The 288,358-nt window shown below is 43.5% G+C and overlaps 12 protein-coding genes across 23 annotated transcripts; 3 read left to right on the top strand and 9 right to left on the bottom strand.

The window, feature by feature from the left end:
- Nucleotides 1-29,346: 29,346 nt before the first annotated feature.
- LOC121543689 (transcription factor EC-like) lies at nt 29,347-42,914 on the bottom strand. Of its 4 annotated transcripts, none has more exons than XM_041853795.2 (8): nt 42,660-42,914; nt 37,169-37,435; nt 36,520-36,621; nt 34,121-34,244; nt 32,600-32,656; nt 32,268-32,343; nt 31,197-31,344; nt 29,347-30,230 (listed from the first exon to the last, which is right to left on the bottom strand). In XM_041853795.2, exons 1-8 carry the CDS (start codon nt 42,714-42,716, stop codon nt 29,754-29,756), a joined length of 1,308 nt encoding a protein of 435 aa, XP_041709729.2. In that variant the 5' UTR covers nt 42,717-42,914; the 3' UTR covers nt 29,347-29,753. The 4 variants fall into 4 exon arrangements, with proteins under 4 accessions (XP_041709729.2, XP_045070261.1, XP_045070260.1 ...); XM_045214326.1 differs by having other exon boundaries at nt 31,197-31,371; nt 34,202-34,244; XM_045214325.1 differs by having other exon boundaries at nt 37,169-37,420.
- Nucleotides 42,915-95,828: 52,914 nt separating this feature from the next.
- LOC121543685 (aldo-keto reductase family 1 member B1-like) lies at nt 95,829-115,876 on the top strand. The gene is made up of 10 exons (XM_041853789.2): nt 95,829-95,995; nt 110,198-110,365; nt 112,204-112,320; nt 112,619-112,696; nt 112,957-113,079; nt 113,772-113,878; nt 114,164-114,245; nt 114,365-114,448; nt 114,540-114,622; nt 114,872-115,876. The coding sequence occupies exons 1-10, from the start codon at nt 95,930-95,932 to the stop codon at nt 114,912-114,914; spliced, it is 951 nt and encodes a 316-aa protein (XP_041709723.1). The 5' UTR covers nt 95,829-95,929; the 3' UTR covers nt 114,915-115,876.
- Nucleotides 115,877-115,935: 59 nt separating this feature from the next.
- LOC121543684 (aldo-keto reductase family 1 member B1) lies at nt 115,936-128,824 on the bottom strand. 2 transcript variants are annotated; one of them, XM_041853787.2, is made up of 11 exons: nt 128,584-128,824; nt 120,414-120,544; nt 119,779-119,946; nt 119,337-119,453; nt 119,152-119,229; nt 118,909-119,031; nt 118,689-118,795; nt 118,357-118,438; nt 117,578-117,661; nt 116,583-116,665; nt 115,936-116,495 (listed from the first exon to the last, which is right to left on the bottom strand). In XM_041853787.2, the coding sequence occupies exons 2-11, from the start codon at nt 120,483-120,485 to the stop codon at nt 116,453-116,455; spliced, it is 957 nt and encodes a 318-aa protein (XP_041709721.1). In that variant the 5' UTR covers nt 120,486-120,544; nt 128,584-128,824; the 3' UTR covers nt 115,936-116,452. The 2 variants fall into 2 exon arrangements, with proteins under 2 accessions (XP_041709721.1, XP_041709722.1); XM_041853788.2 differs by lacking the exons at nt 120,414-120,544; nt 128,584-128,824 and adding an exon at nt 120,292-120,369.
- On the top strand, nt 127,936-129,401 carry LOC121543688 (short transmembrane mitochondrial protein 1). Its single transcript, XM_041853794.2, has 3 exons — nt 127,936-128,166; nt 128,388-128,441; nt 129,113-129,401. The coding sequence occupies exons 1-3, from the start codon at nt 128,152-128,154 to the stop codon at nt 129,185-129,187; spliced, it is 144 nt and encodes a 47-aa protein (XP_041709728.1). The 5' UTR covers nt 127,936-128,151; the 3' UTR covers nt 129,188-129,401.
- An 87-nt stretch (nt 129,402-129,488) lies between these two features.
- Nucleotides 129,489-131,661, bottom strand: LOC121543686 (small lysine-rich protein 1). Of its 4 annotated transcripts, none has more exons than XM_041853791.2 (3): nt 131,338-131,661; nt 131,066-131,138; nt 129,489-130,944 (listed from the first exon to the last, which is right to left on the bottom strand). In XM_041853791.2, exons 2-3 carry the CDS (start codon nt 131,077-131,079, stop codon nt 130,638-130,640), a joined length of 321 nt encoding a protein of 106 aa, XP_041709725.1. In that variant the 5' UTR covers nt 131,080-131,138; nt 131,338-131,661; the 3' UTR covers nt 129,489-130,637. The 4 variants fall into 4 exon arrangements, with proteins under 4 accessions (XP_041709725.1, XP_041709724.1, XP_041709727.1 ...); XM_041853790.2 differs by having other exon boundaries at nt 131,342-131,661; XM_041853793.2 differs by having other exon boundaries at nt 129,489-130,919; nt 131,342-131,660.
- A 2,506-nt stretch (nt 131,662-134,167) lies between these two features.
- LOC121543683 (striatin-interacting protein 1 homolog) lies at nt 134,168-164,861 on the bottom strand. 2 transcript variants are annotated; one of them, XM_041853785.1, is made up of 22 exons: nt 164,766-164,861; nt 162,199-162,268; nt 161,259-161,333; nt 158,565-158,699; nt 158,210-158,330; nt 147,235-147,303; nt 146,404-146,510; nt 144,841-144,968; nt 144,352-144,540; nt 143,894-143,944; nt 142,873-143,105; nt 141,708-141,773; nt 141,505-141,568; nt 140,946-141,017; nt 140,470-140,544; nt 140,196-140,293; nt 139,872-139,998; nt 138,119-138,219; nt 137,725-137,791; nt 137,422-137,526; nt 137,005-137,209; nt 134,168-134,803 (listed from the first exon to the last, which is right to left on the bottom strand). In XM_041853785.1, exons 1-22 carry the CDS (start codon nt 164,784-164,786, stop codon nt 134,550-134,552), a joined length of 2,433 nt encoding a protein of 810 aa, XP_041709719.1. In that variant the 5' UTR covers nt 164,787-164,861; the 3' UTR covers nt 134,168-134,549. The 2 variants fall into 2 exon arrangements, with proteins under 2 accessions (XP_041709719.1, XP_041709720.1); XM_041853786.1 differs by lacking the exon at nt 143,894-143,944.
- Nucleotides 164,862-169,774: 4,913 nt separating this feature from the next.
- On the bottom strand, nt 169,775-216,497 carry LOC121543682 (putative adenosylhomocysteinase 3). Of its 2 annotated transcripts, XM_041853782.2 has the most exons (17): nt 216,117-216,497; nt 189,934-190,042; nt 187,723-187,866; nt 185,578-185,678; nt 185,239-185,341; nt 184,707-184,801; nt 184,481-184,587; nt 184,162-184,278; nt 183,935-183,998; nt 183,232-183,320; nt 183,064-183,134; nt 180,946-181,040; nt 179,037-179,135; nt 174,101-174,169; nt 173,809-173,887; nt 172,297-172,417; nt 169,775-169,803 (listed from the first exon to the last, which is right to left on the bottom strand). In XM_041853782.2, exons 1-17 carry the CDS (start codon nt 216,441-216,443, stop codon nt 169,797-169,799), a joined length of 1,797 nt encoding a protein of 598 aa, XP_041709716.1. In that variant the 5' UTR covers nt 216,444-216,497; the 3' UTR covers nt 169,775-169,796. The 2 variants fall into 2 exon arrangements, with proteins under 2 accessions (XP_041709716.1, XP_041709718.1); XM_041853784.2 differs by lacking the exon at nt 169,775-169,803 and having other exon boundaries at nt 172,293-172,417.
- Nucleotides 216,498-217,773: 1,276 nt separating this feature from the next.
- LOC121543681 (transmembrane protein 209) lies at nt 217,774-223,228 on the bottom strand. Of its 2 annotated transcripts, none has more exons than XM_041853780.2 (15): nt 223,109-223,228; nt 222,102-222,268; nt 221,925-221,983; nt 221,645-221,776; nt 221,282-221,508; nt 220,840-221,032; nt 220,424-220,599; nt 220,247-220,318; nt 220,046-220,142; nt 219,822-219,947; nt 219,516-219,613; nt 219,274-219,388; nt 219,090-219,187; nt 218,890-218,963; nt 217,774-218,679 (listed from the first exon to the last, which is right to left on the bottom strand). In XM_041853780.2, exons 2-15 carry the CDS (start codon nt 222,239-222,241, stop codon nt 218,625-218,627), a joined length of 1,662 nt encoding a protein of 553 aa, XP_041709714.2. In that variant the 5' UTR covers nt 222,242-222,268; nt 223,109-223,228; the 3' UTR covers nt 217,774-218,624. The 2 variants fall into 2 exon arrangements, with proteins under 2 accessions (XP_041709714.2, XP_041709715.2); XM_041853781.2 differs by having other exon boundaries at nt 222,102-222,265.
- Nucleotides 223,229-223,477: 249 nt separating this feature from the next.
- LOC121543680 (PR domain zinc finger protein 4-like) lies at nt 223,478-232,608 on the bottom strand. Its single transcript, XM_041853779.2, has 11 exons — nt 232,527-232,608; nt 231,708-231,764; nt 231,475-231,590; nt 231,179-231,367; nt 230,296-231,030; nt 229,970-230,119; nt 226,012-226,130; nt 225,787-225,872; nt 225,111-225,685; nt 224,700-224,868; nt 223,478-224,418 (listed from the first exon to the last, which is right to left on the bottom strand). The coding sequence occupies exons 3-11, from the start codon at nt 231,587-231,589 to the stop codon at nt 224,115-224,117; spliced, it is 2,442 nt and encodes an 813-aa protein (XP_041709713.2). The 5' UTR covers nt 231,590; nt 231,708-231,764; nt 232,527-232,608; the 3' UTR covers nt 223,478-224,114.
- An 8,173-nt stretch (nt 232,609-240,781) lies between these two features.
- On the bottom strand, nt 240,782-245,093 carry LOC121543976 (suppressor APC domain-containing protein 1-like). Its single transcript, XM_041854100.2, has 4 exons — nt 244,992-245,093; nt 242,441-242,608; nt 242,004-242,168; nt 240,782-240,829 (listed from the first exon to the last, which is right to left on the bottom strand). Exons 1-4 carry the CDS (start codon nt 245,091-245,093, stop codon nt 240,782-240,784), a joined length of 483 nt encoding a protein of 160 aa, XP_041710034.2.
- A 16,795-nt stretch (nt 245,094-261,888) lies between these two features.
- On the top strand, nt 261,889-273,569 carry LOC121543679 (cyclin-dependent kinase inhibitor 1-like). Of its 2 annotated transcripts, none has more exons than XM_041853777.2 (3): nt 261,889-262,031; nt 269,280-269,782; nt 270,401-273,569. In XM_041853777.2, exons 1-3 carry the CDS (start codon nt 262,021-262,023, stop codon nt 270,457-270,459), a joined length of 573 nt encoding a protein of 190 aa, XP_041709711.1. In that variant the 5' UTR covers nt 261,889-262,020; the 3' UTR covers nt 270,460-273,569. The 2 variants fall into 2 exon arrangements, with proteins under 2 accessions (XP_041709711.1, XP_041709712.1); XM_041853778.2 differs by lacking the exon at nt 261,889-262,031 and adding an exon at nt 262,091-262,616.
- A 663-nt stretch (nt 273,570-274,232) lies between these two features.
- Nucleotides 274,233-287,954, bottom strand: LOC121543676 (sugar phosphate exchanger 3-like; the record flags this gene model as incomplete). Its single annotated transcript, XM_041853750.2, has 12 exons — nt 274,233-276,169; nt 276,318-276,383; nt 276,481-276,680; nt 276,942-277,043; nt 277,348-277,489; nt 277,952-278,175; nt 284,166-284,250; nt 284,559-284,655; nt 286,745-286,890; nt 287,079-287,162; nt 287,401-287,493; nt 287,859-287,954. Coding segments are annotated over 12 exons (1,428 nt in total), but the record flags the coding sequence as incomplete, so codon positions are not given.
- Nucleotides 287,955-288,358: the final 404 nt, after the last annotated feature.

Raw genomic sequence — 288,358 nt, 5'->3', positions numbered from 1 at the left:
GGGAGACACAGTGGCCGGGGCTATCAATCTTTCCCACGTGCCCGGCAAACTGATATCCCAGAAAATTAACTTCAATTAATAACAGAAATTCCCCCGACGCGGCCATGGTGTCGAGCCGGGTTTTGAAGGAGGACCTTCAAACACATCTGTCTGCTTTCTTTTATAAGCTGGCTGGGGAGATATTTTATTATTTTCATTATCATCAGCAGCATTTAAAGATTTTTCTTGCTCTGGCCATTTAAATAAACCGGCGTCAACACAAAAATCTATTATATTCCCTCTGGCAAAAATGCAAAAACAAAATGGCAGTTCATAATTATGCTTAAAATTCTGTATGCATTCTTAAACAACCCTCTCCACGGGCCTCCCGAGTGGCGCAGCGGTCTAAGGCACTGCATCGAAGTGCTTGAGGTGTCACTACAAACCCGGGTTCGATCCCAGGCTGTGTCACAGCCGGCCGTGAATGGGAGACCCATGAGGCAGCGCACAATTGGCCCAGTGTTGTCTGGGTTAGGGGAGGGTTTGGCCGGCCGTGATTTCCTTGTCCCATCGCGCTCTAGCGAATCCTTGTGGCGGGCCGGGCGACTGCAAGCTGACTTCGGTCGCCAGCTGGACGGTGTTTCCTCCAACACATTGGTACGGCTGGGTTAAGTGAGCATTGTGTCAAGAAGCAGTGCAGTGTCACGCCCTGACTCAGGGGACTCGTATATGTTGAGTCAGGGTGTGTATATTCTTTGTTATGTAGTATTTTCTATGTGGGATCTAGTATGTTTAGTTCTATGTTGGCCGGTGTGGTTCCCAATCAGAGGCAGCTGTCGCTCGTTGTCTCTGATTGGGGACCATACTTAGGCAGCCTATTGGCACTATTGAGTTGTGGGATCTTGTCCCGGTTAAGGTATGTTGTGTGTGCTACCTTGGACTTCACGTTTCGTTTCGGTTGTTGTTTTGTCGTGTGTTTAATAGTTTCAATAAACATGTACGCATATCACGCTGCGCCTTGGTCTGACCCGTCATTCAACGAACGTGACATGCAGCTTGGCAGGGTCGTGTTTCGGAGGACGCATGGCTCTCTCCCGAGTCCGTAGCGGAGTTGCAGCGATGGGACAAGACTGTAACTACCAATTGGATATCATGAAATATAAATATAAAAAGTTTTTCTTTTTTTAAACTCTCCACCAAGACCTTGTTGATTTCGAGAACTTTCATAATAGATTCTTCTTTATATTGTACAAAGTATGTCTGTATATACCAGGCCTTTGTAGTAACTATTCGGCCTTCAGAACTGACCATAACTCAATGTGTCCTTAGAAACCCGTTAGACACGGTTCATATCACCCATTCGCCCTCGTCTCCACAACTGTCTATGTCGGAGTGGCACAGACACACAGCACTTAGCCTGTGTCACAGACAAAACAATCATTTTCTCTCCAGCCCCTCCAGGCCTGCAGTGGCTCAGCCTGAGATGGCAGCAGCAGTCACATCTGGCCAAGCTGCTTATTTATTTGTGGATGTTCCGCCACTCGCTGTCAGAATAAAGAGGACAACATGGAGTCTGTTTGAGAACATCATTTCAGTGGAGTGTCTTTGCCTCAAGCACTACTGGCTGGCTGCTGTGTCTGAGTGTGCGTCCTAAATGGCACCCTATTCCCTTTATAGTGCACTACTTTTGACCAGGGCCCGTAGGGTACCCTATAGGGCTCTGGCCAAAAGTAGTGCACCATATAGGGAATAGGGATCCATTTGGGATGCAGCCTGAGTCCTGACCCGCTCAATAATAACGCTCTCTGTCTGTTGCCCTGGCAGAGCAGTGCAGTGCACTATGGGTAGTGTGGTAGCAGGCGGCGGGCGTCTGGTTAGCTGCCTCCTGTTGAGGGCTAAAAGGATCCATGTCAACAACAAGCAATAAAGAAGCCAAGGCTGGCGAAGGAAGGAGGCGGAGGAGGGAAGAAAACACACACACACACAGACAGACACTACACACACACTACACACACTACACACAGACGCAAATAAAATATAGATAGAGGTGATCTTTGAAGGGTCTATTACACAGGGGTGTGTGTGTGCTGTGAGCGAGCGATAGGGCTGGGATCAGTGTCACAACTCCACGCCACTGGAGGGGGTCTGAAGGGCTGCCAGCTGCTGTTTACAAGGCTACAAGCCCCACAGCACAGTGTTCACATGCGTTTGATACTGGTCTGCTGACGCTTGATAGGGATGAAAAACCCTTCAAATGAAAAATAAACCACCAGGCTTTCTCTGAGAGAGAATGGATGAGCACGGCTCAACAGAGTTCAGTAGAGAGAGAGACAGATATGCTGAGTCAGGTTGTTTTGTGTGAATCTGCCAGCCAGCCAGAGGTACAGTAGAGAGGTTGATGTCAGTTCATGTGTAATGTACTAGGCTGTCTGTGTAGCACACCAGGGCCCGTATCCACAAAGCATCCCAGAGTAGGTGCTGGGCTTGTATCCACAAAGTGTCTGAGTAGGAGTGCTTATTTAGGATCTGTCCATATAATATTATTCATTATGATTTAAAAGGCAAAACTGATCCTAGATCAGCACTACTACTCTGACGCTTTGTGGGTACATGTCTTGCTGGGTATCGTCAACAGCTGTTCTGCGCTCTTAGATTGACTCATCATGGCTCTTCAATGTGTCATTTCTCACTGTAAATAGGACTTCAATGAGTAGTTGAATTGATCAGCTTTCCACTTCCTGGTTTTCAAAAAGCCTATTGGTTTGATTTATACCTTCAGAGAATCTGTTATGGGGAATGTGGATGTACAGTAGGTAGAGCATCCACCGGCCTGTCTACTGTAGCAGCCACCTCACTTTAGTCCTCCTACTGAGTAAAAACTGTTCAATAAAGCAACACAATCACGTCTTAATTAAAGTTAGCGGTGTGTGTGGGTGTAAATGTCAAAACCCATTGCTCACCTGCTGCTCAGAGAGGATGTGGTGGGCTCTCTCTCCTCTCTTTCGTCCTCTCCCTCTCTCTCCCCCCTCTCTCATTCCCTCTCCCTCTTCCCCTCCTCGCCCTCCTTTTCAACCACTTCTCTCTTTCTCTCCTCATCCCTCCCCTCTCTCTCCCTGCCTTTCTCTGAGGCGTTTCCTTCCTTTCTTCCTCTCTCTACCCTGCCTGAGGCTGTTGGCCTCCGTTGGGATGGTTTATATGCAATAGTGGGGCCTCCATTTATTGATCAGTGCTAATGTCTCAATGATCTCCCACTCATGTTATTGGTAGACGGGGGCTTGCCGGGCAGACTGCATACTGAGTGGGCTGGCGCTGGCCTCAACGAAGCGTGTGATTACTATGGCGGTGGTGGTGGCAGCCCCCCCCATTTACAACTGCTTGTTAATTAGCAGCACTGTTAATTAAGGCCCCACATCCTGGCCTTTACATTAATCTAGACAACGAACGAACGAGGTTCATTCACTCAAAGTCGATGTGTGTCGCAAGTCAATGTGACTCTCTTTCAATCTCACTCTCTATCATAGACAGAAGTCTCTCTTGCTCTCTCTCTTGCACTCTCTCTCTCTTTCTCTCTCTCTCTCTCTCTCATTAGTACATGTTCTAACTTGTTAAGGCTTTTGATATGAAAATTGAACTGTGCAGTTGAAATCACATTCTTAATCACTGTAATTCTAATCAGTTCTGATTAATAAAGAAAATGATTGTTTAACATGGCATTAAGATTAAGAAAGGGGCAAATGTATATGGTGCATAAGAAATGGGCATATGTACAGGTAACTGCCAAAATAACGGAAACAAGTAAATTGAAAACAGGTGCTTCCACACAGGTGTGCTTCCTGAGTTAATTAAATAATTAATCCCATTCTGGAGCGGCACCTGAGACAGTGTTTTCCACCAACATCAACAAAACACCAAATTATGGAATGTCTCGTGGAAGAATTGTGTCAAACAGGTGCTTCCACACAGGTGTGGTTCCTGAGTTAATCAAATCAAATCAAATCAAATTGTATTGGCCACCTGCGCCGAATACAACAGGTGCAGACATTACAGTTAAATGCTTACTTACAGCCCTTAACCAACAGTGCATTTATTTTTAATAAAAAAGTAAAATAAAACAACAACAAAAAAGTGTTGAGAAAAAAGAGCAGAAGTAAAATAAAATAACAGTAGGGAGGCTATATATACAGGGGGGGTACCGGTGCAGAGTCAATGTGCGGGGGGCACCGGCTAGTTGAGGTAGTTGAAGTAATATGTACATGTGGGTAGAGTTAAAGTGACTATGCATAAATAATTAACAGAGTAGCAGCAGCGTAAAAACATGGGGTGGGGGGGGCAGTGCAAATAGTCCGGGTAGCCATGATTAGCTGTTCAGGAGTCTTATGGCTTGGGGGTAGAAGCTGTTGAGAAGTATTTTGGACCTAGACTTGGCACTCCGTTACCGCTTGCCGTGCGGTAGCAGAGAGAACAGTCTATGACTAGGGTGGCTGGAGTCTTTGACAATTTTGAGGGCCTTCCTCTGACACCGCCTGGTATAGAGGTCCTGGATGGCAGGAAGCTTGGCCCCAATGATGTACTGGGCCGTACGCACTGCCCTCTGTAGTGCCTTGCGGTCGGAGGCCAAGCAGTTGCCATACCAGGCGGTGATGCAACCAGTCAGGATGCTCTCGATGGTACAGCTGTAGAATTTTTTGAGGATCTGAGGACCCCTGCCAAATCTTTTCAGTCTCCTGAGGGGGAATAGGCTTTGTCGTGCCCTCTTCACGACTGTCTTGGTGTGTTTGGACCATGATAGTTCGTTGGTCATGTGAGTCCTCTTTTTTTTCCCTGTAGTCCACAATCATCTCCTTTGTCTTGGTCACGTTGAGGGAGAGGTTGTTATCCTGGCACCACACGGCATGGTCTATACCTCCTCCCTATAGGCTGTCTCATCGTTGTCGGTGATCAGGCCTACCACTGTTGTGTCGTCGGCAAACTTAATGATGGTGTTGGAGTCGTGCCTGGCCATGCAGTCATGGGTGAACAGGGAGTACAGGAGGGGACTGAGCACGCACCCCTGAGGGGCCCCCGTGTTGAGGATCAGTGTGGCAGATGTGTTGTTACCTACCCTTACCACCTGTGGGCGGCCCGTCAGGAAGTCCAGGATCCAGTTGCAGAGGGAGGTGTTTAGTCCCAGGATCCTTAGCTTAGTGATGAGCATTGAGGGCACTATGGTGTTGAATGCTGAGCTGTAGTCAATGAATAGCATTCTCACGTAGGTGTTCCTCTTGTCCAGGTGGGAAAGGGCAGTGTGGAGTGCAATAGAGATTGCATCATCTGTGGATCTGTTGGGGCGGTATGCAAATTGGAGTGGGTCTAGGGTTTCTGGGATAATGGTGTTGATGTGAGCCATGACCAGCCTTTCAAAGCACTTCATGGCTACAGACGTCAGTGCTACGGGTCGGTAGTCATTTAGGCAGGTTATCTTAGAGTCCTTGGGAACGGGGACTATGGTGGTCTGCTTGAAACATGTTGGTATTACAGACTCAGTCAGGGACATGTTGAAAATGTCAGTGAAGACACTTGCCAGTTGGTCAGCTCATGCTCGGAGTACACGTCCTGGTAATCCGTCTGGCCCTGCGGCCTTGTGAATGTTGACCTGCTTAAAAGTCTTACTCACATCGGCTACGGAGAGCGTGATCACATAGTCATCCGGAACAGCTGGTGCTCTCATGCTTGCTTCAGTGTTGCTTGCCTCGAAGCGAGCATAGAAGTGGTTTAGCTCGTCTGGAAGTCTTGTGTCACTGGGCAGCTCGCGGCTGTGCTTCCCTTTGTAGTCTGTAATAGTTTTCAAGCCCTGCCACATCCGACGAGCGTCAGAGCCGGTGTAGTACGATTCAATCTTAGTTCTGTATTGACTCTTGGTTGTTTGATGGTTCGTCGGAGGGCATAGCGGGATTTCTTATAAGCGTCCGGGTTAGAGTCCCGCTCCTTGAAAGTGGCAGCTCTACCCTTTAGCTCAGTGCAGATGTTTCCTGTAATCCATGGCTTCTGGTTGGGGTATGTACGTACGGTCACTGTGGGGACGACATCATCGATGCACTTATTGATGAAGCCAGTGACTGATGTGGTGTACTCCTCAATGCTATCTGAAGAATCCCGGAACATGTTCCAGTCTGTGCTAGCAAAACAGTCCTGTAGCTTAGCATCTGCGTCATCTGACCACCTTTTTATTAACCGAGTCACTGGTGCTTCCTGCTTTAGTTTTTGCTTATAAGCAGGAATCAGGAGGATAGAGTTATGGTCAGATTTGCCAAATGGAGGGCGAGGGAGAGCTTTGTATGCGTCTCTGTGTGTGGAGTAAAGGTGGTCTAGAGTTTTTTTTTCCTCTGGTTGCACATTTAACATGCTGGTAGAAATTAGGTAGAATGGATTTACGTTTCCCTGCATTAAAGTCCCCGGCCACTAGGAGCGCTGCCTCTGGATGAGCGTGTTCCTGTTGATTTATGGCCTTATACAGCTCATTCAGTGCAATCTTAATGCCAGCATTGGTTTGTGGTGGTAAATAGACAGCTATGAAAAATATAGTTGAAAACTCTCTTGGTAAATAGTGTGGTCTACAGCTTATCATAAGATACTATACCTCAGGCGAGCAAAACCTCGAGACTTCCTTAGTATTTGATTTTGTGCACCAGCTGTTGTTTACAAATATACACAGACCGCCACCCTTTGTCTTACCGGAGTCAGCCATTCTATCCTGCCGATGTAGCGTATAGCCCGCTAGCTGTATGTTGTCCATGTCGTCGTTCAGCCACGACACGGTGAAACATAAGATATTACAGTTTTTAATGTCCCGTTGGTAGGATAACTGTAATCTTAGGTCATCCAATTTATTCTCCAATGATTGAAGATTGGCTAATAGGATTGATGGGAGCGGAAGTTTACTCGCTCGCCGTCGGATCCTTACAAGGCACCCCAACCTACGTCCACAATATCTCAGTCTCTTCCTCATGCGAATGATGGGGATTTGGGCCTTGTCGGGTGTCTGTAGGATATCCTTTGCGGCCGCCTCGTTGAAGAAAAAATATTTTTCCAATACGAGGTGAGTAATCGCTGTCCTGATATCCAGAAGCTCTTTTTGGTTATGAGAGACGATGGCAGAAACATTATGTACAAAATAAATTACAAATAACGCGGAAAAACACACATAATAGTACAATTGGTTAGAGGGCTGTAAAACGGCAGCCATCTTCTCCGGTGCCATTATTATTAAATTAAAAGCAATTAACATCCCATCATGCTTAGGATAATGTATAAAATGCCAGTTGACCATTATTTTGGCTACCATGGCTAGAAGAAGAGGTCTCAGTGACTTTGAAAGAGGGATCTCAGTCACCAGATCTCAACCCAATTGAACACTTATGGGAGATTTTGGAGTGGCACCTGAGACAGTGTTTTTCACCAACATCAACAAAACACCAAATAATGGAAGATCTCGTGGAAGTATTGTGTCTCATCCCTCCAATAGAGTTCCAGACACTTGTAGAATTTATCAAGCAAGAACTTTGCTTGGATTGTCTGGGAGTGGTCTGAGTGGGGAGGGGAAAACTGAAAACTACCTGTTATTGGCAGAGAGATTTGAAACTCTCTTACTTATTGGTCTATTAACTAATTTACCACCTGATGATGTCACCAGGCAGGCCACAACTTCATCCCACCACAACAGGCTGAAATTTCAGGCTGTCTTTTCAAACCATTCATAAAAGGGCATTGTCATCATTTTCACAATTTCACAGTATTATTCCAACCACATAGTGTGGAAATACTGCATACGGTATATAAAACACAGGAATGATACATTTTAGTTTGAAACGATTTGATGCAATTCGGTTTGATTAGAGGAACGAATAGATGCAATTCGGTTCGATACGATTCGATGCACTAACATTTGTTGCATAAACATTCATTTTCCATTCTAAATTAAAATATTCTACTGATGGAGCTCATGAGCTGACTTCTGTGTGTGTGTGTGAGGGAATGATGTATGGTGTATGTAGTCATCTGAGCTTAGCCATAAGGGAGACCAGTGGGCATCTACCACCCCACTATCAGATTGGAGGGGGGGCAGGCAAATTATGCTTTTTTTCTCCCACCACTTTTGATCTGAAATCACCATCACCCACTTAAGTGTTTGAGCTAGTAATGTATCAATATTTATCTTTAAAAATTAGCCATCCATGACATACCCAATAAATATATAGCACAACTTTGAATTTCACCCAATCTCAAAATGAAATGGTTTTGACCGTTTGGAAGCTTTTTTGGAGTAAGCTTCTCCTCCCGTTTGCTCACAAAAGGGATTGCTGTCCTCGTTATGAAATTATCAACTTTACCCTGTATATCTAAAAATGACCATATACACTGAACAACTACCAAAACTATTGCTGATGGTAGACCTGATCAATAAAATCTAATGCAAGCACCGTTCAGCAGGTAGGCTATAGCCAAGACTCCAGTAACTTACTTTTATTCCGGTAAAACACAATTTTCTACAATGCATTTGATTTGAATAACCTATCAAAGTACATTGGTTGTCACTCAACTAATAAAGCCTAATATTGCACAGGCCATTTTACAAGCATTTGAATGCTGAAGGGGGCGCGCAGATGTACAAGATCAGGAATAGACCGCCTACCTCTCATTGGTCAACGTGTGAAACAGTGCACAATGCGCAGTTTGACTAGGTTACTGATATTGCCTGGGGTTGTATGACATGCAAAATAGATAAATGACTGTCAACGCAGTTACATGCTTAGTTGAACACTGAAGGAGAGGACCTATCAGTTGTCACAAAAGCTGAGAGGTATTTTCGTGAAGGTAGAAAGAAAGTGAACCAGTGATTGTAACGTTTTAAGCGATTTTCTGACCGATGCATGCTAAGCCCCGGGATGCACTCTAAGCCCCGGGATGCACTCTATCTTAAAGGAACATTTCAAAGATAAAGGTAAGTGTTTCCATTGATATCAACCAATTAGTAGGCAATTAGTAGGCAATGCCTCATAATTGGGTAAAATAACACGATGCACACCGATGATGTCATTGGAAACACTTAATTTCCTCTATCTTTTTTACTACAAAACATAGAAAAGTGCAATTTTCACATATGTTGATGTTGGGATGGTGCTGGAGATGATTAATATAAATTTGAAAATTTTAGAAATGTCCCTTTAAACATTTGAATCGTTACATCCTTATTTTATACACAAGTTTTTGAGCCGTTTCCGCTCTACTTCCTGAACTCCTCCCGTCGATGCAATCCACTTCCGTTCTGCCAGGCTGGGTTTTTTTTGCTAGCTAGCTCCGTTGTGCCGACAAAGCACTGATATCGCAGTGACAAAGAGGATATAAAAATTACAATTACAACATGAAGAAAAGTGGTTCGGGAACGACGTGTGCGGTAGTTGGTTGCAAAAACTCGAGAAAGCACCTGAACGAGTGGTTAGATAGAGAGTGCTACGACCACAAACCAGCTACGAAGAGGCAATGTCCATGCGCTCCATTGTTTACATTTTTTCGCAAGCCTGATACCGACTCGGAATCAAGGACCAAAAACCTACCAAGGATAATCCTTTCCCAGAGTTGTGGTTGGGATACAATCGCCCTCCCCAGCCAAAGAGGCGTCAACTCACCCAGCGGACCACTGCCTCCCCCCAGATAAAGAAACGCAGACTTGAATCTGAGGGTAAGTTCAGCAACTTTAGCTATGAAGCTGACAATACTGTTAATTATGAAGAAGTTGTCATACATTAACATTGCTACCGGTATTTTGCTAAGGCAGTTGATTGTTTTGGAGATGGGACAAACAATGCCCACGATAGCTACATCATTAATTGTGTGTGTGTGTGTGTGTGTGTGATCGCAGCTGAGTGGGAACAAGATCTCCCTGGTCCAGCAACACACGTACATCCCGCAGTTTTGACTTCTCCAGCTTCAGTTACCAGCACCCAATCATTATGCCATGCATTGTTCAAACACTGGCTAGGCTCTACATTTGCTTTCAGATAAACAAAACGATCATGTTTGTATGACATGACACAACCGACTTTGTTGCTGTGCAGATATTGATATGCCTCGGAGGCTTTCAGATTGTCCATTGGTTTTCCATTTATTGCCATGGATTGCACGAAGTAGGAGCAAATCTTGCTGTACGTTATGTTGGGCCACGTCGTCATGTTATCCTCCCAGTTCTGCACTGAATTCGGGTGGAGGAGAGTAGCGCCATCTCCAGTCAAAGTAGTAGAACCGTGTTCCCAAGCTAGCGTCGACATCGCTGTGTTTACACCGGCAGACGTTGTGCAAACAACTTCCGGCGGAAATGAAATGCATTTGTGTAGAGTTATGGCGCCAACCGGGATACAGCGCGTAAACTTGTGTATATACACTACCAGTCAAAAGTTTGGACACACCTACCTACCGATTCAAGGGTTTTTCTTTATTTTTACTATTTTCTACAAACAACAGTCCATCATTACTTTAAGACATGATGGTCAGTCAGTACGGAAAACTTCAAGAACTTTGAAAGTTTCTTCAATTGCAGTCGCAAAAACCATCAAGCGCTATGATGAAACTGGCTCTCATGAGGACCGCCACAGGAATGGAAGACCCAGAGTTACCTCTACTGCAGAGGATAAGTTCATTAGAGTTACCAGCCTCAGAAATTGCAGCTCAAATAAATGCTTCACAGAGTTCAAGTCACAGACACATCTCAACATCAACTGTTCAGAGGGGACTGTGTGAATCAGGCCTTCATGGTCGAATTGCTGCAAAGAAACCACTACTAAAGGACACCAATAAGAAGAAGAGGCCTGCTTTGGCCAAGAAACACGAGCAATGGACATTAGACCGGTGGAAAGTTGTCCTTTGGTCTGGAGTCCAAATTGGAGATTTTTGGTTCCAACCGCCGTGTCTTTGTGAGACGCGGTGTGGGTGACGGATGATCTCCGCATGTGTGGCTCCCACCGTAAAGCATGGAGGAGGAGGTGTTATGGTGTGTGGGTGCTTTGCTGGTGACACTGTCAGTCATATATTTAGAATTCAAGGCACACTTAACCAGCATGGCTACCACAGCATTCTGCAGCGATACGCCATCCCATCTGGTTTGGACTTAGTAGTGGGACTATCATTTGTTTTTCAACAGGACAATGACCCAACACACCTCCAGGCTGTGTAAGGGCTATTTTACCAAGAAGAAGAGTGATGGAGTGCTGCATCAGATGACCTGGCCTCCACAATCCCCCGACCTCAACCCAATTGAGATGGTTTTGGATGAGACGGACGGCAGAGTGAAGGAAAAGCAGCCAACAAGTGCTCAGCATATGTGGGAACTCCTTCAAGACTGTTGGAAAAGCATTCCAGGTGAAGCTGGTTGAGAGAATGCCAAGAGTGTGCAAAGCTGTCATAAAGTCAAAGGGTGCTATTTGAAGAATCTCAAATATAAAATATATTTTGATTTGTTTAACAGTTTTTTGGTTACTACATGATTCCATATGTGTTATTTCATAGTTTTGATGTCTTCACTATTATTCTACAATGTAGAAAATAGTAAAAATAAAGAAAAACCCATGAATGAGTAGGTGTGTCCAAACTTTTGACTGGTAGTGTATATATTTCCACACTATGAGGTTGGAATAATACTGTGAAATTGTGAAAATGATGATCATGTTTGAAAAGACAGCATGAAATGTCAGCCTATTGTGGTGAGATGAAGTTTTGGCCTGCCTGGTGACATCACCAGATGGTAGATTAGATAATAAACCAATAGCTAAATTCTTGCTAAAGAAATTGCTCTTTGCTAAGAAGCTATTTTTGTTTATTTTTGACCATTTGAATTTAAAACAATCACAGTAACGTGTTCCCACATAAATGAATTGATATTGAGAGAAGAACGGCTGCATTGGACCTTTAAGACTCAGTGTAAGACTGTTCAGTGTAAAGGTATTGGTCAGTCAAAGTGAGCATGTATATATTTCCATGCTATATGATGATACATAGTGCACTGTGCCATTAATCATTTTCTTTAGGTTGAATGTCACAGTCGGGTGCAGTGCCTCCTGCTTCTAGCTCGTCTTGTATAAACATCCCTCCAGGAACAACCTTCTCATATTTCTTTCTCTCTTCATGTGAGAGTGTCTTTAGTGGCTGGTGAGGCCTCAAAAGGCTGGAAGAGCATGTACAGTAAATAAAATAATGCGGTGTGTGAGACTGAGTGTGCGCACCGGGCCTGCGTGTGTGTGTGATTATACTGAGGCATAGCAGAGCCCCTCTCTTTCCCTCGTTTGATTTCATTAGGGTGATTGCCTCAATGTCTCACTGACCTTCAGACACCATCCTCTGCTCTAGTCTACACTCACACACACACACACACACACACACACACACACACACACACACACACACACACACACACACACACACACACACACACACAAACAGATGATTACTTCTGTTTTTACTGCTCATATATTCTCTCTATCTCTCGCTTTCTCTCTTTGTCTGTCTGTGTCTGTGTGTATTGCTGTGTAATATCAGAAATGTGGATATTTTCATAGCGATGATGTATGTTTTCACTGTTAATTCTCAGCTTCCTTTCTGATGAATTCCAATGAGCGCACTTGGACCTTAAAGGGCCCTAATTACAGTTTCACTCCATTTCTGTATTACCAAAATAACCTATTAATAATGGACAGTAGTACAGTACAGTGCTGTGTAGCTAGCCTAGATGGTTGCTGGGGCAACGCATGGCTGTCCAATCGCTGATTCCCAGTTGGCAGTGACAGTTGGAAGTTTCCTGTGAGTGTGCATGTGTGTGCTGAGACTGAGGCACTGTTTCACTGAGTGGCTTTGACCTTCAACAGTGATTAGGGACAATTAAATTGTAAAAGGTGGTTTAAACAGGGCCCTCAGGAGAGAGGAACAGTCCACACAGTGGGGGAGAGTAGAGAGCAGTTAGTTGGGTGTCAACGTGTCACTTCCTCCTGAACCAAGAGCCAGCCGTGACTGGCCAGGCCTACTGTGGGTGTGGTCATCACAGGGTCGTGATCTCACTAACAGCATACAGGCCAACCATATCGTCTGAAGTCGACAGAGAAATGGTAGTGTGTGGGGGGGAGGGGGGTCATGTGTGTGTAGGTGCATGTGCTTGCTCGTATTCAATTCCTCACATTTTCACGACCTCGCCCAACGTTAGCAGTACATTCTTTTTGTTATTGCTCATCGTCATCATCACAGCATCATATCAATATTTATCAGCAGCAGCAGGACTGAGATGGAGGAACAATGATTAATATTAATTTCAGGCGACAGCGTGATTGAAGGCAGCAAGGTTTCTCATGGTGGAGTGGCTGATGTCTCCAGAGTCACACCCTCCCACGCAGAGTAAGCAGCCCCAGCCAGCCAGGGGAGGGTTGCCTGAGTAGCAGCCCAGCCGGGACTGACATAGTGGAGAGGGAGGATTGTCTCAGCGCTCCATGTCTGTTTCTCCTCCACAATGTTTTCTCAGACTGCAATGTGGTTGAGCACGTTTTCCCTTCCTTCAGATACGCCTTATTGGAACAAATTACGCCGTCCCCATTCCTCCGCAAAATACCCCTCAGCACCAAGTGATTAATTATGTCTACTCAACCATTTAACATACATACAGCTATGTCACAGTCTCTCCTCCAAAACAGTGAGACAATCATGGGTGGTGAAGGGTGGTGTGCTATGGAATTGATTTCTATGGTAACAAGTCAGCCAGCATGCACACGCCACTCATCTGAGATGAATAGTGTCAATGTTAGCATTCTAAACTCTCTCTTTCTCCTACCAATAAAGTTGTTTTGAGTCTTCCAGACCTCTAGACCCCACAGTCCAGCCCTTGTCTGTTATTGTAGATTGACTGAAACTACTTCAGTATCTCTATAGCTGAGCAGGCCTAACCCGGGTATTGTAATAGTAAGTTATGCATGGTGTGGTCCACTCTGTGTTGAGTATTAATGTGTGTGGAGGCTGGAGGACCAGGCTGTGGTGAGTGGGTTGTGTTGGGGCCCTGGGAGGGGTTAGCTGGGGTAGTGGGGGCACTGAGGGGCCTCTGAAATTAAGAATGATTAGCACCAGGAGCGGTGCTGTGGAGCGGGGCAGGAGAACAAGACTCAGCTAATGAACAGAGCCAGGGGAAGAAAGGAAATCCCAGTGGAGATAGATACAGAGAAATGCACACACACACACACACACACACACACACACACAGTCGGCTCTGATCAAATATAGTAGTTCAGGAGGGGAACTAGCTTAGCACAAAGACTGGAAGTCTTTGGGTACAGCTAGCATGCTAATGCTAGTTAGCGTTGGCTTGCGAAACTACCTTTAACTTCCTTCATACTGGACGCAGAGACATAAAAATGGTATCCACAAGTTCATCTGACTCTAGGAAAATCCTGAACTACTCCTTTAACTTTACCATAACTAGGAAGTCAAATGTTCATTTATTTCATTAGAATAGAAATGGGTGTGACAGAGTAAATGTTGAAAAAGCACAGGCAGCCAGTGTGGCATTATTGCAGCAATCACTGCTCAATAATTTGATGAGTTTATAAGTGTCAGCATAATTAAAATCACTGTCCAGTTACATCAGTGAGAATTATTTTTTTGGCTTCGCTGGTGATGTAATTTACTTTTAGACCTTCCTGTTAGAGGGAGTTTTTCAACACAGGTGTGCCAATGAAACCAACTCCGCCGCTACCCCCCTCTCCATTTCCCTCCTCCTTTGACTCTCTCTCTCCACTCTTCCCTTTTCTCTCATTCTCTCTCTATCTGCCATTTTCTCTCACCCCCCTCTCTCTCTCTCTCCCTCTCTCCTTTCTCTTAGTCACACTCTACTTCTGGCACTGGATATGTTTTCAAGCAGAAAAGCTATCCATACACACCATAAGGGTTTGTAACCAATGTGAGTGGCTTTCACTTCTTTGCCATCAACACAAAAGCTTTTCCTTGCTTTGTAACAATTTACTATTCCCGGGAGAAGTGCGTGTTTACGAGTAAGCTTCAATCGTTCTGACACTCTGGAATTGCTTAGCGGAGCAAATGTTTCATCAGTTTCATGCTTTGTGTTGGACTGACTGAAAATATAATCCGATACATGTTTGCAGGGAACGTGTTCTTGGCACACCCCAGGAATTCTCCATAAAAACAATTCTGGATTTCACTTCACCTACTTACTCATATTGCACTGTTGAATTGTGCTTTTAGAATGATGAAGAATGAACAAATGGCATAAATTCACTTTGAATAACCCCCATCGTAGCACTTCACATTGCATGGAGGTAACTCAACACACCTGTAAGAATTAGGTGGTATCTCCCATGGGGGTTGAGGTATGCAGACGTCAGGCCAGCCCACTCCTTTCAGAGGACCAGTGCATGGGGGAGTCAGTCAGTGAGTGGGCATGCAGCCCTCCCACACAGTGCAGGTGTGCTTTTAAAACCTCCCTAGCCATATCATCTCTAATGAATAATGATGCTGGGGCTCTTGTTCATTTGCTGGCTCTGAAACAGGATCTGGCTTATTTAGCAGGACCTCTCACTCTTCCGCCATCTCTCTCGCCCTCCCTCTCTTTCTCTGTCTCTCTCCTCTCTCTCTCTCTCTCTCTCTCTCTCTCTCTCTCTCTCTCTCTCTCTTCTCTCTCTCTCTCCTGCTTTCCCTTTCTCTCACTCTCTCGCCCTCTCTCTCTCTCTTTCCCTCTCTCCCATACACCATCTCTCTCTCTCCAGCTCTCCCTTTCTCTCTCTCACTCATACCATCTCTCGCTTTGTTTCTCTCTCTGTTTCTCTCTTTCTCTCCCTCCCTCCTTGCCGATATATAGCTAATGGTTGGCAGATGCAGCGGGGATCCGTGTGTTTGTTTGCACAGGCTGATTCCTCAGACTAAACTGGTATCGGCTGCTGCCAGCTGGGTTGTATCAAAACAATGCGACTGTGGCGGCTCCACCTGGCAAAACAAGATGGGAACCAACGTGACTGGAGTATAACATCTCTCTTTAACAAACGAGCAGTTTACTGAGCGAACCCATCTGAGTCCACACTGTTGTTTTAGCTGTAAATCCTATCCCGTCCTCCAGACGAAGAAGTGAGATATTAGATGTGTTGAGGAAGAAAAAACTTTGTCTGTTGAAACGGGGTCAGACTGAAATATGTGATCCAACGGTACAAAAGCCAGACTCTATATTTAGTCTTTAAGTGTTGTGAAAAGATAGAAAAGTATTTCCTCTCCTGTCTGACTTAAATGATACAGTACACACTTTCAGTGATACTGATGATAACAACCTTAAGTTCCTCTCAAGTGTCTTGCTGGCAGATGCTCCTCTGTAGTGTTTATATTGGCATTTGGTTTACATTTTACCATGTAAGTCATGCTGTTAAAAATCTGTCTGGGAGTGTGTAGTTATAACTTTGTCATAGGCCAGCCCAATTCAGTATCATGTCAGAGCTCAATAACTTTGTCTTAGCTAAGTTTGTTTAAAAGGAAAAGTAACTCACCTTATCAAATCATCAAATCAAATGTTATTTGTCATATACACGTGTTTAGCAGATGTTATTGCAGGTGTAGCGAAATGCTTGTGCTTCTAGCTCCGACAGTGCAGTATTTTCTAACAAGTAATATCTAAAAATGTCACAACATATACCCAATACACACAAATCTAGTAAAGAATGGAATTTAATAATATATACATATTTGGACAAGCAATGACATAGCGGCATTGACTAAGATACAGTAGAATATTATAGAATAGAATACAGTATATAAATATGAGATGAGTAGTGCAAGATATGTAAACATTATTAAAGTGACTAGTGTTCCATTTCTTAAACTGGCCAGTGATTTCAATAGGCAGCAGCAGCCTCTAATGTGCTAGTGATGGCTATTTAACAGTCTGATGGCCTTGAGATAGAAGCTGTTTTCCATTCTCTCGGTCCCAGCTTTGATGCACCTGTACTGACCTCGCCTTCTGGATGATAGCGGGGTGAACAGACAGTGGCTTGGGTGGTTGATGTCCTTGATGATCTTTTTGGCCTTCCTGTGACATCGGGTGCTGTAGGTGTCTTGGAGGGTGGGAAGTTTGCCCCCGGTAATGCGCTTGGCAGACCACACCACCCTCTGGAGAGCCCTGCGGTTGCGGGCGGTGCAGTTGCCGTACCAGGCGGTGATACAGCCCGACAGGATGCTCTCAATTGTGCATCTGTAAAAGTTTGTGAGGGTTTTAGGTGCCAAGACAGATTTCTTCAGCCTCCTGAGGTTGAAGAGGCTCTGTTGCGCCTTCTTCACCACACTGTCTGCGTGGGTGGACCATTTCAGTTTGTCAGTGATGTGTACGCCAAGGAACTTGAAGCTTTCCACCTTCTCCACTGCGGTCCCGTCGATGTGGATACGGGGGTGCACCCTCTGCTGTTTCCTGAAGTCTACGATCATCTCCTTTGTTTTGTTGACGTTGAGTGAGAGGTTATTTTCCTGGCACCACACTCCCAGAGCCCTCACCTCCTCCCTGTAGGCGGTCTCGTCATTGTTGGTAATCAAGCCTACTACTGTTGTGTCGTCTGCAAACTTGATGATTGAGTTGGAGGCGTGCTTGGCCACGCAGTCATGGGTGAACAGGGAGTACAGGAGGGGGCTGAGCACGCACCCTTGTGGGGCCCCAGTGTTGAGGATCAGCGAAGTGGAGATGTTGTTTCCTACCTTCACCACCTGGGGGTGGCCCGTCAGGAAGTCCAGGACCCAGTTGCACAGGGCGGGGTTCAGACCCAGGACCTCGAGCTTAATGATGAGCTTGGAGGGTACTATGGTGTTGAATGCTGAGCTATAGTCAATGAACAGCATTCTTACATAGGTATTCCTCTTGTCCAGATGGGATAGGGCAGTGTGCAGTGTGATGGCAATTGCATCATCTGTGGATCTATTGGGGCGGTAAGCAAATTGAAGTGGGTCTAGGGTGACAGTTAAGGTAGAGGTGATATGATCCTTGACTAGTCTCTCAAAGCATTTCATGATGACAGAGATGAGTGCTACGGGGCGATAGTCATTTAGTTCAGTTACCTTTGCTTTCTTGGGTACAGGAACAATGGTGGCCATCTTGAAGCATGTGGGAACAGCAGACGGGGAAAGTGAGAGATTGAATATGTCTGTAAACACACCAGCCAGCTGGTCTGCGCATGCTCTGAGGACGCGGCTAGGGATGCCGTCTGGGCCGGCAGCCTTGCGGGGGTTAACATGCTTAAATGTCTTACTCACGTCGGCCACAGAGAAGGAGAGGCCACAGTCCTTGGTAGTGGGCCTCGTCGGTGGCACTGTGTTATCCTCAAAGCGGGCGAAGAAGGTGTTTAGCTTGTCTGGAAGCGAGACGTCGGTGTCGGCTGGTTTTCCTTTTGTAGTCCGTGATTGTCTGTAGATCCTGCCACATACGTCTCGTGTCTGAGCCGTTGAATTGCGACTCCACTTTGTCTCTATACTGATGTTTTGCCAGTTTAATTGCCTTGCGGAGTGAGTAGCTACACTGTTTGTATTCTGCCATATTCCCAGTCACCTTAGTTACTCAGTAAACACCACTGGGACTATGTGGCCCTCGGGAAAGGGGGATTGCAGTTAGTTGGTAACAGAATGAAGTGAAGAAACAATGGGGTATGTGTTCCTGACGCTTCACTACTCCACAGGTGTGTGTGTGTGTCAGGTTTAAGCTGAGGTAAAATAGGCCACCTACCCCCTCCCTTGCATACACCCCTTACACTACCTCACCTAGCTCTCACCCCTGTCAGCAGGAGGGGAGAGAGTGATGAGAGGAAGGGAAAGGTGGAAATGGAGACAAAGAGGCAGAGGTAGAAGAGAAGGAGGGAACTTGAGGAGAGGTAGAGGAGGAGGAAGATGGAGAAGTGGAGAAACAGGTGGTAGAGGAGGAGGAGGGAGAGGCTAGAGGAGGAGGAGGAGGGAGAGGGTAGAGGAGGAGGAGGAGGAGGGAGAGGGTAGATGAGGAGGTAGAGGAGGAGGAGGAGGTGGGAGAGGGTAGAGGAGGAGGGAGAGGGTAGAGGAGGAGGAGGGAGAGGGTAGAGGAGGAGGAAGAAAATAAAATAAGGGGTATTCTGTCTGCATCTGTCTCCACAGGTGGGTGTATCTGTAATGAGTGTAATGTATTAATTTTGCTTAGGAGTTGGGCAGTACTGCAGAGATTTCCTGATTTCCTGTTTTTAGAGACATGCCTTTCCATGACTGGAAAGTTCCCCAGGTGTCTGCAAAAAGGGATCTATTCATGCTTTTATAGCCAGTTAGAGAGCAACTGTTTTCCCTCACACAATTCAAAAAATTATACTCAACACTGTGCGTCAAAAAGAGTCAGTGAATACTGCAATGTAGCTACTGATGCTGCTGATTTGAATGTAATGACCGTGTCGCGTGAGTGTAATTTTAATTGCCCGTCAGTCCGACTTGATGATCAAGCAAACCAATAGAGGGAGAAGATCATCTCAAGGGCATTTTTTATTTCTCCGGCCTATTCAAATCCTCTGGTGCAGACCTCACATGTGACTGCCTCCAGTTAACGACATTCAAGTCAGAAGAATATAATAATATAACATCTTAGAAATATTTTCAACACCAACAATTCCTTGTAAAATACAGTTACAGAACAGAAATATCTGTCTTCTTTTTATTCTAGCACCATTTTATTTACGTGCTTGCCCTCACATGATGGAGCATTCCTCACGCAAAACAGCATCAATCTTTAAAATGTGTGAGGATTGCATGGCTAGTGGCCGTAGCGTGTGGCTGACTGCATTATCTCTCTTCCTGCCTGTACTACTTCATAAATAAAGCCATTCCACACCACTGAATGCACTGAGGATAGGTAGCTAGGTACTCATTCTTCTGTCATGGGCCGATTCAAGCTCCGTCTCTCTCACTCACTCAACCCTGATGGAATGACTTCTAGGGGTAGAACTAAGGGAGGTAGTGAAGTAAATCGAATATATTGACAATGAACAAACAATGAAAGTATCTGATATTGTATTTTCCTTCATTGTCACATCATTGTCAATGTCAATTGATTGTTGTCATTTTAGAAGTGGAATGTAGATTTTGACTCTTTTCATCTTGCTTTTTTAACTGTCGTTTCTGAGGGGATAAGTAGGTGGCGGCCATTTTCTTTCCTGCCCTTCACTCTCCCCCAAATTCTCCCATTGATTGGCAATATAAGGCTTGAATTTGTTTAAGCACTTCAAGTAACTTCAATATAGCCGTCTACGGTGCTTAACATTACAGCGCAATATACATACAGCACTTACAAGCCTGGGTCTGTGAGTGAATTCCAGGTGGCTCAGTCTGGATTTGTGCTGATGCTGGGGGAATAGAGTCAAAGCCTGACTGAAGTGTTGGGTCTGACAGAAACCTCCATCTGATCCATGCAGCTCCCGATGGGCCTCAGGGGCTAAAGCCCTCCAGAGCCCGTTGGTGTGTGTGTGTGTGTAATCAGCCCTCCACCATCACCAGCCTTTCAAGGCCCTCTCTCCGTCTCCCCACCAAATAAGAGCGTGAAAAATGGAGGGGGATAAGAGGAGGATCTGAGCCAAGCAAAACGGGAGGGCCTTGTTTTAAACATATTTATTTTTGAAGACGCCCTCACGGTGCTGATGTTCCAGCAGTCTCAGGTGTGGAAGTTTGAACAAACATGCCTTTGTTGAGGAAGAGAGAGGGAACAGGGAGAGGGGCCGGGCGTTTTAAGCCCCACTGTTATCTTACGACCGCTGCAGGGAGAGCAGCGGATTAGGACTGACGCTCTGCTCCTCTCTCCCCGAGGCCCCAGCCCCAGAGTGGGAGAGAGAGCGGGAGAGGATAGAGAGGGAGTGGGGGGAGAGAAGTGGGGAGAGTGAGACATGGGGGAGGGAGGGAGAGAGAGTGGGATGGCGGGAGAGAAGGTGGAAAGCTGGCAAAGGTTCTCTCTGTTTTCTTCTTTCTACCTGCTTCCCACTTAAGGGGGAAGCCACAAACTGGCATACATCCACTCTGTGGTATGCTTGGGTGAGACAGTGAAAGATTGTGTGGAATAGTTTGTAAAATATGTATTTGTTTTTCACATTGCGGCTTTGATTGAATTCTAGCCTAAAGCATTTTTTTATCCACTCGGCTTGATCCTTGCTCCTTGGCAAACACACACACACACACACTCACTTTCACACTCACACAAACACACACGCTCTCTCTCACCAGCCAGCATCATAATAGAACAGCAGCCAGCCTCCGCCAAAGTGGATCATTATTTACTAAACAGGTTGCTTGCCTAACAAGAGAAGACTGATTACCATAAAGGCTGCTATCAAAACCCTGTCGCTGGAGGAATATCCATCATAATTGATGTGTTGCAAAGCAGATTACACACATTAACGCACACACTCCTAGATATGACAGCTCCAACTGAACATGACAAATTCCATAATGCGAAAAAAGGTATTTTACTCTCTGGGTATTAGGATGCATAACAGCAAGTAACAAAGGAGCATTTGCATGTTGTGTGTGTATGCCCCCCCCCACATCTCTCTCCTCTTCTCTCCCCCTCCTTAATTACATTTTATTTGTTACACTTGCAGAAGAGTCCTTCTGTACTGTAAACTGTTGTTGGCCTGGCATGACTTCTCTTCAGTTCATAAGATATTCACTCATCTGTGTTAGCTAATCCTAACATGGCATTAGCTACGTAGCTGCTCCGTACGATGTGTTTGAGCTGGGGGTGACAGCGGCTGTGGTTTTATTTACAGAACACGACGCGTGTTATGCATAGCACAACAGATAAGCTCTTTTAAATTGGCTTGCTCATTCATTTGGACGGCATTAGCCTGCTCTACCCCTGTATAATCACCGGCAGGCGTTGCTGGTATAAATAGGCTTTGGGATAGATGGGCGTTTCATTCCTCTCTCCTCTCTCCTCTCTCCTCTCTCCTCTCTCTAGTTCAGTTAATCAACTCAATAGTGTTGAGAGGGTCTGACACTGGAACTTCTGTTCCCCTACTGTTCAGTAGTGTACATCATGGTGGAGGGGTGAGGAGATTTGTATCTAGATTGGTATTTGATATAGGCCTACACCTTATGTCCTTAAAGAAAGAGATTTAAATGTTTTAAAGTTTATTAATGGTTTATAATCATTGTTCATTAGAAAAAATTTCATAGTAATTAGTTTTGTAATTTATTTAATTTCTGAAATCTTTTGCTTCAGAATAGTATGTTCCGTTGTTCACATGTACCTATAGTTGATTTCACTAGTAGCAATTTCTTTATCCAGTTTAAAGAAACCAATTTCTTATTTCATTGATTATGAGTTGAGGCTGAGTGCACTTTCCCACAATGTTTCTATAACACTAGGTGAGCCTGAAGTGCAGTGTCTACAGTTAAAATGCACTGCATTCCACAACATTGTATGTGTAATATAAAACGTTTCAATAACATTTTGTCTTATGTACGAACATAACAAGTATTATTGGTAATATTAATATGTATTTATCATGTTGTAAATTATGCTATTTTATCACAGCATACATTGACATTGATTAACTCAATATACACCTTTTTTTATTCAGTCTATTTTAGATTATTATTGTCAATGGCAACCATATTATTGTGTTAATACATTTTGTTTAAAAGAAGCCAACAGTAGCTGATCTCTACTGTGTGTTTATGTGTAGAGAGGAGCTAACTCTTCAGAACTGTGTCGTTAGATTAGCAACACACCCACTCCTTAGGCTACGATTTCTTAATTAACACTCCATGTTAATCACTTTGAACCCAGCCAAGGTAATGACATTCCATCATACAGATCGCTACACTCACTACACTTCACACAATATTTCCTCCTGTTCTTTCATCTCTCTGTCTGTGTTCTTGTGGAAAGATACTATAGTATTTCAATGAGCGCTTTCATTAAATGAATGTGTGTAAAAAGGGTTATTTCTATTTTCGTAAGGGAATTGTATTGAACAAAACTGTCAATCACTTTGTGGCATCACATCGACTATACAAACACTTAGTATGATATGACACCAAGTACGATGGGAAATAAAACACCCCACCTCCTCTATTTACACTCAGCCATCTGTGGATATGCATTTTTTTTTACTGTTTTCCCCAAGACTTAATATAACTTAATGGCACATTAATATGTGTTAGGATACATGGGGCACACAGTATGCTATCTAATCCATTAACCGAGTTCCTACTTTATATACACTGATATAGGCTGTTTTAAGTACATGTTGGCTAAATATCTTCCCGGAATCTGCCTGCCTGACTACGCGTTAGCTGGAATAATGATTTTGATATAAGTTAAGCTGATTTGCCTAAGCTACCGAGTAATTAACTGAACTTAATCATTTCATTTCGATTCATTTCCATCACCTGAATTATATTTTGTCCTCCCTTTTGTGATGTTTGCATCTACTTGAGACCAAGCCTTAGCCTCAGCCCTGTCAGGCATTTAGAGATACCTTTTAATTCTGTAGCCACACTGACCTCTAGTGGTGCCTGGTCCCAATCAGGTCCTCTCTGCGTCTCTGTCCCCCCCTTGCAGAGATGACATTTAACTGGGATCAGTGGTGGCCAGACAGACAGACTCAGGCAGCGTCCCAAATGACAACCTTTTTCCCTATATAATGCACTATTTTTGACCATAGCTCAACAGGGTGCCATTTGGGACGCAGCCTCAGTCCTATCTCAGGTAATGAATCCGCTTTGGACGGACGGTCTCGTCGGAGGCTTTACCCTCCAAACGCTCAGAGCTGGGATTGCCCACGACGGGCCGTGGAGAGATTAAGAGTCAATGTAATGAGAGCAAAATAGGTTATTTAACTCCTTTGTCTCTCGTCCTATCCTCTCAATCTGTACGGAGACGGACTAACTCCACACTAACTATGCATGGGCCAATCGCGCGGGCTTTGACTTCTTTTTTCATAATTCCTCTCCTCCCTCAGCCTGCTTCCTCTCTTTCTTTTTTTCCCTTCCCCTACACCTCCGTTTTCCCTTGCGTCCATCCATCCATCCATCCATACCCACTTATCTATATGATCCCATCTCCTAAAAGGGATGATAAGATCTTTAGAATATGGAAGAATCCACACGTCACTACTAATAAGCATAATAGGGTCAGGTGTTGCATTTAATAAACAATTACCCATCAATAATGAATGAAGGCCCAGCGATGGCCTGGATTCCTGGGTGAGGGAGGAGAGGAGAGGGAGATAAAGAGGTGGATGAATAGATTAATAATGTAGACAAGTAGAAAGATGCCCATTGGAGAGAAGAGGCGCCCACCAAACGCTTCGGCCCACACAGCTAGAGCCAATTATCTCGCTGTGGTAATGATCATCATATCCCCCCAAACCTGGCTGACATTTACCAACATGTCACGCCCTGCACCTCGCCTCACCTCGTCTCTCTCTTGACTCACACACACTCACTTACGCCGGAGACACGCAAGAGAACAGAGAGACACACTACAGCACATCGTCCAATTGCACTCTCCACTAATAGATTCAACTAGTATTTTTCTCTTATTTTACAGCATATTTTCCCTGCTTGCTTGGTTGGTTTCCCCCTCAGGTGTTCGGGGCGGGTTCTGGTGTCGGCAGTTATAGCAGCGACCATCTTAGCCCTAGACCTGTCGCTCCTGTTTTGAATTACAAATCAATCAGGGCCTTCCATGGCCACGGCCCCGCCATCCCCCCCACCGTCCCCGCCATCCCCACTGCCCCACCAAGGTCACCCAGATTACAGAAGGTTACCAGAGAGAGAGCGAGGAAGGAAGGGAGGGAGAGGGGTCTAATGATGGGAGGATTAGCATAGCAGTTCCCAATAGTGGAGGAATTAAACGGGGAAAGCTAGATGCTAACCCAACAAAACGGACCTGCTTTTCTGCTCCATTAGAATACGTTAGCCTGAGAGGGGGAGAGAGGTGGATAAGGGATTTTTTTGGCCCCCTCGGATCAGAGGCTGAACTGGAGGTGCTAAAGGCAGCCTGTTAGTGAGGAGACTGAGGCTGAATCAGGGAGCCCCAATGGAGCCCCAGTGGATGGCTCCTCTATGGGCCCAAGCTGAATAACACGGACATCTTGGATCCCTGGTGGATCCCCAATGGCTCCCTCAGGCCCCAGGGCTCTGGTTATAATGGGATCAGAGCCAGCCAGGACCCTCCCTGGACACAGTGCAGTTAGACACACTATTAGCCGAGTCTGTGGTGGAAAAGGAGGCTGCCAGCTGCAACTACTTTATCAGTACCTTCATTCTTATACGGTAGTTCTTGGTATGTTCATAGACGTGCGTATAGACAACACCTGGCCATGTAATTGAATGTGCACGACCATATGCCTAGGCTATTCATGTGAACACACGTATAAAATAGTGAGTTCAGTAATTGTTCCTTTTTTCATTTAATTTGAACACTGAAAGAAAGATATGCAGAGGCATCACATTAACATTTCAGAGAAACCTTGATATGGTTGGTCCTGGCTTTCAGCACAGAGATATTAACTGACTATATGAATGCTAGTGTTCTGTTCTCTCTGTCGCTTGTTGGATTTACATTTTCCTAATGATGTGATTTCTTTCTCTTATCCATGTCCCTCCATTCACCTCTCAGCCCCACCCACTGATTTAAAACACATACAACTGTAACCGCCTGCCTTTATTGTCAGAATAAAACAAAAACGCGGTTCGAGACACCTTTGGTCCCCCCCTCCGCTCCCCCATCTGTTGAACATCTGGAATTGTGTGGCTCAAATAATTGGAAGTCAATTTGTTTGAAGTTATGTTTTGGCATCTGTTTCGATTCATAAAAACCTCTGGAAATCGCTTTAATTTTATAGCGTTTCGAAGCCCAGCTGGTTATTTTTCATCCCTTTGTGTTCCGTTGTTAATGCGATGGTTTGTTGGCGTGTGACGTGAGAGTCTGGTCAGGGTGTGGTCTCGCCTCGTAAAGGCTCAATGGACTGGAGGCCAAGCCCCATGGGATCATACAGTATGGCGGAGGGCCGCTACAGTATCAAATGACACTCTGGCTCTGGTCAAAAGTAGTGCATTATATTATAGGGAATACGGTGTCATTTGGCGATGGTCAAAAGTAGTGTACTAGATTGGTAATGGAGTGCAATTTGCCATATGTATCCAGTGCCCAGGATCGCTGGATCAGAATCAGCATGTTGTTTACCACATGGCAACTCTGAGTCGAGGCATGAAAATACATATGACACTTGATGTTTGGGCCCTGCTGTCAATTTGTTACTCACTGTCAAATTTCATTTAACTTGTGCACAAGCCTTGTCACAGGCCGGATGCTGATGACTGTTTGTACATTTTATTTTTTTCTTCCTGCTCGGGTTGGTGTGGCAGGTGAGGAGGTGAGATTATGGTGTGTGTGCCTGTGCGCACGCACATATGCGTGTGTGTGTGTCAGAGTGCTCGTTGTGTTCCAAAGTTGCCATTGGCAGCTTCAGCACGTGAAAGCATTGTAGCGCGTTACGCTGGCAGCTGTGGCATTCTGTACAGGTGACAGCTCTGCAGCATCCGTGTCAACTTTAGTGAGAAAAGGTGTGAGAAATTATTTGGTGACAGAACACCGCGCTAGCACCTCGGAGGTTCATTACATCAATTGGGTTTATAAGACTGGTGAGTCTGTATTGGAGTCCATATACTGTACATCTAGAAGAAACCCAAATGTACTCCTTGTAATTTTACTGTGGTAATGTTAAAATTATATGTTCATAATTTCTGTGCAATAAGTATTCTTTTTTATATATACTAGAAAGGAAGGAGTTAATTTCACATTAACATGAAAGCCTTTGGGTGTTTGTTCGTTTGCCTTGCTGGTTAAATCAACCACAATAGTACTATAACGCTATGGGTTTGTATTGTGATTGGTAAACGAGAGCTTTTGGGTTTTTGACGAGAGTACACAGCATACTGCTGCCACCTACTGGTGAACTATGGCAGTGAACTACTGCTGCCTCAGGAAATGATGAGGTAATGCACTCTGCTACGCACAGAAGTTACACAATAAAGCAATGGAAATATTATTTTATAAACCACACAGTTTGGGCAGTTATTCTAGTAGAGGAATAATTACAATATCTGTCTTATGCAGAAGGTTAGACAGAGGGCATGGCAGCACCATAGCAAGGAAGATTTTAAATATTATAAACTATTCTGTTTTACATCTTTACATTCATCTTTAGTTATTTAATGTATGGGTTAATGTTTCCAATATTAAACTGTTATCGGATACTCTTAATAATGTCAGACTGTTTTGTCAGTCTATATAAGACATGTTGTGTCCCTGTCTTGCCCCTGAGTTTCCAAAGCTGTGGTGGTTTAATGAACTGTGATATTCCGAATAAAAGTTCCTAGGTCTGATGTCACCGTTGCCTCAGGCCACATCACTGTTTGAAGCCCTTGAGTAGAAACCCTGAACTTTGTTCAATATTGTCTTTGATGTAGCAAGGAAACTGGACAGGGTTGAAATGCATTCTCTTGATGAAATGTTTTGATTTTTTAGTCACATAATGATAAGCTTTTGTATCCAAATGATGTATTTTATATTTCTTGCAATACATTTCCATCTTAGTCATTTAGCAGACGCTCTTATCCAGAGTGACTTACATTTAGTGTGTGTGCATACATTTTTCATACTGGCCCCCCGTGGGACTCGAACCCACAACCCTGGCGTTGCAAGCGCCATGCTCTACCAACTGAGCTACAGGAGACCCACGGGAGAGTATCTAGAGAGAATCGTATAGACATCAAAATGTAAATTGGGCCTTTGGAAAATTAATTTTAGTCACGCAAACTTCTCCGAGACCCTCCATGTTTTCTCCATAATGAAAATCCATATTTACCTTCCATAATTGCGTTGGCCAATTACCCGTAAACATCACTCATCGCTTTGTAGTTGGGCTGTCTATATTTCATAATGATTGGTGGTTCCATTTTATTTTGTAGCTATAGAGGAGATGCAAGCAGGAATCTTTCGATTTCACTATGGGAGAAACATACAAGCTAATAACATTCTAAAACATTAATTTAGAAGAGCTTTGATGAAGAACACAGGGTATCCACTGAAACGCATTGAAATGTTGTTGTTTTTTACTCCGGACTGTTTGTTGTATTATTAATGCATAACTTTAACATGATTAGAAAATATCCACTAATGAAATATTTATTCTAAAGATTTCAACATTATATGTATCCAAAACAAGTCTGACTAAACTTTTATGAGTAAAGTTGAGATTTTATTACTATTATACTATTTTGATTCTCCATGATTAATTAGACAGTATATTCTTTAAAACCAGTCATCTAGCTTCTTCAGAGAACTTTTAACGAACACGTTTTTGAAAGCCTACTCTATACTCTCCTTTAATTCGGCCTTTTCCCTGTCCTTAAGAGGCCTTAACTGGATCATCATCACTCCTCATTTTCCCATTCTCTCTGTCTTCTCGCTGTCACTCATTTACTGTCGGTCACCCTGGGTGAAACCCTCATTTCACCAACACGCTCACCTCTGTTCAGACACAGCTCCCCTGTATGGACCTTCATTCATAAGTTTAGCCTCATAGGGCTAGGCTCCTCTGACTTTGTGATAATCAACCTTTCTGTCACTCTTCCTGGTTCATAACTAAACTGCTCCTGTTGGATAGGAGAAGAATGAAAGTGAACAGGTCTCTTCATCATTTTATTTTATCGTAATTATTTATGATAGAGTACGGCGCAATATTACAAATTAAACACTAGAGCTTTTGTGTTGGGTATGTGGTACGCATGTGTGGTTATAATGACAAGACGCCATGTCTGATTTATAAAAAAGGGTTTTATTATATTTCCCCACCCCCACTAAGAATACAAAAGAGAGCATGTTAGGAAATGTCATGTTTTTTAGGAATACTTGGATTAAAACACATATAAATACATAAAACATTTTGTAAAAATAAATGTAAAGACAAACGAAGGATGTGTTAGACTTTTTCAGCTAGTATCACTGTTCCATTTTAATTTCTGTTTGGAAGAGGAACCACCAGTAACTAGCTCTAGATAGGGCCCATCAGTGAACCTCAATGGTTTAAAGTCCTTTAAATACCATACCATAACTGTAGTATTACACCTTTGGCATATTGCAAAGACATGGTATAGGTACAGTGAAGTAGTCTGTATAGTTTAAAGTGGTGTACAACAACCTCAGTGTTCAATATTATATGATAATTTTACATTTACGTCATTTAGCAGACGCTCTTATCCAGAGCGACTTACAGTTAGTGAGTGCATACATTTTCATATTCATACTGGCTCCCCATGGGAAACGAACCCACAACCCTGGCGTTGCAAGCACCATGCTCTACCAACTGAGCTACAGGGGACCAGTATGGACTGATTGTCTATCTCCCTTTTTCTCATGAGTCTGGTTCTGTCCACGAGGCAGAGGTGCTGTATGCACTCTCGACCAAAGTTTTTAAAAAGTGGGAGTGCCAGTGGTAACTAACCCTGGTCCTGGAGAGCCACAGGGTGTGCAGGCTTCTGCTCCGGCCCAGCACTAACACACCTGAGCCCACTAATCAAGCTCTCAATGAATCGAGCTGGTCAGTGGAATCAGATGTGTTGTTGGTGCTGGGCTGGAACAAATCCCTGCACCGCTTTTTGAGGGTGACCAACTGCTGTATGTCCTTTGACATGGGGTCACAGTGGGGTCGCGGAGGGGTCAGGGATCATAGATCGTCGTCGCCATCGTCCGAGCTGAAGCTGCTCCTGTGACTGGAGTCCTTGGAGGCGTCAGGCGAGCCGGCGGAGAGAAGCGGGTCGGTGCCGAACGGCGAGAGCGTGTTGTCCATGAGGATCTCATCCAGCCGTTGCTCCTCTTTGAGCGTGGCGCTGAAGAAGTCTGTGAAGTGAGACAGCGGGTCGGAGAAGGTGGTGGAGCCGTCAACCACCCCCTGACCCTGGTCTGTAACCCCGGGGACCCCCCCAGAGGTCATGGCTGGCATGGAGGTCCTCTGGAGGTACTCCCCGTTCAGCTCTTCCTGGTACAGGGGTGGCTGGGGACCCTGCTGTGACTGGGGAGCCAAGGGCTGGTGCTGCTGCTGGTGTTGTTGTTGTTGTTTGAGGAGGTGGGAGGAGAGCTCTACAGTACCCAGGGCAGTGACCATGCTGGGGAGGCCGTGAGCACGGGCCTGGATCTCCAACTCCTGAAACACACAGAAAAGGACCAAGGATCAGGACACTGTTCTTCTCAAATACATATGAATGGAAACAGTGTTGAAGAAGGAGATTACTTTTCTCAGAATGAGCTCGGTACGAGTTGGCAACCCTTACACACACACACACACACACACACACACACACACACACACACACACCCCCCCTCCCTGACACACACGCACACATCCTTCATAGTCTTGTAGATGATTATGGATTGACTTTAAATAGCACTCTAATGTAGTGGAGGCCAATCCATTTCGTCTACCCCTCCTCTCCAGACCCCCCTCTCAGGAAGCAGCCAGGGCCCTCAGGGGTTTGTGTTATAAACATGACAGGGAGGAGCCAATGTCAAAACCTCTTCAATCAGCTACCAGCAGGTCAGCAATATGGTTAACCTAGCATGTCGTTTAGCTCAAATAAAAAAACATGGGGGATTAAAAGAGTGTAGAGGAATGCGATGCAAGTTAGAAGCATCACTGTTCCCACATTACGTGATGCAAAGTTATAAGCATCTATTTTTTTTCAGTTTCAACATCTCTCATTCTGTAGGATTCCAACAGTATATTTAAGTAAGATTAGCTGTGATGTTTCTGTGGGTGATGCTTGGTGTTGATGCTGCCTTTCTCCCTACAGTGTGTTATCAACTGTAATCAGCGGAGCCAGAGTCTGTCACTATTTATTAATCAGGTACCTACTTTGGCTTGGAGAGGTGGAAAAGAGGAGAGGTGGAAGAGAAGAGAGGTGAATGGGAACTGCTTGACAAACATCGATAGTCTCTGTCAGAGAGAGGGGGTGTAAGGGTATGGGGGTTAGGTAGGTAGAGAGCACTGAGCTGGCTGGGGCCGTGATAGTGCGCATTGGCATGGTGTTAAGGATGGGGAAGTCGCTGGGATCTGTAGTGGTAGGGGGCCGAGTTTTGAGGGTGTCTGTCTTTCTCTCTCAATAGTCCATACCTGGATCCTGAGCAGTAGTCTCCTGTTAGCCTGCTCCATCTTCTTCTGCCTGTTCTCCAGCTCTCTGGCGTGCTGCTGCTCCTTCTGCAGCCACTTGATGTACTCCACCGACGCCTTGAGAATGGTGCCTTTGTTCCAGCGCATATCACTACGGCAGAGGGACGTAAAAGATAACCTTTTATTCACCGCCTCAGCGGACTGTTCTGTACAAAAACTTACGCAGGGACCCATTCTTTATATATGAATAAGAAATGGTGATTTACATGGCCAATTATTCATATTCGGACATTACATCCAGCCTTTGAATGGGAATTTTAATAGAATAGTTAAGTATAAGTACGTTTGCAGAAAGTCCATTCTGGAACCCCTTGTATGGTAAAATTAATCCTCAAGTAAAAATAGGTATCGGACGAGGGGGGAAAATGTGACTTTGGAAGAAGCCAAGAGTGCAGGCCCCATTCCCTGAAACCATTACTTTTTAAAAGGAGGAAGCAGTTGTAAAATGCACCTTTCTTTGGAATAAGACGTTGGTCTGCTCCACAGCTAATAATCTTCTTTATCTTGTCTTAATGGCACGGCGACAGCGGTAACCTTCCATTTAAATTCTATCAAAAGTTCAATTGCGGTTGGGCCAGTCAGATTCCAATTCCGGCTTCCGTATTCCATCTTAGTGGGCCAATTGTGCTCAAACTTTGATTCAAATGGGTGGTGGACCTCTTTGCGTTTGACCCCAATCTTCATCATTGAGCTCTAAGCTGTAGTCTACTGTTGAGAGCCCAAGGAGGACACAGACTCACTACTTTGCAGAGTGTGAAGACTACAATAGCTACTGAAGTACACCCTTGAAATAGGAGCGAAATGTGCTCTTGAGTGTTAATTTGAATTCAATGAACAAGATTTAGCAGGCTGGGCTTAGTATTTGATATGCTTAACAGCAGCCAGACATTTGTGTGTCTTTTCACGACAATAGACTTGATCATGGGGAGTTGCTTTGCAATATTGAGTCAGGTAAACGGATGTTTTAAACATAATAAACACTGAGAAAAGTGTAACAAGCGCTAGATCACTTACGGGTCATTCGACTTTGGTATCATTGTTCCAAGTTCTTTGATTCTGTAGTTGATGTTGTATCTTCTTCTTCTTTCAACTAGAGAGAGAGAGAGAGAGAGAGAGAGAGAGAGAGAGAGAGAGAGAGAGAGAGAGAGAGAGAGAGAGAGAGAGAGAGAGAGAGAGAGAGAGAGAGAGAGAGAGAGAGAGAGAGAGAGAGAGAGAGAGAGAGAGAGAGACAGAGACAGAGACAGAGACAGAGACAGAGACAGAGACAGAGACAGAGAGATTGAGGTACTTTAGTGCCCCACACAACATTTCTGAAGGTACTCTGTATTGGTTAGGGTGGCTCTTACTCAAGTTGTGATTGTCTTTCTTCTGTCGTTCTTTGGCCATCACTCTCGTTTCATGTTCTGGGAAACACAAAGAAGAACACAGCCTGATTAGAAATGCACACAGACCATCAAAGAAGCTCCAGTCAGTCGATACACAGTTCTGGCCTGGATATTTCCACAGACACAGAGCCTGAACCTTCAACACACACACACACACACAGTGAAAGGGCTCAATTTATCCCGCTCGCTCCCAGCCCGCATACATAGTAGCGTCTCTTCTCTTTGGTTCATTGTGAAACATCTGTGTCCTCTTTTAAGGCACTCAGCATGGCAATTAAGTCCGCTTAACAAATTTGCTGATCTACCCATGAGGGGAAAGGCATGCTATAGCATTCATATTCACATTCACATTTCTCCCAAATGATATAATTAGAACCTGTGATTGGATTTCTCAATTCGTCTCTGTTGATTCAATAAAGTAATTTAGAACTCTGTGTAACTGCCCGTTGTCCGACCGCACACTTACATGAAAAATATAGTAATTCACTTATTTGTGAAGAGTTCTTCAGGCATCTTTTCTATTTCCTAAATCAATTAGCTTTACTTGATGCATGACATTCATAAAATATTTCTCAGAGGTCCTTTGTGTTGGGCACTAGGTCACTAAATAATACATAATGCTTCGATAGACTATGAACAGAGGCCATTGATAATTAGGTGTGTGAGTGATACAACTGTAACCCAAACACTACACATTTAAGGGAAAAATCTATTTACTACATGTAAACACATTTGTCTTGTTTTTCTTAAGCTTCCTTCTTCATTGGACTTGATGCAGCTAGACAGTCAACTCGTGCTGCTACAAATGCACCCAATAGAAGCTATCCTTAACTTATCCAAACAAATCCATGTTGAATCTGCACATGTCCTCCATTATACAAAGTGATAGATGCTGTATAGAATACACTGTGGCAATCAGCTGAGAGCAGACAAACATAATCTAAGGATACAGATATTGATGAGTTTATTTAGTTATAAATTGAATAGTTTGTATAGGATTAATGCTGTACACATCAGAGCTAAAGAAGAGGGCTTGCTAATCTATAGACCTCTAGACCTCTACTGCAGTCTCCCATTGGTCAGTAATAGACTGTGAAACACCTTATTAGACTGGAGGGCTCGGTTTTGGTTAATCCTGTCACCAGATTTATGACTTGTGAAAGGACATTTAGGACAGGCTGCCTACATAGCATTTTGTCTTCATTTTAGTCAGGCAAAGAAGAAAAATGACTAAATGGATTACTCTTTCTCATTTCCTGTTGTCGGGCACCTTAAAAAATGCAAAACTTATTCATTCATAAAAATAATGAGATGCCAGTAACTGACATGATTTAGTCTTATCAGGAATGTGTTACCTAGAGTGTTGTATTTTTATTCTACAGTATGTGGTTGAGTTTCACACTTCTGTCCTCTTGAAATATTTCGATGTGATCATGCATTGATTATTTTGATCATCTTCAGCGCTATGATGTGTGTTCGTACCTGTGACTTCCCTTTTTACAGTACTGAGCTTAGTGGGGCGTGAGGTGGGTTTCATTCGGCCATGAGGGGCTGTAGTCATACCTGGTTCACCCCCATAGATGTCCAGCATGCTGCTGCTAAGCACCTGGAGAGGAGAGAAGGAGAGGAGGGAGATGTCAGGGAATGGTTGAACACCAATGGTTGAGACACACAGACACAGAGAGATAACATTTCATTCAGACCAACCAACACATCATTCAGACTCAGGGACCTCAAGTTCACTGAGTCATTGAAACTTTTGGAAGCAGATTGAAAGGGTAGCAGGAATCTGTAAGGTTTCAGATGAGGTTGGGTGTGAGGGCAATCATAGCACTGTTGGCAGTCCTGTCACTTCTCAGCCCTCAGGGCATTGCTTTGTGTGACCCAGCAGGAGAGGCTAGGGGCCTCCATGTCTCCCCACCAGGGGCCCTGCCTGACCACAGCCCTGTCTGGGTCCCCTAAGGCCCTCTCAGGTCCTTCTCTGGGGGTACGGCCTCGCTCTGTGCCCCTGTCTCCTAGCCTAATAGTACCATTATCAGGGGCCACTATGGCTACTCATCTTGGAAGGGCCCCAGAACACAGAGGCGTCTGTGTGTTCAAAATAGCACCCCACTGGATGAAAGCCGGGTCATAACCCGCCCAAACAGAGCCAAACTGTTTTTCTACGCCGCTTGTCTACTGTGAGGAAATAGGCATATATTTTCCGATCAAGCAGGATAACTACAGTCTCTTTTAGTGACTCTGTTGGAATGCAGAGGGAGATATGGGCTTCTGACACACACTGTATGCATGTCTAATCTTAGGGAGATGTGTGTTTCTGGGAATCCTACAACAGCCGGCATAGATGCCACAAGCTGTGTAAAGACAATTTGTCACTGTATATGTGTGAAAGTCAGTTCCTAGAGTAGTACAGAAAGGGATAAGAATATAGGTCAAGTTCTGGGAGGAAGGAAGGAAGGAGTGGGAGAAAAAGAAGGAACTGCAGACATTTCAATATTTGCAGTTGGTTTGCTTTGCCTGTAGCTTTCTCTCTCTCATTATCTCTAACAGAGGGGGTGCTGGGGGGGGGTACTTATCAAAATGAAAGATTGCAACAGTCCCACGACTGCTCACATCGTAATCACTTCAATCCGTTCCCATCTGTGTTCCTGGGATATGTTGACATGACAAAACGACGTGATGCATCGTACTGTATGACTAATTAGAATGAATTGATCCATTTAAGCGCGCTATCATTTCGGAACAAGCCCATCGGGAGTGTAGGCACTAACCCAATCCAATGCCTCACTGCCTCACTCTAAATCTCTCCTCCTCTCCCTTTTTTTCCTGTCGCTCTCATCTTCACTCTCTACACCCCCCTCCTGTGTCTTTCATACACACACACCCCTCCGCTTTTCTGTGTCACCCTATCTTTCTCTCTGTTTCTATGTTTGTGTACATGCCTGCCTGCTTCCCTCGCTCTCTCTGTCGATTTCTCTCTCTATCTTTTTTAGTTGGCCTCTCCTCAATACCTCTCTCTTGAAATGCTGTGGTGACACATTCTCTTTTAGTACCACATACCCCTGTGGTGGGTTCAGGTGTGGCTATAACCGCTACTCAAATGAGTCTTTGTCCGAGCATCAGCTCAAAGTTTTAGAATTCCACTCCCGACATAATTCGCACTGGGAGCACTTGTCTCTACTGCCATCCATGCATTTTCTTTCTAATGGAATGCCTAGTCTGAATAATATATTTTTTTGTCGTAGCAGATATCTAGCTTAGTCTCGCCTTTCTCCCTCTGACTTCCTGACTGCCATTCCCAAACTCCCTGGTAGTGACCAGTGACCATGTAGGGTTTTCAGCAAAAAAGAAGAATCACAGACTTAGTGTTTATACTAATTAACACATTATTCTCACACTGTCATCAATTACCGTGTAGTTACGTGTAATGACATCACTTGCGGATTAATCTGTATTGTTCGGCAGCTTGAGAAATGTGAGAAATGCTTTAAGGCTCAACCTTGGTGAAATGAACTTTGACTCATCGGTGGACTTAATCTGACCTCACACAAAGTCAGCTCCTTTTTTCCCAAGCAAGTCAAGCCTGAAAGTTAATGTCTGGCAGAGGAAGTAGTTCTCACATCTCCCTTTTAAGTCCTTTAAAGAAGTTAGTTAAGCAACTTAACTTTAAAGCTGAACTTAACTACCCAATATCTGCTCTTCATGAGTGTCAAGAAGATCAAGGATCATGTCAGCAAGAATCAATAGACAGAAACACCTGCATATCGATAGCATGGTTGCATTTCTTCTGTTTTAACACTTAGTTTTACAATTTAAATAATAGTGTTTTTCCCTTGATATTTGAGATTGATATATTAGTTAATATGATTATTCATACTTACATTGTTTTGCATTATGATGCTGGGCTCCATACAATCCAAGCCCCCATCATTGAACCCGGACTCCAGGCTAATCAAGTCATCAATAACTTCATCCATTGGAAACTAAAAGAAAAAAGTCATGGTATCAGCCTCAGTTCAATTCAACAGGTAATAATAATGCTAGGTGAGAAAATGCTCTCATTGTAATTCAATGTAACATTTATTTTTCTCTAAACCTATCATTCGGAGGGAGAGACAGTTAGGATCCTAATCCAATAACAGAAATGTTTTCTTGCTGGAAGAGATCAGCCATGGTAGGAACAAAATGTTTGTTATCAAACTAGTTTCCTCCTTAACAGAGATTCTCTTTAGGAACTGAATCTCTAAAGTTATTGATGAGCATTTCAGAGAGAATGGCCGGGTCACTAGAGATACCTGAGTTGTTTACACAGCAGGTATCTCGTGTAAAAGAGATGTAGGACTCTGTAATCAAACCTGCATTGTGTTATTAAATCACATAACTATTTTTGGCACTGTAAGGACCTACTAAACAAAGACATTGAGCTAAACAAACGAAGAGCGGGATTGATTGAATCCCAACACTAAATATCAAAGGTACCTAGATGAACACATACTGTTGTTGAAAATATCAATCAAAACGCTCACTCACCTCGCTGTCGTGGTTGGATGCCAGGGTCAGCAGTGTAACGGGGCTGCTGGGGGTGCTGCCATCGCTGAGGGGGGCCATGTGGCCGTTCCTCATCACTGGAACGGTGCCCAGGAGCTGCCCTCCCTGCCCAGTGGGGTGAGGGTGGCTCCCCTGTCCCCCGGCCAGCTTGGAACCCAGCGTCAGGTACTGCTTGACCTGTTGACTCTGGGCCTGGTGCAGGTGGAACTTGGAGCCCTCCAGGTGGCTCTGGACCTGTTCCATACATACCTAAGATCAGTTATTGGGTAACACAACAGGCAACGGTTACTATGCAGTCTCAGAGTTTAGACATACAAAATAAAAGTCACTGCTCAGTGCAGTCTCAGAGAGAGCACTGATAGTGTTGCAAGTCATGAGTCATGTTGAAGCTGTTTCGTCAAATTGTTCTAAATCAAGTTTTACCCCTGAATACAAGACATATCCTCTTGACTTCTCAAGCAAATCACGGACCAATCAAACTTTAGACAGGCAGTAAGAAGATGATATACCGCAAGTGTAAAAAGTTGTAACAGTAAGTAAAGCATTAGCAGATGTCCCAACGTAGTATCGTATCCTTCAAATGTCTATGCCCTAAATGTATACACACACCATACAACTACAACCAACTTACTAAACCAATTATGTCTCCAAGTCGACTTCATTGGAGTATGTATACTGTTGCTCTGTAAACATGAATCCTTACATTGGAAACTCTGGCTCCATCTCGCATCTTGTAGTAACTACAGTCACTTAAGTGTGGCATTCTCATCAGTCAGAGAGAGAACAACTGTCTTCAGGTCTGGTCTGGTCTGCTAGTTGTAGTGCAGCTCAAAGAAGCAGTAGGATTGTGGTTAAGTGGCTGCTATCCGGTAGCTATCCTGGTGAGTTGATATGTTGAGGAGTGTCTTTATAAACTTCTCAAGGCTTTGCACAAAATTTGCTAATTAGGCGAGAAGCCGGGCTATCCCTTAGTTTCCCTGCGTGATAATCACTTCAAACAGAGACTCATCAGATTACCCCCAGGTTTGATCCCAACAGGATATCTGCCTATGGCTTTTGCCTATATCTTGACTAATTTAACGGGACCGCCCTGTTTCTGTTTGGGAGTTATCGGCCAATCACGATCAACCCCTGGTCCGGACTCTCAACGATCTCCTTTGGGGGGTCTAGTAGTTGATTCTAGTACAATTGGTTCTTTCTTGTTCTTCTTTTTTAAATAACTTTGGACGGCCATTTCTACCATGACCCCTCCTTTGGCCGTTCATTGTTTAATGTCAATTACTCGAAGAATAACCCGAGATGGACTATTCTGGGTGCAAATGTTAGTACTGTAGCTATGGTGACTCTGTTTTTATCCTCTTGTCTAAAAATATTTTACTCTGTTGTCTAGGGCTATGAAGGGAATCATTGTAGTCGTTTTCGTAATTGGTTTACGGTTGTTTAAGTATTTCGGGAAGAATTGTTTGATTGATTATTAGGTTAACTGGATGCATTGGGTTAGGGTATTATTTTCTACTATCCGTGAATTCACATGAGAATTTCATGTCTTTACCGTAAACCATTTGCCATGCAGGTTGAACTCCTGACAGTAAACGTTTGTCTCCTTTTAGCAGTAGCTTCTGGCTTTCTTAATCATTCCTCGTTTAATCAATACAGAGAAGAAGCAACTCAGGTCTGTACAACAGTTGTAAAGTTGTAATCCTTGTCATCATACAGGGACGTTCAGAATTACTTTGTTTAGCTCTAGACCACAGCAGACATCTGTAACCACTTGCTCCCCTTTACTCCAATACTAGTAACAACATCTTGAGGTTGTTAAAAAAATAACTAAAACAAAAGTACCAGAAGCACCTGATTGCCACAGACACAGATGCACACTTTACACATAACGATAGTATAGAATCAGCATTTTTGGTCAAAACCAGTGCTGTTGTCTATCGTCCACATAGCTCACATAGAAGACTGGCCCTGCTCACAATGGACTCACGCACGACAATACTGAACTTGTCACCAATGAAGAGCGAGACCAAGTCTCAGCGCTGGCAGCTAAAGGCTAAACAAGATGCCATTTGTTACTCAATCAACATTTTTCACAGCGGATGGAAAGACTGCCAGCGTACTACACTCAGCTTGTTGTCTGAAGAGATAGATAGCAGTTGTCCTTGGATTAATGTCCTTCTCTCTACTGTACATGCAGCAGGAGACACGCCGATTAAGCTGTTATGGGACCTCTAATAGATTCCACCAAGTAATGTATCTTCTGTCACTAATGCGCGGCACGACAATGACAGGACTGTGCATGAAGACATGACACACTGCAATTCACTAGGCACAGAATAAGATATCTGACTGGAGAATCGGCGATGTAGATGTTTGTAAATTACTTTCACACTCTTGAAAATGGAAGAGTTTGTGTTTATTCTATTCCACTTGTTGGAACTGATTGTGACGTCCCTTCTGTCATTCAGTGGATTGTCGTGATCAGAGCCAAATATTTAAAGAGTTAGAATTGTGAATATTGTTCTAATTCTAGACATTCATTTACATAACATTGTTTAAATATTCCCCATGTAATGTTAATGGGGAGCTAACATGGCTGCCATAGAATGTTGAAGTGTCAAGTAAATGCATCATCATTTATACAACAGGTGGGTCTAATCCTGGATGCTGATTGGTTAAAATCGCATTCCAGCCGGTCTCTTCGAGAAGTTACCACTGGCTAAAGCTATGACATTGAAATGCCTATTTACTCTGTTCCATCTCACTGCGCAATCCACTGTCTCATCAGCCCAGCCAGGCAATTTATAAACTTGATCTCCACTATAAAAAGCATCTAGACATTATCTCCCATTTCTTTAAGACTAGCATTTGATTTTCAACAGCGGAGATTTGTATAAACCTTGCTGTCTGTCTCGCCGACATTTGCAACATTGTTTCAATATTGAAATTTGATCTCCAGCTGTCCCATAGTAATGAACGTGTCGGGAGTCAGGACGAGACAGACAGGCAGACAGCTTTTCTCAGCCAGTCGAAATCATGAATCAGCTGGCATTATTTTTATGGATATATACAAAGAAATGTAACGAAACGGTCTAACGAAACGAAATGCAACTAGTTTGCAGTCTTTCCAGCTTCAGTTTGAAGTGATTGTGTTAGCTGTGTTGTTGGCTAGCTCCTCTGAACAACAGGGTCCTGACGAGAGAGCACATTTTCTATGCCAGGTGAAATCGCGCATCATAACTCATTGTATCCAAATAAATGTCACTAGAAAATAGCTTAAACAAACACAAATGCAGCTACTTTGCTGTTATTCTGGCTGCACTGCTTGACGTGACTAAGTTAGCCGTAGTTGGTTAGCTAGCAAGCAAGGGACAAGAACGTTGCCAGCCAGTATGGCAATGGAATATTTAGAAAGAACGACTGGGTCTCGCGTCCATAGATACAGAACAAAAAGACTTAACGACTGGGTCGCGATAGAACGAACAACCAGCCGGCTTGGGTAGCAAGCTTAGATTTGTATCGGGACTATATCTCGTGGAAGGATGAAATTGTATAAAAGTGATAATGCCCTCGAAGCCGATGTTTGGAGGATATATTGGCACGGTTTGCCTCGACTTCGTTTTGGGCCTAACAACACCCATGCCAGTATATCCTCCAAACACCAGCTTCTCGGGCATTATCACTTGAGAAGAAACCGCATTGGCCCAACTCTCTAAATATATGGCTCTGATCTCTGATCTGGATATCGCTTATAATTATTTTCTCTTATGTCAAAATGACCCAAAGTCATGTTTGTTTGTGCACTCGACCCATTCCATTATTCTGTCCTACTGTAAAAGATACGTAGTTGAATGCTGTCCGTATCATTCCACTAGCATATATCTTCTAACAGACACTGGCACTGTAGATGTAGGCCTGAGGCAGACATATTTTGTACTCCCAATGTAGTTGGCTTATGATTGAATCAGAGCATAAATTTGTTTTTGTTTCGTTAGTTTTTCTAATTGCTGGTGGGGAGAACATCCATGAGAGCTTTGATTCCTATTAGGACGGCAGCTGTGTCCTCTTCATAACCTTGTTTTCACTGCTTAAGCCACTAAAACAAGGAATGTCTCACAGGCAGAGAAGAGCGAGACAATTCACTGATCTGATCCATGGATCACTCTGGGACTGACTCTTACTGTCTGTCTCTTACTCTGATGTATAACATACCACATTATTTCACACAACATAGCTGTGATGGCACTGATAAAGAAAGTGCATTATGTTTGACATTTTCTGTCGGTTATGTTAAATGAGAGGTAAATGGGATGCGCAGTACGTCAAAGTCAACAAGAAAATACTAGAAATGTATGGACCGCTTCAGGAATCCCATTAAATGACCTTTTATGACCAAGATGGTCATAAAATGTTGGGATAAAGTCATTTTCAAGACGAAACTTGGTAAAACCATTCACATTCTAACAACATCAAGTAAGACCTAATATCCGCTTTCAAATGTCAAATTAAGTTAATTGATGTTTTTAACATATAAAAGTACTCTACAAACTAGACATAATATCCATACTCAAATCTACTTTAAAACTGTGACAAAGTTGCACTGATTTACCTCCGTATGTACTTTCTCCTTGAAGTCAGACAGTGAAGCCATGCCGCAGCACAGTGATCTATGGTCTTTGATGACGCCCTTGTATGTCACAGAGCTCACTCCCAGGTAGCTACTATTCACTATTCTAGATGGCCAGCTGTTGTTTAACTCAGTTTCAATCTTACCCAAGTTCTTGTTTCACTTCAGAAAGATAGGGATTATGAAACACTGGGTTATTATTTCACTTGGACAAGCTTTGGCAATTCTGGACATAACCTTACAACCTCACAACTGTTGGATTCATTTCTACTATGAATCCCAACCTTTAGTGTTATAATGACCTACTTAAAAAGCATGAAGTATTGTGAAGTAATACTACTACAGTAATGCTGTATGTAATGCTCTTTCTGTGGTGTGAATACAGAAATAGATACAGACCAATATGGAACACGACAGATATGTTCTCAGACATGGTTCCTGTGGATATGCTGAGCCAGCTACCCAGTTAATAGCTGTGACCACACATCTGAGATTGTATAGAGGGAGAGATAATTCCACACTGAGTAGAATTGCCCTTTTTGGAATGTCAGTCTTTAAGATCATGCTCTTTGGAACTGTGTGTGTGTTAATGTGTGTAAGTAGTAATTGAGTATTATATAGGTCACACAGAAAATGCCATTACAGTACCCCATCATACATGCACACCCCATCAACCAAACGATGCACTTTCACTTGTATCCAAGCACAAGATCTGAGAGTACCTCCATATACATATAGTATCCTGGGTGAGACTGCAGAGACCCTCTCCCCCCTTTTTCTACCTCTCTCTCTTCCCCTATTTATCCCCCTCTTTCCCCCTCTCCTTTGCCTTCTGATGTCACCTACCGGCAGTATCTGGATCTCCGTCAGAGTAATCACTTTGACCACACAGGATCGACTCATGGCTCCGAGAGTGATGGCCACCCCCTACAGAGACGACTCAGGCAACAGAAGAAGAAGCTCTACCGTACTGTCTGCCTGTCAGGATCCCAGAAACAGAAAAAGGAGAAGAAGAGAGGAGCTGCCATGTGCGCTTCCTGAGCTTTGCTGAAACTAACGTATGTCGTTCCAGGAAAGGAAAGGAAGGTATGACACAACAGCTTTTTGGAGAGCAGGTCTGCTTCCTTTAAGTGTGTGGTGGCGTGCTTGAGCCAAGCACTCATTGCAAACCCTAACATTGGTTAGGAAAAGGCCTGACGGTGGCAGAAATACAGATGGCAGTTGGTCTGAAACAGGCAGGGGGGGATAGTTCTGTGTTCCTGCCTCCGACTTGCCACACTTTCCTGCCTTAAACCCTTTCAGCTCTGATTAGCACATTCCCCCTAGGTTATCTCACTGACACTCACTTCCCCAGCAGTCACTTTACTACACACACAGACACACACACACACACAAACACACAGGTCTCACTGGGCCTCCAAGACACACACACACACAGACAGAGGACAGGTCACTGTTCTAACCCACGGACACAGCCTGAGAGAGTTTACTATGGAAGCCCTTGGCAGGTCATTCAGAAGGCATTGTGTTTACCTGAACCTATCTGTCCCAGAAATACTGAGAACAGCAAAGTGGAAGCTTGTGTGACTCAACCTCTTGACCCTGTAGCATCAGATAATGTCAAAACAATCAGCGAAATGTCCAAGCCAACAAACACCTAGTCTGGGAAATGGATTCTTCCATTAGGGAACCACATTTCAGCAGAAGCATTGGAGGAATGAGACTGATAGTATTTTTTTAACGCTTTCTCTGCCAAATATTCTGCAAAAACATTGTATTGTCTGTCACTATTGCTTAATTCTCACTACTTCAGTCAATGTCAATCTTATCAATACTTGATGATTGAACACCCTAATAACTTTAGACACAGTTAAGTAAACGTATCAGAGCTGAATTTAAGTACAGTGAATTCAATAAGGGTTGAATAGCATTACAATGATTACATTTCAAAAGCAGATAGCAAGCACGTTCTTTGGAGTGCACGTTTAACTTGACACTTAAATGCTCAATTAAAGCCATGTCTCGCAGTGTCGTAAAGATGCATATTGTATTGTTGTGATTATTATTTTTTGGGTGGGAGGCTTGATTGTGACCTAGTAAACACACGTCTCTGGGCCTGACTGGTTCATGATTTTATTATTGTGGGAAATCCTTAAGCTGATACCATTAGGCTACTGCCCTTAGTGGAGCTGTCGTGTTGACTGACAGTTTGAATTATCTGAGCAAATGAGCAGTCAAATTCATATGACACTTTAGCCAATGTTTTAGTAGAATTTTGTTCTGTGTTTAGTGGACACATTTAGTGGACAGGAAGTTCTCAACTGGGAAGGAAGTTGGAGTTCTCAGACAAGTGCTTGTTCAGCTCTCTCTCTGTGTGTGTGTGTGTGTGTGTGTGTGTGTGTGTGTGTTTGTGTTTGTGTGTGCGCGCGTGCATCTTTGTATGACCTCTTATGTTTACGTCTATTTTCCCCACTGCTGAAATTCCTGGCTGGCCATTTTCCATTCATCTTGGGGCCCATCCAGAATGCTCACCTTTGTTAGTCCCACACACCACAGCAGGTATATTTAAAACATGAGCAAGGCACTTCCTGTAAGAGTTGGCCTGCTTCTGAGACAAGACTTCAAAGTCCTGCTCCCACATCTAAGGCTGTTTTATCCTGCTAGAAAAGGAATGCATAATAGCCGCTGCACCTCACTTTAATGATTCATATACAGTGGGGAGAACAAGTATTTGATACACTGCCGATTTTGCAGGTTTTCCTACTTATGAAGCATGTAGAGGTCTGTAATTTTTATCATAGGTACACTTCAACTGTGAGAGATGGAATCTAAAACAAAAATCCAGAAAATCACATTGTATGATTTTTAAGTAATTAATTTGCATTTTATTGCATGACACATGTATTTGATCACCTACCAACCAGTAAGAATTCCGGCTCTCACAGACCTGTTAGTTTTTCTTTAAGAAGCCCTCCTGTTCTCCACTCATTACCTGTATTAACTGCACCTGTTTGAACTCGTTACCTGTATAAAAGTCAAACAGACAGACTCCAACCTCTCCACAATGGCCAAGACCAGAGAGCTGTGTAAGGACATCAGGGATAAAATTGTAGACCTGCACAAGGCTGGGATGGGCTACAGGACAATAGGCAAGCAGCTTGGTGAGAAGGCAACAACTGTTGGCGCAATTATTAGAAAATGGAAGAAGTTCAAGATGACGGTCAATCACCCTCGGTCTGGGGCTCCATGCAAGATCTCACCTCGTGAGGCATCAATGATCATGAGGAAGGTGAGGGATCAGCCCAGAACTACACGGCAGGACCTGGTCAATGACCTGAAGAGAGCTGGGACCACAGTCTCAAAGAAAACCATTAGTAACACACTACGCTGTCATGGATTAAAACCCTGCAGCGCACGCAAGGTCCCCCTGCTCAAGCCAGCGCATGTCCAGGCCCGTCTGAAGTTTGCCAATGACCATCTGGATGATCCAGAGGAGGAATGGGAGAAGGTCATGTGGTCTGATGAGACAAAAATAGAGCTTTTTGGTCTAAACTCCACTCGCTGTGTTTGGAGGAAGAAGAAGGATGAGTACAACCCCAAGAACACCATCCTAACCGTGAAGCATGGAGGTGGAAACATCATTCTTTGGGGATGCTTTTCTGCAAAGGGGACAGGATGACTGCACCGTATTGAGGGGAGGATGGATGGGGCCATGTATCGCGAGATCTTGGCCAACAACCTCCTTCCCTCAGTAAGAGCATTGAAGATGGGTCGTGGCTGGGTCTTCCAGCATGACAACGACCCGAAACACACAGCCAGGGCAACTAAGGAGTGGCTCCGTAAGAAGCATCTCAAGGTCCTGAAGTGGCCTAGCCAGTCTCAAGACCTGAACCCAATAGAACATCTTTGGAGGGAGCAGAAAGTCTGTATTGCCCAGCGACATCCCGAAACCTGAAGGATCTGGAGAAGGTCTGTATGGAGGAGTGGGCCAAAATCCCTGCTGCAGTGTGTGCAAACCTGGTCAAGACCTACAGGAAACGTATGATCTCTGTAATTGCAAACAAAGGTTTCTGTACCAAATATTAAGTTATGCTTTTCTGATGTATCAAATACTTATGTCATGCAATAAAATGAAAATTAATTACTTATAAATCATACAATGTGATTTTCTGGATTGTTGATTTAGATTCCGTCTCTCACAGTTGAAGTGTACCTATGATAAAAATGACAGACCTCTACATGCTTTGTAAGTAGGAAAACCTGCAAAATCGGCAGTGTATCAAATACTTGTTCTCCCCACTGTATAAATTAAATATTACAGCCATTTTAACGTCAGTGTTATATGTGTGCCTAACTGTTACCTTGAGCTTGATGTTGGTATAGGGGTGGTATGCGCCTGTACTGGAAATGTTGACCTTGTATTTGTAAAAAGAAATGATAATGTCGTACCTTTCTTTACAATATGCATGTACAGTAGCCTACGGTATATGGGGAATAGAGAGATGTGTACTGTATATATGAATATATTGTTGATTTGGTTTTAATGAAGACTTGCTTGTCCTTACCAATCACAATATCTACTGTAAAACATAAAAAATCTCCTGACAGCATGCAATAGATATTGTAAACTGTGATATGAGTGAATTAGGAATGTCATTGCATTTCTCTAATCAGTATGAACATGCCTTATAACATTGCATAGATTTTTAATTCTAGATAGTAAACCTATAATTACCTAATTAGTAGCAATCTGTTTGTCCAACGCATATCTTTCAGTTTCTGTTTAAATCGTCCGTAGGCTAAAGAGATCATCAAACACTGAATGACCCTGTGGCTAACTAACAGTACCATACACACACACACACACACACACACACACACACACACACACACACACAGACACAAATGCACACATACATACATGCACACAAACACACTCACACAAATCGAGACTTTGGAATAAGAGGAGCAGCAACGTTACAAACAATTTCATACACTTCTAATAGGTTTGGAGGGTGGCGAGGGGAGATGAATGAGACAGTTCTTCTTTAGTCATTTCGCAGGAGATGCAATTACAGCGAAATGGAGTAATGCAATTTTCGCCCTTAAATCAATTAGCCCGGTCCTTCCCTGTCATGGATGACGAGGCTTTTAAAGGGACACCTGAGAGCTGAGGCATCTACGGTTATCCTCCGCCTTCCCTGCTTCCATCTCTTTGCTCCTGTTTAAATGACAGAGATTAGAAGGTAGATTGGAAAATTGGAAGGTATGCCAATGTTCATGTGACGCTAGCAGAGTCAATGAGAGGGGTGCCTGTAAGGTTCTCCCTGTGTGTCACGAACGTTGAGAGACGGGTCAGACCAAGGTGCAGCGTGAAAAGCGTACATGTTTATTTAACTAAATAAACATACAACAAAACAAGAAACAACGTAACGTGAAGTCCTCCGGCTAATACACATACAAGCCTAATACGGAACAAGATCCCACAATACACAGTAGGCAATGGGCTACGTAAGTATGATCCCCAATCAGAGACAACGAGCGACAACTGTCTCTGATTGGGAATCACACCCGGCCAAACCTAAAAACACAACCTAGCACTGCAACATAGAAATAGACTAACTAGATCATAAACATAGAATATACAACATAGAAACTCACGCCCTGACCAAACCAACTAAAGACAACAGGCCTCTCAAGGCCAGGGCGTGACACTGTGATAGTCCTGTACTGAACTAGGGTAATGAGCTGCTATAGTAGGGAACCGGGACAAAAATTACACTTATATTTTTTCCCCCTAATTACTCAGAGATCGATAGAGCTAGAGACACCATATGTTATGACGAACAACTTAAAAATGTCCTCTACCATTAGCAACTCTAATTTCATTTCTAGGGTTAATGAGTTTAAATTAAATAGACAGAGAACAGAACTACCACAACGTTACTTTTGTACCTGCCGGCAGGGCGGGAGTAACACAGCTTTGAGACGGAAGTAACAGCGGGCGAGAAGTGCACAATATCTGTCTTATTTCAATGTTTCTGGTTTGTAATGCTTGTTACTTTCAACAAATGTACTATCAGGCATAATTTCATGTTCGTGTCGATTTGAATAATTAATGCAATAGGTTCATAATTTATGAAAATGAACCATGGGTCAACTTCGCAATGTTGCGCAACCACAATATTTTGCCTTCCAATATTAATCAGACAAATATTGATCACATAATAGCTAAAAACCATCATTTCCTCATCTCACGTTAATGAGAATGTAGTAGATGTTTTTCACAATTTTCAATTAATATTCATGCTTAGCCCTACCAATCAGGTGCTCTCCACCTTGCCATGCACGCTCCTCATGTCTTGATAGAATAAACATATTTATTCTCTTCACAGACAGACAGACAGACAGAAAGAGAGACCTGGGTCATAGTAATATGCTTAATTAGACTGTAGCTCAGTTGGTAGAGCATAGCTTGTGGGTTCGTATGAAAATGTATGCACTCACTACTGTAAGTCGCACTGGATAAGAGCGTCTGCTAAATGACTAAAATGTAAATGTAAAATGTATGGGTTGAATGGGGTTTTGAGGTGTTTGTTTTTATTGACTAGGTTGTTGAAAATGATGAGATATACTGTTGAGATGCTACTGAAAGGCTAAAGACATGCTGTTAGAATGCTGCTGATAGTCTACAAATAGTTTGTTGAACACCTGTAGATGAACTACAGACACTTTCTTGTTTAAAGTCAACAGACATGCAGTTGACATGTTACTGATAGTCTTTAGAGTATCTACAGATGGACTATCCAAATAAAGTGTTACTGATTAGAGAAGCATGATCAACTACAGCTACAGAATGCAACAATACAATTTGAGGGCTCAGAATGTCCCCTCAATGTCCCTCCTGTCACAGAACATTGTACATTTACATTTTAGTCATTTAGCAGATGCTCTTATACAGAGCGACTTACAGGAGCAGTTAAGGTTAGTACCTTGCTCAAGGGCACATCTGCAGATTTTTCACCTAGTCAGCTCGGGGATTCGAACCAGCGCCCTTTCAGTTACTGGCCCAATGCTCTTACCCGCTAGGCTACCATGAAATGGCCATAGTTGTTCTTGTCATTACACAAAAGATTACACAAGTATGAGCAGCTTCAACTTCAGGAGGTAATAGTGTGAAAAATCTGAATCGTAAACCTCCCTGATGGTACTCACAAACCCTTCACTTCCTCCTGAATCACCAAATGGCCATCTCCTGCCACATGACTCCTCCATCCTCCCTGACCCTCAAGACACAAAGCTGCCCAGCGCCGCAGAGCAGTGGCTTATGGGTAAACTGCTGTGTCTGTGTCTGCAGTTTTGAAGGGCATCTTTATCCCTAACCCTGGCTGACCACTGAGTTGACCACTGTTCTGGGACTAAATGGATCCTCTTTATTGTCACCCTCTGGGTGATGTTAAGAGAAGGGGTATTGCAGGCTACTTTAATCTGTGTTTTGGCAGACAGTGAAGGGGAGTACAGAGCGGTCACTCCTGCAACGTTGAGGTCCTATTGAAGATATGCACTCAGTAAAGAGATGTCTATACCTTGAATAGATTACAATTTCCTGGAACAAATGTACTGAAGTTTTTTTCATTTCCAATAAACATACCTGTATAACAGAGGAGGCTGGTGGGAGGAGCTATAGGAGGATGGGTTCATTGTAATGGCTGGAATGGATAATGGTACGGTATCAAACTGATCAAACATATGCAACCACATTGATGCCGTTCCATGAATTCCATTCCAGGTATTACAATGAGCCCATCCTCCTATAGCTCCTCCTACCAGCCTCCACTGCTGAATAATATATGGGATATTTTCTTAACTAGATGTTCCAATAGCAAATTAGTAGTCTGAAAATAATGCATGTCAAAAGCAGATGGAATACTATCATTGTAGTACTGTATACCTAACGCAATTATATTTTCACTGATGGCCTTTCCATTGACCAAATCTATTTTCACAAATTGATTGAATGTTCCACTACAGAAGGGGGAAAAAGTCAAATACTATGTCTTATTGTAACAACCACCATCTTATTGTTCTACTTTATTTAATATTTTACCATGCTCAGAGTGTTCTTATTATCTTATTATTACCTCACATTTTTTTTGTCATAAGCATTTTATGCTGTCTTTTTTATTCATTAATTTTTTATTTAACCTTAAACTAGGCAGGTCAGTTAAGAACAAAATCTTATTTACAATGACGGCCTACCAAGAGGCAAAAGGCCTCCTGCGGGGACGGGGCAGGGATTAAAAATAAAAATGTAGGACAAAACACGACAAGAGAGACACAACAACACTACATAAAGAGAGACCTAAGACAACAACACAGCATGGCAGCAACACATGACAACACAGCATGTTAGGAACACAACATGACAACAACACGGTAGCGACACATCATGCTAGCAGCACAACATGCTAGCAGCACAACATGGCAGCAGCACAACATGCTTGCAGCACAAACATAATAGCAGCACAACATGCTAGCAGCACAACATGCTAGCAGGACAACATGCTAGCAGCACAAACATGGTACAAACATTGTAGAAAAAAAGAAAGAAACTAGGAAGGGAAGCGCTGCTCGGGTACACAATAGTCGATTTTGGTAGACAGAAGGTGCTCTTTGGTAAAAGGTGTAAATTGGTCATCAAAAAGAAAGGAGGACCATGGCACTCTGTCACGATCGTTAGACGGAGTAGACCAATGCGCAGCGTTAGTTGCAAACATACTTAAACTTTATTATCTTCAGTGATAATATGAACAACAAAACAACAAAACGAAACGTGCAGTCCTACGGTTTAACACAACCAACAAGGAACAAACCAAACGGAAACAAGATCCCACAACACCTGTGGGAACACAGACTGTTTAACCCTCCCGTTGTCCTAGGGTCAAAATGACCCGCCACTGTGTTGAACCAACTTTATTTAATTTTTATATTTTTTGGATCATTTGTGAGAAGGAGGCAGTGATACTTTCTTTAAAGTCTCACTGCCTCCTTCTCACAAATGATCCCCAAAAATATAAAAATTAAATAAAGTTGGTTCAACACAGTGGCGGGTCATTTTGACCCTAGGACAACGGGAGGGTTAAATATGGCTCCCAATCAGAGACAACCAGCAACAGCTGACACTCGTTGCCTCTGATTGGGAGCCACTCTGGCCAACATAGAAATATACCAACTAGACACTCAACCACAGCACACAAACACAATGAATCTACACACCCTGGCTCAACATATAGAGTCCCCAGAGCCAGGGTGTGACAGTACCCCCCCCCCCCCCAAAGGCGCGGACTGCGACCGCGCCTCAACATAGACAAACCAGGGGAGGACTGGGTGGGCATTCCTCCTCGGAGGCGGTTCCGGCTCTGGGCTTGACCACCACCCTCCAATAATCCCCCCGTAGCGCCCCTGGTCCGGTCCCGCTGGCTGGAGCTGGACTGGACATCGTAGGAGCGGATTTCTTCAGCTCCGGTGTGGAGCAGCTGACCGGTACCTGACCAGGCACCGGTGACCCAGGCACGGGTTGTGCCGGACTGACGACGCACACCCCTGGCTTGGTGCGTGGAGCAGGAACGGGCCGGACCGGAACTGACGATGCCACCCCTGGCTTGGTGCGTGGAGCAGCAACGGGCCGGACCGGGCTGACGATGCGCACCCCTGGCTGAGTGCGTGGAGCAGGAACGGGCCGACCGGGCTGACGATGCGCACCCCTGGCTTGGTGCGTGGAGCAGCACGGGCCGGACCGGGCTGACGATGCGCACCCCTGGCTTGGGTCGTGGAGCAGGAACGGGCCGGACCGGGCTGACGTGCGCACCCCTGGCTTGGTGCGTGGAGCAGGAACGGGCTGGACCGGGCTGACGACTCGCACCCCTGGCTTGGTGCGAGTGGCAGGAACAGGCCGGGCTGGCGACGCGCACCGTAGCTTTGGTGCGAGTGGCAGGAACAGGCCGGGCCGGGCTGGCGACGCGCACCGTAGCTTTGGTGCGAGTGGCAGGAACAGGCCGGGTCGGGCTGGCGGCAGCGCACCGTAGGCTTGGTGCGAGTGGCAGGAACAGGCCGGGCCGGGCTGGCGACGCGCACCGTAGGCTTGGTGCGCAGTGGCAGGAACAGGCCGGGCCGGGCTGGCGACGCGCACCGTAGGCTTGGTGCGTGGAGCAGGAACAGGCCGGGCCGGGCTGACGACGCGCACCGTAGGCTTGGTGCGAGGAGCAGGAACAGGCCGGGCCGGGCTGGCGACGCGCACCGTAGGCTTGGTGCGAGGAGCAGGAACAGGCCGGGCTGGGCTGGCGACGCGCACCGTAGGCTTGGTGCGAGGAGCAGGAACAGGCCGGGCTGGGCTGGCGACGCGCACCGTAGGCTTGGTGCGAGGAGCAGGAACAGGCCGAGCCGGGCTGGCGACGCACACCATAGGCTTGGTGCGAGGAGCAGGAACAGGCCGGGCCGGGCTGGCGACGCACACCTTAGGCTTGGTGCGAGGAACAGGAACAGGCCGGGCCGGGCTGGCGACGCGCACCATCCACTTAGTGCGGGGAGCAGGAACGGGCCGGACCGGACTGGTGACGCACACCACTTGCTTGGTGTGAGAAGCGGGACTGGGTTTCGTCATAACCCTCCGCTCCCTCAGCTGCCTACCGAGTTCCTCTCGCCGTGCCTCAATTCTCACCTTCTCCCTTATCGCCTCCAATAGCTCCACCCTCTGCACCACTAACTCCTGCTCCCTCTGCGCCAATAGCCCCCTTAACCTGGTGGCCTCCTCACCTAACCTCCTACTACGCCCTGTAGCTGCCTCCTGCTGCCCCGTCGCCCATGCCGTATGCCCCCCCCTAAATTTTTTTTGGGTTTGCCTCTCGTCCGTCCGACGACGACACTGTTGACGCCGTTGCTCCTCTCTCCGTCGCGCCTCTACCGTCTCACTCCATGGACGGCGATCCATCCCGGCCTGGATTTCCTCCCAGGTCCAGGACCCCTGCCCGTCCATTATCTGCTTCCACGTCCAGGCTGCCTGCTCCTGGACACGCTGCTTGGTCCTGGTATGGTGGGATCTTCTGTCACGATCGTTAGACGGAGTAGACCAATGCGCAGCGTTAGTTGCAAACATACTTAAACTTTATTATCTTCAGTGATAATATGAACAACAAAACAACAAAACGAAACGTGCAGTCCTACGGTTTAACACAACCAACAAGGAACAAACCAAACGGAAACAAGATCCCACAACACCTGTGGGAACACAGACTGTTTAAATATGGCTCCCAATCAGAGACAACCAGCAACAGCTGACACTCGTTGCCTCTGATTGGGAGCCACTCTGGCCAACATAGAAATAGAACAACTAGACACTCAACCACAGCACACAAACACAATGAATCTACACACCCTGGCTCAACATATAGAGTCCCCAGAGCCAGGGTGTGACACACTCTTTATATAATTAATTAAAATGCCTTTATTTGTATGGCATGTTCAATGGAAACAACGTTTTAAAACATTGTCTATTCATTTCTAAATAGGCAGTTAATATATGATTTTCTTGTGATCTTCTCGATGTTTAGAGTCTACATTTGAAGTCGGAAGTTTACATACACCTTAGCCAAATAAATTTAAACTCAGTTTTTCACAATTCCTGACATTTAATCCTAGTAAAAATTCCCTGTCTTAGGTCAGTTAGGATCACCACTTTATTTTAAGAATGTGAAATGTCAGAATAATAGTAGAGCGAATTATTTATTTCAGCTTTTATTTCTTTCATCACATTCCCAGTGGGTCAGAAGTTTACATACACTCAATTAGTATTTGGTAGCATTGCCTTTAAATTGTTTAACTTGGGTCAAATGTTGCGGGTAGCCTTCCACAAGCTTCCCACAATAAGTTGGGTGAATTTTGGCCCATTCCTCCTGACAGAGCTGGTGTAACTGAGTCAGGTTTGTAGGCCTCCTTGCTCGCACACGCTTTTTCAGTTCTATTTTTGTTTCATCAGACCAGAGGACATTTCTCGAAAAAGTACGACCTTTGTCCCCATGTGCAGTTGCAAACCGTAGTCTGCCTTTTTTATGGCGGTTTTGGAGCAGTGGCTTCTTCCTTTCTGAGCGGTCTTTCAGGTTATGTCGATATAGGACTCGTTTTACTGTGGATATAGATACTTTTGTACCTGTTTCCTCCAGCATCTTCACAAGGTCCTTTGCTGTTGTTCTGGGATTGATTTGCACTTTTCGCACCAAAGTACGTTAATCTCTAGGAGACAGAACGCGTCTCCTTCCTGAGCGGTATGATGGCTGCATGGTCCCATGGTGTTTATACTTGCGTACTATTGTTTGTACAGATGAACGTGGTACCTTCAGGCGTTTGGAAATTGCTCCCAAGGATGAACCAGAAATGTGTGGAGTGGTTGAAAAATGAGTTTTAATGACTCCAACCTAAGTGTATGTAAATTCCGACTTCAACTGTATAGCCTATATGTTCAGTGTTTACATTGTTACACTGATAGTCAGGCTGAATACAACCACTGTACATTTAATGCAATTACCCTTCACTTTATAGCTGCCTAGACCATACCTAAACCTCAAACCTTATATTCAATCATTAATGGTTTTAAACCTTATCATCAATAGGTTTTAACCAACCCTTGTTGGTCTGTCTTATTTAAGGAACAATTAGGAAAACAATGATTGCGGACCATCCTAACTTCCGCTCAGAGCAGAAAGCGATCCGATAGAGGTAAGAGAATGGAAAACAATTGGTCCATTTTGCACCAAATGTCAGGTTGGATGAAATGAGAGGGAAATATTAGCTGGCCTGTCATGGCTGTCTGATTCTGGGAAGCTCACGCTGCTTTCCCATTGTTTTGATTTATCATCTACTCTGTGACTGAGGGACAAAAGCTGACAGCTCACAAAAATGGTTTCATTTCGACCAGGGTGATATTTACTGCGTGTTGTGAATCATCTTTCATTGATTCTCCTATATCATAGTTACTAAAAGCAGCCCTGTCTGGCCTATAACGTGGACTGGAGATAATAAAAAATTAATCCTGGTCGCATCCCTGCCTTCCCTCCTCCTCCAATTGACCTTTTGGATCTCCCTGGAGTAAAATCCTCCTCCAAACTTTTGAAAGTGCACATTAAGTACATTTGTGGCCTAAATCTGCAAGCCACTGTTCAAAAGCTTTCACTCGATATATTAATTACGCCAACCCCCCACCCCCCCTAATTTGATTGTGGTAAATGAAAGAATGCAATAGCTGTTTAATGAGAACGTAGCAGAACATTTGATCAACTTTGACCTTACAGGAACTAATAATATGTGGTTTGTGTGTGGCGGACAAAGGCGCGTTTGTCCTGAGCGTCTTTGGTCCCCTGTCGTCGCACAGTTGGATGTTTAGAGAGGGAGAGGGAGAGGGAGAGGGAGAGAGGGAGACAGAGTGCACACGCTCACAGGAGGGGACCTGTGCTACCCAGAGGCACCCAGGCTGAGGTTAGAACCGACCGTGAGCCTGAGGAGTGAAGGATAGGGGGGAGGAGGTAGAATAGATGGGCACCCTGTCCCCTGTCTTGTTACGAGGTCAACCTGGTGGTTACTGTGCTCTGGTAGTAGAAGCAAGGGGGAACGTTAACCCACATACAGTGTAAAGCAATTAGGATTTAAGAAAAGTTGCCATATCGTAAATTAAAATCATTATTGTGGTTATGCTATGCTCACAAGGCACTGTTTGACAGTACTCAGATACTGTGAAGATGTACGTATAAAAGGTCCATAAGTCATCTTAACAACTCAACATTCCGACACACACAACAGCACATAAATCTCAATGCTCGCATTGCATAGCCCAGCTAAATGATGTTTACATATAACCATACATCATAGTCACTTTTATACACTTCTATTAGCCTTGTTAAATCTGATACATGCCATGTGTCATTTTGACAAATATGATACATGCCTATCTTACCCAAGGGTATAATGACAGGATATACATTTTACAAGATCATCACAATCCTATTGCCCCGGGGATTTGTTGTTATGTGTCACACTTTTAATAAACCATATGCCTTCAGAAAGTATTCACACCCCTTTACTTTTTCCACATTTTGTTGTGTTACAGCCTGAATTTAAAATGTATTAAATTGAGATTTTTTTTGTCACTGGCCTACCCCATAATGTCAAAGTGGAATTATGTTTTTAGAAATGTTTAACAATTTATAAAATATGAAAAGCTGAAATGTTTTTAGTGAATAAGTATTCAACCTATTTGTTATGGCAAGCCTAAATAAATTCAGGAGTAAAAATGTTCTTAACAAGTCACATAATAAGTTGCATGGACTCTATGCAATAATAGTGTTTAACATGATTTTTGAATGACTACGTCATATCTGTACCCCACACATACAATTATCTGTAAGGTCCCTCAGTATAGCAGTGAATGTCAAACACAGATTCAACCACAAAGACCAGGGAGGTTTTACAATGCCTCGCAAAGAAGGGCACCTATTGGTAGCAAAAAAAGCAGACATTGAACATTCCTTTAAACATGGTGAAGTTATTCATTACACTTTGGATGGTGTATAAATACACCCAGTCACTACAAAGATACAGGCATCCTCCCTAACTCAGTTGCCGGAGAGAAAGGAAACCACTCAGGGATTTCACCATGAGGCCAATGGTGAATTTAAAACAGTTACAGAGTTTAATGCCTGTGATGGGAGAGAACTGAGGATGGATCAACAACATTGTAGTTACTCTACAATACTAACTTAATATAAATATTCCAAAACATGCATCCTGTTTGCAATAAGGCACTAAAGTAATTCTGCAAAAATGTGGCAAAGCAATTAACATTTTGACTTGAATACAAAGTCTTATGTTTGGGGCAAATCCAACAGAACACATTACTGAATACCACTCTCCATATTTTCAAGCATGGTGGCTGCATCATGTTATGGGTATGCTGGTAATCGTTAAGGACTGTGGAGTCTTTCAGGATAAAAAATTTATGGAATGGATCTAAGCACAGGCAAAGTCCTACAAAGTATTGACTCAGGCATGTGAATACTTATGTAAATGAGATACAGTGGGGGAAAAAAGTATTTAATCAGCCACCAATTGTGCAAGTTCTCCCACTTAAAAAGATGAGAGAGGCCTGTAATTTTCATCATAGGTACACGTCAACTATGACAGACAAAATGAGAAAAAAAATTCCAGAAAATCACATAGTAGGATTTTTTATGAATTTATTTGCAAATTATGGTGGAAAATAAGTTTTTGGTCAATAACAAAAGTTTCTCAATACTTTGTTATATACCCTTTGTTGGCAATGACACAGGTCAAACGTTTTCTGTAAGTCTTCACAAGGTTTTCACACACTGTTGCTGGTATTTTGGCCCATTCCTCCATGCAGATCTCCCCTAGAGCAGTGATGTTTTGGGGCTGTCGCTGGGCAACACGGACTTTCAACTCCCTCCAAAGATTTTCTATGGGGTTGAGATCTGGAGACTGGCTAGGCCACTCCAGGACCTTGAAATGCTTCTTCACGAAGCCACTCCTTCGTTGCCCGGGCGGTGTGTTTGGGATCATTGTCATACTGAAAGACCCAGCCACGTTTCATCTTCAATGCCCTTGCTGATGGAAGGAGGTTTTCAATCAAAATCTCACAATACATGGCCCCATTCATTCTTTCCTTTACACGGATCAGTCGTCCTGGTCCCTTTGCAGAAAAACAGCCCCAAAGCATGATGTTTCCACCCCCATGCTTCACAGTAGGTATGGTGTTCTTTGGATGCAACTCAGCATTCTTTGTCCTCCAAACACGACGAGTTGAGTTTTTACCAAAAAGTTCTTTTTGGTTTCATCTGACCATATGACATTCTCCCAATCCTCTTCTGGATCATCCAAATGCACTCTAGCAAACTTCAGACGGGCCTGGACATGTACTGGCTTAAGCAGGGGGACACGTCTGGCACTGCAGGATTTGAGTCCCTGGCGGCGTAGTGTGTTACTGATGGTAGGCTTTGTTACTTTGGTCCCAGCTCTCTGCAGGTCATTCACTAGGTCCCCCCGTGTGGTTCTGGGATTTTTGCTCACCGTTCTTGTGATCATTTTGACCCCACGGGGTGAGATCTTGCGTGGAGCCCCAGATCGAGTGGGGCGGCAGGTAGCTTAGTGGTTAAGAGCGTTGTGCCAGTAACCGAAAGGTCGCTGGTTCTAATCCCCAGAGCCGACTAGGTGAAGAATCTGTCGATGTGCCCTTGAGCAAGCACTTAACCCTAATTGCTCATGTAAGTCGCTCTGGATAAGAGCGTCTGCTAAATGACTAAAATGTAAATGTAATCGAGGGAGATTATCAGTGGTCTTGTATGTCTTCCATTTCCTAATAATTGCTCCCACAGTTGATTTCTTCAAACCAAGCTGCTTACCTATTGCAGATTCAGTCTTCCCAGCCTGGTGCAGGTCTACAATTTTGTTTCTGGTGTCCTTTGACAGCTCTTTGGTCTTGGCCATAGTGGAGTTTGGAGTGTGACTGTTTGAGGTTGTGGACAGGTGTCTTTTATACTGATAACAAGTTCAAACAGGTGCCATTAATACAGGTAACGAGTGGAGGACAGAGGAGCCTCTTAAAGAAGAACTTACAGGTCTGTGAGAGCCGGATATCTTGCTTGTTTGTAGGTGACCAAATACTTATTTTCCACCATAATTTGCAAATAAATTCATTAAAAATCCTACAATGTGATTTTCTGGAAAAAAAATTCTCAATTTGTCTGTCATAGTTGACGTGTACCTATGATGAAAATTACAGGCCTCTCTCATCTTTTTAAGTGGGAGAACTTGCACAATTGGTGGCTGACTAAATACTTTTTTTCCCCACTGTATGTATTCTGTTTGTTTAACTGGCTTTAATTGTACTCTACTATCTACTAAAGTTCTATAAATACTTACAATTTGGCATTTCAGCCAAGCAAATGCCTTTTTTCCACTGACAACAGACAGAGAGATATAATGAACCATGAACTATTCCCAAAGTACTCTACTATAGAATTCATAACGGTACTGTTATAACTTAATCAAATAGATTTTAATATTCAATAATTTCTTTACAGATGAATACATTAATTGTCCAGGCCAGTCTGCTTTAAATTGGATCAATGGCCCCCCTCTTTTCTTAATTGATTAATCAGCTCAGCCTGAGTTTAATTTGATATTGAAGAAGAGGAGGCCCCCAGAGTGGGGAGTACAAAGTCAACCACTGTACCAGCTTCCCTTGGCCGGCCTGTCAAAGAGGGGCATTGTCTCCCCCTGTCCTGTCCTGGGTCTCCGTCCCAGTCCTGTCTCTTTAGGACCTGGGCCAGGATCGAGCACCAAGATAGTAACGGAGGAAATTGATGATGATTTGTCGGACATCAGATAAGGTCAGTTTCTCATCTCGGCGAATCAGCTGTACTCTTAGCCTGTCTGCGTGAAGAGAACTCCTTTTAAGTTCTCCTCACTTCTAAAACCCTCTCATGACCCACTGATCTACTCTGATTAGTATGCATACAATAACAGGTGTAGGCTAGCACAATCAATATCAGGGATGGGCAACTGGCGGTCCGCGAATCAATTTCCACAAAACTAAAAACAACTAATTTAAAAACTGTCGGGGGTCTCAACTTGCGGTTGAGAGTTAGAATAGTAGAATACACAAGGTGCGATTTTGAAATGTGGTTGTGCATCAGCAGTTTTTCTGTGTCACTGACTGTCACTCAATTAGCCCATGTCAGCTAAATTTGTTTAGATTGTTAGATTAGTCTAGAGTCCAGCTATCTAAATTTGGTCGAATTATGGCCGAATTACCCAACATTTCTCTCCACCCAATTGCTGTAAAACTGCAAAATCTTCTCTCTGCCCCATGGCAAAATGTATAGAATTGCAGGAACTTAACTCTAAAACGTAAAAAAAAATGATCCGCGGTCCACTAAAATGTTTTGATCGCAAGGGGGAGGGGAGGTCCCTCCAAAATGTTTTGGTTAGGGGCACCCAAAAGACTAGGACCGGCACTTACTGCATGTATGGGTATGGATGTTCAGATTTTTTGGGTGGCCCCCACCCCCATCAACGTTGCCCATCCCTGATCTGTACTATAGCCATGGGTCGATAACAAGAACGATCACAGGGATTCCAACCTGCAAAAACAATCAATTATCAGGGGTTCTCTTTAATCTTAATCTCACAATAGGATAACAGCTGAGACGTTTTTGACTTCACTCAAGTCCACTGAACCCTGAGTACTAACTGCCCTGATAGTTCAAACAGTGTTCCGTGTGATGTCAGAGTGGGTCAGCTCAGCAGTAGGCCTCTAAGCCCTTTAAAGGTGTAACATAGCGATCCTTAAAGAGGTCCAGCAGTTGTTTCAGCCTGGTCTTTTTAATGTAACAAGAGACAGCTAATAATCCCGGTGTTAACTCTAGCACAACCAGAGCAGAGAACATTCCTGAAATGTTTCTCTCCACCTCTCCTCTCGCCCCTTTCCTCTCACCTCTCCCCATCACCTCTTTCCGCCCACCTCTCTCCCTCCATCTCTCTCCCCTTTCTTTTGGGCTCAGCATCACTATGATCTGATGTGCAGCGTAGAGAGACGGAAAGAGAGAGAGAGAAAGGGAGAGAAAGAGAGCGAGCACCTGTGTGAGGCTAATGTGACACGACACCAGTCTTTTCATCACGGCGGGGCGCCCTCCAGACCAAAAGACTGACTTTAGACTTATTAGGATATTAATTGCTTGACATGGCACACCCAGGTAATGGTACAATGGAAACCTTTTAACAGCAATTAAAACACAGATTTAAAAAAGAAAGAAGCCTGAGTTGTAAGAGGTTAGATTAGAACCATAACAAGTGCTGAGGTATTTTTTACAACAATCACGTATCTTCTGCTTGAAAACTCGGGTTAAGGTAATTGAGTTAAACTCTCCTCCACTCTTCTCTCCGCCATGGTATGTAGTGTGAGTTGGGCTAAATCTGATGTTTCGGTTCCTTCTGAATTGTGTCCTTTTACATGGAATGCCATCTGTAAACACAGTCAGAGACACCTGATAGTACGGATAGGTGAATGGTGCTCAGTGTTTTCCCTGTGTGGAATGTACTACCATACACACGCTTTTTCAGCTCCACGGTTAGTACCAGAATAGTAACAGCAGTATAGGTTGTGTATTGTGACTAATTCAGTTGAGGCTGACCCTCACTGGTGATACGGCAAGACACACATCTCTGTCTTTCATCCTGTCTTCAGGCAACACAGTCTGAGTATCAGTCTAAAGATGTGAACCTGATGTTGTCCTCAGTTTGAATTGATAGTAGGCCTATCTATGATTCTCTGTTAAATACTCAGGTTGTAGCCTTTACTATAGTTTCACCTTTAAAAAGTACAGTTTCGAAATGCCACAACTCTCTTCCTCTTCTACTTGTTCTATTACCATGTGCGTATTACATGGTCATTAGACTATTAGTGTAATAATAATAATTCAGTAATCATGTAGCCATAACATTGCACATAGCCTGTTATCCTAATTCAACTATGCGTCTTACCCTACAGGATAACTACACTGCTGGAGAAGAAGAGTGGTCATGATAAGAGAATGCCAGAGATTATTATCTGTAGACGAAGTGGTTGGGCCTTGACCAAGGGATATCGGTCTTGTCATCAGAGTTCATTCAACTTTGATGCCCCTTTGCTGGCCTTGTGTACAATATGGTTGCATTATCTAAAAGTTAATTCAATTGTTACAACTTTCCATACACATGGTCCATTCATGTACTCTATTGAAAATGTTATTTGTGTATTGGTAAAATGCCCATTATTCCCAAAGAGTGAAGTCATATTATATTATTATTACTATATTAATACCATTTGATAATTATTGTTATTTATTTTACATTATTTCTAATCTTAATTTGAAATGAGTGACAAAAACAATACACAACTATAAACAGCATTTCCTTTTGACTTACCTGCCCATACCAATTATATTCCAGCATAATGGCTATCGCTTGATAGTAGCAGTATTTGTTCCGGTTTAAACTCTTCTTAAAATATGATGGCCACTCTGACTCTTCGGTTCTGTATCTGTACAACTCTTTACTTTTCCCTGGGTTGTTGGCTAATAATGTCGTTGCTAGCTAGCTTAGCACTCACCGCTCACCCATCAACACAGCCAAGCACAGCCCAGCTACACTGTTGAAAGTTTTGCACTCCCAGAGCTTACGACCTGTTGATAATGAACCTGATCCCATTATTTTGAGTCAATGAATTGAAAGAAATAGGGCAAAGAATGAAAGCCACCGGGCCAATTACCAGCCAGCTTTGATGTATTACGCCGCCTGTGCTCTTCACCCAAACCGCTCCGCGTCTTTTGTCTTTATCCCCTCTGTTATTCATTAATTATTCTGACCGGGGTCAAGGGTCGCACGGCTAATTGTGCAGACCGTCTTACTTTGAGGATGGTGGGGATTCTGCCTACTAACACTGACACTCTCCCTCGCTGTGCCTAGTCACCTTGCATTATGCCAATTAATCAAATTATTTTATTATTTTCTCTTTTACTTTTTCTCCTGGCCCCCCTTTGTTTCTTTTGCGTTCTCTTCTTAATCTTTATGGTTCATACGTTCCACAACACCAACACCCCTCTCCCCCCTCACTTATTTGGGGGTCGTTGGGGTTGGTGATGTTACCAGGGGTGGGCAAACTTTTTAGCACGGGCCTGATTTTAAATTTTTGTCCAAATCAATTTGCATGCCAGAAAAAGGACAATATAGAGAGCCATTATCATTTCTACATACTATCTAGTTTAAGACGTTCAAGTGTGGCCCGCGTGTCGTAGTTCGCCCACCCCTGGTTTAAATCCTCTCTAATTCAGAGGACAGACCAGGGAACAGACCTACCATTTGAACTTTAAATGTCTCTGACAGGAGGAATAAACTCTCTGTGTGTAATCATTCATGACCATTTTAGCATTTAAAGGCTTTTATCCAAAGTGACTTAGTTTGTTACGTAACATATTCAAGCCCACAACTCATGCTTCAACCAGCCATTGAAGACACTCTCTGTCCCTAACCTTGATTCCTACAAGTAAAACCCAGCTAAGACTACATGGCTCTCTTTGTCCCTCCACAGTGGACTTTGCTTGCTCTTTCCATTTAATTTCCCAAAGCTGAATGAAGGGTTAACAGCCCTGAGCTCTGTCACAGTTTGAGCCAGTTTAACGGCCTGTTGGAAAGGCTACACTTGATTTACGGTATAGATAGATAGTATAGATAAAGTATAGTCAATCACATTGTTGTCTGTCTGTCTATCATACCAAGTAAGATACTAAACCCCACAATACGTGGGTTGTGCACTTCTGAAGTATGTGGCCCGATAAAGAATGGAACTAGCCTTGTCTCAGATCTGTATGTTAGCCAACTCCTCTAACTCCTCTGTTGCCAGATATACAGTGGGGAGAACAAGTATTTGATACACTGCCTATTTTGCAGGTTTTCCTACTTACAAAGAATGTAGAGGTCTGTAATTTTTATCATAGGTACACTTCAACTGTGAGAGACGGAATCTAAAACAAAAATCCAGAAAATCACATTGTATGATTTTTAAGTAATTAATTTGCATTTTATTGCATGACATATTTGATACATCAGAAAAGCAGAACTTAATATTTGGTACAGAAACCTTTGTTTGCAATTACAGAGATCATACGTTTCCTGTAGGTCTTGACCAGGTTTGCACACACTGCAGCAGGGATTTTGGCCCACTCCTCCATACAGACCTTCTCCAGATCCTTCAGGTTTCGGGGCTGTCGCTGGGCAATACGGACTTTCAGCTCCCTCCAAAGATTTTCTATTGGGTTCAGGTCTGGAGACTGGCTAGGCCACTCCAGGACCTTGAGATGCTTCTTACGGAGCCACTCCTTAGTTGCCCTGGCTGTGTGTTTCGGGTCGTTGTCATGCTGGAAGACCCAGCAACGACCCATCTTCAATGCTCTTACTGAGGGAAGGAGGTTGTTGGCCAAGATCTCGCGATACATGGCCCCATCCATCCTCCCCTCAATACGGTGCAGTTGTCCTGTCCCCTTTGCAGAAAAGCATCCCCAAAGAATGATGTTTCCACCTCCATGCTTCACAGTTGGGATGGTGTTCTTGGGGTTGTACTCATCCTTCTTCTTCCTCCAAACACGGCGAGTGGAGTTTAGACCAAAAAGCTATATTTTTGTCTCATCAGACCACATGACCTTCTCCCATTCCTCCTCTGGATCATCCAGATTGTCATTGGCAAACTTCAGACGGGCCTGGACATGCGCTGGCTTGAGCAGGGGGACCTTGCATGCGCTGCAGGATTTTAATCCATGACGGCGTAGTGTGTTACTAATGGTTTTCTTTGAGACTGTGGTCCCAGCTCTTTTCAGGTCATTGACCAGGTCCTGCCGTGTAGTTCTGGGCTGATCCCTCACCTTCCTCATGATCATTGATGCCCCACGAGGTGAGATCTTGCATGGAGCCCCAGACCGAGGGTGATTGACCGTCATCTTGAACTTCTTCCATTTTCTAATAATTGCGCCAACAGTTGTTGCCTTCTCACCAAGCTGCTTGCCTATTGTCCTGTAGCCCATCCCAGCCTTGTGCAGGTCTACAATTGTATCCCTGATGTCCTTACACAGCTCTCTGGTCTTGGCCATTGTGGATAGGTTGGAGTCTGTTTGATTGAGTGTGTGGACAGGTGTCTTTTATACAGGTAACAAGTTCAAACAGGTGCAGTTAATACAGGTAATGAGTGGAGAACAGGAGGGCTTCTTAAAGAAAAACTAACAGGTCTGTGAGAGCCGGAATTCTTACTGGTTGGTAGGTGATAAAATACTTATGTCATGCAATAAAATGCAAATTAATTACTTAAAAATCATACAATGTGATTTTCTGGATTTTTGTTTTAGATTCCGTCTCTCACAGTTGAAGTGTACCTATGATAAAAATTACAGACCTCTACATGCTTTGTAAGTAGGAAAACTTGCAAAATCGGCAGTGTATCAAATACTTGTTCTCCCCACTGTAAATCTGACTGGAACCAGGCTAGAATGGAATAGGCCTATACCCAGTGGACAGCAAACACTGTGAGACATTCTTCTTACTCCCTTTCATTTTCATTTAATTAAACCCTTATTTATACAGGATAGTCTCATTGAGATAAAATCTATTTTGCAAGAGAGACCTCCTCCAACAGAAGCACTGATTCGTCATTGTACTGTAACTGATCATGTTTGGATCCAATGATTATGGACTCCCCTTTTACTACTGCATGGCAAGTCATACCCCTCAACATCACAGAGGATTCCGTGTAAATACAAGAAACAAAGGACATATTATCCTAGTAGTGAAGGCCATGGAGGAGGAGAGGGGCCGTCATCTGTTAAGCAACCCGTGTCAATGTGATTAGGAGGAAAAGACGGCAACTCATTATTTCATTGTCTGTTGGGCCACTTTATCTCTCCCTCCATCTGAAAGCGTGAATACGGAGATGTCATGTCCTTGTCTGGAGATGATGGGTGAGGAAAGTAACGTTTTCATGGGCGATTCTATAGATAGATAATGTACTTTTATTTATATGTATTAAATATACAGGACAGCACAGTACTCCACAGTACATCACCCACCATTGGAATTAGTGTGAGGATTTGAATTAGCTCAGTAATTGTTGTTGTTTTTTTGCCTGTAAGCTCTTTAAACACTTAGGGTACTAAAGGGATAGTTCTGAGTAGACTGTAGAAAATGAGAATTTTGATTTTTATAGTTCTATGTTGGGCCAGTCTTTCCTGCTTTAGTGAAAGGTCACATTATTTTTAACCTATTACATTATAATTTCAGGATGTGGTTAAACCAGTTTGCCTTTTTATTGAGGGATTTTAAAATTTAATTTAGTTGTGTACAATTTAAATATGCATAAATAAGAAATTGCATTTCTCATACTTCATCATGAATTGTGTTTTAGGTTATTTTCGAGTTCATTGCATCTCCAAAACCAAATTAAGATTTACATTTATTTTCGACTCACTCCATTGGAGTTTTAGCAGTTGTGGTCTTTCTATGTCAGCTAGTCCTCTAAATGCTCCCTAAATTGTCTAGTGATGGAAATCCCAGACCTAGGAAAGGGGATACCTAGTCAGTAGCGCAACTGAATGCATTCACCCGAAATGTGTCTTACGCATTTAACCCAATCCCTCTGAATCAGAGAGGTGCAGGGGGCTGCCTTAATCGACATCCACGTCATCAGCGCCAGGGGAGCAGTTGTTGTGGGGGTTAACTGCCTTGCTCAAGGGCAGAACAGCAGATTTTTCTACCTTGCCGGCTTAGGGATTCGAACCAGTGACCTTTCGGTTACTGGCCCAACGCTGTTAACCGCCAAGCAACAGCCCGTCTGCTTAGGGAGACTAATAGTTGTCTGTCATGAACAGACAGATGTGTCTCTAGTCTCACCCCATGGAACTACTGTGTTCATAGAGAAACAATAGTGGTCTAGTTAATGTGACTGTTTGTCACGTATCACTGCTAGCCTAGTCTCTATGGCTGTCCTCTTCAAAGGGAGTCCGTGCAGCCCAGCACCCCTGGCTAAGACCGGTCTCAGACTAGTCCCTGTCCCCTCTCCAAAGGTTAGTTCCTGGGGCAGTGTTTGTCCTGACGCCACTGGTAATAGGTGTGTCCCAGTTTAGCCTAGTTAACTTGGTGGCCGGAGAGGGGAGATGGGGGGGGAGGGGATGAGGGGGAGGGGGCTAAGTTACAACAAATTAGTACCGGACACTGGGTCTGTGTGAGGGAGTGGTTTCTTCTCTCGCCTCTCATCCTCTTTAGATAGGAGCAGGTCATAGGTGACCAGGGAGGACAAGATAAGATCACGCTAGGGTTTTTCATGAGGCCACTGATGCATTTGACCTGGTGGTGTTAACAAATCGAGATCAACTCTGCTTCTGTCATGACCGATTAGGAACAATTTGTCTGCTTTTCCGTTTAGAACGTAGGGAAATGATGTCATGTTAAGGGCTTTGCTCAAGCAATTCCTATTTCTCTAAAATATAATCAGCATGAAATGGGCTCCAGGTTCGTATTGTCCATGTGTACATGAACATGACACAAATAATAGAGCCTTTGTCCCTTGTGTGGTCCCAGTGGGAAAAGGATCAATCCAATAATCAGACAGGAACGTCATCGTCCACAAACCTCCCCACACCAACCACCAACAGCCCCCACCTCAAACCCCTCACTAGTACCATACCCCCCTAAACCCACCACCACACCCTCCCACCACTGAGTCCTGATCCCCCTCTCAGCACCTCTAGCCTCCAGAGACCCCGGCCTCACCCTTCTCTCTTTATACCAGATCCCAAATCAGCAGGGGGGCCCAGAAATCCTCAGGCCTTGCTAGCCACTGCTCACTGCTCCAGCCACACACTACTGGACTGGTTGCTTATTCTGTTTCATGCATTGTACCATTGTACCTTTTCTTTTGAATCCTATTAGTGGCTGAACTTGGTCTAACTGAAAAAGACTGACGACTTCACTCAATTAGCCGTAATAGGATTAAACCGCTGGTATGGGCCGGGAGGTTTAAATAGCAATGGAATTTTGGCAGACACCTGCTACATGCACTGCATTAATCTCATAATGTCTAGTATGTGGGGACCGTTTGTTAATGGGGGCCGTTTGTTAATGGGGGCCAGTGATGCCAGTGTTCCGGTGTGCAGTAGGCCCTGTGTGTATGTGGATGATGGGGCAGGGATCTGAGAGTTGGCACACACACTGAAGGCCATCCCTGTCCTGTCCCAAGCCTCAGCCTAGGTCTGTGAGGCTGCCGAGAACCTATCTGGGGGAGGGAAGAAGAGGGAGATGGAGGGATAATACAATGACTTTATTATCCCCATGGGGGAGGAAGAGGTGATGGGGGGGGGGGGCTCAGGACAGGGACTCTGAGTGTGTGTGTGTGAAGGGAAGTCAGGTGAGAGTATGTGAAGTGAGGGGAGCCATTCTCTGGATTATCCAATCAAACTTGTATGTAGGCAGTAGTTTGTAAACAAAGATTTTGTGTAAACATTGAGAGAGCATATATTCGATTGATTTATACCCCAAATCTTTCACAAGCACAGAAGACTTAGGTGTCCACTCTTCTTGTTGGTGAGTGTCTACAGGGAGAGCAGACCAGTCTATGATGAGTCAATTGGTGTCATTTCACAACTCCATATCAGAATGTAAGTTTTCATGTGTGGATGACGTTTAATTGATGAGTGAGTAATTGATTTGACTGATGTTTATGGCTAACGATATGCAGGGGCCCAGCTGCCGACTCAACTTGCCAGTAAACAGATCACAGCAGACAGAACGATAAAACACCTTCACACACACACGCCTCACACACATTGGCAGTGTCTGAATATCACCTTATACTAAGGTTAAATCACCTCACACACTGAGCATTTTCATATTTGATATTTAAAGATTTTAAAAGGTTTGAAATAGAAAGTGTGTATTCCTATGTTACATGCTGCTAAACACAGTAAGTGAATTGACATTGAGTCTCCTCCAGAGTGCGAATTATACTGTGACATTCAGGGGATCTCTATTTCTTTCACGGGAACTCCTATGTACTAAATGTTTTATGGGCCTAATAGTAAAGACATGTCATTTTAATGTGGCATGAACACACCCAGTCATGATGTTTTCATCTTATTGTCAAACAAATCACTTTAAAAAGTAGGCTACCTGCAAATGTTCGTCCACTCCAAAATAATTCCATCATCCAAACAGTGCACTGTGCACTCATGCCATTTGAGGAATGGAAAGAGACATCTGTTACAAAACATCAAAAAGTGTAATGACATTCGCCGAAATAATTGATGAGTCTTGCTGACAAAATGAACTTTTTTGTAGAAAGAAAAGGTGGGACACCTGAAAATGATCTGACATACGGGACTGTCCCGGAATGACGTATTTATTATTATTATTATTATTAATAACAACCTTTATTTTGACAGGGAGTCAATGCTGAGACCAAGGTCTCTTTTCCAGATGAGCCCTGTATAGCACCACAATACACATCAGAATACAATAAACACATTAAAAGACACGTTATTATACACATCAATACACGAAAAGCAAAACACAATAATAAAAAACAGACACATTCTTCAGTAAAAAGGTGACTCTATTTCCCGCATGTCATAAAACACAACGTTTACAATGGGGGGGAAAAGTATTTAGTCAGTCACCAATTGTGCAAGTTCTCCCACTTAAAAAGATGAGAGAGGCCTGTAATTTTCATCATAGGTATACGTCAACTATGACAGACAAAATGAGAAAAAGAAATCCAGAAAATCACATTTTAGGATTTTTTATGAATTTATTTGCAAATTATGGTGGAAAATAAGTATTTGGTCAATAACAAAAGTTTCTCAATACTTTGTTATATACCCTTTGTTGGCAATGACACAGGTCAAACGTTTTCTGTAAGTCTTCACAAGGTTTTCACACACTGTTGCTGGTATTTTTGCCCATTCCTCCATGCAGATCTCCCCTAGAGCAGTGATGTTTTGGGGCTGTCGCTGGGCAACACGGACTTTCAACTCCCTCCAAAGATTTTCTATGGGGTTGAGATCTGGAGACTGGCTAGGCCACTCCAGGACCTTGAAATGCTTCTTACGAAGCCACTCCTTCGTTGCCCGGGCGGTGTGTTTGGGATCATTGTCATGCTGAAAGACCCAGCCACGTTTCATCTTCAATGCCCTTGCTGATGGAAGGAGGTTTTCACTCAAAATCTCACGATACATGGCCCCATTCATTCTTTCCTTTACACGGATCAGTCGTCCTGGTCCCTTTGCAGAAAAACAGCCCCAAAGCATGATGTTTCCACCCCCCATGCTTCACAGTAGGTATGGTGTTCTTTGGATGCAACTCAGCATTCTTTGTCCTCCAAACACGACGAGTTGAGTTTTTACCAAAAAGTTATATTTTGGTTTCATCTGACCATATGACATTCTCCCAATCCTCTTCTGGATCATCCAAATGCACTCTAGCAAACTTCAGACGGGCCTGGACATGTACTGGCTTAAGCAGGGGGGACACGTCTGGCACTGCAGGATTTGAGTCCCTGGCGGCGTAGTGTGTTACTGATGGTAGGCTTTGTTACTTTGGTCCCAGCTCTCTGCAGGTCATTCACTAGGTCCCCCCGTGTGGTTCTGGGATTTTGCTCACCGTTCTTGTGATCATTTTGACCCCACGGGGTGAGATCTTGCGTGGAGCCCCAGATCGAGGGAGATTATCAGTGGTCTTGTATGTCTTCCATTTCCTAATAATTGCTCCCACAGTTGATTTCTTCAAACCAAGCTGCTTACCTATTGCAGATTCAGTCTTCCCAGCCTGGTGCAGGTCTACAATTTTGTTTCTGGTGTCCTTTGACAGCTCTTTGGTCTTGGCCATAGTGGAGTTTGGAGTGTGACTGTTTGAGGTTGTGGACAGGTGTCTTTTATACTGATAACAAGTTCAAACAGGTGCCATTAATACAGGTAACGAGTGGAGGACAGAGGAGCCTCTTAAAGAAGAACTTACAGGTCTGTGAGAGCCAGACATAGTTGACGTGTACCTATGATGAAAATTACAGGCCTCTCTCATCTTTTTAAGTGGGAGAACTTGCACAATTGGTGGCTGACTAAATACTTTTTTTCCCCACTGTAAATGCTGTTACGAATCACATCCGAAAATTGTCAAATGTCAAACAATACTCTTACTTTAATGTATAGGGAGTTTTAATACTGGAATGGATTCATTTTTATGTTTTACATGCAAATGGGAAAAGTGTATTTCTTTCTTTTAACAATCTGGTGAGGAAAGTACAGTATGAGATATACAGTACCAGTCAAAAGTTTTAGAACACCTACTCATTCAAGGGTTTTTCTATATCTTTACTATTTTCTACATTGTAGAATAATAGTGAAGACATCAAAACTATGAAATAACACATACAGTGAGGGAAAAAAGTATTTGATCCCCTGCTGATTTTGTAAGTTTGCCCACTGACAAAGACATGATCAGTCTATAATTTTTATGGTAGGTTTATTTGAACAGTGAGAGACAGAATAACAACAAAAAAATCCAGAAAAACGCATGTCAAAAATGTTATGAATTGATTTGCATTTTAATGAGGGAAATAAGTATTTGACCCCTCTGCAAAACATGACTTAGTACTTGGCGGCTAAATCCTTGTTGGCAATCACAGAGGTCAGACGTTTCTTGTAGTTGGCCACCAGGTTTGCACACATCTCAGGAGGGATTTTGTCCCACTCCTCTTTGCAGATCTTCTCCAAGTCATTAAGGTTTCGAGGCTGACGTTTGGCAACTCGAACCTTCAGCTCCCTCCACAGATTTTCTATGGGATTAAGGTCTGGAGACTGGCTAGGCCACTCCAGAACCTTAATGTGCTTCTTCTTGAGCCACTCCTTTGTTGCCTTGGCCGTGTGTTTTGGGTCATTGTCATGCTGGAATACCCATCCACGACCCATTTTCAATGCCCTGGCTGAGGGAAGGAGGTTCTCATCCAAGATTTGACAGTACATGGCCACGTCCATCGTCCCTTTGATGCGGTGAAGTTGTCCTGTCCCCTTAGCAGAAAAACACCCCCAAAGCATAATGTTTCCACCTCCATGTTTGACGGTGGGGATGGTGTTCTTGGGGTCATAGGCAGCATTCCTCCTCCTCCAAACACGGCGAGTTGAGTTGATGCCAAAGAGCTCGATTTTGGTCTCATCTGACCACAACACTTTCACCCAGTTCTCCTCTGAATCATTCAGATGTTCATTGGCAAACTTCAGACGGGCCTGTGTATGTGCTTTCTTGAGCAGGGGGACCTTGCGGGCGCTGCAGGATTTCAGTCCTTCACGGCGTAGTGTGTTACCAATTGTTTTCTTGGTGACTATGGTCTCAGCTGCCTTGAGATCATTGGACAAGATCCTCCTGTGTAGTTCTGGGCTGATTCCTCAACGTTCTCATGATCATTGCAACTCCACGAGGTGAGATCTTGCATGGAGCCCAAGGCCGAGGGAGATTGACAGTTATTTTGTGTTTCTTCCATTTGCGAATAATCGCACCAACTGTTGTCACCTTCTCACCAAGCTGCTTGGTGATGGTCTTGTAGCCCATTCCAGCCTTGTGTAGGTCTACAATCTTGTCCCTGACATCCTTGGAGAGCTCTTTGGTCTTGGCCATGGTGGAGAGTTTGGAATCTGATTGATTGATTGCTTCTGTGGACAGGTGTCTTTTATACAGGTAACAAGCTGAGTTTAGGAGCACTCCCTTTAAGAGTGTGCTCCTAATCTCAGCTCGTTACCTGTATAAAAGACACCTGGGAGCCAGAAATCTTTCTGATTGAGAGGGGGTCAAATACTTATTTCCCTCATTAAAATGCAAATCAATATATAACATTTTTGACATGCGTTTTTCTGGATCTTTTTGTTGTTATTCTGTCTCTCACTGTTCAAATAAACCTACCATTAAAATTATAGACTAATCATTTCTTTGTCAGTGGGCAAACGTACAAAATCAGCAGGGGATCAAATACTTTTTTCCCTCACTGTATGGAATCACGTAGTAACCAAAAAAGTGTTAAACAAATCAAAATATATTTTAGATTTTAGATTCTTCAAAGTAGCCACCCTTTGCCTTGATGACAGCTTTGCACACTCTTGGCATTCTCTCAACCAGCTTCATGAGGTAGTCACCTGGAATGCATTTCAATTAACAGGTGTGCCTTGTTACAAGTTAATTTGTGGAATTTCTTTCCTTCTTAATGCGTTTGAGCCAATCAGTTGTGTTGTGACAAGGTAGGCGGGGTATACAGAAGATAGCCCTATTTGGACCTATCATGACCGTGATGATTTGCGAGGTCATGAACTGTTCGGGAGGCTTTGCATCTCAGACAAGGGCCTTATCTCTTCAATACAGTCTGTTTGGCATCATCGCTGGTGTTAATATCTCATTTCCATATTACATCTATTCATTTTCATATTTGTTTTCCTCTCTGATACACAGCAAGAAGAATACAGTAGCTAGCCTCTAGATACAGTTAAACTGAGGCCATCTTCATCTGGCTAAACTTAGTTAGTGATAGATGCGCTATGCCAGGGTTGTCTCTGGCAGGGTGAATGAGATACTGTAATTACACTATTAAACCACTAAACTAACCAATTTTATAGTCTTGTCATGGTAAATACACCTAGATGCACACTGCCCTGTGCGGGTTAACCCCCATTAAAAGAGCTAAAGTATTCAATTAGATAGTGTAGTGATAATGCCCGAGAAGTCGGTGTTTGGAGGATATATTAGCACGGGCGTTGTTAGGCCCGAGACAAAGTCAATATATCCTCCAAACACCGGCTTCCATATACAACAAAGTACATTACGTATATTTTTGTTTTCCCTTTATCCACTTAGAGGGATTGGATCAGAATCATATGTGCCAGGGGAGTCCACATCTGCTCGACAGTGTTTCTCCCAGTTAGTAGATAGTAGATTAAATGTTTCCCTGACACTGTATTCTGGCCAGAGACAAGAGACCTAAAAAAGCTGAGTAGCCTAGGTATAGTTGAAAGATGCTACAGTACTGTATAGCAATTGCAACTGGACCTCAGGTCTCCCAGGCAGGCTCAGAGTGTGCATAGGCCTACACTATAAAAGCCCTTCTGTTGAACCACGGAGGCCCTGGTTGTGTGGCTTTAATACCCTACCTCTGGCTCTGCCTCTGGATTCATCCCAGCAGAGTTGGGGTCTGGACTGGAGTGTGTAGATACATAGATAGAGACTCATACTGACTGACTGCAGACCTAGTGGGCCACAACACAACACCCCCAGGCACCGCGCCAGCCCAGATGGGTGGTCTGGCCCAATCACTGCCTGAATCCCTGTGGCTTAGCATGTAAGGAGCCTAGCTATCCCCCCTAACTACACCTACCTCCCCCCTTTCTTACACCCAGCCCCTTAGTGGGGACTATAGGGCTGTCAGCTTTGGGCCCCCCACCAACCCTTCGACCTCCACCTGCCCTGAGACAGTCAACATCAGGCATCATCAGGCTCACAGCAGGGGCTGCTTGTACATACACACTTCTGGATTCCCATACATCCATCCCCCATGCCCTCAGCAACCTTTGGGGAGACCAAGCTTCTGAGAGGATAGGCCCTCTTGGTACCTCTTACACACACACACACACACACACACACACACACACACACACACACACACACACACACACACACACACACAGGCAAACACACATACAGGTGTATACACACACACTCAAATAAACACACACACTCTTTAACGCTCTCTCTTTCGCTCACACACACACTTAATGGCACACACACTGAGACGCAGGTAAAGCTCCCCTGAACCAGACACACTTTAACACATGAAAGGCCTCTTGCAGACCAGAGAAAACAGAATTGCTGCTTTGAAGTTTCCCTGTCTTCTCCCCAACACCGGCTGCAAGTCTGATTCTTTTATTTGGGTAACCTGTCTGGGCCAACTGCAACTGGGCTGGGAGTTATTCTACTTCATAGACAATAGCCCCAACATCCCCAAACTGGAAAATATATACTCTCAGTTGCATAGCTAGAAGCCAGGGGAGGAGAGAGAGAGGAAAAAAACTCTAAAGAAACCGGATTTACACCATGGTGTTAGTACAACCAAAATAAACACACACAAGCACACACACACACACATGTTAACCCTGAAAGCTATAATTCCAGTGACATGTCTTGGCTCAGTGGTCCATCAACACTTTGTGAGGAGGACTTATTCTCAGGGACAATACCGGACAAATCCTGTAGGACAGAATTCCAGAGAAATGACCCTTGAAACACAAAGAGCCTTTTTGGGTGGTTCCTGGCTCAAATGTGTGGACATCGGCATGCGTTTTTAATCACATCATGAGATTAAGTATTGATGGCAGAGCAGAGGCAGCCAGAACGCACGGGCAGATACACACACACACTCAGCCAAGCCTCACATAACACACTCATTCATTGCTTTCCTCTCAAAGGTTTGTTTGATATGGTGTGTCTAATCTAATCAAAATACAGATTCCACCACCACTACCGGGCCAGGGACAGTAACAACACTGCCCTTGAACAGAACTAGGTGCCTCACCTCAGTTGGTCCAGTTGCATACCAAGCCATATGAGCTCCAGAATGTGACAGGATCATCAACAATGAGCATCATTCACCTTGTTGATTTATGAATGAAAGTGATTGGTGTGCCTTCATTGATACAGCCATACTTTACGACAGTGGTCACCAAGGCATTCCTATTAGATCGCCAAATATTCTGTAAAAAACCCAACGATAAAGCCTCTTATTTATTTTTGGTCTCCCGCTGTTGGCGGTAGGTGCACCCGATTCAGCTGCCCTGCGCGCCGGGTTGGAGAAGTGTTCCCATTTTGAACCATTTCATGTGTCTGAAGGTACAAACTCTGCCTTCCCAGCGGGCCCAGAGAGCAAATCAAGTGCACTATAGGCCTACTGCTGGCCTATCGGATGGCTCAGATTACATTGTCTGCAGGCGTAAAAAAAAAGCTACAGCAAAGTTGATACTGTGAGATTTAAAAACGTTAAAAAAAACATGACTTGAGAGACTGTCAACAAATACAGCAAAGAGCTTTTGTTGTTATGAGTGAGTTCATGTTTAAGTTCTTACTCAGCACTGTCAAACCTTTTTATTCAACACTTTTATAAGCCATAAAATGTGCGTTCTTCCTACTTCCACTCGCGCTACAACCAGCACTGAGTAGGAAAGTGTATCGATAGGCTTGCGTTGTTATTATTAGCGGCTTGGGTCTTTTTTAATAGTGAGGAATTTCACTTTCTCTGTTAATTGGAGTAACAACATGAATTTGTCCATGTGGCAGAAATGATGCGGTGCGACTTGTGTTTCGCCATCAGCTAGAAGACAGTGTCCCTTTTTAGTCAGAGAGGCGGACCCCCAGTCTGCTGCTCTCTCCCTCCGTTGAGACCGACCATCAGCAGCAGGCAGCTTCAGCCCAGTAAAATACAAATGAAAAGCTAATTATTTAAATGTATGCTCACTCAGCTGTGCCTCACAAGTAATACAACAATATCTATTACCGGTGTAATCATATAGCCTACCTCAAATTTTTTTATATAATTTAAAAAAATGGGTGACCAAATTTTAAAAAATGGGTGACCACTACTTTACAATGTAGATTTGTCTATCAAACACATAGGCTGCACATAAGTAAAGAGTTGTATATCTCCCATGTGATAAATTAAACAAGAAAGTTGTCCATACCTTCCGTGTGTTGTGTGGTTGATACCAGGTTGGAGGCTGCTGCTCTGTGTAGTAGGCCCCCGGATATGGGCATGAAAGGCGGGCAGGCCGGGTTGGACAGGCAGGGTGAGGTGGAGGAGGGTAGGGGTAGGGGTAGGGCCGGTGCTGCTGGGACCAGGTATGGGGGTGGGGATGTGGTCCTGGGGGGCCCAAGTATTCCTGCTTCACCCCCTCAGGCTGTGCCCTTAGCTGACCCCTCACCAGCTGCACCACAGGCAGGTCAGTCTGAGAATCGAACATGGCTCTCCACGGATGGTCTTGTCTGAGTCATAGAGAAACAGGACAGACAAGGGCCTATTCAGTCATTAAGCCACTCTGGAATGTTTTTCTCGTTGAGATAACAATCTATTGTCTGACTGACTGACTGATCGTTAAGATGGCTGTCGTAGACAGTAATGTCACGACTCCTCACTATAACCCTTTCATAAAACATACTATTATAGGTGCCCACTAATTGTAACCACATGAGATTGTCATCAAGGCAAAGGGTGGCTATTTAAAAAATCTCAAATCTCAAATATATTTTTATTTATTCAACACTTTTTTGGTTACTACATGATTCCATATGCGTTATTTCATAGTTTTGATGTCTTCACTATTATTCCACAATGTAAAAAATAGTAAAAATTAAGAAAAACCCTTGAATGAGTAGGTGTGTCCAAACTTTTGACTGGTACTGTATATATATTTAAACTAGATAAATGTAAATGTTTCTCAAATGCACTTATCTGAGTCTTTTCACACACTTCATCATTGGCAGTGTACAATATGAATTTTTGTCGACATCACACAACCGAAAAGTTTAACTGGAACGACACTCTCAGTAATCGTTAAAAAAATAAAAGACAGTTATATCTGAAAAAATATGATCCCGTGATAATTGGCTTTAACTTTCCAAACTGTCATTGGTTTGAAAAGTGTCAGTAATTTTTTTATTGTATTCTTTTTAACTTAACAACTTGAATTGAGGTATTTGCAAACCACACCCCCAAATATTATGATTAGCCCCCGCTTCTACATTATAAAGTAGCTGGCCTTGGTGTAGGCTATCCTGTGCTGGGCTTGGTGTGGGCTGGCCCATGTTGGGCTGGTGTAGGCTAGCCTGTGCTGGACTGGTGTGGGCTTGTTGTGGGCTAGCCTGTGGTGGGCTGGTGTGGGCTAGCCTGTGTTGGACTGGTGTAGGCTAGCCTGTGTTGGACTGGTGTAGGCTAGCCCGTGTTGGACTGGTGTAGGCTAGCCCGTGTTGGGCTGGTGTGGGCTTGTTGTGGGCTAGCCTGTGTTGGGCTGGTGTGGGCTAGGTGTGGGCTTTGTGTGGGCTAGCTCCTGCCCACCTTGCCTACCAAATACCCACATGGACCAATGGGATCATGTTTGCTTGGTAATGTCCTTGTCTCTTCCTAAAGCTACTAAATATAGTAGGAGGTAATGAAAGTGTCACTAGTAATAGGGAGCATCATGTTCTGTATAAACCATCTAAATGACCGCGACATACAGCATTCAGTTGATACAGTGGGGAAAAAAAGTATTTAGTCAGCCACCAATTGTGCAAGTTCTCCCACTTAAAAAGATGAGAGAGGCCTGTAATTTTCATCATAGGTATACGTCAACTATGACAGACAAAATGAGAAAAAGAAATCCAGAAAATCACATTGTAGGATTTTTTATGAATTTATTTGCAAATTATGGTGGAAAATAAGTATTTGGTCACCTACAAACAAGCAAGATTTCTGGCTCTCACAGACCTGTAACTTCTTCTTTAAGAGGCTCCTCTGTCCTCCACTCGTTACCTGTATTAATGGCACCTGTTTGAACTTGTTATCAGTATAAAAGACACCTGTCCACAACCTCAAACAGTCACACTCCAAACTCCACTATGGCCAAGACCAAAGAGCTGTCAAAGGACACCAGAAACAAAATTGTAGACCTGCACCAGGCTGGGAAGACTGAATCTGTAATAGGTAAGCAGCTTGGTTTGAAGAAATCAACTGTGGGAGCAATTATTAGGAAATGGAAGACATACAAGACCACTGATAATCTCCCTCGATCTGGGGCTCCACGCAAGATCTCACCCCGTGTGGTCAAAATGATCACAAGAACGGTGAGCAAAAATCCCAGAACCACACGGGGGACCTAGTGAATGACCTGCAGAGAGCTGGGACCAAAGTAACAAAGCCTACCATCAGTAACACACTACGCCGCCAGGGACTCAAATCCTGCAGTGCCAGACGTGTCCCCCTGCTTAAGCCAGTACATGTCCAGGCCCGTCTGAAGTTTGCTAGAGTGCATTTGGATGATCCAGAAGAGGATTGGGAGAATGTCATATGGTCAGATGAAACCAAAATATAACTTTTTGGTAAAAACTCAACTCGTCGTGTTTGGAGGACAAAGAATGCTGAGTTGCATCCAAAGAACACCATACCTACTGTGAAGCATGGGGGTGGAAACATCATGCTTTGGGGCTGTTTTTCTGCAAAGGGACCAGGACGACTGATCCGTGTAAAGGAAAGAATGAATGGGGCCATGTATCGTGAGATTTTGAGGGCATTGAAGATGAAACATGGCTGGGTCTTTCAGCATGACAATGATCCCAAACACACCGCCCGGGCAACGAAGGAGTGGCTTCGTAAGAAGCATTTCAAGGTCCTGCAGTGGCCTAGCCAGTCTCCAGATCTCAACCCCATAGAAAATCTTTGGAGGGAGTTGAAAGTCTGTGTTGCCCAGCGACAGCCCCAAAACATCACTGCTCTAGAGGAGATCTGCATGGAGGAATGGGCCAAAATACCAGCAACAGTGTGTGAAAACCTTGTGAAGACTTACAGAAAACGTTTGACCTGTGTCATTGCCAACAAAGGGTATACAACAAAGTATTGAGAAACTTTTGTTATTGACCAAATACTTATTTTCCACCATAATTTGCAAATAAATTCATTAAAAATCCTACAATGTGATTTTTCTCATTTTGTCTGTCATAGTTGACGTGTACCTATGATGAAAATTACAGGCCTCTCTCATCTTTTTAAGTGGGAGAACTTGCACAATTGGTGGCTGACTAAATACTTTTTTTCCCCACTGTACATAAACCAAATCAAGCTGGGCAATTGAATTGGGAAAACAAGTCTGCCAACAAACCAATGTTATCAGTAAATAACTAGAATTAACTGTAAATGACCTAAAGTGACATATTGGGGTGAATTCGTCCGAATCATGCTTCAGCACAGTGTGGCCTATCCATAAACAGTGTAAGACATTTAAATTCCATGGTTTACTTTATGTTGTATAGTCCCACAGTGAGATTGTACCTCAATAAGTCAATTGGGGCCTTTCTCAGTAGTCTATTTTACACATGCGTCAAATAATTGCCGTAACCACTGATACAAGTTGACATCTTTCATCTTCCTTGTGGTTTTGTGTAGATATGGAGTTGGGCAACTTCTGCCTACAGTGTGAATCACCTCTGGCACAAAAGAGGACCCCTCAGCCAGCTTCAGCTGCCCTGGCCAATGCCTGTCTGAATGTCTGTGTGTCATCCCTATGTGTTCCCCTTTAGAGATCAGGCAGTGGAGAGACGGCTCCACACACTCAGAGACAGCTTTGAGAAATAAACAGAGCAGAGACTAGAAGGGAAGGGGCCTCTAATAGGGAGGTAAGGAGAGGTGGCAGTGAGGTGGAAGGGATGGAGAAGTGTGTGGGCCCTAAGCAACGGCCCTTCTCCTCATCATCCCTTCTTTCACATGGAGAGGTAATTGGCAAGCTTCTGGCTGCCTCTCTCCACTTCTCTTTCTCTCCCCCTCTCTCTCCCTCCCTCTCTCCCTATCCCTCTCTCTGTGCATAATGCTAACACTACCCCTTATATTTTCTGTCGCCAGTATTGCAGAACACTGGTGCTAGATAATTGCCCGTTCTATCTCAGACACTGGACAAATGTGTTGGATGAAGACGGGAATTTTTATTTTATTTTGTCCACCTATCTGCATTCCACGGGTGATGCCTGTTTTAGCCTGCCCATTTGGAACAATTGGCCTTGTCTGCACTTGACTTGGGTCTGTGTCTGTGTTAGCCATTGTTTGTGTGTAGGTCCCTCTATTAGGTAGAGGATATTCTGCCCTCCCAGACAAGGAGTCCATTTTGCCAGTGGTAATATACTATTGGGCACTTGTGGGCTTTTGTTGCCAGTTGCATCCATAACACTACTTAGCCATATTTAGAGGTCAAATGGCCCTAAGTAATTTAGGAATGAATGTCTTTGTCTATAATTTACTAAACAGTTGACACCTACAGTGCATTCGGAAAGTATTCAGACCCCTTCACTTTTTCCACATTTTGTTACGTTACAGCCTTGTTCTAAAATTGATTAAATAAAACTTTTTTCTCATTCATCTACACACAATAGCCCATAAGGACTAAGGAAAAACAGGTTTTCAGAAATCTTTGCAAATATATAAAAAAATAAAAAAACAGATACATTAAGTGTTCAGACCCTTTGCTATGAGACTCGAAATTGAGCTCAGGTGCATCCTGTTTCCATTGATCATCCTTGAGATGTGTCTACAACTTGATTGGAGTCCACCTGTGGTAAATTCTATTGATTGGACATGATTTGGAAAGGCACACACCTGTCTGTATAAGGTCCCACAGTTGACAGTGCATGTCAGAGCAAAAACCAAGCCATGAGGTCGAAGAAATTGTCCGTAGAGCTCCGAGACAAGATTATGTCGAGGCACAGATCTGGGGAAGGGTACCAAAACATTTCTGCAGCATTGAAGGTCCCTAAGAACACAGTGGCCTCCTTCCTTCTTAAATGAGCAATCGGGGGAGAAGGGCCTTGGTTAGGGAGGTGACCAAGAACCTGATGGTCACTCTGACAGAGCTCCAGAGAACCTTCCAGAAGGACAACCATCTCTGCAGCACTCCACCAATTAGGCCTTTATGGTAGAGTGGCCAGACTGAAGCCACTCCTCAGTAAAAGGCACATGACAGCCCACTTGGAGTTTACCAAAAGGCACCTAAAGGACTCAGACCATGAGAAACAAGATTCTCTGGTCTGATGAAACCAAGATTTAAGTCTTTGGCCTGAATACCAAGCGTCATGTCTGGAAAACCTGCCACCATCCCTACGGTGAAGCATGGTGGTGGCAGCATCATGCTGTGGGGATGTTTTTCAGTAGCAGGGACTGGGAGACTAGTCGGGATCGAGGGAAAGATGAACATAGCAAAGTACAGAGAGATCCTTGATGAAAACCTGCTCCAGAGCGCTCAGGACCTCAGACTGGGGCGAAGGTTCACCTTCCAACAGGACAACGACCCTAAGCACACAGCCAAGACATCGCAGGAGTGGCTTCGTGACAAGTATATGAATATCCTTGAGTGGCCCAGCCAGAGCCTGGACTTGAATCCGATCAAACATCTCTGGAGAGACCTGAAAATAGCTGAGCTGCGACACTCCCCATTCAACCTGACAGAGCTTGAGAGGATCTGCAGAGAAGAATAGGAGAAACTCCCCAAATACAGGTGTGCCAAGCTTGTAGCGTCATACCCAAGAAGACTTGAGGCTGTAATCGCTGCCAAAGGGGCTTCAACAAAGTACTGAGTAAAGGGTCTGAATACTCATGTAAATGTGATATTTAAGTATTTTATTTTTAATACATTTGCAAAATGTCCCCCCCCCAAAAAATAAATATTTCCTTTGTCATTATGGGATATTGTGTGCAGATTGATGTGGAAAAAAACATTTTTAATACATTTCAGAATAACGTAACAAAATGTGGAAAAAGTCAAGGGGTCTGAACACTTTCCGAATGCACTGTATTTATGTGACTATATATGCCCACCAAAATGCATTTATACTGAACAAAAATATAAACACAACATGTAAAGTGTTGGTCCCATGTTTCAAGAGCTGAAATAAAAGATACCAGAAATGTTCTATTCGCACTAAAAGGTTATTTCTCTAAAATGATATTTGTTTACATCCCTGTTAGTGACTATTTCTTCTTTGCCAAGATATTTCATCCACCTGACAGGTGTGGCATATCAAGAAGTTGATTAAACAGCATGATCATTACACAGGTGCACCTTGCGCTGGGGACAATAAAAGGCAGTTTTGTCACACAATACACTGCCACAGATGTCTCAAGTTTTGAGGGAGCGTTCAATTGGCATGTTGACTGCTGGAATGTCCACCAGAATGTTTGCTAGAGAGTTGAATGTTCATGTTCAAGTCAACTCCAACGTCGTTTTAGAGAATTTGTAACCACGCCAGCCCAGGACCTCCACATCCGGCTTCTTTACCTGCGGGATCGTCTGAGACCAGCCAACCGGACAGGTGATGAAACTGAGGAGTATTTCTGTCTGTAATAAAGCCCTTTTGTGGGGGAAAAAATCATTATGATTGGCTGGAACCCAGTGGGTGGGCCAATGCCCTCCCTGGCCCATCCATGGCTACGCCCCTGCCCAGTCATGTGAAATCCATAGATTAGGGCCTAATTTATTTATTTCAATTGACTGATTTCCTTATATGAACTGTAACTCAGTAAAATCTGTGAAATTGTTGTATGTTGGTAGCCATGAAGTGCTTTGAAAGGCTGGTCATGTCTCACATCAACACCATCATCCCGGAAACCCTAGTCCACTCCAATTGGCATACTGCCCCAACAGATCCACAGATGACGCAATCTCAATCGCACTCCACACTGCCCTTTCCCACCTGGACAAAAGGAACACCTATGTGAGAATTCTGTTCATTGACTACAGCTCAGCGTTCAACACCATAGTGTCCACTAAGCGAAGGACCCTGGGACTAAACACCTCCCTCTGCAACTGGATCCTGGACTTCCTGACGGGCCGCCCCCAGGTGGTAAGGGTAGGCAACAACACATCTGCCACGCTGATCCTCAACATGGGGGCCCCTCAGGGGTGCGTGCTTAGTCCCATCCTGTACTCCCTGTTCACCCACGACTGCGTGGCCAAGCATGACGCCAACACCATCATTAAGTTTGCAGACGATGGGTGTCCCCATCACCAACAAACTATCATGGTCCAAACACACCAAGACAGTTGTGAAGAGGGCACGACAACACTTTTTCCCCCTCAGGAGACTGAAAAGATTTGGCATGGGACCCCAGATCCTCAAAAAGTTATACATCTGCACCATCGAGAGCATCCTGAACGGTATGGCAACTGCTCTGCATCCGTCCGTAAGGCGCTACAGAAGGTAATGCGTACGTCACTGGGGCCATGCTTCCTGCCATCCAGGATCTATATATTAGGCGGTGTCAGAGGAAGGCCCAAAAAATTGTTAAAGACTCCAGTCACCCAAGTCATCGACTGTTCTCTCTGCTACCGCACGGAAAGCGGTACCAGAGCGCCAAGTCTAGGTCCAAAAGGCTCCTTAACAGCTTCTACCCCCAAGCCATAAGACTGCTGAACAATGAATCAAATGGCCACCCGGACTATTTACATTGACACCCCCCCTTTGTTTTTACACTGCTGCTACTCGCTGTTTATTATCTATGCATAGTCACTTTACCCCTACCTACATGTACAAATTACCTCGACTAACCTGTACCCCCGCATATTGACTCGGTACCGGTACCCCCTGTCTATGGCCCCGTTATTGTTATTTTATTGTGTTACTTTTTATATTTTACTTTAGTTTATTTAGTAAATATTTTCTTAAATCTATTTCTTGAACTGCATTGTTGGTTAAGGGCTTGTAAGTAAGCATTTCACAGTAAGGTCCATGTGACAAATACAATTAGATTTGATTAGATGTTGCGTTTTATATTTTTGTTCAGTATATTTCAATGAGATGGACCTCATACTACATGCATATTCCATATAGAATAGATTCAGAAATGTATATTCCCAGTCTGCCGTAAAATCAAGGTTGAATATGATTGAGTCACAAGATGACAAAACATGACATGTTAGGAAGCTTCAAATATTTGAATCCCCTTGTATTGTGTTCTCTGTTGCACCTTATTGATCACAGCATGCCATGATCACTTAATTCTCCGTCAATGGGTCAATCAGATCCCAGTTACATCTTCCTGTTTCAACGGGCCTCCAGGCTATTTAGTTGGGGTCTTTCGAGGGCAACATTCAAATGTTATTCTGTCTCGCTCCTTTTAAAACAGATGATAAAACAGAAACATGTCGTCATTGTCCCTCTGCTCCTCCTCTCACACACACACAAATAATTGTTTTACTATCCTTGTGGGGACCAAACAATTGATTCCCATTCAAAATCCTATTTTCCCTAACCCTAAACCTAACCCTTAACATAACCTTAACCCCTAAACCTAACCCTAACTCTTAACTCTAAACCTAACCCCTAACCCTAATTGTAACCCTAACCCCTAAGCCTAAAATAGCCTTTTTCCTTGTGGGGACCGGCCACATTTTCCTTGTTTTATTATCCTTGTGAGGACTTCTGCTCCCCACAAGGATAGTACAACCAAAAACACACACACACACCTCCTTCTCAGCCCCAGAGAGAGGAAGTCAGTGAATCGTTTCCTCAGTAGGACGTTATGTTCTGAGCGTCTGTGTCACAGTCTGACGAGCAAACCCCCCTCTTCCCTCATGCCCCCTTTCACCCACTCCTCCAACCTCCACCTCATTAAAACCCTTCCCATAGACACCACCGCTCTGTGAGGCTCTCTGCTCTCTCGTCACCTCCTATCCCCCACCGCCTCTGTCTTCCTTTGAGCCTCAACCCTTTATTTTCATCAGGCAAGACATTAAGAGAAAAAACATGTTTCTTCTCTTCCCTCTCTTGTCTTCAGTGGGCTGCTGGGGCTTTGTGGCTGGCCTTTCAAGTAGCAAGCACCTATTTATTTGCTATTTTCACCGCTAATTCTCCATCATTGTCCCTCCACACCTCCCATGGAGCTATGAACAAGGCAACCATGAGAGACTGCTTTCTCTCCTCAGGATGTGAGTCACTGAGCTGGGATAATGATGAGGCTACGGACCCTGGAGAGATCCAGGCCCCATTCACGGCACAGCACTGCTATTCTGTTCTGAACACCCCAACAGTAAGCATTTTGCTACTCTACAATCACCACGTGTTATGTGTGCAAATGAACTCAGATTATAGGTCATAGTTATGAAATTACTTTTTGACATCACTTTTTCTTTCAATGCTGGGTAGAATAGGCGTACCGGTCCATTTTGTGTTTCAAGATGTTACCTGACAATCTGATCATTCTTTGGGCTTGTTGTTTGAGAAAGGCATGTTGACACACAGGCTATTTGTTTTGAGGTAGCAGACAGCTCGTGTCCTTCGTCAAGATATCACACTTGTTGATTGAACTTGACACTGTTAAATACATTCCTGGCAGGAACCGTCTCTTCACAAATTTGTACCACCTGTGTTCAGTTATCAGACAGACAGACACGCAGAGAGCATGTCTGTCTAGCGATTACAGCATTACCCTACCCATGAGAGAGAAAATACACTTGTATCTGTCTGACGGTATGCCTCACAAGTCAATCAGATCACTTTCATTACTTCAAAGACAAAAGTACCTTAGCATAAGAGACAGTGGAGTGGTCTCAGAGGGGAGAGATAGATTCCTCGTCTCCATCCTCTATGTCAATCTATGTCATCTCTGGTTGGTCAGGTCTGGGCGGCAACGTATATGTTCACTGAACTCAATGAGACCCCCCACTGGGGTTAGGTTAGCATGGTCTCCACTTGGAACTGAACTGTTAGACCATACAATGATACAATGTTTACATTCTTTTATCTATTTCTCTCTCTCTCTCTCTCTCTCTCTCTCTCTCTCTCTCTCTCTACATATTGGTCTCTGTTTCTCTATCTCTCTCTCACTTTCTCTCTGTCTGCATTTCTGTCTGTCTGTCTCTCTCCCTTCTGTCTATCTCCATCCCTCTGTCTCTGTCTATTCAAGCCTTCTTTCAGCATTTTAGGTTAGTGTCTGTGGAGCAGTGAAATGTCCACTCTTTTTCCCTTTACAGCAAAGTGAGTGTCTGAAGGGCTCTCCCATCACCAGACATAGCACTTGATAGAAGAGGAGTGTCATCTCAAACCAAAGTCATCCTTTTCTTAATGAGGCAATGTTATTTTGTCCACTATTATTAACATTAGTATGATATCTGAACTGTATTATATCTGAAATACTGGACTCCAAGATGGTAGTGGTCCAAGATGCTCAACTCGTCTTCATGCTCAAGTTGTCTTTCCCCTATGATCCACAAGAGGGCAATGTATACACTATTTCCTATGCTCTTGGTGGTTCCCCTCTCTTGCCATCCTATAGGAATGCATCGTTGAATCTCCACACCCAGTAACAAAAAGTACTATTATACGTTTAAGTCCAGTTGGGGTAAAATTATATTAAGAAATCCTATTATAGCCTAGGTATTACATGAATCATGAATGAACTCTGACTCATCCAGTAGCCTACTCCCACACAAATTACAACACACTCTGACAGCACACCAACACTTTTCACATAGGGGACACACCACCCATAATGCACAGTATGCATGCAGTGGGCACTGCAATCCTCTCTGTCCTCTAAAAGTTTTTTTTTAGATGTTTTCGCTAAGTCATAGTGACACATTCTGCAATGACTAATGTGTCCCTTTAAATACTCACACTGGGTCCCTTGCCCCCTCACCAGTGTGGGGTGCAAACTATTGGGTGCAAGCCAATACATATCCTGTCTTAACAGGATGCCCATATAATATGATAAAATCAAATGCCCCATGATGATCATGCCAAATTACAGAAGTCCGAGAGAGTGTTCTAAACATATTGAGAATAATATCTGGTGACCAAACAAAAGAGGAAATCCCCAAAAGAGGGGGGCATGGAAGGCTTTTCTTGCAATGTGATTGTGTACATTGTAGAAGTTCACTGAAACAAAAACAATCACAGCACATGAGACATGTACAAACAACTGCAAGGCTGCAGCAACACAATTATCTACAATGAACACACAAGGATGAATTCATAGTGAACTTCCAAAGCAATGTAGTGATTCACAACTCTTTGTCAATTAACAAATTATCCAGTGGTATGACATCAGTGCTATCAGATCCCTAGAAAAGTGTTTTAGAGAGATACATTTTTATTTCCTTTCCTGATACTTCTCAATCACAAAGCGAGAAGGATTTTTTTCTTTGTTAGTAGAGAATCTATTGGCAGTAAACCTCAACATTACTACATACATTTTAATCAGGGCATATAATGATTTATGATGAAGCTTATGTATTATTATAGAGTTTTTTTTTAGTTCTCCAACATCGCATAGCCAATCAGAACATCACTTAAAAATACCCAATCATGTGAATCAACAAGTTTCAACAGTTTAAATGCTTCCTATGTTTCTAAAGAGCAATCAATCCTGAATAAGATATACTTCCTGTTAAGCAGGATGTGGTTAGTGGAGAAGTTAGGGATGGATAGGACCAGAGTAGGTAGAAGTTGTTCCAACCACTCGTCTAGGGTCAGATACTTCATCCCCCCTCATGCTCAAGGGTAGCATTGGGGATAGGGTTATTTGATCCTAGATCTGTGGTTTGGTGTACCTCCTACTTCAAGCAATACAGACAAGTCTGCAGGGGCAGAATTCCATCATCATCCAAATTCATGGAATCCATTCAAATAAAAATCACACAGGCCTACTAGCTACAATTTATAAATCAGAAATATCTGTGTAGATAAATCTGTGATTATTGGTTATTACTAAGAAAACTGGCCCTATATGGATTAGCCTACCTGTGTTTGGAGTGGGTAGCAGGTCTGGAGGTGAAGTCAATTGAGTCTTATAATGTAGCACTCTAACTTCAGCTTTGGATATCAGCCCTGGATGAGCAAGTGAAAGGGCCCTAGATATTTAACCAAACCCTGTTTCCTCTTTTGTGTCTATTGGAGCGGAGTGCAAAGGGAAGTTCTTACGTCAAATCCTTGGTTGAACATATCTGGGCAGAAATAATCCCCCACAGATTTTGACAAGTCATCCTGCTTTGTATACTGATGAATGTGTGTCACATCACTCTCTCCATGGCGTCTTTTTTGAAGAGGGTTGCATTGTTAGGACAGAGGAGTTTGAGCCGTTTGGAGCGTTGATTGAAAGTATAAGTGGAATTTTTTGTAAAAGTTTCAGGTGAATTTTCAGTTTTTGATGTGGCATCTATTTCCTCAATGAGGGATGTTTGTGAAGTTTTTTGACAGTATTGTTTACAGTAAACTGAGCTATTTGAAGTCCTGAAGGTCAGATACATTACCTACATTCATACTAAAACTCATTTATAGAGAACAATTTGATGTCATGAAAGAGAAAATACTGACAGCAGTTACTTGACATTATTTTTTTTCTGTATTTTTACATTTTGCTCTTTATTTAGACAGTTGGAAACAGAGAGGGAGACAGGCAAGTAATAATAATAATAATAATAATAATAATAATAATAATATGCCATTTAGCAGACGCTTTTATCCAAAGCGACTTACAGTCATGTGTGCATACATTTTTACGTATGGGTGGTCCCGGGGATCGAACCCACAACCCTGGCGTTACAAGCTCCATGCTCTACCAATTGAGCTACAGAGGACCACAAGTATGAGAACAGTAGGAAAGGTGGATGCGGGAATTGAACCCCGGTTTACGGTGGGGTCTGGGGATTGGTATATGTGTCTAGCCGCAGTTACTTGACTTTCAACTAAGTCTTGACTCCTCAATCCTCAATCATTCTTGAGACAGTCTATCCATGTCTGTCTGTCGAGTGCAGTTCCTCTTCTCATGAACAAAGAAGCACACAGGAGAACGTAATTGCCAACCTTTGTGCAACTCTGACACTCTGTTCTATCCGGTACAAACGCAAAGCACTCTTCTATTCCACATTTGTTGAGCGCATGTCTGACACACACAGTATAATCTACATAATTAGAAAGATGAACAGCCCATCAGAAGTGATTTGAGAGAAAAGGCCTCCAATTCCCTCTCAAAATATGTACTATATTGATTATGTTTATTCACACCAGTTAGGGCTGACGAGAGAGGGACATGGATGGGTACTTGTTTTAGCAAAAAATAAACATCTTCAGATTGTCCACAGGGAACAAACAGTATTGAACCCAAAAAATCAAGGCGTCAGAGAAGTACTTCATTACTCTGCTTTCTTCCTGCAATATTCTGTCTGAGAGGATGAACTAAGTGGTTAATCAAGCTGAAGCCTTGTTTGAGGGGCCAGGAGTAGACAGGAGAGGCCCATGGCTATGGATGCTCCACGGACCGTACACAAACACACACACGCAGTACGCACACACACCACATTACAAACACACAGGGAGGGAGTGGGCAGACGATGGAAGCAGACACTTAGAGGCTCGTGTCTGCCTCAGTGCCCAGCAGAGGTGAAGGGTCGCCCAGCTCTGAGAGGGGCAGCAGGCATCCCACTGGGCAGAAGAGCTATTTTGTGTGATGGTGAGGTGGATAGTGCAGACTACTTGTTGCATGTCTTTATATGACCTCTCTCCTCTTTTTTCTGAGAACTGAAGTATCATCATCAAGGTCTGATTGTCCAGGCAGAATTCCATCAAACTCTGAAAGAAAGAAACACTTTTATATTTAATGAACCATAGACTTTCTACAATGTTTCTGTTTCTATATTTCTACATTGTGTTTTCCCGCAAATAATTTTTCTCAGAAGATGATAATCCACCGCTTTAATTTGATTCACATTGATCAGCATTGCTCAGACCCAATTCAATAATAACTGCTTTGTTAGTGTTTATTGTCTATTAATCCAGTTGAGATTGCTATTATTCCTGGTATTTCCAGTGAAGATTTATAGTAAAAGCATGACGATGAAAAGCATTTTCCATTGATTCCAGTAGAGATTTCTAGTAAAAGCCTGATGACGATATCTCCTATATTGTGTTTAGTCCATAGACAGAATGTACGGTATGTGGTTGAACTCAGCAGGAGCTGACACTCAGTATTACCTCTGTGTGGACAGGGATGACCCAGTGCACCCTGCCAGACAGACAGAGTCGGAGAGAGAGAGAGGAGGCCCGGCGAGCCGAGCACAGAGATATTGTTTGATCTCCCCAGGACAGGTCAGGACTCAAATATTTAGTGTATGATCTCTGGTAGGGAGCAGGGAGAAGAAGGGAAGCATGGCCACCGGCCCACAGAGACCCCATTATAACCACACACATCAGGGAGGCCAGACTGGGCGATCAGTAGATCAGTAGCGGCATCAGGGGAAGGAATACTGGGTCAATAGTGTGTGTTGGTCAATAGCCTGAGTGTGTGTGCATGTGTGTTCTCTGTCCATATTCATCTTTGTCTATATACAATTGAAGTCGTAAATTTACATACACTTAGGTTGGAGTCATTAAAACTCGTTTTTCAACCACTCCACAAATTTCTTGTTAACAAACTATAGTTTTGGCAAGTCGGTTAGGACATCTACTTTGTGCATGACACAAGTAATTTCTCCAACAATTGTTTACAGACAGATTATTTCACTTATAATTCACTGTATCACAATTCCAGTGGGTCAGAAGTTGACATACACTAAGTTGACTGTGCCTTTAAACAGCATGGAAAATTCCAGAAAATGATGTCATGGCTTTAGAAGCTTCTGATTGACATCATTTGAGTCAATTGGAGGTGTACCTGTGGATGTATTTCAAGGCCTACCTTCAAACTCAGTGCCTCTTTGCTTGACATCATGGGAAAATCAAAAGAAATCAGCCAAAAAAATTGTAGACCTCCACAAGTCTGGTTCATCCTTGGGAGCAATTTCCAAACGCCTGAATGTACCACGTTCATCTGTACAAACAATAGTACACAAGTATAAACACCATGGGACAACGCAGCCGTCATACCACTCAGGAAAGAGACGCGTTCTGTCTCCTAGAGATGAATGTACTTTGGTGCGAAAAGTGCAAATCAATCCCAGAACAACAGCAAAGGACCTTGTGAAGATTCTGGAGGAAACAGGTACAAAAGTATCTATATCCACAGTAAAACAAGTCCTATATCGACATAACCTGAAAGGCCGCTCAGCAAGGAAGAAGCCACTGCTCCAAAACCGCCATAATAAAGCCAGACTACGGTTTGCAACTGCACATGGGGACAAAGATCGTACTTTTTGGAGAAATGTCCTCTGGTCTGATGAAACAAAAATAGAACTGTTTGGCCATAATGACCATCGTTATGTTTGGAGGAAAAAGGGGGTGCTTGCAAACCGAAGAACACCATCCCAAATGTGAAGCACGGGGGTGGCAGCATCATGCTGTGGGGTTGCTTTGCTGCAGGAGAGACAGGTGCACTTCACAAAATAGATGGCATCATGAGGAAGGAAAATGATGTGGCTATATTGAAGCAACATCTCAAGACATCAGTCAGGAAGTTAAAGCTTGGTCGCAAATGGGTCTTCCAAATGGACAATGACCCTAAGCATACTTCCAAAGTTGTGGCAAAATGGCTTAAGGACAACAAAGTCAAGGTATTGGAGTGGCCATCACAAAGCCCTGACCTCAATCCTATAGAAAATTTGTGGCAGAACTGAAAAAGTGTGTGCGAGCAAGGGGGCCTACAAACCTGACTCAGTTACACCAGCTCTGTCAGGAGGAATGGGCCAAAATTCACCCAACTTATTGTGGGAAGCTTGTGGCAGGCTACCCGAAACGTTTGACCCAAGTTAAACAATTTAAAGGCAATGCTACCAAATACTAATTGAGTGTATGTAAACTTCTGACCCACTGGGAATGTGATGAAAGAAATAGAAGCTGAAATAAATCATTCTCTCTACTTTTATTTTGATATTTCACATTCTTAAAATAAAGTGGTGATCCTAACTGACCTAAGACAGGGAATTGTTACTAGAATTAAATGTCAGGAATTGTGAAAAACTGAGTTTAAATGTATTTGGCTAAGGTGTATGTAAACTTCTGACTTCAACTGAATGCTTGCCTGTACTTTATCATAGGTAATAGAAGGCATATGGTATGTCATAGCATGCATATAGCCATATCTTGACATGGATGAGACAGTGACAGTATATATGTATTTAATGAATGACTTTAACATTAACTTTAGATGGAAGGTGATTAATATTCCATCTCAAATTCAAATTCTTCCGAATGTTCAGACAACTCACTGCAGTGTTGAACTTTTTGTCCAAAAGTTTCAGAGAGACAGTCAGATTAAGATCAACTAATCTCTCTTACCTTCAAAACGGATTATCTTTTTGTCCTTGATTCTGATCGATGCACTGACTCTGTTCGCAGGAGCCGTGTCAACTCAGCCTAGTCAAGTTACACAAAAGATAAATGTTAAAAAATGAAAATGTTCCACCTTTTTAGATGGCAATTGTATGTGGCTTCATGTCTGGCTTACCTGTGCCTCTTTGATCATGCCGGAGCATGGAGATGGGATGGCTGGGCGTTTGATTCCAGGGGTACTTTGACAGCTCACAGGCTGGCAAAAGGCTGTCGGATGTCTGCAGGCAGATCAGAGGAGACGGGGTGGAAATCAGAAGTCCAGCTGGGAGAAGATCATAAGAGACACAAACTTCAGCGAGAGCCATTGTGAGGTACACAGACAGTGGCTCTGATAACTTTTCTGTTTCTTGTTTCTTTTTTTCTTTTTTCTTTCGATACAGCCTTTTCAGAATTTTGAACGGCTCATTTAAAGGTCTGTGAGGTTTTGTCTGACTTTGACTAAAGAGTTTTTTTTTTGGGGGGGGGGGGGGGTTTGCCTCTTGGGTTTGGCTTATTCTTCATGGTGGTGAATAACTGTTCCGATACTTACAGTAGGCTCCACACATTCACATTGCACATGTTTCAAGATAGAGATTTTTAGAAAAATAGATCTTTATCTCAACGAGACTAAACTGGATTCAATCCATATCGTAAAATATCAGTTTTACAGCGCGATAAAAATTTAAGGGCAATGTTCCCGCGTTCTCGGAGACTGCATTCAAGGTAAACGCTGCATATGTCGGCTCAATCGAAAATTACCTTTACATTTTTACACAGATCATTCACGATACTTCCGCGTTATGGATTGAATCCAGCCCTTAATAAAAGTAACATTAAAACAAATATTTTGGTATACTGTGTTTTTTGAATTTTTAACCAGGTTCAGATTCAAGATACTGTATATGAAGTTATCAAATTACACTGAACAAAAATATAAACGCAACATGCAACAATTTCAAAGATTTTACTGAGTTACAGTTCATATAAGAAAATCAGTCAATTGAAATAAATTCATTAGGCCCTGGTCTATGGATTTCACGACTGGGAATACAGATATGCATCTGTTGGTCACAGATACCTTTTTTTTAAGTAGGGGCGTGGATAAGAAAACCAGTCAATGTCTAGTGTGACCAACATTTGCCTCATGCAGTGCGCCATATCTCCTTCGCATAGAGTTGATCAGGCTGTTGATTGTGGCCTGTGATTGTCCCACTCCTCTTCAATGGCTGTGCAAAGTTGCTGGATATTGGCGGGAACTGGAATATGCTGTCGTACAAGTCGATCCAGAGCATCCCAAACATGCTCAATAGGTGACATGTCTGGTGAGTGTGCAGGCCATGGAAGAACTGGGACATTTTCAGCTTCCAGGAATTGTGTACAGATCTTTGTGACATGGAGCCGTGCATTATCATGCTGAAACATGAGGTGATGTCGGCAGATGATTGGCATGACAATGGGCCTCAGGATTTCATCATGGTATCTCTGTGCATTCAAATTGCCATCCATAAAATGCAATTGTGTTCGTTGTCCGGAGCTTATGCCTGCCCATACCATAACCTCATCGCCACCATGGGGCACTCTGTTCAATGCTGACATCGGCAAACCGCTCGCTCACACGACGCTAAACACGCTGTCTGCCATCTGCCCGGGACAGTTGAAACCGGGATTCATCCGTGAAGAGCACACATCGAAGGTGAGCATTTGCCCACTGAATTCGGTTATGACGCCGAACTGCAGTGAGGACGACGAGCACGCAGATGAACTTCCCTGAAACGGTTTCTGACAGTTTGTGAGGAAAGTATTCGGTTGTGCAAACTCACAGTTTCATCAGCTGTCCGGGTGGCTGGTCTCTGACGATCCCGCAGGTGACGAAGCCGAATGTGGAGGTCCTGGGCTGGCGTGGTTACACGTGGTCTGTGGTTGTGAGGCTGGTTGGACATAATGCCAAATTCTCAAAACGACATTGGAGGCGGCTTATGGTAGAGAAATTAACATTCAATTATCTGGCAATAGCTCTGGTGGGCATTCTTGCAGTTAGCATTTCAATTGCATCTGTGGCATTGTGTTGTGTGACAAAACTGCACATTTAAGAGTGGTCTTTTATTGTCCCCAGCACAAGATGCACCTGTGTAATGATCATGCTGTTTAATCAACTTCTTGATATGCCACACCTGTCAGGTGGATGGATTACCTTGGCAAAGGAGAAATGCTCACCAACAGGGATGTAAACTAATTTGTGCACAACATTTGAGAGGAATAAACCTTTAATGCATATGGAAAATTTCGGGGATCTTTTATTTCAGCTCATGAAACATGGGACCAACACTTTACATGTTGCGTTTATATTTTTCTTCAGTGTAGTAAAGACTAGTCTATATTATACTCCCTAATCACATACTTTAGGCTTTATCTTAGTCTTTTTCTTATTTTTGAAATAAGAATATTGATGGCAATGCAGTTTTTTTCTTTCTTGACCACATCTCTTCCTCACATTTCACACAAATATAGACATCTTAGTATCAATACCATATTAGAATTTAACCTTTTGACTTCATGCATGTATCACTAAATGCATAATTTCAGTTTTTCCTTGGAGTTCAGTATTCCATGGTGTAGTATCCATTATATGCCAGTTAAAGGTACAATCTGCAGTTCAAACAATAACAAAGCGGCCACACCACCTCTGAATTGGTAAATAGCTTAGGGGTTGGGGCTGGAGAAATTTTACCACTCTCAAATTCATAGAGAGAGCTATGGATGCAAGGACTGAGCATCCATAAGGTAAAAGTGATAGTTTTAACCATGTTTTGAGGCAATACAGTGTTTACAATCAAAGGAGTAAAACAAGCTTATATTTTGAGTTCTGATGCGGTAAGACATTTTAACTAAGCTCATGAGGCATTTCTTAGTTATATTATTGAAGAATCAATGGGTATATGAATGTTAAAGTTTAAAGAATCGTAACAATGTAGATTTACCCTTTAAGTGTTTGATTGCCAGCTGAACGGTGTGGTAATGTCTCCCTCTAGTGCTTGTTACACATAGTGCTTGAGGTGAAGCAAACATTTCTGATGAAGTGTCAGAAACAAATTGATAGCAATTTGTGAAAATGCTATTAATAAACTGTTTTGGTTCAGGATTCTGTTTTATAAACAACTCATTCGTATTCTGGAAATATTTAATATCCATCTGCAGGTTTATGTCAAAGTAGCCTGTATGACGCCAATGTAAAATCATTAATAAAGAGAGTGAAGGTGGCACTGTTGTCCAAGATGTTTACTTTTGAGCGAAATAGAATTCCAGACATAAGCAATCGATGTGTGGGTTGGCTGCTGTACCATTCGTAGTCTGCACTGTGCGCTGCACTTGAGGTTGGACCAGCATCGTCTGCAATTGCAACAAAGTATCTAAAGGTATATTTTGCAACAAAGAGGACGATGGCAACATCCATGAAATTGAACAGCGGTGCAGACATGCCCATTCTCGGTCTCGGGACGTGGAAGGTTTGTTCTAAATTTAGCAAGTAATCCCCTTTACTTGTAGTTTGTCAAGAAAGCTAGCTATGCTACTAGCTAGCTAGCTCCAACTTTTTGTGTTCTTGGTCTTTGAGCTAGTTAGCTACTTTGGAAATTACAGAATGGTATGCATTTATGACAAATGAATACGTAGCTTTCTCTCTTCCGTTATTAATGTAAGTATAATATCTTGTCAAGTACTTTTCTCTCTCTATACATTTGAATCCACAAGGGAGGGACCGAAGGCTACTGATTATTATTATTTATTTATTTTTATTGGACCATCCACCATCCCCTCTTCGAAGGACAAAAATGATTTTGTTTTTACAGCTTTTTCTTGTACATTTTACATACATGGCACCTTTTTTTTTTTTACACAGTAGTTACATAGCAAAATGTAGTTACTTGACACATTACATCTGGATACATAGTACTTAAACCCATCTGGTATACATTATTTATATACAGTGAGGGAAAAAAGTATTTGATCCCCTGCTGATTTTGTACGTTTGCCCACTGACAAAGACATGATCAGTCTATAATTTTAATGGTAGGTTTATTTGAACAGTGAGAGACAGAATAACAACAAATAATCCAGAAAAACACATGTCAAAAATGTTATAAATTGATTTGCATTTTAATGGGGGAAATAAGTATTTGACCCCCTCTCAATCAGAAAGATTTCTGGCTCCCAGGTGTCTTTTATACAGGTAACGAGCTGAGATTAGGAGCACACTCTTAAAGGGAGTGCTACTAATCTCAGTTTGCTACCTGTATAAAAGACACCTGTCCACAGAAGCAATCAATCAATCAGATTCCAAACTCTCCACCATGGCCAAGACCAAAGAGCTCTCCAAGGATGTCAGGGACAAGATTGTAGACCTACACAAGGCTGGAATGGGTTACAAGACCATCGTAAAGCAGCTTGGTGAGAAGGTGACAACAGTTGGTGTGATTATTCGCAAATGGAAGAAACACAAAAGAACTGTCAATCTCCCTCGGCCTGGGGCTCCATGCAAGATCTCACCTCGTGGAGTTGCAATGATCATGAGAACGGTGAGGAATCAGCCCAGAACTACACGGGAGGATCTTGTCCAATGATCTCAAGGCAGCTGGGACCATAGTCACCAAGAAAACAATTGGTAACACACTACGCCGTGAAGGACTGAAATCCTGCAGCGCCCGCAAGGTCCCCCTGCTCAAGAAAGCACATATACAGGCCTGTCTGAAGTTTGCCAATGAACATCTGAATGATTCAGAGGAGAACTGGGTGAAAGTGTTGTGGTCAGATGAGACCAAAATCGAGCTCTTTGCCATCAACTCAACTCGCCGTGTTTGGAGGAGGAGGAATGCTGCCTATGACCCCAAGAACACCATCCCCACCGTCAAACATGGGGGTGTTTTTCTGCTAAGGGGACAGGACAACTTCACCGCATCAAAGGGACGATGGACGGGGCCATGTACCGTCAAATCTTGGATGAGAACCTCCTTCCCTCAGCCAGGGCATTGCAAATGGGTCGTGGATGGGTATTCCAGCATGACAATGACCCAAAACACACGGCCAAGGCAACAAAGGAGTGGCTCAAGAAGAAGCACATTAAGGTCCTGGAGTGGCCTAGCCAGTGTCCAGATCTTAATCCCATAGAAAATCTGTGGAGGGAGCTGAAGGTTCGAGTTGCCAAACGTCAGCCTCGAAACCGTAATGACTTGGAGAAGATCTGCAAAGAGGAGTGGGACAAAATCCCTCCTGAGATGTGTGCAAACCTGGTGGCCAACTACAAGAAACGTCTGACCTCTGTGATTGCCAACAAGGGTTTTGCCACCAAGTACTAAGTCATGTTTTGCAGAGGGGTCAAATACTTATTTCCCTCATTAAAATGCAAATCAATTTATAACATTTTTGACATGCGTTTTTCTGGATTTTTTTGTTATTATTCTGTCTCTCACTGTTCAAATAAACCTACCATTAAAATGATTGACTGATCATGTCTTTGTCAGTGGGCAAACGTACAAAATCAGCAGGGGATCAAATACTTTTTTCCCTCACTGTGGTGGGGGAAAAGTATTTAGTCAGCCACCAATTGGGGGGAAAAGTATTTAGTCAGCCACCAATTGTGCAAGTTCTCCCACTTAAAAAGATGAGGCCTGTAATTTTCATCATAGGTACACGTCAACTATGACAGACAAAATGAGAAGAAAAAAAATCCAGAAAATCACATTGTTGGATTTTTAATGAATTTATTTGCAAATTATGGTGGAAAATAAGTATTTGGTCAATAACAAAAGTTTCTCAATACTTTGTTATATAACCTTTGTTGGCAATGACACAGGTCAAACGTTTTCTGTAAGTCTTCACAAGGTTTTCACACACTGTTGCTGGTATTTTGGCCTATTCCTCCATGCAGATCTCCTCTAGAGCAGTGATGTTTTGGGGCTGTCGCTGGGCAACACGGACTTTCAACTCCCTCCAAATATTTTTTATGGGGTTGAGATCTGGAGACTGGCTAGGCCACTCCAGGACCTTGAAATGCTTCTTACGAAGCCACTCCTTCGTTGCCCGGGCGGTGTGTTTGGGATCATTGTCATGCTGAAAGACCCAGCCACGTTTCATCTTCAATGCCCTTGCAGATGGAAGGAGGTTTTCACTCAAAATCTCACGATACATGGCCCCATTCATTCTTTCCTTTACACGGATCAGTCGTCCTGGTCCCTTTGCAGAAAAACAGCCCCAAAGCATGATGTTTCCACCCCCATGCTTCACAGTAGGTATGGTGTTCTTTGGATGCAACTCAGCATTCTTTGTCCTCCAAATACGACAAGTTGAGTTTTACCAAAAAGTTCTATTTTGGTTTCATCTGACCATATGAGATTCTCCCAATCCTCTTCTGGATCATCCAAATGCACTCTAGCAAACTTCAGACGGGCCTGGACATGTACTGGCTTAAGCAGGGGGACACGTCTGTCACTGCAGGATTTGAGTCCCTGGCGGCGTAGTGTGTTACTGATGGTAGGCTTTGTTACTTTGGTCCCAGCTCTCTGCAGGTCATTCACTAGGTCCCCCCGTGTGGTTCTGGGATTTTTGCTCACCGTTCTTGTGATCATTTTGACCCCACGGGGTGAGATCTTGCGTGGAGCCCCAGATCGAGGGAGATTATCAGTGGTCTTGTATGTCTTCCATTTCCTAATAATTGCTCTCACAGTTGATTTCTTCAAACCAAGCTGCTTACCTATTGCAGATTCAGTCTTCCCAGCCTGGTGCAGGTCTACAATTTTGTTTCTGGTGTCCTTTGACAGCTCTTTGGTCTTGGCCATAGTGGAGTTTGGAGTGTGACTGTTTGAGGTTGTGGACAGGTGTCTTTTATACTGATAACAAGTTCAAACAGGTGCCATTAATACAGGTAACGAGTGGAGGACAGAGGAGCCTCTTAAAGAAGAAGTTACAGGTCTGTGAGAGCCAGAAATCTTGCTTGTTTGTAGGTGACCAAATACTTATTTTCTACCATAATGTGCAAATAAATTCATTAAAAATCCTACAATGTGATTTTCTGGATTTTTTTTCTCTCAATTTGTCTGTCATAGTTGACGTGTACCTATGATGAAAATTACAGGCCTCTCTCATCTTTTTAAGTGGGAGAACTTGCACAATTGGTGGCTGACTAAATACTTTTTCCCCCACTGTGTGTGTGTGTGTATATATATATATATATATATATATATATATATATACACTGCTCAAAAAAATAAAGGGAACACTCAAATAACACATCCTAGATCTGAATGAATGAAATAATCTTATTAAATACTTTTTTCTTTACATAGTTGAATGTGCTGACAACAAAATCACACAAAAATTATCAATGGAAATCATATGTATCAACCCATGGAGGTCTGGATTTGGAGTCCCCCTCAAAATTAAAGTGGAAAACCACACTACAGGCTGATCCAACTTTGATGTAATGTCCTTAACCCTCCTGTTATGTTGTGGGTCAATTTGACCCGTTTCCACTTTTGCGTTGTCTAAAATACTAGTTAACCACTCTTTTTCGCCATGAAATTACATGACTTTTCCTCATTTAGGGTCATGAACCTAACTGCAAAATGTGGACACACTGATGTGTTGTGGAATGTCTGTGTACATTTTGTATACAAACATGATGTTGTGGGTCATTTTGACCCGGAGGCTTTCATGTGTATATATATTTGCACAGGTGCAAAACAAAAAAGTGTCTTTGATGTATTTTGTTTTGACTGGTCCTGGTTGCACTTTTAGAATTGTGTTTGGGTTAAAAAGGGCTTTCCCAAGCTTCTCCTCAGTGTGAGAGCAGCAGGTCCCTGACACAGACACTCAAAAATGAGCTCCAAAAGATTTTCAATCAATGAAGTCTTATCACAAATTCTGGACTGTGACAGTGAAAAAGAAGAAGAGGTTTCAGAGACAGAGGATATTTCAGAGATAGAGGACAATGCTGTTGATGATCCAGATTTTGTCTTCATTGAAGAGGATTCAGAGGAGGAGTCTGCCGTACCATCCCCTACATCAGATGAGAGACAGAGCATGCAACAAGCATCATCAAGAGAAGAGAAGACATGGAAGTCTAAAGATGGTCATATTGAATGGTCACCGTCACCACAACGAGGTCAAGGTAGACTCTCAGCTTCCAATGTAATAAAAATGGTTCCAGGACCTACACGATTTGCTGTCACTCGAGTCCATGACATACAATCAGCTTTTGAGCTCTTTTTACCCCAAGCAATAGAGAAGATTGTTCTGGACATGACCAACTTGGAGGGGAGCCGTGTGTTTCAAGAGAACTGGAAGCCACTGGATCGGATTGACTTGCATGCATACATTGGATTGCTCATATTAGCTGGAGTCTACCGGTCAAACGGAGAAGCAACGGCCAGCCTGTGGAATGAAGAGAATGGAAGGCCAATATTTCGGGCAACAATGTCTCTACAAGAATTCCACATAATTTCTCGGGTGATTCGCTTTGATAACCGTGATACCAGACCGGGTCGACGTGAAAGAGACAAACTAGCTGCAATCAGAGATGTATGGGATAAATGGGTGGAAATTCTACCGTTACTGTACAATCCCAGTCCTCATGTTACAGTTGATGAACGCCTTGTTCCATTCAGAGGACGTTGTCCCTTCAGACAGTATATGCCAAACAAGCCTGCAAAATATGGCATCAAAATATGGGCAGCATGTGATGCCACATCAAGCTATGCATGGAATATGCAAGTTTACACTGGGAAGCCACCCGGCGGAGTGCCTGAGAAAACCAGGGGATGCGGGTGGTGCTGGACATGAATGAAGGGCTGCAAGGTCATAACATCACGTGTGACAACTTCTTCACATCCTACCGCCTTGGTGTTGAACTACAGAAGAGAAAGCTGACCATGGTTGGAACAATCAGAAAAAACAAACCTGAACTTCCCAGTGAGCTTCTGAAAATGCAGGGCAGAACTGTGCATTCCTCTAAATTTGCTTTCTCTGAAAATGCAACTGTTGTTTCATACTGCCCAAAGAAGAACAAGAATGTTCTTGTAATGAGCACAATGCACAAAGATGCATCGCTGAGTGCAAGAGAGGACATCAAGCCACAAATAATACTGGACTACAATTCCACCAAAGGAGGAGTTGACAATTTGGATAAAGTCACAGCAACATATAGTTGTCAGCGCATGACTGCCCGCTGGCCTTTGGTGATTTTCTACAACATTGTGGATGTGTCTGCTTACAATGCCTATGTCCTGTGGACTGAAATCAACCAGCAATGGAATGGTGGCAAATTGTACCGACGCCGGCTTTTCCTAGAGGAGCTCGGCAAAGCTCTCATCACTCCCAAGATCCAGAGGAGAGTCCGGCCTCCTCGGTCGACAGCAGCTGCATCTGCCGTCCAGAAAATTCAAGCTGGACCATCAACACATGCCTCCAATCAACCAGAAATGGATCCAGTGGATACAGGCAGTGGCAAGAAACGGAAAAGATGCCAGCTCTGCCCCCTCGACAAGACAGTAAAACAAGCACCACTTGTGTAGAATGCAATAAATACATCTGCAGAAAGCACACACACACATTGTGTTCAACATGTAGAGAGAAAGACTGAAGGGATAATATGGACCAATAGGGGGGGAAAAAACCTACTTGGGGAAACTGAAAAATCTTGTTTGTGAGAAAGGAAATATGTTTAACAAATAGTTCTTAAATATTGTTTAAAAAAAATAAAAAGTATTGTATTTCTTCTTTCTGAAATGTCTGATAAGACAAAATAAAGTTGTTTCTGTTTTTACTTAATTCTTTGACTGTCTTGAGTGTGTTTAAACTGTGCGGGTCAATTTGACCCGTAACATAATGGATGTCATTTTTTTCCAGCAAAGCACAAGGGTTAAAACAAGTCAAAATGAGGCTAAGTAGTGTGTGTGGCCTCCACGTGCCTGTATGACCTCCCTAGAACGCCTGGGCATGCTCCTGATGAGGTGGCGGATGGTCTCCTGAGGGATCTCCTCCCAGACCTGGACTAAAGCATCCACCAACTCCTGGACAGTCTGTGGTGCAATGTGGCGTTGGTGGATGGAGCGAGACATGATGTCCCAGATGTACTCAATTGGATTCAGGCCTGGGGAACGGGCGGGCCAGTCCATAGCATCAATGCCTTCCTCTTGCAGGAACTGCTGACACACTCCAGCCACATGAGGTCTAGCATTGTCTTGCTTTAGGAGGAACCCAGGGCCAACCGCACCAGCATATGGTCTCACAAGGGGTCTGAGGATCTCATCTCGGTACCTAATGGCGGTCAGGCTACCTCTGGCGAGCACATGGAGGGCTGTGCGGCCCCCCAAAGAAATGCCACCCCACACCATGACTGACCCACCGCCAAACTGGTCATGCTGGAGGATGTTGCAGGCAGCAGAACGTTCTCCAAGGCGTCTCCAGACTCTGTCACATCTGTCACGTGCTCAGTGTGAACCTGCTTTCATCTGTGAAGAGCACAGGGCGCCAGTGGCAAATTTGCCAATCTTGGTGTTCTCTGGCAAATGCCAAACGTCCTGCACGGTGTTGGGCTGTAAGCACAACCCCCACCTGTGGACGTCGGGCCCTCATACCACCCTCATGGAGTCTGTTTCTGACCGTTTGAGCAGACACATGCACATTTGTGGCCTGCTGGAGGTCATTTTGCAGGACTCTGGCAGTGCTCCTCCTGCTCCTCCTTGCACAAAGGCGGAGGTAGCAGTCCTGCTGCTGGGTTGTTGCCCTCCTACGGCCTCCTCCACGTCTCCTGATGTACTGGCCTGTCTCCTGGTAGCGCCTCCATGCTCTGGACACTACGCTGACAGACACAGCAAACCTTCTTGCCACAGCTCGCATTGATGTGCCATCCTGGATGTGCTGCACTACCTGAGCCACTTGTGTGGGTTGTAGATTCCGTCTCATGCTACCACTAGAGTGAAAGCACCACCAGCATTCAAAAGTGACCAAAACATCAGCCAGGAAGCATAGGAACTGAGAAGTGGTCTGTGGTCACCAGCTGCAAAACCAGTCCTTTATTGGGGGTGTCTTGCTAATTGCCTATAATTTCCACCTGTTGTCTATTCCATTTGCACAACAGCATGTGACATTTATTGTCAATCAGTGTTGCTTCCTAAGTGGACAGTTTGATTTCACAGAAGTGTGATTGACTTGGAGTTACATTGTGTTGTTTAAGTGTTCCCTTTATTTTTTTGAGCAGTGTATATATACACACACACACACACAGTACCAGTCAAAAGTTTGGACACACCTACTCATTCCAGGGTTTTTCTTAATTTTTTACTATTTTCTACATTGTAGAACAATAGTGAAGACATCAAAACAATGAAATAACACACATGGAATAATGTAGTAACCAAAAAAAGTGTTAAACAAATCAAAATAGATTTTATATTTGAGATTCTTCAAATAGCCACCCTTTGCCTTGATGACAGCTTTGCACACTCTTGGCATTCTCTCAACCAGCTTCACCTGGAATGCTTTTCCAACCGTCTTGAAGGAGTTCCCACATATACTGAGCACTTTTGGCTGCTTTTCCTTCACTCTGCCGTCCGACTCATCCCAAACCATCTCAATTGGGTTGAGGTCGGGGGATTGTCGAGGCCAGGTCATCTAATGCAGCACTCCATCACTCTCCTTCTTGGTAAAATAGTCCTTACACAACCTGGAGGTGTGTTGGGTCATTATCCTGTTGAAAAACAAATGATAGTCCCACTAAGCCCAAACCAGATGGGATGGCGTATCGCTGCAGAATGCTGTGGTAGCCATGCTGATTAAGTGTGCCTTGAATTCTAAATAAATCACATAGTGTGACCAGCAAAGCACCCCCACACCATAACACCACCTCCTCCATGCTTTATGGTGGGAAATACACATGCGGAGATCATCCCGCGTGGCGCAGTGGTCTAAGGCACTGCATCTCAGTGCTTGAGGCGTCACTACAGACCCTCTGGTTCGATTCCAGGCTGTATCACAACCGGCCGTGATTGGGAGTCCCATAGGACGGCGCACAATTGGCCCAGCGTCGTCCGGGTTTGGCCGGTGTAGGCCGTCATTGTAAATAAGAATTTGTTCTTAACTGACTTGCATAGTTAAATAAAGGTAAAATAAAATAAAAATACAATCCGTTCACCCACACCGCGTCTCATAAAGACACGGCAGTTGGAACCAAAAATCTCAAATTTGGACTCCAGACCAAAGGACACATTTCCACCGGTCTAATGTCCATTGCTTGTGTTTCTTGGCCCAAGCAAGTCTCTTCTTATTATTGGTGTCCTTTAGTAGTGGTTTCTTTGCAGCAATTCGACCATGAATTGTGGTCCTCTGTAGCTCAGCTGGTAGAGCACGGCGCTTGTAACGCCAAGGTAGTGGGTTTGATCCCCGGGACCACCCATACACAAAACAAATAAATAAATGTATGCACGCATGACTGTAAGTCGCTTTGGATAAAAGTGTCTGCTAAATGGCATATTATTATTATTATGAAGGCCTGATTCACACAGTCTCTTCTGATCAGTTGCTGTTGAAATGTGTCTGTGACTTGAACTCTGTGAAGCATTTATTTGGGCTGCAATTTCTGATCATCAGAGCCAGTTTCATCATAGCGCTTGATGGTTTTTGCGACTACACTTGAATAAACTTTCAATGTTCTTGAAATGTTCCGTATTGACTGACCTTCATGTCTTAAAGTAATGATGGACTGTTGTTTCTCTTTGCTTATTTGAGCTGTTCTTGCCATAATATGGACTTGGTCTTTTACCAAATAGGGCTATCTTCTGTATACCCCCCCCCACCTTGTCACAACACAACTGATTGGCTCAAACAAATTAACTTTTAAGAAGGCACACCTGTTAATTGAAATACATTCCAGGTGACTACCTCATGAAGCTGGTTGAGAGAATGCCATGAGTGTTCAAAGTTGTCATGAAGGCAAAGGGTGGCTATTTGAAGAATCTCAAATATAACATATACCGTAATTTTCGGACTATAAGCCGCGCCTTTTTCCCCATTTTTCGACCCTGCGGCTTATATAACGGTGCGGCTAATCTATGGATTTTTACAGCTAACGGCCACTAGAAGACCTCCTAAATCTATGGATTTTACAGGTTACAGTCCACCAACTTTAACTCTATGGGCTCTATGACCGGTCCGCGCCCCCCACCTTTAAGCGGCGGGCTCCAGCAGGAAAAGCTGGAGGCCGGAAAAGAGTGAGACAGGTAGCGCGCAAAAGTAAAAGTGGAACCGAGAGTGGTACGAGAGACAGAACGAGAGCAAGACAGACAGAAATTACGAGAGCGAGACAGTTTGTCTCTTTCCCGACAATCCCCTCTGTGCACGAACCCTTACATATGGTAATTAAACATTAAAACACCTGCGGCTTATAGTCCAGTGCGGCTTATATATGTACACATCATTCAATATCATTCAATTTAGCTGCTGCGGCTTATACTCCGGTGCGCCTTATAGTGCGGAAAATACGGTATTTTGATTTGTTTAACACTTTTTTGGTTACTACATGATACCATATGTGTTATTTCATAGTTTAGATGTCTTCACTATTATTGTACAATGTAGAAAATAGTAAAAATAAAGGTAAACCCTTGAATGAGTAGGTGTTCATCACTAAGCTAAGGATCCTGGGACTAAACACCTCCCTCTGCAACTGGATCCTGGACTTCCTGACGGGCCGCCCCCAGGTGGTAAGGGTAGGTAACAACACATCTGCCACACTGATCCTCAACACGGGGGCCCCTCAGGGGTGCGTGCTCAGTCCCCTCCTGTACTCTCTGTTCACCCATGACTGCATGGCCAGGCACGACTCCAACACCATCATTAAGTTTGCCGGATCCTGGGACTAAACACCTCCCTCTGCAACTGGATCCTGGACTTCCTGACGGGCCGCCCCCAGGTGGTAAGGGTAGGTAACAACACATCTGCCACACTGATCCTCAACACGGGGCCCCTCAGGGGTGCGTGCTCAGTCCCCTCCTGTACTCTCTGTTCACCCATGACTGCATGGCCAGGCACGACTCCAACACCATCATTAAGTTTGCCGACGACACAACAGTGGTAGGCCTGATCACCGACAACGATGAGACAGCCTATAGGGAGGAGGTCAGAGATCTGGCCGTGTGGTGCCAGGACAACAACCTCTCCCTCAACGTGACCAAGACAAAGGAGATGATTGTGGACTACAGGAAAAAAAAGAGGACTGAGCACGCCCCCATTCTCATCGACGGGGCTGTAGTGGAACAGGTTGAGAGCTTCAAGTTCCTTGGTGTCCACATCACCAACGAACTATCATGGTCCAAACACACCAAGACAGTCGTGAAGAGGGCACGACAAAGCCTATTCCCCCTCAGGAGACTAAAAAGATTTGGCATGGGTCCTCAGATCCTCAAAAAAATTCTACAGCTGCACCATCGAGAGCATCCTGACTGGTTGCATCACCGCCTGGTATGGCAACTGCTTGGCCTCTGACCGCAAGGCACTACAGAGGGTAGTGCGTACGGCCCAGTACATCACAGGGGCAAAGCTCCCTGCCATCCAGGACCTCTATACCAGGCGGTGTCAGAGGAAGGCCCTCAAAATTGTCAAAGACTCCAGTCACCCTAGTCATAGACTGTTCTCTCTGCTACCGCACGGCAAGCGGTACCGGAGTGCCAAGTCTAGGTCCAAAAGACTTCTCAACAGCTTCTACCCCCAAGCCATAAGACTCCTGAACAGCTAATCATGGCTACCCGGACTATTTGCACTGCCCCCCCACCCCATACTTTTTACGCTGCTGCTACTCTGTTAAGTATTTATGCATAGTCACTTTAACTCTACCCACATGTACATATTACCTCAACTACCTCAACTAGTCGGTGCCCCCGCACATTGACTATGCAACGGTACCCCCCTGTATATATAGCCTCCCTACTGTCACTTTATTCTATTGTATATATAGCCTCCCTACTGTCACTTTATTTTTACTTCTGCTCTTTTTTTCTCAACACTTTTTTGTTGTTGTTTTATTCTTACTTTTTTTGTTTAAAATAAATGCACTGTTGGTTAAGGGCTGTAAGTAAGCATTTCACTGTAATGTCTGCACCTGTTGTATTCGGCGCATGTGACCAATAAAATTTGATTTGATTTGATTTGTTCTAAAACTTTTGACTGGTAGTGTAAGAGAACGTGAGTCATCTGCATTTTTAACCCCTTGATATTATTGTTGGATCTGATTTTAATAGCTAACATTTCAACGGACATAACAAATAGATATGGAGACAATGGACAACCTTGTTTAACTCCTCTTGACAGTTCAATACTTCGAGAAGTAACCATTATTTACTATTTTACACTTGGGCTTACTATACATAACTTTTACCCATTTGTATAAGAGATTCTATGCTATGAAGACCAGGCCTGGTTTCTTTGATGTTTCATAGTGTTCTATTGTTTCAAGTAATTGTCTTATATTATCTCCAGTGTATCGTCCATGTAAAAAACCTGTCTGATCAGGATGAATAATATCCGATAAAACCTTTTTTATTCTATACCCTATGCATTTTGCTAGGATTTTTGCATCACAAAATTGAATTGTGCTATCAGGCCTGGAGTTTTTCCGGACTGAAAGGAATTAATTGCATCAAGAAGTTCCTCCTCTTTAATTTGGCCTTCACACAAGTCTTTCTGTAAGGTTGTTAATTTTACATTATTATTAGGAAAAAAATCATTACAGTTAACATCATTCAGTGGAGATGGAGGAGACTGAAAATGCAAAAATATATGCTTAAAATATTTTGCTTCCTCTTTCAAAATATAAATCGGTGAATAATGGATGACTCCTTCATTTGTAACGAGTTTCTGTAAATTCTTTTTGGTAGCATTTCTATGTTGAAAATTCTAAAATAATTTGGTGTATTTTTTTTACAATTTTCTATCCATTCTTTATTTTTGTAATACACTGAGTGTACAAAACATTAAGAACACCAGCTCTTTCCATGACATAGACTGACCAGGTGAATCCAGGTGAAAGCTATCATCCCTTACACACTTGTCACTTGTTAAATCCACTTCAGTCAGTGCAGATGAAGGGAAGGAGACAGTTTAAATAATGATTTTTAAGCCTTGAGACAATTGAGACATGGATTGTGTATGTGTGCTGGGTTTTTCACGCTCAACAGTTTCCCGTGTGTATCAAGAATGGTTCAGCCAACTTGACACAACTGTGGGAAGCATTGGAGTCAACATGTGCCAGCATCCCTGTGGAACGCTTTCGACACATTGTAGAGTCCATCCCAGACGACTTGAGGCTGTTCTGAGGTGTAACTCAATATTAGGAAGGTGTTCTTAATGTTTAGTATACTCAGTTTATATTCCCCTTGATTGTTCTGAAGACACATATGAAAGTATCCCATACAATAAGGTGATCTACTATACCAATGTTATGCAGGAAAAAGTCAGTTATAAATTATTCTGTCTTGGTTAAAAACAGCTTGTCATCCAGTAGGCTTTGATTAGACTCCCAATATCCCCCCCACCCCCCACCCCCCGCTCACGTGGACATTCGGTAAGAGTTATGTGGATGCCAGTAAGATGATGGTCCGATTGCATTCTGTCTCCTATCAACACTTTTTAAACCGTTGGTACCAGCGAGAAGGACACAAGAAAGTAGTAAGACGACTAGATTGATTAAGCCTCCATGTAAATCTCACTAGGTCAGGGTTTTTAAGCCTCCATATATCCACTAGTTCTAATGTGTACATGATAGTCATGGTCTCCTTAAGTGCATTAGGGTGATCGTTTTTTGTGTGATTTCCTTTACGGTCCATTGAAGTACTTAAAACTGTGTTATCTCCCACCATAATAATAGGATCGATAGATTGTTATAAATATTTTCGAAGAAGTATAGATCATCATTAATTGGACCGTATAGATTAATGAGCCAGATCTGTTTATCGTCCAATAGCATATTTAAAAGGATCCACCTTCCTTGCAGATCTGTTTGGACAGTGCACATTCGGATCAAAATGATTGTTAATTAATATCATCACCCCTTTTGAGTTTATTTGCCCATGACAGAAATATTTCTTCCTCCCTGTCCTTTTTCCACACAACCTCATCTGTAGTTGTAGAATGAGTTTCCTGTAAACAATATATATTATATTCCTTCTCTTTTAGCCAGGTAAAGACTGATAGTTTTTTTTTTTTTTATCTGCTAAGCCATTACAATTACAGCTAGCTATACTTATTTCACCACTTACCATAATGAGATACACATTTCAATTATACTTACCATAATATATGCCTGTAAACTTACTACCAAAAAGTACCATGATAATCACGCTGCTTGACACCCTGAATTTATCCGTACTTACTAATACTACCAGAATCAATGCCATAATATATTCACTGCTAAACATACTGTAGCTGCAACTGACTCTAAGTAGACCTCCAATTGTCTTTCCAATATCCCTCCTGGGAAAGCCTCCCCCATCCCAGAAGGGTCTGTTGTCCCTGATACTATCATACCACCCCCGTACCGTAAGACACCTTTAGCATCCTAAGCACACCTTCAACCGCCGATTGGCTACTGAAGATCTTAATAATGTTGTAGTTGAATCATTTGAAAGAATGAATCATTCTGTTTCCCTCTCCCTCCTCTGTACCAGTCCCCTCCAGGTAAAGTAACTGATGCGGTGAAAACGGCCATAGCTGCAGGCTACAGGCACATCGATGGGGCCTTCATCTACCAGAACGAGACAGAGGTGGGAGAGGGCATTCATGCCATGGTCAAGGAGGGGGTGGTGAAGAGAAAGGAGCTGTTCGTGGTCAGTAAGGTGAGATACAATGTCACTGTCTGCAAGACAGTTTTCTGTGGTCTCAAGTTTGTACCACTGACATTGCAGTGAGAAGTTGAACCACTCTTTAATATGCTACTTAAAATAAACAACTTGATATCAAAGCTATATGATTGAAATGATCAAATCTTGGCTAGTGAATTTGTGGTTTAGATTTAATTGAGGAAATTGGGTGGTAGTTACAGTGAGGGGAAAAAAGTATTTGATCCCCTGCTGATTTTGTACGTTTGCCCACTGACGAAGACATGATCAGTCTATAATTTTAATGGTAGGTTTATTTGAACAGTGAGAGACAGAATAACAACAAAAAAATCTAGAAAAACACGTCAAAAATGTTATAAATTGATTTGCATTTCAATGAGGGAAATAAGTATTTGACCCCCTCTCCATCAGAAAGATTTCTGTCTCCCAGGTGTCTTTTATGCAGGTAACGAGCTGAGATTAGGAGCACACTCTTAAAGGGAGTGCTCCTAATCTCAGTTTGCTACCTGTATAAAAGACACCTGTCCACAGAAGCAATCAATCAATCAGATTCCAAACTCTCCACCATGGCCAAGACCAAAGAGCTCTCCAAGGATGTCAGGGACAAGATTGTAGACCTACACAAGGCTGGAATGGGCTACAAGACCATCGCCAAGCAGCTTGGTAAGAACGTGACAACAGTTGGTGCGATTATTCGCAAATGGAAGAAACACAAAATAACTGTCAATCTCCCTCGGCCTTGGGCTCCATGCAAGATCTCACCTCGTGGAGTTGCAATGCTCATGAGAATGGTGAGGAATCAGCCCAGAACTACATGGGAGGACCTTGTCAATGATCTCAAGGCAGCTGGGACCATAGTCACCAAGAAAACAATTGGTAACACACTACGCCGTGAAGGACTGAAATCCTGCAGCGCCCGCAAGGTCCTCCTGCTCAAGAAAGCACATATACAGGGCCGTCTGAAGTTTGCCAATGAACATCTGAATGATTCAGAGGAGAACTGGGTGAAAGTGTTGTTGTCAGATGAGACCAAAATCGAGCTCTTTGCCATCAACTCAACTCGCCGTGTTTGGAGGAGGTGGAATGCTGCCTATGACCCCAAGAACACTATCCCCACCGTCAAACATGGAGGTGGAAACATTATGCTTTAGGGCTGTTTTTCTGCTAAGGGGACAGGACAACTTCACCGCATCAAAGGGACGATGTACGGGGCAATGTACCGTCAAATCTTGGGTGAGAACCTCCTTCCCTCAGCGAGGGCATTGCAAATGGGTTGTGGATGGGTATTCCAGCATGACAATGACCCAAAACACACGGCCAAGGCAACAAAGGAGTGGCTCAAGAAGAAGCACATTAAGGTCCTGGAGTGGCCTAGCCAGTCTCCAGACCTTAATCCCATACAACATCTGTGGAGGGAGCTGAAGGTTCAAGTTGCCAAACGTCAGCCTCGAAACCGTAATGACTTGGAGAAGCTCTGCAAAGAGAAGTGGGACAAAATCCCTCCTGAGATGTGTGCAAACCTGGTGGCCAACTACAAGAAACGTCTGACCTCTGTGATTGCCAAAAAGGGTTTTGCCACCAAGTACTAAGTCATGTTTTGCAGAGGGGTCAAATACTTATTTCCCTCATTAAAATGCAAATCAATTTATAACATTTTTGACATGCGTTTTTCTGGATTTTTGTTGTTGTTATTCTGTCTCTCAATGTTCAAATAAACATACCATTAAAATTATAGACTGATCATGTCTTTGTCAGTGGGCAAACGTACAAAATCAGCAGGGGATCAAATACTTGTTTCCCTCACTGTACGCAAGTCAAGCTTCTTCTCTTTTCAGCTGTGGTGCACATTTCATGGGAAGTCTATGGTGAAAGAAGGCTGTCTGAAGACTCTAAGTGATCTCAAACTAGACTACCTGGATCTTTATCTGATACACTGGCCCATGGGCTTTCAGGTGAGACTAATACCATTGTAACACTATCTCACTTGGAGCCAACTTGAGCAAAAAAGCTACATCATTGGTTTATGGCAGGGGTATTCAAATCCAAACCTGGAGGTATGGCGTGCTGCTGGTTTTCTGTTCTACCTGATAATGTCCCAGGTCTAAATCAGTCCCTGATAAGAGAGTAAGAATCAAAATCAGCAGTAGAACTGGCTTCAAGATCCAGATTTGAATACCCCAGGTTTATTGTGTTGTAAAAGGAGTGTCTTATGACTTTTATAATTGTTTAACTACTATTGTTGTTGCACAGCCTGGAGAAGCCCTCTTCCCTACGGACAGCAATGGAAATAATATCGATGATGGGTCCAAATTCCTGGAGACATGGGAGGTGAGTCAGTGAGAGAGGACGCATCCTCTAAGACACTATAGGACACTGTATAGTTCTCTTCAATTGAATCACTTAAACTGGATTATATTCATTAGACAGCAAACGGACTGAAACAGGGACTACCTGGTCCAATAAGAACCACTCACTTTTGTTTTCTGTTGTGTGCCCTAATTAATACAACCCTGAGTTTATTGTAATCTATCACACTTTGGTTATGCCATATTGACTTGTGTCTAATCTGATGTTGTCCTGTATACTAGGGTATGGAGGAGCTGGTGGATGCTGGTCTGGTCAAGGCTATCGGTGTCTCCAACTTTAACAAAGACCAGATTGAATCCATCCTGAACAAGCCAGGCCTCAAGTATAAACCTGCCAACAACCAGGTACTTACTTTCCTTCATTACTGAATGAGTGTTTACTAATAGTGATAGTCACTCAAAAAGCTCACAAGCCTGGGATCAACACAATACATTAATTTAGAAGAACGTTGAGGGATACAAGATACAATTAACATCACATAAGAATATAGGATCAGCATTGTGTGATTCTCAGACTTTTCAGAACACTGAGCACCCAACGCTTGTTTTAAACCCTCCCTCAAAGGGCAGAGGCCTCATTGTCAATATCCCTGCCCCATTGTCTTATTCACAGTGACAGCTTGGTCAGATAAAGGCCAGTTTAGTGCCTTATAGTCAGCCTCTTTCCCTGAGGCAAGGCAGCAATGCTTTGGTGACCTTATATTCCTGCTGTTTTCCAGGCACATCTATCCCAATAGACATCCTGATTAACGGGACATATCAATCTGATTATTTGAGTGGACACACCCTCTTGTGCTTTCTATTGTCACCATACTGAACAGCTTCCCAGGCCTCCCGAATAAACTGCATAACTTTATGGTGCTTATTTAACAGTAATACACAATTAATTAATTAAAATCCACCATATAATTAAATTCTGTATGTTTAGCAACATAAAATACCACCCCACTAATTCTCTGATACTACAGTACATCCCATGTGTTGTAATAAGAACTGTATGTGAAGTGAATAACCTCACAAACGATTTCTACTGTCAGGTTGAATGCCACCCGTATCTGAACCAGGAGCAGTTGATCAACTACTGTCACTCTAAGGGCATCTCTGTGACAGCCTACAGCCCCCTGGGGTCCCCAGACAGACCATGGTGAGTACATACTTGAACTAATAATACCTAAAAGATATACACTGAGTATACAAAACATTAAGACACCTGCTCTTTCCATGGCAGACTGACCAGGTGAATCCAGGTGAAGGCTATGATCCCTTATTGATGTCACTTGTTAAATCCAATATTGCAACTCAATATTAGGAAGGTGTTCCTAATGTTTGGTATACTCAGTGTACATTCACCTGTACATTAATTATGAACATACACAGCCATTTACAGTTCTCCCTGTGAAAAGATTGTAACACTGTGTGTCAATAACAGGGCCAAACCAGAGGACCCTTCTCTGCTGGAGGATCCCAACATCAAGGCCATCGCTGAGAAGCACAAGAAGACCTCTGCCCAGGTACAGTACTCTAATACTCTTTTCACATTATAGAGCCAACCCGAACCATACTGATATTTTCTTTAACCTGTGATCACATTTACATGTCCGCTTTTCTCTCTCTGTCATCCTCACTTCAGGTCCTGATCCGCTTCCATATCCAACGGAACACGATTGTGATTCCCAAGTCTATCACCCCCACACGTATCCAGGAGAATTTCAAGGTATTATCCCCCATAAATTTGAAGAGGTGTGTCATCTGATTTAGTTCACACCTGTGGGTTTGGGGTAATTGTATCTTTTTGAACCATGCAGGTGTTTGACTTTGTGTTGAGCGACGAGGAAATGAAGACCATTCTGGGCTTCAACAGGGACTGGAGAGTCTGCCCAATGACAGGGTGAGACTACGTGGTTTATTTTGACCCATGTACTGTATTTTACTGTATACACACTCTCTGCAGAGGCTCAAACTGTTTAACAAGTATTATGAGGTTCACCTAAATTTCAGTCAAATCATCATTTTAATGTGATGATGACAGCTATGTTTATTATAGTGTTACTTTTCTTTGAATGCAAATATAATACATATTTATTTGATTTCTGAACATGTGAACAACTGTTCATTTTGTTTTTCCTTTGTCACCCAGGAGCATGAAGCACAAGGACTACCCCTTCAATGCTGAATTTTAAGGAAACAGTGGATTCACAAAATTACATCTGGTGCTGTGGCTTGCTTGAGATGTCTGCTCTCGCTCTGTTCTCGTTTAGATTCATTCTTATTTCTCCCTTTAAGACAATGTGCATAAATAGCCGTCCTTGAGCTAGTTTCTAGCAATTACAGACTGTGATTTAGTATCTGTGTGTTGCACAATGCAGTTGCAGTATTGTATTTCTCATGAGATATACACTCTGACCTATATTATTGCCTTCTACCATAGCTTAATACACAATGGTCATTCTTTTTCAACAATCATGGAAACATCATTTGACATAAGATCGATATTAGTGAAGTGTAAAAAAAGCTTGTGAGTTTGGTTACTGGTTTGGGTGGAAATCTGGAGCCTTGGATTTGCTAACGCACAATAGGGTTTTTGTGGCTTCTCACATGACTCTGTTTGTGTCTCTTTGGATTTGAGTCTCTAATGGTCTCTCACAAGCGTTTATCAATGAGCCTCCACATTTACAGGCCATATAATAACCATATGACTTTAAAGAATCAATGTTAACCACAATAATTCATAGTTCTACCATAGGAGCTTGGTATGTCATACCTGGTTTTACTGTAGTAATGATGTACAGTATTACATATCAACTGTGAGATATTTCATTTAAATCCATCTGGTTTTGTTTCAGGGATAAAAACAGCCAAAGAGTGGAAAATTGGCATATAGAAATAGTATAGACGTAGCTTATCCTGATAGTACATTGTCCTGTGTGCATGAAGATATTATGTTGAACACGCCTTCCCTCAAATGCCTAGTCATATGAGCCCTTTGGCCTAGAATGAGTCATCCACACTCCTTGCCTTACAGGATGATAAAGCACTTATACTCATTGACTTTGACTTGTGTGTTGAAACTGTTGTGAAATTCCCATTTCCCTTTTGTGAACTGTTTTTATTTTTTAATATAAAGCTTTCTTTGCTTCAGTCATTTTGTGTGCTTATATAATATTATACATGCAGATAAGGAAATATTCATATATCAAGGTAGTCAGTTAGAAGTGTATATTTCAGGATTAGAATCTTGTTTAAAAATATGTAGAACTACATAACATCTTAGTGCAGAACATCAAGAAATTCTGGAATGAGTCACATTTTACTGTGTAAATTGTCAATGTTAACATATTGTTTGAGCTATATCTCTAAAGAGCACTGTAATGAATTATAATTTCATAGAACGAGGAGCACAGGGACGCCATGCTTTTCAAAGGCACTTTCCAACTATGCAACATGCCACATGTTTAAACTCTGAACAAGTAAAGGCAACACTATTTGGCACTTATTACATTACACACTGACATTATCTGTGGACGTTCTGTTCGCCTACTGAACTTCTCTGTATCTCATGAACAATGTCAAAGTAGTGGTTGAATCTATATACAACTACTGGACTTCTCGCTGAATGTCCCCAGTGTCTTTCACAGATAGGAAGACAGGCACTACATTATAGGAATGTGGGTGTCGTGTCAGTGTCCTTTGTCTTTAGTTCCAGTTCCACTTGGAGGTTTCAGTACTCTGCATGCAGAGGGAAGTCTTTGTGCTTGTTGCCCCTGCAGTGAGGAGGAGGGTACGTCAGGTAAGAACAGGTAAAAGAGGAAAGTGGGGTTGAAGTCAGCATCTAGACACTCTGGACTCACCATTCCATAGCGAATCCTCTCCAATTCCTGTTGAAATCCAGGATGATTTTCATGTCTTCGTCATTCAGCTCAAAGTCCAACACCTGTTTGAAGGCAACAAAATAAGTATGTTGAAGTGTGAAGGAACCGGTGACTTGAAACCAAAAGATTGTAGGGGGGGCGCAACTCAATATTAGGAAGGAGTTCCTAATGTTTTTCACAATGTGTATACGACGAGAAGTGTAAGAAGTGTGAAGAGGTCTGTGGCTCTGGTGTAAGGATCTTGCCCCCCCAAAGCACGAGGTTGTAGGTGCGAACTCAGGTGCCAGCTCTTGAGCATGGTTGGGTACTGAGGACTGCTGGTCAGTGAGTCAAGGCCACTTCAGGGAGTGGCTGCCACACAATGATGCCCGGAGGGCAGTGGAGTTGGCTAGAAGGGCGTGACAAGCGGACGGGCTAAACCACTCCTGGAAAAAGTGGGCACTTAGTTTTTAAAATGGAGATGTGCCCACTTTTTCCAGGAGTTTTTCTCCATAACTGCTGCTTTTCACAGGAGGGGACCCCAGGTATTTACCTCCATGAGTTCTGAGAGCCTTCAAACTATCCTGGAGAATCAACGCAACCACATTCAGGAGCTGAGCCTGGGATCGAACCTACAACCCTGTACATCAGAGGTAAGATTCTTACCAGAGCCAATGGCTCTTCCACACTTAGAACACTGCTCTTCATATATGACAATGAAAGCTGCAGAAAACAGACAAGAGATGAGATTTGAACCTAGAAGGGGATTTAACCTCTGAGCGACCAACTCCTTCAGGATTCTGACTTTCCAGAATTGTCCTGTGTAAGCACGCCCTTAGAATGCACTTAGTGGTTTCCACATCTCTATCTAGGCAGTTCTATGTGATAGGAAAAGACACTGCCAAAGTTCAATGAAGTGAAACATTTTATTTGAAGTAAAAAATATATATATTTTATTGAATCGCTTCCATCCAGTTATAATTGTCAAAAAATACCTGGAAATTTTCCTTGATCCGGGAGGGCGTCGCCGACTTGGGAATGACGATCACATTCCTTTGGATTTGAAAGCGGATAAGGACCTGTGGAGAGGATAAGAACAGCGATATGTCACTTGACTTACCCTAGACCAAGACTCCTTTTACCCAGCCAAAGAATGTAACTGTTACCATGTGAGCGTTGGACCGACACCCCAATGACACAGTTTCAAAACAATGATTCTTATGTTAGAAGAGACTTGTCTTGGAAAACGGCAGCCAAAACCCATTCGAACCCCTAGCTGTTTTCTTTAAACGCTCCACATGGGACCCATATCCAATTTCATACATAGGCTAATCATTGTATATAGATCTATCAGCATATATAATTGTACTGTAAGGTTATTTTGAAGAGTGGTACATCAGCCGTGTTAACCTCAACTTGAATGGACTGAGAAATTGAGAATGTCACAAATCATGACAGGAGTAAGCATGGTTGAGAACACGGTTGGTTCTGCCCTTTGTATTCCCTATAACTAGGGCCCTGGGTTTGGTGCAATCATGTGACATGCCTGGATTTTAACCTTTTTATTTAAAGCTTTTTCATCAAAGTGTTCCCTTTCCTTTTTATGTCAGATGGTCCACCAACATACTCAGACAATTGCTTTCATTTTTGGTGTAATTCAATATTTCTGGATAAGGTTTAAAATACAGGATAAAATCTTGCTACAGTATGTCACTAAAGGCAGAATTAGGGGAAAGTTCACCGTTTGTAAAGGTTATTGTTGTTTCTCTCATACCTGTGCTGTGGTCTTATTGTGTTTATCAGCGATGGCCTTTATCTTTGGGTCCTCAAGCAGAGCCGGCTCACCAGGTTTCGCCCTGTTGAAAATGTAATTTATTTTAGTCTTCCTTATGTTGACATGGTCAAACACATGTCATTTTTAATGGTGGGTGGGGCCTGAAAAAAATCTGTAAGTAGGGAAAGAGTAGGGTCCGACACCGCACACGCTCATTGAAACGTTGTCAATAACCAATTAAATACAATGCATGTTTTGGATAATTTCAGTGTACAGGTCAATTGTACTTTATACACATTAGGAACATCTTATAAAAGTGTGATCTATCTCACCATGGTCTGTCTGGGGAGCCCAGAGGGCTGTAGGCTGTCACTGAGATGCCTTTAGAGTGACAGTAGTTGATCAGCTTCTCCTGAGTCAGATAGGGGTGGCATTCAATCTGGAGGGACAAATGCAAAGATGAGGCGTTGGTAATACAGAGATGGGGCAATAACGCCTTGATACAAACTGTACTGACTTGTTTTTTCTGTCTTGATCATCAGACTACAGTACCTGGTTGTTGGCAGGTTTATACTTGAGGCCTGGCTTGTTCAGGATGGATTCAATCTGGTCTTTGTTAAAGTTGGAGACACCGATAGCCTTGACCAGACCAGCATCCACCAGCTCCTCCATACCCTGTTCAATAAGTCAAGATCTAGCTCAGTAAACTGCCAAATGTCTTGTAGTATGATCTTGTTTGCTAGTGTTGGGGATGTTTGTTTCGGAATACAGTATACCATTTTTTGTTTTCCTTACCTCCCAAGTGTCCAGGAAATTGCTGTCACCTGCGATTACTTGTCCATCTTCACCAATAGGAAATAGGTTCTCACCAGGCTGCAATGACAAGCAAACTAGTTACAGGGCAATAGTCCTCTCACTCTTAACCAGGGATAGTTTGAAAGCTGATAGAGTAATTGTATTGACACAGACACATACAGTACCTGAAAACACATAGGGAAGTGTATCAGGTAGAGATCCAGGTAGTCTAGTTTGAGGTCCCTCAGAGTCTTCTGACAGGCTTCCTTCACCATAGACTTCTGATGGAGAGTACACCACAGCTATTTGGGAGACAGTAATATTAGACTGCTGCAGCGCATGTTGAAATAGAATATAAATGCCAATATAGCCTATGGACAAATTGAAGTGTCATGGTGATGTGTGGCAGTTGAGTAAGAGTGCACCCAAAACAAATGATAGTACTAGCATGACATTGGTCACCATACAGAGCATGTACATGACATGCCTTCAGCATTTGTCTGCCTGGCATCTAGGGGGAAATCATAGTGGCTCCATGACCAAATCTACAAACATGACTAATGCATCTTGTGATTATATTCCCCTTTCTGGCACAGTGACCAAGTCGATAATCGTCCTCGTACGCACCTTACTGACGATGAAAATCTCCTCTCTCTTCACCACCCCCTGGCCAATCATGGTGTGAATGCCATCCCCCACCTCATCCTCATTCTGGTAACAGTAGGCTCCGTCTATGTGTCTGTAGCCTGCAGAGATGGCTGCTCTCACTGCCTCTGCTACCTTGCCTGCTTCTGCCTGCACAGGGATTCAGAGGAATTACAGATTAGGGCCTAGATATTGTGTTCTATTGTGGTTACCTCACACTTGAGCCTATGTCAGAAAGGCTACATAATACTGTAGAAATACTAATCATGACAGATGTATGATTATACTGTATAATATATTCATCATCATTTAATATCACAGAGTTATGTAACTAAATGATGGCCTATATTGGTAGGTCAAAAGTCAAGTATAGGCTAACCCCGATTCCAAGTGTGACAGTAAAATATTTGTGCAAAAATAAGATGCTTAATCTTGGTCATCATCATAGTTCATTAAAACTCTCAGGATATATGGGAAATGAGAAGATGAACATACCAGTAGCTGCCAAAGGAAAGAAGCCGTTAACTGCCAATTTTTGATTCCACGTGTTCAGTTCAACAATTATCAATGCCATCCATGCAAGATGACTAGAATAAACAAATTGCGCTTTATCTTACCCTCCATGTGCCCAAGCCCACGATAGGCATGCTGGCCCCGGTGTTGAGCGTTACAGTGGGTGTGGGTGTCATCTTTAAAGATCTGCTGTAGTATCAATCCTAGGATGCTGGGTTGTGAGAGGAGAGGATCCCTGTATTCAGAGGGGAAGGAATCAGTATTCTCAGTGCAGCACATAAAGAGCTGAAACACAGATGTGAGGAGGGTTATGGGGTTTATGTAGAGGGATAGTGTCTGTGTTTGATTAGTTACGCCTGCCTCCCGTCCCCTACAGCTAAAGCAGCGAATGGGGCTAGAAAAGGGAGTGACGGAGTAGCTGAATGAATCAGCATGTATATGTGTGTGTGTGTGCATGCACAGAGAGTTTGCTTGTCACAATGACAAGGGGACACATTGTTTGTTTAAATAATTCAGGGTGTGATGCAGCATGCATCTCATGCTAATGTTGATTGAGTTGAAGAACATATGATATAACATGATGTCATCGAGTATATAGCTTTTTTTTTGGTGTTGATCGGTATTTGTAGATTGTCTAGAGCCGAATCATCTTCCTTATACAAGGTAACAACCTGCTCACTGATTGGCTAGTGTTCAAATACAACATTATTGCAACCTTGGAGTGATTTTTGACCTTGCAATGATTGTGATAAAAAGGACAAGTCATGCTGATTTCAACAGTCAGTGAGTCAAGCTGTAATACTTGAGTCATTGACTGTTGAAATCAGCATCCTGTGCATACATTTTTTGTATGGTGTGACTAGCATAAAAACACAATAGGTTAGATTAAATGCAACAGACCCAGAACCACAGACTCCATATTTTATGCAGATCTGCAACAGAAGCCTCAAAAGCATAGATAGTTTACTAGATTTGAACCCACAAGCTATCTAGGTTAGGCATACGGTTAGCAGTGTGGTTAAGGTGAGGTTTAAAATCACATTTTAAGAAGAGAAATGGACGGGGTTTATGATTTTGGCTGTGGTAACTAGTGATGGCCCTGAATAGCCTGTCTAGAGGTCTCTGGAGCCACAAACTAGCTAGCTAGCTGTTTTATGCACTTTTATCTGAACTTGAAAAAAGTGAAAATGTACAAACAAAGGATGAAAAGCTGAGATTGAACAGCACATTAGATTAGTCTATGCCTGGATTGAACCCATATCACCCAATAAAGACCTTAGCTACCCAGATAGCAAGAAGGATCCATGCCAGATCCACGCCTGGATCTATTGAAACGGACCTGGGGTCCAGATGCACAACGGGCCAATACCGGCGTGGATCTGGATTCCGGATCTAAAACAGAGTTGGGCCATGACAGGCCCAGCTTTTTCCCAAATCTCCCATACATATTTTACCTCCGGATTGGCTCTGGGCCAGATCTGTATCAGCTCTGATTTTGACTCATTACTGATAGTGAGGTGTTCTAATTTTCTTACTTTAAATACTGTATGTTGAGCAATGAATTCAGATTAAAATGTAAATGGGTTTTAACATATTTAAGTTCTTTGTGACACATTTCCATCCAGACCATAACATTATCCTACCATAATTCTCATCATAACTGACATTTTAATTACATTTAATTAATAGCTTTAACACGTAAATATCTTTTCAAACACACATACCTAAAGTATTGCAGTAGTTATTGGTGATTCTGTAAAAGCATACTGTACAACTGTAAATACTTAACCACGGTAATCTACTGACTCAAATACTAAAATAAAACATGAAACAACATTTATTGATTTAAAAATGTATTCAAATGTGTGTGCAAAGTGGTGTAATTGTTATACTTTTAAATTAAAGACATCAACCAGAAACATTTTCAATAAGTATACTGAACAAAAATATAAACGCAACATGCAACAATTTCAAATATTTTACTGAGGTACAGTTCATATTAGGAAAACTTCATTAGGCCCTAATCTGTGGATTTCACATGACTGGGAATACAGATATGCATCTGTTGGTCACAGATACAGTGGCTTGCGAAAGTATTCACCCCCCTTGCCATTTTTTCCTATTTTGTTGCCTTACAACCTGGAATTAAAATTGATTTTTGGGGGGTTTGTATCATTTGATTCACAAAACATGCCTAACACTTGGAAGATGCTAAATATTATTTTTTTGTGAAACAAACAAGAAATAAGACAAAAAAACAGAAAACTTGAGCGTGCATAACTAACTTATACCTGCCCATACCATAATGCCACTGCCACCATGGGGCACTCGGTTCACAACGTTGACATCAGCAAACCGCTCGCCCACACGACCCCATACAAGTGGTCTGTGGTTGATAGGCCGGTTGGAAGTACTGCTAAATTCTCTAAAACGACGTTGGAGGTGGTTTATGGTAGAGAAATGAACATTCTCTGGCAACAGCTCTGGTGGACATTCCTGCAGTCAGCATGCCAATTATACGCTCCCTCAAAACTTGAGACATCTGTGGCTTTTTATTGTCCACAGCACAAGGTGCACCTGTGTAATGATCATGCTGTTTAATCAGCTGCTTGATATGCCACACCTGTCAGATGGCAAAGGAGAAATGTTCACTAACAAGGATGCAAACAAATTTGTCCACAATCTGAGAAAAATAAGCTTTTTGTGCGTATGGAACATTTCTGTGATCTTTTTTTTTAGCTCATAAAACATGGGACCAACCAATGTTGCGTTAATATTTTTGTTTGCAACACAAAGACAAAGGCTTATGTTACTATCTCACCACTCCCATATTAAAATGCAATGGCATTCCATATATTGCATTATGACATTACAAATAATTAACAATTTACCGGTATAATCGGGTATTAGAAGTAAAGTGGAAGGTATTAGAAGTAAAGTGGCACTGCGGAAAGACCCACAAGAACAAATAGGGGCTGAAAATAAAACAAGCCAGGACCAAATGTGGAAGAGTGGAGATACAGGTGCAGCGCAAAGTTGTAGCACCTCGTAAGACACAGAACTCCAGTCCGGAAGCACCTCACAGCACTGGAGATCTCTCAGCACCCGTGTCACCTCAAGGCCGCAGGAGGGACCCATCTGATGCCACCCCAGAAACCCAAGCCCGACCAACCCAACCAACAACAGAAATAATGAAATGGCCAAAGATGAGCGAAACCAAGGAATGGAATCAACTAGACCAAGACCTCAACAAAGTCCTAGAATCACTAGCTGGGACAGCTGAACGGAAAGTTGACACCCTCACAAAAATCACTTATAATCTGGTGATCCTGCTGTTGTCACATGCTACACATGCACATATGTGTGCACATGCATCCATCTATCCAATGTTATCATGATGTGTTATAAGAGATATTATACTTTAGTAATCCACAATGACCTGGTGATGTAAAAGTCTAATAATGGCATTATCTTCCATATTCCTACAGATACCTTGCAACTGGAGATTCCTTTAAAACGATTGCCTACAGTTACCGTGTAGGGCACTGCACGGTTGGGTGATCAGGGCCATCTGGGACTGTCTCGTGGGGGAATTCAGGCGTGTGAAGGCTACCGGTGTCCTGCATAACTTCATGAGGATGGACACGAGGACCAGGAGGGGATCTGCAGCTCGCTGCCGTGTGCCAGAGGAGAGGTCTGCTGCTCTGCAGGATGTTTCAAGGATGGGGGCCAACAACGCAGCACAGGAGGCAGTCCGTGTGCAGGAGATCTTCACCTCCTACTTCTTCGAAGAGGGTGCTGTTCCCTGGCAACACCATAGACTGCACTATGCACAACCAAAGGCTCTTTTAAGAGCCATCCACATTGCAATAAGAGTATTCTTCCATTTACTTAACTATGTCAACTGCAGTTATTCAATTCCCAGTTTCTCTCCCTTTGATTTCTACTTCTCAGGTGAGGGTGCTGTTTAGGTAAGGGTGATGTCTGTACAAAAACAAAACACCTACACACTCGCGTATCAATCTGATTGATGGATTGTGTGGTGCAGTAAGCAGGCTCAGGTGTATAACTGTGGCTCCTTCCAACTTCAAAGAATAGGCAAGAGGACCAACCATGGAGAATAGTAAGACTTCATTATTTCTATTTACAGTATATAACTACACTATATTGTTTGTCCTCGTGTGTCTGTGCATGTTTTTCAGTATAAAATACTCTGCAGACACTTAGTGTGGACACCAGGTGAGGCCACACACACAGATTCCTGTTGAACACTGTCTCTTTAACTACCTTATCTTCTCATTAACAGTCTCTCTCTCCTTCACTTCATCCCTCTTCTCCCTAAATCATCTAGGCTATATCAGCTGTGTCGGTGAACCCCTCCCACATCTGAACTGGCTACATAGAGGGCACAGCATGATCAGAGGTGAGAGGTCACTTGGTCGGGTCAACAGGAAGTATTATTAAAGAGATGCTTTACATTGAAATATAGATAGAGATGTAGTAGTCCCAGAGTTAATGATCCAAGGTCAGTTTTGCGTTTCACCTCCTGATGATTATGATGACTGAGAGTGTTAGAAAAAAACAAGACTTAATCATGCTCTCTCTCGCCAACCCCCAGTCCCGTCATCGCTACCTCACCCGCCCAAGGCTGGTTAGGAGACACCGCTAGAGACACTATTATGTAATTGTGATGAACTGAAAGAATATTAAGTTTAGTAGCACTGTAATTCATTAATCATATGCTGTCTTCCATGCTCCTCTTTTCTTACTTAATTCCCTTTCTGTCTTTTACACTCTCTCACACCTCTCTCCCCACCTTCTCTTTCTTCCTGTTTTTATAATGGACACCAGATGTGCATTGAAGTACAGATTGAACTTGAATTTATAATATAATATTACAATTATAATATTTCTATTAAAAATGGATTATGTATTTATAACACTTGGATAATTAACTTTTTCCAATAAAGCATTTCACATTCTCTACTGGTTGAAATTAAGTCTCTCATCTGATGAAATACTACACCTATCCTGTGTCCTCAGATCAGTGCAGATGAAGGAAATTAGATATTGAGATGAACCTATGATGCATAGGAAGTGTAGTGTACTGTTTTTTAAATTCTGTTTCTGTATATATGAATTACAAATCAGCCTTTAACTAGTTAAATCATGTTTCTAGTCTATTGCATAGTTTCAATGTGTAACCAGTGATGTCCCAGGACCAGGATTGTTAAACACTGTTGAAGTGTATAATTGTAATACATACAGACACAGCATCATTAAAAGACTGGAGTTTTATACTCCTGGTATTGTATATGACTGAAAAAGAATGTCTCACAGACATTCATACCTGAACTACACCGTTATTTGACAAGGTAGAGTACATAATCAGTGAATATATTCAATATACAAGCTACAATGTGGGGATCTCATGCTTGGTAATAACTACATGTATATACTACTTGCATCCTTGTCACAAAGTTATATTATACTCAATCCATAGGCTTCATTAATGTTATTCCGACTGTTTTGACGTTGATACAACCGGCTATGACAGCTGAGGTTCATAGCTAGGTTCTGAACTAATATTTATACCAAACGTTTTAGGGTCCATACACATATCGGCTACATAGCTAGCTGCACATCCATAGGCATACAGGTATTTTTATCCTCACCTGCACAATAAGCAAGAAAATAGTTAGCTAGCTACGTTCCTTCAGCTGCCTTGCATGGCAAATATCAGTAAGGCAAGCTTACACAATTGTACATTCAATTTGCAGTAAATACTTTAGATAGCTAGCTAGATTCTTTACATCCACTGTTTCACAAGACGACAGCCTGGTTTGTTGGTTGTTTTAGGAGTCCCTAAAACATGAAACAACCAGAATTACAATGTCATACTCATATCACAACGCCCATACAGCGCTGTTAAGTTAGCTGGCTAATGTTTGCTAAATAGCGATTTTCGTAAATTAACTTTATGACAAAAAAATAATGCATAATCGTTTGTCTCTACATTAACTAACATATTCTTCTCAACTGTACTTTTTTTTTTGCACGATTCGTTATGATGTTATAATTACTTGCATTTGCTTCAATCCTAGTATTTTTGTCAGCCATCTTTGCTGAAGAAAGTCTCCAGCGTTGGGTCGCATGGCGTTAAATTCGTCATGGTAACCACTCCATATGATTGGTCATCGCCCAGCGGGCGCCACTGGTGATTTGCATAAAGTTGGGACGTACTGGGTCAGTATTTGTAGTGCAGGAATGTGGGGTGGCAGTCAGTAAACATAACAGTATTACAGATCATCAGGCTGTATATATGGCGGAGCTGTTGGCCTTGAAGTGGGTGGAGGAAATTAAGCCAGATAGAATAGTTATTTGCTCTGACTCAAGTGCAGTGTTAATGAGCCTTTAGCTCACGTAGCAGACAAGACCTGTTTATGAGGTGCTACAAACCCATGGCAGGATTAAACAGATGGGTATTCAGATAAGATTTACTTTGGTTCAAGCCCATTTGGGGGTGGAGGGGAACGAGGCGGTAGATGAACAGGCTAAACAAGCACTTAGTAGTGGGGATGTTGATGCTGAAGTGTCAATGAGCAAGGCAGAGTAAAAAAGACTGATATATACAGTGATGGTGCAGAGATGGCAGGAGCAGTGGAATAGAAATAATAAGGGAAAGCATTTATTTCAGGTACAGAGGAAAGTCGGGGAGGGGGGGACGGCAGGAAGGGACAGAAGAGAGGAGGCTATTTTTACAAGATTAAGTGTGGGACACAGCCAGTTGAATAAGACATTAAATGTGATAGGAAAGCATCCATCAGGAAAGTGTGATTATTGTCAGGAAATAGAGACTGTGGAGCATGTCAATGCTGCCAATGACTGGAACGAACTGCAAAAATCTCTGAAGCTGGAGACTTTTATCTCCCTCACTAACTTTAAGCATCAGTTGTCAGAGCACCTTACCGATCACTGCACCTGTACACAGCCCATCTGAAATTAGCCCACCCAACTACCTCATCCCCATATTGTTATTTCTTTTGCTCATTTGCACCCCAGTATCTCTATTTGCACATCATCTCTTGCACATCTATCTTTCCAGTGTTAATACTAAATTGTAAATATTTTGCACTGTGGCCTATTTATTGCCTTACCTCCATAACTTGCTACATTTGCACACACTGTATATATATTTTCTGTTGTATTTTTGACTTTATGTTTTGTTTACCCCATATGTAACTCTGTGTTGTTGTTTTTTATCGCACTGCTTTGCTTTATCTTGGGCAGGTCGCAGTTGTAAATGAGAACTTGTTCTCAACTGGCTTACCTGGTTAAATAAAGGTGGGGAAAAAAACATGTATTGCTACAGTGTGGGCAGCATCAGAGGGAAAGAGAGAGGATGAGATTTAGTATGAGGGAGAAGGGGATACAGGAAATTAGTTGAAAGAGTATATTGAGAAGAACGTCATTAGATATAGTTTCACATATGTTGCTATCTTTTTTAAGAGAAACGGGGTTGGCAGGTAGGATTTAGTTTCTCCCTGTCTCTGGCCCACATTCCAGTACGGTAGGTGGCGGTAGTGCACCATAATGTTGGATGCCAACCGCCGATAAACCCCACTGAAGAAGAAGAAGTAGCTGTTTGAACACACAGCACCGGCGTAGACACCAGATGACCGAAACCTTGCAAAATTAAAATGATTTTTTAAGGCGACATGACATGCGCATTATTCACTGTTGATGACATTGCTAGCTGGCTAGCTGTTTTGACCGGATTTTGAAACCATCAACTGGATTGCTAAAATACATACAATATTGTCTCATTCATTAGACAAGACCATGCTACAGTTTCTGGTGAGTTGATATCGAAATGAAAACGATATTGCAAACTTTCTGCGTCTTTTTGTGATGTGTGTATTGATGATGGGCTAGCTAGTTTGCTAACTTAGCTAGCTATCATAACTATGCTGAATGCTAGCTAGTTAACCATGCATTGTCAATGCTGCTGACCTAGCTAGTAAAAACAACAATATGTATTCCGTCTTGAATAAAACTGTTTCTTTCTAATCTTGCAGGCTGGGTTTACCTTGGGAAACGTTGTTGGGATGTACCTCGCTCAAAACTACGAGGTACTAAGGGGAACAACTAGCGCCGCGGACTATACTCCACTTCCAACCGAGTGGAGCAGAGACAAGGCTTTGTGGAGTCTAACTCCCAACTACATCGACAAGGTCAATACTTTTAAAAAAAAGTGTATTATGTAACGCCTACCTTGTACCTATGTTTATCCTCTGTAGTTGCGTGCCTTTCTTTGTTTGCTGAAATCCATACTTTTTCAATAAACGTGAATCAAAAGCAACCACCAACTGTTTCCTTATTGAGATTCAATTGGCATTTGCGCAGAGTTGCCATCTTTGCGCAACAGCAATGAGCAAACAGTCGGTGGTTGTATTTGATTGAAAAAGTATGGATTTCAGCAAAAGAAAGGCACAACTACAGAGGACAAACATAGGTACACGTAGGTGTTTCATAATTCAATTTTTTTTTAAAGTATTGACCTTGGGCGAATCGATGTAGTTAGAGCTAGATTCCACATAGCCTGGTCTCTGCTCCACTCTGTTGGTGGAGTCATCAGAAACTTCCTTCACGGTGGAGTTTAGTCAGCTAGGGAACAACCCACTATATATGTCAGTTAGTGTCAATGGTTCCCTTGTGTATTTGCATGACAAATACAATAGGCCTATGTCATTGAACTCTTTCTTTTTGGCACTCTTCTCTGATTACTCCACCTCTGTTTAAGGTCCCCAACATTTCCAAAAAGATAGAAGCCTTCAAGAAGGATGTGGAGGCAAAGAAGAAACCTCCAGAGGAGTGAAGAGATGTTTCTTTACATCCATGTTGTTGATCAGAGCCAGATTGAAGAGATGGGGACAATTGGAACAACAAGATGCACACCACAGAGGATATTTTTTTCATCTAATTTAATCTTTGCTATTAAAGGCAATCTGTGTACTAAGGTTATTACATTGGCAGAGGAATAAATTGTAAAAAATAATAAAATGGATTCTCTAAGTAGGATTTTTAAAGTGCATGGACTGGCCCAGATTTTTTGTTTGTTTGTATTCATAAAGTACTTAGCTACTTTTTAAGATAATATTATGAGGGTGCTATTTATGAGTGGAAATGCAAAGATTAATAACTGCTGTGGGATCATCTAAACTCCAGAAACCTTGGCCTTATCCTCGCAAGCAGCTGGGCAGGGCAGGCCTTTAGGTGGGGCACTGGCAATAGCATTTATATCAAGTCTAAACATGGCATTTGTACAATATACGCTTGTCAGTTTTGCCAACTAAACAGAGTGCAGTTACTGCTTTTGAGTGGTGTTATCATATAAATACACTTGAATTGGGAGGCCTGTTCTATGGATTATATTTCTGTGGGTGTTATGTTATTGAGAATGAGCAGCTCATGTAAATTGCATCGTTTGGCGTCTATTCTAGGCTAAATGCTGTTCTCTAACATCGTAGGCCTAATTCAGATGTGCCTACATCTGTTTAGCCTGCATGAATACATTTGCTGAATTTTGTTCAAGTGTCTGTCATAAATTGAAAGGAGAAAGGTGTTACATTGCATAACAAGCTAATGTTGTCAAGCCAAAGGACCTAGCGCAATGCTTCATCACCATCCAGTAAAATATTATTTTGTGGGGTGGTTATTCTAACTAGCCATGTTTATTCTTAACATCCATTATCCAGAAAAGCATTCTTAACATGCATCACAACAATTTTTCTTGAGAGCATCTGGGTATGGTATGCCAGCAGAGGTCAACATATTTCCACGTTTTCTTTCCCCTGTGCTTTGTAAATAACTACCAATCCACCAGAGGTCACCAAAGTTCTATTTTGAATTTGAACAGAATAGATAAACAAAAATCTACATTATAATCAGGGCTCTATTCAATCTGTAAAGTTGAAGTGTTACAGATTCTGTGATCGATGTTTAAAGGTAATTTCCGATTTAGCCGACATAAGCAGTGTTTAGCATGAATGCAGTCTCTGCTAAAATTGGCAACAGTTGAGACTGCTGAGGGCTCATAATACTGGCTGGAATGAAGTGAATGCTATCAAACACGTGAAACCATTCCATTCACTCCATTCCGGCCATTATTATGAGCCGTCCTCCCCTCAGCAGGCTCCACTGATCGGGAAAATTGCCTTTAAATTTATATTGCGCTGTAAAGCTGGATTTCTGCCATGCGGATTGAATAGAGCCCGTACTAAACTATGACAATGTTTGCTTTGCTCTTGGCACGGTTTATGGTAGAATCACTTTTTGTTTTTTGGTTTCTTGCCCTTCATTCCTCCTGTTTTCTTTTTTGTTGACTCAGGCCATCCAAAGCCTCTGAACTCCAGACAGTCAACTGCATTGTGGGAAATGTAGTAAACATTCTGCATGGCTGCTGGACTGAGAATGTCCACTTCTGACTTGGTGGCTTTGGCACTGACTGATCTCTTCTTGGATGACCTTCTCCTCTCAGGCTTTTTGACAGGCCTGCCACTGTGTGACCTTGACTTTCTGGATTCTGTTGATTTTCTTAATTGTGTAGGCTGTGGACAAACCATTTGATAATCACTATAGATAACATGGAAAAGTTCATGTTAAGCAGTATGTTCAGTAATGTAGGCTACTAGCTCTACACTGCACCATTGACCAGTGATCAGTGTATGCAACAACTGCATCAAATTTACTGTACCATTGTGTGGACATTCCTCTTCTATATGATTTGTGAGATCATTCATTCTCTGCAAATGTGTCACCAAAGAAACCTGGAAACATCAGGGACATCACACATGGGTTACTTTTACTTTTCAAGTAAAGGATGCATGCCCACATCCCAAACCTTACAAGTTGCAATATGTCATTTTTCTATTAGGTCGTTGTGAACAAGTGAAATGAATTTTTAAATCAAATGAAGTCACACAAATTGAAATAACCTAGAATTGTAATAGAAATAGTTATGCTTACCAACCTTTCCGTGTAAAAGTCTGGCAGAGAGACGACATCCCATGAGTTTGTATCCTGTTGTCGTAGAGACTAGGCTTGTTCTTGGTGTTTGAATAGGCAGCCGCTTTTACAAGGTTGTCCCCCTTCTCTGTGCTGCTGGGCATGGCGTTAGTTGCTGTCTCACATGTCCTTTGTCTCCCACAAAGAATGTCTGTTTACATCACCATGGTAATCTGCTGATTATCTCCTGGCATCATGAATATTATATTACAAAAACACCATTCCTTATTGACAATCAATAAATAGACCTATACCAAAGGGGGGAAACTATTTTGCTTACCGTTTTAACTTTGGGATAAAAACAAAAAACACTTTCATACAAGAAATCATCACGTATTCTCACACTACCTGATCTCCAGGAAAACCTTATGTGGAATGCACATAAGTCAGACAACACTATCCTGAATAGGTTGTAAAAAGGGTGTAGACTTCCTAAACATTATCCATAGAAAAATGTATACTAATTAAAACCAGTGATCTCTTTATTTAGAAAATACAGTATATGAAGGTCAGAATTATCTTACAAGTTTAAACTCTGATATTATAATATGTCCTTCAACAGAATAATGCCTCTGTACAGGACGGTGATTGCACATACCCCCCTGAACAAAATCAATATTATTATAATCACACTGTCCTATAATTATGACAAAACACACACATAGCAACATCCAAACACTGCAAAACACATCCTCCAACTGTGCCAGAACTCAAACATACATATGTACTGTAGAGTATTTCCAGTGATTGTACAATTTCAGGTAGAAAAAGAGATATTGCATTGTTTTGAATGAGAGATGCTCTGAGTAAGGCATTCATTTATAATCAAAACTGGCACTCATTACTTTGGCACATGAGATTAGGGTTTCTGAAATAAAGTTGTGAGTAACTGCAACGAAAAGTGTAAAGAAATTATCAACATTGTGTTAGATTACTGTATGTACCAATCCAAGTGTAGACTACTTTTCAATGCTTACATTGTTATTACCATGTTATTGCAAGTCCACCAGTTGCATTCATACTTACATACTGTATAGGTATTGAGGAGGAAGCCATAGTTGTACAACCTGAACTTTATAATTATTGTACATACTGAAAACCTGAGAACCTCAAGATAAGCAGTTATTTTGAAAGCTTTTGCATTCAAGAAAACCCAGAAGTAAAGGCCAAATGGCTTTCTCTTCACCTGTGTGGGACAAACATGACATGTCTTTTGAGACACTCCAGAAGCACATGGTGCTGATTCAATAGACAAATGTATGTGCTTTTACCAAAACGCCCTACATATACCAATCGTGAGTGGGAGTACATTTTGAATGTGTTCTAAAAACTGAATTTTACATAAGTCACGTCAAAATATTGTATCAATTTCAGAATACAGCTTTAAATATGACATGTTCAAACAGAAATATAAAACTGCAGCCATGCACACTTAGTTTCCACAAAGAAGCACAATTCAGTTACACAATCAATGTTCAATACAAAGATAATACAACAAAGTACATCTCAGCCGCCTACACAAATTCCCCGGAGAGAGATACTAAAGACTACAGTAGATAGTATGAAAAAGTGACCATGATCATGTCTTATGTGCTTGTGTCATCAGAGAATGTTCCATAACCTTCAGAGAAAGTTACGGAACACTCAACAGAGAATACTTACTGGCCTTGACAGGCCAAGGTAGTTGTCATAAAAATCAGCATCATTGTGTGACAACTACTGTGTATTCAGCGAGGGAAATCATAGCCTCACAAGGATACTTGTAGCCCTTCAGCCGTTGTGCTGTTATTCAAAATTGGCTGCTGTGCTGCTCTGTGGAAGCGGGGAGGTGGACTGAGGGCTGAACCAAGACAGCCATGACACCTTTGGGAGGACAGAGAGTGAAGCACACAGGACTCCTCAGGTTCCCAGAGGGAGTCAGGGACACTGCCCTCGATTTACCCATAGACAGCCTTCCCACGTTGGGCCGATGAACCCCCTCCAGCCTCCCAATCCCTGGTCAAACTTCTCCAACCCTCCTCCTCTCTCTATTCTGCCTCCCTCTATCCATTGCCCTCTCTTCGCACAGGGAGATGTATGAACCTTTGACTGTGTGCCTATCATTCCAGTGCAGGATCTGTGTTCTTATTTTTTCTCATTGTTGGACATAAAAAACTGTAAAAACACCAGGAAATCAGCTCCAAGTGATTTTAATTTTGGAAATCTGTTCCCAAGTATTCCCACGCATAATAGAGAGACATGATCGTATACAAATGTAAGCAAGTTTTGAAGTTATTATCTTAGTCAAATACTATATTTGTTTGGGCTTTTTGCGGTCAATTTGATGTCTACAAATTATTTGTAATTATAAATTAATTATGTTGCCGCCCCCCAACCATCCGCTCAAGAAAAAAAATCGTCCCGCGGCTGAATCTAGTTGATGATCCCTGAGTTACAGGAATATCTGTTTCTGATTACATACATTAAAATACTATTAATCTACAAAGGGGAAAAGTTGTTAAATTCTCCCTTAAAAGCTTCCTGTGTTTTATATATATTTCCACACTTTGAGGTTGGAATAATACTATGAAAATGATGATAATGCCCTTTAAACATAAGAGCGGTTTCTTCCTGTTGTGGTGGGATGGAGTTTTGGTCTGCCTGGTGACATCAGCAGGCGGTAAATGAGTTAATAAACCAATAAAAAAAGAGAGTTCCAAACCTGTCTGCCAATAACAGCTAGTTTCCCCCTCCCTACTCAGACCACTCCCAGACAGTCCTAGCAAAATCCTTGCTTGAGAAATTGCTCTTTGCTAAGAAGCTATTTTTGTACATTTTTTTACCATTTTAATTTAAAACAATCACAGTAAGGTACTTAATTGTTAGTCTGTTAATATACAGTAGTTTCTTTCCAAAAAGGCAATTTTTCTAGAAATATATATCAACCACAATATAATCTGCAGCTAAGAGATTTACACACTAAAACATAATGGCTGTGATCAGAAATAAATACACCTGTAAAGCATAACATAAACTAAATATCGTGCTGGTACTTAAATGTACATCTTCATAAAAAAAAAGGACATGCCGTGGATGTAAAATGAATTATTCCACAAAGCACAGAAGATAACCAAATTTACATGAAGATCACAGTAGTCGTAGGCTTGTGTCCCTGGTATGTGTGTCCTCCCCCCTCACTGGGCCTGTTGTAGTAGGCCCTCCCATTGGATAGGCTGTGAAAACACTTCTCTCTCCAGCCACATTTCATAGCTGTAGTGGAAGTCCTCCGGCAGTTCAACACGCTGGCCCAGAACGCTTTGCAGGCAGTTGTCCACCGGGGCGAACTCTCCGTTCTGGTTCTTCTCATAGCGGCGGCTGTTGAACTTCTCGATGCTCTCCCTCAGGGCGCACTCCTCTGCCTGGAAGTCCCACGGCCTCGCGTCGATATCTGGAGGACAAAAGAACAACAACAACAGTCTATTAACTTGATGAACAACACCACATAACCCTTTCCCTTGTCTCTGTCGATTTTCTGTTTGGAATATACATGTTATACTATTGTTAAAGGACAATAGACCTCAATAATCAATCAATACAAAGAAAACAGTGAAGTCTGGGATTGCAATTACAGCAGAGGGACATGTGGGACCAAGGGATCTCTCTCCTCTCTTGCTCTCTGCCTATCCGGTCCATTGAGAATAGAACCTGAGACGTGATGACATACAGTTGTCTCTTTCTCTGAGGGCCTCTCACCCCTAGCTGACCCCTGGTTGGGTTACTATGGCAACACATCCTTAGTTACCGGCCTTCATCTTACTGTAGTTGGGTGATTGGACTTTCAGTTACGGAGATCCTAATCAAAGGCATATACAGTTGAAGTCGGAAGTTTACATACACTTAGGTTGGAGTCATTAAAACTCGTTTTTCAACCACTCCACAAATTTCTTGTTAACAAACTATAGTTTTGGCATGTCGGTTAGGACATCTACTTTGTGCATGACACAAGTAACAATTGTTTACAGACAGATTATTTCACTTATAATTCACTATATCACAATTCCAGTGGGTCAGAAGTTTACATACACTAAGTTGACTGTGCCTTTAAACAGCTTGGACAATTCCAGAAAATGATGTCATGGCTTTAGAAGCTTCTGATAGGCTAATTGACATCATTTGAGTCAATTGGAGGTGTACCTGTGGATGTATTTCAAGGCCTACCTTCAAACTCAGTGCCTCTTTACTTGACATCATGGGAAAATCAAAATAAATCAGCCAAGACCTCAGAAAAAAAACTGTAGACCTCCACAAGCCTTGTTCATCCTTGGGAGCAATTTCCAAACGCCTGAAAGTACCACGTTCATCTGTACAAACAATAGTGCGCAAGTATAAACACCATGGGACCATGCAGCCGTCATACCGCTCAGGAAGGAGACACGTTCTGTCTCCTAGAGATGAACGTACTTTGGTGCGAAAAGTGCAAATCAATCCCAGAACAACAGCAAAGGACCTTGTGAAGATCCTGGAGGAAACAGGTACAAAAGTATCTATATCCACAGTAAAACGAGTCCTATATCGACATAACCTGAAAGGCCGCTCAGCAAGGAAGAAGCCACTGCTCCAAAACCGCCATAAAAAAGCCAGACTACGGTTTGCAACTGCACATGGGGACAAAGATCGTACTTTTTGGAGAAATGTCCTCTGGTCTGATGAAACAAAAATAGAACTGTTTGGCCATAATAATGACCATCGTTATGTTTGGAGGAAAAAGGGGGATGCTTGCAAGCCGGAGAACATCATCCCAACCGTGAAGCATGGGGGTGGTAGAATCATGCTGTGGGGGTGCTTTGCTGCAGGAGGGTCTGGTGCACTTCAAAAAAATAGATGGCATCATGAGGAAGGAAAATTTGGTGGATATATTGAAGCAACATCTCAAGACATCAGTCAGGAATTTAAAGCTTGGTCGCAAATGGGTCTTCCAAATGGACAATGACCCCAAGCATACTTCTAAAGCTGTGGCAAAATGGCTTAAGGACAACTAAGTCAAGGTAGTGGAGTGGCCATCACAAAGCCCTGACCTCAATCATATAGAACATTTGTGGCAGAACTGAAAAAGCGTGTGCGAGCAAGGAGGCCTACAAACCTGACTCAGTTACACCAGCTCTGTCAGGAGGAATGGGCCAAAATTCACCCAACCTATTGTGGGAAGCTTGTGGAAGGCTACACAAAACGTTTGACCCAAGTTAAACAATTTAAAGGCAATGCTACCAAATACTAATTGAGTATATGTAAACTTCTCACCCACTGGGAATGTGATGAAAGAAATAAAAGAAATAAAAGCTTAAATAAATAATTCTCTCTACTATTACTCTGACATTTCACATTCTTAAAATAAAATGGTGATCCTAACTGACCTAAGAGGGAATTTTTACTAGGATTAAATGTCAGGAATTGTGAAAAACTGAGTTTAAATGTATTTGGTTAAGGTGTATGTAAACTTCCGACTTCAACTGTAGTATGTACCTACTGCATTACATTCACATTCATCATCACATTCCGATTCGTTGCATAGCTTTCACATCTCCTACACACCAGTGAATTAAGAGTTTACTTCAGGTATGCGTTTAAAAGTGTATTTCCTCTGCATCTTACCATTGCCATAGGCCCAATCGTCATTGAGCCTGTGTCGTACTTTCTGGTAGATGGCTGACATGGTCTTCATGTTGCTCTTCCTCCACTGGCGGCCCAGGTACTTGGTCTGGATCTTGAGCAGCTTGAGGACATATAGCTGCATCATGGCCTGTTTGACCTTCAGCGCCCTCTTCAGGATGGGAGCTGACTTGAACACCACCAACATCTGAGAGAGGAGGAGGAGAAGGAAGAGAAGGACACTGAGTGCATCTCAAAAGCGTCCCGTCACAAATCTTTGAATTCCAAACTGACCCCTAGCCTGTACTCCCTAGGCACTCTTGTAGATCTGAAAGGATTTGATAGGTTCTACAAGTGGGCATTGAATAAGGGACATACAGTATGATGCTAGAGAGAGAGGCAAGACCAGGTCTCGCTCACCATGGTCCTGGAGTGTTTCCACTTGGTCAGCTTGTTGAGGATCCTCAGCAGGTTGATGCAGGAGAAGAGATTCCGCCAGCAGAACTGATTACTGTCTCCAGCTTCCTACAACCACAGGAAACAACAGGGTTAGGAGAATTGAAACGCCCACAAAGAATACACATTAAACGGCCTACTATTTAGGATGGGTATCCGGACACGGCCAGTGTCTAATCTCAGCCAATTGATAAACCAAACCCATAGCCATGTCTTTAACATTTGAACAGTCTGATGTAAACACATGGGTTTGTGATCTGGACTCACCAAGCTCTCAGCCGTGAGTTCTGGCATCTCGTGGACCACACAGTGAGGGAAGTCCAGCACACATATACTACAATGAGAGCACACAGAGGAGATCACACACACAAAAAAAACGGATTATTACAGCCCATCTTTCTGTCAACAGTGGTGTTATACCTGTCATTGAGGTGTGAGAGACACATGTACCATCCACACCTGAACCCCTTGTGTTTTGGCACCTCCACCTAAACCCTGCAGCAACCTGTGTCTTTTATAAGCAGGAAATAAAAACCTGCCAGACAGAAGCCATGCCTTTATGTGGATGCAGATGGAAGCCATGCCTTTATGTGGGTGCAGATGCACCTCTGGCACTGTGGCAGAAATTAAGTGGTAGTCAGTTCTAGTCAGTGAGTCCTACCTGTTTTTGGCACTGATGTAAGACATGATGTTCTGGTTGAAGAACTTGAGGATGAGCGGGATGCAGTTAGCGAACACCAGGTGTTGAGAGACAATCTCAAACTGAAGAGAGAGAGAGAGAGACACAGGAAGTACAAGGTCACTGCAAAGTCACTGACTGTCTTTAGTGAACAAGAACCATGGAGGACAAGATAAAGCACTAAGTCACACTGGCCCTTTAATTCCTAATAAGGAAAAATTCATAGCTATTAAATAATAAAATATTAATCCTCCAACCCCAAGTCTTTCTATCTTTCATGAGCAACCTGCGGAGTTCAGGAAGTGCGATTTCTCCTCTTTTATACATTCTATGCAATCGTTTACTATCATCAAAAGAATGTTCAAGACCACTTTTTATTAGCACAGCTACTATTATTCCTGTATGCATATGAATTCAAAGTAGGAACTATGATGAGCATTCTATCATCATCATTTTGAGGTGAGAAAGACACTCTGAAATGACAACCCCTCTACACTCTCACAAGGGGAATGAGGGGGGTTCCAAAAAGAGGATTTAGCCAATCTGCTCTCCCTATAGGTACTCAGCTCTGCGCCACGGCTGTCTAAGAGCCAGCAGGATAGGAGCCATAGGAAGACTCATTTAACCCTTTCCGTCAGCTGGGTTCTGCAGTTGCATTAATAAGTATTTGTAACAAGCTTCATTTGAGAGTTGGTAGTGGGAAATAAAAGTGAAAGTGATCCTTTTGGGCAGTAGATAGCGCTACTATAATATTACATCCAGCTATGTTCATCCTATTAAATGGGGAACCAGCTCCTTTTTCATTTAGGATTTGACAGAACAGTCCTGACATGCTGCCAGGTATGGGATGCAGCCAGGTATAAGCACACTATTCTCAAAAGAGCAGATGCTCCATTTCTCTGTGAAGACAATTCACTACCTTTCAATAGTGGTGGCGTGCCAAACAGTACATCTTGAACCAATCCCTTTTGAAGGAGCATGATTTTGAGTGCTGAAGAGAGACACACTCTCTCATCTCTGGGAGAAGCAGCAGTAGGAGGACAATAAATGAAGCTAATCTCCCCAAAATAGGAATTATAATCCTCCTTTACAAGAGCAGATTTTGGAGGGAGCTCAGCTTTGCATTTTGGGAGATGGATAGTGCTGCTATGTACCCATTTATTGTCTGATGGTACTTCTCCAACCCTCCTCCTCCTCCTCTCTCTCTCTCTCTATTCTGCCTCCTTCTATCCATTGCCCTCTCTTCGCGCGGCGAGATGTATGAACCTTTGACTGTGTGCCTATCATTCCAGTGCAGGATCTGTGTTGTAGGCTGCCAGGAGCCAAAGGGATGGGGGCAGGGAGAGGAGATGAGAGAGACGTGGTGGTGAACGTGGAGGGCAGGGAGAGGAGAGAGAGCAGAGGCTGACCTGGTTGAGGTGGGGGTGGGGGGCAGAGTAGTGGTTAAAAAAATAGGTGGATAAACTGATCGCTGGTTGAGGTGAAAAAAGTAACTCTTCCTATACTTTCAATGCATTTTCCCGCAAAAGTGGTTAAACTGCATTTACCATCAAATACACCACTGGAAGAGATATGCGAGAGAGCAGCGGCAGACCTGAGGGGGTGGGGGAGAGGGAGGGATGGAGAGCAAGAGAGAGGCTGACCTGGTGTGTGAGGGTGGAAAGGTGGGAAACAGAGAAGGAGAGAGACAGAGGTAGAGAGAAAGAAAGACATATAGTGGTAGTAGGTGGCTTACTTGGTAGATGTGATTGAGTTTGAGGTGCTTGAGCAGCAGCAGCAGAAGTGCAGAGATGGCCTTGACGATGATCTCCTTATGTCTGTTCACGTCAATACCCAGCTTCATGCTCTGGAGGACCGTGATTCTGCCATCACACACACACACACACCTTTTATGTGATTCATAGCAACAACTTCCTTTGACATGATACATCTATAGTCATTCACTTTATTTCTGAACAAACTAAATTCATTTCCTTCTTATTGCCATCACTCAACTTAAGCCTGAACAGCAAAGATGACCGTGAGGGAACAAGGAGAGGCACAAAGCTTTTACACTTACGGCATCTCCTCTGGCAGCACATCAGCCAGTATATTGATGGAGTCCGTCTTGGCCTTAGACGTAGGTGCTGCAGCCAGCAGCAGCTTCAAAAGGGCAATCTGATAAATACAACATGGGTTTTAGCTTTCAACCTCTCAGCTCTGAAACATTACAGGACTATACAGCAAATACTTCGTAAAAATCTACAGTGCAGGCATGATTTTCGAGATGCAAAATAAGATGATGCCATGTGAAGTGTCTTGGTGGAGCAGAATATAATGGCAGATGTCCTCACCACATACTGAGACAGGTTAGGAAGCATTCCCAGATACAGGATCTCTATTGGGGTCTCGTCCACATCCTCTTCTCCCTGACCAACACAACACCACACAATATGAGTTACACACGGTTTATAGTCATCTTGTTTCCATTCACAAAGCCCTGTTCCAACACTTAGAAAATGAAGGATCATATTATTATGTTACCAGGTTAGTCTCATTGAGATTCAAAATCTATTTTACAAAATAGAAACAAAGTTTCATTCCAAAGACACATTTACAACATAAAACACAAAGCACTACAGTTTAAAAATATAAATGTAGACATTGAGCAGACAAGATGCTTTGGGGAGGTGTGGTGCAACTAGGGGTCAAATCATTGATAGCCCCCCCACTTCATTGTCCAGTATAGTTTTAGCCTAGCGTTAAGCTCATTCAAATAGAGGAGCTCCTGTAATTTCATATAAAGTCAACAGTAAGAAGCGTCACTGACCAGGGTCATGGGGCACTGTTGAAGCTCCTCTTCCCTCTTGATCTGCATCTCGGCTATGGAGACATATTTGTGCTGGAGGGAAAAGAGAGCATGGTGTTGGATATGGTGATTTAGCCTATACTCCACCACCACACAATATAAAGCACTATGAGAATTAGTGAAAAGCACTTCATAACCACAATCCATTCCATTCTATTCCAATGAGACATCACCATGGCGATATACTATAGTATTCTGACATTATCACTTGTCAGGCAGCGCCCGATGTGTAAACAGAAGAGGCTTTTAACGGGCGTTAATTAGACTTCACAGATTGACACACAGAAGGGCATTCCTCAGTGTAAGGGTGTTTCACAGTCAGTTCAAACACACAACTGATTTCTAAGTGGGATGTCAATGTCCAGGAATATTGACTAGCTGGTCAAATAAACTTCAATACTTCATCACCAGTATAACACTCGATCCTGGTGGAGAGAGAGGAATGGAGGGATTCAGATGAGAGGGGGAGTGGGTGAGAGGATAGAGGAGGAATGATAAGAGTGATTTCTCTCCTCCTTACCTGTTTAAGGGTCTTCACACTCTCGTGTATGGGTCTAGGAAGACCGACCAGTGTCTCTGTGTCACTACAGAACATACATAGCATCACTCAGCACAGCAACAGAGAGAGAACATTCACTGGCACTGCAATAACTATGACCACACATGGCAGTGTACTACATGGAGCGAGCCTTTCAGATAGAACACAGTGATAGTGACACTCACTTTCCCAGAGTGAAGCCGATGAACTTGTTCCTGCTGGTCTCCAGGAAGTGCTCGATGTCTTTCTCTCTGTGGAGACAGACGGGACAGACGAGACACAGACAGACAGACGAGACACAGACAGACGAGACACAGACAGACGAGACACAGACAGACGAGACAGACGAGACAGACGAGACAGACGAGACAGACGAGACAGACGAGACAGACGAGACAGACAGACAGACAGACAGACAGACAGACAGACAGACAGACAGACAGACAGACAGACAGACAGACAGACAGACAGACAGACAGACAGACAGACAGACAGACAGAAAGAAAGAAAGAAAGAAAGAAAGAAAGACAGACAGAAAGAAAGAAAGAAAGATGGTCAGGCATCTCAAATCACCTGAAGCCTGCTGCTCAAAGACATAAGGCTGCTAACCAGATGATGCATCTCCTCACACTTTGCCAAAATGTTACCCACAAACATCCATCTTAGAGCGTTTACACACACACTTTAGTGTGCCCTGTTGGCTGCTTAAAGCCTCATCAGTCACGCTCGATGCGGCCTCTGTACTCTGTGGGATATTGGGATCTGGAACTCCGCCTCATGTGCTAAATCAGCCCAGCACTACGCTATGGTTCAAGGGTAAACGCGCACACGCACACACACACACACGTCTGTTGGAGTGAATAATACATGAGTTTACAGATAATGAGTAGAGGATGATAAGCGCTGAGACTGGATCGCTCGCGGCCCTCCTTTCCTTGCCTCCCCTGTCTCCCTCTTCCCTCTCGGTCTTATCCACACAGCTGCATTATTCATGTCCCTAAGTCTACAAACACACACTGGAGAGATAGGCCACTTTCACTAATGTGTAGACAGCTGGCTGTTACTTTATGAATGACTGAGGTGGGTTACTTTGAGTTCTCCTGAACAGAGGGGGCACTATCAGCAGTATGAGTGTGTAGAATAACAAAACATTTTTTTAAATGTTATCCCTTGAGTTTGCAGATCTGAGGTAAGCAATAAGGTGATAGATCCACCCTGCCTTCCGATGGTTTTTGGGGAGCTTCAGCTATATTACACCTATCCAATCCCTTCAGATCTGCAAACACAGAAGGGTTAAGAGTTATGGCGAGGGGCTAGAGGTTTGTTTGGAACTGGGCCTCCCAGTCTTACCTGACTTTGGGTGCCCATGGCAGACCCTTGGGGAGGGACGCCCTCTCAGTGGGGGGTCTGAGCGGGGGCGGTGGGGGTGGTGGCTGGATGATGACATCACGGTCCAGGGGGTCCACCTCGCCCTCGATGCTGCTGTCGGCTTCCTCTCCATCCTCCTCCTCGTCGCGTGCATCGTCGTTCTTAAAGGGGTCGCGCTCGTTGTACGTGTCTAGGCTGTCCTGCTTTACCAGGGGCTGGAACCCAGAACAACCAGCAGGGGGCATGAAAGAGGCCATCCCCTTACACACACAGGGTTAGGCCCTGGCTTTCCACTTCAACCACAAGAAATACTCAGACTTACCTACCGTAAGGCTGCACTCCAAGACAAAAGGTTACAGATACTCGCACAAAAAAACCTGAGGAACGTTTGGGCCCAACTCCATATTCAAGCGTTAAACATTCCACTTACAACCACATCAGTCATACAACACAAACCCAGTAACCTCAAACCACTTCTATAGTTTTAATGAATGACTGAGGTATCGTCAATGCAACAAGCATCAGGCGGGGGGTGCATTTAATAGCAGCGAAACACCAGTGCAATGTAACGTATGGTGGTGTGGTGGTAGTAACTAGTCGTCAGGTAGAGTGTGTGCTGCTGAGGAGAGCAACAGAGGTGACAGAAGCAGTGTGACCAGCATAGACTTATATGACTCATATCCCATGGAGAACAAGCCATTCAGCTATGTGGTGAGAAAGAAGCTGCAGCTAAACCCAGTGGAGATGGAGACTAGAGGAAAGCTCCAAGTCATGTCCACAATGACCTCCATGACCACAGCAAGCCCTGTCTCTCTGTACCCACCCATACAGTGCAGAACGCAGTGAAGGCGGACAAAGAGGATAAAGAGAAGGAGGAGGAGTAGGAAGAGGACAAGGAGGAGGTAGAGGAAGAAGAGGAGGAATAAGAGGAGAAGAAAGAGGAATAGAAGGTGCAAGAACCAGCCCAAGGCAGAGAAAATGCAGAGGGAAAGTGGGTAAAGACCTGCTTCTTGGGAAAGGGACTGTCTCCTTCCAAGCTATCAACAAAGGCACTCTGTAGGGACACAAGGAAGAGGAGGTGGGTTGAGAGCCCGATGAAGTCAGAGCTCTAATCTAAAAACAGCACAGTTAGGATTAGAGGAAGAAGTTAAAGGAACGAACATGTCATTCATTCCACTGTCAGGGGAATACAGTATTACAGTATACTGATGGTGTGCACATGGTTCCTATTCACATTCTCTACTGCTATAGCCAGGCTGAGCAATCAATGCTTGTTAGCCTCACACACCATGCCCTCTGTGACTGCAGGGTTTAGTTAGGCTCACTGTTAGAACTCATCAGGTGTGTATTCAGTCAAGTGTGAGTCTAACGCACAGGTGTGTGTGTATGTGAAAAGCTCAAGGAACAGTGTGTGTGTGTGTGTACAGTATGTGCATAATGTAATGATTGTATAATACGTACCCTGCGGCTGCGGCGTCCTCTCTTGGCCTGCTGTTGCTGTTCTATGAGCTCCATGGCCGAGGCTGGAGGAGAGGCTGCTCTCATGCTCCGGACCACCTTGATGCTGTCCTCAGGTAGGGGGGGCAGGCTCAGCCTCTCTCTGCCTCGAACCTTCATCTCCTGGAGCTCCTCGAAGCCCCCCATTGTGAACTGTAACACACATACACACAAAGATTGAGATGGACACATACACAGAGACAGATGGACACAGAAAGCCATAGAGATGTACATGAACACACATGCACAGAGCTCTATGCAGATATTGGCAAACCAAATTTTCCATTGTGGAATTAGTCTAGCCTGACACTACTTTAGCATTCTAACATCATTCTAACAAGTGTTTTGAATTTACAATAGATTATAACATAATGGTGGATGAAATATCTCCGTTACGAAGCTGCTAGCCTACTAAACGGACAGGTATTGGTGTCTGTGCTGTAGCTTACTGACCAGGATGGTCTTCCAGAGTAGCAGCAGGACCTTCTTCATGGGAAAGTGTGGAGCGTTCATACTGCAGAACTTGGTCACCATGGTGAAGAGCAGCAGGGCAAATGGCTCTCCGTTATACAGAGGAGAACCTGAGGTTAGAGGAAAGGGTCAACAGCCAGCACACATATACAGTACACACATGGCACACATACAGCGCACACACTGTAAAACATTTCCTGTATAATTTACAGTAATTTACTGGCAGCAATTGGCCAGTAAGTTACTGTAATTTATTTTACAGTACAGCTACGGTAATCCATTTTACGGTACCAAAAGTCAGTTACTGTAATATAAATTACAGTACCAATTACAATATATTACTGTAATTACCCAGTGACATATTAGCCAGTGTTCTTTGCAAGTTTTCATTTTAACATTAAAATGTTGGTCATTTAGCAGGCGCTCTTGTCCTTAGCAACTTACAGTCGGTGCATTCAACCAAGGTTGAGAATTTTTTTATCAAAGTCATAGCATGTAAAAAGTTTCTGTAACCGTTACTGAAAATATTGTTGTAGTTAAGGATACACTGGTCTTCAAAATAATTGTAATTAAAACAAGATATCTTATGATATATCTCTGACTATCTCTGGATAGTGCCAATACATTACTGAGATATTCAGGGTAACTTGACGCCAGCTTCCTGTAAATTACTATAATGTCAAAGAAATGAAACACAGTACAATACTGTAAAGGTGACTAATAAACTGTAAGAAAGTAATATTTACAGTATTTTACTGTAATTACAAGGGAATGGAGCAAGAAGGTTGGCTGCTAGGCATTTGAATATTACAGCATATTGATGAATAAAGGTGTTTCATATCACTTGCACTTCTAGAGGCCTAAACAAAGGTTTCCAAACTCGCCGTGATTACAGGGCAGAACAGATCAAATGGACATGCTTAAATATTCAAACATTAAAGGTTTAAGACCCGCTGCCACTCTGATCTTGTCTGGCAGACACTGATCTGTTCCCTATATACATTTAATTGTTAGGGAACCACTACCACATTTCAGTTAAATTCGTACAGCATTCTCACTAACGGGCGCAACAAATATAGCCTCTTAAAAGACACAACTCAAAATATGTTAATGAGTCAGAAACAACAATACCATGCACCCACTTGTGCTCAAAAGGTTTTTGGCGCTCCAAGAATGCATTATGGTACTGTATTCTGAATTATAGTCAATTAATGGAAGCAATTGGCCAGGAAGTTACCATAGATTTTCAGGACAAGGTTTGTAGAATTCCTAAAATACAGTATATTACTGTATTCTGTGGCGGTACATCATTCTCACTCATGGGCGCAACAAATATAGCCTCTTACAAGGCAGACATTAACATACTGTATGTTAATGAGCCAGAGACTCTTTCCCCGCTCACAACATTAACCCAAGATGTACCATAATTAATTCTGTAAACACATTTAAGGTATTTTACTGTGCATTTCACAGTGTTTTACTGTTGAAATTACAGAAACGTCTTACAGTGCACACACACACGCATGCACACACACAAACACAAACCCAGTTCAGTCTTGAAGGCCTCTCTGGCAGTTCTCCACTCTGGCCTGTCGTCCTCTGTCTGCAGACGGATGGTCTCCACCATCAGGTACATGATGCTTAGCAAGACCCTAGTAGAACACAAAATGTCAGAGGTCAGAATGAACAGGTGTGTGCATGTATGCATCAAGACAAATAGGTCAAGACAAACAGGTCAAGACAAATAGTCTGTAAGCTACTGAGGTAGAACAGCTCTCCACTCTAAAAACATAACTATGTGTGCCTGTGCATACATTATGTCTGCCTATGTGTGGTTTGTGTGAATCTGTAAATGTGTGTGTGTGCATACTTAATACTCTTGTACACGTTTCCACATGAACTTGCCTAGCTAATGCATCAGCCTAAATCACCCTACAGTAATTAAACAATGTTAGCGAGGCAGTGTCCTGTGCATTTAACGCCTTCAGACGGAAAACAAGCCATAACGGCCTTCATTTTCTACAAGCTATTAGGACGTGTTATTTGGTTTTCCACTCTATTAGGACAGATCTGTTATCACAACAGATCATTACTGGGGGAGGCACACAGAGAGCTGCCTAGACAGAGTGGTAGAGATGGGATGGGAGGAACAGGTGAGGGTGGTAAGTAATTATCAGTCTATGGAGGTCAGTGAGGGATTGACTGTACAGTCTGGTCCACTGGTACTTTAGAGTCTGGGCTGAACTGGTACTTGAGACTCTGGGTTGGGGGAGTGAAATGTCAAGTGGTTGCTGGAGTAGTGGGGTTGAAAACCACTCCTTGGCTTGGCTGATTGGGGGACTGCTGTAAAAATCAGTGAGGTGCAAAGATGCTCACCTGAGTTCTGTGCTGTCTGCCAGAGAGATGGCAGGTTTCCTCACTGCACTGCTGCAGGCTTGGTTGTTACTGCAGAGTCGAACACAGAAGCAGTTTAGCATACATACAGTACAAATCATACCACACCACAGCTAAACATAACAGACTAGAGATATCGCTAATGACTAGGACCTGGTCAGGTCATGGGGTCAGGAAGTTCTCATTTCCTATAACTGCAGTGACAAAGACTAGAATTGCGATGGAATGTATAGTGGCAGTTTTTTGTGTGTTTTTTTGCGCTGATCTTAACTTTGTTAGTACATGATGCTTTCCGCCATCATTTCCTATGACCGAAAAGAGCTTTTGGACATCAGAACAGCGATCACCAACCTCGATTTGGATGAAGATTTCTACTTCAACGGGTCGGCGGCTCAGGACATACTGCTCACCCTAGACCAGGCTCTATTCCCTGACACTCGGAAAAGAAAGAGACTGCGATATAGAGGCAGACGTGCCGGCACCCTGATGAAACTACGGCAGCGAGTAAATAAACCGCCTCTACCCTCTGTTCTATTGGCGAATGTACAATCACTGGAGAACAAACTGGACGAGCTCCGTTCGAGACTATCCCATCAACGGGAACTGAAGTATTGTAATATCCTATGTTTCTCAGAAACTTGGCTGAACAAGGACATGGATGATATAAATCTAGCTGGATTTTCTATCTAGGTGGCGTGTCTCATTGTTAACAACAGCTGGTGCACAATCTCTAATATTAAAGGAAGTCTCGAGGTTCTGCTCGCCTGAGTTAGAATACCTCATGATAAACTGTAGACCATACTATTCACCAAGAGAGTTTTCATCTATATTTTTCGTAGATGTCGATTTAACACCACAAACCAATGTTGGCACAAAAACTGCACTCAATGAGCTGTATAGATCCATAAGCCAACAAGTAAATGCTCATCCAGAGACCGCACTCCTAGTGGCCGGTGTTTTTAATGCAGGAAAACTAAAATCAATTTTATCTAATTTCTACCAGCATGTCACCTGTGCAACTAGAGGCGAAAAAACTCTAGATCACCTTTATCTACACACAGAGACGCATACAAAGCTCTCCCTCAACCTCCATTTTGCAAATCTGACCATAACTCCATCCTCCTGATTCCTGATTACAAGCAAAAACTCAAACAGGAAGTACCAGTGACGGAAGTGGTCCGATTAAACGAATGCTAAGCTACAGAACTGTTTCGCTAGCATAGACTGGAATTTGTTACGGGACTCATCCGATGGCATTTTCAGAGTTTAACACATCACTCACCGACTTCATTAATAAGTGCATCAACGACGTCGTCCCCATCGTGACCATACATACATATCCCAACCAGAAGCCATCGATTAAAGGCAACATCCGCGCTGTGCTAAAGGCTAGAGCTGCCACTTTCAAGGAGCGGGACACTAACCCGGACGGTTATAAAAAATCCCGCTATGCCCTCCGACGAACCATCAAACAGGCATAGTGTCAATACAGGACTAAGATCGAATCCTATTACACCGGCTCTAATGCTCGTCGGATGTGGCAGGGCTTGTAAACTATCACGGATTACAAAGGGATACCGAGCCGCAAGCTGCCCAGTGACGCGAGCCTACCGGACGAGCTAAATGCCTTCTATGCTCACTTTGAGGCAAGCAACACTGAACCATGAGTGAGAGCACCAGCTGTTCCAGATGACTGTGTGATCACCCTCCCCGTAGCCGATGTGAGTAAGACCTTTAAACAGGTTAACTAACATTCACAAGGCCGCAGGGCCAGACGGATTACCAGGACGCGTACTCAGAGCATGCGCTGACCAGCTGGCAAGTGTCTTCACTGACATTTTAAACTTCTTCCTGACCCAGTCTGTAATACCTACATGTTTTAAGCAGACCACCATAGTTCCTGTGCCCAAGAACGCCAAGGTAACCTGTCTAAATGACTATCGCCTTGTAGCACTCACATCTGCAGCCGTGAAATGCTTTGAAAGGCTGGTCATGGCTCACATCAACACCATCATCCCAGACACCCTGGACCCACTCCAATTCGCATACCACCCCAACAGATCCACAGATGACACAATCTCTATTGTAGTCCACACTGCCCTTTCCCACTTGGACAAAAGGAACATCAATGTGAGAATGTGGTTCATTGACTCCATCTCAGTGTTCAACACCATAGTGCCCTCCAAGCTTACATTTACATTTTTGTAATTTAGCAGTGCTCTTATCCAGAGCAACTAACAGTAGTGCATACATTTTCGTAATGGTCCCCCGTGGCATTGCAAGCGCTACGCTCTACAAACTGAGCCACACGGGACCGATCATCACTAAGCTAAGGACCCTGGAACTAAACACCTCCCTCTGCAACTGGATCCTGGACTTCCTGATGACACGCCCCCAGGTGGCGAGAGTAGGAAACAACACATCCGCCATGCTGACCCTCAAAACAGGGGCCCCTCAGGGGTGCGTGCTTAGTCCCCTCCTGTACTCCCTGTTCACCCACGACTGTGTGGCCACTCACGACTCTAACACCATCATGAAGTTTGCCGACAACACAACGGTGGTTGGCCTGATCACCGACGACAATGAGACAGCATATAGGGAGGAGGTCAGAGACCTGGCAGTGTGGTGCCAGGACAACAACCTCTCCCTCAACGTCAGCAAGACAAAGGAGCTGATCGTGGACTGCAGGAAACGGAGGACCGAGCACGCCCCCATTCACATCGACGGGGCTGTAGTGGAGCGGGTCAAGAGCTTCAAGTTCCTCTGTGTCCACATCACTAAGGATCTATCATGGTCCAAACACACCAACACAGTCGCGAAGAGGGCACGACAACACCTCTTCCCTCTCAGGAGGCTGAAAAGATTTGGCATGGGCCCTCAGATCCTCAAAAAGTTATACAGCTGCACCACTGAGAGCATCTTGACTGGCTGCATCACCACTTGGTATGGCAACTGCTTGGCATCCGACCGCAAGGCGCAACAGAGGGTAATGCGTACGGACCAGTACATCACTGTCCACCAGTAGTCCTCTGTAGCTCAGCTGGTAGAGCACGGCGCTTGTAACGCCAAGGTAGTGGGTTCGATCCCCGGGACCACCCATACACAAAAAAATAATAATTTATGCACGCATGACTGTAAGTCGCTTTGGATAAAAGCGTCTGCTAAATGGCATATTATATTATACAGTGGGGAAAAAAAGTATTTAGTCAGCCACCAATTGTGCAAGTTCTCCCACTTAAAAAGATGAGAGAGGCCTGTAATTTTCATCATAGGTACACGTCAACTATGACAGACAAAATGAGATTTTTTTTCTCCAGAAAATCACATTGTAGGATTTTTAATGAATTTATTTGCAAATTATGGTGGAAAATAAGTATTTGGTCAATAACAAAAGTTTCTCAATACTTTGTTATATACCCTTTGTTGGCAATGACACAGGTCAAACGTTTTTCTGTAAGTCTTCACAAGGTTTTCACACACTGTTGCTGGTATTTTGGCCCATTCCTCCATGCAGATCTCCTCTAGAGCAGTGATGTTTTGGGGCTGTCGCTGGGCAACACGGACTTTCAACTCCCTCCAAAGATTTTCTATGGGGTTGAGATCTGGAGACTGGCTAGGCCACTCCAGGACCTTGAAATGCTTCTTACGAAGCCACTCCTTCGTTGCCCGGGCGGTGTGTTTGGGATCATTGTCATGCTGAAAGACCCAGCCACGTTTCATCTTCAATGCCCTTGCTGATGGAAGGAGGTTTTCACTCAAAATCTCACGATACATGGCCCCATTCATTCTTTCCTTTACACGGATCAGTCGTCCTGGTCCCTTTGCAGAAAAACAGCCCCAAAGCATGATGTTTCCACCCCCCATGCTTCACAGTAGGTATGGTGTTCTTTGGATGCAACTCAGCATTATTTGTCCTCCAAACACGACGAGTTGAGTTTTTACCAAAAAGTTCTATTTTGGTTTCATCTGACCATATGACATTCTCCCAATCCTCTTCTGGATCATCCAAATGCACTCTAGCAAACTTCAGACGGGCCTGGACATGTACTGGCTTAAGCAGGGGGACACGTCTGGCACTGCAGGATTTGAGTCCCTGGCGGCGTAGTGTGTTACTGATGGTAGGCTTTGTTACTTTGGTCCCAGCTCTCTGCAGGTCATTCACTAGGTCCCCCCGTGTGGTTCTGGGATTTTTGCTCACCGTTCTTGTGATCATTTTGACCCCACGGGGTGAGATCTTGCGTGGAGCCCCAGATCGAGGGAGATTATCAGTGGTCTTGTATGTCTTCCATTTCCTAATAATTGCTCCCACAGTTGATTTCTTCAAACCAAGCTGCTTACCTATTGCAGATTCAGTCTTCCCAGCCTGGTGCAGGTCTACAATTTTGTTTCTGGTGTCCTTTGACAGCTCTTTGGTCTTGGCCATAGTGGAGTTTGGAGTGTGACTGTTTGAGGTTGTGGACAGGTGTCTTTTATACTGATAACAAGTTCAAACAGGTGCCATTAATACAGGTAACGAGTGGAGGACAGAGGAGCTTCTTAAAGAAGAAGTTACAGGTCTGTGAGAGCCAGAAATCTTGCTTGTTTGTAGGTGACCAAATACTTATTTTCCACCATAATTTGCAAATAAATTCATAAAAAATCCTACAATGTGATTTTCTGGATTTTTTTTTCTCAATTTGTCTGGCATAGTTGACGTGTACCTATGATGAAAATTACAGGCCTCTCTCATCTTTTATAGTAGGAGAACTTGCACAATTGGTGGCTGACTAAATACTTTTTCCCCCCACTGTATATCACTGGGGCCAAGCTCCCTGCCATCCAGGACCTCTATACCAGGTGGTGTCAGAGGAAGGCCCTAAAAATTGTCAAAGACTCCCGCCACCCAAGTCATAGACTGTTCTCTCTGCTACCACATGACAAGCGGTACAGATGCACCAAGTCTGGAACCAACAGGCCCTTGAACAGCTTCTACCCCCAAGCCATAAGACTGCATTGACCCTTTTTGCATACATTTTTCTGACTCATCACATACGCTGCTGCTACGGTCTGTCACTTTATTCCTAGTTATATGTACATATCTACCTCAATTACCTCGTACCCCTGCACATCGATTTTGTACTGGTACCCCTTGTATATAGCCAAGTTATCGTTACTCATTGTGTATCTATTATTATGTGTTTCACTTTTCTATTATTTCTCCATTTTCTTTCTCTCTGCATTGTTGGGAAGGGCCCATAACTAAGCATTTCACTGTTAGTCCACCCCTGTTGTTTACGAAGCATGTGATGAATAAAATAGTATTTGATTTGAAGTGAAAAAAACAGCGTAATCACAACTGAGAATGAACACCAGTGCAGGCAGGATAAATGGCAGAGGAGAAATACAGATAGAGATAATTCCCTGTATGTTTGCTCCGCAGCTTAACAGGTGCTACGAAGTAATAGGAGGCAGCCGCTTGCCTGCTAAGGCTAAGCAGTAGAATCAGAGGTCGATACGAGACCAAGAATAGAGGCGGCAGGAGCAGATAGAGGAGCACATAGACTAAACGAAGGAAACAAAGCCTTGAAGGCTCTGCCGCCTCGCCAGTGAGCTGTTTGAAGTGTGAACCATAGAGGCCGGTGCCCTCTCTCTCTGCTCTCACCCTGTTCTCTCTGCTCTTACCCCCCTCACTAAGAGCCAGCAGGTGCCTCATATCCTACGCTGAGGCGAATAGGGATGGAAGTGGGAGGTAGGGAGGAAAAGAGAAAGAGAGAATGGTGTATTCATGAATGAACATTTCTGGTGAATGTGTATGTGTGTGTTTGTGTGCGTCTCTCTGCCTGTCTGTGAATGTACGTGTGCATGTATGTGCCTGTGTGTGTTTAATTCCACACTATCCAGGGTCCTTCAGCAACACTCAACAGGGATTAGCCTGGCCTGGCGGTGACTCTCTCATTAAAGAGGAGCCAGGGGGATGGACAGAAATACCCAAGCCATTCCTGGACACTGAGTCATGATGGAGTCGGTCTGTTTCCTCTCCACACACACATAGAACCAGAGACCATGGCCTGTACCACCTCCCACCTCCCCCTAGTCACTCCCACCAGGATAATAATTAAAAAGAGATGTTCAGTTATGTGGTTGCTTTCCACTTCACACACACGCACACGCACACGCACACGCACACGCACACGCACACGCACACGCACACGCACACGCACACGCACACGCACACGCACACGCACACACACACACACACACACACACACACACACACACACACACACACACACACACACACACACACACACACACACACACACACACACACACACACACACACACACACACACACACACACACACGCACACACACACACACAATCAATCAAATCCTAGCCTCTATCTAGAGTTGAACAAATATTCCACCTACCCAATCAGCTATTACCAGCACTATCTCTACCATTCTTTCCCTACGGCATTCCTATTAGGCAGATTAGTAAATGGCTGGGGGTGGTAGACACCCAGAAGACTGAGGCAGCAGTAGATCTGCCCTTAGGGAGAGGAGGAACCTCAGGCAGGAAGGTCACAGAGGAGTTGACTCCGGAGGAGAGAGGAACAGTGGGGAGTATAACGGAGCATGTACATTTAATATGCCTACTTATTGATTCAGTGGTATGACTATGTGATGCCCTTTTAGCGTAAGAGCTGTTTGAAAAGACCACCTGAAATTGTACGGAGTGTACAAAACATTAAGAACACCTGGTCTTTCCATGACATAGACTGACCAGATGAATCCAGGTGAAAGCTATGATCCCTTATTGATGACACTTGTTAAATCCACTTCAAATCAGTGTAGATGAAGGGGAGGAGACAGGTTAAATAATGATTTTTAAGCCTTGAGACATGGATTGTATATGTGTATCATTCAACTGAGACTGCTCTTCTCTGTGTCACAGAGGCTCTCCGCACTGCTAAAGCTAACTCTCTCTCCTCTGCTCTTATCCTTCTAGACCTATCTGCTGCCTTTGATACTTTGAACCATCAGATCCTCCTCTCCACCCTCTCCGAGTTGGGCATCTCCGGCGCTGCTCACTCTTGGATTGCGTCCTACCTGACAGGTCGCTCCTACCAGGTGGCGTGGCGAGAATCTGTCTCCGCACCACGTGCTCTCACCACTGGTGTCCCCCAGGGCTCAGTTCTAGGCCCTCTCCTATTCTCTCTATACACCAAGTCACTTGGCTTTGTCATATCCTCACATGGTCTCTCCTATCATTGCTACGCAGACGACACACAATTAATTGTCTCCTTTCCCCCTTCTGATAACCAGGTGGCGAATCGCATCTCTGCATGTCTGGCGGACATATCAGTGTGGATGTCGGATCACCACCTCAAGCTGAACCTCGGCAAGACGGAGCTGCTCTTCCTCCCGGGGAAGGACTGCCCGCTCCATGATCTCGCCATCACGGTTGACAACTCCATTGTGTCCTCCTCCCAGAGTGCAAGGAACCTTGGCGTGACCCTGGACAACACCCTGTCGTTCTCCGCCAACATCAAAGCAGTGACCCGATCCTGCAGGTTCATGCTCTACAACATTCGCAGAGTACGACCCTACCTTACACAGAAAGTGGCACAGGTCCTAATCCAGGCACTTGTCATCTCCCGTCCGGATTACTGCAACTCGCTGTTGGCTGGGCTCACTGCCTGTGCCATTAAACCCCTACAACTTATCCAGAACACTGCAGCCCGTCTGGTGTTCAACCTTCCCAAGTTCTCTCATGTCACCCCGCTCCTTCGCACACTCCACTGGCTTCCAGTTGAAGCTCGCATCTACTACAAAACCATGGTGCTTGCCTACGGCGCTGTGAGGGGAACGGCACCTCCTTACCTTCAGGCTCTGATCAGACCCTACACCCAAATGAGGGCACTACGTTCATCCACCTCTGGCTTGCTGGCCCCCTTACCTCTACGGAAGCACAGTCCCGCTCAGCCCAGTCAAAGCTATTCGCTGCTCTGGCACCCCAATGGTGGAACAAGCTCCCCCACGACGCCAGGACAGCGGAGTCACTGACCACCTTCCGGAGACACTTGAAACCCTACCTCTTTAAGGAATACCTGGAATAGTATAACAGTAATCCTTCTACCTTCCGCCCCCCCCCCCCATTAAAAAAAAGAAAAAAAAAGAAAGTGGATGTCCCACTGGCTATCATAAGTTGAATGCACCAATTTGTAAGTCGCTCTGGATAAGAGCGTCTGCTAAATGACAAATGTAAATGTACCATTCAGAGGGTGAATGGGCAAGACAAAAGATTTAAGTGCCTTTGAACGGGGTATGGTAGTAGGTGCCAGGCGCAACGGTTTGTGTCAAGAACTGCAACACTGTTAGGTTTTTCCATGCTGAACAGTTTCTTGTGTGTATCAAGAATGGTCCACCACCCAAAGGACATCCAGCCAACTTGACACAACTGTGGGAAGCATTGGAGTCAACATGGGCCAGCATCCCCATGGAACGCTTTCGACACCTTGTAGAGCCCATGCCCCGATGAATTGAGGCTGTTCTGAGGGCAACTCAGTATTAGGAAGACTTATCTATGTCACTTTAGTCACTATGTCACTTTAGTCACTTTAACTCTACCCACATGTACATAAACTCAGCAAAAAAAGAAACGTCCCTTTTTCAGGACCCTGTCTTTCTAAGATCATTCGTAAAAATCAAAATAACTTCACAGATCTTTATTGTAAAGGGTTTAAACACCGTTTCCCATGCTTGTTCAATGAACCCTAAACAATTAATGAACATGCACCTGTGGAACGGTCGTTAAGACACTAACAGCTTACAGACGGTAGGCAATTAAGGTCATATTTATGAAAACACTAAAGAGGCCTTTCTACTGACTCTGAAAAACACCAAAAGAAAGATGCCCAGGGTCCCTGCTCATCTGCGTGAACGTGCCTTAGGCATGCTGCAAGGAGGCATGACAACTGCAGATGTGGCCAGGGCAATAAATTGCCTTAGACAGCGCTACAGGGAGACAGGACGGACAGCTGATCGTCCTCGCAGTGGCAGACCACGTGTAACAACACCTGCACAGGATCGGTACAACCGAATATCACACCTGCGGGACAGGTACAGGATGGCAACAACAACTGCCCAAGTTACACCAGGAATGCACAATCCCTCCATCAGTGCTCAGACTGTCCGCAATAGGCTGAGAGAGGCTGGACTGAGGGCTTATAGGCCTGTTGTAAGGCTATATGGGCACAAACCCACCGTCGCTGGGCACAAACCCACCGTCGCTGGACCAGACAGGACTGGCAAAAAGTGCTCTTCACTGACGAGTCGCGGTTTTGTCTCACCAGGGGTGATGGTCGGATTTGCGTTTATTGTCAAAGGAATGAGCGTTACACCGAGGCCTGTACTCTGCAGCAGGATCGATTTGGAGGTGGAAGGTCCGTCATGGTCTGGGGCGGTGTGTCACAGCATCATCGGACTGAGCTTGTTGTCATTGCAGGCAATCTCAACACTGTGCGTTACTGGGAAGACATCCTCCTCCCTCATGTGGTACCCTTCCTGCAGGCTCATCCTGACATGACCCTCCACCATGACAATGCCACCAGACATACTGCTCGTTCTGTGCGTGATTTCCTGCAAGACAGGAATGTTAGTGTTCTGCCATGGCCAGCGAAGAGCCCGGATCTCAATCCCATTGAGCACGTCTGGGACCTGTTGGATCGGAGGGTGAGGGCTAGGGCCATTCCCCCCAGAAATGTCTGGGAACTTGCAGGTGCCTTGGTGGAAGAGTGGGGTAACATCTCACAGCAAGAACTGGCAAATCTGGTGCAGTCCATGAGGAGGAGATGCACTGCAGTACTTAATGCAGCTGGTGGCCACACCAGATACTGACTGTTACTGTTACTTTTGATTTTGATCCCCCCTTTGTTCAGGGCCACATTATTCAATTTCTGTTAGTCACATGTCTTTGGAACTTGTTCAGTTTATGTCTCAGTTGTTGAATCTAGTTATGTTCATACAAATATTTACACATGTTAAGTTTGCTGAAAATAAACGCAGTTGACAGTGAGAGGAGTTTATTACCTCAATTACCTCGACTAACCGATGCCCCCGCACATTGATTCTGTACCGGTACCCACTGTATATAGCCACCCTACTCTTATTTTATTTTACTGCTGCTCTTTAATTATTTGCTATTTTTGATGATGCACATACATTTAGGCAGATATTTTATATTGCATGACAACACATTTGATGTATGTTTCTGAAAATGTAGCTACTGAGATGTTCTAATAAGCCTAAACCTACAGAGCAGTACATTACTTTCCTCTACTGATTTCCCCTGCTGTATCTTTCTCCTACTCCTGGGAAAACCTAGTGAGAGTGAATGCTACTGTGTACCATCTCTGGGGCATTAAAGGCCCAGTGCAGTCAAACACTTACATTTCCTGTGTTTTATATACATTGCCACACTATGAGGTTGGAATAATACTGTGAAAGACCGCCTGAAATTTCAGCTTGTTTTGGTGGGATGGAGTTTTGGCCTGCCTGGTGACATCGAGTTAATAGACCAATAAGAAAGAGAGTTCCAAACCTCTCTGCCATTAACAGCTAGTTTTCCCCACTCAGACCACTCCCATACAGTCCTAGCAAAATTCTTGCTTGAAAAATTGCTCTTTGCTAAGAAACTATTTTTGTTTATTTTTTACCATTTTAATTAAAAACAATCGCAGTAAGGTACTTAATTGTTACCCAGAAATGATTTGATATTGAGATAAAAATGGCTGTATTGGACCATTAATCAAGGGGGAAGTAAGCGCTAACCACAGTGCTGCTAACACTTGTTGAGAAACATAATAATACAGTAATTACGAGACATTGTGGCTGTTGTGGTAGCGTTATGGTGACATTGTAGTGATGTTGTTGTGCGGTTGTAGTAACAATGTAGTAATGTTGTCCTTCTCACTCTATCTCCATGCTCAGCAGCTCCAGGAGAGCGGTGAAGATGCCCATGTCATACAGCAGGAACACGTTGTGGCGAGACCAGTGGATCACGTCCGCATCTGTGTCACACTCATCAAACACCCCTGGGGAACGCCACATGACAGAAACACACATAGGCTTCAACAGATGCTCATTCACCACACAACACTCTCAAAGGACTCTGAAGGACTCAAGCATAAATACTGTACATGTCCTCTGTTTCGTAAGAAAATGTTGGTCAGAGAAATGGCATTGGAAATATTTAAATATTCACTTAATGAAAATATGCTACAATCAAAGCAAATGATCTTGTAGTGTGCAGTGACGGTGATGATTACCCTGTGCCAGGTAAAGGATGGCCCGGGCCACCTTCAGCCTCTTGTCCCGGTCAGTGACCTCCAGAGCATCTAGTAGTCTCATCACATAGGCCCTCTGCCGCTCCTGACCCAGCTCAATCCACCTCGTCCCCCGCACTGCAGAGAGAGACAGAGTGAGTGAAAGAGAGTCTAGGCTTAAAATGTATATATTGTATAAATAGGAATGTGTGTCCTTTATTTTTTACCTCAACTCTTGGGATTATTGTAGGACATCATGATCAATGGAATTTAAATAGCTAGTCAGTTCCCCTTTTTTAGTAGAAATGTTCTGACATACAGTGCCTTCAGAAAGTCTTCATACTCATTCCACATTTTGTTGTGTTACAGCCTGAATCCAAAATGTATTACATTGATTTTTTTTCTCACCCGTCTACACACAATACACCATAATGCAAATGTATGCTGAATGTCTCCCAGTGTCTGTTGGAAAGCACACTGAACCAGGTTTTCCTCTAGGATTTTGCTTAGCTCTATTCCGTTTCTTTATATCCCACCCAGAAAAAACTCTCTAGTCCTTGCCGACAAGCATACCCATAACATGATGCAGCCACCACCATGCTTGAAAATATGAAGAGTTGTACTCAGTGATGTGTTCATCCATCCTCAGTTTTCTCCTATCACACAGCCTTTAATCTCTGTAACTGTTTTAAAGTCACCATTGGCCTCACTGTTTCCTTCCTCTCCAGCAACTGAGTTATCTTTGTAGTGACTGGGTGTATTGATACACCATCCAAAGTGTAATTAATAACTTCACCATGCTCAAAGAGATATTAAATGTTTGCTTTTGTTTTACCCATCTACCAATAGGTGCCCTTCTTTGCGAGGCATTGGAAAACCTCCCTAGTCTTTGTGGTTGAATCTGTGTTTGAAATTCTCTGCTGGACTGAGGGACCTTAAAGATAATTGTATGTGTGGGGCACAGAGATGAGGTAGTCATTCAAAAATCATGTTAAACACTATTATTATTAACACTATTATTATACATACAACTTGTGACTTGTTAAGCAAATGTTTACCCCTGAACGTATTTAGGTTTGCCATAATAAAGGGGTTGAATACTTATTGACTCAAGACATTTCAGCTTTTCATTTTTAATTCATTTGTAAAAATGTCTAAAAACATAATTCCACTTTGACATTATGGAGTATTGTGTGTAGGCCTGTGACACAAAATCTCAATTTAATCCATTTTAAATTCAGGCTGTAACACAACAAAATGTGGAAAAAGTCAAGGGGTGTGAATACTTGCTGAAAGCACTGTAACTCTTTGACAAAACTTCCCTTTATAAAGTTCATCCCATGTAACTTTTCTGAGCAGCTCTGATAAGTGCTCTGAGAATGTCATTATGATAAAAGTGCTTGGAGAGTAGCGACGCAGAGGACATCGGTGCATAACAGATTTAGCAGTGATGTAGAGTGGCAGTCTGGCAGATGTGTTAAAACATTGATGAGGGCCCCATCACCGTTCTGACATATTTAAAACCCAGATACAGAGAGACAGCACATCTCCTATCTCTCTTTGCAGCACAGACAGCTAGCCAAGCTGTCCACTGATCCATCTATTCATTCCTATTGGCTTTAGGGAAACAGAGTGGGAAGAAGAAGACCTAGCCTAGCTCTCTTAATGTATGTAATGTGCTGCAGCTGCAACTAAATTGCCCTTAAGGTACAATAAAGCTCTGTGGAATTGAATGTCTTGCGCTACACATTATGTATTATTACTCATTATGAACCTTCCTTTAACTTAGTATGCTGAGTAAGAATACAACCACATTTACAGTACAGCAACGAACTGGGCAGAGTTTCAGAGAATATGAGAGGGGTCGAATGAGCATGGAGTTTAGATCAGCAAAATTGACACAGTCCAATTCATCCGGTCAATATGATCCTCATTAGGAGAGAAAACGGCATCGACCAGCTGTTTAATAACAATGATCATGATATGGAACCGTTGGTCACAGTAGTTGGCTATGGCTGTTAGCTGTGGTTTTGCAGCATATAGATAAGGCAGCTCTGTTTATCATGGCGCTAAGAAAGGCAGCAGCTGCAGAGCAGAGTTTGGCAAGGTGTGTGTGTTCCTGTATGTGTGTGTCACCTTCTCCCAAAACCTCCTGCTGAAAGTGTCAGGTTGGAGCAAGCAATCAGACACACACACATCACTGTGCAGAACACTGCTGACAGTTCACTTGTTCACTCTCGCTCCTTCACTTGTTCACTCCTCACAGAAAAAGGGAAACATTACACCTGGGAGCGGTCAATTAATCAGCTCCCTCGACCCTCTCTCCCTTTCCCTCTGTCCTTCTCCCTCTTTCACCCCCTCTCTCTATCAGACTTTCTCTCTCCAGATGATTAGCAGGGCGGGAATCCATTCCATTACACTTCTACATACTCTCTATCTCTGTCTATCCATCTCTCTTTCCGTAAACGCTAGAATAACAGGCAAACACATTCGAGGGTATGCAAACAAACAGCGTGTTCGAGGTGAGTCAGAAAGCCCTTTGGTACTCTCACTGCTTTAGAAAAAAAAACATGCACACACACACACAAACACACACACACACACACACACACACACACACTAACAGAAACTAATATGACAGGCATGTAGCGCTGTCTGGAAAGACAAAACCGCCGCTGACAGACAAGGTAACAGTACCATGGCTCCTGAAATCCTCCTCAAAGTAGTCCCTGTTGAGGGCGAACTCAGGCTCCTCTGTGTAACTGTATATCTCTGTGGACAAACAGGAGAGACAGGGGAATCATCAGACAGACAGGATGACATACAATCCTGTACTGAAGGATTCAACAGAGGTAATGTCATGAAAGACATCATGGGGTATACTGTAGTGGAAGCGCTGTATGGCTCAGTTGGTAGAGCATGGCGCTTGCAACGCCAGGATTGTGGGTTTGATTCCTGGGGCCACACATTTGTCAAATTTATGGATGCAATGTGACTAAGTCGCTTTGGATAAAAGTATCTGCTAAATTGCATATATTATAAGTCAACTGTTTCATTCAGTCCCTTTCATTAAAAAACAACAATTTTGGCTCCCAGTTATCCTTTCTGTAGTCTTTTTATGAGACTCATGACATCGTTGACTAATCCCTCTTCAGCGAATATACAGTAGTTAAATCCCAACTGTCACTCCAGCCTGAGGAACAGTCACAAGACAGCAACTGTAATGTCTGTGTTTGTGTAAGCTAATGTCTCAGTGGGACTAGCTACCTAACCAAAGGAGCTGCATTCAACAAGGGAAAACTATGATCTTGCCTTGAATCAATCCCATGTAGCTGCTGACAGCGCAGCACTGTACTGTAGCACATTGTTGCAGTGACTAGCTGCTGGTTATGAACAGAACATAAGACGGAGCATATCCCTTGTGGATATACTGGAACAGCAGTGATCACCAATTATCCTGGAAAGCTACAGGGGTTGCCTTGCATGTTTTTGTTCCAGCAACTGTTTCAACTAATCAACTGGACTTGATGATTAGTTGAATAAGGTGTTTTGTGGTTGGAACAAAAGCCTGCCCAGTGCCCAGTAGCTGCCCAGGTCTAGGGTTGGTGACCGATGGGTTATTGTTTAAAGACCTTACCTGAGAGTTCAGCAGTCAGGCTGTCTATATCCCCATACTCAAACTCTAGGTTGGGAGACTCCATGGAGCTCTGAAAACAGAAAACAACACTGAAGTCTAGGCAGAACCACAAAGGGAAATGAAGGCACATGACACATGCACACTAACACACACACACACACACACACACAGCATGGCAGGGGAATATGGACAAAACAGAGCCCACCTCTGTTAGCCGTCATAGCTGCTAAAAGCATTATTTTCCCAGATTGAGACAGACTGATACAGTATGCATGATCTCACCACTTTTTTTTATCAAAGCACCACAAAACAACAACATTCACATACTGCCAGCCAATACAAAAGACCGTAGCACTTGGATAGAGACAGACTAGACTTTGAAATAGGTTAAGGACTGCCGTTAGTCAGCCTTGAGCGAGTGTCTCAGTAGCAATTTAGTGACAGAGAAAATTACATGGCATGTGTCAGTTGCTAAGCCTTTGCTTTAGTTTGAGGACTGTCTGTAGTTGGTTTTCATGCATCCTACCACAGAAGGGCAGCAATAGCCAGGGAAAGGCTAACATCTGTAATTCCCTGGAACCTGAAGCACCCTAAGTCTCAGAGCCCCAAACAGTCTGTCAGATTAGGGTGAGATTCAATAGGAGGGATTGGAAATGTAAGAATCATTTGGCCTAATGACTTGTTAATTCCAAATACATTACATTTGGCACAGATCCCACTCCAGATGGAGACTTGTTGTGTCTTAGGAGGTGGTTTTCAGTTACAAACACCATCTGAGAGCTAAGACGTTCTGAGTCAGTGGAATGAGTCCAAATAAGTCATTCAGAAACTGGTCCCCCTCAGGATTGTTTGCCTGCTATTTTTCACACTCCACTTCTGTCCATTACTCTACATCCAGATTAGACGCTTGGGCTGGACTCAGAATGACCCACACACACTGACTCCTATTTGAGCCAGATAACTGAGAGAGCAGGAGTCACAGCAGGCTGAGGAGAGAAGATTATGGTGTTCACTCTGACAGGGAGACTGACACATTCCCAGAGGATGAGCCTGGGGTTCAGGTGCCGATAGTCTCACAGTGTGACAGAGAGACAATGAAGGTAAGCTTTGGGGGGAAATCGTTAGGGAAGATATTTTGGTCTACAGAGAAAATGGACCAGTCACGGTCTGATGTGCCACATCGAAAATTTGCTCTACTTAGGTGTTCAAACTGTAGGTTAATTACACACTAAACCACTGGTGTTAGGGATCTGCAGGGTGGAGGCTTTTGTTCCAACCCAGCACAGTATCAACACCACTAGAGAGATAAATCAGTATCATATTTCTCTCTAGTTAAATCCATGTCATGCCAGTCTAGTTAGTCTAACCACTGCCACCAATGTCACTGTGGTGACCGAGACGCTCATCGCCCTGAGTGCAAATTGTGATGTTTATCAGAGACCAAGCTAAACCCACAACCACATTTAAATTTCAGCTCACAATTGTTTGATTGGGAATATAATAAAACACAGGCATCAATCCTAGTGTCTGATTGGCTGAGTCCCCCCCAGAGGAGATGAGAGGATGCTGGAAGGTTGTGTCTGTTGCACCGGAAACTAAGGTTTGTGTTGTTATTGCTCTCAATAGAGCTCTTTCATGTTTGTCTGAAGGAGAGTGGGGAATTTGGTGTCTTTCACTCAGCTACCCATGGGCATCAACAAATATCTCTCTCTCTCTTCCCCCGCCAGCTTGCTATGAACACTACCCTTCCTTCCACACTGGTACAGTGAACCCTGCGCTCCACCGTCAGTGTGTGCAAACACTGGGCATCACGTCAAAATACCCACGAGCCCCCATCCCCCCTCCTCTCATATAAGCATATGTTAAAAATAACCTATGGCCGAAGCCAGCCAGCCAAGCCAATCGGCCAATGCAATAATCAACTCTAACACAGATCACGTGAGGAATAGCCTGGAAAAATAAATATAATTAAGTGGGATGATCATATGGGCTATGATGACTTAGGCGTACATTGTGTGGCTTGAGCATTGAATGTAGTTTAGCTACTTGACTACAGATTAATTAGCCTGCTTAAAGAAATGAGCCAACTGGATCCACCAAATTAGTATTTATTATTATATGGCCAACATCAATTGTGTGTCCATAAACCTACTGTATATTTGAAATCTGACACCGGTCTACGATGTCATGGACAAATTCACAGGCGGCGGCTGCAAGATAAGATTCGACCACAAAACGTCCTGGAGATTGACAGTCACATTAGCTACCTGTATTTGCCACGTTCAGAATTAACCATAAGCTTACGGCATTTATACCATCCACTTGCGCTGTCACCAAAATAACAACCCGGGCTGCATGCTTTCAAAAACGGCTCTGTAGCAAAAGGGCATTTAAAGCTCCCCAGCAACAACAAACCACACGGACACGGACCCCTCTATACTGGCTCACGATTAGCTACAAACTGGCTTTACCTCCCAATCCTTCAGCAGATTCTTGAACACATCTCTCCCATTCGGCAGAGGCCTTTGATTGTTGCAGTTATTGTTAATAGTATTAATGATAGGTACCTCCATTTCGTCTGCCTGCATCTTTCTGTGTCGGTTTGTTCACTTTCTGCAGCTCGTGCATTCCGGTAAGGTTCGAGCCTGTCAAATTGTAATAGATTTCAGTATTCCAAATTCAGAAAATCCGTCCCCGTTGGAGTGATTGGTTGACTGAACGCCAGAGAGGGCGGGGTTAACTTTTACTGTAAATGGTGACTGGCCGGTTGGTCTTGCCCACGAGTGAATCAGTAGAGTAGAGGATGCGAGTATTCTAATTCGGTCAATGAATTGGTGCTGATGCTGAGTATTCCATAATGGCAACTACATAAGAAACATTGTCAGTTTCTGTGGATTGAATGAAAAATTGGCTATTATAGCTTAGTATTGATAGGCTATTCCATTGTATCTATTGCTTGAATGTAACCATATCGTGTTCACACAGCTGTTTAATCCATTTTGTTCTGTCAGAATGACTGGATTGTGCATAGATTATCTGTCAAATCCTGATATCCTCCACACATTAGTCAGAGCGGGCATTTTAATCAATCAAGACCTGAGACAAGACACAAAACCTATGAGTGAATCAAATGATTTTATACCAGCCTAGTAACAAACCAGATTAAACTAATCAAGAGCTTGATGACTATTTGGTCGAATCAGGTATGTCATTGCTGGCCCATAACAATAGCCTGCACACTCTGTGCCAGGGCTTCCAGGATCATGATTAAAGAGCACTGCTCTAGAGGGAATTTAATATTCCCCCAAAACATCCATCCCTTGAGGCAGGCTGCCACATTGAGTGGTGGTAATGTAGGGGTCGGAGAGGGGTGACGATAGACTAGACCACTTGATGGTCACTCTTATCCTACCACCGCCACGGTGAACTGAGTGAATTATTGATTAGTGACTGTAGTATTGATTAGTGACCCCCCACCCCCGCCCCTCATAACAACCCCTGACTGAGAAAAGCACTTAACATGATCTGATTGGAGTGTACAGGTTAATGAGAGCGCAAAGGAGGTCATAGCTGTTTCACGTAGGTGAACTTGACACATGGCTGCTGGTTGGGTGCTAGGGTGTTTATACTGAATGCAGGGTGTATTGTATGCAGGGATTTATTGATGGAGAACACAGGTCAAAACAAACATGATTATGATGTGAAACACACAGCAGTGCTAATGTCATTCTGCAGTTGCTGTTTAAACTTTACTTTATTGTGTTACTATTTCCTTTTTTTCTTATTAGCACATTTTTCTTACATTTTAACTCTGCATTGTTGGGAAAGGGCTCATAAGTAAGCATTTCACATTAAAGTCTACACCTGTTGTATTCGGCACGCGACAAATACATTTGATTTCATTATATGGTTAATATTGGTGGCTGTTAGGGACCAAAACACTTTAATAATGAATTCTCTATCTCGCATTTAACTTGTGTTTTTGCCTTTGTGTGACACATCTTTCACATTAACTGAATGAAATCGGTGTGTGTAGCATGGACATGGATAATAGGCAGTCAACATTGTGTGTGTGCCTCAGAGTGTCTGAACAGAGTGGGTGCACTCTGTTTAGGTCACTCACTACGACTGTAATTGAGTGGCAACAACAGCTGCTTTCAACTGCTCTCGACACACCCAGTGTCACCCCCTATCATTGCGTCATGTGGCAATACAGCAATCAATTTACTCTGAGCGCATACCCCAATTATAGCCCCATAACTGAGTAAGTATCCAAACGTATGAGAGTTCTGAGAACATAATTAAAATGGACACGTTTTATTTGTTGAGTCACTGAATAACCAGTGTTAATGTTAGAACCATGTTTGATCAATGATCAACCTAGCATAACATGTTCTTCACAACTTAACTGCAGTCATAAGTCTTATAGTCTTATTATTATTATTATATTATTATTATTATAGGACACATGGCCTGTAAATATGATTGAGGGTACATAACCTAAACCCGTCCTAACACAGATTCCAGTGCCTAATGATCAGATCATCCAAGCTGTAGTGAAACAACCTAGTTCATGATGATAATACTTTGTTTCTAGCACTTCACATAACATAATCTCTTCCTCTCTCAAGTGGTGTCATTATTGATGTCTATCTTTCTTTGAGCTCCGATGCAGCAGCAGGCACTCATCCTCTCATCTATCAGATCAGCCGGAGTCTAGAGATGCACTCCTCAAGGCCATGGGAAATCAGTTTACACAGGCAGCACAATACTGATCTTTTGCCCAATAATTGGCAAAAGATCTGATCTGATCGGTTAAAAGCATTTAGTGGCAAAAGATCAGAATTGGGCTGCCTGTGTAAACACAGCCATAGATGCCTAATAGGCATTGGTAGCAATCTTTCTGTCTGAATTGAGGTATAGTCAAGAAAATTCATGAAAATGAATAAAAACACAGCACATCATATAATAGATGACAAAGGTTGATACAATATTTAACATTTTTATTCTTTAAGATTACAGATGTATTATTGCTCATCTATCATTATCACTTGCAATATTTAAACATTGTTTCGACAACTTCAAAATGTTAGAAGAATTTTCCATTTGTACTGACTGAGGATTTACAACAATAAATACAAGAGTCGATATGCTGTAATTCCTATACTTTTGAGTTAACCATACAAGATGCTGGTGTTAACCCTGCCCATGTGATGCAGCTATTGGACCGACTAATGCTCTTTCACCCCCGGAACGCACAGGCTATGATCCTGAGACAACTGCATCGAAGCAACCATGTCCTACAACATGTGACCCTAACACACACACACTCTCAAGCACACACAGGCTCACTCTCACACGCAGTCAGACACGACCATTTACTCACACACATCCATACACTCACTCAGAACCACACACACATGAACAACAGAGAAACTTAAGACATTGGCTACAACACACAGATCATAATAAACCCCTCTAACAGATGAGATAATCAGCACAAGGATAATGTTGTAAAAGTCTGACAAACAGACATATGGATAGTATGGACGGTCACACAGACGGGGCCTCTGACTTGGAAGATGGTTATTATGGAGGCTTGGGGGGGAGGCATAAATGCACAAATGGTAGCTCCCGAGTATGACATGAACACAGTGACATTTTAGAATGTATAGTATGGGCATAATTAACATGGGAGCATATGGGCGTATGTTCTCATGGATTTAACTCCATTCTATGCAATGTGGTATGGGCTTTTGGTTCAGGTGAAAACCCTAACAGCTGGGATTCGAACAAAGTTCATCTAAAATGTTGAGGAAATGAAGTCTGACTAATAATCGTACCAGAGGAGTTTGGCCCTCAACAGAAAAACTCACCAAACGAATGATGACACCAAATCTTGGACATTTATAAGGTGACTATTACCTTTTATCATAAATACATAAGAAATTGAAACAATGAGGTAAACTAATGTCTGAAGAAGTGACAATTTTTAGAACATGTGAAATGTAGGTCCCCAACTAAATACAAGCATATGTAATGATCCAGTCATCAAGCTTTATCCTCACTGTAGTTCAAATCACAGCTAACCCCTGACAACGGTTCTAGCGCTGTAAGTACTGTACAGGTTTCCTTACAGCAGCTTACTATTGAGGACCTGGCTAAAGAAACTACTACCAGCCTGGCTGTACATTTGGTATCTCACTGAAATAGTCTCTGTCACAGTATTCAAAAAATGATTGATCATCCAGAACATTTATTACATTTATCATATAACATTTAATTGCTTATCTTTATAATGAGACATTTGTTTGATTTCAAAAGTAAGATGGGTGGAGGAAAAAAATAGAAAAATCTAAATTTCTATATAAATATATCCCCTTGTAATGATCTCCCATACCTGTCATGCTTCTAATTAAGCAATAAGGCACGAGGGGGTTTGTGGTATGTAGCCAATATACCACTGCTAAGGGCTGTTCTTATGTACGACGCAACACAGAGTGCCTGGAAACAGCCCTTAGCCGTGGTATATTGGCCATATACCACAAACCTGGTGCCTTATTGCTGTTATAAACTGGTTACCAACGTAATTAGAACAGTAAAAATAAATGTTTTGTCATAGTGGTATACGGTCTGATATACCACGGCTTTCAGCCAATCAGCATTCAGGGCTTGAACTACCCAGTTTATAATACAGTGTAATGCTTTGATAGGAGAATCTAGCTCCGGACATCGTGGATGGATGTCATAAACTCTGGTTGGTGGAATACTTTTCATATAACTTCAACACTAGCATCATTATGTGAGCAGTTTGGGAGCTGAGCAATAGAGGCTGTGGTACAGGCAGCTGAGATGGAGTCACTGTATTTGAGTGACAGGTGGGAGAGGGGTCCCAACCAATCACAGGGAAAGACCCCGCCCCCACGCCAGTCACTGTCCAGTTCAATTGAGGGAATAGGAGAACCAACGCATTAAAACATACTTAAAAACAAGACAAAGAATACATCTGAATCACATTATCAAATAAAAGACAGGATATGATTGGACCCAGTGACCTCCCCCTCACACCTTTTCATCGAATCCCTTTCAATTTATATTTGAAAACAAAACAGAAATCAAGAGTAGAACATAAAGACAATAGGACATGAACCACACGTCCATCACTAAATCTTCAGAGGTCATCTTTCATTCACAGAGATTTTTTGTACATTTCAGTTTGTTTGTTTTTTCTTCATCAATAGTTTTTAAACGAACAATAAAAATATCTCGTAATGGAGTTTTTACGTACGACTGACTGACAGACAAACAAGTAGCTAAGAGAAGACGATGAAATGGTGGAATCTCCAGGAGACGCTTGCTAAGGAGCGCAAAGTGGCAGGAGCAGCTCAAAAAGGTTAGAGTTACGTTATTCTAGCGTAAATAAATAAACACTGCCAAAGCGCAGGTAAAGCCACGCCCTCCACTCTGAGCAATTAGCACAGAGCTCCTCCCCTCTCCTGTAAAAAGCAGGTGTGCGACTATTCCGTCCTCCTCTCTACTTTCTTCTGGGTTCTGTACGATTTATGGAGCCTCTGTATTTTCTTCATTTCAGAGTTGGTTTAATACCTTGGGGAGAGAAAACGAATGTCAAAACACATCGTTACAGTTACTGTTATGTAACATGGGAAGAATGGAACAATCATGCACTGTGGATATCTCTCTACCAGCATAGCCGTCTTATTTCTCATTATAACTCTGATTCACTGTATTTTATAACGTTACACCTTTGCAGTATAACACCACGAAACATATACAGTGGGGAAAAAAAGTATTTAGTCAGCCACCAATTGTGCAAGTTCTCCCACTTAAAAAGATGAGAGGCCTGTAATTTTCATCATAGGTACACGTCAACTATGACAGACAAAATGAGATTTTTTTTCCCAGAAAATCACATTGTAGGATTTTTAATGAATTTATTTGCAAATTATGGTGGAAAATAAGTATTTGGTCAATAACAAAAGTTTCTCAATACTTTGTTATATACCCTTTGTTGGCAATGACACAGGTCAAACGTTTTTTGTAAGTCTTCACAAGGTTTTCACACACTGTTGCTGGTATTTTGGCCCATTCCTCCATGCAGATCTCCTCTAGAGCAGTGATGTTTTGGGGCTGTCGCTGGGCAACACAGACTTTCTATGGGGTTGAGATCTGGAGACTGGCTAGGCCACTCCAGGACCTTGAAATGCTTCTTACGAAGCCACTCCTTCGTTGCCCGGGCGGTGTGTTTGGGATCATTGTCATGCTGAAAGACCCAGCCACGTTTCATCTTCAATGCCCTTGCTGATGGAAGGAGGTTTTCACTCACGATACATGGCCCCATTCTTTCCTTTACACGGATCAGTCGTCCTGGTCCCTTTGCAGAAAAACAGCCCCAAAGCATGATGTTTCCACCCCCATGCTTCACAGTAGGTATGGTGTTCTTTGGATGCAACTCAGCATTCTTTGTCCTCCAAACACGACGAGTTGAGTTTTTACCAAAAAGTTATATTTTGGTTTCATCTGACCATATGAGATTATCCCAATCCTCTTCTGGATCATCCAAATGCACTCTAGCAAACTTCAGACGGGCCTGGACATGTACTGGCTTAAGCAGGGGGGACACGTCTGGCACTGCAGGATTTGAGTCCCTGGCGGCGTAGTGTGTTACTGATGGTGGCTTTGTTACTTTGGTCCCAGCTCTCTGCAGGTCATTCACTAGGTCCCCCCGTGTGGTTCTGGGATTTTTGCTCACCGTTCTTGTGATCATTTTGACCCCCACGGGGTGAGATCTTGCGTGGAGCCCCAGATCGAGGGAGATTATCAGTGGTCTTGTATGTCTTCCATTTCCTAATAATTGCTCCCACAGTTGATTTCTTCAAACCAATCTGCTTACCTATTGCAGATTCAGTCTTCCCAGCCTGGTGCAGGTCTACAATTTTGTTTCTGGTGTCCTTTGACAGCTATTTTGTCTTGGCCATAGTGGAGTTTGGAGTGTGACTGTTTGAGGTTGTGGACAGGTGTCTTTTATACTGATAACAAGTTCAAACAGGTGCCATTAATACAGGTAACGAGTGGAGGACAGAGGAGCCTCTTAAAGAAGAAGTTACAGGTCTGTGAGAGCCAGAAATCTTGCTTGTTTGTAGGTGACCAAATACTTATTTTCCACCATAATTTGCAAATAAATTCATTAAAAATCCTACAATGTGATTTTCTGGATTTTTTTTTCTCAATTTGTCTGTCATAGTTGACGTGTACCTATGATGAAAATTACAGGCCTCTCTCATCTTTTTAAGTGGGAGAACTTGCACAATTGGTGGCTGACTAAATACTTTTTTCCCCCACTGTACACTGAGTACATAAAACATTAAGAACACCTGCTCTTTCCATGACAGACTGACCAGGTGAAAGCTATGATCCCTTATTGATGTCACCTGTTAAATCCACCTCAATCAGTGTAGATCAGGGTTCTTCAATTCCGGTCCTGGAGGGCCAAAACACCTCTATTTTTCATCCTCTCCTTCTAATCAGGGGCTAATTCAGACATGGGACACCAGTTGAGTGCAATTAACTACCAGGTAGAAATACAAAACAGAAGTGTTTCGGCCCTCCAGGACCGGAATTGAAGAACGCTGGTGTAGATGAAGGGGAGGAGACAGGTTAAAGAAGGATTTTTAAGCCTTGAGACATGGATTGTATATGTGTGCCATTCAGAGGGTGAATGGGCAAGACAAAAAAGATTTCAGTGCCTTTGAACGGGGAATGGTAGTAGGTGCCAGGTGCATTGGTTTGTGTCAAGAACTGCAACGCTGCTGGGTTTTTCACGCTCAACAGTTTCCCGTGTGTATCAAGAATGGTCCACCACCCAAAGGACATCCAGCCAATTTGACAGAACTGTGGGAAGCATTGTAGTCAACATGGGCCAGCATCCCTGTGGAACACTTTAAACACCTTGTAAAGTCCATGCCCTGACGGGGGGACACAACTCAATATTAGGAAGGTGTTCCTAATGTTTGGTATACTCAGGGTATGTCACATTAAATATGTAGCATACAATATTAGCAAGTAATCGTTCATGTTTACCTGTAGTAGTTTGGCTTGAAGGGCCCGTTCTTGTTCAAGCCCAGGTACTTGGCCTGCTCATCACTCAGCTCTGTGAGGTGGGCATCGAACGTAGGGAGGTGAAGGCTGGCCACATACTCATCTGGAAATAATACAGAGGGAGAGAGAGAGAGAGAGAGAGAGAGAGAGAGAGAGAGAGACAGAGAGAGAGACAGAGACAGAGACAGAGACAGAGAGAGAGAGAGAGACAGAGAGACAGAGAGACAGAGAGACAGAGAGACAGAGAGACAGAGAGACAGAGAGACAGAGAGACAGAGAGACAGAGAGACAGAGAGACAGAGAGACAGACACAGACACAGACACAGACACAGACACAGACACACAGAGAGAGAGAGAGAGAGAGAGAGAGAGAGAGAGAGAGAGAGAGAGAGAGAGAGAGAGAGAGAGAGAGAGAGAGAGAGAGAGAGAGAGAGAGAGAGAGAGAGAGAGAGAGAGAGAGAGAGAGAGAGAGAGAGAGAGAGAGAGAGAGAGAGAGAGAGAGAGAGAGAGAGAGAGAGAGAGAGAGAGAGAGAGAGAGACAGAGACAGACAGAGACAGAGACAGAGACAGAGACAGAGACAGAGACAGAGACAGAGACAGAGACAGAGACAGAGACAGAGACAGAGACAGAGACAGAGACAGAGACAGAGACAGAGAGAGTGAGAGGAGAAAGCCAAGTTACTCTAGCTAGCAGGGACACAGGGCTGTTGGTTATATATTAATTTATTTGTTTGTGAGGGGTTAGCTGAGCACACTGGGGCTGCTTCTCTCGTCTCTCCCTCCCTCCCTCCCTCTGTCATGCTCTGTCAGTGATGGTGCAATGAGCTTAGCAGCAGGCTCTGACAGGCTGACCTATATTGAGCCTCTCTGCCAGTCTGCATCTCGTCCTCCCTGCTTTTACTCTATACGCTGTGGGGGGCAGAGACCCGGCTACGCTGCCAGCTGCAGACACACACCAACACATGCATGCATACACCCAGACACACACACTCCTCTCTAAATAGGATGCATTCTACTATGAATGATATTTCCCAGACAGTGCAATGACTGTAAATGAATAGAAAAAAAGACTAAACGCCGCAAACACACCCTGATATACCAACACCCAGTGTTGGTTTTGGATCATGACGTAGAACATAAATAACCCAATTCAAGACATGGCTGCAGGGGATGAGTTAGTACAGAGCTGCTTCGAAATATCTTTAAGGTCATGCTAGCCTTCCCTTTCCCTATCCTGTATATCTATAGCTTCTCTTTGCTGAGTTGAGTCTTTGTTGTGCATTCTGGCTGATCCCCTTTCAACTCAATGTTTTCTCCTAAAAGGGTTTTGTCAGAGGTTCAGACAGGGGGACGGGTGCTGTCGGGTCACTACTGGATGCCTCGGCTGAGGCCTGAGAGGATAAGGATGAGGGAGCGTGTGTGTGTGAGCCGGATGGTTGAGTACAGAGGATGGATGAAGGAGTATGTCTGTGGACATAGAGCACGGTCTCTTACCCATCTTCTTGGGCAGCAGGTAGACATCCTGTTTGTAACGTCCCTCTGGGGCATTATACAGCTCTATCAGAGCCAGCGCCTGAGGTATGAGACAAGACCCAGATGTCAATCAAACACATCGGTTACCATGGCAACGCCAAGGTCGCTCTCATGACGCACACGGCCTGGCCTGGGGTCAGCGGCAGAGCAATGACAGGACCCTAATCTCTACGATTACTGTACGAAGTGGCGCACACACAACAATGCTGATCCACCCTACACACAAATCACAAAACGCACACACACACGGTACCTGGGTGGTGGCGGTGATGGACAGGACAAAGGTGGGGACTGTAGAGCAGCTCAGGTTCAGAAGACGACCCTGAGGACAGATAGAGACACACATTGGGTTAACAACCAGTTAACAGCACACAGAATCAGAGAAAACTGCCTTCACCTCCATCTCAATGATAAGATACAGTGTGTGTGTGTGTGTGTGTGTGTGTGTGTGTGTGTGTGTGTGTGTGTGTGTGTGTGTGTGTGTGGGGCTGACATCGACAAATGTCAAAAACAGTGTTGCTGATTCCAAGATCACAATAACAGAAGAGTTGCCTGTTATCTCAGAACAGATGTGGTGTAAACAGAGAGAGAAAATGGAACTGTTACTGAGCTCAGACTGCTAATGAGGCAGCATTCACAAAGGAGGAGGAACTGATCTGGCCTACATTTACTACTGCTATCATACACTCCTAAGTGACACAGAAAGCCTGCAAAAATGTTATTTTTTCTCCAGAGAGCTGCAACATGTTGTGTTAGTATGTAGAAATTAAGCTTTGGTGGTGCTTTAGTTTCAATTCCCTGCGAGTAGCAGTAACAGTACAATGCGGCGTACTGTTACTTTATGCAGTATGCACGCACTGCCTGGTGGAACTGAGGCAGCCCACACTTCCCTGTTCTGTTGAGGGAAGTGAGTCAGAAGAACAGAACTACAGATGAGCTCCAGAGAACCAAACTAACAAAACAACCACTTCTCTTTGAAAAAGCCTCTCAGATTGAGACAGGAGAAGAGAAGTGAGAGAGTCCAGAAGTGAAGATGGAGAGAATAGAGTCAAAGAGGGAAGACAGAGTGGCAAACAAACAGCAGAGGAGAGGGGGATTCTACTCTCTGATTAAAGCCTGGAATAGATCAAACAGCAGAGGAGAGAGGAATTCTATTCTTGGATTAAAGCATGGAGGAGATCAAACAGCAGAGGAGAACATGATTCTATTCTCTGATTAAAGCCTGGAGGAGATCAAACAGCAGAAGAGAGAGGGATTATATTATCTGATTAAAGCCTGGAGGAGATCAAACAGCAGAGGAGAGGGGTATTCTATTCTCTGATTAAAGCCTGGAGGAGATCAAACAGCAGAGGAGAGAGGGATTCTATTCTCTGATTAAAGCCTGGAGGAGATCAAACAGCAGAATAGAGGGGGATTCTATTCTCTGATTGAAGCCTGGAGGAGATCAAACAGCAGAGGAGAGGGGGATTCTATTCTCTGATTAAAGCCTGGAGGAGATCAAACAGCAGAGGAGAACGGAATTATATTCTCTGATTAAAGCCTGGAGGAGATCAAACAGCAGAGGAGAGGGGGATTCTATTCTCTGATTAAAGCCTGGAGGAGATCAAACAGCAGAGGAGAGAGGGATTCTATTCTCTGATTAAAGCCTGGAGGAGATCAAACAGCAGAGGAGAGGGGGATTATATTCTCTGATTAAAGCCTGAGGGAGATCAAACAGCAGAGGAGAGGGGTATTCTATTCTCTGATTAAAGCCTGGAGGAGATCAAACAGCAGAGGAGAGAGGGATTCTATTCTCTGATTAAAGCCTGGAGGAGATCAAACAGCAGAGGAGAACATTATTCTATTCTCTGATTAAAGCCTGGAGGAGATCAAACAGCAGAAGAGAGAGGGATTCTATTCTCTGATTAAAGCCTGGAGGAGATCAAACAGCAGAGGAGAGGGGTATTCTATTCTCTGATTAAAGCCTGGAGGAGATCAAACAGCAGAGGAGAGAGGGATTCTATTCTCTGATTAAAGCCTGGAGGAGATCAAACAGCAGAGGAGAGAGGGATTCTATTCTCTGATTAAAGCCTGGAGGAGATGGGGATTCTATTCTCTGATTGAAGCCTGGATGAGATCAAACAGCAGAGGAGAGGGGTATTCTATTCTCTGATTAAAGCCTGGAGGAGATCAAACAGCAGAGGAAAGGGGGATTCTATTCTCTGATTAAAAGCCTGGAGGAGATCAAACAGCAGAGGAGAGGGGGATTATATTCTCTGATTGAAGCCTGGAGGAGATCAAACAGCAGAGGAGAGGGGGATTATATTCTCTGATTAAAGCCTGGAGGAGATCAAACAGCAGAGGAGAGGGGTAATTCTATTCTCTGATTAAAGCCTGGAGGAGATCAAACAGCAGAGGAGAGGGGGATTCTATTCTCTGATTGAAGCCTGGAGGAGATCAAACAGCAGAGGAGAGGGGGATTCTATTCTCTGATTAAAGCCTGGAGGAGATCAAACAGCAGAAGAGAGAGGGATTCTATTCTCTGATTAAAGCCTGGAGGAGATCAAACAGCAGAGGAGAGGAGGATTATATTCTCTGATTAAAGCCTGGAGGAGATCAAACAGCAGAGAGGGGGATTATCTTCTCTGATTAAAGCCTGGAGGAGATCAAACAGCAGAGGAGAGGGGGTTTCTATTATCTAATTAAAGCCTGGAGGAGATCAAACAGCAGAGGAGAGGGGGATTCTATTCTCTGATTGAAGCCTGGAGGAGATCAAACAGCAGAGGAGAGGGGGATTCTATTCTCTGATTAAAGCCTGGAGGAGATCAAACAGCAGAAGAGAGAGGGATTCTATTCTCTGATTAAAGCCTGGAGGAGATCAAACAGCAGAGGAGAGGAGGATTATATTCTCTGATTAAAGCCTGGAGGAGATCAAACAGCAGAGAGGGGGATTCTCTTCTCTGATTAAAGCCTGGAGGAGATCAAACAGCAGAGGAGAGGGGGTTTCTATTATCTAATTAAAGCCTGGAGGAGATCAAACAGCAGAGGAGAGGGGGGTTCTATTCTCGCAGAGGAGAGGGGGATTATATTCTCTGATTAAAGCATGGAGGAGATCAAACAGCAGAGGAGAGGGGGATTCTATTCTCTGATTGAAGCCTGGAGGAGATCAAACAGCAGAGAGGGGTATTCTATTCTCTGACTAAAGCCTGGATGAGATCAAACAGCAGAGGAGGGGGGTATTCTATTCTCTGACTAAAGCCTGGAGGAGATCAAAACAGCAGAGGAGAGGGGGATTCTATTCTCTGATTAAAGCCTGGAGGAGATCAAACAGCAGAGGAGAGGGGGATTCTATTCTCTGATTAAAGCCTGGAGGAGATCAAACAGCAGAGGAGAGGGGGATTCTATTCTCTGATTAAAGCCTGGAGGAGATCAAACAGCAGAGGAGAGGGGGATTCTATTCTCTAATTAAAGCCTGGAGGAGATCAAACAGCAGAGGAGAGGGGTATTCTATTACCTGATTAAAGCCTGGAGGAGATCAAACAGCAGAGGAGAGGGGGATTATATTCTCTGATTGAAGCCTGGAGGAGATCAAACAGCAGAGGAGAGGGGGATTATATTCTCTAATTAAAGCCTGGAGGAGATCAAACAGCAGAGAAGAGGGGGATTCTATTCTCTGATTAAAGCATGGAGGAGATCAAACAGCAGAGGAGAGGGGGATTCTATTCTCTGATTGGAGCCTGGAGAAGATCAAACAGCAGAGGAGAGGGGGGTTCTATTCTCGCAGAGGAGAGGGGGATTCTATTCTCTGATTAAAGCATGGAGGAGATCAAACAGCAGAGGAGAGGGGGATTCTATTCTCTGATTAAAGCCTGGAGGAGATCAAACAGCAGAGGAGAGGGGGATTATATTCTCTGATTAAAGCCTGGAGATCATCAAACAGCAGAGGAGAGGGGGATTCTATTCTCTGATTAAAGCCTGGATAAGATCAAACAGCAGAGGAGAGGGGGATTCTATTCTCTGATTGAAGCCTGGAGGAGATCAAACAGCAGAGGAGAGGGGGATTATATTCTCTGATTAAAGCCTGGAGGAGATCAAACAGCAGAGGAGAGGGGGATTATATTCTCTAATTAAAGCCTGGAGGAGATCAAACAGCAGAGGAGAGGGGGTTCTATTCTCGCAGAGGAGAGGGGGATTCTATTCTCTGATTAAAGCATGGAGGAGATCAAACAGCAGAGGAGAGGGGGATTCTATTCTCTGATTGGAGCCTGGAGGAGATCAAACAGCAGAGGAGAGGGGGATTATATTCTCTGATTAAAGCCTGGAGGAGATCAAACAGCAGAGGAGAGGGGGATTCTATTCTCTGATTAAAGCCTGGAGGAGATCAAACAGCAGAGGAGAGGGGGATTCTATTCTCTGATTAAAGCCTGGAGGAGATCAAACAGCTGAGGAGAGGGGGATTCTATTCTCTAATTAAAGCCTGGAGGAGATCAAACAGCAGAGGAGAGGGGGGTTCTATTCTCGCAGAGGAGAGGGGGATTCTATTCTCTGATTAAAGCATGGAGGAGATCAAACAGCAGAGGAGAGGGGGATTCTATTCTCTGATTGGAGCCTGGAGGAGATCAAACAGCAGAGGAGAGGGGGATTCTATTCTCTGATTAAAGCCTGGAGGAGATCAAACAGCAGAGGAGAGGGGGATTCTATTCTCTGATTAAAGCCTGGAGATCATCAAACAGCAGAGGAGAGGGGGATTCTATTCTCTGATTAAAGCCTGGAGGAGATCAAACAGCAGAGGAGAGGGGGATTCTATTATCTGATTAAAGCCTGGAGGAGATCAAACAGCAGACGCACTGAAGAACCTGGCCTGCCCGTCTTTCTACCTGGCTTTCTGTCTGACTCTCTCTCGCAGTGGTTTCATTCTGTCAGAGATTGCTCACACACACAGAGAGCGAGAGCGCCTCTGTGTCTCTCTCTGCTATGAGAGAGGGAGTGTGGTGTAGACGTACTGCTAGTTTACCAGGCTCAGCCTCCAATAGGGGTTGTTGCACAATTACATATGGATCATTTGGAGCTATTCACGCCCAGTTATTTGGAAGTTGAGAGGATTTACAGATCGGATCATTGACCCTTGTGACTGAGCAGTGAATTGAGGCACTACCGTCATGGACAGGCTGTTATTAACGTGACGATGATGATGATGATAGATAGATCACCTCAGCCAGCAGCACTATCCTCTTGCCGTCAGGCCAGATGACATGGTCCACCTGTGACCTCACTCTCTCCCAGGTCAGCTCCGGGGTCCGCAGGCTCGCCTGAAGGAGAGGACAACAAACGGACAGGAAACAGTTACCATGAGAGCAGTTTCACTATGACAACCAGGGCCTAAAATCGACACCTGCGGGTAGATTTTGGCATTGGTGGGTAAGATGTCCATTTCACAATTTTCACCATTCATTTTGTTAGAAATCAAGTATGAGCTCATTTATAGCTAAATAAATTCTGCAGTAGCTGTTCTCAAAGTGTTTCTGTCATTTTGTTTCATAGCTGGTAGCTAATCACACAAAGAACTACGAATCTTATAATAATATCCCGCAACGCGCAGCAACACTGCTTGGGTGGGGAGCTGTGTGCACTGTGTTGAATACTAATTTTAGAACCGGTGCGCACAAGCATAAAAGCTGGTCTAATTTACTGAGACGTTGTCCTTGTGTTTCTTGGCTATTTACATGGTTTTGTTCACAAGCTAGGTTGTTTTTCAATATTTGAGTGCTAGCAAAGACATTGGCTACTAGTCAGATTCTCTATATCACAGGCACACTGTCTCTGAGGAGAGCAGGCGACTCCAGCAGCTCAGTGCTCTCGTTGCCACGGTAACCGCCCGCACTTAAAGGGGCAGCTGAACATTTGTATCTCATCTGTGATATTTTGGTTAAGACACTCAGGTCACAAAAAATGAAATAACATTGAGCAATATACCACATCACTTCTAACTAGTAATACATTTATTGTTTTAGAAACATTACAAAGCATGCTGATATGCTTTTATTAAATTATTATGGGCAAAAAATATTTTGGCTTGTAGAAAATCAGAGTGGCTGGTAGATTTTTTTAATCTACAGTACCAGTCAAAAGTTTGGACACAACTGCTCAGTCAAGGGTTTTTCTTAAATTTGTTTTACTATTTTCTACATTGTAGAATAATAGTGAAGACATCAAAACTATGAAATAACACATATGGAATCATGTAGTAACCAAAAATCTCAAATTTGGACTCCAGACCAAAGGACAAATTTCCACAGGTCTAATGTCCATTGCTAGTGTTTATTGGCCCAAGCAGGTCTCTTCTTCTTATTGGTGTCCTTAAGTAGTGGTTTCTTTGCAGCAATTCGACCATGAAGGCCTGATTCACACAGTCCCCTCTGAACAGTTGATGTTGAGATGTGTCTGTGACTTGAACTCTGAAGCATTTATTTGGGCTGCAATGTCCGGGGCTGTTAACTCTAATGAACTTATCCTTTGCAGCAGAGGTAAATCTGGGTCTTCCATTCCTGTGGCGGTCCTCATGAGAGCCTGTTTCATCATAGCGCTTGATGGTTTTTGCGACTGCACTTGAAGAAGAAAATATATTTTGATTTGTTTAACACTTTTCTGGTTACTACATGATTCCATATGTGTTATTTCATAGTTTTGATATCTTCACTATTATTCTACAATAGTAAAAATAAAGAAAAACCCTTGAATGAGTAGGTGTCCAAACTTTTGACTGGTACTGTATTTGCCGCAGAGGCTGGTGGACCAAAAAGTTAGTTTCAGGCCTTGATGACAACAGTCACTATGAAAATGGTTTCCCTATGACCCTGAGGATGTCACCGTAAGAGTGATAAGAAGTGACAGGCATAGCGAGCCAACCCGTAACTATGACATCGTCAGGTCAGGGACGTTGTCGTATCACAGCTTCCCCCACAGTGACAATAATGTGACAAGCATTGGTGACAGCCGTGTTTCCACCCACACGATCAGTTAAGCTGTCACAGACAGTCACAATAACACACCCACACACATACATACAACCCCCCACCTCCCACCAATATGCACACACACACACAAACACACTTCACTCACCACATCAATCTCGGTGTTTGAGTGTCCCATGTTACAGACGATACAGCCGTTCTTCATACGGTCCAAGTATTCTCTCACCACCACGTTCTTATTTCCTGGAGTAGAGGGAACATCATAAACATACCATCAATATTACACTCTCACAATCATCATGTTCACTACTGTACACTGAAATGTCAGAGAAATGCATAAGTGGGCAGAGGAGAAAGGCGAATACTACAAATAACTCTTGCTAGGCAGATATATGCTCAATGTTGCTGTTTATATCACTTCAAAATGAATTATGTTAGTGTATATGCTACACAAATTATGCTTGGAATAAATCTCCTGCACTAGATACAAAAAATCAATCTACTCAAATTGCACCATAGCTCTCCACATCCACTCTCCCCATAGACCTACTGTATGAATAAGTGTCTAAATTGCATTGCGTGCCTCAAAGTAAGTCTGAGTGTGTGTGCACTCACACATTCGCATGAGTGATTAAGGTTGTATATCCTTTTTCAATTAACGTTGATGACTGCAGCTTGTCAATAATTAACTAGGGAGGTATGCAGTCTGTCGCAATTAACTCTTCACTCTGATTGAATCTGAATGTGGAGCACTGACTGACTGGCTGCTAGGTCGTAGTGCTTGAGATGACTTCTGTAATGTCTATACCAGTGGTCACCAACCCTTTCTGAGTCAAGATCACTTTCTGAGTCAAAATGCAAGCCAATATCTTTTTTTTGACATAACTTAAAAATGTAAGCCTACGCAACATTAACCAATTAAAAACAGTTATGTAGCAATGAGGTTTGTGCAGTAGGTTATAGGCCTAATACAATATCAGTGCATATTGGCTATGCTTGAATTGCCCTGCCAATGTTGTTCTTCTCAGACCATTTTGAAATTATATTTAAAAATTCTAGGTACATGATCACACTGGTAATAGATCATTTGTTGTATTACTTGTGAGGCACAGCTGAGTGAGCATAATAATTAGCTTTTTTTCTTTTTTACTGGACTGATGGCCTGCATCTGATTGTCAGTCTGATGGGAGGGAAGGAGCAGCGGTGAGGATGCCACTCACCCGACTCACCGTCCCTCCTCTGATAAAAGGGGAAACTCAAGTCGCACTGCATTTTTCTGCCTCATGCACCAATTCATGTTGTTACTCCGATGACCCGAGAAAGTGAAATATTCCTCGATATTAAAAAAGTCACAAGCTGCTAATAATAACGCAAGCTTATCGAAACACTTTGCTATAGCCTACTCATTCATTGCAGCTGCAGTGCTGGTTGTAGTGTGAGTGGAAGTAGGGAGAATGCGCATTTTATGGATTATAAAAGTGTTGAACAAAGAGTTGACAGTGCTGAATAACAATTTAAACATACAGCTCTTTGCTGTATTCATTGAGTCTCTCTCTAGTCATGTTTTAAAAGTTTTGAAATCTCACAGTATCAACTTTGCTGTGCGTTAGAGGCTTATTTTTACAGTCTATGGCTCGAGGAAACTGTGCAGACACGGTGATCTGAGCCATCTGATTGGCCAACGGTAGGCCTATCGGTGCACTTGATTTGATCTCTCTGGGCCTGCCGGGTAGGCAGAGTTCTACCTTCAGACACATGAAATGGTTCAGAATGTGAACACTTTTGCCTTCCCGGCGCTAGGGCTGCTGAATCAAGTGCACCTACCGCCAACAGCTCGAAATGAAAAATAGGAACGCAAGGATTTATCGTTGTATTTTTACAGAAATGTTTGGTGACTAGGAATGCCTTGGAGATCGCGATCGACCGGTTGGTGACCACTGGTCTATACCCTTCTGCCTACTACCCTCTAGGCTGCTGGGGGAGAGTGTGTGTGTTTATGTGTGAATAGAGTGGTGCAGCCTGAATCAGTCAAGCAGTAAAGCCATAAGGAGAAAGTGGTTGTTGTTGCTATGCCCATGCTGGAAAGGATGTGAGTATAGTGGTTTCTAACCACAAATGTGATTTTAATAAAAAAATCTAAACCCTGACTTAAACGCGAAAGAGCTCATGTACTTGCACCTGGTTGTTAGTTCTGACACTGTTGCCACTTATCTGTTCTAATGTGGCCATCTAGTGCTGACCGAGGGGACAAGGGAGAGTTGTTCACCTGTGCAGGTGATGACAATGTCCACTTGTCTGATGACTTCATTCAGCTTCACCAGTCTGAAGCCATCCATGCTGAACAGGGACGGGAAACAAACGCGTTACTTCCTTGTTCACCCTGCTGCCATTGGCCGATTAGTTCATGTACCAGGCTCTGATTGGTTGAACTTACCAGGCCTGCAAGGCACAGATAGGGTCGATCTCTGTGACGTACACGATGGAGCCCATGGCCTTGAGAGCAGCACAGCAGCCCTTCCCCACCTATGGATGCACAAATAAAAACATACATGGGCATAGGACTGATGGAGGCTACACTACAGACTTGGATGGTAAACAGTGTCCTCTGGTGGTCCATTTTTATATAATAAGGTGTTTAGATAGCCAGCAGCATACCACCCTGCATCCCACTGCTGGCTTGCCTCTGAAGCTAAGCAGGGTTGGTCCTGGTCGGTCCCTGGATGGGAGACCAGATGCTGCTGGAAGTGGTGTTGGAGGGGCAGTAGAAGGCATTCTTTCCTCTGGTCTAGAAAAATATCCCAATGCCCCAGGGAAGTGATTGGGGGCATTGTCCTGTGTAGGGTCCCGTCTTTCGGATGGGCCGTTAAACGGGTGTCCTGACTCTCTGTGGTCACTAAAGATCCCATGGCACTTATCGTAAGAGTAGGGGTGTTAACCCCAGTGTCCTGGCTAAATTCCCAATCTGGAATTTCGGTGCAGGTACAGCCGACTTACAGTAGCAAAAACATTATTGTATTATTATTTTAGCGATACTTGGAGTCGAATATCAATATAATATCGTCCACAAATAATATAGCGATATGAAACTACCAATTGTTTTCCCCATCACCAATATACAGTAGGTAAGAGACTCTTACCTCTCCATATCCACACACCACCACCTGCTTTCCCCCAAACATTACATCAGTGGTCCTCTTCAGACTGGAGGGAGAGAGAAGAAACACAAATCACAGGAAGTTAGCATGACAAATGTTTAAGTCATCCGTAGACAATGGGATTACTCCTGGCCGTCAGCACCCAAAGACAATTATGTGAGACAACGGACAATGAAGTAATCTTCTTAGAGTTGTTAGAGTTGTCCTACCCGTCCAGGATAGACTCCCTGCAGCAGTAGAGGTTGTCAAACTTCTGCTTGGTCACAGAGTCGTTGACATTCATGGCCGGGACACACAGCTTCCCCGCCTTGGACAGCTGGTACAACCTATTCAAAGAGTAGCAACAGATGGGCATTATAATCAAGCACTGAAACCTGACACTACCTGATATGGCCACTAGATGGAGACATGGCCATAGAAGACAGACCACTCACTTCAAAACAAATCCCTGACAAAACACTGTTTTTCTCAGTCTAGACAATTAGTCAATTTATAATGAAGTTGTGTGGTGAGTAGCAATCCACCCACCTGTGTACTCCAGTGACGCTCTCCTCCACGATGCCCTTGATCTTCTTGAACATGTTGGGGTATTTCTTATAGATCCAGTGGGTCAGGTCTCCGCCGTCATCTAAGATCTGGAAAAGGACACACAATGTGTATTTCTAACTGATCAGGATAATTTACACCGTAACAAAGTCTGGGTGGCAGTCTGTAACTGAGAGATAGAGTGATTGAGGGTGACAGACAGACGTACCATGTTAGGCTGCCAGCCCTCCAGGTTGACACAGCGATCGATGCACCACCAGAAGTCATCCTCTGACTCGCCCTTCCACGCAAACACAGAGAACCCTGAGAGAGAGAGAGAGAGAGAGAGAGAGAGAGAGAGAGAGAGAGAGAGAGAGAGAGGAGAGGGAGAGGGAGAGGGAGAGGGAGAGGGAGAGGGAGAGGGGAGAGGGAGAGGGAGAGGGAGAGGGAGAGGGAGAGGGAGAGGGAGAGGGAGAGGGAGAGGGAGAGGGAGAGGGAGAGGGAGAGGGAGAGGGAGAGGGAGAGGGAGAGGGAGAGGGAGAGAGAGAGAGAGAGAGAGAGAGAGAGAGAGAGAGAGAGAGAGAGAGAGAGAGAGGAGAGGAGAGAGAGAGAGCGCGAGAGAGAGAAATTTGGCACTGCAGCATATTCTTATGAATATCATACCATTGAATTGGTTGAATTGAATTGGTCAGCGGTCGTGACAGAGAAAGAGCTCCCACACGACACAGACGCTCAAATGAAGCAGCCCTTTTGACACTCACCTCCCTCAGCCAGAGCAGCTGCCACCTCATTCTGAGTGGAGTAGATGTTACAGGCAGCCCACCTGCACTGAGCCCCCAGGGCAGACAGAGTCTCCATCAACACCTGCACAACACACACAGACCAGACCGCACGTTCAGTTAGGACACAGCCAATGGAGACAATTGTGTTCAAAGAAAAGCCAGCATTGCTAGCGCTGCCGCTAAAAGATGTGTAAAGCTGGCTTAAGACTAGTGCCATTCAGTACGCCTGTGAGTTGGGGTTCTGAGCAGAAGTGGCAGACACAGTAGGCTGAGCGGTGGATGGTGGCGTGTGTGTGTTTGTGTGTGTGTGTAACTCACGGCTGTCTGAGCTGTGATGTGGGTGCAGCCCACCACTTTGGCTCCAGCCAGAGGCTTCTCTCCCTGGGCTCTCTTCCTCAGGGCCATGAGGGCTGGCATCTCTGTGTGGAGGAGACAACACAACCGACAGGTTATTTTGACCCAACATTACAACATTACTACAAAACCATTGGTCCTGTTCCAATACTTTAAAAAGGCATCCTTCTCTGTATAATCTTTAAAATGCTAAATAAATAAAATAACTATCAAAAATTAAATTCAATGAATCTTTCTTTGATCCCCTTGCTTAAGCGTGGTTAATCAAAGTTAGCTGGCCAATGTGCTTTGGGAACCCTCCCAGATGGTGGAATCTTTCCCCTCTGGGTTCTGTTGCTCTGTCAATGGTCTGTCACCTAGACATTCAGAGCTTGAGCCATGTGTGATAATTTTTATTTATTTAACCTTTATTTAACCAGGTAAGCCAGTTGAGAACAAGTTCTCATCTACAACTGCGACCTGGCCAAGATAAAGCAAAGCAGTGTGATAAAAACAACAACACAGAGTTACATATGGAATAAACAAAACGTACAGTCAATAACACAATAGAAAATATATCTACAGTGTGTGCAAATGTAGTAAGTTATGGAGGTAAGGCAATAAATAGGCCATAGTGAAAAATAATTACAATTTAGTATTAACACTGGAGTGATAGATGTGCAGAAGATTATGTTCCCATGGGGGGCCAGTATGAAAAAAAATAATAATAATGTATGCACTCACTAACTGTAAGTCGCTCTGGATAAGAGCGTCTGCTAAATGACTAAAATGTAATGTAAAAATGTAAATGTGCAAATAGAGATACTGGGGTGCAAATGAGCAAAATAAATAACAATATGGGGATGAGGTAGTTGGGTGGGCTAATTACAGATGGGGTGTGTACAGGTGCAGTGATCGGTAAGCTGCTCTGACAACTGATGCTTAAAGTTAATGAGGGAGATAAGAGTCTCCAGCTTCAGAGATTTTTGCAGTTCATTCCAGTCATTTGCAACAGAGAACTGGAAGGAATGGCGGCCAAAGGAGGTGTTAGCTTTGGGGACGACCAGTGAGATATACCTGCTGGAACGCATACTACAGGTGGGTGTTGCTATGGTGACCAATGAGGTAAGATAAGGCGGGGATTTGCCTAGAAGTGATAAGGCCTACCGAGCCAGGGCTATCTGAGGTCAGCTGTATATAGACTTAGAAAACTTGAAAGTGTTGTACATTTACATTTACGTCATTTAGCCTGCAGTACAGACTGCGGTCAGCTGTACAGACAGTGTTAGGGCTATCTGAGGTCAGCTGTACAGACAGTGTTGGGGTTATGTGTTGAGTAGTAGACAAGGCTATGTATGATATGCAGTATAGACACTTGGGATTATGTGGAACCAGTGGTGCAGTACAGACACGTAGGACTGTGAGTGGTCAGTGATGCAGTACAGACACGTAGGACTGTGAGTGGTCAGTGATGCAGTGCAGACACGTAGGACAGTGAGTGGTCAGTGGTGCAGTACAGACATGTAGGACTGTGAGTGGTCAGTGGTGCAGTACAGACACGTATAACTATGAGTGGTCAGTGGTGCAGTAGACACGTAGGGCTGTGAGTGATCAGTGATGCAGTACAGACACGTATAACTACGAGTGGTCAGTGACGCAGTACAGACACGTAGGGCTGTGAGTGGTCAGTGATGCAGTACAGACACGTAGGACAGTGAGTGGTCAGTGATGCAGTACAGACATGTAGGACTGTGAGTGGTCAGTGGTGCAGTACAGACACATATAACTACGAGTGGTCAGTGGTGCAGTACAGACACGTAGGACTGTGAGTGGTCAGTGGTGTGTCCTGTTGGGTTTCAGCAGAGGATGGAGTGTCCCATCACAGTGTGCTTGATTGGGTCTTAGTGGAAGAGGCCTGTGGCCCCCTGCTGTTTATCTCACAGGCTGGGAACATATGGCCACTGAGCACACAGCCCTGGAGGAGATGGCCTGTCAGCGTGGCACACACACAGAATCATACCATCACAGAATCACACTCTCTCACTCTCTCTCCCTCACACACACACACACACACACACTCGTATGCACACATCTTCCACCTTGCCACACACACCTCTAGCCCTAACCCACCTTGCTCAGCGATCTCGATCTCCCTGCGTCCGAAGTCGGCCTGCTTGATGTTCTTGATGCAGAAGTCTCCGTTGCCCTTGGAGTTCTTCTGCTGCTTGTCCCGAGGAGAGGTCTCATCGTCAGAGCTGTCCGTGTACGACGCAGCTAAAAGAGAGAGCAGGACAGAGAAGAGAGGATTCAGAGTACAGGACAGGACACAACACACACGCAACAGCACGTCTACACACACTCAACAGCAGCACGCGAGCTGCACACACACACACACAATAATGCACATTCAACATGCCCTCAGGATATAGACATTAAACTAACAACATACGTGACCTGACCACACACTAGGCCACAATCTACTCTGATGTCCAAAACAACTGCATAGCTCACATTATGAGCTATATCTAAGGACTGAGCCCCAGGGCAGGGCAGAATACACCTGCAGAGCATGGGCGTCTACATACTAGGTTCGGTTTGATCCTAGCAGAACTCGGCTAGGCGAAGTGAACATCTGTGCAACACATACTCAGTTAAAAGACCTTCGCTTGAAAAACAAGAAAAAATTGTCAATTGTCCATCTTGAGACGCCATAGCCAGTATACACTTCCTCAAAATAGTCAGAATTAATCTAAGATAAGTCAAGAAATCTGTCATTCATTTTGACGTTTTTGCCGGGGAGATCTTAGTCATACAATTTTACATCTAACTTTTGGTTAGATGCAGTATTTCTCAAGTGAAACAATGTGCGTGAAAACGATTCGTATCTCGTTGAATGACAACAAACACTTAATTGAAGAATCCCTACTGTCAACCAATCACCGACGAAGGGGCGTAGATGTCGGCTACCGAACGTCGGCTTGCCTCGAGAGAAAACATTTGCACGAACAGCCGAAAAAAACATTGCTCAAGACCAAAACAAACAAAAACGAACACAAAATATCATAATATATCTACGAACTGTTTCAGATGGGAAGCATGTGGACGCCTTTAGCCAAATTACTGCTCTCCCACAGTGTGTGTGTGTGTGTGTGTGTGTGCACTCAAGGCCCAGGGCTGGGACAGAGAGCATGTGAGCGGGAGAGAGAGAAAGACGGAAAAAAAAGAGACAGAGGGAGAGAGAAGGGTCAGTGGGGACAGTCAGGACTCTAACTCTGTTGACTCGTTCTGTGGGAATAATTACAGCAACCACAGAGCTGAGGGCTGGGAATTACAGGGCTGGGGATCAGGAAAGAGAGGGAGTGTGAGGAAGAGAGCGAAAGAGTAGCCAGTGGGGGAGAAAGAGAAAGGGAGAGAGTGGGGGCGGACAGAATGCAATGAGGTACAGTGAGAGGACAAAGAAGAAAGGAGAGAGAGTGGACTTTTGAGGCATTTGGGCGAAGTGGCCGGTGAGTGTGTCTGTGCGTGACATTCAAAAAGATGAGGAACAGCCAGGTAGGACATCTCAAAATCACTTCACAAGTGGAAGAATGAGAGGCCACATAGGGGATTGCCAGTCACGCCAGGGATGCGGTATTTCACACTACGTCTTTCACACTTCTTTCCTGACAAACATGTTTACAACACTGGTTGTAAAGCAAGGGTCATGCCCTTTTTATGACACGCAGGACTGACAGGCCCCTCCTTATCCTACTACAGAGCCATTCCAGTGCTTCAGTGTTAATGTCGCCTCTCCTCTCTCTTTCTCCCCCTCTCTTGAAAGGGGCCTCTAGTAGCCCTGGGAACAAGCAGGAGTGGGATAAGCAGGTGATCAGGACTACTAGTATAGTGGGAATGTTCCCTCTCCTCTACCTTTCTCTCACCCTCTGACTTCCTCTCTTTTATGGACCCCCAACCTTAAAATCGGCTTACACTGGCATGCCTGCCAGAAAAAGAAAAAAACTGATCTCAAATTTTCACAAGGACATTGGTGTGTGTGTGGCTGCAGTTCTTATTCACTGGAACACAGTGTTAGAAACTAGAGAGAACACTAGCAGCTCTCTGTGGCCTGTATCGTCTCCTCTTCATCCAGTTATACGTTACAGAGAACCTTCCTGCTCCCTACCTATCTGGAAATAGACTCACTGTGTGATACTGGATACTGTACCTGGGCTGTGATTAGAGTTAGGCACAGGGTGTGTGTGGGGGTTTGTATGTGTGTGTGTGGGGGGGCGGGGGGGCTTGTGAGTGTGTCAGGTGTGTGTGTGCGCGCGTGTCAGGTGTGTGTGTGTGTATTCTCGGTACCTGAGCCATAGCTGTCTGTGGAGGACTGGGAGATGGATCGGGACAGAGAGCGGCGGCCGATCTTGGTGGGACGTTTGTTGAACTCCTGTTTCTGGTCCGCAAACTGGATCTGCTGGCAGAGAGGGGGGAATGAGACCACAATGCCCACACAAGCACCAATGTCCAACCTCCAACACCCACTCAAAAACAAAAAATGCAGTAACTCCTTCCCTGATATACTTTTTTCTTGTTGGCCCCTTGCACATCTTAAAGGAAGTATCAGATGGGTATAGTCTAAGCAATATGATAACCGTAGCACTCAAGGCTATGTATAGTTCCCACCATTTATCCACATCAGGGTTCTGTAAGATCTATAAGGGGTGTGGAGGCATCAAGTGTCTATGGGTTAGGGGCTAGTGATTGATTTAGCACAACAGTTCATTGCTAAGGTCTGAATCGAGCCTAGTCAGCTCACCACTAGACTCTACATACAGTGAACAACCCAATGGTTACATCACGATTTATCTGCAGTAACATCGTTAGACCTACATTCTACTAACAGGCTAGAGCCAGAGAGGCAGCTTTGGTTTGGATGGAATATGACGTTAATCCTGCTGCTGGTAATATTGATGGATTACTTACTGGTGCCATAAAACCAGCAACAAGGACACAATAACTTCATGGAAAAATAAAACAGCCAGCGATGCCGTATGTGATCGTGATAAAATGGGATGTAAAGCATATTCATCTCAGTGATGTAGAGCGGTATTGTTGAATGAATATGTAACACTATACAATCTGGACAAATCACTCCAAATATGAGCCCAGGGAGATTTCACAGATAAAAATAGGATTTTGCAGCACCAAAAGAGTTTAGTTATTTTTCTGTTCATGTAGTTCTTCTTTAATCTTATCCGGTTTCGTTTTCCAAGCACCTGGAATACACTTCAATGTGTGCGAACATTCCGCTTATCATCTGAGTGCAAAACAAATCGTAAACAGTCTAATGAGTGTGTGTACGCACAAACACTGACACAGGACACAGTCACGCTGAAATACGCCCACAGAGTGTCTGAAGAACATCCAGAGTACCAGATGTGTCTGTTCACCTCTCTATACAGGAAGCTGCGGCATGACTACTGAGAGACAGAGAGGGAGTGGGAGGGAATCGTGGATGTGCAATCTGAATTTAACACCACCAACCAGACAAATGGATCTGAGTCATGGGAGAGACAAAGGTCTTGCATACTCATGATAGTGAGTCAGGTTTTTCAAGTATCCACTTGGTTCCCTCATCATGGCTTCCTTCCTCTTCACTCAGAGGGAGAGGCATGGCTGGTGGAATTGGTTTGTATTAGGATCCCCATTAGCTGTTGCAGAAGCAGCAGCTCCTCTTCCTGGGGTCCACACGTGGTATTATATTAACACTGGCATTACAACCATCCATGGTAACTGAGTCGCACTGACCAAACTTATATACACAGTCCTCAAACCGGCCACTCTCAAACGTCTCTTTCTCTCCTTCTCCCTTACACACCCACCATACAGTGCTCGGACACAAGTCTGCGTCTGCCAACCAAACAAATGCAGAACAAGCAGAAAAAGTCACCAGCAATGAGGCCCAAGACAATAAGATCCATATACGCCTGTACACATATGTAGATTGAAATTCATCTTCTACCGAAGCCTGTCAGTCCCAACCTAATCCATCCTCCTCCTGTCTTACCTTCCTCCTACTGGGTTCACCTCCACTGTCATCATCCTTCTTCTTCGACAACATGACTCAGTGGAGCGGTGTGAGGTGAGAAACGGTGTTTGGATTAGAGGGTGTGTGTCTGGAAAACGAGCAGTTATGGGCCTGGTCCATTTATACCCTCTAATTACCCAGACTGCTTTACCCCGATCCAGCCCTAACTGGTCCGGACTGTCACCCATGTGCTGTGCCTCAGAAACAATGCAGAATTGTTCCCCACTCACCCTCTACTTGTTTAATTGTTAATTGTTCACAGGCTGGATTGGATTGGGGATTCGTTATCACGGCCAACAACCGTGTGACCCTGAATGGCTCTTGGCTGGGGACTATTGAGGTCATCCACAGCAGACCGGTGGACCCAGGGTGAAATGGTAGGAAGGAGGGTTGCAGAGCTGTATTTTGGAGGGGATCAGGACAGTGGGTTCTGCCAAGGAGAGGCCCTGGGCTACCACCACTGGGACAGACAATAGAGTCTTTGTGTAACTGATTAGGCCCATCTGTGTGTGTTTGTGTGAGACCAAGACTGCTGTACTAGAAAAATAATGTAGACTATAGGCCTAGAAGAAATATAGGCCTACATGATCTCTATGGTGGTAGTTTACAATAGACAATGCCCACTTGCCCAGCAGTGAGAGATCACATAACATCAAAGGTTTGGCTTCATTTCTTGCAAAACATTTCAATCTGTTACTTGTTTCAATCAAAGTTCAAACCAAGGGTCACTGAGGGGCAACGACAGGAAACAGATTTCAAACTTGGCCATCCGACTTGCTCCTTATGCCAGATCGTCATGCAAGTGTCTGACGGAAACGGACTGCTTGGACATGTGCCTCCTGAGCAAACTCCTCTGCGCCATCCAACACAAACACAAACACACACAACCATGACATTTGGGTCTAAGAGGTTTCATAGGGCAGGAGTAAAGGATTCAGGGTCAGTAAACAAAGCATTAATCCAACAGACTTAATCAAGGATTTAGACCTGTGCAATCAGACACACTGGCTGACTACTGACACATTCCAGGAGAACTAACTGTGTTGGCTATAAAATAAATAGGAGATAGAATGCCAAGAATGGGGACTGTGGCAATTGATAACTTCCATTTCGTAATATGTGTTAGACAAGGTCAGTACCAGAATATAAGTGAGGCTGACATGCATGATCAGTGTTTGGACATTCAATGAATGCATGAGCAAACACAGGCTTTTGAATGAGTTCCATTTCGAATGTTAATATCCATCCACCACTACATTGAGGAGACCATGTTGTTATTATTGCAGATAATGTGAATTGATTATATGCTATTCAAATACACTCCCCTTGTTTCCTCGAATGATCATATGTTGCTCTAAAAGCCAATTTATGCTTGATCCGAAAATGTGGTCGGAGGCTTCGTATGGAGGGTGTGACACAATTGCGGAGATTCCGGAGGCATGCAGAGTCCAAATCACACTCCGTACCGCATCGCGCCTCTCAAATTTTGTGGAGGGCTCCGTATAGCTCCGTAATGATTTGGTTGACGGTAGGTGGGGGCGGTACGTCCTGTATAAACACAAACGCACTTCCTTGACAACAGCTCTGCTAAGCGCAAGAAGTATGAAAGCCCTGACTGCGGCGGATGCATTGCAGTAAATGCTGTACGGCCACTTCAGACGTCGGATTGCCCATGCTCACAGCTGCACGCATAGCATTAGCATAATGTGAGTGAGAGATGATAGTTATGCAAGAAAGAGAGAGAGGGAGGGAGGACCACAGACTGCTAGCAGGGTACAGGGTAAACTGCCTCCCTGCCCTATAGCAGCATTCTGGCCCTGCACTAGGATTACCTAACTGGGTTAAACCAGACTGAACGCTGTGCCCACCATTGTAGTGAAACAACAGTGAAACTTAGGGAAAACAGTTTGGCTAAGGATTATCAGCAGTGCATGATAAAAACTGGATAGCCTACATTTCCTGCGGAACAGTAAAACGCATTGATCACCGAGCAGAGGGAGGAGATGTTTCAACAGATTAGAGGAAAATATTATTGACTGTAGTGGGGAAGACCATTCATCTAGAAATATGAACTGCTGTAATTCATCTTGATCACTGACACGAGAGAGCAACCATGTGGATCTCTCCAATGCGGCTAAGGGAATACTCATAGCTAGGCCTAATTGTCCATATTAGTGCATGAAATAGATTAATCAATTTCTATACCACCAGTAACCATTGAAGTAGGATTGGGATTGGACTGGACCAATGATTCCTCTTAATCCCACATCCAGGATGAGACATGAGACAGGGCAAGGGTCCCAGAGAGAGAGAGAGAGATCAAAGCCTTCTGTGGTACACTACCAATGCTGCATAGTAGTAGTGAATACTAGTCTTCTCTCTCCCTGCATCCTACTGCAGAGTCTGCATTAACGGTATTAACCTTGCAGAACTGCACAGCACATAATACATACATTATGCATGTTCAGTGATTGCAAGGCTAATGAGAGGTGAATAATAGATGCTAACCCAACACTGCCTAACAGAGCCCACGGTCACCAAAGCCTGCCACCTCTCACTGGAGCAGGGCATGGCTAGTTGACTGTTGCCTAGAGGAACCTGGTCAATGTTGGCCAGCCAGCCAGGCAGAATCACAAGCACACCCATGGCCCAAACGACCATCCCGTGCCACATTTGTAGTGTCTGGGGAAGACAGGTGCCAGGTGCCCCCTCAGCCCAGACAGAGAGGTGTCTGCATTGGCAAGGTTGCATCACCAGGTGGCAGTGTGTTCGCTTGGCAAGGCGGGCTTTGGAAGTTGTGTAACATTACTGACTGGCCGAGACCACCAAAGGTGAGGTCTCATTAAGCAATAAGGCCCACGGCTAAGGGTTGTTCTGAGGCACATTGCGTCGTGCCTAAGAACAGCCCTTAGCCGTGGTATATTTGCCATATACCACAAACCCCCGAGTTGCCTTATTGATATTATAAACTGGTTACCAACGTAATTAGAGCAGTAAAAAGTAATTTGTCATACCCATGGTATACGGTCTGATATACCACGGCTTTCAGCCAATCAGCATTCAGGGCTCGAACCACCGGGGTTTAATTGTGGTTATATACTTTATTATTATTGTGCTGTAGTCATACACATTCAGTGGCCAGTTTATTAGATACACTCATCTAGTACCGGGTCAGACCCCACTGTAGCAATTTAAAATAAACAAAATATTTTACCTTTATTTAACTAGGCAAGTCACGGCCAAACCCGGATGACGCTGGGCCAATTGTGCGTCGCCTTATGGGACTCCCAATCACGGCCGGTTGTGATACAGCCTGGAATCGAACCAGGGGGTCTGTAGTGACGCCTCAAGCACTGAGATGTAGTGCCTTAGACCGCTGCGCCACTTGGGAGCCCAATGAAGGGATGTACCTGGTCAGCAACAAGGTTCAGATATGCTGTGGCTTTCAAACGTTGCTCAACTATCAAGGGGCCTAACGTGTGCCAGGAACACATTCCCCACACCATTACACCACCAGCCTGTACCATTGACACCAGGCAGGATGGGGCCATGGACTCATGCTGCTTACGTCAAATCTTGACTGCCATCAGCATGACACAACAGGAACCGGGATTTGTCGGACCAGGCAATGTTTTTCCACTGCTCAATTGTCCAGTGGCCGGCCTGTTAGCTTGCACTAACGTTCAATCGAACAGTAACTGAAGGCCTTGATGCCTGTCTGCCTGCTTATATAGCAAGCTACGGCCACGTGATTGTCTGTAGTAGCAAACCATTTGTGAATAAACTGGCCACAGAGTGTATATTAGCCATAATACTATAGTATACTGGAAGAGCATGAGGCCGACATGTGTGTTGCTCCAGGCCCAGCCTCACTAGGGTCGGCTGCAGGGTAAGCTGTTCCAGGGCGAAGCCACAGAGCAGAGTGACACCCACTGAGCAGCCAGCCTCCATGGGGTCTGAAACTCTGGAAAGAGTTCCAGCGAGAAGAGGGACTTCAAACAACACAGAGCACCAGGCTACAGTCCTGAGAAAAATAAACAGGCATATATGTGATCAGATGTGATACTGTGGAATCACACCAGGCAGAATCCATGGTTCAAAACAGAGAGAATGGAAACAGACAGGGAGGGAGGTGCCGGAGACACATGGGACCAGTACAGGCCTGGACGGATGATACTGGGTGGGTTGGAGGACTATGAGAAAGGGAGAGGGAACGAGAGCAAGGAAGAATGAAGACAAGACAGGAAGAGGAATTCAACGTTTGAGAGAGGGAGAGTGAAAGGAGGAGTGAGAAATTGAAAATAAAAGAAATAGGGAGAGAAAGAGAGAAAGAGTGAGTACAAGACAAATGTACTAAAAGACTATGTACTACGACACCAGCCTGTGCAAATACTCTGCACACGCAGTTGGAGTATGTGTGTGAGAGGCATCAGAACTCTGGGCTTCCATCCCTGCAGCTGACAGGCAGTACTCTTTGTGATATTCTGCCAACACTAGCTACAGACTGTGCTCTGCTCTGGTTGGAGGGCTCATAGCTGGATGGGGAGAAGTGGAGTGTCAGGCCATCCTGATTCCTGACATGACAGCACATCAGCTGGATCAGACCAGGAAAAATACACAAACCTCTTGAAGCAATAAAGGGAGGCCAGGGCATGTCGAGAGAAGATAAAAAAAACTTAAAGATGTACTCTTTTCAGCATCAGCAATAGCTTTTCATTAGGTCAGAGTACAGCGCGTCAACCCCAAACCGAGTCAGTCTGTTTCAGAAAGTAGGCTGGCCCTCTGAAGGCTCGTAGATCGATGCATTGCACTATTTTTGTTTATAAAGCCCTCCTGCATAAACTTCCGACGTACCTTTCATCATTGTTAACTTAGACGTACGAGAGAAGACTCCGTCTCAGGGATGGCTAACCCTTCGATCTCCACTGAGTTAGGTAAATCTGCTTTAAGGTTTTTTGCACCTTACTTGTGGAAAAATCTGCAAGGCACTCTAAAATTGGATGAATTGGTGCCTCTAGGGCAATTCAACAAGGCTGATTGAGGACCTTTTTACTGAAGAATGTGTTTGTTGTCTATGACTGTTTTGCTTTTCGAGTATTGATGTGAATATTGACATGTATAGATGTAAAAGAAAAGGAAGAAAAAAGAGCATGGTCTCAGCATGACTCCCTGTCAAAATAAAGGTTGAAAATAAAGTGATTGTACACATTCTGTTTCCCACCAACACCTAGGTATTATCTAAAGACAACTTTATAGCTACAATTGCTCTCCCTCCCTCCCTCCCTCTCCATGAAGGACTGTATTCAGCGGGAAAACACTAGTCCGACTAAGTTCACTTCCAGTCCCCTTTACTCATCCACAACCAGAACTAACAACGCATTCAGAGAGGTACCACAAAACAATGCACCCAGAAGCATTGATATCAATAATGCGGCAATCATTTGGTGCAGATGACAATGATAAGCCTGTATGTGGAGCCCACACCGGCATGACATGCAATATAATTGAGTCAGCGTAACGTGATGCCCTGAAGGAAGTTTGAAAACTGAGGAGAGCAGGCCTTTGTAACAGGAGCCTGGGAACTAGCCTTCCCCAGACAGAGCAGGGTGGAGCCCACACCGGCAGACATGAGATGGGGGAATGCACGCAAAGGGCTGGGTGATCACTGCTTAAGCGCTGATCTGCAATGTAATGATTGACTGCATGAGAAGTCTGTCCACTGAAACTGACCAGATCCCAAGATGCTCTGTCATTTTCAAGGATAGAAGAAGTTGGCGACATGCGCAGCGGTCTAAGGCACTGCATCTCAGTGCTTGAGGCGTCACTACAGACCCCCTGGTTCGATTCCAGGCTGTATCACAACCGGCCGTGATTGGGAGTCCCATAGGGCGGCACACAATTTGCCCATTGTCGTCCGGGTTTGGCCGGTGAAGGCCGTCATTGTAAATAAGAATTTGTTCTTAACTGACTTGCCTAGTTAAATAAAAGGTATATGATGCCAGGACAGCAGAGTCACTGACCACCTTCCGGAGACACTTGAAACCCTACCTCTTTAAGGAATACCTGGAATAGTATAAAGTAATCCTTCCCCCACACTAAAAAAAATAAAAATTTCAAAAACAAACAAAAAAAGAAAGTGGTTGTCCCACTGGCTATCATAAGTTGAATGCACCAATTTGTAAGTCGCTCTGGATAAGAGCGTCTGCTAAATGATGTAAATGTATAAAATAAAAAAATAAAATATTGAGTGAGTGAGTGAGGCATTTAAAATATATCTCCCAACATCCTCTGCCAGTTTCCCACTCCATATCATGTTGCCAAACTTAACAAACATGGGAAGACAAAACCCAGGATTTTTTAATCAGTTACCGCCCTCGGTGAAGAAGTTTGACCTTTCAAACAATGAGGCAATGAAAAGCACCAGAACAGAGCGCGGGACCGAACTGAACTGAGTGAACTTTGATGTGGTGAGGTTTTTCCCGCTTCGGAGACACAAAGGTGAAGTCAGTTGACGAGCTGAAGGGAAGGGAAAACTCAGTCCCTAACAGATTGTTAAGTAAACAGAGGCTAGTCCAATGGGCCGCCGCAGACGGTGATACGTCTTTGAGAAAGATGACATGGATTGCGCTGTCTCTAAGGCATGGCACAGCCAGGACAGGCCATTCCTCAGAGTCCTTTACTCTCAGAGAGCTCACAGATCAGTTTGTTACAGCAGAGGAACATTGTGCCTTTGTGAAATCCAGGGAAAATACAGTAGAAGGGAGTGAGAGAGAGAGACGGCTTATTGTCTTTGATTCCAGGGGAGGGAGGATATCTGTGTGTGTGTGTGTGAGTAAACTGATCCTTGCGTGTGAAGTGTGCATACTCCAATGTGGCCCTTGAGCTGTTCAGAGACACATCCAGAGCAGGCCCTATGTGTGTGTACTCAGCTGTAGTGACAGGGGTTGGAGCCTGGACTGCTACAATGTGGATGGTGGGGGAGTGGTTGCTTCAACAAATAAACCAGACCCAGTCTTAACTGGGCTATAAGAGGAACACAAGTATGTGATTGAGCTGTGCTTTGGTTTTAAGAGATCCCAAATCTGTCTTTAGGACATGGTTATCACATTAGGCTAGATCTTTAGTGCGTGTAAAATCTGACTGTGAAAGGTAACGAAGGGTGAGATAATTAGGCCTACTGAGAAGAGATTGTCGACACCATAAGTCTCTCTGGCTAAGTTGAGGAGAGTCTTGGCAGGGTGGGCTGAGGACAGCCTGGCATGAGTGTCCTATTGTTCTCATCAGAACAGTCTTCAAACGATTGAGCCGATCCGCCTCTTACTGCCCATTTTAGATGATACTGGTCAAAACTAACCATAATGCTACATCCCCCCCAGGAATTTACCCATTAACTACAAGTTACTGAGTTTCCTTCAAGAATAACATCTCACCAAATTACTGCTGCAGACTCCCTCAGAGTCTTATTGGCGGTGGGTGCTTTAGTTAGAGAATCTTTGAAACCTAGAACCACAACAAACCTGAACATCTAGACTCATTCCGGAAACTTCTGTTTTCTTCCTTTAAGTTGTACCAGCTGCTGAATCCCACGTACAATGTGCGCATCCAACAAGTCTGATGATCCATTCATGACACTGGCCTGACACCTCGGTTTGAGGACGTGGGATCTTACACATTCTTTTTCTAAATGATGCCTATTATTCAAAGGGTTTTAATGGAGATGGGAAGGACACTGGGACAAGCCACACCATGTTCAGAGGAAAATATAGCTTCAGGCTTCAATAGAAGTGTCATACAGTACATCGCCATCGGTACTTGAGTTGAAATGATGCCCTTTATGATGATAGAGCAGAGTTTATGTAATTATATAGGCAACAGCTCTGCACATGCTCCACTTTCCCACAGATTCTCACAAATCTGCAAAGTTAAAAGTTCCCCTGGTTAGCCTCCATTAGAATCTGTTTCAAGAGACCCATGGTTCATAAACCTACCATCGCCATCCACCCAATACTTAACTGACTTGAGTCAGTCAGAGCAAAAGAGACATTCAAACTGATGCAAGGTTGTCAGTAGTTAGCCAGAGGAAAGAAGGAAGTGTTCTCTGTGGCGCAGTGGTCTAAGGCACTGCATCACAGTGCTAGCTGTGCCACTAGAGATCCTGGTTTGAATCCAGGCTCTGTCGTTGCCGGCCGCGACCGGGAGACCCATGGGGCGGCGCACAATTGGCCCAGCGTCGTCCAGGGTAGGGGAGGGAATGGCCGGCAGGGAGAGCATGGCGTTTGCAACGCCAGGGTTGTGGGTTCGATTCCCACGGGGGGCCAGTATGAAAAATAATGTATGCACTCACTAACTGTAAGTCGCTCTGGATAAGAGCGTCTGCTAAATGACTAAAATGTAAATGTAAATTCTCTATAAAGGGAGCAACCACATGCTGTTAGTCCCCTCAGACCTTACTCAGGCTCTCTTCACAGGGGAGTTGGCTACTCTCATAGGCAAACAAGTTCTTGGAACAGACTGTCCAGGAGTCAGATGCTTTGTGGTTTGCCGAGATACAAATCAGGTCACCGTCACGTGGCGGCAGCTTTCGACAGCACAGAGATTGAGGGTCCATTTTATGAATTCAGCTTCTAAATGCTAAACAAAAACAAATGGACTGGCGAAAGATCAGGGTCAGGGATATAAAATGGAGAAAAGATTAATGGTGGTCATAAAATCCGGAATTCCGGATTGTTCAGAAAAAAGAAAGAAATCTCATGTGTCGACTGCAGGGTGAGGTCTGACACTTCTGAATGTTATGACTCCTATTTTTACAGACACACTTTACTTGGTGTCAACATCATGTTTCCATCCGCCACGGATTCACTGGCAAGACTGGGCAGGCACCAAACCATTCACTGGCTGGCAACATTTGTGACATTGAGGTTAATGTCTGTCAACAAACAGGGGAAATGGAGGAACAGGGCACCACACACACTTCTCCATAGAGACCTGGTTTTGAATAGCCTACTCAGCGATCCTCAAAAGACAACTAACTTTCTAAAAACTAGGCTAGGCTTAACGGGACAAGAGCAGAGCACAGGCCATGTCAACAACTTAGTCTCCAACCGGAGTCCTTTTTAGGAGTGTAATTGAGGGTGAAACATAGCTCCCCTTTGGGACCAGCTGGCAGGGGTGACGTGGCAGAGAACACCCACACACTGGCTGCTGCACCTGCTCTCAGTGAGGAGGGAGAAGTGCCCCAGTGAGGAGAACACAATGCTTACCCCTTACAGGAGGGAGTTCTTACAATGTGACATTGTTCTAAGAATATGGATCTCCAACGGGTAATAAGAGCCTACACGCATAGAAATAGAATTTGAAGAATTTCTATGAGTCTGCGGGGTAAGCAGCAACCATTCACATAAACAGAAATGTCCCTTTTTCAGGACCCTCTCTTTCAAAGATAATTCGTAAAAATCCAAATAACTTCACAGATCTTCATTGTAAAGGGTTTAAACACTGTTTCCCATGCTTGTTCAATGGAACCATAAACAATTAATGAACATGCACCCGTGGAACGGTCGTTAAGACACTAACAGCTTACAGACGGTAGGCAATTAAGGTCACAGTTATGAAAGCTTGGGACACTAAAGAGGCCATTCTACTGACTCTGAAAAACACCAAAAGAAAGATGCCCAGGGTCCCTGCTCATCTGCGTGAACGTGCCTTAGGCATGCTGCAAGGAGGCATGAGGACTGCAGATGTGGCCAGGGCAATAAATTGCAATGTCCGTACTGTGAGACGCCTAAGACAGCGCTACAGGGAGACAGGACGGACAGCTGATCGTCCTCGCAGTGGCAGACCACGTGTAACAACACCTGCACAGGATCGGTACATCCGAACATCACACCTGCGAGACAGGTACAGGCAACAACTTCCCAAGTTACACCAGGAATGCACAATCCCTCCATCAGTGCTCAGACTGTCCGCAATAGGTTGAGAGAGGCTGGACTGAGGGCTTGTAGGCCTGTAGTAAGGCAGGTCCTCACCAGACATCACCAGCAACAACGTCGCCTATGGGCACAAACCCACCGTCACTGGACCAGACAGGACTGGCAAAAAGTGTTCTTCACTGACATGTTGCGGTTTTGTCTCACCAGGGGTGATGTTCGGATTCGCGTTTATCGTCGAAGGAATGAGCGTTACACCGAGGCCTGTACTCTGGAGAGGGATCGATTTGGAGGTGGCGGGTCCGTCATGGTCTGGGGCGGTGTGTCACAGCATCATCGGACTGAGCTTGTTGTCATTGCAGGCAATCCCAACGGTACCCTTCCTGCAGGCTCATCCTGACATGATCCAATGATCCTCACCCTCCGATCCAACAGGTCCCACACGTGCTCAATGGGATTGAGATCTGGGCTCTTCGCTGGCCATGGCAGGGTGGGAACACTGACAGAACGAGCAGTATGGCTGGTGGCATTGTCATGCTGGAGGGTATGCCTCCAGCATGACAATGCCACCAGCCATACTGCTCGTTCTGTGCGTGATTTCCTGCAAGACAGGAATGTCAGTGTTCTGCCATGGCCAGCGAAGAGCCCAGATCTCAATCCCATTGAGCACGTCTGGGACCTGTTGGATCGGAGGGTGAGGGCTAGGGTCATTCCCCCCAGAAATGTCTGGGAACTTGCAGGTGCCTTGGTGGAAGTGTGGGGTAACATCTCACAGCAAGAACTGGCAAATCTGGTGCAGTCCATGAGGAGGAGATGCACTGCAGTACTTAATGCAGCTGGTGGCCACACCAGATACTGACTGTTACTTTTCATTTTGACCCCTCCTTTGTTCAGGGACACATTATTCAATTTCTGTTAGTCACATGTCTGTGGAACTTGTTCAGTTCATGTCTCAGTTGTTGAATCTTGTTATGTTCATACAAATATTTACACATGTTAAGTTTGCTGAAAATAAACGCAGTTGACAGTGAGAGGACGTTTCTTTTTTTTTCTGAGTTTAGATCGCTGAGTGGAGAAACACGTTGAGGCTCTTATTTCAACATTTTATTTTATTCACAATAATAACTATGTTGAGGCTCAAGGATACTGCTTACATAAAGTGCTTTGTGTTGTATGTTTCCACTTACGTCATTCCCTGGTGCTTACCTAAAACCAGCAGCACTCCTACAGGACCTTCAGAGCAACTGAAGAGGCTGTTCTTTGAGATCGCCCACTAACACTGTGCCTCATATACACTCATTCATACACTCCTTTCCCTCATTCACTCGCTTCCGCCGGCCACGACTCGCCTAACACAGACGAGCAAAAGAGTGAGAGGCTAGGCCACACAGCAGTCTACCCATTTTATTCAGCCTCCCCAGCCCTGCTGTCACGGAGTAGCACTCCATTAGAGGACGACTGGATCAAAACAGACCCAGATAATGCAGGACAAAGTGCCCCCTGATTATACTGAGACGAGATACAAACGACAAAAAGGTACATGGTGTGCTATATAGACTAAATGAAAGGCTGAGGGAACAGATTTTTTAACAACAGAAATGTAGTAGGCCTAGCTCTGAAAAGAAATGTTTGCATGGGAAATCCTCACAAGAAAACAAGATGTCTGTAGCTACATAATGAAATAGTGCATCTTATGATTGTCTTTTGTACTTTAGTTTACCTTTAAAATATGGTTCTCACACATCAAATAAAATATTATACAAAAATGCATTGCTTACTACAATTGAAATTTGCAGGGCTAACATTATTCAGACTTTGGATTGGAGGGGGGTTGAGTTTGGAGGTTCAGGGAAGATCCAACCGTGTGTCTACTAGACTAAGTACTAGGGGGTAATTTTGGCGTTTGGGACAGCTGGCCAGAAGGGTCTTGTTTTCGGGACTTATCAGCATGTAAGACACCCACACAGTTAATAATTATATTTCTTCTGTGAGTAGGACAGACAGACACTGACTGGCACAGTGAGAAAATAAAGTTATCGTTGAAATCTGGACAGACAGCCAGAGGCTCACCCTGCTCAGCTACCATTTAGGGACAGCCAGCACGGCCAGACATGACCCAGAGTTGGACTCTGTGTGGGCTGGATTGCCCTCAGTATTCCTGGACACTAAAACCCCCCTTTTCCCTGAGAGAGCTTCCATTTCTTTCTCCCCACCCACTCCTCACAGATCCAATAGCAGAAACGCACACAATGACCATGCCATACAACCCCTCTAAGGGCACAAACCCAAATGGAAAAGATGATACATTCACAAGATTGTAAACAGAGACAATTGTTATATTAACAGTATATTTGGGGTAGACTTCTTTGGCCTCCACACCATTGACTGTATGGGTCTGTCCACAGCCAGGCTGATATTGAGTAGCCCTGACAGATAAGCCGATAGCCCCAGAACTGCAGCGCCAGCACATTTACGTTCACTCTGATTTATGAATTTCAGTGCTGCTTGAATCCTCCATGCCTCCATGTCAATATCAACTTGGTTTGCACTGCTGCTGCTTGGAATTTGTGTGAGCAGAGCAGCACGGTAGAAAATGGGTGCTTGCAGTTTTGACCTTGAGGCCATTTTCAAAGCAGGAAGAGCAGGGCGATGAGTTAAAAAGGCTTTCATGTCCTTCCTGCACATTTCATTATGTAGGTTCCAAACACTGAGCAAGCATCCACTGGATGAATGGTGAAAACGAGAGATCCAACAGGATCATCCTCGTCAATGACAGATAAGAGGATCATCCATGCACACGGAACCATGCACACACACACACAAACAGGATTGCTCCATCCAATCGCTGCTCGGAAGCGTCTCGTGCTCTCTTCCAATGGCTGCTGAGGAGGCTGGCTACGTGAGCCTGAGTGCGAGTCAGAGGAGAGCGCAGCGCCACATGGCTGCACTAAGGGGTGTGATGTAAGAAAAACAAAGCGGTGCCCAGCTGATTTATACACACAGACAAGTGTCCCCATAAATAAGGACAATTAAGACACACACACACACAGAGCCTGGAGCCTTCAGAAATACACCCTTCAGCACATAAAGCACAGTACAGCTGCTATAGAACCAGCAGTTGGCTTCTCTTCAATCTCTTCACCCATTTCAACATGTCGCCATGAGAATGGACTCGGTGACACCGTAAAACTAAGCATGTAAGTCACTGTAAAACCAAGCAGGGAATGCCGAGGCTTAGCAGGGATTAAGCATGGCTGCCTCCTACCTACCTGCACATTCAGAAGCAGATATATCTTTGGGTCAGGCGGGATCACTGCAAACGGGGGCTTTCCCATAGCCACACACATATTGCCAAGGCTCTAAAAGCGGCAGCTGAAAAGTCTGACAATTGATGTATGATAATACAAAACATCATGAGAACACTTAGATCAAGGTCACTGTCCCAATCACTCAGGGTCGTTGTGAATCAAATCAGTCTAACCAAACATCCACTGACAGCGACACCACCAACCAATTCCAATGACTATTGATAATGGGATCTAGTGCTTTTCAATAATTTCCCTGATCAGAGAAACATGATCAATAAGCTAGATTGCCCCATTCCCCAAATCCCAGCCACACACTCATTGATGTTGCCTATCCCTCCATTGGCTGAGTGTCTATAAATGCAGCAGGATTAATACCGCAACAGTTCTGCCATTGATGCTTTTTTGTGAATAAAGCTTTTAAGGATTTAGGCATTTTAGCAAAAAAATTAAACAAAAAAAACCCTGATACTCCTAGGGGTCAGTGACATTTGCCGAAAAAGTAACAGACGGCTAGGCCTGTATCTAGCCTAAGCTTGAGAGTGATAGAAAAAAACATTTATACAGACGGGTGGCCCTCCTGTAGCTCAGTTGATAGAGCATGGCGCTTGCAACGCCAGGGTTGTGGGTTCGATTCCCACGGGGGGCCAGTATGAAAAATGTATGCACTCACTAACTGTAAGTCGCTCTGGATAAGAGCGTATGCTAAATGACTAAAATGTAAAATGGGTGGCAATTTAGAGATTATATCTCCCACAGCAAAGCAAGGGAGGGGAAGCTGGTGGATTGTGGAATTATATGTTTGTAAGAAGTTACTGAAAATAGTATGGTCTCAATGGAAATGTACAATTACATAAAACACACTGAGGGCAGTTAAGTCATTTTTAGGGTCATGCTATTCTTAGTCTACTCTGTTTAATTGCGACCGTAGAAGGGAACCAACCATCTGTGAGCTCCGAACGAATTACAAAATGTCTGCTCACGCACGTCTGCCTGACCGTAATGTAGCTTTCCCTCGCAAAAGTCAGTGGTCGTGTAATCTGGGCCGAAAAAACTGGCAGTGTCAGAGGAAGCAGCCGGTGTCAGAGGAAGGCTCTAAAAACTGCCAAAGACTCCAGCCACTGACTGTTCTCTCTGCTACCGCAGTATGTGTTACCGATGCGCCAAGTCTGGAACCAACAGGACCCTGAACAGCTTCTACTCCCAAGCCATAAGACTGCTAAATAGTTAACCAAATAGCTACCTGGACTATCTGCATTGACCCTCTTTGCACTAACCTTTGACTAATTACATACACTGCTGCTACAGTTTATTATCCATCCTGTTGCCTAGTCACTTTACCCTTACCTAGGCTATATGTACAGTGCATTCGGAAAGTATTCAGACCCCTTGACTTTTCCACATTTTGTTACTTTACATCTTTATTCTAAAATTGATTCAATATTTGTTTTCCCTCATTAATCTACACACAATACCCCATAATGACACAGCAAAAACAGGTTAATAACATTTTGCAAATATATATATATATATATATATATATTTTAAATACCTTATTTACATAAGTATTCAGACCCTTTGCTATGAGACTCGAAATTGAGCTCAGGTGCATCCTGTTTCCATTCATCATCCTTGAGATGTTTCGACAACTTGGAGTCCACCTGTGGTAAATCCAATTGATTGGACATGATTTGGAAAGGCACACACCGTCTAATATAAAGTCCCACAGTTGACAGTGCATGTCAGAGCAAAAACCAAGCCATGAGGTCGAAGGAATTGTCCGTAGAGCTCCGAGACAGGATTGTGTCGAGGCACAGATCTGCGTAAGGGTACAAAAAAAAATCTGCAGCATTGAAGGTCGCCAAGAACACAGTGGCCTCCATCATTCTTAAATGGAAGGTGATTGGAATCACCAAGACTCTTCCTAGAGCTGGCCTCCCAGCCAAACTGAGCAATCGGGGGAGAAGGGCCTTGGTCAGGGAGGTGACCAAGAACCTGATGGTCACTCTGACAGAGCTCCAGAGTTCCTCTGTGGAGATGGAAGAACCTTCCAGAAGGACAACCATCTCTGCAGCACTCCACCAATCAGTCCTTTATGGTAGAGTGGCCAGACGGAAGCCATTCCTCAGTAAAAAGGCACATGACAGCCAGCTTGGAGTTTGCCAAACGGCACCTAAAGGACTCTCAGACCATGAGAAACAAGATTGTCTGGTCTAATGAAACCAAGATTTAACTCTTTGGCCTGAATGCCAAGCTTCACGTCTGGAGGAAACCTGGCACCATCCCTACGGTTAAGCATGGTGGTGGCAGCATCATGCTGTGGGGATGTTTTTCAGCGGAACGGACTGGGAGACTAGTCAGGATCGAGGGAAAGATGAACGGAGCAAACTACAGAGAGATCCTTGATAAAAACCTGCTCCAGAGACTCAGGACCTCAGACTGGGACGAAGGTTCACCTTCCAACAGGACAACGACCCTAAGCACACAGCCAAGACAACACAGATCAAGACGAAGGAGATGATTGTGGACTACAGGAAAAGAAGAACCGTGCACACCCCCATTCTCATCGATGGGGCTGTAGTTGAGCAGGTTGAGTGCGACAAGTTCCTTGGTGTCCACATCACCAACAAACTATCATGGTCCAAACACACCAAGACAGTCGTGAAGAGGGCACGACAAAGCCTATTCCCCCTCAGGAGGGGTCTTCAGATCCTCAAGAAATTCTACAGCTGCACCATCGAGAGCATCCTGACTGGTTGCATCACTGCCTGGTATGGCAACTGCTCGGCCTCCAACCGCAAGGCACTACAGAGGGTAGTGCGTACGGCCCAGTACATCACTGGGGCCAAGCTTCCTGCCATCCAGGACCTCTATACCAGGCGGTGTCAGAGGAAGGCCCTAAAAATTGTCAGACTCCAGCCACCCTAGTCATAGACTGTTCTCTCGGCTACCGCACAGCAAGCGGTACCGGAGCGCCTAGTCTAGGTCCAAAAGGCTTCTTAACAGCTTCTACCCCCAAGCCATAAGACTCCTGAACAGCTAATCAAATGGCTACCCGGACTATTTGCATTGTCACCCCCACCCCCTCTTTTACGCTGCTGCTACTCTGTTTATCATCTATGCATAGTCACTTTAACTATACCTACATGTACATATTACCTCAATTACCTCGACTAACCAGTGGCCCCGCACATTGACTCTGTACCAGTACCCCCTGTATAAGGCCTCGCTACTGTTAATTTTACTGTTATTTTACTGCTTTTATTTTTTACTTATCTATTGTTTACTTAACACAAATGTTTCTTAAAACTGCATTGTTGGTTAAGGGCTTGTAAGTAAGCATTTCACTGTTTCACAAGTCTCTGAATGTCCTTGAGCGGCCCAGCCAGGAATTAAAAAAAAAAAACATTTTAGAATAAGGCTGTAATGTAACAAAATGTGGAAAAAGTCAAGGGGTCTGAATACTTTCAGAATGCACTGTACATATCTACCTCGTACCCCTGCACATCGACTCGGTACTAGTACCCAGTGTATATGGTGGTCCTCTGTAGCTCAATTGGTAGAGCATGGCGCTTGTAACGCCAGGGTAGTGGGTTCGATCCCTGGGACCATCCATACATAAAAATGTATGCGCACATGACTAAGTCGCTTTGGATAAAAGCATCTGCTAAATGGCATATATTATTATTATATATATTATATAGCCAAGTTATCATTACTCATTGTGTATTTATTCCTTGTGTTATTATTTGTTTCTATATTTTTCTCTGCATTGTTGGGAATGGCCCGTAAGTAAGCATTTCACTGTTAGTCTACACCGGTTGTTTACGAAGGGGAAAGGGGGATACCTAGCCAGTTGCATAACTGAATGCATTCAACCAAAATGTGTCTTCCACATTTAACCTAACCCCTCTGAATCAAAGAGGTGCAGGGGGCTGCCTTAAAATCGACAGCCATGTCCCGGAGAGCATTTGTTGTTGGGGGTTAACTGCCTTGCTCAAGGGCAGAACGGCAGAATTTTTCCACCTTGCCGGCTCTGGGATTCGAACCAGCAACCTTTTGGTTACTGGCCCAACGCTCTTAACCGCTAGGCTACATGCCACAACAGCTGTGAGGCATCAGGGTCCATGTATTACAACCCAACAGATGCCAAAAGTCAAAGCCAGTGCAACAGAGACTGCAGGTTGAAACCAATGCAACTACAACAGAGCTGATTGTACAGTCAGACTAATCCAGCTCATAGGAGTCCTCTACCCCGTCGCCACAGGAATGGTCTCTCCCAGTGCTGGATTAGCCTACCTCTGCTCGTGGCTCATGCCTTTTTAGCTCTGGCAGAGAGGAAACCGGGCAGACAGAACAGTGCTTTTTCCTTTGTGAGGGGGCCTTTTGTGATGCCCCACATTTTGAACACAATGCTGGCTCTTTGTACAGGGGCCTGGTGTCAGAGTCTGAACGGAATTCCTTTCCTGTAGGGAAGCCTTTGTCAGAGAGATGTACTGTCTGGGGACTGTCCAAATGAACACTCAGTACTCCGACTCCATCTAACCCCACTTCACTGGTTCTTCATCTTCCTATTATTCCTCTACTTAATATTCTTCTTCTTCTTCTCCATCATTCACATTTTTCAACTTCAGCTAATGGTTAGCTAACGTATAACTGTCATAATATTCTACCGAGTACACTTACTGAGGCTGTGGAAACCAGTTCTGACGACTTCAGAAGCTCCATAGGTTACATTTCTACCTGGGTCGTTCTGAATGTTTCACCTCATGGAATACACCCTCCAGTGCTATAGTACAAAGTGACAACAGGAAGGGAGAGGGTCTGAAGGTGGAATCCCAGACGCTGACACAAGGCACACATGCTCCTGACTGCTCTGTGAGAAAGTGTGTCTGGCTGCAGCACAGAGATATCCCAGACCAGATTCAGCTGTAATGCGCTCTAAATATCCTGGCCTTAAATCCTCTGTCCTTTTGTGTGTCCAGGACTAATTTGGAGTAGCTAGCCTACATTTTTCACTTTGAAAGTGTGTGTGTGTGAGAGAAAAATTACTAACACATTGCTGAATGGATTCAGCCAGAGTCCATTCCGGGTCTGGAGTCTAGCAGAGAGATTATTATCTAGCTGTGGTGCGAACAGCCCATATCCCTGGTAATAATCACAACACCACAGATGAAGGTGACAGAAGGTGCAGTAGCACTCCAGTATTGTGCTGTAATTACATTGTAAGAAAAGGGAGAGTGAATTAACACCTTTACAGAACACAATGACTATCAACCAACACAGGAAGAGCGGTGAGTCAGCAGAGACGTCTTTGTTTGTTTGGTTTGGTTCATGCTATCGTTTGTCTACAGAAGAACACTGAGGTAACGAGAGAGTGGGGTGATTTCAGGTGAACACAGCGTGTGTGAGAGAATTTTTCCAAGGCCATTAAAAACTACAGCGATAATCAACCGGAGTCTTGAGTGCACTGATTGGGCACCATGCCAAAAACACACTCACATCCCATTCCCTACTGCGTGTCCAAGGCAGGCTGAGAAGCATGTAAGTCAACATGAACGCTAGACATTCATATCGGTATGATATCAATTTTGGAAAATATATCTGCATTGGTGAGCAAATGCGAGTTGTCCCATTGCGTGTGGAGGACAAAAGAAAAAGTGTGTTGGTCGGAAACTGGTGCTTGCCAGTTCTCAACACAACACAAAGGGCAGAATAGACTAGGCCTCTTGAGTGATGGCTTTCCTAGTGGTTTGGCCGATGTACATCAACAAACTAGTTCCAGGAGCTCCTGTAGACCGGCCTGGAGCGAGGCAGTAAGGCCCAGGCACAGAGGGATCTTTCCAGCTCAGTGGGCTGACGTGAGCATTACACCAACAGATCTAGTTCCCATCCCCCACCATTCCTCTTCTTCCTCCAATCATCCTCCATGTTAATGAACACCGCATGACATGCACGGCTCTCCTTGAAGCCCCACTGGAGCGTGTCTTTCTCAGCAGGGCTCTTTTGTTGACACAGGCCTCGATCTCTGGTTTCTGGGGGTGGCCCCTGCCAAAGACCTTTGCGGATGTTCAAACTGATTCACAATCTTTAGCAAACAGTTAATGGCTAATGTGGGACCAAGCACAAGTGATTTTTCTTCAACCCCTTTTCCACTAAAAGGCCAGGACAAGGCCTGATTTAGTGTGCAAGACAAAGAGATCAATCCATCCTAGTTTGAGGCATAAGTCTATGCCTTCACTGTCAAATGGACACACATGAGTAGAAGGCCCAAGTAGGAGAGGCCCCTTTGTTGAGAAGTAACATCCTAACAGAAAGGAGAGAAAGACAGAGTAGCAGTCTCTCATGAGTCATGCCATGCGAGCCAGCTTCAAACTTCACACTATGGTGCTACCAAAGACAGTACAGTATGAAGATAGGCAGAAACTGTTTCTCCAATAGAAATCCCCAATCACACTTGTACGCGTTGTCATGGCAAGGTTGGCTAGCTAAGCTCATGCACAGAAAGCGTAAATTCTAGCGGTCTAGCGGTCATTTCGCGCCGAACTGCGCATGTGCAGGCCCTCAAATCAAAAGGCACTCCGATATAAACAACCTGTCCCTCAACGTCAGCAAGACAAAGGAGCTGATCATGGACTACAGGAAACGGAGGGCTGAGCAAGCCCCCCATCCACATTGACCGGGCTGTAGTGGAGCAGGTCGAAAGCTTCCAAGTTTCTCAGTGTCCACATCACTGAGGAATGATCATGGTCCACACACACCAAAACAGTTGTAAAGAGGGCACGACAACACCTCTTCCCCCTCAGGAGGCTGAAAAGATTTGGCATGAGCCCTCAGATACCGCTGCACCACAGAGAGCATCTTGACTGGCTGCATCACCGATTGGTATGGCAACTGCTTGGCATCCGACCGCAAGGCGCTACAGAGGGTAGTGCGTATGGCCCAGTACATCACTTGGGCCGAGCTCCCTGCCATCCATACCAGGCGGTGTCAGAGGAAGGCCCTAAAAATTGTAAAATACTCCAGCCACCCAAGTGGTACCGATGCACGGCAAGTTACCAAGTCTGGAACAAACAGGACCCCGAACAGCTTCTACACCCAAGCCATAAGACTGCTAAATAGTTAGTTACACAGTTAACCAATAGCTACTAAGACCCTTTTTGCATTAACTCTTGACTCATCACATATGCTGCTGCTACTGTTTATTATCTATCCTGTTACCTAGTCACTTTATCACTACCTATATGTACATATCTACCTCAATTACCTCGTACCCCTGCACATCGACTTGGTACTGGTACCCCGTATATATAGCCAAGTAATCGTTACTCCTTGTGTATTTATTTTTCTCCTCTCTGCATTGCTGGAAAGGGCCCGTAAATAAAGTTGCTTTTGACAAACTGACATTTACATTTTCATCACATTCACGAGGTTGGAGTAATAACATGTTCAACTACTTAAAGACATTGACTTGAGTCTAGGTTGTGCCTTTAGATTGACTACTAAGGAAGAATTGTACACTTCTCTCATTGACTTCTTGCATCGCAAGCATTCCCAGAAGTCTTGCGATGTTGCGCCTCTGGGTTTAGAGACTCTGTGGTGCTACATTCTCCCCATCAACACAGGCAGGCCCCAGCTCTCAGGTGATGAAATCTCAGCAGCATCACACTAGGGAATAAGATCTTCATGGACCCAGAGTAGAACAGTGGCTGATTGAATACAGAGATCAATGGATCTTCTACTCCTTGACCTTGAGCAAGGAGAAATACAAGAGCCAGGCCATTCCATATTACAGCTAAGACAGGCTACAGTACAGATGGTATATAGACCCAGAGTCCTGCTTTACTGTAGGTTATATTTTGGAATAGTGGTCAAATAACTGGGCAATGTCAAAAATGTGATTCAGAGGTCCTGTAGCCAGCTAGCCTTCTTTTATGCAAGCGTAATAAAGCATCTGCCAAGATATCTGATAAAGCATCTGCCAAGATATCTGCATTTTTATGACACAGGAGTGTTTGCCCTGTCGGCTGCTGCTCTTTCAAGGTCGTTGTGATAATCCTCATTCTGGCTGTTCCTCCTGAATCACTAGCTACATCATTGGAGCAGGCTGGGCTCTTCTCGGAGGGAGCAAGCACTCATGCTGTCAATCTGATGGATGAGACGCTGGTGTCAGAGAGCCTGACTCAGATGAGGGATCCCTGGGGCAGCTCCCAATGACCAGCACTATCGGAGCCCAGAACTCGTCTTCCTGACAGCGGAGGAGACATGAGCATGAAGAACAGGGATAACACACTTCCCTGTGTATTCATTTGAATAGCTTGGTAGAGACAGTATTATTTTCCCTTTTCCTACGCTTTGGAACAGCAAGAAGTAGTAGGCTACAGGTCGTCATCCACAGGGCTACAGAGAGAATGCTCTCCACTCCAACCCTCCCAGAGTAAGGCCCATGTGCCTTTGCACGTGTGGATGTTCCAGCTTCAGAGGGTCAAAGGGCTTGACTTAGATCAATACCGAACCTTGGATAATCAGGTTCCTGAGCCAAGAGACTTATCATGTCTCCAAGACGTTAGTTTCCTTGTTAACTGTGTTCAACGCAATTCAAGGTACCAACTGCCTGGAAAAGACCAAAGACAGACATTCATGTTTTAGTCCCAAATACATTTAGGACTATACACCAGGACGTTTTGCAAGGAGTTTCTTTATGAACTCTAACAGAACCATTTTCTATACAGATCTGTCTGCAAGCCATTTAGCCTAAAGGTCTTGCCCAAGCCCACAGTAAACTAGTGACCCTTACTAGGACCTCCAGCTTAATGAAAATACCTTATCATGCTGGGGGACCTTTTCCTTGGGTCAGAGAATGACCAGGGAGCCCTTGGCAGTCGTCAGCATCTGTAACTTGGCACTGCTTATGTTTGGAGCGAGGATGGGTACATTCATTAGCAGCCATCTTAGCCACACATGGCGCCAAAACCTGAAACCTACCGCTGCTAATCCGTTCATCCTGGCAGGGGCAGCGTATATTTCCCCGCTCCGTCCAGAAACATCATGACAGAGTCCGTCGGGGGTTACACGGATCACTCAGCCAGTCCGAAGGCTAACATCTGCCCGCCTAGAGTGGGAGGCAAGCCGCTTAATCCCCCATGTGGTGACATGGTAAGGCATGGATTAAAACCAGCCATTCATGCCTCATACCATCAGCTTTACTCTACTGCTGCTCTCCATCTCACAGCCCTTTCTGCACTGGGGGATTCAACAGATGCAGCCTATATACACATAACGTACTGCACAACACAGGTGCATGCAGCCTATAAATAGGCCTAAAACTTTGCATGCAAGTTCCTGTTCCAATGCATGGCTGCTTAGATTATTGTGAAGTGAGAGGATACAAAACAAGTGCAATGGGTGGCATTTATTGGCCGGTATAAAATGTTTCCCCCTTCTGAAAGTGATTGTGTTGTTCAAAAACCAGTCTAAGTAGCTCACATCATGTATAAAACAGAATACTGAATCTGTGCCATGGCAGACAGCACTAAATCTTCTCATGAAGGTATTGCTGGTGGTCCCTTTAAGGACAAGTCACCACAACGAGCGAGATGCCATGCAGCAGCCTCCTCTCCATGCTGCTCATAGGGTTCCTGGTCCTGCTGCTCTTTTCGTACACAGAGAGGGCTGATGGACCATCTGTTGTAAGCCAGTCCGCTTTCACTCCCTCTCTCTCTCTGTGGCCTTTATTTTCCAGTCCTGTGTTCAGTGTTCATAGCCACTGGCTTGGCGGCAGAATAGTGTGAGGGTGTTCTGTCAGATCTGTTGCCTATTTGGGGACTAGGAATTACATCACTGCTATAAACCAATCTATGTTTTAGGGAGGGTCTGCACAAACTTGGACACATAAATTGGCATTTGCTGTAATGTTGTACACCCAATTATGACCCTACTTCATATCCTGAAGAAGAGAGCACATCATTTCATTGCCATCTGCAAATGAACTGCCTTTCACAACATTGATTTGAACACCTTTGATTAATAGCTTTATGACAGCGATCACAGGCTATAAATCATAAACAACCATTTATGAGGCTTCTTAAGCCTAGTCGACACCAGTCTTTTCAAGGAATTACTTATCAGAGAAGTTTTACTTTCCTTGAACCTTGATCCCATTATTCTCTTCTGTTCAGATCAGAACTTTCCATGACGCTGAGGAGATAAGATTCATTGAGCTGAGAGCTTTGCCAAACACCTCCTGACGAAGAGGTGTTGAGACAGGGAACACACATAGGCCTAAATCTTTCGGGTGATGTATAGCCGCGGGAGAGCCTAGCAGACTAAACCTGAATGATGGAAACTCCCATAAGTAGGCTATGTGATCTATTGCCAGGCTGAATGAGATAAGAAATAGCTGACAAAGGTGTGACAGACGAGTCAGATGAGTCTACTACTGTTGTGGTGAGGTTATGGTGGCAAAAAATTGTGATAAGGTGATGTAGCCTAACTGGCCTTCAAAGCTGCTTCTTCCCTGATCAGACTCACCTGATCCCCCAAGCAAATTCAGATAATCTCACAGCATGTTGAACAGCATTTAAATAAGGTCTTACAACAGTCTGTTGAATGTATTTGACTACCATGACCATCACCACGATTTGACTAATGCTGTTTTAGTTGTATTGCCATGGTTGTAAATGTGTCAAATGTCCATTAGCTAACAATTACATTGTGGCAACAAAACTAACATTTTGATGAACGTGTGTACATAACATTATTACGTTGTCAGGACAAAATTGTGACATGGGCGTGAGTGAGTCTTGAAACGCTTCAACAAAACCATCACCAGGTAGAATAGTTTAGCTACATATACACGTTGTTGTCCCAACATCGGCATTTCTCACAGCGCCACGACAGCGCACCATCAAGTTTCATTTTAGACAGTATGTATGCTAGGATATGTGGCTGCTCCTATAAACACAATACCCTTACAAATATGATATAGCTAACGTTGCCGTTACTTGCTGATAAGCTTTATAAAAACGACTTGTCTGACTAGCGACAAAGACAAGTCAGGCAGCAGCAAAACTGCTTTTTATTGCTAGCTTTGAGCTACAGCCATCGTCACACAATACCAGATTCCTAGCTTTCTGGCTAGTTAGCATTGCAAACAAAAAAACCTTGCATCTGCACGGAGCAGAATATCATAATAAATGCCAATATCCCATTTACGTTCGCCCTCACCTTTTTCAATCTTGGGGCCTCTGCCACAGTACCGTCGCGATTTACAAACGCTTCTCCACCGTTTTGTTGTGGATCTGTCCGTTTCATCGCGGACGCCTGCGGCATCTTAGGGTTCGGGGTAAGAAAACCAGGGCTCGGGTCCCCTGTTTTTACGATAGGGTCCATCGTTGGGGTAGTAGTCGAAGTAATGATAGCTTTTGGTTCGTTTTCAACTATCCCTTTGTCATCTGCCTTTGGCGTCAGAGGCGATTCGGGTGTTACTTCTTTGCTGGGGACGTCTTTTAATTCGACCTCGGCCATTTTCGCTACCAAAACCTGGACTGACATCGCTGCTATTTTGCGAAGTCCTTTTCCCAACACGTAACAAGGCGACGGATTGTGAGTGGCGGAGTACTGATTAAAAGCAAGGCATTGTGGTCCTCGTAGTTTTCAAGAGTCTCACTAAACATTTAGTGGAATGTTCAAATGATCAATGCCATACAAGCACTATTTATGATACTATCAAAACAAAAGAGGAAATAGACTAGCTACATAAAATGACTTTGACTCAGAGCCTTACCAAATAATTTGACAGATAACAGTACATAACTACATCTCCCAAGAAGTATTACCCTTTCAAATGCATTATGGTAGATTACGTTTGTATTTAACGAGGACGACCAGTGCAGTACTACAAAACATTATATATAGCCAGTTAGTGATGACAATTCATATTTGATTCAAGTCTTGTATCCAAACCACATTGACAATATCTGAAAGAACAGTATGATCATTCATAAAGAAATGGAAAGGAATTTGTACATTTCTCACATGTAGTTCTCTACGCAAGAATACAAAGTAAATGCACCAGTGACATTACAGTAACAAAACATTGATACTGTATTTTGATATTAACGCAATGCAAAATGTATGTATGTAACTTGAAGCCTTTCAGCTCTGCATCGCATGACACAATGCCATTTGAAAAATATTAATATTTCATTAGTGGAAAACTTTTACTTGACAACCCCCTCTTTCAATGCACATTTCATTATGTCAATCTGGAGAAAATGGGTTCTGGGAGCAAAGAAAAGCCAAAAATCTCTCATATTGAGTAAATACTGCCACCGTGGGGTGGGTTCTGGTAATGTAATTTAGAGCTCTCACGCCGCAATCTATCCGCATTGATAACAATGACATGATTTACAGAGTACAAACTAACGATGAACTCTAATAAAAACATATGGGTAACATCAATTTTCTTTCAATCATAGACGGATGAATTCAATCAATTAAGTTTATTTCCATGTCTCAATTGAAAACCACATCACTACAAACAATTCCAAATTATTGAATGAGGGGGTTTGGAGTGCATTGGAGTCCTCATGAGCCCACACAAGTCCATGCAGCCCTTTACCAGTTTTGAATCAGCCTCCATTTTTTATCAAAATGAATGACATTCACACAACCTATCATAAAGGCACCTCTTTGACCAGTATACATCAGAATTCTCCAAGTAAAGACATTTTGACAATAAAAATAAACAGCAATTTACTTTGAACCTTCCATAATCTTGAAATTCTAAAAGGCATACCATGTACATTACATTTTAGTTATTTAGCAGACGCTCTTATCCAGAGCGACTTACAGTTAATGAGTGCGTACATTTTTCATACTGGCCCCCCGTGGGAATCGAACCCACATCCCTGGCATTGCAAGCGCCATGCTCTACCAACTGAGCTACAGGAGGCCATGTCTTTGTATCTATCTATCTTGAATTGTGGAACAAACTTCTAGTTAGAATAGACATAATGTGCATGCCAATGCAAGTAACTGCAGCCCTAGTAAACAAAGCCATGCTTTCTTATGCTGTAAGTCGCTCTGGATAAGAGTGTCTGCTAAATGACAAAAATGTTAAAATGTTAAATGTAACATTACTACCACTCCAAAGCCTGTCACTCAACAAAAAGGAAGAACTCAAGCATTCTAGCTGCAATATTCAAGCTCTCACAAACAATTCATACAAAAAGGAAAACACAATAACATACATTCAAGCCAGGAGGGTTTAATCCAATGCAACCAGACAAACCTGTGATATACTATTTACAAGGACGCTATTCTGATACATTCGCAAAATACTTACAAAATTGAGTCAATTGTGGATGCCGAGTTAAAATACAGTACAGTTGTTTTTGATGCACCATAATATCAAACTAAACGTAAATGGTCTTTGTAATAATTTGATTTTAAAATGTCACAAATGACAATAACTACTTTCAAATTAAATAAAACGGAGAAAATGACTGAACAAATGTACAACAAAATGTTACTCTCGTAAGTGCTTCCTTATTAACCTGAATCTGAGGACAGTTATGGTAACTAACATCTACAGAATAGTCTTATCAGAAGCTACGATTTATTGTTTCACAATCAAACCTTGAGGTGACAAAATATTTGAGGAAGTATCTGCCCTCTAAAGTCCTCTGTGACATTCTGCTGTGAAATGCTCAAGAATAGAGAAAGATTGCATCAGTCCCCAAATATCCACAGGATGTTCACGCCTGATAGGCCCAGATTTACTCTCCTGTAAAAAGACAGACGGGTACAACTTATGTGCAATTAAAACAATAATGTTTTACATAGAGATTGATTGTCAATATAATGTCTTGACAAGTTTCCTTTACTAAAGTGACATAGCAGCACATTTTTATCACAAAGAGCTTATTACAGTGATGGCACCTTGGACTGGGAAGTTTAAATACATTTATACAGTGGAATAGTTGGGAGTACTCACCCCAGCATCCCAGACTCCTTGGTTTTGATGACGAAGAGGAACATGAGAACAGTGTGGAACAGGTTGTTCCTTCCCTGTGAGCACAATCAGAGGGGGCTCAAATGAATGGAGCACATGTGGTTTTTGACAGATACATCTCACTCACCAAAGGCATGTCCAAAAAGGCCATAGGGACAAAAGAGGCACAGATTGGTTCTTACCTTGGGCAGGCTGTAGACATTGCCCTGGTAGATTAGTTGGTAGTGCGGGGGATTGGTGCTACTTTGGTGAATGCAGAAGAGGCTTTCATTCGTCACGTCTATTCAAGAAACAAGAACAGGGTATCAGTAAAGAATAGAAGAAGAACGATGTCCATTCTGTGTGTGTTGTGCTGCTTGGCCTTACCAGGTTTGTCTGGCGTCTGGGTGAAATGCTGCGAGGTGAAGGTCTTGCCGTCGGGGTACTTAGGGTGCGGCGGGAGTCGGGAGTCCAGGTATGTGCACAGCACATGCATGAGGATCTAATGGACAGAAAACACAACACGTTTGGCATTCACCCCATGTTGACCTCTCACTATCGTCATAGTGACAGGAATAGGTCAGACCATACTTTTTTGGTCTAGACTAGAGGTGATGGATGAGACTCACAGCACAGTCTGAAGGGAGGTCTGTGTCCCACTTCCTGGCTTTGAGATCCCCGCCCCTGTTCCAGCGGAAAGAACTCATGCAGCCACTATGGGCCAGTTCTGACAAGGGGAAACAAACACACTGTCAATAATGATATGTCCATTTCTGCTTTCATCAAGTCTTATGACGTTTGACTCAAATTTCTCTAGAATCTTAGCTGCTTTGGCTCTAATGTATTGGTCCGTCAGTTGTGGACACATATAGTATGACAGGAATATAGCACAGTGAATAAGCAAGGATTCAAAATGTTGCCTCTCATAGGCCTACCTCGGATTCTCTCCACTAGATACTCTTGGTTAGGGGTGATGTCCAGGTACTGCACAATAGCAGGCATGGTGGGGATGACTGAGGCCTTCAAAACAGCAGCCTGTTTTAGGCTGGCTATACTGGCTTCTGTTGAATAGGGTGGTAGAGACAGACAGGGTAAGTATAACCGGGCCGGAGTAAACTATATTTCCCATTATGCCCCATTGCATATGGGCAGTAAATACCTCCGATCTGGAGTTCAGAGCAGCCCATTCTCCTTAGCTGGCCATTCACTGAGTCCATCTCCTTCACCAGTGGCACTAGAATGGTGTCATTTATCCACTGAAAGAAAGAGAAACTACACGCTTATCAACCACTTTCTCCAACAAAATTCCAGATTTTACCAGAGCTTCAGTGTTACTTCTAAGCTTGTTATATCTCCTTACATTTCTGAGCTTGGCCATCCAGCTGTCTATGCTGTCCACCACGAGACGACTGGTTGTGATTCTGGCCCAAACCTGCAGATCAAAAATAAATTCCTGCTAGGAAAACCAATTTCCCTCTGGTATTATCAAGAATAGTTATTTTATTGATTGACTGATGAATTGATTGATCCCTCGGACCTCCTCAGCAGCCTGTTTGGAGCCCAGGTCCGTCTCGTCCTTGCTGGCTGAGGGGGCCTGGGAGCGGCAGGCCGGCTGGTACTGGAACTTCCTCAGGCTCTGGGCGTAGTCCCCCACCGAGCGGCTATAGTTCCAGAATGTGGGGCTGTGGGAGGGCGACACCGACTCTGGGCTCCCTGAGAAAGTCAAAGGATGCATACAGGATATTACAATAATGCTCTTCACAGTTGAGACACAAAAGCTCAGTTGGAGTTCATTATTATTTGTTATCCTTTATTTAATCAAGAAAGTCACATTGGGATTGACATCTCTTTATCAAGTGAGCCATGGTCTGTTTTTTATCCAGACCAGTTTCACTAGTAGTAACGCATTGTGAAAATGGTAATAAGAGCTAAGCTACATCGTTACACTCATACCTAACTGACTGCGGTGGCTCTTCTCCTCCTCGGTGCGGAGGAACCTGTCCAGGGTCTTCAGGGACTCCATGTAGTCCTCCTTGCCCCCGGGGGAGTTGAACACGGAGGGAGAGGTGCGGTAGCGTGCCCTCAGGCTGGTGCCATCCACTGGGCCAATGCTGCTGGGGTAGGATGAGGGGGGGCTGTAGTTCAACTGAAATCAACAGAAAGCTGTTACAAATGGGAACGCATGATCTCCCTGACTTCATGCCAGTAGATTTCAGACATGACAAGTAAGGAAAACCAAAAAGTGGTAGCCACAACACAAGAAACTTGAAAGGATAATGGTAGCTAGATACGGCCCATGGTTACAGTAACACCTCTAGTGTACCCGATTAATTGACAAACACAAATGCGTCAGATTGATAGCAAGATAACAGAGAGCATTGTGAGTCTGACAGACCTTTCCAAAGGCCAGGGAGGGGGAGAAGTGTCCCCCGCTGCCCGGGGTGGACGGGCTGCTCAAAAGGGGGCTGTATCCAGGAACACAGCTGGGGGAAAACTTGGGGCTGGTGCTGGCCGGCCTGGAGGGACTGAAGCTGAGCACGCTCTGACCCTGGAGGGGCGACGACTGAGCCGGGGCTTGAGCCTCCTGCTTCTCTTGCTTCAGCGGGGGTGACGCCTGGATACCTGAGTGGAGATGAACACCAACATAGTATTGATTGATTTGGGCAGTTTAAAAAGACAAACGTACAAGAGGGATACACTGTATTTGGGGTTCATAGATAACACCATCACCTTAACCCCTTTGCAGCCGATGACTCACCTGAGTTTCTGAGGCCAAGAAGGCGGTGCTGGTCAGGGGTAACAGCGATGGTGGAGGGGGCCATGGTGTACTTGAAGTACTTCCAGAAGTCAAACAGGGCGTTGAGGCTGAAGACTGAGGCAAAGGCCAGCTCTGTGGGAAAGGAAAAGGAAGGAGAGATAATATGAATTTGACAGGTTATGGCTCATCTGGAACCAGTGTGCATCAGTGCCACACCTGGCCATTCCCTCCCAAAACAATGCTTAATTTATCTCGATGAACTACACAGCAGAGCACTCACCTATGTACCAGATAGGCCAATAAGAGATGTTGAAGTACAGGCTCAGCAGTTTTCCTGACCTGAGAGGAAAATGTACATATTACTGTGCGAGGTATTGGCACCACTTGCTTCTAGTTAGGCATTAGCAACAGATTACTAATCATGCGAGTCAGTTGTTGACAAGAAAACACAACCTACATCTCAGTGCAGATCATGCCAGCTAGCGACACATTGAGGACTGCCCAGGCGAGGACCACCTGGCGCGCCTGCTCCTCCCTCCTCATCCTCATCGTCCTGTCGATGAGAGTAGACATGTCTTCCTGTTTCGTCGGAGTCATGTCCACATAACGTCACACTGTCGGCTGCTAAATTCAGACAGAGAGGTTAGCTAGTTTCTAAATAAACCAGTGTGTCTGACACTCAGAAGATTCCGACCCTACCTTTACACTTTCTTACACTGAGCAGCACTGGGGTCGGAACGCAATCATGGTTAGTTTCATTAAGACACCATGGAGCCGGCGCAAGATATGCGTCGGAAAACGTACCTCAACGCAGCAATGGGATATGCCACTGTACTCCAAATTTTACCTTTATCCACACTGCTCCATCGAGAAGATATAAATACTGCTAGTTTTCCCAGAAAACTGCCCTTTTCGTCCTCATGCTAGCTAGCAGCAGCCACAGCAGCCATTATGGAATGGCACATCATGTTGAACAAAGGAGCTGATTGCCTGACACTGTAATTCCAAAATGTCTGCAATCGCTACTGCTAGCTGGCATGAAGCCGAAAAGGGCAGTTTTCTGGGAAAACTAGCAGTGTTTCAATCTTCTCAATGTATCAGTGTGGATAATGGTACATTTTGGAGTAGTGTCACTGGCCTATCCCATCCCTGCATCGAGCTACGTTTTCCGACCAATATCTCACACCGGGTCCACTGTGTGGTAATGTAACCATGATTGCTTTCCTACCACAGTGCAGCTCAGTGTAAACAAGCGTAACGGTAGGGTCAGTATCTTCTGGCAATCAGTTTGCTGGCTAGCATAGCATGCTAACGTCAACAGTTAGTTAGCTAAAGTAAACACTGAATCGCTGGCAAAGTATTACTTTTGTTTTACCAACTCGTTTAACTTGTTTTTACTTAGTCAGCCATACCACCAATAAGTGTAATTGAATAGAGTAAATACAAAGTCAATTTCATACACACCCAGTTCGCTTCAACGGCGCTGCACAAATGTTTTATTTCAACCGGAAGTGTAATGTTCTAGAGTAGTGTAACTACTTCCGTTCCGTACACCCGCCCCTTTTCAAAACATGCTGCTGAGATGTGGTTTGGGTAACACCTTGTTACAGATGAGATGTGGAATGGAATATTTTGTTACGTCATCACAATCAATAAGAAATTCAGACGTTTTACATTATTCATATATTTGCACATACATACAAAAAGAAGTGGCCGACACATCACAATGTGTACCTCTTCAACATTCATCCAGCAGCAGAGCCAGCATCTAACATCAGCATCCAGAGACCGACTCAAACTCAGTATCTATTCCATAAAGAGATGACCACTGTAAACATTTTTTTTTTTTATTGTGGGTTAAAAGGCCATGTCTTTTGAGTTCAAACATGATAACTTTTTATAGGAAAATTATTGCCTGGCTACCCAGTCACAACGCTCCGGCCAAACAGCACGCCCACTAACGTGTCTTCTCCACGATGAGTCTGGATTTGCTTTCCTCCCAGACTCTTTGAGAACGCAAACACATACTGATTGGTCCCAGAAACCGATGGGGTTGGGCCAGAGCCGTCCTACATTAATTACGTCATTTTGAAGTCGGCACAAACGACTTCTAGGATGGATGTATGGAACGATGATAGAACAGCGGAATAAAATTCAGGATGAGTCGTCAGGCAAGGAAAATGAACCTGAAGAAATAAAACATGAAGCCTATACAGTACCTCTACATCCCAATCTGGATTATCCTTGTTTGATTGTGCCCAATATTAAACTGATATTTGATGAGAAAATAAACCTTAACCTGACACAACAAATTAGATTTTGGCAAAACAAACAAACAGTTAAAAATAAGTAAATAAATAAACATATCTAGTAATGGCACAGTGAAGTCACAGTCAATTGTGTGGCGACAACGGTTTCTCAGAATCATATCCCTCTAACCCACAGTCTCTGCTATCTGGATCTATCAGTCTCATTTAGCAGACGCTCTTATCCAGAGCGACTTACAGTTAGTGAGTGCATACATTTTTTCATCATCATCATCATCCTCTTCTTCCTCATCCTCCCCATCTTCCTCCTCCTCCTGGGCCCCTCGGCTAGTCTTGGGGCCCTTGCAGATCTTGAGGTGTCTGGTGAGGTGGTATTTGGTGAGGAAGCCCTTCTCACACTTCTCACAGATGTAGTCCCGGCGGCCCTCGTGGGAGTTCATATGCTTCTTCAGGTGGTTGGTCCTCAAGAAATGTTTGTCACACTTGGGGCAGTGGATCTGACGCTCTCTGTGCGTTGGGAATGATGATGGAAGAGGGGTGGAGAAAAGAGTCCAGAGGGATAGAAGGGGGAGGGGAAATGGTGATAAGAACAGAGGAAAATAGACTGATGGAAATCCAGATACTTTATAAAATATGTTTACCAATATGTCTTACGTCTGGCGTCCATTAGTTTTCCCTGGCCATGTGACCTGAGCAGAAACTTTGGGCCCTGGGTTACAGGCTATGAACTAGAGCAGATACTTTTTGCATACTACTCATGTCAATAGCTTGGTTTAGTTTTAACTTACTGTATATGTGTGAACATGTGCTGCTTGAGGTCCTGCTTCCTGATGAACATCCTGTCACACAGGTCACACTTGAAGTTCTTGGCCCCCGTGTGAATCACCATATGAGACGCCATGTGGGACTTCTGAGTGAATGATTTCTCACACACATTACACCTGTAGTTCTTCTGACCTGTGGGAGCACAAGAGATTAGAATGAGTAAAACCTGTACGAGAAGCATATGTAGACCATATAATCACCTGATATACAGTAGAACCATCATGTCTTTTAAAACAACTTCAATAATATCTTGACTAATCTAAAAGCACCCCTGAGACTGACACAGATAATGCTAAGCTGCTATGTTCAGAGGTCCCATGTCAATGTGTATATGTGTGCACGTGTGAGTGTAGGCCACGCCACCCATCCTCTACCTGTGTGTATCTTGAGGTGCATTCTCAGGTTGCTCGGATCACTGAAGGCCTTGCTGCAGTATTCACACTTGTGCGGCTTCATCCCCACATGTCCCATGAAGTGCACGTTGAGCTTAGTGGACGTGGTGAAGGCCCGCGAGCACATACTGCACTTGTACTTCCTCTCAAGCGAGTGTCTGTGTGAGTGTGTGTTGGAGCCAGAGTTATTAGTGTTATTAGAGTGGCTGCTGTTGTGGGAGTGGCAGGCCCAGGGGGATGAGGAGGAGCTGGAGGTACCGCTGGGTAGCTTGCCCTCCTGGTGGTGGTCCTGGTGGTGGTCCTGGCTGGGGCTGTGGGAATGGGGGTGGCCGTGGTTGTTGTGGCTGCTCAGATGGGACTTCAGCTCGGCGAAGGACTGGCACTCTTTGCCGCACTGGCACACCTGGCCCTCTGGGACCTGAGGGACCCCCATCTGCCTGCAGTAGTCCCTGGTGTAGTAGAAGAGCAGCTCCTGGTCTGGGAGGATCTCAGTGGATGTGCAGAAGAACAGCTTCCCGTTGTCGGGGTAGGCCACCAGGTTCTGCTCCTCTCTGGTCCTGCTCACAGAGACACCACAGATCTGAGTGGAAGCCATTTTGGATAAAAGATAATAACATTGATCCAAATCCATGAGGTGGCTTCACTAAGTGATAATTACCTTGCCTTGCGGACAAACATCATCCAGTTGCATTCATTCTCATCTGTGGTCACAATACAGAACTCCAGCACGTTGTTGTGAAACATCTGAAACAACACCACCATCTACTAGTCAGAATGGTGCCTTCCTTCATCCGCATAATTTACATTTGATTGACACATGAAATTCTATTATAAGGTCATCTGAAATCTAAATGAGGAGATGTGTATAGTATAAGCCACTGACCTTCCATATCTGAGGGGTGTCCTTGTCTGGCCAGTCTTGCAGGTCTATGTTGCTACAGTGCTGTCCCACCAGGGGCCCAAAGCAGGTCCTGGGAGGAATGATGTCCCGGGCAAACACTCCTAAGAGACACACACACACACTTATAGAGATATTGATGAGGGGCAAACAAGCTATACAGTGGGGAAAAAATTTATTTAGTCAGCCACCAATTGTGCAAGTTCTCCCACTTAAAAAGATGAGAGAGGCCTGTAATTTTCATCATAGGTACACGTCAACTATGACAGACAAATTGAGAAAAAAAAATCCAGAAAATCACATTGTAGGATTTTTAATGAATTTATTTGCAAATGATGGTGGAAAATAAGTATTTGGTCACCTACAAACAAGCAAGATTTCTGGCTCTCACAGACCTGTAACTTCTTCTTTAAGAGGCTCCTCTGTCCTCCACTCGTTACCTGTATTAATGGCACCTGTTTGAACTTGTTATCAGTATAAAAGACACCTGTCCACAACCTCAAACAGTCACACTCCAAACTCCACTATGGCCAAGACCAAAGAGCTGTCAAAGAACACCAGAAACAAAATTGTAGACCTGCACCAGGCTGGGAAGACTGAATCTGCAATAGGTAAGCAGCTTGGTTTGAAGAAATCAACTGTGGGAGCAATTATTAGGAAATGGAAGACATACAAGACCACTGATAATCTCCCTCGATCTGGGGCTCCACGCAAGTTCTCACCCCGTGGGGTCAAAATGATCACAAGAATGGTGAGCAAAAATCCCAGAACCACACGGGGGGACCTAGTGAATGACCTGCAGAGAGCTGGGACCAAAGTAACAAAGCCTACCATCAGTAACACACTACGCCGCCAGGGACTCAAATCCTGCAGTGAAAGACGTGTCCCCCTGCTTAAGCCAGTACATGTCCAGGCCCGTCTGAAGTTTGCTAGAGTGCATTTGGATGATCCAGAAGAGGATTGGGAGAATGTCATATGGTCAGATGAAACCAAAATAGAACTTTTAGGTAAAAACTCAACTCGTCGTGATTGGAGGACAAAGAATGCTGAGTTGCACCATACCTACTGTGAAGCATGGGGGTGGAAACATCATGCTTTGGGGCTGTTTTTCTGCAAAGGGACCAGGACGACAGATCCGTGTAAAGGAAAGAATGAATGGGGCCATGTATCGTGAGATTTGGAGTGAAAACCTCCTTCCATCAGCAAGGGCATTGAAGATGAAACGTGGCTGGGACTTTCAGCATGACAATGATCCCAAACACACCGCCCGGGCAACGAAGGAGTGGCTTCGTAAGAAGCATTTCAAGGTCCTGGAGTGGCCTAGCCAGTCTCCAGATCTTAACCCCATAGAAAATCTTTGGAGGGAGTTGAAAGTCCTTGTTGCCCAGCGACAGCCCCAAAACATCACTGCTCTAGAGGAGATCTGCATGGAGGAATGGGCCAAAATACCAGCAACAGTGTGTGAAAACCTTGTGAAGACTTACAGAAAACGTTTGACCTGTGTCATTGCCAACAAAGGGTACATAACAAAGTATTGAGAAACTTTTGTTATTGACCAAATACTTATTTTCCACCATAATTTGCAAATAAATTCATTAAAAATCATTCAATGTGATTTTCTGGAATTTTATTTCTCATTTTGTCTGTCATCGTTGACGTGTACCTATGATGAAAATGACAGGCCTCTCCCATCTTTTTAAGTGGGAGAACTTGCACAATTGGTGGCTGACTAAATACTTTTTTTCCCCACTGTATGTTGTTTTTGATTGGGCAGTAACGGAATTGTGCTGAGACTAAGATTTTTCACTTAAAATGTATGCCAAACACAGTTGAGTTCAGTACAGCACAGTAGAGTTCAGAGTACAGTAAAGTAGAGTAGAGTATAGTTCAGTACAGTAGAGTTCAGTACAGTAGAGTACAACAAAGTATAGTATAGTTCAAATCAAATCAAATTGTATTGGTCACATACACATATTTAGCAGATGTTATTGCGGGTGTAGTGAAATGCTTGTGTTCCTAGCTCCAACAGTGCAGTAGTATCTAACAATTCACAACAATACACACAATTCTAAAAGTAAAAGAATGGAATTAAGAAATATATAAATATTAGGACGAGCAAGGTCGGAGTGGCATTGACTAAAATATACATTTACATTTGACATTTTAGTCATTTAGCAGACGCTCTTATCCAGAGCGACTTACAGGAGCAATTAGGGTTAAGTGCCTTTCTCAAGGGCACATCGACAGATTTTTCACCTAGTCGGCTCTGGGATTTCGGTTACTGGCACAACGCTCTTAACCACTAAGCTACCTGCCGCCCCTATATAGTAGGATAGAATACAGTATATACATATGACATGAGTAAAACAGTATGTAGACATTATTAAAGTGACTAGTGTTCCATTATTAAAGTGGCCAGTGATTCCATGTCTATGTATATAGGGCAGCAGCCTCTAAGGTGCAGGGTTGAGTAACCAGGTGGTAGCCGGCTAGTGATGGCTATTTAACATTCTGATGGCCTTGAGATAGAAGCTGTTTTTCAGTCTCTCGGTCCCAGCTTTGATGCACCTGTACTGACCTCGCCCTCTGGATGATAGCGGGGTGAACAGGCCGTGGCTCAGGTGGTTGATGTCCTTGATGATCTTTTTGGCCTTCCTGTGACATCGGGTGCTGTAGGTGTCCTGGAGGGCAGGCAGTGTATCCTCAGTGATGCGTTGGGCAGACCGCACCACCCTCTGGAGGGCCATGCGGTTGCGGGCGGTGCAGATGCCGTACCAGGCGGTGATACAGCCCGACAGGATGCTCTCAATTATGCATCTGTAAAAGTTTGTGAGGTTCTTTGGGGCCAAGCCCAATTTCTTCAGCCTCCTGAGGTTGAAGAGACGCTGTTGTGCCTTCTTCATCACACTGTCTGTGTGGGTCGACCATTTCAGATTGTCAGTGATGTGTACGCTGAGGAACTTGAAGCTTTTCACCTTCTCCACTGTGGTCCCGTCGATGTGGATAGGGACATGCTCCCTCTGCTGTTTCCTGAAGTCCACGATCAGCTCCTTTGTTTTGTTGACGTTGAGGGAGAGGCTATTTTCCTGGCACCACTCCGCCAGGGCCTTCACTGTAGGCTGTCTCGTCATTGTTGGTAATCAGGCCTACTACTGTTGTGTCGTCTGCAAACTTGATGATTGAGCTGGAGGCGTGTGTGGCCACGCAATCATGGGTGAACAGGAAGTACAGGAGGGGGCTGAGCACGCACCGTTGTGGGGCCCCTGTGTTGAGGATCAGCGATGTGGAGGTGTTCTTACCAATTTGGTAACGGAACTTTTGAGTTTTAATCACTTAATAATTCATAAACAAAATATTAACTAATTAATAGGTCTACCTTTACTTGTTACTTCGGTGAACTTTAATTATCCTCCCTCCTCATGAGAGAGAAAAATGAGAAAATATCAGTGTAGATGAAGGGGAGGAGACAGGTTAAAGAAGGATTTTTAAGCCTTGATACAATTGAGACATGGATTGTGTATGTGTGCCATTCAAAGGGTGAATGGGCAAGACAAAATATTGAAGTGCCTTTGAACAGGGTATGGTAGTAGGTGCCAGGAGCACCAGTTTGTGTCAATAACTGCAACGCTGCTGGGTTTTTCACGCTCAACAGTTTCCCGTGTGTATCAAGAATGGTCCCCCACCCAAAGGACAGCCAGTCAACTTGACACAACCATGGGAAGCATTGCAGTCAACAAGGGCCAGCATCCCTGTGGAACACTTGACACCTTGTAGAGTCCATGCCCTGACGAATTGAGGCCATTCTGATCACTCAATATTAGGAAGGTGTTCTTAATGTTTATACACTCAGTGTATAAGCAATAAGACTGAAAGGACACAGGACACAGATTGAGAGAAACAGGACATTGGAAGTGAACTTGCATCTCCACAGGGGTTTCCATACCTAAAGGATCGTCAGCTACAGAGATGCGGAGGCAGAGCGGGCGAGGCAGAGACAGACGGGCTCTGCTCTGGATGGGCGTGTCAGGGATAAAGGTGACTGGGCCGTGCTCTGGGCAGTCAGAGGGATACGAGCGCTCACACAGCGTACACCCTGTTCACAAACACAATAAAACAACAAGTTAGGACAAAGATATACAGATCAGAAGTTCAAAGACTTCCAATGGATCACGAGAACAGAACAACAGTAAGCTAGTATAGCTTTATACATTACCAAGCTCAAATTTCCCTTACAAACCAAAATGTCCGCCATCCTTCCCTTTTACTCACAGATGGTGAAGGCAGTGACCATGTTCTCCTTGTTGGAGGTGGAGTCCTCCAGCTGCAGGGTGGAGTTGACCAGCAACAGGCTGTTCTCTGGCCCCAGGGACACCTCTGCCGTGATGGGAGACACGTTGGCTGGCTCTAGGCCCATGCCCGAATGATCATGGAGGGACACAGGCTCTAGCTGGGACTGGGTGAGCACCACACTCACCACCCCAGAGTTCAGCTCCCCTGAGCCGTGTAAAGACTCCCCCAGACCCCCTCCCCCCGAGTTCCCCACCCGGCCCCCTAGGTGCTCTGGCTCCATCCCCACGGGAAGCTCCAGGCCAGGCCCGTGCAGGGGCATCACGCCCCCAGAGGACTCAACTCTTCCCAGGCCTTCGTGGTTCTGGCCTCTCCCTCCCAGTTGGTGCTGGTTCTCAGCCCCCACCACCCCCTCCATGTTGGCCAGCTCCTCTCCCATCCTGTCTGGGGAAATGGGGCTGCTGACTCGGGACTCTATGTTCAGCCCTGTGGAGTCCAGCTGCACCTCGTGGCCCCCACCCTGGTGGAGGTCTACCTGGCCACCGACCTGACGGGAGTCCAGGGACACCAGGCCTTGTTCCAGAGGTCCTCCAGGGCCACTGTAAGGGTCCAGCCCTGAGGGGTTCTGGCTGGACACAGAGAGAGTCCCGTCCATGTTGAGACTGCTGGGGTGAATGTACTGAGGGGGAGGCCGGTCTGCCAGGTAAGACAGGATACCTTGATAGAGAGAAAGAGAAATCCTTTCCAATCCACGTACATATAGATCAGTTAACATCTTATGGTGTAATATTATGAATCCTAAACATATCCATGAGAGATACAATGGAGATTACATTCAGTGGTTAAGAGAAGTGATCAGCCCTACCTGGCAGTATGTGTCTGAAGTAGCTACTCTCCAGGTGTGGGTAGGGAGGAGGAGGTAATGAGTAGTTCCTCTCTGGAAGGCCACACATGACCCCTCTGTCACCAAGAGGACCCATTGGCAGCATGAGCGACAGAGCAGAGGGCAGAGACCCAAGAGAGGGCCCCAGGCTGGGTATTGCCACAGACATGCCTGAAGAAAAGGAGGACAAAATGAATGTATCAACAACTATATTTACAGTAAATATGTAAACAATATAAGAAAAATATAGTTTTACCAGATAAGTTAATGTGTTTTACCTGGTGTAGTGATGGGGTTGTGGGTTGGGGAGGTGGGTAGACCCAGATGACTGGCACTCACAGAGGGCACACTTAACTGGTCCATCCCAACAGGGCTGAGGTTCATGTCATTCATTCTGGAGAGGAATCAACAAACGTCTAAGGTGTTAGAAAAAGTTGTGTAATATCCCATTTGAGGCTGACTAAAAAAAACATTACATGTGTGTGGAAAGTCTATCACAGTGGTTAGATACCTGACTTCGGCAGTGTGTGCTCATCCAAGATACTGTGAAATGTGTGCATTCTGCCGGCTAAAGTGGATAGACACAGAGTTCAATCATCAATTTGCTTCATGTCACATTCACCAAAACATGTTGCAAAATATGACACAATGCAGGAGTTAGCTTGCTAACAACAAGATATCTCTTTAATAGAACATGTTACAGTCCCAAATCAGAGCCACTGACCTGTGACCCTATCAACAAAGTATGCAGTATGTAACTTTTTAGAGCGACCCGACCAAATTCACATAGAAATTTGACTTATAGATCTGTCATTCTCATTGAAAGCAAGTCTAAGATAATTTGTTTTAACTTTCGGTTTTGTACACCAGCTTCAAACAGCTGAATGCACAATATTTTTGGTTTAATTAAAATATATTTCACAGCGGTTTAGATGGAAAAAGTATTCTCTACACTATCCATTGTTTGTTTTGTCACAAACTTAAATTAGGCGAACTATTAGGGAAAGGCATAACGATTTCTGCATATTGCACCTTTTATCCACATTAATACCATTCGTAATGTAGTTAGCTAGCTATCTATCTAGCTAGCTTGCTATCTATCTATCTAGCTTGCTAAGAATAGCTAGCTAACAGTAACGTTAACGTTAGCTAGTTAACGAGAATCAAGGAAAAACTATCAATTTCATCTAACAAACGTTACGATCCCTATTTGAGCGTATAGCTCATGTTAACGACTCAAAGACAATGCTGTGATGTTGTATATTCATGCAACAGATAAAAACGTAGCATACAGTAAGTGGACATTTTAAGAAAACAAAAGCTAACGTACCAAAATACTTCCTCTCTGTTCGGGTCCATGACAGCGTGACACACTGAGCATGCGCAAGCAAGAAGCAGCGCTGCAGGACGAAAATCAGATCTAAGGTCATTTGCCAAAGCCTCTCTGTTTTTCAATTTTATCACCGACCATGACAAAAAGGTTTTTAGCCTACACAGTTCTACAGCTTTGTAAATGTAACTTAAATTAATTGACTTAGATGCTTATTCAATACGCAAATTAGACATGGCTTTTGTTTGACAGTTCTATCTCCCATTGGCCCCGCTATCCCTATCATTTTGCTGTCAAAAGTACAAGTCGGAAGTTTACATACACTTAGGTTGGAGTCATTAAAACTCGTTTTTCAACCACTCCACACATCTCTTGTTAACAAACTATAGTTTTGGCAAGTCGGTTAGGACATCTACTTTGTGCATGACACAAGTAATTTTTCCAACAATTGTTTACAGACAGATTATTTCACTTATCACAATTCCAGTCGGTCAGAAGTTTACATACACTAAGTTGACTGTACCTTTAAACAGCTTGGAAAATTCCAGAAAATGATGTCATGGCTTTAAATGTATGCACGCATGACTGTAAGTCGCTTTGGATAAAAGCGTCTGCTAAATGGCATATTATTATTATTATATTATTATTTGAGTCAATTGGAGGTGTACCTGTGGATGTATTTCAATGCCTACCTTCAAACTCAGTGCCTCTTTGCTTGACATCATGGGAAAATTCAAAGAAATCAGCCCCAAAAATTGTAGACCTCCACAAGTCTGGTTCATCCTTGGGAGCAATTTCCAAATGCCTGAAGGTACCACGTTCATCTGTACAAACAATAGTACGCAAGTCTAAACACCATGGGACCACACAGCCGTCATACCGCTCAGGAAGGAGATGCGTTCTGTCTCCTAGAGATGAACGTACTTTGGTGCAAAAAGTGCAAATCAATCCCAGAACAACAGCAAAGGACCTTGTGAAGATGCTGGAGGAAACAGTTACAAAAGTATCTATATCCACAGTAAAATGAGTCCTATATCGACATAACATGAAAGGCCGCTCAGCAAGGAAGAAGCCACTGCTCCAAAACCGCCATAAAAAAGACAGACTACGGTTTGCAACTGCACATTGGGACAAAGATCATACTTTTTGGAGAAATGTCCTCTGGTCTGATGAAACAAAAATATAACTGTTTGGCCATAATGACCATAGTTATGTTTGGAGAAAAAAAGGGGTTGCTTGCAAGCCGAAGAACACCATCCCAACCGTGAAGCACGGAGGTGGCAGCATCATGCTGTGGGGGTGTTTTGCTGCAGGAGGGACTGGTGCACTTCACAAAATAGATGGCATCATGAGGAAGGAAAATTATGTGGATATATTGAAGCAACATCTCAAGACATCAGTCAGGAAGTTAAAGCTTGGTCACAAATGGGTCTTCCAAATGGACAAAGGATACTTCCAAAGTTGTGGCAAAATGGCTTAAGGACAACAAAGTCAAGGTATTGGAGTGGCCATCACAAAGCCCTGACCTCAATCCTATAGAAAATGTGTGGGCAGAACTGAAAAACTGTGTGCGAGCAAGGAGGCCTACAAACCTGACTCAGTTACACCAGCTCTGTAAGGAGGAATGGGCCAAAATTCATCCAATTTATTGTGGGAAGCTTGTGGAAGGCTACCCGACACGTTTGACCCAAGTTAAACAATTTAAAGGCAATGCTACCAAATACTAATTGAGTGTATGTAAACTTCTGACCCACTGGGAATGTGATGAAATAAATAAAATCTGAAATAAATCATTCTCTCTACTATTATTCTAACATTTCACATTCTTAAAATAAAGTGGTGATCCTAACTGACCTAAGACAGGGAATTTTTACTAGGATTAAATGTCAGGAATTATGAAAAACTGAGTTTAAATGTTTTTGGCTAAGGTGTATGTAAACTTCTGACTTCAACTGTATATCCCCTCAACTGTATTTTCCAGTAATACATGTCTACTCCTATACATAGCATACTGTAGTGTTGTCTTGAGAGAAAGGGTTGCATATCTCTTTCTCTCCGCCCAGTTTAGGATCACACCCACCTGGCACGATAACCAACAAAAACTAGAGATTGTCACAGACAGAGGGAATGGGGATGTGACAACTTGTTTTCTAACAGGTTACAATTTCACCTGCATACTTCCATAGACAAACATAAACGGGGAAAGGAGATAACGCATGATGAGAGATGATTATGAAGACTCTGTGAGGAGGTAAGCTCAGGTCATGAATTAAATTGTGGAATTAATGGAAATGTTTTAGTCTGTGCCATGTATTTTACACTGTAATTTCGAAGGCTTTTAGGTGTTGGGAAAATTAAGATGCATGAAAGTTAGAAATAGCCTATAATTTCCAATAAAACCATCGGTGGGATGTGTTTAATAGTTTCTATGATTATAGGCTAATCAAAGAGTTGTGTGTTATAATGAATAGCCTATATCATAAGCATAATTCAACCCTAAATGATGTTTTTATTTGCAGAGAGATGTCGGACCACAAGAAGGGATTATTTGAGCGCAGGCCATATGTCCGACCCATAGGGCTCGGCCTCTCAATGGATCACCAGATAGCGCATTACAAGGACACGTTTGGACTGCCCTTTCCCCTGGACACAACAACCTACCTGGATCCTGTGTACGGTCAGAGATTCGCAGGGAGTCTCTCATATTTCCCATTCCACAGCCACATCGGTGTATATGACTATTCATTCGAACCAGCGTTCATTCGAAAAAGGAACGAAAGGGAACGGCAGCGGGTGCGCTGCGTAAACGAGGGTTACGCACGTCTCCAGGAGCATCTTCCCCAAGAGTTCGAGGACAAAAGACTCAGCAAAGTGGAGACACTGCGTGCTGCAATATACTACATAAAACACTTACAGAGTCTGTTAGATGTCAACTTGTCCAGTGGTGGTGGGATAGTTGAAATGTCAGCTGGATAGATGCGCAGCCGTGTGCCCGTGCCAAAGATGACAGAATGCAACAGCGACGGCGAATCAAAGAACAGCGACAGTGGAGAGTTGAGTTTCTAGAATTGTGTAAAACGAACTGTACAATATATCATAGCGCACTTCGTTTTATAACATCTGACAGTTTTGACACTCACCACTGCATCCTTTATCATAAAGTTGGTTGGACTTCGCTAAAAACACGTAGGTCACTTCATTATTCTGTGTTTGTTTATAAAGCCTTGCTCAATAAACTACCAATTTACTTAACATCATTGTTGAAATATAGAAACTCGGATTACAACACTAGATCAGTGTTGGTTAATGCTGGAGACTCCACGTGTATCCACAGAGTTGGCTAAATCTGCCTTTTCCAACCAGGCCCATATCATGTGGAATAATCTCCAAGTAATGTTTCATTTGGATGTGTTGTTGTCTCAGGGTCAGTTTAGGAGAAAGGCTAGGGATTTTTACATTGATAAATGTGTTTTTTTTTTAAATTGTTTATGTGTATATAATATTTGCTATTTATTAAATGTTGTGTTTTAAATTGTGTATAATTTTCTTATCTGTATTGTTCCCAGGGCACATTTGCAAATGAGACCTAGGTCTCAATGTGTTTTTCCCTGGTTAAATAAAAGGTAAATAAAATAAATCAGGTTAAAAGTTGCACAATGTTTCACTCATGGAGATAGTGCACCCCAGGCCAGCCCCAGGCATGAGGGTATCTTGGTTTGCCTTTGTAAACCAGTGTGAGGCTTAGAATTACCTTAACCCAAATATCTTTTGCATAGGTACAGTAAGTGGTTTGCACTGCATTGTACATATACAGTGTCATCTCATCACTCTTGAAAACAGGCCACTACAGATATAATTGTGTAGATCTATATTCCTTTTGACATTTTCAATTGTGTCAGTGACTCAGTGTGCCAGTAAAATGATTGGAAAAAAATCCCCAAACTTTTTTTTAGAGAGAATTAATAATGTTTAATCCTCAGTTATTTGACACTGATATGATGAACTGAAAGCAAGTTGATTTGAGTCATCCATCCTTTCAGCATTTTATCTAAATTGTATTTATTTCACCTTTATTTAACCAGGTAAGCCAGTTGAGAACAAGTTCTCATTTATAACTGCGACCTGGCCAAGATAAAGCAAAGCAGTGCGATAAAAACAACAACACAGTTACATATGGGGTAAAACAAACATAAAGTCAAAAATACAACAGAAAATATATATACAGTGTGTGCAAATGTGGCAAGTTATGGAGGTAAGGCAATAAATAGGCCATAGTGCAAAATAATTACAATTAGTATTAACACTGGAATGATAGATGTGCAAGAGATGATGTGCAAATAGAGATACTGGGGTGCAAATTAGCAAAATAAATAACAATATGGGGATGAGGTAGTTGTGTGGGCTAATTTCAGATGGGCTGTGTACAGGTGCAGTGATCGGTAAGGTGTTCTGACAACTAATGCTTAAAGTTAGTGAGGGAGATAAGAGTCTCCAGCTTCAGAGATTTTTGCAGTTCGTTCCAGTCATTGGCAGCAGAGAACTGGAAGGAATGGCGGCCAAAGGAGGTGTTGGCTTTGGGGATGACCAGTGAGATATACCTGCTGGAGCGCATACTACGGGTGGGTGTTGCTATGGTGACCAATGAGCTAAGATAAGGCAGGGATTTGCCTAGCAGTGATTTATAGATGGCCTGGAGCCAGTGGGTTTGGCGACGAATATGTAGTGAGGACCAGGCAACAAGAGCGTACAGGTCACAGTGGTGGGTAGTATATGGGGCTTTGGTGACAAAACGGATGGCACTGTGATAGACTACATCCAATTTGCTGAGTAGAGTGTTGGAGGCTATTTTGTAAATGACATCGCCGAAGTCAAGGATCGGTAGGATAGTCAGTTTTATGAGGGCATGTTTGGCAGCATGAGTGAAGGAGGCTTTGTTGCGAAATAGGAAGCCGATTCTAGATTTAACTTTGGATTGGAGATGCTTAATGTGAGCCTGGAAGGAGAGTTTACAGTCTAACCAGACACCTTGGTATTTGGAGTTGTCCACATACTCTAGGTCAGACCCGTCGAGAGTAGTGATTCTAGGCGGGTGGGCGGGTGCCAGAAGCGTTCGATTGAAGAGCATGCATTTAGTTTTACTTGTGTTTAAGAGCAGTTGGAGGCCACGGAAGGAGTGTTGTATGGCATTGAAGCTCATTTGGAGGTTTGTTAACACAGTGTCCAATGAAGGGCCAGATGTATACAAAATGGTGTCGTCTGCGTAGAGGTGGATCTGAGAATCACCAACAGCAAGAGCGACATCATTGATATACACAGAGAAAAGAGTCGGCCCAAGAATTGAACCCTGTGGCACCCCCATAGAGACGGCCATAGGTCCAGACAACAGGCCCTCCGATTTGACATATTGAACTCTATCTGAGAAGTAGTTGGTGAACCAGGCGAGGCAGTCATTTGAGAAACCAAGGCTATTTAGTCTGCCAATAAGAATGCGGTGGTTGACAGAGTCAAAAGCCTTGGCCAGGTCGATGAAGACGGCTGCACAGTACTGTCTGTTATTGATCGTGGTTATAATATCGTTTAGGACCTTGAGGGTGGCTGAGGTGCACCCATGACCAGCTCGGAAACCGGATTGCATAGCGGAGAAGGTACGGTGGGATTCGAAACGGTCGGTGATCTGTTTGTTAACTTGGCTTTCAAAAACTTTCGAAAGGCAGTGCAGGATGGATATAGGTCTGTAACAGTTTGAATCTAGAGTGTCACCCCCTTTGAAGAGGGGGATGACCGTGGCAGCTTTCCAATCTCTGGGGATCTCAGACGTTATGAAAGAGAGGTTGAACAAGCTAGTAATGGGGCGGCAGGTAGCTTAGTGGTTAAGAGCGTTGTGCCAGTAACCGAAAGGTCGCAGGTTCTAATCCCTGAGCCGACTAGGTGAAATATCTGTCGATGTGCCCTTGAGCAAGGCAGGGGCACATCCAACGCTCCTGTAAGTCGCTCTGGATAAGAGCGTCTGCTAAATGACTAAAATGTAAATGTAATAGGGGTTGCAACAATTTCGGCGGCTAATTTTAGAAAGAAAGGGTCCGGATTGTCTAGCCCAGATGATTTGTAGGGGTCCAGATTTTGCAGCTCTTTCAGAACATTATTTTGATAATAAAATGGACACCATTATCCAGTTGTCACAAACTAACACATTCATAATCTGATATTGCCAGGCAGCCAAGAAAATAAAATACACAGGACTTTGTTGATGCAAACACAACACTACTGTTTTGCTGTAATACATATTGGAGATAAAAACATCATGGAGATGTTATAGATTAATTTAGACCCCCAGTGAAGTCTATTAGACTTCCTGAGTACTTCAAAGCTAGTAACCATCTGAGGGTGTGCAGGAAGTTCTCCATCCTAATAGTCTGTGGAATGCATTAAAAACCCTAAGCACCCGAGAGGAAGCCATCCAACTATTCATTTGTTTACATTTCACACCACTACAGACCTGCAGGGAAGTGGGTGCACGTATATCCTAATTCTCCTTAATAGGAAAACCATAGATACAAATCAATACATCTCTAGCAAAACCACAGAAGAAGAAAAAAAATCACAACAGGTTGGGTACAGGATAGGTTGAATGGGAGACTAGCAGAGTTGAAAGTCAATGAACCATGCTGGCAAGGCAGAATGATTGAAGCATGACATCCTCAATAAAAGGTTGTTTGGCTCTGCAGTGTGAATTAGACCCAATAATTAGCCAAGTGCTGGTACCCTGGTCTTGATGGTTCAGTGGCAGTTTGTAGAGGAGGGAACAGAAGCTACTTATATGAAAGCATGTTCCGTAATGGATGTTTTCTTTTTCTCACTGAGATTTTAATCACAGTCAAACACATTCCTTGGTTGCCTAGTGCTGTGCAATTTATATTTTTCTTGTAGTTACAAAGGGTTTGGATGTGGTTGTAATTATGAATGCAATCCAATGCAAAATAGATTTTATCATTATTGTTTGGCCAAAGAAATGTACACCTTTGTGTACCATACTGCATTTGATGTGCTGGTGTGACAATTCAGTAGCATTCAACTTTCCTTGTCCAAGCTGACTGAGTAAGCCTCCTCTCTCAGTCCAATAGCTGCTTTTCAAATGGGAGTTTCAGGCAGTCGTCATAATCTGAAAGTGTTGGCCAATGATAGGACATTATATGTACCTTGGTAAATGTGTAGTACATGGTTATCTCCATCCCAGTCCCCTGCCTCTCTCGCTCTCAGTGTGGGATTACTATAAATCTTTGGTGGGATATGTATCATTCCAAACACAGACAAACAACAGCAACATCACTTCTCTGGGCCAAACAAGTGAGCATTGACACTAGGCCAGTATCGGCACAGGATAAACACTCTCTGGGGGACAATGACACCGCCATTCTCTCTATCTGATGAAGATCACCCACAACAAGATTATTGGTCCACATCTCCAGAAGATGGCAAGAACAATGAAAACAGGAGTAGGAAGAAAACATAACAAGGAAGTACTAGAACGTTAGATAAATAGGCCTGCTGCCATATAGTAGACTGCACTAGTATCCCAAAGCAACATTCCCAAAGCTCCTGTTCATGATAGCCCATAAAAGCCAGCATACAGCCACACCATACTGAATGAAATAGGGGAATGATATTTAGTCTGATAGTGTTTGTGCAAATAGATGGACAGCAGGGCATGGCTGCCTAAGTGTGTTTATCCTCGTGAGGTGTGTGTGTGTGTGTGTGCGTGTGCGTGTGTGTGAGTCAGCTATGTGTCAGTGATAGGGAGGTTAGATAAGTCTTATCAGCTGAGGTAACATCAGTGCGGGACCACCAGTGGAGGAGCGGTAACGTGTATCGACAGAAACCTCACAGGCCTGGGGCGGAAATGTGAACACTGATGAACGGTGACAGAGAGGAGGGTACAGGGTGCTGGCTGGGTACTGGTTACTGCCCAGAGATAAATATTCTGCACAAGGAGTTGGTGTACCAGATTGCAGTGTTCTTGGAGACACAGATGGCCTTTTCAATCTCTTTAAACAAAATCATATAACTGGACAATCATCTAAATATTATAGTTTGTCTCTCTGCTTATGTTCTGATTGTAGATTTTGAACTGCAGCATTTGCATGCTGAATTCACCTTCAACTTTCACCATAGCTGAGGGTATACTGCCCCCTTCTGGGGATGTTTGGTGTTGCTCTGTGTTTCACAAGTGGTACAATAAACAGACATACATATTTAGGCTAAGACCACTTGGCATTGACATGACAGTTTGGAAGGTGAGGTTGAGCCTGAGGTAATGAGAGATAGACAGAGATTATCCTACATATCAGTCTGGTTTTTCAGAAAACCATTCAACAGAACTGAATAAAACAATGAGACAATGAGACAATAACACACTCATAGTCTTTGTACATAGAGTATATTAAATGATTATTTTACAAACATATTTACAGTGGTGAGAGACAATGAAATCATGACATTGATTGGAATAACTTTTGTTGAAGAGTTATGAAGCAGTGCTCAGTCGTGTGTCTGTTCATGTGTGAAATGGGCTTGATAGCAGTGTGCAAACATCGGAAATAATTCAGTCAGGATGCCCACTACATTTCAAATCAAATCAAATCAAATCAAATCAAATTGTATTGGTCACATGCGCCGAATACAACAGGTGCAGACATTACAGTGAAATGCTTACTTACAGCCCTTAACCAACAGTGCATTTATTTTTAACAAAAAAAGTAAAAATAAAACAACAACAAAAAAAGTGTTGAGAAAAAAAGAGCAGAAATAAAATAAAATAACAGTAGGGAGGCTATATATACAGGGGGGTACCGGTGAAGAGTCAATGTGCGGGGGCACCGGCTAGTTCAGATAGTTGAAGTAATATGTACATGTGGATAGAGTTAAAGTGACTATGCATAAATAATTAACAGAGTAGCAGCAGCGTAAAAAGGATGGGGTGGGGGGGCAGTGCAAATAGTCTGGGTAGCCATGATTAGCTGTTCAGGAGTCTTATGGCTTGGGGGTAGAAGCTGTTGAGAAGTCTTTTGGACCTAGACTTGGCACTCCGGTACCGCTTGCCGTGCGGTAGCAGGGAGAACAGTCTATGACTAGGGTGGCTGGAGTCTTTGACAATTTTGAGGGCCTTCCTCTGACACCGCCTGGTATAGAGGTCCTGGATGGCAGGAAGCTTTTTACACACAGATGCACACTCAGCTCTTGCAAAAGGCTGTCTCTCTCCAGCTCCAACAGGGAGATTTGAAGATTCTTCTCACTCACCTCCTGCCAAAATAAAACATTGGAAAAATTACCTCTTCTACCCACCCACCAACATGAAGCAAAATATCTGAAGTAGGTTGCTTTAGTGCTAGGCTGTGAAATAAACAAGCCAGCACACCCTGTAGCTCTCCAAGACCAGGGTTGGAGATCAAGGATAAAGACACTGAAGGTATTCTCTCTCACCTGTACCAGTACTGTGTTCTGCCACCGTAGCTCACTGTCTGATACCTCGACCCCGTCCCTCTTTGGAGACGAGGGACAGCTGGTTACGTTGGGCTCACTCATCAGTCTACCCAAAGATCCATTCACCCTCTGGATCTGAGACCTCAGGAGGCACGATGACGCCCCCTGTACAGAGTGATGATAAGTGATATGTTTAATATCAACAGGACGGTTTAACAACACTTGTTTGCTTGTAAAGACATAGACATAGATATACAGAGTTTGGAAGCTCAGCTTGAGTTTCCAAGGCATCAAATTCCCATATTAAATTCTAGTTAGGCTGCTCATTTTATTGTTTGGTGCCAACATGGATAACAATTTGCCAAGCTCTGTATCTATATCTATATGTGTAAAACAGTCTCCATCTCACTGTGGTAACTCACCTCTCCTCACCACACCTCTCCTCCCCACTCCTTTGCCCTAGCCCCAGCCCTGGTGCCCACGTTAGCCTGCCTGGCTCTGTTGTCCTCCAGTTTGTGTCGGTACCAGAGCCGGGCCTGCTCCAGAACCTGCAGCCCGGCCCACAGAGAGTCCTTCTCCCTTTCTAAGTCCTTCAGCCTCTTAATCTGAAACAACAAGAAGAGAGATTTATTATCATTTACTATCATAATCAAATCAAATCAAATCAAATCGTATTGGTCACATGCGCCGAATACAACAGGTGCAGACATTACAGTGAAATGCTTACTTACAGCCCTTAACCAACAGTGCATTTATTTTTAACAAAAAAAGTAAAAATAAACCAACAACAAAAAAAAGTGTTGAGAAAAAAAAGAGCAGAAGTAAAATAAAATAACAGTAGGGAGGCTATATATACAGGGGGGTACCGTTGCAGAGTCAATGTGCGGGGGCACCGGCTAGTTGAGGTAGTTGAGGTAATATGTACATGTGGGTAGAGTTAAAGTGACTATGCATAAATAATTAACAGAGTAGCAGCAGCGTAAAAAGGATGGGGTGGGGGGGCAGTGCAAATAGTCCGGGCAGCCATGATTAGCTGTTCAGGAGTCTTATGGCTTGGGGGTAGAAGCTGTTGAGAAGTCTTTTGGACCTAGACTTGGCACTCCGGTACCGCTTGCCGTGCGGTAGCAGAGAGAACAGTCTATGACTAGGGTGGCTGGAGTCTTTGACAATTTTGAGGGCCTTCCTCTGACACCGCCTGGTATAGAGGTCCTGGATGGCAGGAAGCTTGGCCCCAGTGATGTACTGGGCCGTACGCACTACCCTCTGTAGTGCCTTGCGGTCGGAGGCCAAGCAGTTGCCATACCAGGCAGTGATGCAACCAGTCAGGATGCTCTCGATGGTGCAGCTGCAGAATTTTTTTGAGGATCTGAGGACCCATGCCAAATCTTTTCAGTCTCCTTAGGGGGAATAGGCTTTGTCGTGCCCTCTTCACGACTGTCTTGGTGTGTTTGGACCATGATAGTTCGTTGGTGATGTGGACACCAAGGAACTTGAAGCTCTCAACCTGTTCCACTACAGCCCGTCGATGAGAATGGGGGCGTGCTCAGTCCTCTTTTTTTTCCTGTAGTCCACAATCATCTCCTTTGTCTTGGTCACGTTGAGGGAGAGGTTGTTGTCCTGGCACCACACGGCCAGGTCTCTGACCTCCTCCCTATAGGCTGTCTCATCGTTGTCGGTGATCAGGCCTACCACTGTTGTGTCGTCGGCAAACTTAATGATGGTGTTGGAGTCGTGCCTGGCCATGCAGTCATGGGTGAACAGAGAGTACAGGAGGGGACTGAGCACGCACCCCTGAGGGGCCCCCGTGTTGAGGATCAGTGTGGCAGATGTGTTGTTACCTACCCTTACCACCTGGGGGCGGCCTGTCAGGAAGTCCAGGATCCAGTTGCAGAGGGAGGTGTTTAGTCCCAGGATCCTTAGCTTAGTGATGAGCTTAGAGGGCACTATGGTGTTGAATGCTGAGCTGTAGTCAATGAATAGCATTCTCACGTAGGTGTTCCTCTTGTCCAGGTGGGAAAGGGCAGTGTGGAGTGCAATAGAGATTGCATAATCTGTGGATCTGTTGGGGCGGTATGCAAATTGGAGTGGGTCTAGGGTTTCTGGGATAATGCTGTTAATCAAGGCAACATTCAAATTCAATTAGCTTTATTTTCCATATAGGAGATTTGTATTCGGTATAGCTACAAGTATGTTGTGTTGGATATGGAAATAGAGTGTAGATGAGTAACCTACTACGGTGTGACTGGAATACTATCTTTAGGCTTTTGCCAGGAAGCTGTGAGGAGATGGACTAAACATGTGGGAATGTGTCATCGGGGTGGCTGTTGCAATGGAGTCATGCTGCTCTGACGTAGAAGACAAAACATGGATCTGTATCCATGAAACTATAACTACCTCATGAAACAAGGAGTGAATTAAGTAGTTTTAAGCAATGACAAAATGTAACTGTGTGGGCTTATATGTGTAATGAAGCTCCAGATGGAAGCTGGGGGCTACTATGGCTGGTGTCACTCAACACCAACTCAATACAATAGCTTGTGTTTACAACGTTTGGAATTGATTACCTCATTGTAACTCCCTCTCTCATTTCATGTTGAACAGACAGTGAATATCTATAATCACAACTACAGTTTTCTACATAATCCTATGTAAAATAAGCCCATGTGAAATGCACACAACGGCTTCCTGTCTTGATCAACTGACTTTGGTAATATACGGAACATACTGTACAGTACTGTTACTAAGTCAGTCAGTCAGTCAGTCAGTCAGGCAGAGACACGTTGTGCACTCACGCGAGCATATTCTACCTATGAATCTGTCAAACTGAAGCCCTGATAAGTATCAACACACACATGCACACACATGCACATCAACACACACACACACACACACACACACACACACACACACACACACACACACACACACACACACACACACACACACACACACACACAGAGAGAGATCTAAACCACACACAGGTCTCACCCATAGGTAGAAGCGCAGGGCATCAAGGCTGTAGAGGCTGCTCCGGAGAGGGATGATGACCATGGTGTAGGACCCAGGGGCCGGGCACTGAGGGTAGGCCATGGGAGAGCCCTACCTCTGCCAGACCAACAGCCCTCGTGCCCTACACAGCCCTAACACAGCCCTACACAGCCCTAGACTGTTCTACGCTGTCATACGTTGTCCTGCTCAATCCTGCACAGCAGTACAGACAGCGAGGGAACACAGCAGGCCTTGTCTGAATAGGACAGGAACAAATAGAGAGAGAATCTGAGAGAGAGGGTGTGAACAGGAGTGGAAAAGAGGCATGGGTAGTGAACTGTATATTGCCCCGGGGCAAGGTAATGAAAAATTCCACTTCATTGCCATAACTGGTTTATTGACAGATCCACTAGAGGGGACTGAACAAGGCAATGAAAAAAAAGAGGCAGCGACAGAAAACAGAAAACAGGAATTGGAAAAGTGAGGCTGGGGTATTTTTTGGCAGGGGGGATGAGACAGATATGGAGATAGCAGCCTCTTCCCCTATACAACACACTACACCAAAAACATTCCATATTGAAACAGAGGAGTACAGACTGAATGGGTGCAGCCATGCTACGAGGAGTTATCCCTGGTTTCAGGCAAACAGTTTTGGGTTCGTTCTGTTCCAACATGTTATGGAATGTGACTTCACCTGAGCATAGAGATCACACAATGCAAAGTACCGTAAAAGGAGAGTACAGATGTGTACAGTATGCTTAGGTCATTGACTGCTGTCAAACAAGACTGACAAAAAGCTTTAGGCTTACATGATTCTACACTCTTAGAAAAAAGGGTGACAAAAGGGCTCTTTGGCTGTCCCCATAGAATAACCTTTTTTGGTTCCAGGTAGAACCATTTTGGGTTTCATGTAGAACCCTCTGTGGAAAGGGTTCTACATGGAATCCAAAACAGTTCTACTTGGAACCAAAAGGCTTCTACCTGGAACCAACAAGTGTTCTTAAAACGGTTAACCTATGGGGACAGCCAAAGAACCCTTTTAGGTTCAAGATATCACTTTGTTTCTAAGAGTGTATACTAGTATACTGGTATAACTGGTTATGTTTTTAATGTGTCAATTTGTTTTTGAGAGCCTGGTAAGCCTGGTTTAAATATGTAGAACACAGTGTTCATATACAGTCTGAACAGAGCAAATTGACACGGCACACAACACGCTGTCTCTGCCATAGAGAAGAAAATCAATGATTACTATGGAGTTTTGCTGCAGATGCCCATGGCAAAATGTAACCCTGGTCAAAATGTGACCATAGCACAGAGAGCAGTTAGGCCCCATTTCGTTTTTACAATGGTCAAGACAATGTAGCCTTCTGTAAAAGCACATCAATCTAAATCTCCTCTTAATGTCATTTAAATGATGAGTTGAGAGATTGACAGTTCCATAACTACAGCAAAGGCATGTGTAAATAGGCTAATTAGGAGGAGGAATGCTACAGCAAATATAACTATGTGTTCCCAATTTTCAGATGGGTGTGGCACAAAAAATCTGACTTGACGCCTGACAGCATCAGGTTCCTCCCTATACCATACATAGAGTCAATGGGCCCCACCCTACACCATACATAGAGTCAATGGGCCCCACCCTATACCATTCATAGAGTCAATAGGCCCCTCCCTTCCACTTGCTCATCAGATGACGGTGGAAAATGCTGTGAAGCATTGTATCCAGCAGATAGAGATAAAGCTACTTGTTGTAACAGTAGTGCCTGTTCACTGCTGGTAGTGGCTAGTTCACAGATCACATTTTCTAACGTTCTAAATAAGGTTGGGCCCTTTTCCAACCACTTGGGGGCAGTATAAGAGTAAAATTTAGTGCAGTCTGGTTCAGTTGGTTCAATGCCAATCTAAGATTTCTCAGGATAAAAAAAACTGTCAAAGGTATTGCAGCTACATCATGGGAGATTCCTAAATCTATATGACAGGATCTAAGTCAACTCAGGAGGACTTGTTCTGGAGATCTCGAGGACAGGGTCTTTAATATCTAACTCACATATCATAATGCTAAAACTAAAATCAACCAGAGTCAGTCTAGATCAAAACAACAAGGATTAAGCTGACACGTCATTGGGCTATGCCCTAAAATCGTAGAAATGTCAGGCTAAAGAGAACCCTTGACTTTGTGTCACGCTATGTGCTGTAGGACTCCAGCAAGATAAACAACATAACTCTGGTCTGCACCGTAGAAATCAAATCAAAGTTTAGCATACATAGATTTGCAGATGTTATCGCAGGTGCAGCGAAAAGCTTGTGTTTCTACCTCCAACAGTGTAGTAATACCAAGCTATACAAGACAATACGCACATAATCCAAAAATCTAAAATATCAGAACGAGCAATGTCAGAGTCCGTAACATACAGCATATATATATATATATATATATATATATATATATATATATATATATATATATATATATATATATATACCGTATAATGGTGTGTATAGACAGTATGGACAGTATATGAATAGAAAAGGTGTGTATACCAGTAGTTACAGTATATAGGATAGTATATAGGATGAGCCTTGACTAGAATACAGTATATGCATATAAAGTGGGTAAAACAGTATGTAAACATTATTAAAATGACTCTATGTACATAGGGCAGGATAGAGTACCGGGTGGTAGCTGGCTAGTAACAGTGACTAAGGTTCAGGGCAGGGTACTGGGCGGAGGCCAGCTAGTGGTGACTGTTTTAACAGTCTGATGGCCTGGAGATAGAAGCTGTTTCTCAGTCTCTCTGTCCCAGCTTTGATGCACCTGTCCTGTCTCCGCCTTCTAGGTGGCAGCGGGGTGAACAAGCCGTGGCTCGGGTGGCTGAGGTCCTTGATGATCTTCTTGGCCTTCCTATGACACCGGGTGCTGTAGATGTCCTGGAGGGCAGGCAGTGTGCCCCCCGGTGATGCATTGGGCTGACCGCACCACCTTCTGGAGAGCCCTGCGGTTATGGATGGTGCAATTTCCGTAATAGGCAGTGATACAGCCTGTCAGGATGCTCTCAATGGTGCATCTGTAGAAATTTGTAATCAGGCCTACCACTGTTGTGTCGTCAGCAAACTTGATGATTGAGTTGGAGATGTGCGTTGCCACGCAGTCATGGGTGAACAAGGAGCACAGGAGGGGGCTGAGCATGCACCCCTGTGGGGTCCCCTTGTTGAGGATCAGCGTGGCGGAAGAGACCCCTAATTAAATCATAGCCTCAGGGCTTAAACAGTTCTCTCTTGCCCTAAAGCTAAGATAAAAACAAGAGTATGAAACTCAAGCTGTCTTGATGATGACTTACCCTTTGGCTTTGTAGGCTTTTTCTCTGGCTTTTCTACTTTACTTGTTACCAAACATTATTGTTACCAAACCCAAAAAGCTTTTAAACGTGCTGTTTGTTGACGAGTGCTTTGATGAATGCATTAGCACAATAACACACCACTACTCCCCAAGTCCTCATCATAGTAGAGACTTCTGTCCACTACCTCTACTTAGTGATTTAGAATGGGCCCCTGCTTCCTGTATAGCTCTCTCAAACAAGCACATACAGTTTCCAAACATAAATACACACAATCAACCACAGAGGTATGCACAGACGTGCACACGAACATGCCATTGGTCAAACCCCCAAGGACCTATCTGATCTTGAATCCCCAGTCAGTCCTCCATTGTAATAGAGCTCACTCAGGGTCTCTTTAACAGAGGTATAATTGAAACATAATTCTGGAGCAGATAGCCAGACATCTCCTACCCAGCCCTGCTCACTGCTAAAGGCCCATTGTTCCAGAGAGAAGGTCCGTGGAGTCCTACACAAACAACCCCATGTAATGACCTTGGCTACATCGCAGTGAAGCGAGCCATGAGACAGGAGGGGGGCAGTCTGGGAGGGGAAGAATCTCTTCTCTCTCTCTCTCTCTCTCTCTCTCTCTCTCTCTCTCTCTCTCTCTCTCTCTCTCTCTCTCTCTCTCTCTCTCTCTCTCTCTCTCTCTCTCACTCTCTCTCTCCCTCTCTCTCTTTCAGTCAGGTTCATAGGATCAGACTCACTCCAGACCAGAGCAGTTTTAATGGAGCAGAGCCCACGTGGCCCAGCTACCATCAACACCCTTGCTCCCATAACAGTTGAGCGGACCCCAGCACAGGGTCTTTCTGCCCACCTCCCCAATGTTTCCCCTTACAGGAGACACTCAGTTATCTGGACGTCTCTATTATTTTAACCCAAGGGTGTCAAACTCATTCCATGGAGGGCCTAGTGTTTGCTGGTTTTTGGGTTTCCCTTTCAATTAAGACCTAGACAACCAGGTGAGGGGAGCTCTTTGCTAATTAGCGATCTTAATTAAGAAATTAAGTATACAGGAGGAGCGAAAACCTGCAGACACTCGGCCCTCCGTGGAATGAGTTTGACACATGCTTTAACCCATCAAGCCTCACCATCACTGTTGCCCAGCAGTTCAAGCAAACTCCATCCAGCTGGAGTAGAGTGTCCTTGCTTGTTGCACGCACAACCTCACTCACATGTGCTCACATGCTTACACATTCACACACAGGCCTTATATAATGTGACCAGATGTAAACAGATGGGGTCCAGATGAAGATAAGGACAAAAACACACCACAGGAACCATAACAGCATTTCACCTTACCTCGAAAAGACCATAAACAGACATGCTATTCAAGGCTAGTATGCGTGAGAGCATTTGGGTCTGAAATGTACAAATTTAGCCTAAAACCAATATTTTGGCACATTACAGTGCCTTGCAAAAGTATTCATCCCCCTTGGCGTTTTTCCTATTTTGTTGCATTACAACATGTAATTTAAATTGATTTTTATTTGGATTTCATGTAATGGACATACACAAAATAGTCCAAATTGGTGAAGTGAAATGAAAAAAATAACTTGTTTCAAAAAATGCTAAAAAATAAATAACGGAAAAGTGGTGCGTGCATATGTATTCACCCCCTTTGCTATGAAGCCCCTAAATAAGATCTGGTGCAACCAATTACCTTCAGAAGTCACATAATTAGTTAAATAAAGTCCACCTGTGTGCAATCTAAGTGTCACATGATCTCAGTATATATACACCTGTTCTGAAAGGCCCCAGAGTCTGCAACACCACTAAGCAAGGGGCACCACCAAGCAAGCGGCAGCATGAAGACCAAGGAGCTCTCCAAACAGGTCAGGGACAAAGTTGTGGAGAAGTACTGAACATCCCACGGAGCACCATTAAATCCATTATAAAAAATTGAAAGAATATGGCAACACAACAAACCTGCCAAGAGAGGGCCGCCCACCAAAACTCACGGACCAGGCAAGGAGGGCATTAATCAGAGAGGCAGTAAAGAGACCAAAGATAACCCTGAAGGAGCTGCAAAGCTCCACAGCGGAGATTGGAGTATCTGTCCATAGGACCACTTTAAGCCGTACACTCCACAGAGCTGGGCTTTACGGGAGAGTGGCCAGAAAAAAGCCATTGCTTAAAGTAAAAAATAAGCAAACATGGTTGGTGCTCGCCAAAAGGCATGCGGGAGACTCCCCAAACATATGGAAGAAGGTACTCTGGTCAGATGAGACTAAAATTGAGCTTTTTGGCCATCAAGGAAAATGTCTGGCGCAAACCCAACACCTCTCAACACCCCGAGAACACCATCCCCACAGTGAAGCATGGTGGTGGCAGCATCATGCTGTGGGGATGTTTTTCATCGGCAGAGATTGGTAAACTGGTCAGAATTGAAGGAATGATGGATGGCGCTAAATACAGGGAAATTCTTGAGGGAAACCTGTTTCAGTCTTCCAGAGATTTGAAACTGGGACGGAGGTTCACCTTCCAGCAGGACAATGACCCTAAGCATACTGCTAAAGCAACATTTGAGTGGTTTAAGGGGAAATATTTAAATGTCTTGGAATGGCCTAGTCAAAGCCCAGATTATTATCCAATTGAGAATCTGTGGTATGACTTAAAGATTGCTGTACACCAGCAGAACCCATTCAACTTGAAGGAGCTGGAGCAGTTTTACCTTGAAGAATGGGCAAAAATCCCAGTGGCTAGATGTGCCAAGCCTATAGAGACATGCCCCAAGAGACTTGCAGCTGTAATTGCTGCAAAAGGTGGCTCTACAAATTATTGACTTTGGGGGGGGGGGTAAATAGTTATGCACACTCAAGTTTTCAGTTTTTTTGTCTTATTTCTTGTTGTTTCAAAGTGGTAGGCATGTTGTGTAAATCAAATTATACAAACCCCCCAAAAATCAATTTAAATTCCAGGTTGTAAGGCAACAAAATAGGAAAAATGCCAAGGGGGTGATTACTTTCGCAAGCCATTAGGACGAAAACAAAGGATAGAGTTACCTCCTTGCCCCACCGACCAGAACACATTTACTGGAAAAAACACCTTACAAAGAGCAGGGACCTCATGACCTTAAACCACAGACACACTCTGAAAAAAATAGACGACTCTGTACCCTAAATACACAGACACACACACCTAGACACGTACAGTGGGGAAAAAAAGTATTTAGTCAGCCACCAATTGTGCAAGTTCTCCCACTTAAGAGAGGCCTGTAATTTTCATCATAGGTACACGTCAACTATGACAGACAAATTGAGATTTTCTTTTCCAGAAAATCACATTGTAGGATTTTTAATGAATGTATTTGCAAATTATGGTGGAAAATAAGTATTTGGTCATCTACAAACAAACAATATTTCTGTCTCTCACAGACCTGTAACTTCTTATTAAGAGGCTCCTCTGTCCTCCACTCGTTACCTGTATTAATGGCACCTGTTTGAACTTGTTATCAGTATAAAAGACACCTGTCCACAACCTCAAACAGTCATACTCCAAACTCCACTATGGCCAAGACCAAAGAGCTGTCAAAGGACACCAGAAACAAAATTGTAGACCTGCACCAGGCTGGGAAGACTGAATCTGCAATAGGTAAGCAGCTTGGTTTGAATAAATCAACTGTGGGAGCAATTACTAGGAAATGGAAGACATACAAGACCACTGATAATCTCCCTCGATCTGGGGCTCCACGCAAGATCTCACCCCGTGGGGTCAAAATGATCACAAGAACGGTGAGCAAAAATCCCAGAACCACACGGGGGGACCTAGTGAATGAGCTGGGACCAAAGTAACAAAGCCTACCATCAGTAACACACTACGCCGCCAGGGACTCAAATCCTGCAGTGCAAGATGTGTCCCCCTGCTTAAGCCAGTACATGTCCAGGCCCGTCTGAAGTTTGCTAGAGTGCATTTGGATGATCCAGAAGAGGATTGGGAGAATGTCATATGGTCAGATGAAACCAAAATAGAACTTTTTGGTAAAAACTCAACTCGTCGTGTTTGGAGGACAAAGAATGCTGAGTTGCATCCAAAGAACACCATACCTACTGTGAAGCATGGGGGTGGAAACATCATGCTTTGGGGCTGTTTTCTGCAAAGGGACCAGGACGACTGATCTGTGTAAAGGAAAGAATGAATGGGGCCATGTATCGTGAGATTTTGAGTGAAAACCTCCTTCCATCAGCAAGGGCATTGAAGATGAAACATGGCTGGGTCTTTCAGCATGACAATGATCCCAAACACACCGCCCGGGCAACGAAGGAGTGGCTTCGTAAGAAGCATTTCAAGGTCCTGGAGTGGCCTAGCCAGTCTCCAGATCTCAACCCCATAGAAAATCTTTGGAGGGAGTTGAAAGTCCGTGTTGCCCAGCGACAGCCCCAAAACATCACTGCTCTAGAGGAGATCTGCATGGAGGAATGGGCCAAAATACCAGCAACAGTGTGTGAAAACCTTGTGAAGACTTACAGAAAACATTTGACCTGTGTCATTGCCAACAAAGGGTATATAACAAAGTATTGAGAAACTTTTGTTATTGACCAAATACTTATTTTCCACCATAATTTGCAAATACATTCATTAAAAATCCTACAATGTGATTTTCTGGAGAAAAAAAATCTCAATTTGTCTGTCATAGTTGACGTGTACCTACGATGAAAAGTCCAGGCCTCTCTCATCTTTTTAAGTGGGAGAACTTGCACAATTGGTGGCTGACTAAATACTTTTTTTCCCCACTGTATGTGGCTGAATTTTGAGGGAGTATGATATTGAGCCTTGGGGAGACAGAAACTGACAGGTAGTAGTCTTATAGTACTCTTATATTTTCAGTTAATCGACGGTAGCAGCAGGCATGTCACTTCTGGAATCTGACAGCCTGCCTCCCTTCTTTCCCTGCAGCCAAAGTCTGATGATGTGGTATCACTATCAGGACCACATAAGAGCCAGCAAAGGCAGTGAATGTCCTCATTTGTAGGAGAATCTTTAGAATTTCCTGAAAATAGTGTGCTAAACCATTTTAATATTATGGGGTGCCCTGAATTGTTGACAACCAACAAATGAAACCCCATGTGCTTCTGATACTAGCATGTGGGACATAGTCTCCATGAGCGTATAAACTGATACTTTCTGTAGTATCTGTGAGCCTTGGTTAATTCTGTCAGAAGGGCATGTGAAACCTCCTACACCTGTGAACTGAGGTCCTCCTCTCTGTGGTTCTCCACTTCCTCATACTATAGACTTCCTGTAGAAATGAAACTGTGTCCTCTGCACTGCCTCATACACTCTGTCATACAGTGAGGGAAAAAAAGTATTTGATCCTCTGCTGATTTTGTACGTTTGCCCACTGACAAAGAAATGATCAGTCTATAATTTTAATGGTAGGTTTATTTGAACAGTGAGAGACAGAATAACAACAAATAAATCCAGAAAAACGCATGTCAAAAATGTTATAAATTGATTTGCATTTTAATTAGGGAAATAAGTATTTGACCCCTCTGCAAAACATGACTTAGTACTTGGTGGCAAAACCCTTGTTGGCAATCACAGAGGTCAGACGTTTCTTGTAGTTGGCCACCAGGTTTGCACACATCTCAGGAGGGATTTTGTCCCACTCATCTTCGCAGATCTTCTCCAAGTCATTAAGGTTTCGAGGCTGATGTTTGGCAACTCAAACCTTCAGCTCCCTCCACAGATTTTCTATGGGATTAAGGTCTGGAGACTGGCTAGGCCACTCCAGGACCTTAATGGGCTTCTTCTTGAACCACTCCTTTGTTGCCTTGGCCATGTGTTTTTTGTCGTTGTCATGCTGGAATAAAAAAGGAGGTTAGTGGCACCTTAATTGTCTCTGGCCCCCTCCCAGTTAGGGGAAGTGACGAGCTCTACAGCAGAGTCTCAGCACTCAATCGCTGGTTGAAAACTGTTTTCTGCCCCTCCCAAAAGATAACATTTGTGGATAATTGGCCCTCTTTCTGGGACTCACCCACAAACAGGATCAAGCCTGACCTGCTGAGGAGGACGACTCCATCCTAGCTGGAGGGGTGCTCTCCTCTTATCTACCAACATAGATAGGGCTCTAACTCCTCTAGCCCCACAGTGAAATAGGGTGCAGGCCAGGCAGCAGGCTGTTAGCCAACCTGCCAGCTTAGTGGAGTCTGCCAATAGCATAGTCAGTGTAGTCAGCTCAGCCATACCCATTGAGACTGTGTCTGTGCCTCGACCTAGGTTGGGCAAAACTAAACATGGTGGTGTTCACCCTAGCAATCTTATTAGGATAAAGACCTCCTCCATTCCTGCCATTATTGAAAGAGATCGTGACACCTCACATCTCAAAATAGGGTTACTTAATGTTAGATCCCTCACTTCAAAGGCAGTCATAGTCAATGAACTAATCACTGATCAAATCTTGATGTGATTGGCCTGACTGAAACATGGCTTGAGCCTGATGAATTTGCTGTGTTAAATGAGGCCTCACCTCCTGGTTACACTAGTGACCATATTCCCCGTGCATCCCGCAAAGGCGGAGGTGTTGCTAACATTTACGATAGCAAATTTCAATTTACAAAAAAAAATGACGTTTTCATCTTTCGAGCTTCTAGTCATGAAATCTATGCAGCCTACTCAATCACTTTTTATAGCTACTGTTTACAGGCCTCCTGGGCCATATACAGCGTTCCTCTCTGAGTTTCCTGAATTCCTATCAGACCTTGTAGTCATAGCAGATCATATTCTAATTTTTGGTGATTTTAATATTCACATGGAGAAGTCCACAGACCCACTCCAAAAGTCTTTCGGAGCCATTATCGACTCAGTGGGTTTTGTCCAACATGTCTCTGGACCTACTCACTGCCACAGTCATACTCTGGACCTAGTTTTGTCCCATGGAATAAATGTTGTAGATCTTAATGTTTTTCCACAAAATCCTGGACTATCGGACCACCATTTTATTACGTTTGCAATCGCAACAAATAATCTGCTCAGACCCCAACCAAGGAGCATCAAAAGTCGTAGCTGATAAATTCTCAGACAACACAAAAATTCATTGATGCCCTTCCAGACTCCTTCTGCCTACCCAAGGACGTCCAGAGGACAAAAATCAGTTAACCACTTAACTGAGGAACTCAATTTAACCTTGCGCAATACCCTAGATGCAGTTGCACCCCTAAAAACGAAAAACATTTGTCATAAGAAACTAGCTCCCTGGTATACAGAAAATACCCGAGCCTTGAAGCAAGCTTCCAGGAAATTGGAACGGAAATGGCGCCACACCAAACTGGAAGTCTTCCGACTAGCTTGGAAAGACAGTACCGTGCAGTACCGAAGAGCCCTCACTGCTGCTCGATCATCCTACTTTTCCAAATTAATCGAGGAAAATAAGAACAATCCAAAATTTCTTTTTGATACTGTTGCAAAGCTAACTAAAAAGCAGCATTCCCCAAGAGAGGATGGTTTTCACTCTCAGCAGTGATAAATTCATGAACTTCTTTGAGGAAAAAGATCATGACCATTAGAAAGCAAATTACGGACTCCTCTTTGAATTGCGTATTCCTCCAGGGCTTAGCTGTCCTGGATCTGCGCTGATTTGGCGAGGGCCTGGGATCGGGAGAGACACTTAAGTGTTTTAGTACTATATCTCTTGACACAAATGATGAAAATAATCATGGCCCCTAAACCTTCAAGCTGCATACTGGATCCTATTCTCAAAACTGCTGAAGGAGCTGCTTCCTGTGCTTGGCCCTCCTATGTTGAACATAATAAACAGCTCTCTATCCACCGGATGTGTACCAAACTCACTAAAAGTGGCAGTGATAAAGCCTCTCTTGAAAAAGCCAAACCTTGACCCGGAAAATATAAAAACCATCGGCCTATATCGAATCTTCCATTCCTCTCAAAAAATTTTAGAAAAAGCTGTTGCGCAGCAACTCACTGCCTTTCTGAAGACAAACAATGTATACGAAATGCTTCAGTCTGGTTTTAGACCCCATCATAGCACTGAGACTGCACTTGTGAAGGTGGTAAATGACCTTTTAATGGCGTCAGACCGAGGCTCTGCATCTGTCCTCGTGCTACTAGACCCTAGTGCCGCCTTTGACACCATCGATCACCACATTCTTTTGGAGAGACTGAAACCCAAATTGGTCTACACGGACAAGTTCTGGCCTGGTTTAGATCCTACCTGTCGGAAAGATATCAGTTTGTCTCTGTGAATGGTCTGTCCTCCGACAAATCAACTGTACTTAATTCGGTGTTCCTCAAGGTTCCGTTTAGGACCACTATTGTTTTCACTATATATTTTACCTCTTGGGGATGTTATTCGAAAACATAATGTTAACTTTCACTGCTATGCGCGGATGACACACAGCTGTACATTTCAATGAAGCATGGTGAAGCCCCCAAAATTGCCCTCGCTAGAAGCCTGTGTTTCAGACATAAGGAAGTGGATGGCTGAAAACTTTTTACTTTTAACCTCGGACAAAACAGAGATGCTTGTTCTAGGTCCCAAGAAACAAAGAGATCTTCTGTTAAATCTGACAATTAATCTTGATGGTTGTAAAGTCGTCTCAAATAAAACTGTGAAGGACCCAGGCGTTACTCTTGACCCTGATCTCTCTTTTGACGAACATATCAAGACTGTTTCAAGGACAGCTTTTTTCCATCTACGTAACATTGCAAAATCAGAAATTTTCTGTCCAAAAATGATGCAGAAAAATTGATCCATGCATTTGTTACTTCTAGATTGGACTACTGCAATGCTCTATTTTCCGGCTACCCGGATAAAGCACTAAATAAACTTCAGTTAGTGCTAAATACGGCTGTAGAATCCTGACTAGAACCAAGAAATTTGATCATATTACTCCAGTGCTAGCTTCCCTACACTGGCTTCCTGTTAAGGCAAGGGCTGATTTCAAGGTTTTACTGTTAACCTATAAAGCGTTACATGGGCTTGCTCCTACCTATCTTTCCGAGTTGGTCTGCCGTACATACCAATACGTACGCTACGGTCACAAGACGCAGGCCTCCTAATTGTCCCTAATTTCTAAGCAAACAGCGGGGAGGCAGGGCTTTCTCCTATAGATCTCCATTTTTATGGAACAGTCTGCCTACCCATGTGAGAGACGCAGACTCGGTCTCAACCTTTAAGTCTTTACTGAAGACTTATCTCTTCAGTAGGTCATATGATTGAGTGTAGTCTGGCCCAGGAGTGTGAAGGTGAACGGAAAGGCTGGAGCAACGAACAGCCCTTGCTGTCTCTGCCAGGCCGGTTCCCCTCTCCACTGGGGTTCTCTGCCTCTAACCCTGTTGCAGGGGCTGAGTCACTGGCTTGCTGGTGCTCTTTCTCATGCCGTCCCCTGGGAGGGGTAGGCGCCACCTGAGGGGTGGAGTTACTGACGTGATTTGTTCGGCTGGCGCCCCTGGTTTAGTGCTGGGTGAGACCTCTGTGGGCTATACTCGGCCTTGTCTCAGGATTGTGTTGGTGGCTGTGGGGGATATCCCTCTAGTGGTGCGGGGCTGTGCTTTAGGCGGAGTGGGTGGGGTTATTCTTGTTTGTGGGTCCGGGGTTTCTGGTGGGGCCACAGTGGACCGTTTTTGTGTGGGGCTGGGGCAGTATAGTTGGAATGGTATCAAATTCATCAAATTCATCAAATTCATCAAACACATGGTATACCCATCCACGACCGATTTTCAATGCCCTGGCTGAGGGAAGGAGGTTCTCACCCAATATTTGAAGTTGTCCTGTCACCTTAGCAGAAAAACACCCCCAAAGCATAATGTTTCCACCTCCATGTTTGATGGTGGGGTGGTGTTCTTGGGGTCATAGGCAGCATTCCTCCTCCTCCAAACACGGCGAGTTGAGTTGATGCCAAAGAGCTCCATTTTGGTCTCATCTGACCACAACACTTTCACCCAGTTCTCCTCTGAATCATTCAGATGTTCATTGGCAAACTTCAGACGGGCCTGTATATGTGCGACCTTGTGGAAGCTGCAGGATTTCAGTCCTTCACGGCGTAGTGTGTTACCAATTGTTTTCTTGGTGACTATGGTCCCAGCTGCCTTGAGATCATTGACAAGATCCTCCCGTGTAGTTCTGGGCTGATTCCTCACCGTTCTCATGATCATTGCAACTCCACGAGGTGAGCTCTTGCATGGAGGCCCAGGCCGAGGGAGATTGACAGTTATTTTGTGTTTCTTCCATTTGTGAATAATCGCACCAACTGTTGTCACCTTCTTGTGTAGGTCTACAATCTTGTCCCTGACATCCTTGGAGAGCTCTTTGGTCTTGGCTATGGTGGAGAGTTTGGAATCTGATTGATTGATTGCTTCTGTGGACAGGTGTCTTTTATAAAGGTAACAAACTGAGATTAGGAGCACTCCCTTTAAGAGTGTGCTCCTAATCTCAGCTCGTTACCTGAATAAAAGACACCTGGGAGCCAGAAATCTTTCTGATTGAGAGAGGGTCAAATACTTATTTCCCTCATTAAAATGCAAACAATTTATAACATTTTTGACATGCATTTTTCTGAATTTTTTTGTTGTTATTCTGTCTCTCACTGTTCAAATAAACCTACAATTAAAATTATAGAATAATCATTTCTTTGTCAGTGGGCAAACGTACAAAATCAGCAAGGGATCATTTACCATCTTGGGGCATATAAGCCTGCAGGCGTTTCATTTCAGAGCTTCCTCACAACCAGAAGCCCATTGACAAGATTTCTCCCCGCTAAGAATCTTTTCCTTTTAGAAAATTGTACCACATCCTGAGTTTGACAAATAGGCTTCAGTGTGGGATATTCTTGTAGTGATAGCGGAAAAGTTACTGATTTCTGTATTGTTTTTACAAGACCAATACATATTCATGAGATTATTCTAAAACATCTTTCATATCAAACCAATGATAGTTATTTTTAGATGATATTATTATCATACAACACAATACATAATAGGGCCTACTCAATCATTTAATACAATATACTTTGTGCCAGTTAGGATATTGGCTGTTGTGCTAAGTGTGTGTGTCTAAAGGGACTGTACTCTGTAGACAACATTGATCAATGTGCTAATAGCCAAATGTGCTGTCCTTAGCAATACTGTTTTGTGAACAGAAGAATCAAGAAAAATGAAGGTTAAATTGTATTGTAGACACAGACAGAAGGATTAAAGACTGGCCTGGAGGACAATAGACAGACAGCAAATAAGGACAGGGTCGAGGGAAAACAATGGAGGAACACATTTCCCACAAACACTGAGGAGCTTCATTGTCTACTGATGATAATCCAAACATGATAATGTATTCAAACCACTATGCACCAGGGTTGGGCTCAATTTGAATTGAATTTGAATTAAAAGTCTCACATTTTTTAAACTTTTGACATGAATAGCTTCTCCTTTTCAGTTAATTGAGAAGCCATTAAAAATAGATGCCCCTTTTTCAATCATTACATTTTCATGTCAATTTGCTACCTGAATTGACTGCCTTTAATTCTAATTGAGCCCAACCCTGCTATGCACACAGACTGATTCGTTCTTAAGGGTTACAGCTGAATTCAGAGAGTCATGAGCACTGTCATGGGCACATTCTCAAGAGCGGGAACAGTCAGTGAGTGAGTCAACCCATTATTCTGTCATAAGACAATAGTCACCACCATGACTGAGTTGGAATCAAATGGAGACGCCCAGTTATTATTTTCTGGAAGAAACCTGCCTAACCCTTATTTGGAGGGGGGGTGGAGAGATAGGTGAAGAGGGGAGAAGGCCTGGTTGGCCAGCTATGTGTTATGATAATACTACCACCAGAAAAGTCGACATCAAAGCTCCAGAACATATAGTAGGCCTACGTTAAGTTAAGTAGAGTACAATGCAGTACAATCAACTTCAGAGTCAAATGTTCAAAAGGGACCTCTAGTTGCAATGTTTGGGTTGCCAATAAACAATTCAGTGGGAAAGTCATACTGTATGTCTTATACATTTCATCAGCTGATGTATAAATAGCAATAGCCGTTGGTCTGTAAATCTGGAACAACCTCAGCTCAGACTGAGGAGTGGTGTTGGGTGTTGGCCCCTGAACATACAGTCCCTATGATGTCGCCATGCAAGAATGACAGAACCTATGTAATAACTGAAAGAGGAGAATGGACCTATGTGGAAGGGGATCCACTGGTATGTAATAAAGGAACAAGGAAGGAGATATTACTTTAATAGTGACACCATATACATTACTTTAAAACTGGACTGTGTAGCCTAGGCTACACATATATCTTATCGACAGTTTAGCCTTGAATCACAAACATAACGTTTATGGGATAGGAAAAAAAGGATTGGACAGAGATGTAAGTAGCCTATACAAGGACAACTAGCTATATCTATTAATTAAGTAGGCTATAAACCAAGTTAGTTCATTCAATGTACTTCATGTAGGCTTATGTATCATATGTGGGAGATATGTGCTGAATTCTAGATGTAGAAATGTTTATAGGTTGAAGATAGCACATTAGTTAGAATAATGATGAAAATGTAATTATCATATTAATCACTAATCTTCCACTCACTCATTCACTGGAATTGTTAACTAAGTCGTTAGAAATGGTTAACAACTTTGTATAGCCTAAGCAAACGTCTCTTATTGACATAATTTATCTCTCTGTGAGAGTGTAAGACCAGGAGACTAAACACATAAATTAAAGGTATAACAAGACATAAATCACCAATAATAATATGACACTTTGGCTGCAGTTTACACAAGCAGCCCAATTCTGATAGTTTTTCAACTAATTGGTCTTTTGACCAATCACATCAGGTCTTTTCACATCAGCTCTTTTTCAGAGCTGATTTGATTGGTCAAAAGACCAATTAGTGAAAAAAATATCAGAATTAGGCTGCCTGTGTAAACACAGCCTTGTTGTTGTCCATATGTCCTACTTTAATAATAATGTATTAATAAAGCTTTGTACATGTTTTAAATTAAATATTAGTTTATTTACACTAAAATCGTAATTAATGTTAGAATACATTTTAGTAATCTAGCAGACGCTCTTATCCAGCGCGATTTACAGTTAGTGAGTGCATACATTTTTCATACTGGCCCCCCGTGGGAAACGAACCCACAACCCTGGCGTTGCAAGCGCCATGCTCTACCAACTGAGCTACAGTGGACTATACGTCATTCATGTTAATTAGGACTAATAATAATAGATAGCCTTATAGACTAACATAGACTAACTAGACTAACATAATAGACTAACATGGTCCTTATCCTTGATCTGTAACATACTTTTCTAAATAGTAATCTGACTGTCTCAAATATAGGTCAAACTTTTTGAAAAAAGGCGCAAAGCAAAAAAAACATTTTGTGCCTAAATCCCATTGAGAACTTTTCGAACGGGAGATGAATGTACCGAAATGAATCGGCAGAAAAAAAGACAAAATGGAGTAGAGGGTTGACTAGCTCACGTTGAAATTCAACGTGACTTGTGGTCTTGGAACAGAACCAAGACAAAACGTGATGCAATACCAACATGAGAATGTGTCACATTCAAAAGAGCTGGGTAAATGGGTCCCCTGTGCCAAGATATTTTACTTAGAGAGAGGACAACTCTGGCACAGTGCAACAAGTAGTCTTTGCGCGCAGTTCGAATCTTACAACTGAACTTCAAAACTTTCTTATAATGAAAACGAGGTAGGAAATCTATTGAAAAACTCATAAAAAATGTGTTGGTTGATTTCAAGAAAGTAGTCTATACCAAGATTATTTGTATTGCATGACAGATTTTGCATTAGCCGACACTCTTAGAAAAAAGGGTTCCAAAAGGGTTATTTGGCTGTCCCCATAGGAGAACCCTTTTTGGTTCTAGATAGCACCTTTTTTTCTGAGTGTATTGAAGAATGCAAGGCCAGGATGCGCACTTGTACCAAACCTTTGTGTCATTGGATGAAATTGATTTGAAGACATCAGGAATCGACTGATTGCATAAAGGTGTTTTCCTTGGGCATGGTCCAGTTCAATGGTCCAGCTCCAAAGACACGATTGTTATGATGATTATCACGTGATTAAGTCTTCTGGCGGTAGGACGTCCTATTGCCTTATAGTAACAAACAAATCATATAAGGGCACAAGGGAGCGCAATAACTTGGAGCTTTTAAAGTGATATTAGTTTATCGTGGGCAGTGAAGAGCATCAGTCTATACTTCGGTGAGGCGCGTCATTTTTGACCCAGCATCAGGAATCGCAACATTATTTCAGAATTGAGTGCATAATTGGATGGTAAGAGAAGTGACTGTCACACATTGGCAACATTTTAGACGTTTTGGTTATTATTTTTCAGACTTTGCAAAGGCTAATCATAGGCAAATCTGTGCTGTTCGGGTTTTAGTGACAATGTATATATTTTTTTGTTGCATCTCATTGACCAACACCTCATAAAGTATGCGAATGTAACTGCGTCATCTGTGCTTTATACTTCTGCTGTGTTATCGTCAAAATAAGGCTAACGTTACTTTGAATCTATTTTAACATTTGGCAATGATATCGAGTGCCGTACTCCTAAAATGTGGCAGAGTTTAAAAGTGTATCTCATCTTATCTCCTATTTGGAGAAGTTGGGCAGAATTATTATCGGAGGTTGGGATTGTTTGTGTGGGTCTGGGGACTCCAGAGAGTTGTAAATGATCTAGTTACCGCGCCCACTTTTTCGACGCAAACAACTTTCACTCAAAGGAGGTGAGCTGTTGCTGAAGAGGGAATGACAGTTTATATTCGTTTAGAATAATGTTTTTATGTTCATGAAAATATGTTACTGGAAAGAACGTATTTCAATCAAAGGATTTAACGTAAAACTTGTTTTCAACCCACTTTGAAAATAGTTTTTTATTCACTGAACAGACTAATAAGAATTTTGTCAAAATGCGTCATGAACGCAATGTAGACTATGGGCATCTTTGGCATAGTAGGCCTAACCTATATCATACTAGGCCAACTATACACTTTATGATGATGCTTCATATAAGTTATTCAGTATCTATAGCTAGAGAGTAACGAATATAATGTAAAACTCACAGTTTTAGTCTGTACATTTGTTTTAAAACAGTTGACAGGCCATTGCGCAATGCTTCCCTGGCTCTCACCCCTGTTTTCCTCAAGATTCTTACACTCTAAAAAATGCTGGTTAAAAACAACCTAATTTGTGTTATTTGGTAACCCAGCACAAGGTAAATATTGGACAGAACAAATGCTGTATTCTTTCTTGAATAACCCAACATGTTGGGTTGTTGGATTACCCCAACATGGGTTATTAATTTAGTTTTTATTCACATTCAAGCTGGGTTGACTAGTTACTTTTGGCCACCCGTGAGAGTAAGTGTCATTCCTGTTCATCAAGTTTGTACACTGCAAAATAAAATGTTTTTGAATATTTTAGCATATTACATATTTTAATATAAAATGAATAAAAGTATTATTTCCATATTGAAACAAAGTGCTAACTATCCCAACATTTTGATACATAGGCTCTTGAGGAACTCATACACTTGTGTAAGCCTCATTAAAGCTATAAAACTGTCAGTGTTCAACCTTAAAATGGGATAACAATTAGTGATGTGACAAATGGGAAACATTTCTTAACGTTTAAACTGCTATTTTTTTTATCGGTTTTCCGTTAAAACGATAAGAAAATGCATAAAATTCCACGTGAATTCACAATGCAGCTGCACTCACGGTGTGTCCTTTTCAGATGGTTAAGCATTACATCTGTACCTCCATTACTGTACCTCAATTCCACCTCGCAAAGTTTGCATTTCCTTCTCATTTAACTTCTCAAAGTATTGCCATACAGGACTTCACTGCTGTTGCTTGCCGTTCTCTGTCATTTTTCTAACTCTTAACGACGATGACATTGTGGTGGAGAGTCGACTCCAAAATAATTGATTCCTCCACTCCTTGCATGTTGACTCTCATTTCTCAGTGCAATATTCGATTCCACTAGGAATCGACTCCTAAGATTCTGTAATTTTGGAACGGAGGAGACTGATTAGTTGCCGTACTTCCGAGAACGCAAACACTTGCGTCTTTCATAGCGAGCTAGCGAGGGATGGAGAGAGAGGGGAGGAGCACAGTATAGGCAGGTCAGCCACCAGGCAGACAGAGTCCAAACTGTGCACTAGGCCTATCTTTGGCAATCAAAAGCTGTATCTCGCAATAGAATGCTGTATCTCGCAATTTCTTGGATTGCAATGTCTCGCCACTTCAGTAAAGCAGGGCCTATCATCAATGAATAGGCTACAATATTCTACACGCAACAGACTGAAGGCTGAACACAAACTCTCATCATTAGCGGAGAGAAAGTGCCAGCGAGCCAGCACGAGGGAGAGAGGGGAGTGGGCAGGCAGAAATGTGCGTATATGTCTTGGTAATCTGTATCTCGCAATGTCTTGTCTTGCATGCCTCGCAAATTAACCAAAGTTGCCTAAAGTTTGTCTCTTCCTCTCTGGTTTTATTTAAATGACTTAACTTTCCCCAGGCCTTAATTGCCTATCGTCTAGATGTCCATAACATGGAAAATAATATGTTTTGTGATAACTGCACAGTGATTTCTATTTTGTAGGGGAAAAAACTAAAAAACATAGTTTTTCATTTAGGGATTTTTCTTAATGTTAAAGATCCCAATTTCATTGAAACGTGTTAACGTTCACACCCCTAATAACAATACAACAGAACAGATGACATTTACTATCACGGGTGACCAAAAATAACTATCTGAAAGCCAGGTCCCTACTAGGCCATGCCTCCAGTCTTCTGATTTGACCCGCTGGGTCATATTTCAATAACTCAGCATCAACAACTCAACCTTGCTCTTTTTTAAGAAAACAACCCAACTAAGTGACCCAATGCCTGTAACCCAGCAGTTGGGTCATCCAAGCAACCCAGCAAGTTGAACATCTAAAAATCTTATTTTACCTATTTGATTCATACATATATACAGTACCAGTCAAAAGTTTGGACACATTTACTCATTCAAGGGATTTTCTTTATTTTTACTATTTTCTACATTGTATAATAATAGTGAAGACATCAAAACTATGAAATAACACATATGGAATCATGTAGTGACCAAAAAAGTGTTAAACAAATCAAAATATATTTTATATTTGAGATTCTTCAAATAGCCACCCTTTGCCTTGATGACAGCTTTGCACACACTTGACATTCTCTCAACCAGCTTCACCTGGAATGCTTTTCCAACAGTCTTGAAGGAGTTCCCACATATGCTTAGCACTTGTTGGCTGCTTTTCCTTCACTCTCCCGGTTGACTCATCTCAAACCATCTCAATTGGGTTGAGGTTGGGGGATTGTGGAGGCCAGGTCATCTGATGCAGCACTCCCATCACTCTCCTTCTTGGTAAAATAGCTCTTACACATCCTGGAGGTGTGTTGGGTCATTGTCCTGTTGAAATTCAAATGATAGTCCCACTAAGCCCAAACCAGATGGGATGGTGTATCGCTGCAGAATGCTGTTGTAGCCATTCTGGTTAAGTGTGCCATGAATTCTATATAAATCACAGACAGTATCACCAGCAAAGCACCCCCACACCATAACACCTCCTCCTCCATGATTTACAGTGAGAACTACACATGCGGAGATCATCCGTTCACACACACCGCGTCTCAGAAAGACATGGAGGTTGGAACCAAAAATCTCAAATTTGGACTCCAGACCAAAGGACACATTTCCACCGGTCTAATGTCCATTGCTCATGTTTCTTGGCCCAAGCAAGTCTCTTCCTCTTATTGGTGTCCTTTAGTAGTGGTTTCTTTGCAGCAATTCGACCATGAAGGCCTGATTCACACAGTCCCCTCTGAACAGTTGCTGTTGAGATGTGTCTGTGACTTGAACTCTGTGAAGCATTTATTTGGGCTGCGATTTCTGAGGCTGGTAACTCTAATGAACGTATCCTCTGCAGCAGAGGTAACTCTGGGTCTTCCATTCCTGTGGTGGTCCTCATGAGAGCCAGTTTCATCATAGTGCTTGATGGTTTTTGGGACTGCACTTGAATAAACTTTCAAAGTTCTTGACATTTTCCATATTGACTGACCTTCATGTCTTAAAGTAATGATGGACTGTCATATCTCTTTGCTTATTTGAGCTGTTCTTGCCATAATATGGACTTGGTCTTTTATTAAATAGGGCTATATTCTGTATAACACCCCTACCTTGTCACAACACAACTGATTTGGCTCAAACGCATTAAGAAGGAAAGAAATTCCACAAATAATATTTTAAGAATGCACACCTGTTAATTGAAACGCATTCCAGGTGACTACCTCATGAAGCTGGTTGAGAGAATGCCAAGAGTGTGCAAAGCTGTCATCAAGGCAAAGGGTGGCTATTTGAAGAATCTCAAATATAAAATATATTTTGATTTGTTTAACACTTTTTTGGTTACTACATGATTCCATATGTGTTATTTCATAGTTTTGATGTCTTCACTATTATTCTACAATGTCAAAAATAGTAAAAAATAAAGAAAAACCCTTGAATGAGTAGGTGTTTCCAAACTTTTGACTGGTAGTGTATATATATTTTTGTGTGTTTTAGTTCAATTTGGCTGTTTCTTTGAGTTTTCTTTATAGATTAAAGTCTGAAAAGGTTGTCCATCTGATGCATAAAACCTAATGTTCACAATGTGGAATAATGGTTTCTATTACTCAAGCGCATTTCTTTGTATGAGGGGGCTGGCATTTTGATGCAGACGTTTTATAGTTGCCTCCCAGACTCTGTAAAGTTTGCTCAATCCCACGATTCTTTAGATAAGCCAAGGCGCAGAAATGATTCACTGCCTGTCTGGTCAAATCAAATCAAATCAAATCAAATTTTATTGGTCACATGCGCCGAATACAACAGGTGCAGACATTACAGTGAAATGCTTACTTACAGCCCTTAACCAACAGTGCATTTATTTTAAACAAAAAAAGTAAAAATAAAACAACAACAAAAAAAGTGTTGAGAAAAAAAAGAGCAGAAGTAAAATAAAGTGACAGTAGGGAGGCTATATATACGGGGGGGTACCGTTGCAGAGTCAATGTGCGGGGGCACCGGCTAGTTGAGGTAGTTGAGGTAATATGTACATGTGGGTAGAGTTAAAGTGACTATGCATAAATACTTAACAGAGTAGCAGCAGCGTAAAAAGGATGGGGTGGGGGGGCAGTGCAAATAGTCCGGGTAGCCATGATTAGCTGTTCAGGAGTCTTATGGCTTGGGGGTAGAAGCTGTTGAGAAGTCTTTTGGACCTAGACTTGGCACTCCGGTACCGCTTGCCGTGCGGTAGCAGAGAGAACAGTCTATGACTAGGGTGGCTGGAGTCTTTGACAATTTTCAAATCAAATCAAATCAAATCAAATCAAATTTTATTGGTCACATGCGCCGAATACAACAGGTGCAGACATTGCAGTGAAATGCTTACTTACAGCCCTTAACCAACAGTGCATTTATTTTAAACAAAAAAAGTAAGAATAAAACAACAACAACAAAAAAGTGTTGAGAAAAAAAGAGCAGAAGTAAAATAAAGTGACAGTAGGGAGGCTATATATACAGTAAAATAAAGTGACAGTAGGGGAGGCTATATATACAGGGGGTACCGTTGCAGAGTCAATGTGCGGGGGCACCGGCTAGTTGAGGTAGTTGAGGTAATATGTACATGTGGGTAGAGTTAAAGTGACTATGCATAAATACTTAACAGAGTAGCAGCAGCGTAAAAGGATGGGGTGGGGGCAGTGCAAATAGTCCGGGTAGCCATGATTAGCTGTTCAGGAGTCTTATGGCTTGGGGGTAGAAGCTGTTGAGAAGTCTTTTGGACCTAGACTTGGCACTCCGGTACCGCTTGCCCGTGCGGTAGCAGAGAGAACAGTCTATGACTAGGGTGGCTGGAGTCTTTGACAATTTTGAGGGCCTTCCTCTGACACCGCCTGGTATAGAGGTCCTGGATGGCAGGGAGCTTTGCCCCAGTGATGTACTGGGCCGTACGCACTACCCTCTGTAGTGCCTTGCGGTCAGAGGCCAAGCAGTTGCCATACCAGGCGGTGATGCAACCAGTCAGGATGCTCTCGATGGTGCAGCTGTAGAATTTTTTGAGGATCTGAGGACCCATGCCAAATCTTTTTAGTCTCCTGAGGGGGAATAGGCTTTGTCGTGCCCTCTTCACGACAAAGCCTATTCCCCACACCTTTTGTAGTGTGGTTCCTTCCCATTCACTGATGCTGATAGTGGGTAACTGACTGTTAACCTCTGGCGGGTAAAACTGTATTTCAAGGAGGCAAAATAATAAGAAAAAAAGATCTAGATGTTTCTAACTTTGATAAGAAAGGTCAGAAAAGGGAACTTTTGAGGGAAGTTCTCATTATAGACTGGGGAAAGACTCAGCAAGGCAACTCTGACCAACCTAACAGGTATTTATTTAAGCAATTCAGACTGTTACATGTGATCTATTGAATATTAATGAATATATTCTAGACTTTAGCAGTTGTAATGTAGGCCTATACTGTATAATGTTTTACTTGTTATCACTTTTTGAATTGAATTGCTGTGGGGAATTATGTGACTTTGAACCTATTAATTAAAAAAAAGCTGATCAGGGCCCGTATCCACAAAGAGTCTCAGAGTAGGAGTGCTGATCTAGAATCTTTCCATATGGTTAATTACTAAGTGGGTAAGGTAGGGAATGTGTATTTGATCAAATAAAATTCAACGATGCCCCAAAAGGGCCAACACTGAACAGAACAGGCGTTCTGTGTGTTTAGTGTGTGTTGGTATAAGTGTGTGTGTGTTTGTGTGTAGCCTAAGCCTAAACCTAGACCACACAAATAGTGACCTGGGCCACACTTCATAGAAAAAAGAGACACCTCACCTCTAACCCTCTCCTCTCCCTTTCTCTCTCAGGGACATTGCGATGGCGTCATCATCATTATCGTCTGACGTGGCCATGCTGGTCTGTGGGAGTGTGGAGGAGCTGAAGCGGAGGGCCCAGGCCCCGGTGAGGAGGAACCTGTTTGGGCCTGTGGACCACGAGCAGCTGCAACAGGACTTCCAGAGGCACCTGTGTATGAGCGTGGAGTCAGCCAACAAGCGCTGGGACTTTGACTTTAACACCGGCCGGCCGGCCGCCAAGGGCGCCAGCGTGGAGTGGGAGGAGATGAAGTGCCAGGATGTGCCGGTGTTCTACCACAGCTGCGTGGTGAGGAAGCCGGTGATTGGCATCGCCGGGTGGAGGGCGGAGAGAGAGAATATCAGGCTGGCGCGGGCATCGTCTCCAGGGTCGTCCAGCTGTGGAGAGGAGTACCTGGAGGTGACCACCAGGGAAAGCTATAGGATCCAGAGGCAGGAGAAGAGGACGGCCAGTCAGAGGGCAGGAGCAGTCAAACGGAGACAAGCCGCCATAACAGGTCAGTGTCAATGAACGGGAGAGCTGCTGCACTTTTCCCCCCTTTTTTTCCTTCTATTGGGCTTCATACAAAAATCATACGAAAAAAGGCAATAGAGAGTTAGTAGTATACACATTTTTTGACACAAAATAGTGAGTCCAGAGGTTAACTTGACTATCATTATAATGATAATATAGTAATTAATACATTTGTATATTTTTTTATTATTATTATTACAACCATAAGCCCAGAGGTCTTCATTTAAAGAGAGATAATATAAGTTTACAGGTTGTTTTGAACTTCATATGAACCTGTTATTAACCGTTGAGTGACAGCGGTGAATACCTCAGTGTGCTGCCAAAAGCACTGTATGTTTACTATGTTAGGAACAGGCCTTACAACAACACTGTGTTACCTATGATATGTTCCCAAACAGTTTATAAGCCTTGATGAGTGCGTCCCAAATCGCACCCTATCCCCTAAATCTAGTGCACTACATTTGACCCTATGGGCCCTGGTCAAAAGTAGTGCACTAAACAGGGAATAGGGTGCCATTTGGGATGTAAACATTATTTCCCTGATAGAACATTACTGGGAATGGGAATTAACACCTGCTCTCTCTCTGCTGGTCATCCACAGAATTCTTTGTCGTGAAGAAGAGGAGGGCCATGCATCACAAACGGTCCTCTCGGCAGTAAACACAGCCCAAGAAAGAGCACCATTCAGTGGGCACGCTCTGTTTGGAAATCACCTCATTAAGATGAATATATAATTTCTGCAGATTTTTGTAGTGACTCTGATGGTCAAAAAGCTCATAGCTACAATATGTCTTAAAAACTCCTGACAAACTCTGTTTGTTATTTTCCACACAAGGAAGCTAACTAACGTCCTCTCAGAGTGAAACATCTCTGAGTGGAAATGATGGATATGTTTGTATATATATTTATATATCTGTATTTCATCTATATTTTCTAAGCTTGTATGATTGTCTAAGCTTTAGATTATACTGTGAAATAATTCAAATGCATTCATCAGGAAAAAACCTCAATGGCTCTGGTGTAAGAGACTTCTTCCAACAGAACCCTTGGTATAGTATTTCTTAACTCCCAACCACCTCGGCCCATTCTCTAACAACCTCTCTCAGAGTTTTGATAAGAGGAGTTCAACTATTCCTGACCTCACTCCACATGTAGTATTCAGTTTCACCACGGCTGTAAAAGTATCAGCCACACGAGTAAGAGGCCCCGGGGTCACCTCAGGTCAAATTGGCAATGTGACCATGATTAGCCTAGGGTGCAAAGGTCAACGGTGAAGTTCCAGCACTTAGGCTATCAGGCTGTGCCTGCATTGGTAGGGACTTATTTTTTTAATGATAATGATACATCTTATTGAGTAATAATATTTCTCAATATATGTCTATTATTACGGTATTTTTTAAATTCTTAACAAGATACTAAATCGTCATATAAGCTTTTTGGTTTGAGTATTATTACAGAGTGATATAAGGTGTCAGTAGGCAAAAAGCTTAAATTAGCTTAAGTTAATTCTGAAATGTTGTTATTATGGCTGACATACACTTCACCGTTGGCACCACCGTCTCTGTAAAATGTGTCTAAAATTTCAGTACAAAACTGAATAAAATAAAAGCCCTTTTAAAAAAAGAATCTTATTAAGGTAGTAAAACATATTAATGGAAACTGTTTGGTAACAAAACTGAATATATCTTGTATGTTTGCTTTGTTGGCTAAATCCTTTTAACAATGTAGCATTTTCTACTCTTGTCTTTGTATAATGACAGCCTCTAGGTTTTGAACACGGCTCTTTTCTGTATGAAGGGAATGTAGCATTGACATTATTTGGACTAATGGTGTTGCAGTTCACAAAAGTACATGGATCCTTAATGCATACGGAACATTCCAAGTTCTGTCAGTAAATGATTATTTTTATGAGGAGCTGAGCTGTAACACATTTATATTGCTGTGCTAAATACTAGACTGTTGTGACAACTGAAGCAGTTGACCAAAAAAAGAAAAAATATATTATTTGTGAGTCATCTGTAAGCATTGGCTTGAGTCAAGGGACATAGCCATAGAAATCCACATGCCTTAAGCATCTCCAAATACATCTCAGATATACCTGTGATTAATATACAGTATCACAGATTTATCCATTGGCATTACATTCCAAACATTATGTCATTCATTCTCCATAGCCAGAGTCACATCGCAATACTGTAAATAATGGTGGCAAAAATAGCAGTCTTACAGGGAGTGCCTGTCCCTAAATGTGTCATGTTTGAACAAATAGCCATAATCTGGATTACCTACCTCTTTGAGCGATTGACAAAAAAGTTAAAAGAATAGAAAAAACATTTACAAAATAAAAAATGACAAACAATTCCAACATATTTGTTGGAAACTACAGGAGATTTAAAAAAAAATCTGTTCATAGCTGGTTCAGTGGGATAGCGGGTACAGACCATAGGCTTTAGTTACACATCAGGTAAAAGAGTCAGTGTGTCAGAGAGATAGGCCCATTCCAGCTCAAAGCAGAACTGAGGAAACTCAAGACCTCTGGGAGTCCTGGGCTTTGTTATCTCTAGCTCTCTGGCTTGCTTTGCTTTGACTGGTTTCCCAGAACTAGACAGAATTGAGGATAGGGGGCAGGGACTTTATTAATAGACAGCAACAGAATTATGTCCGAGACCCTGAATCAAAGAGGTTCTATTGCCAGAAAAGTGGCCTGTGTTCTAGAAGGTTTTTGTCTGGAACCATAGAGGTCCTTATAACACTCCCCTATTGACTTGCCAACTGCTGTAGAGAGTAATGTCAACAGAATGTTTTTATTTCCGTTTACACACTTCACCTCACAAATGGAATCGATTATCCGTTTTTATTTAATAAAATTGTATTGTGTTTTTATTGTTCTTTTGTGTGTTTGGACTTGAGTCTATATGTGTATGTTGGTTTAATGCGCCTGTCTTTCAACGTGTTCAAAACAAAACTTTAAAAGTCTGTTAACTTATTTTTAGCTATGTATCTTGTTTTTTGTAGGGAAATAATTATAAATGCCCTCTCGGTAAAACTAACTGATTATGTGTATTGTTGAACTGTCTTTGCACTAAAACATTATTGACAAGATAATTCTATATTTCTGATGTTATAGAGCTACTCTCATGGGAGGGGAAATGTTCAGAACAACCAAACATTCACTGCTGAACTGGGACACAGACTATGGGCTATCATAGTTTGGGTCGGACACAAAATGATAAATAGATATTAGGTGCTTCTTGGTATTACAACAGTGTTAAAACAAGGTAATACTCAGCCTTAATATTACTGACTGTACTGGTTTTCCCAGAATTCCCTTGGCAAGCGAACTGTGATAAGTTAATGATCATAGATCTGTATAGAGCTACTGGGCTGCTCAGTCCTGCATCCCCCCTGGCCAACAGTGTGTCCCACAGTGCCAAAAGAAACTTCGCTCTAATTCAACTGTCTATCGCAGGTATATCAAAAATAGTATTGTATGCCTTATATGCATGAGTGGATAATATCCTCATATACGTTTTTGATAATAATGATTAATGTATGCAAAGTGTACAATGTAATTACATGGGAACAGAATATTAGCTTTGATTTGGTTTGGTAATAGTTTGAAAATGAAATTACAAATTTTGAAATTGTGAACATTTCTGTGGAAGACTCAATGATTGGTTTTTGGTGCACTGTTGACTGATGTTAATTTGTTACAGTATGTTTCAGATTATTAAAGATGTAAATAAATGATATAAATATACTACAAAGTATTGTTTGTTTAGACTGGTCTTCATTCATAATCTGCTATGTCCTTACACAATAATATGATCTTCAGTGTCAACAGCTGGAAAATCTAGTAGGCCTACTAATTCTACACATATTAAGTCTACTAATTCTATTAGGCCTACTAATTCTACACATATTAAGTCTACTGATTCTATTAGGCCTACTAATTCTACACATATTTTTATGGTATTTATGCCTTAAAGGCTCCTCCTGGTGGTTCTGAAGTGACATAATACATCTGTAACAGGGTTGAGCAGAATTTATCCGCTACTCCTGTACAGGATGTCTATCCATTTAGTAATTTACTATGAAAGTCCTTCTGAACAGATCCTCGTAAATTTGTGTCAATTTTATATGTGGAAATAAATAATCCTGCCAAGTATGCTAATTCAATGTTCCTAAATGCTGCTTTCATTGCTTTATGAGATTTCCACAAAGAAGTCAGTTATGTGAATACAGTTTAGGTCATTGAAGTTCAAATTCATTGAGGTGGCTTCCCAAAATCTAGATTGTGCCTACTGGACTAAAATGAACTTTTAACTGAGATTACCCTATATCGTAAATTCCCTTGGGAAGAATAAAAGATCGGAGTCAACAGTTTCGAAAAAATCAATTTGCTTTTCTTGAAACAAACAAAACAACATAGGCTCATTAAAACATTAATTTAAAGTGCACATATGGAAAACAAACTTACATTTACCACAGATTAAAAACATACATTCGACAATGATACAATTAAATACACATTCCATTTAATCAAGTTTAGCCGGTCCTGGACCAGCTGAAATGCACTTGTGGCCTTGGTTAAAACCACTACAGTAATTTAGCAACTGATCCCAGTCCAACCAGGATAACTATTTGTACCGTTTTTATTTATGTACCTACAGTAAATAAAATCAGTATACCCCTTTAACTCATTTTGATAAGACATGATGTGACAATATTTTTTATACATTGATGTAATCTTACTGTTCTTTAAATAAATAAATCCCTTGAGGAAACTATTTCAGAGGCGTGCAGTTAATGTTTACTGACCGTTAAGACTTAAAAAAGCTGCTTAAAAACTTTATCTGCAAACGTACCGTTTACACTGACCACGTTTACATTCACACCAACATTCCGTTATTAATCTGGGTACTCAAGTATCATGGGTGTCGTGTGATCAAACAAATCACATCAAAAAGTAGGCTACCTGTGCAGTTCGATCCACCATAATCCCATAATAATTTATTTTACTGATACTCCGTACTGGATTGTATAGCCTACTGGCAAATTTCACCCCTAATTTAGCCAACTTTCTGTTCATAATTTCAGACATTTGGTAGGCCATTTGTTTGTCAACTATAGTTAGATACATGCAGGTTGTCTTCTGTCATAACTTGTTGCCCCAGAAGACTAAATAAACTAGTGCTCACCAGAATAATGTCTTACATCGATAGAATGAATGCATTAGTAATCTAGTTAACATCGGTAAAATTGTATTTCATTTAGGGATCGGGGAGAACAGTGGAAAGATTCCAAAAACAGTGGAAAGTTTGGTCCTGTGCAAAATGTTCAAATGTCATCAGTTTGACCGGTTTTAAGGAAATGAAAAGCTGAGAAATACGTTTATGATAAGACTTAAATTTGCCTTGGGTGCATATTTTGTGTGGTTGAAATACTGTCTGCTTGCATAACAGTGTCAAAGATAACACATTACACACACACTCGCATTTTCTGAAGAGATGCCGAAATAAATAAATCACATTTCTCCACTCCTTTTCCCGAGACAAAATTAACATTTGTTGTATCATTTTCCTGCAAGAAATGCATAATTCAGCAGGAGTTAATATTATATTACGTTACATGTGAGAGGTTATAGGCCATATTTCAGTTACTATTTAACCCATATGAATTTAAAATGAGGAATATTCTGTTTATTAATCGGCGCAGGGATACTCGTGAGCGGAATATCAGAAGTGCATGTAAACAGCTTATCCCGAATAACACCTTATGCGGGATATGAGCTACTATCCAGAATACTGTGCGCATGTAAACGTGGTCACTGACTACAGTATGTGCTACAGGTAATGACTGAAAATCCACCAAGTGGACGTGTGACTGTGAGATCCTAAGAGTGAGTGATGGACTTCGTCTTTGAAATCTGATCTCTTCTAAGAGCAAATGATCAGTTCCAATCATTCTATAAGAGTAATCATTATACACTCCAGTAAACAGGTAAAGGAATTGGAATGATTGACAGCTGCTTGGAACTTCCTATCTCAGACCACAAACATTGAGAGGGCCCTGCCCCCACTCGTAAAAGGTGCTGAAGTAATATCTCTAAAAAACGCATTTCAGACCAAATATATACATAGATTGGACATACACATTCATAGACATATTGTACATACATCTACAGTAGTGATCAGTGGACATAGTCTGATTGACTGACAGGCAGTAGGCCCCATAAGGAAGGAGTAGGAAACTACATTGTCCCATTAGGAAGGCTTCACAGCTGGTGTGTCCGTGCCTGTCTGTCCCTCCACATGGCCCGAATCTCAGTCATGATCAGCGGCAAAATGAAGACTATGCTGCCCCCTGTCTGTGAGGCAATCACATAACAGGACCAAATATGTCACAAACAGGGACAACACAGTACCTTATGTAAGATGCTCCTGAGGAGAATTAGTGACTAATTAATGAAAGGCATGAACATTGTCTCACATTATGGATTAGACAGATGATCTTACCATGACTATGAAGAAGTAGAACACACACATCCAGCCCAGTTTGCTCTCAATCAGAGATACCAAGTACTGAAAGACAAGGTCAAAAACTCAACATTAAATCACTGGAAAGCACATATTTATGTATGTGTGTGTGTGTACTTTCTCGGTCTCTAGTGTGTGTTACCTGTCCCGCTGCAGCTCCAATACTCCCAGTCCCGTCCACTATGCCAGTGACGGTAGCCAGAGCCTCCTGACTGCCCCTGAGGGCCTCCTGTCGCCCCAGGTCTGCAGAGATGGCTGAGCTGATCATGTTGGACGGTCCTCCTATGAAGAAACCTGTGGTGGCCAGGAGAGCTGCATTCACCACCTGGTCCGGAGGAGAGTCTGAGGGGGGACAACACAGGGTCAATTCACATGTTTTTTGTGGATTGTGTATGACAGGGAGGGATGTGGTTCTATTTTAATTTTTTTCATCAAGGGCTCCCCTTGGTGGTCTAGAATTGACATAACACAATAATGAAAATTTTCTCTCTGACCTAAAAAAATCTGGTTGACTATTTCTTAAATAAATGGCCTGAATAACATAGTGAGATGTTTTGGGATAGAAAAAGGAGGAAGGCAGATGAAAGAAGGAGGAGCACTCACGGCTGTACCCCACCAGGGCTCCCATAGCCAGCAGCAGACTGACGGCTAACACTGGAGCTCTCTTCCCCATGCAGTCGGAGATCAGGCCCTGGATCGTACCACCTAGGAGAGAGAGAGAGAGACAGAGAGCAGAAGATTAATGCACAATTTCCTGTCCCGTCTTAAGGGGTCTACACAGTCCACACAAAATGGAGCCGATGGAGGTCCGTTTGCGTCGAGTTCCAAATATTCAGTCTCACAAATGTACATGGAACTACGTAGAGAGCGATGCAAACGGACCTTACTCTGCATAGCTAGCTAGGATGTTACCACATCTAAACCGTAGTCAACGACACCAATGCCAATGTAATTAATATTAACCAGTCAATACAGCTAGTGTTAACTAGGCCTGGGCTGGAACACTCACCTATGATGCCCCCCACGTCGTACCACACAGAGAGCCTGTCGGCCTGGGCCTCCTTCCAGCCAAAGTTCCTGCTCAGGTAGAAGGGCAACCAGAAAAAGAAGGAGTAGTTGACCAGCTTCAGACACGCGTACGCCAGGGAATACTGGGGAGAGAGGATGACAGTCACCAGTTCCTGAGAGAGTCATCTCGGAAAGCCAGAACAAAAACCTTCATATCGTCAGATGCTCGATAATACAATACTTGATTTATTGGTCCATTTCCACATGTAAGGTTCTGGGAGGAGAGGTTGAGAGAAAGATACTAACGCAACTAGCGGCGTCTTCACCGCCCCTAAACAAAATTGTCAGCCAAAGAATAGAGATATTTAAACAGGGAGGGGCAGATAGCAGAGAGGCAGGGAGGATGATAAGATGATACACTTAAACAGGGAGGGGCAGATAGCAGAGAGGCAGGGAGGATGATAAGATGATAGAGATAAAGGAATTGACAAATACAGACATAGACAGGGAGGGGTGAATGAAAGAGAGAGAGAGCCAGCCAGAGTTAGAGAGATCATGAGAAAGAGACAGACAGAGAGAGAGATCTCTAGTAATATCCCACTCACAGGCAGCACCCCAGGCAGGCAGAAGGCCTGGCAGAATCCGATGGCTTTGGGTGTTTCCCCCGGCTCCTCTTCCCCCTTCTGGATGGTGTAGTACCCTCTGTCACACACCTCCTCCGATCCCTCCTCCTCCTCTTCCTCATCCTCTTCATCACTCATCAGAGGCCTGCGGCTGTCTGTTTCTCTCTCCACTGGACTCAGACCTGTTTCTGACTCCAAACACAGACCTGATGGGACAGAGAAACAACACAACTCTTCATCAAAAGAGTCATACAGTACATTATATGTGCTTTATATCATATTCCACATACATTACTACAACTTCCTCATGGGAAAATAAAGATTCATGCCAACAGAATTAATACAAACAATTCGATGACACAGAAAGGAGGATTTTTTTTTTTTAGGGGGTCGATCAGCTTTAATATTGCAGATAGATTGTAACTTCCATCAACGTAATTGTCTGCATCACTTCCAATCCCCCATATGTTTTTTTATCTCGCAAATATACAGTCGGAAGTTTACATACACTTAGGTTGGAGTCATTAAAACTTGTTTTTCAACCACTCCACAAATTTCTTGTTAACAAACTATCGTTTTGGCAAGTCGGTTAGGACATCTACTTTGTGCATGACACAAGTAATTTTTCCAACAATTGTTTACAGACAGATTATGTCACTTATAATTCACTATATCATATTTCCAGTGGGTCAGAAGTTTACATACACTAAGTTGACAGTGACTTTAAACAGCTTGGAAAATTCCAGAAAATTATGTCATGGCTTTAGAAGCTTCTGATAGGCTAATTGACATCATTTGAGTCAATTGGAGGTGTACCTGTGGATGTATTTCAAGGCCTACCTTCAAACTCAGTGCCTCTTTGCTTGACATCATGGGAAAATAAAAAGAAATCAGCCAAGTCTGGTTCATCCTTGGGAGAAATTTCCAAATGCCTGAAGGTACCACGTTAATTTGTACAAACAATAGTACGCAAGTATAAACACCATGGGACCAAGCAGGTAAGGACCTTGTGAAGATGCTGGAGGAAACAGGTACAAAAGTATCTATATCCACAGTAAAACGAGTCCTATAATCGACATAACTTGAAAGGCCGCTCAACAAGGAAGAAGCCACTGCTCCAAAACCGCCATCAAAAAGCCAGACTACGGTTTGCAACTGCACATGGTGACAAAGATCGTACTTTTTGGAGAAATGTCCTCTGGTCTGATGAAACAAAAATAAAACTGGTTGGCCATAATGTCCATCGTTATGTTTGGAGGAAAAAGAGGGTGCCTTGCAAGCCGAAGAACACCATCCCAACCGTGAAGCACGGGGGTGGCAGCATCATGCTGTGGGGGTGCTTTGCTGCAGTAGGGACTGGTACACTTCACAAAATAGATGGCATCATGAGGAAGGAAAATTATGTGGATATATTGAAGCAACATCTCAAGACATCAGTCAGGAAGTTAAAGCTTGGTTGCAAATGGGTCTTCCAAATGGACAATGACCCCAAGCATACTTCCAAAGTTGTGGCAAAATGGCTTAAGGACAACAAAGTCAAGGTATTGGAGTGGCCATCACAAAGCCCTGACCTCAATCCTATAGAAAATGTGTGGGCAGAACTGAAAAAGCGTGTGCGAGCAAGGAGGCCTACAAACCTGACTCAGTTACACCAGCTCTGTCAGGAGGAATGGGCCAAAATTCACCCAACTTATTGTGGAAGGCTACCCGAAACGTTTGACCCAAGTTAAACAATTTAAAGGCAATGCTACCAAATACTGAGTGTATGTAAACTTCTGACCCCCTGGGAATGTGATGAAAGAAATAAAAGCTTAAATAAATCATTCTCTGTACTATTATTCTGACATTTCACATTCTTAAAATTAAGTGGTGATCCTAACTGACCTAAAACAGGGAATTTTTACTAGGATTAAATGTCAGGAATTTGGAAAAACTGAGTTTAAATGTATTTGGCTAAGGTGTATGTAAACATCCGACTTCAACTGTACATACAGTGGGGAAAAAAAGTATTTAGTCAGCCACCAATTGTGCAAGTTCTCACACTTAAAAAGATGAGAGAGTCCTGTAATTTTCATCATAGGTACACGTCAACTATGACAGACATATTGAAGAAAAAAAATCCAGAAAATCACATTGTAGGATTTTTTATGAATTTATTTGCAAATTATGGTGGAAAATAAGTATTTGGTCACCTACAAACAAGCAAGATTTCTGGCTCTCACATACCTGTAACTTCTTCTTTAAGAGGCTCCCCTGTCCTCCACTCGTTACCTGTATTAATGGCACCTGTTTGAACTTGTTATCAGTATAAAAGACACCTGTCCACAACCTCAAACAGTCACACTCCAAACTCCACTATGGCCAAGACCAAAGAGCTGTCAAAGGACACCAGAAACAAAATTGTAGACCTGCACCAGGCTGGGAAGACTGAATCTGCAATAGGTAAGCAGCTTGGTTTGAAGAAATCAACTGTGGGAGCAATTATTAGGAAATGGAAGACATACAAGACCACTGATAATCTCCCTCGATCTGGGGGCTACACGCAAGATCTCACCCCGTGGGGTCAAACGATCACAAGAATGGTGAGCAAAAGTCCCAGAACCACACGGGGGACCTAGTGAATGACCTGCAGAGAGCTGGGACCAAAGTAACAAAGCCTACCATCAGTAACACACTACGCCGCCAGGGACTCAAATCCTGCAGTGCTAGACGTGTCCCCCTGCTTAAACCAGTACATGTCCAGGCCCGTCTGAAGTTTGTTAGAGTGCATTTGGATGATCCAGAAGAGGATTGGGAGAATGTCATATGATCAGATGAAACCTAAATATAACTTTTTGGTAAAAACTCAACTCGTCGTGTTTGGAGGACAAAGAATGCTGAGTTGCATCCAAAGAACACCATACCTACTGTGAAGCATGGGGGTGGAAATATCATGCTTTGGGTCTGTTTTTCTGCAAAGGGACCAGGACGACTGATCCGTGTAAAGGAAAGAATGAATGGGGCCATGTATCGTGAGATTTTGAGTGAAAACCTCCTTCCATCAGCAAGGGCATTGAAGATGAAATGTGGCTGGGTCTTTCAGCATGACAATGATCCCAAACACACCGCCCGGGCAACGAAGGAGTGGCTTCGTAAGATGCATTTCAAGGTCCTGGAGTGGCCTAGCCAGTCTCCAGATCTCAACCCCATAGAAAATCTTTGGAGGGAGTTGAAAGTCCATGTTGCCCAGCGACAGCCCCAAAACATCACTGCTCTAGAGGAGATCTGCATGGAGGAATGGGCCAAAATACCAGCAACAGTGTGTGAAAACCTTGTGAAGACTTACAGAAAACGTTTGACCTGTGTCATTGCCAACAAAGGGTATATAACAAAGTATTGAGAAACTTTTGTTATTGACCAAATACTTATTTTCCACCATAATTTGCAAATAAATTCATTAAAAATCCTACAATGTGATTTTCTGGATTTGTTTTCCTCATTTTGTCTGTCATAGTTGACGTGTACCTATGATGAAAATTACAGGCCTCTCTCATCTTTTTAAGTGGGAGAACTTGCACAATTGGTGGCTGACTAAATACTTTTTTTCCCCACTGTACATACATACATACATATACATTTCCTTTAAAAAAATATATTTCCCTTTATTACTTTCCAACCCCACCACCCCTTCCCTAATTGGAGTAAACTAGTGAACAACAATGCTTAGGCCTCTACTTCCAGCTTATACATACTATATACATTTTATGGACACAGTCAATTTTACAATAATTATATTTTGTTTGTTTTTACTCCTGAACTTCCTCTACCCTCAACCTCTCCGATCATTTTCATGATGTCCATCCGGTTTGCTTCTAATTGCCATATCTTTCTAACTGTGTTCTTTCACAAAAGCTCTCAACCTACATACACTTGGGACTAATAACAACTAACAACAACTAATAACAACAAGATAACTAATAATGTAAGCATACGGTGTCAATAATAAGTATATACAGTGGGGAGAACAAGTATTTGATACACTGCCGATTTTGCAGGTTTTCCTACTTACAAAGCATGTAGAGGTCTGTAATTTTTATCATAGGTACACTTCAACTGTGAGAGACGGAATCTAAAACAAAAATCCAGAAAATCACATTGTATGATTTTTAAGTAATTCATTTGCATTTTATTGCATGACATAAGTATTTGATCACCTACCAACCAGTAAGAATTCCGGCTCTCACAGACCTGTTAGTTTTTCTTTAAGAAGCCCTCCTGTTCTCCACTCATTACCTGTATTAACTGCACCTGTTTGAACTCGTTACCTGTATAAAAGACACCTGTCCACACACTCAATCAAACAGACTCCAACCTCTCCACAATGGCCAAGACCAGAGAGCTGTGTAAGGACATCAGGGATAACATTGTAGACCTGCACAAGGCTGGGATGGGCTACAGGACAATAGGCAAGCAGCTTGGTGAGAAGGCAACAACTGTTGGCGCAATTATTAGAAAATGGAAGAAGTTCAAGATGACGGTCAATCACCCTCGGTCTGGGGCTCCATGCAAGATCTCACCTCGTGGGGCATCAATGATCATGAGGAAGGTGAGGGATCAGCCCAGAACTACACGGCAGGACCTGGTCAATGACCTGAAGAGAGCTGGGACCACAGTCTCAAAGAAAACCATTAGTAACACACTACGCCGTCATGGATTACAATCCTGCAGCGCACGCAAGGTCCCCCTGCTCAAGCCAGCGCATGTCCAGGCCCGTCTGAAGTTTGCCAATGACCATCTGGATGATCCAGAGGAGGAATGGGAGAAGGTAATGTGGTCTGATGAGACAAAAATAGAGCTTTTTGGTCTAAACTCCACTCGCCGTGTTTGGAGGAAGAAGAAGGATGAGTACAACCCCAAGAACACCATCCCAACTGTGAAGCATGGAGGTGGAAACATAATTCTTTGGGGATGCTTTTCTGCAAAGGGGACAGGACGACTGCACCGTATTGAGGGGAGGATGGATGGGGCCATATATCGCGAGATCTTGGCCAACAACCTCCTTCCCTCAGTAAGAGCATTGAAGATGGGTCGTGGCTGGGTCTTCCAGCATGACAACGACCCGAAACACACAGCCAGGGCAACTAAGGAGTGGCTCCGTAAGAAGCATCTCAAGGTCCTGGAGTGGCCTAGCCAGTCTCCAGACCTGAACCCAATAGAAAATCTTTGGAGGGAGCTGAAAGTCCGTATTGCCCAGCGACAGCCCCGAAACCTGAAGGATCTGGAGAAGGTCTGTATGGAGGAGTGGGCCAAAATCCCTGCTGCAGTGTGTGCAAACCTGGTCAAGACCTACAGGAAACGTATGATCTCTGTAATTGCAAACAAAGGTTTCTGTACCAAATATTAAGTTCTGCTTTTCTGATGTATCAAATACTTATGTCATGCAATAAAATGCAAATTAATTAAAAATCATACAATGTGATTTTCTGGATTTTTGTTTTAGATTCCGTCTCTCACAGTTGAAGTGTACCTATGATAAAATTACAGACCTCTACATGCTTTGTAAGTGGGAAAACCTGCAAAATCGGCAGTAAATCAAATACTTGTTCTCCCCACTGTATATATAAACCCCAGTCGTACTTTATCAAATGCCTTTTTGAAGTATGCTATGAATAGCAGGCCTAGTTTCCCAGATTTTTCATAGTGTTCTATTGTTTCCAGTACTTGCCTTACATTGGCGATAATATATCTTCCATGTAAAAAACCTGTCTGATTAGAATGAATAATGTCAGACAATACCTTTTTAATTCTATGTGCTATACATTTTGCTAGAATTTTTACATCACAACACTGAAGTGTAAGGGGCCTCCAATTTTTTTTAATGGACTGGATCTTTATATTGTCCAGAAAGGAGGAAGTTGTTCAAATGTTTATTCTATTCTACTGAGCCATTTACTTTATGTTCGTATTCTTATCTTTTATTATCTCTTATTGTTGTTGCATTGTCGAGAAGGAACCTGCAAGTAAGCATTTCATTGTACAGTGTATACCATGTGTATCCTGTACATAGGACTAATAAAACTTGAAACTTGAAGTGAAAGAAAGTACAGTATGAAACAATGGACTGTAGCCCTCAGTGATCTTTCATAAATAACTATTTGATAGGGAGACAATGACAGACCAATGAGGGAAACTGGGCATTTGTGGACCCAATACTCACCCACTTCTTTAGGGGAGGTGAGCAGACCAAAGAACACCACCAACCCACCAGCAAACTGCAGCACTGAAGTGACCAGGAAGGCATACTGCAGAAACACAGCATAACACTGAGATGACTTGTATTGTGAATTGTGCTGTTCATGCTCTGTGCTTTCATGTTTTCTGCCCTGGGACAACAGATTTACTATGTAGCTAACTCTATGTAGAAAGAGGTTGAGAGAAAGACAACACCACATAACTTCACCTTTCTCTAGACAACAATGTAGACTTACTAACTAGACCATACCAGGTATTGTCTATGCTACATGCATGTCTGTTTTTCATCTAGACCTTATAAAAAGGTGAATCCCAGTGCAGATCTGTAATATGTATATCTGTGTGTGTCTGCACTCACCTCATATCCATACTTGAGAACACTGGATGCCAGGAATGCGCCCAGAATGTTCCCAACAGAGGCACAGGCACTCCACAGGCCAAACACAAAACCTCGCCTGGAGGGAGGAAGAGACATACAGCGGTTACAACACTCAAGAACATGCACAATACACACAACATACTCAACACAATACTCAATTAGAACCTTCTCTTCTAGAATAAAATAGAACCAAGAATAACTCAGTACACCACAGGGTCGTTCCATATGATTTCAATCACTTTCTGACTGCACACCTTTGATGTAAAATAGGGTCTCAGAATATGTAAAATAGGTTCCAAGCTACAAAATGTGGAAAATGAGTAAAATCTGAGTTCACGTGTTTTTAGAATATTGACGTTAATGCTTATAAAAAATGACTTTTTTATTAAAAACGTATTTAAAAAAAAGAAATCATAGAATAGATTGACAACCCTGTTTGTAAGCTGTTAAATGATCTCAAACTCAACTATTTATCTTTATAAGTGGTAAAGACATGGACGTCTCATGGTAGGGTGGGGTATTGTTACAGGTTTTGAGGTTGGACTTTAGCACGTATAGCTTGTTAGCACGTAGGGTGCACCGATTGGTGTCACCTTGTTAGTCAGTATGTGTTACACCTGTGCTGGTTGCCATCTCATTAGTGGGAAGGTGTTTCACCTGTCCTGGCCCAGGTGCTATATAAGAGTGGCTGGCCCAATGCTCCAGTTGTCTTGATAGATGCGGAGGGTTAACACCTTTAGTTGGCGCTCCCTATTTTGAGCTCTAGACAAACAATCCTTTATCGGATTTTGTTTTGCTCCACCTTTTTGGTTTACTTCCTGTCTTTAAGTTTGGTATGGGTTTTTCTTTTGTTTGCCTCTTCTTGGGCAAGTTTAGTGGGCGCTCATGGTGGGTGTCTTAGGTTTCAGTTGTTGTTGCTAGTCAACTTTCAGTGGACACGCCTGTGTCTTTCAGAACCTCTCCTAAAACCCCACCTGTTTCGTCTTGGTTGTTGGTCAGTGACTGTTAGTTCCACCCTTCTGTTTGCGAGCCATTTTTGGTTTTCTGGCTGGGGAACGTAACAGTATTGATATAACGTCTTTTTATACAGTATTTGTTAATGTCTTTAAACTCATGAGCTGTATGTGGGAGAGAGGATAAGGACACGCCATGTGTTATTTATGTCACTGGTGGGTGCCAGAAGGTCTGCGTGCCAAGATCGATTGGGGGCCACTTGTGCTAATCTTAGAAGGAGTATGAGATGGAATATCCTGGCTAGGGTGCCACACGATGCCATGTAGGGGGATCCTATTGTAGGAGATGAGTGACACTCAATAATGGTTGGCAACTGTTGGATGGAATGCATTATATAAACTGAGGTTTTCTATGTAAGTGATTCGGATGACAATAGGCTACACCCGTACCGCTTGTCATGTGAATCCAGTACTGTAACTATGAATCAACGCTCCATCTAAGTGTTTAACCATTCTCTTACATCCTGAAGTACTAGATACCAGAGAAACTCATAACAAGTATGCAAAATGGGTCAACTTTGAACACCTATTTCCTGAATGTTTTGGCATTCAGGTCCAAAACGTTACTTTCTGACCAATTTCACCATGGGTAAACATGTATGAAAGGTTTCAGGCAAATCAAAAGGGGTGTAGTCAGAAAGTGATTGAAATCATATGGAACGACCCCACAGTTAAAGCAATCTCCTAAGGCTACTGTTTGTAAAGACAACTTCTGATTGTTGACATTCAGGGAGCCTTACTCAATCTGTGTGAAAAATCTGCATTGATCAGTAGTGATAGGAGAAACAAATCGATACAGTTACAGATGGGGATATTCTTTTTGCGCTATTTTGCTGCACCTGCACCCAAACTCCAGTATTTTTCCTTCGTAGCTTGTTCTCCAACTTATTTTTAGGGAGCCCATTTATTTTCAGCACTTTTATTTCCATGACTGACCAAAATGAGTTTTCTCATGGCTCTCTCTTGTCCCTCTGCAGCAGACATATGGTGAGCAATATGTTTGGAACATCGAATCGCAATAGAATCTTGGGAAACACAATAAATATCGTATCGTGATAATATTGTATCGTAATGTCCCTGGCAATTCCCAGCCCTAATGATCAGTGTTGGAGTATACTAGTGTCATGGCAGAGAGAGTGATATGATACTCACCCTGACTTGCCAAACCAGTTCCCCATGACTGCCACCACACAGGGCCAGACAGCAGACTGCAGTAGGCCATTCAGAACCCAAAGGCCACAGTACAGGTAGATGTTATAGAACTGCAGCCACTCAGTCAAGGTACCAAACACAAACTCCTGGGAAGTGAGGGAGGGAAAAACAAAAAGGTTATATTAGAACACAATGAAATGTAATGGGATCAAAACACAGAATCTGCAGTATATATGACTATTGTAGTAACTACATTTTAACTAAGTACCTATTGTATACATCTGATGTAACTGTGTAGATGTTTATGAAATATAAAAGTATGTGCCCCACTTACCACTATGGCTGAACCACACAGACCAAAGGAGAGGACATATCGGAGGTTCATGCGGTCTCCGATCACTCCACTCATATATAGGCCCTGCATGAATATTGAACAACACACACGTTTACTTTGTCCTCCTGCTTTTACTATGCATCAGTGTGCTTGTTTCCATGTGGATAATATTCATGAATTAACATACATTAGTTTAATGTGCATATTAGGGTGTGGCAGGAGAGAGAAGTAAATCTGATCTGACTGATTAGGTTACATTGAGTCACTGTTGCTAGACTACCAGTCCCTCCTCCCTATGCCCACAGCTGGCCCTGACACTCACCACGGCGTAGGAAAACAGGAAGATGGTGTCAAGGACACCCAGGAACAGAGTGGCTTCATCGGAGTCTGCAAACAGGTTATTCTCCTCCCACGTCTGGAGGAAGATTCAGAATAGACAATCAAAGATACATACAGTAATAAACACAAAAAAAACATTGTCAGAGCAACTGAATAAAGGGATTTATTTGACCATTAGTATTAGCTGTCCTTCATATGATCATGTGCAGAGCCCTTGTCAGTAGCTCCACACGTGATAACACTTCCTCATCCACTACACAGTATATATTGTGGATTGCACGTGAAGAGATCACTAAACAAATACAATAGTGTAAACTCAGGCAAAATAGCAGACATCCAGGAATTTAGTCATTATATCTCTATATCAGAGGCCATAATTTAGGGGAGGCGAAAAGGGGGGATAAATCAAGGAAGTGAATCCACATCCTCCTGAGTACGTACCTCCCCGGGTGAGAATTTAAATGTTAAAGCATTTGTTGTTTTTCTGATGTCTGTGGACACCAAGAGACTTATGTTTCCTTTCCTTTGCCAGCGTACGAGACATTATCAGACGATAAGAGGAGATGGGAATATGACCAGTTTGGACATGGCCCCTCCCCCGGTGAGCCAGGCACAGGAGGTGGGAGGAGTGGACAGCACTTCCACCAGAACTTTAACTTCAACTTTGATGACATGTTCAGAGACTCTGACCTGTTCGGTCATAACCAGCACTCCCATCATGCCCATCACAAGAGGGCCTTCGACAGCCACTTCCAGGCCCATCAGGAGGCCCAGAACAGGCACAAGAGACACTTTCAGGGCTCCTTTGGTGGAGAACTCTTTGACGACGTGTTTGAGGACATGGAGAAGATGTTCTCGTTTAATGGACACACAGGCGGGGCAGACAGCCGGTTCCAGGGTAATAAACACAAAAAAACGTTGTCAGAGCAACTGAATAAAGG

Source organism: Coregonus clupeaformis, unplaced genomic scaffold (assembly GCF_020615455.1).
Source record: "Coregonus clupeaformis isolate EN_2021a unplaced genomic scaffold, ASM2061545v1 scaf0234, whole genome shotgun sequence".
In the NCBI taxonomy this organism is placed as follows: Eukaryota; Metazoa; Chordata; class Actinopteri; order Salmoniformes; family Salmonidae; genus Coregonus; species Coregonus clupeaformis.
The sequence above is the reverse complement of the archived record's forward strand: the minus strand, read 5'-3'. Positions and strand labels throughout refer to the sequence as shown.

Bases quoted from the DNA above. Each gene is read 5' to 3' on its own strand.
- LOC121543976 (XM_041854100.2), bottom strand. From the start codon at position 245,093: ATGGCCTACCCTCAGTGCCCGGCCCCTGGGTCCTACACCATGGTCATC. The intron at 242,609-244,991 runs GTGAGACCTGTG...TTGTTGTTTCAG, and splicing joins CCCTGCGCTTCTACCTATGG to ATTAAGAGGCTGAAGGACTT. The intron at 240,830-242,003 runs GTGAGAGAGAAT...TCATTACCTCAG, and splicing joins AGAACACAGTACTGGTACAG to GCTCAACCTCACCTTCCAAA.
- LOC121543679 (XM_041853777.2), top strand. The intron at 269,783-270,400 runs GTCAGTGTCAAT...GGTCATCCACAG, and splicing joins GAGACAAGCCGCCATAACAG to AATTCTTTGTCGTGAAGAAG.
- LOC121543684 (XM_041853787.2), bottom strand. From the start codon at position 120,485: ATGACACCCACACCCACTGTAACGCTCAACACCGGGGCCAGCATGCCT. The intron at 119,947-120,413 runs GTAAGATAAAGC...ATCCCTGTGCAG, and splicing joins TGGGCTTGGGCACATGGAGG to GCAGAAGCAGGCAAGGTAGC. The intron at 116,496-116,582 runs GTGAGTCCAGAG...TCCTCACTGCAG, and splicing joins AGAGGATTCGCTATGGAATG to GGGCAACAAGCACAAAGACT.
- LOC121543688 (XM_041853794.2), top strand. The intron at 128,442-129,112 runs GTACTAAGGGGA...CCTCTGTTTAAG, and splicing joins ACCTCGCTCAAAACTACGAG to GTCCCCAACATTTCCAAAAA.
- LOC121543682 (XM_041853782.2), bottom strand. From the start codon at position 216,443: ATGTCAGTCCAGGTTTTGGTAGCGAAAATGGCCGAGGTCGAATTAAAA. The intron at 179,136-180,945 runs GTGAGTGAAGTG...CCTCTCCTTCAG, and splicing joins CAAACACCGAGATTGATGTG to GCGAGCCTGCGGACCCCGGA. The intron at 174,170-179,036 runs GTGATCTATCTA...ATCTGTCCTCAG, and splicing joins GGATAGTGCTGCTGGCTGAG to GGTCGTCTTCTGAACCTGAG.
- LOC121543685 (XM_041853789.2), top strand. From the start codon at position 95,930: ATGGCAACATCCATGAAATTGAACAGCGGTGCAGACATGCCCATTCTC. The intron at 110,366-112,203 runs GTGAGATACAAT...TTCTCTTTTCAG, and splicing joins AGCTGTTCGTGGTCAGTAAG to CTGTGGTGCACATTTCATGG. The intron at 114,623-114,871 runs GTGAGACTACGT...TTTGTCACCCAG, and splicing joins AGAGTCTGCCCAATGACAGG to GAGCATGAAGCACAAGGACT.
- LOC121543683 (XM_041853785.1), bottom strand. From the start codon at position 164,786: ATGCAGGCAGACGAAATGGAG. The intron at 139,999-140,195 runs GTAAGTGTAAAA...GTGTGATGGCAG, and splicing joins GTGCTGCCAGAGGAGATGCC to AATCACGGTCCTCCAGAGCA. The intron at 137,792-138,118 runs GTAGGACTCACT...CTCTCATTGTAG, and splicing joins TACATCAGTGCCAAAAACAG to TATATGTGTGCTGGACTTCC.
- LOC121543681 (XM_041853780.2), bottom strand. From the start codon at position 222,241: ATGACTCCGACGAAACAGGAAGACATGTCTACTCTCATCGACAGGACG. The intron at 220,143-220,246 runs GTAAGGAGATAT...TCTTTCTTTCAG, and splicing joins GGATGGCCAAGCTCAGAAAT to TGGATAAATGACACCATTCT. The intron at 219,948-220,045 runs GTATTTACTGCC...CCTATTCAACAG, and splicing joins CTCTGAACTCCAGATCGGAG to AAGCCAGTATAGCCAGCCTA.
- LOC121543680 (XM_041853779.2), bottom strand. From the start codon at position 231,589: ATGAATGACATGAACCTCAGCCCTGTTGGGATGGACCAGTTAAGTGTG. The intron at 231,368-231,474 runs GTAAAACACATT...CCTTTTCTTCAG, and splicing joins CAACCCCATCACTACACCAG to GCATGTCTGTGGCAATACCC. The intron at 226,131-229,969 runs GTATGGAAACCC...TGTGTCTCTTAG, and splicing joins TGTAGCTGACGATCCTTTAG to GAGTGTTTGCCCGGGACATC.
- LOC121543689 (XM_041853795.2), bottom strand. From the start codon at position 42,716: ATGAGTCGATCCTGTGTGGTCAAAGTGATTACTCTGACGGAGATCCAG. The intron at 32,344-32,599 runs GTAAGAGCCACC...CTCTCTCTCTAG, and splicing joins GAAAGACAATCACAACTTGA to TTGAAAGAAGAAGAAGATAC. The intron at 31,345-32,267 runs GTAAGTGATCTA...CCTCTGCCGTAG, and splicing joins ATACCAAAGTCGAATGACCC to TGATATGCGCTGGAACAAAG.